The following is a 220,533-nucleotide window of genomic DNA, read 5'->3' as shown; positions in this document are numbered from 1 at the left end:
TTCTGGGGCAATTTGTCACACAGTAATAGATACCAATACAGTGATGAGGGCTTAGACCCAGTGGTAGTGAACGGAAGTTGAGTCGTTGGACCTGGTGTACATTTTAAAGTTAAGAATTTGCACAGGTCAAGGTTGAAGCATTTACTGAGACATCCAAGTGGAGAGTTTAGGAAGCAGTTATAAGGCGAGTTCCTAGGCATTTGGGTCGTATTCAAAGCCAGGAGTCTGGCTAAGAAGAGCGATTAGTGCCCAAGAGGCCCAGGTACCACCTTGGACGACACAGACAGGAGGAGGAGCACCCGGAAGGTGGACGGAGAACCAGCGTGAGCTGTTCGGGAGGCCAGACGCCCTCAGCAACACGAGGAGGTACCCCTGGGCCGCTTGTACTGTGGGCCGGGCAGACGAACGCGAGCCGGGCTTTGCCGGAGAGGAGGGCGGATGAGGCGGACTGGAATGGCCGGGAGAACACAAGGACCACGCACAGCAGACTCTTCTGAAGGCAGCTCTTACCTCGCTATGGTTGTAAGCGGACGGGAACGATCCGGACTCAAAGAGGTGGTGGTGCCCATGGAGACACCAAGGGCACGACAAGGTTCTGGCCGCACCATCAGGCACCTGCATCCCCAAGAAGGGCCTGGGGCCACGGGTACTTGTCTCTCTGGGCAGCACTGGCCCAGGGCGCAGAGAACCACAGGCACTGTGGGCAAATCCAGGAGACGGTTTACATAACTCAGTTCTACTAGAAAGCAGAGAAAATGACTTTGGCCTCTTGGATGTGGTTTCATAGTGGACTTTATTGGGAAAAGTTAGTGTAAAAAAATTCAAATTCATGAAATTTAAATAGGACAGTAAAATTATACCTTATAGCTACAGTAATTGCTATAGTAATCACAAATAACGTAAAGTCTAAACAGTCGCCTAAGCAAACACTATTTTGTCAGGCTTCTGCTGCAAGCCCAAAGGCAGAAACACTGCAGTTATTAGAAGTGAGCCCAATAATGAATTTGCACTTGAAGTTGAAGGGAAAAAAAGCATGTTCTGATTATGGTATCGCAACTTTCTAGCCCGAAAAAAAGCAACGTTATTAATGTCCTGCAGCAGAGTACATTAGTAATTATAACCATGCATTAATGAATTCTCATTTCATGTCATAATCATTTTCCTCATGATACTGTTTTACTGGACCTAGCATGGGTGGCTTCCCTCTCAAGGCCTTGCAGGGAGCGTCCCTCCCCAGCGACAGCGTCCTCGGGCTCGAGCTGCTGCCCCGGGTTCTCCGCTCACATGACATCAGCCAAACCACAGGCACCGGAGGAGGTGGAAATGACTCAGACCTGAATGGTGCCCTGAGAGCAGCACAACTTGGTCAGGTGCTACAGTTAGTGTGGGATTTGCTTTGGTTATGAATTTTTACTTGTAAGCTTATAAAAAAATATAGGTAGAAATAGCCCCTGAATTCTAGAAGTGTATTTGACCAACTTAAACAGGTTCTTGCCAAAGTCCCCGCCTGCCCAGGTTTAAAATCTGCCTATTTCCCTGTGAACTCTAACTAATATTGGTGTTCAGTTTAGCAAACGTATTTGAGTGAAGAGCAGTGACTGATCTCTAGGAGCCCCAAGGGGTGGGCAGCCTTAGATGCTGTCCATGGCTTTGAACTCGCTGAGGGCCTGCACAGGGTTCACGTGCTTCTTCTGAGACGCCCGCTTAATCTTGGTCTGTGTCTCGTCCTGTTTCTCTCTCTTCACCAAGGGCTTTTTCTCAGGTGCCTTCATCTTCCATGACACAGCTGGGAGGTTGAGGGAAGCCATACCCTGGGACTTCTGGTATTTGGTGGAGGCCACGTAGGACGCCTTCACTGTCTGCACCACGGCGTTCATCAAGTTCTTGGCAGCCTGGATCAGGGACATGGCGCTGTCCACCTAAGAGGTACAGACAGGGTCAGTGAGGGGCACAGGGCTGAGCTCCAGTCCTGTCTGAGCTGATCCCTAGCAGCTGCCTGTTCCCCAAATGCCCTGAGAATGCCTGTGTCTTCTGAAGAGAAGGAGCACCGCCTTGCCTGCCTGCACCCCTCAGCAGGCTGTGTCACTGCAGCAAGTCGGAGGAGGACCTGCTGCTTCCTGAGTGACCGCAGCTATAACCACAGGCACGGGACCGGCCACGGGGGAAGATGCGTCCAGCCGGCCATCTCGGACAGACCCCCCCGCTTTCGGTCATGACTGGGGTGGGGGGGTCCTCCCCTCAGTGACACAGTGTAACTGCTTCCAGACATGTGGCGTTTATGCCGTAGCAGGCGAGAAAATGATGTAAGTACATCCAGTGTGCGAAGTGGTTCCCTGAAGGGAAATTTGGGGGCATCAGTGGGGCCAGGGCGAGCCCTGCCCCCCCCCGCCCTGCGCCCCGCAGGACCGGAGTCCAGGACCGCGAAGCAGTGCACAGACAAAGGAAGGGAGGTCCTGTGAGAGCACCTGTCCACGTCACCTCTGCTAGGGGGAAATCAAAGAAGATAAAAATACTTTTTCCCAGCGAGTGGCCAGCAAGAGGCCGGCCCTGTCAAGGCTCTCAGTCACCGCACGGGGAGCGGCCAACACGTAGCTCTTGGCCTCCAAGGACAGAGAAGAGCCCTCAGGTGAATTTTCCTCAGCACACTTTCCCAGTGCAGACAAGAGGCTACTTTCATTCTGGACAAAGGCCAGCAGGCTCACCAACCACTTCTTTTCATAGATGAAACTTACCCCAGAGACAACGAGCTCCCCACCAAGGTTCTGCACCTCGGCCTTGACTTTGCTGCAGATGTTGAGCTGGTGGCAGTAGAGGGCAATGCGCTGCAGGTAGGCCAGCAGGTCCTGCTTGCACGCGGAGTCCGGGCACTGATGGGAGAGCAAGTGGCCTTAGCACCCGCATGCCCAGCCCACACGGAGCACCTCGGTGTGCCACTAGCAGGTGTCCCCAACCCTTGCTGGAGCAACAGGTGAGAGAGATGGGCCAGCTGATGACCTGGGGGAATCACAGCCCTGGGCTCGCCCTGCTTGGGCCCCTGCAGGTGAGAAAGCGCCTGAGCAGGCAAGAGCCTGGTCACGGAGGGGCGCTCTGAGCTGGCTGATAAGCACCCAGGCAGTTCTCCTCAGAGACACTGTCTGCTCCATGGTGCTCCCCTGGGTCAGGATGGAGGCTGAGTGAGTGACTGACGAAGAAGAGCACTGGGGGACCATGAGGTCTTGACTGGCAGCGCAGGAAAACTCAAGGGTGGCCCAACTCCTGCTTTGCTGCCAAAGCTCAGGGCCACCTCAGGATTACTGCAAGGAGGGTACACAGAGCACGGCTCAGGTTTTACAGCGAACACCCCCTGCCACAAGGCTGGGGTACAGCGGGTGACAGCAAACAAGGCCCACAGTCTACGGGAGACTGAATCCCAGTCTAAGAGCTCCTGAGCAGGGGGGAGCCTCCTCATCTAATGTGCATCTTAAGCGGACCCCGGAAGCCTGATGGCAGCCGGGACTGAGCTGGGGGCTGCTGAGAGGAAAACCATGCATGGCGTCCAGCTCCCGTGGTCGCAGGAGCCCAGCGCTGGGCCACAGGGGAAGGAGAGGAGTCAAGGGTGACTGCCCAATCTTTGACTTGAGCAATAGGAGCAGCTGTCACTCAGCCTGCAGCCTGGCTGAGAGAGGCTGGAAAAACTTCTGGGGAAAGGGTTGGAAGGGTTTGTAGCTGCAGAGAAAACCTACTGAGAAACAGTGAGTTTGATCAATTTTGCAGGGGGCAGGAACCACACAGTACGTCAGATCAATACGGGGAGGAGAGGGGTGACGGCTGGTGGCTGAGGACCTAGACCTCTGTCCCCCCCTGGGCACGTGAGCTTTCTGAGGTACAAGCCAGTGGGATCCTGATTCTTAAATGGGATGAGAATAGACAAGAAGAGCTCGTATGCCTGTCTCAGCATGGGAGGGTCTGCAGAAGCAGCTCTGCCCAGAACGGACGTTCGGGAGAGAACGGGGAGGTGATGGTGAGAGTAGAGGCGCCTTTAGCTGAGGACACACCTGCACCAGAGAGGTGCTGCCTAAGACTTGTCAAAGAAACAGGAATTCAGAAATCCTTCAAAATCTATGCTGGCACTAATCAAGCAGGTTGGTGAGTCAGGGTTGAGTGCTGCGTCCCATGAAAAATACTATTTCTCCCTCCTGGGAACGGACCAGGCTGGGTGGCCGAGTCTCAGGACGAACTTACACGGCCCCCCGACAGGCTCCCCACTTACATGGTCTGCGATGGTGCGGCCAAGCTTATCCATCCTGGATCCTGCCTCGGCAATTTTCTTAGCGGCACTGATCACGTCTGAAGTGTTTTTGAGTGGACCTTTTCCTCTGGAGAAAAGAGAACAGGGATCACTGCATATTACGCCCTTCATGGTCGGAGATGAATAGGGAAGAGCTGGCCACTGCGAGGCGGACCGGCACCGCTCACCGGGTGAAGTCCGTCATCTCCATCATGATCATGCACATCTGCTTGGCCAGCACGATGATGTCGTTGCCGCTGTCGTCCCACTTGGACACTTCGGCATCCAGCTTGCTCTTCTCCTCCTGGAAGCTGGCCACCTGTTCTGCGATCTTTGCTTTTTGCTCCTGGGGAAGCTGAGCCATGATTGCCTAAAATCAGAAGCCCAGAAAGCTCTCACATAAAGAGAATATGAAGGTCTCCCCGTGCATTAGCCAAGAATATTTCCACCGAGCAATCTATGGCACAGGTAGGATAATGCTTTAATAGGTTTCATTTTGCCCGAAGGACCATTTTTTCTTCTGTACTGACGTTTAAGGCAGCCTGAATTCCAGACGCACTTTCAAGAGCAAGTTTTAGTGTGTAGGAAAACAGCCCATCTGTGACCTGCTGACATGAAGTGTTGTGACCACACCTGTGCAGGGACAGAACCTGCTTCGCTTGATGCTTTAGAAGTTCATCCTCCGCCTCCCACCGTGGGGAGGGGGCTAATGCGGAAGTCCTCTCCTGGCAGGCATCGCAGGTGGCTGAAATACACCTCCAACTTTCCCAAGGTGAACTGGGAGAGGTTTTAGAATGTAAATTTTAAGGAAGGCAAAAGAGAACTTGCTGAGAATATGCATTTGAGCTCCTGGCAGTGGCCTTTAAACCTTATCAAAGCAGCGCCTGGAGGCCTGTTGCCCACCTTAAGCTCCTTCCCTCAGCTTCCCAAAGTGCTCACGAGCAAGTGGGGCCTAGGCCGGCAGGCAACAACTGCTGTTCACAATGATATCTAAGGATTGAAAAAAGACTCCTTAGAAATATTTCTTGGCGTCCTCCCAAAAACAAATACCATTGATTGAAGATTTAAAGACTCAAATGAATGCAATGGCTCTGATTTTCTTGAATGTACCACTGTTGTTTTTTAACCCATGAATAATGAAATAGTTCATACCCATGGTATCATTGAGATGGGCAAAGACAGCAATCTTTTTGGGATTTCACAGTCCTTTTAACAAACACTGCATTGACTAGATCCTTCCCTGACATAGAGCTCTATCCTGAACCAAGCCCCAGGGCACAGCTGATCTCTTCCAGGCGCTCCCAGCTAAGGAGACATTTTGGAGGAATCTACAACTGACCAGCAGGTGCCACAACATAGGTTCTCTGGCAGCAGGACTGAAGTGAGAGAGGGGAGGAAATGGTGTTCTCAATACTGAAAGGGAAGGGCTCTCCTGGAAAAGAAAAAGCCCCGGCCTGAGAGGGACAGGGGAGGCCTGAAGAACAACATTCTCTGACCCCTTACCCGGGCACTCTGGCCGGCTATCAGCTGGTCATCTTCGGTCTGGACGCTGGTCCTACTCCTGACATCGAAGTCTTCCGTCTCAAAGTCGGAGTCATCCAGCTCCTCCGGGGTCTATAAACAAGACAGAGATCCCCAGTCAACGCAACCCTGGGCCTCCGGTTACCCGAAGCCTCTGGGCCCAGAGTCCCCAGGCGTGACGTATGGACACCCAGAACTCTGGATATTCTTATGCTATATTCCAAACAGTGCGGTTAATAAACTTAAAATTGCTCATTATTCTTGAGTCCCTGCCTCACTGATACACATGTAGGGGGTCCTATCCACCACACAGTGGGCAAGGGCCGCAGACCAACACTTCCCAAAGGGCCTCAGGGTTTCTTTAGGGTGGCTGGTGCTTCAACTTCTACCACTAAAGCCCAGATCTGTTTAACTTAAGGTTTTAGCTGCTTAACAACTGCATCTTAAGACAAAAGTGAGAATTGCCCTGGGGTAGAACTTTCCCACTTTAAATCAATTAACTAATACTGGTGTTCTCTTAGGGTACAAAAGGCTGCTTTGAGTAAAACAAGGCAATGTATTTATGTGCGTGTTCATCAAAGGAGAAGAGTATGGCAGGTAAGGTCTGGTTACTGGTCCTAGCTCTTTAATCATGAAACAGTATCTTATTTTGCATAACCTCTAGCCTCTCGTGATTAGGTGCTGACTTGAAACGTAACACCCTCTCCTGCAAGTTATCAGTAACAGGGCAGCGGGAGGAAGGGGCGGGGTTGACTCTTGGTGCAGCCAGCCTGTGACAGGAGGCCCATGAGGCGCCCCCCTACCCTGTCTGCAGCAGGACCTGATCCAAGCCCAGCCCCAGGGCACTGACCATTTCAATCCTCGAGTCACAGACACTGAGCGTTTTGTGGAGCTTTCTCCAAGGCGTGCCTCCTAATATGACCTCCAATCCTGCACCATCCTTGACAGCCCACCACAGACCCAAGAACTGTTCTTGCCAAGAAACCAAATGCCACCAATCATTAGTTCACTGAGTATCCGTGTGCCAGGCACTGCTCTGGGCTCTGAAGGTACAGCAACTAAACAGACAAAAATCCCTGTGCTCACATATGTTCCAACGGGAGAAATGAGTACAGACAAAATGAAAGTGAGTGGGCCGGTGTGCGGTCAGAGCCCCCGGACAGCCTTGGGGGAGCGGCTCTGCAAGGCGGTGGGACTGAGGGCGTCTGGGAGGGGCACCTGCTGAATTCAGGTGAGAGATGCTGGTGGCCTGGAGCAGGGTGGGGACGGAGCGCAGATCCTGTGACAGGATCTGCTGGTAGATCAGACGTGGGGCAGGAAACAAGAGGATTCGAGGGCGAACCCAAGGTTTGGGCCTAAGCAAGTGGAAGACAGCTGCCATCAACTGACACGTCGAAACTGGATGGCAAGGTCACTTTGGGGCATAATCAGCTCGAGGTGCCCATGTACCTTCAGAGAGTCAACCTCTTGATGGTTTTCTCAGGTCTTTACACCCTACGGGAATGAGCCTGGTTAGAAAAGAGATGAGGTCAAGAACGCTGCCGCCGGGGGCACAGGGACGGCAAGAGGAGGGAAAGGTGAGGAGCCTGAGTCGGGGGCCAAGGGATTTTAAGACGGGACAGATGACGGAATGTCTGTGTGCGTGGGAAGAGAGCTGGGCCAGGGCTGGGCCTCAGGCAGGCCGACCCTCCGCACAAACGCAGCAGGGGCCCCGGTGCTGACGAGGCGCAGGCGCAGTGGCAGCTGCGGGGAGCAGGAAGGCATGGAACATTCTGAGGTCCCGATTCAGTGACCCCAGCTGGGGTGGCCACACCTTTCTACACCATGCTCAGCAGAAGCAGATTTCACTATAAGGCAAATATAAGGACGTGAGGACAAAGGAGGCTCCATTGATGAAACACAGACTCAAAGCTACAGAAGGACTGAGGCAGGGACCCGAGGGGCTGAGTGAGGGTGACAGACCGGAGGACCGACCTCCGACCCCGCTGGAGGGAGGGAGCTGACACAGGGACACTGCCCAGGGGACGACGCGGATGCTGGTGAGGACAGGCCCAGGGGAGGACAAGAGGGAGAGAGGCCAAGGCCTGGGGTTGTAGGGTGAGCCTTGAGCTTAAACCTTAAACACAACATGGGCCGAGGAGCTGTGGCACACCAGGCCCGCAGACCTCTCCTCTGGCCCTGCCCCCTGCCCCCTGCCCCCTGCCCGCCCGCCCATGCCTCTGCCATAAACTGCTGCCTCCCTGGCTTCTGTCACACTGCACTTGGCCGGGCCCTGTGCTGAACACATTACATTTCATCTCGAAACATCACCCACCATCATCTCCATCTCTTTGAGAAGAAAACTGAGTCTCAGGGAGATGAAGGAATGTGCCTGGAGTCACAGCAGGACGAGGAATGCAAGCTCTCTGCTGACCCCAGGATGGGTTTCCCTCAACCCTACCTGCTTCCCACAAGGGGATGCTGGCATTCGCAAGCATCTACCAGACTGTCTGCAGTTTCAGCCCACTTAAATCCCCAAAGGTATTATTAACTGTAGACAATGATTCCTCTTTATCAATAAAATTTCTGGCTGTGTTCATTACCACTGGTACATGTGACCTAGGGTCCCTTCACACCACTGACATACGGCAGCTGGATTTGACCTTATGTTGCACCAGGCCAGGCCTTGCTGAACGTGGGTTCTTCTTGAGCACAGCAGCAGGGGTGAAAAAAACAAAAAGCTCCACCAGCTCGCCGCCCCCAGCCCGCATGTAAAGGTGACCAGGGCCTGCAAGAACAGCCGCAGCCCACCCCCAGTCCTTAAACAGCCCCCCTTCCTCCCCACCCCAGGAAGGAAGGCACTCTTGCCTAAGTGTATCTACACTGCATACAAAATGGGTCCAGCCTGATGGAACTGCCTATATCCAGCTGACAAACCAGCTCAGTTCTGCAGGCTGTCAGACTTAGGGTAGAAAGTGGGGCAAAATCCCTGCCTGCGGAGGTTTGACTAGCAAACCATGAAGGTATAAATGAAACTCCCCTGACCCAGCTAGACCAAAGTGCAGCAAAGCAGCCACCTACACAGCAAGCGGGCACTGCACTGTGCAGGGGCCGTGGGCCTGGGGGCAGCTCTGCACAGGCCCTGCTCTCTGTCCAGAGCAACCTGCTTCTATTCAGAACAGCATGTGAGGATCAACTGCTAAGGAAAACGCAGCTGTGAGATCCAGGCCCTGCACCCTAGGGATGCATTCAGAGGGGTTGGTAGTTTTCCAAAACCCCTTTGTTTATGCCAACCCAAAGGGGGCCCTGGCCTTTCCTGCACTCTCAGAGTGGGTGGCACCTGCCTGCGGCTACTGGGAGAGGGGTCAGTGCTTGGCTATGAGCCGGGGAGCAGAGGCAGGGGCTGCCCCTGCCCGTCCGTCTCACCCTGAACACACAGGGGTTCTAGCAGCCTCCTGCCTGCCACCCCTTCAAGGAGACAGATGCTCCATGTGAAGAGTAACTTGAACCTACATGAAGGAAATACTCTTCTCTGAAATTAACTTAGGAGCCTTTGTTTTCTACAGTTTCTCTTCAACTCACACGGAAGCCTCTTATTTGTGGTATCCATCCGAAACTAAATAGCCAACTCATACTAGCTCCCCTTCTCAGCCCAAGTTTGGGCTCTAACTTGCAACTAAAAGTCATTTTAGACAATGTAATTAAATATATCTCATTCTAACAGCTTTTACATTCATGGTCTGAATATACTGTCACTGCATCTGCTGACTCCAGTATGATGCACGGCTCAAGTTTAACAAATGATAAGAAGCCGTTAAAACGTCTGAAGCGCAGTTACTCACCCTTATCATCAACACTGCTTTCCTGATGTCCCGGATGCCATCATACACCAGGCGGGAGGCATCAATAAACTCGTTTTCATCCATGGGCTGGGCGGGGTCTGAGCTAAGCGCTTCCACGGCTGCTTCCACTTGCTCGGTGAAACGTGGCATGACTGCAGGGAAAGAGGTGTGGCAGATCCACTGGGCCTGGAGACACCATCATTCTCCTGGGCCCTAAACCCCTCAGTCAGACAGAAAGAGGCAAGGTGTACAAGGGAGAGTCTCTGCACCTACCTATGTGGAGTATTTACATTTGAAATAAATTAAACGCTGTATTTTACAAAGACATGAAATACATTTTTGTCTCTGACCAGATTCCGCACTACAGGATTGGATGGTTGAGAACCTGAAACGAGATCATCCTGAAGCCTTGCTTAAAGAAAAGGGCCCTCCTTCAGCTAGTATTCATTTACTGAAAGGAGACTTACATAAGAAGTTCATGTTAGATTGTGTGTTCAGAATTATTCCCATCGTTAATCATGGGCCAAACAGCAAGGACGTGTTTCCAAGGCCTTAATTTGGCCCAACAACTACTCACAAGTCTGGGTTCCACCAGAGCTCTTAAGACCTAAACTGAGTCCCGGCCACCTCCTTCCTAGCCACAGGGCCGGCACCCGGTGGACAGTGCGGCCTGCCCAGCTGCGGTGTGTGGGGAGCGGGGGGGTGGGGGGGGGGTCCCCGCACCTGTGTTGGAGAGCAGCTTGGTGGCTTCCAGCACCTTCTCTGTGTAGACACCTGGCTCGTAGTTGTCCATCTCTGAGGTGACTACGTGAATGACCCGGGCTGCCCGGCCTCGAATTGCGCCAGCTGTGCGGTCTAGCCCGTCCACGTCTTTCTCTTGGAGAGCGATGACGCACTTGTTCACATCTTCCAAAATGTGATTCTCTGAGGAAGAAACAGAGCTGAATGAGGAAGGGGACCTTCTGCCGGGACAGATCCTCGGTCGCCACCGTCCATCCACCGAGCGCTCGCTTTGTGGGCGATCCTGCCGAAAGCACTTTTCCTGTAGAGACCAGATTGACTGTCCCACAGAAACTCAACCTATAACCACCTCCAAGAATAACAACCTTCATTCCAGGTTTACAAAAAGAAAGATGCCCATCTTTAAGACATAGCTGTCCTGTAAGTCAAATCACAGGAACCTTAATAGCTTCTTTACCATAAATTCACTGACCTTATGTCCTTAAGTCTAAATTGGAAGAAAAGGTACACTGGAGGGCTTTTATCTTCCCAGTTCCCGACCCCTCCGTCCAGTACCCGTCAGTGGTATCCAATCTACCTATGAAGCCAGGACAGTCTGAGGGGAAGGTGCTGGAAAGCAGGTCCAGGCCTCCTCTGGAAGGCGCTGAGGAGACCCAACCGAGGCACGTGTGGAAACCCCTGAATCCCGTCAGGCTGACAGGTAACTACTACCGGTCATAGAGCTGGGTTTGGAGGGCCCACCCAGATGTCTCTCCTCAAAGCAACACGCCTGACACTGGATTTCAGGAACCTGGGGCAAGGAGTCTGCTTCAATCTCACCCACACCAGCAAAGCAGAAGAAAACAAAAATGTCCACGAGCAGCACTGCCTATAAACTGCAGGCACTGCACGGCCACAGAACCGGATGGGGCTGATCTGTAGGGACAGACCCAGAATGGGAAAGAGAGTATTTCTTACTCAACCAGAGCTGCAGTAACCGCCAGCACACAGCCCAGCTCCGTGGGGTGGGCAGGCAGGAGAGACAGAGGCCACCTTCTTGTGCTCAGAAAGCAGCTTTCTTCAAGACGTGTAAGAACTCTCAGAGAAGCTGTGTCTGTTAAAGACACGCTCACGCCTTTAAAGCGACAGAGCAGCTGGCACAACAGGTTAAAGACTAACAGTCCCTCTGGAAGGGCCAGCGCAGTGGGAACAAATACCATCTGTTTAAGAAACACATCTGGTCATTTTTCTTGCCATCCCTGGCTACCCTGTGCTTTTAACATGTCATTACCCAGGACTGTTTCCTGATTTCATATGATTTCACAAGGCCACCACCCCTTCCTCCCAGCCATACACAGTTAGGTGACACGTGATGGTGTCTGGAAGGAAGGGAAAGAGCACCACCTTGTCAAACACCCACAACAGGGGAGTGGCTACAGTGATCTTCCTCCTCTTGAGGGGGGCCAGAGGCATGTGGCATTCAGCAGATCTAGCAAAGAACAGAGTGACCAAAATGCCCGGCCTTTGGGCTTCAGGTTCCTGGGAGCCCAGAACCAGTGCCCTCCTCTCCACAGATGCCAAGAAACTGCAGGGAGGCATGGACTCTACTGGGGTCTCATAGTGCTGAGATCTCAGGTGTAATGGAATAAGAAGGAAAAAAATTCACAATGACAGAGAAGTGAGCACTGAAAGTGACCTGGTGAAAACATCTTCCATGAAATTAAACAAACACACTCTCACCATCTGATTAGCAACTGTGGGCTTTGGTATTTCCCAAAGGAGTTGAAAACTTATGTCCACATAAACCTGCACGAGGATGTTGGTAGCAGCTTTCCTGGAAAGCAACCGTAATGTCCTTCAGTAGATGAAGGGATAAACTGTGGTACACTGTGACGACGGAGTATCACCAGGACTAAAAAGAAAGGAGCTAGCAAGTCACGAAAAGACATGGAGAAACCTTTACTGCTTATTACTAAGTGAAAGACGCTAGTCTGAAAAGGCTGCCTACTACATGATTCCAACTATATGACATTCTGGAAAAGGCAGTACTGTCTGGAAAAGACAGTAAAAAGGTAAGTGGCTGAAGGGAGGAGGGATGAACAGGGGGAGCACAGAGGATTTTAAGGGCAGTGAATAGTCTATATGATACTGGAATCATGGACCCATTTGTCCAAACCCATACTGTCCACCACCGAGAGCAAACAGCACCGTACGTCATGGACTCTGGGTGGTGGCGGCGTGTCGGTGTGAGCGCGTCAGCTGTAACAAATGCAGCCCTGTGGAGGGGATGCTGCTCGTTGGGGAGATGGTGCATGTGTGGGGACCAGGGACACGTGGGAAACCTGTGTAGCTTCCTCTTATTTTGCAACAAACCTAAAATTGCTGTAAAAGCCTTAAAAATAGGTAAGTAGGTAGATAGGTAGGTAAACAGATAAAACATCTTTCCAGGGAAAGCCAGAATATGGTAAGAATTCCTATTATAGAAGAGGAAAATGAATTACCATAAGATCCAAGACCATAATTTAGTATCTACTAGTTTAACAATTAGAAGATTTGCTAAGGTTTACACCACTTGTACTATTTAACAAGAAAAAGTATTACACTTTCTACATAAACCAATATTAGAGGGAGACATTTGAACCAATTGTAGTATATGAATAAATGGATTTGGAGAGCACCCAAAAGCACCTCTTATATAGAAACCCTCTAAAGTTAATCTAAACTAAACAGTGCCTGCCCACCATGCTAGGCTTTGGGTTAAGAACTGCTGCTTTTACTGAATCTAACACAGCATTTTACACTTATATCACTAAGGAAAGAAAAGAAGTTGAGAGAAGATATTGCTAACTAAACTATGAACCAATATTCTCTCATGTCATCAACTTGAAGACCACCCCTATTTCAGGATTGTTAATACCTGGGGGAGAAACACATACCTTAGAGTCAATGAAGTGTGGCACTCCTTCGTGTTCATTAAACAGAAGTCTCCTGAACGTGAACCTTTCATCTAGATACCTACATTTTTAAAAGTCAACTTAAGATTTTCTTGAATTCACTTCTTCCAGATGTCCCCAGCCAGTGAAGGCTTTGCCACTCTTCAGCACCTATTTCAGGACCCTCAGGTAATATTCTCCACCCTCACTTAACAGCTGTCACCAGGAATGCCCCAGCTGAGGCCACCGCATACTCAGGACACGCATCAATCATACTCTCTACGCTTGAGCCCCAGGGTGCGGTGAGTTTCCACCCACCATGTGCAAACACGGGCGGGAGGTCTGGAGGTACCCACAAGAATTTAACCATAAACTACTTTACCTTTGACTGAATTTCAAAGAAAACAGCATGGATCCAGTAGACACACCGATCTCTACCAATTAAGGACTCTTGTGTAAGACAGTCTTAATTTGTAGGTGTTTCTGACAGGAACACACACACACACACCAAGCTATCTATAAGGGATATTATGGACACTACTTTATTTACTTTTCATTTGAAAACCTTTCCAGGTCTGCCTCTAGAGATCTACCTCGTCCATTTGAATGGCTGCATACTACCCTATTAAAAAGATGGGAGGGCCCTAATTCATTTTCTCTGGTCTTCCTTTAGACAGCTTGGTTGCAGTAAACATCCTTGTACAGGCATTTTGGCAAACTTTCGTGTACATATCCCTGAGAAAAACTTCTAGCATTGGGATTGCTAAGTCAAAGGCATATATGTTTAGTAGCTGTATGGTACCTAACTGCCCTCCAGGAACAAAGCCAACTGGAGCTCTCCAGCAAGGCTGCCTGAACTTGCACTTCAATCCATGATGCATGACAGGGCCCATTCTAAGTCCCCTTTATTCTGGATCTCTTTATTGGTACAACCTTATGCACACATAGGAGACGATAATATTAACACTATATAGGGGACGTAGTCTGTAACAGAAAATATATAGTAGCCATTTTTTTCAAAAAACATGAATTAATGAGGGAACTGGGGCACAGAAGTATTGAGTGAGTTGCCCAAGTTCACACAGCAGGTGGGCATGGGAGTCAGAAATCAAGCCTCACTTCACCATGACTTTATCTTCAGTTCTGCATTTTTTGCTATGAGACACTGAAACAAAAATTAGGTACAATACCCCTTTATTTAATTACTTTCCAATCAGACCCAATTCTTTAGGCATACTGACACTTGAGAAAGAGTACAAATTACCACTCTTAGGTGTTGCCCCAAAGTATCTAGTTCAATATGTTATTGTTTCCAAGAGTATTTGGTAAAGAAATGTAACAAACCCAATTAGAACCACTCTAACCAACCACTTGGCATCTTTAAAAAGGGAACCCAAAAGTTCCACATATAAGCAGGTTAAATGAATGAGAAAATAAATTGCATCTCCATGAAAAAGGATATCAAATGAAATTCAAAGAATCTTTATCACTTAGATAAATTTTAAACCACTGTCCTTAAGGGAATCAGTCAATGTAAATATACTTGTGTTTTGACAAACACTTCCCAGTACCCTAAACCATTGCCAATATTTTACAGGGCAACATTCTGAAACAGCATAGCTTGGGGGAAAGGAGCCCCCATTCCCTCTTCCCTGGGGGTGGCGTGCATATCCCTCTATTTCCAAGTGCCACTGTCTCTTCTTACATACAGGTTCCCTGTCTTGCAGCCTCATGACACACTGCCCTCAGGAGCTTGGTGGCTTACCCAGGTTGTACACCAGATGACCATTCCTTCTGAAGCCATACATGCTGGGTATGACTGTGGTAAGAATGAGGGAACTTCTGCAGCCAATGGGACAGAATCCAGGAACAATAGAGGGAAGGCAGCAAAGGGTCCTCTCAGTTTACTCCCTAAATAACTTGCCCTTGAATGGGTTCTCGGCAAGCAGGCAGGGTTACAGCAAATATCCAGACCCCATGGATTCCAAGAGGAAATCGGAAGGTGGAAAATCACTCCTGGAAATGTTCCACAAAACCTATCACACTGCCGAAGACCCAAGAATACAGTAGGAAGCAACTCCACCGAGTCAAGCAGCAGCCTTACTTTTTCATCTAGCAAAACTTCATGAAGCCCACCAGCCTTAAAATCCCCCTTGCCTAGAGGCCCCTCCTCAGAAACCTTACCGAGGGGACTACCTGAATGCTGCTGTGCCTCAGGGCGAGAGGGAACTGCAAAGGGGGCAGAGAAGGGCAAGGCCACAATGTGGCTTTCTGTCTAAAGACTGCCGTGACCGCTGGCCTGGACGTGGCTCTCCTACCCACCGTGCGCATCCAGAGATGCTGTGAGCTGCCCAGGACAGGGGGGTCCTCTCAATGACAGCCAGCCACTTCCCTCCTGAGACTGAGTGCCAGATGACACGGGGAGACTCTTCAGCCCCCGACGTGAGAAGTGCTAGAGCTGCCTAGGGCGAGGCAGGGGTGTGCGGGCACAAAGGAGGCTGAGGGCTGGAGGCGACCAGGTCAGCCCAGGGCAGCTCTGCACAGGCTTCTGTGCACCTCTTCCCTTCACCCCACCACGCTGAGGCACACCATAAAAATCAGAGGAATTGTGAATACGAGGCTTGCGCTGTTAATTATTAAATTACTTGACATTGCTAAGCTTAGCAAACACACTAGAATTCTAAAATTCAGATGCTCTGAAAACACCACCGACTTTCTGACTCAGAGAACTGTTCCGTGTTTTTATTTGCTGGACACAAACTGTCTAAACTCCTTTCCATCAAGTCAACCTTTGTACTTTTCCACGTTTGCATAAAAATGGAACATACTCACCAGACAAAAGCGTGTCTGTTAAACAATTTGATTTATCTTTACCATTCTTTGGTTCAACGTCATACACCCTAAAGATACTGCCTGGATCCCACTAAATGCTACTGCAGAATCATTATTGTTATCTGATTTGAAGAATGCTACACGGGGGATATCTGATTCTATCACATTTTATTTTGCTGTAAAAAGGGCTGAAAATCCCTTGAGACCAAGCCTGAGCTAAACTCAACCTAATCACAAGAAGTTTAGGAATGTAGTATGTCTCTGGAGGGGGGCTTTGCATTTAGATTTCAGAATTTGTTGTTTGCTTAAAAGTATGCTGTGATGGTAGAATGTTTTTCTCTGAACCTATGAAAAAGAACAACTCAGTACTTCAGTGGGAAAACAACAGAAGGCCGAGATTTCCCAAAAAAGCCATTGCTGCATTTCTGGCACCTGCAAAGATGTGCTTGCAAATAGGTTTTTGTTTTAAGGCACTAGCACCTGCAATTTGCGTCCTGCAGCAGCAGGCTTCACCCCACTCTTTTTGTAGTTTATGGATTGCCTGCTCCCCACTCTCCCAAGCAGAGCCAAAGCTACCAATCCCAAGGAGAGCAGGCAGAGACGGGAACATTGGCATGCGGAACACACTGTCACCTTATATAGGTCACCGCTGGAGGACTGTGCTGTGCATGTACTGAAGCCCCACTTCTGTTTCAAGCCCCATTGCCACTCACATCTCCCACGTTCCAGCCTGTGGTTCCCTGGGGTGACAGGTAGTTTCAGCCCTATAAGTACTTGTCGCTGACTCTGCCCACAGCCACTGGCCTCAGGAAGCCTGGCACCTCCAGGGAGAAAGCAATGTAGCCCAGGGCAGCAGAGGCCCCATTAAAACAGAGAATGCATTTATACTTGCTCAGTTCTAAGGAGATGGATTGAAATTTATCTCTGTGTGATAAACAGTGAATTGCAGTTGACAGACATTTTCTATATGAATGCAATTTACTATGTCATTACCAGTTTTTGTTTATATAATGAAATCAACTGTTTTTGTGAGGTGAATTATCCAGATTTATTTTTTGCAAGTTCATAATTAAATGGCACTTAAATATTTCCTCTCTGTTTTCTATCTGTGCATCATGCAGACACAGTCGTTCAAAAAGTAGACAGTAAACTATGATCATTTCTGAGGAAAAGAAAGGGAGAAGCTTTCCAAGAAGGGAAAAAAATTATTTTACAAAAGAAACGAAAGGGGATGGTGTTGAGAGTCCCTTCTTCTAAGTTCCACAGGCTCATAACAAATAACCACAGGCTCTCCCAGGACACAGGCCAAGGTTGTTTCTAAACACAACAGCAGCCAGAACAGTGAATGGTTAATGGGGCTGTATAGGTCATAGTTGCAAGACCTTCCTCTACACCAACAGGTAAAAACCTCTGCCAGCCAGCTTTCGAATTCAGGCTTCTAAGATGAGACCAACCCCACCTCCCACTGTGCAGGAGTCAGTAGTAGCTTTCTTTTTGTTTTTTAATTAAAATGAAAACCAGCACATTATTATTGCTAGAATAATTTACCTGCCCAGATCTGAGGGTGTTTTGATTGTCCATTATTGTAACTTGAAAGAAAGTAATTATTTGCATCCTCACATGCTTCTCTGCAGAAGCAGCTGATTACCTGAGACAGCCAGGAAGTCATCGATGGAAGTAATATCATCGACAGCATCTGTGAGAACACGAACTTGTTTTTCCCACTGTTCTTTAAAAAGATCCATGTTCTCTTGAGCCAGTTTACTCTGTGGTTTTGCTGCTAAAGCCAGTGCAGCATTGATAACCTGCAAACACAGTCAAGTTTACTGTCTGCTCTTTCAGAGTCATGAAAATAACCTCGGTGGGACAGCTGGGTCAGAAGAATGGCCACAGCTTTGTCTCACATACGATCACAGGGATACACGACACCACACGTTCCACCATAAACACAGATGAAGTAGAAGGCGTTTTATCTGTGAATGTAGAAGCAATACATTTGAAATACAAAAATACAGCAGAACAGTGAAACTGAACAACTGCAAACAAATAAAAGTATCTCTTAATCTCTCCACTGTGGCAGCAACTCTTTACAGTTTGGACATTACATTCCCAGCTTTTTTTCTCTTCAAATACACACTCACGTATGCATGTGGAAAATACAACTAGAATTATATGCTATATAAAACTATCTTGTTTCATTTAAATACTCCATATCATTAAATATATGCTAAAAACACCAATTGTTCATCATTCCATTTTATGAACATATCACTATTTTCCTATTTGTAGAATACCTAGGTCTGTTCTAGCTGCCCACTATTCTTAATAATCTTGTGACTAACATTTGACATTTCAGGTTCTCAGTACACTATCAAAATACATTTCTGAAAAATAAAATTTTTTCCAATTCTGAGCATTTTTTCTGAGGCATAAAGTGTAAAACTTGATAGGTTTAAAAAGCAATTTCTTTTAAAAGAACAGCTTTATTGAAATGTAATTTATATACCAAACAATTCACTCACTTAAAATGTACATAATTCTGTGTTTAGTACATTCACAATTGTGCAACCATCACTACAGTCATTTTTAAAACATTTCCATCACCCCAGAAATAAACCCCTTGTCCATCCATGAGCAGTCACTCCCCATTTCGTTCAACATCCCTTAACCCAATCTCCAGGCAATCACTAACTTAACTTTGTCTTTAATGGATTTGCCTATTCCGGATATTTCATATATACACAATCACATTATGTGGATTTTTGTAACTAGCTTCTTTCACTTAATGTTTTCAAGGTTCCTCCACACTGATGAATGTATTAGTATTTCATTCCTTTTTATAGACAAATAATGTGTCACTGTATGGATGTACCACATTTCATTTATCTGCTGATCAGTTTGTGGACACTGGTGTTGTTTCCACTTTTTAGCCATTATGAATAATGCTGCTGTGAACATTCATATATATGCTTCTCTGTTTTCATTATTCTGGGGCATAAAATTAGGAGTGGAATTACTGGGTTATATGGTTAACTTTATGTTTAACTTTTTGAGAACTGTCAAACTGTTTTCCAAAGCACCTGCACCATTTTACATTCCTACCAGCATGTATATTCCAGTTTCCTCACATCGTCACCAACATTAAAAAAAAAAAATTATATCCATTCTAGTGGGTGGGAAGTGGTAGTATCATGTGGTTTTGACTTGCATTTCCCTGATGGCTCATGATGTTGTACAGCTTTTCATTTGCTTATTGACCATTAGTATATATTCTTTAGAGAATGTTTACTCAACTCCTTTGATGTGTTTGTTGAATGAGTAAACAATGAAAACATTATGAAAATGAACTCAGAGAATGATTAATAAGATTTCTAGGCACATGGGGTGCTTATGGATTATTAGAAATGAGTTATGTTTATAATAATGTAATCTGGAAGGGAAGCAAAAACAAGAGGAAGCTGGTGTTGATAGAATAGAGATATGGATGAGGCAGAAAAACTGTTATCATAGAGGCATCTGGCCATGTAAACCTGAGGGTAGGAGTGTGGGACTCTTTTAAAATTAGAATTACATGCCTTCAAGTGATGTGGGTAATTCCCAATAATGATGTTATCAACTTAGCCCCCAAAGACTGTGATTAACAAACTGGAGAAGCATCAGACCCACTACACTGGTGCAACTGTTCTTCATCCCTCGTAAGCAATTATAGATTCATAAGCACAAGGCACAAGGCCATCTCAGTTACTAATTAATTGCCCACTACTTTCAAAAGCATATTGGATAAAAAAATTATTTGGAAGAAGAGAGAGCCCATCTTTCTCATGTATTATACTGTGGTATCCTCTATTTCCACCACTTCAAGGTTTGCCCTTTTCCTTTTTTCTTCTTGCCATTCATTTCCCACTGGTGGTTCACCATTGTGGACAACTCTTCATTAATTCGCTCACTAACTCACTAATGCATTAATGAATCAGAGTAGAGCTAGACCTTATAGGGGTATTTGGCTGAAGAAACGTTTACTAAGAAAGCCAAGTAAACACGGACAGGGAACTAATTACATGTTTTGACTAAGATAATTTTCCATTAAAACTGCTCTCTTTGTTCTGTAATATATCTTATAGAGTAAAATGGAGGAAAGGCTCCTCATCTAAGTTTAACTTTCTCATTTTCAGTACAAAAGTGTTTAACAAAAGACAACTGATGAATTACTTCTGATGACTCTTGATAAGTTAGAAATAGAAAGATATTTAACATACTACTTGAAGTAATCATCCAATATGATACATAGTGGGGAAACTCTAATCATTTATCTTAATAATCAAGATACTGATCAGAATAGCTATTATTATAATTAGTTAAATAATAATATAACAGTCTTTCTAGCCATGGAAATAAAAGAAAAATCTGTTAGGAAGAGAACACCAAAATTACTTTTCACTGCAGATGATCTTTGTTTATCTAGAAAATTGAAGTAAATCAACTAAAAAAACTCTTTGAATTAGTATGAGTTCTTGAGGTAGCTAGAGACAATATAAATATATCAAAATCACAGGCTACGTAAAAATTAGAATATAAAATGAGGGAAGTGTCACATCTTCATGAAAGCAATTAAAGATCCCATGTGGAATTAAATCTGTAAATAAACCTAAAGGACTGAAGTAACAAAAAGTGACTAAACTTCTCTGCAGCATTTAACAATACCCAAAGAAAAAGAAATATCATGGAGAGAGGCTTAAACATGGCGGTATGAGAGGTGAGACAGAAACCTCTTCCCAAAACCACATACAATATGAAAATATAGCAAACACATCTAATCCTGAAAGAGCAACAGGAAAGAAGGCTGCAGCAGACTGCCTACACCTGGGGAAAACAGCACACCTCAAGTAAAAGGGTAAAGTACCAAAGCCATGATCCAGACGGACCCAAGTCCTTCCCCCATGCCAACTCACCAGAGGGAGGAAGAAAAATGGAGAGGGGAAGGGGTGGAAGCCTAGGACTGCTGAACAGCCAGCCCTGGAGATCTGCTCTGGGAGCACCAACCTACATTACATGATGCTCTGGAGATCAGTGGGGTTGGAAAACTAAGATAGGCAGAATACTTGCAGAGACTGAGATTCCAGCCACTTGTAGAAAACAGGTATCCACAACTGGCTGCTCTGGGACAAAAGAAAGGGAGGCAGTCTGAGAGATTTCCTAACAGTGAGAGGGCTGCAAAAGGGGCAAGGATTGCACAGAGCTTACTGCTCAGGAGAAAGGACAGGTGGACAAAATTGTCAGGTCAGGTCACAGTCTGCCCAGCAGGTTGGGAAATAAATATCAGGAGTTTCAGGCGCTCCATCCCCCTGGCTAGCTATGTAGCTCCGAGGTCCCCGACCATGATACACAGCCTGCTGCACCTTCCTCTCGGCTGGCACCAGCTTGCAAAATGGCAGCCCCCGACATTAAGCCAGACCAGATACAGGGCAGCCCAACCTACGGTGGCTACAAAATCAAAGCATACTGACTCTTCCCTGTGCTCTCAGCCCATTGGCCCTGGCAGGGGAGGTAGGCACTGTAGCCGGGAAGCAGGAAAGACCTTTCTCCTCCCTTCAGGAACCAGTACCACTTGCCTGCGATCCCAGCCATCACTCCAGGGACTGAGCAGCTCCAGAGAGTAGAGCTTCTGGGCACTAGAGGGCGCCACTTACAAATATGAAACATCAAAGGAACCTGGTTCAAACCAAAAACCTACAAACTCCAGAAAGAGGACCAAGTGAAACTGAACTAATCAATCTTCCTGAAAGAGATTTCAAAATAAAAATCATAAACATGCTCAAGGAGCTACAGTAAAATATTCAAGACCTCAGGGAGGAATTTAAGAAGACAGAAACTTTGAATAATACAGTATCTGAAATGAAACACACAATGGAGTGATTTAAAAGCAGATTAGATGAAGAAGAGGACACAGCAAATGAAATAGAAACTAGAGAACAGAAATAAAAAGAAGTTGAGGCACACAGAGAAAAAAGGATCTCTAGGAATAAAAGAATATTGAGAGAACTGTGTGACCAATCCAAATGGAACAATATTCACATTACAGGGGTACCAGAAGAAGAAAAGAGAAAAAGGGATAGAAAATGTCTATGAGGAGGTAATTGCTGAAATCAGTATGGGGAAGGAGACAGTCTCTCAGGTCATGGAGGTTCACAGATTAACACAAGGAACCCAAGAAAGACAATAACAAGACATATAATAATTAAAATGGCAGAGATCAAAGACAAGGACAGAGTATTAAAAGCAGTGGAAGAGAGAAAAATGATCAAATAAAAAGGAAAACCCATCAGGCAATCATCAGATTTCTGAACAGAAACCTTACAGGCCAAAAGGATGTGGCATGATATTTAATGCCATGAAGCAGAAGGGCATCTAACGAAGAATACTCTACCTGGCAAGATTATCATTTAAATTTGAAGGAGGGATTAAACAATTTCCAGATAAGCAAAAGTTGAGAGAATGAAGCTCCCACAAAGCATCTCTACGGTATATTTTGGAGGGACTGCTCTAGATGGAAGTGTTTCCAAGGTTAAACAGCTGTCACGAAAGGAAATAAAACAACAGTAAAGAAAGTAGATGAATCAATTACTAAGCAAATGCAAAATCAAATCAACTACCCCCAAAGTCAGTCAAGGGATAGACAAAGAGTATAGAATACGATACCTAATATACAAAGAATGGAGGAGGAAAAAAAAGGAGAAAAAAAAAAACTTTAGCATGTGTTTGTAATGGTATACTAAATAATAGCATGTGTTTGTAATGGTATACTAAATAAATGAGTTAAATTAAACTGTTAGATAGTAAGGAAGTTACCACTGAACTTTTGGTAACGAAGAATCTAAAGCCTGCAATGGCAGTAAGTACATACCTATAATCACCCTAAATGTAAATCATCTGAATACACCAATCAAAAGACACACAGTCACACTTTATGTATAAAAAAAAGAGAGCCATCTATCTATCTTTTCAAAGGATCAGCCTTACTTTAGTTTATTTATGTTGGCAGTCTTATGGGTATGTTATCTGTATTGTTGTGGTAGCCAGGTAAAAAACCTATAACTTAAGGTTTTATATGACTGTACAACTAACAATAAACTGGAAACAAACAAACAAAAAGATACCCATCTATATGCTGCCTACAAGAGACTCACTTCCAACACAAAGACATACACAGACTAAATGTGAAGGGAAGGAAAAAGATATTTCATGCAACTAATAGGGAGAAAAAAAACAGGAGTTGCAGTACTTGTATCAGGCAAAATAGACTTCAAAACAAAGAGTAACAAGAGACAAAGAAGAACATTACATAATGATAAAGGGGTCATTCCAACAAGAGGATATAATCATTACAAATATCTATGCACCCAACACAGAAGCACCTACATATGTGAAACAAATACCAACAGAATTAAAGGGGGAAATAGAATGCAATGCATTTGTTTTAGGAGACTTCAACACTCCATTCACTCCAAAGGACAGGTCAAATAGACAGAATATAAGGAGGCGGAGGCACTGAACAACATGTTAGAACAGATGGACCTAACTGGCATTTGCAGAACACTCCACCCAAAAGCAGCAGGATACACATCCTTCTCAAGTGCACAAGGAACATTTTCAAGAGCAAATCATACACTAGGCCACAAAAAAAGCCTCAGTAAATTCAGAAGGATTGAAATTGTACAAACTAGCTTCCCGGACCACAGAGGTATGAAACTAGAAGTAAATTATGCAAAGAAACCAAAAAAGCCCACAAACACATGGAAGCTTAACAACATGGTCTTAAATAATCAATGGATCAATGACCAAATAAAAACAGATCAGGCAATATACAGAGACAAATGAAAACAACTCAACAGCCCAAAAACCTGTGGGATGCAGTGAAGGCATTTCTAAGAGGGAAGTAGAAAGAATCAATGAAAGCAGGAGCTGGTTCTTCGAGAAAAAAATCAAAATAGATAAACCCCTCGCCAGACTTATCAAGAAAAAGAGTCTACACACATAAACAGAATCAGGAATGAGAAAGGAAAAATCATGGACACCACAGAAATACAATGATTTCTTAGAGAACACTATGAAAAATTATATGCTAACAAACTGGATAACCTAGAAGAAATGAACAATTTTCAAGAAAAATACAACCTTCCAAGGCTAACCCAGGAAGAAACAGAAAATCTGAACAGACCAGTTACCAGCAACGAAATTTAACTGGTAATCACAAACTACCTAAGAACAAATAACCTGGACCAGACAGCTTCACTGCTGAATTTTATCAAACATTTAGTGAAGACCTAACACCCATCCTTCCTAAAGCTTTCCAAAAAGTGGTCTATGAAGCCAGCATCACTCTAATACCAAAACCAGGCAAAGATACCACAAAAAAAGAAAATTACAGACCAATATCCCTGATGAACATAGATGGAAAAATACTCAACAAAATATTAGCAAATCAAATTTTAAAAATACACGAAAAAGATCATACACCATGACCAAGTAGGATTTATTCCAGGAATGCAAAGATGGTTCAATATTCAAAAATCCATCAACATCACACACCACATCAACAAAAAGGACAAAAACTACATGATCATCTCCATAGACACTGAAAAAACATTCAGCAAAATTCGACATCCATTCATAATAAAAATTCTCAACAAAATGGGTATAGAGGGCAAGTACGTCAACATAATAAAGGCCACATATGACAAGCCCACAGCCAACATCATACTTAACAGTGAGAAGCTGAAAGCTTTTCCTTTAAGACTGGGAACAAGACAAGGATGCCCACTCTCCCCACTTTCATTCAACATAGTTCTGGAGGTCCTAGCCATGGCAATCAGACAACACAAAAGAAATAAAAGGCATCCAGATTAGTAAGGAAGAAGTTAAAACTGTCATTGTTTGCAGATGACGTGATATTGTACACAGAAAACCTTAATCCACTCCAGAACTACTAGAACTAATAACTGAATTTGCAAAGTTGCAGGACACAAAATCAAGTACACAGAAATCTTTTGTGTTCCTATACACTAATGATGAACTAGCAAAAAGAGAAGTCAGGAAAACAATTACATTCACAATTGCATCAAAAAGAATAAAATACCTAGGAATAAACCTAACCAAGGAAGTGAAAGACCTATAGTCTGAAAACTACAAGATACTAATGAGAGAAATTAGAGAAGATACCAATAGATGGAAATACACCCCATGCTCATGGATAGGAAGAATTAATATTGCCAAAATGGCCATCCTGCCTAAAGCAATCTACAGATTCAATGCAATCCCTATCAAAATACCAAAAGCATTCTTCAACGAACTAGAGCAAATAGTTCTAAAATTCATATGGAACCACAAAAGACCCCAAATAGCCAAAGGAATCCTGAGAAGGAAGAACAAAGCTGGGGGGATTGCACTCCCTGACTTTAAGCTCTACTACAAAGCCACAGTAATAAAGATAATTTGGTACTGGCACAAGAACAGAACCATAGATCCATGGAACAGAATAGAGAGCCCAGATATAAACCCAAGCATATATGGTCAATTAGATATAATGGGGAAATGATAGCATCTTTTAACAACTGGTGTTGGCAAAACTGGACAGCTACATGTAAGAGAATTAAACTGGATTATTGTCTAACCCAATACACAAAAGTAAACTCGAAATGGATCAAAGACCTGCATGTAAGTCAGGAAACCATAAAACTCTTAGAAGAAAAAATAGGCAAAAATCTCTTGAATATAAACATGAGCAACTTTTACCTGAATGCATCTCCTCAGGCAAGGGAAACAAAAGCAAAAATGAACAAATGGACTACATCAAGCTAATAAGCTTCTGTACAGCAAAGGACACCATCAGCAGAACAAAAAGGCATCCTACAGTGTGGGAGAATATATTTGTAAACAACATATCCAACAAGGAGTTAACATCCAAAATATATAAAGAACTCACATGCCTCAACACCCAAAAAGCAAATAACCCTATTAAAAAACGGGCAAAGGATATGAACAGACAATTCTCCAAAGAAGAAATTCAGATGGCCAACAGGGACATGAAAAGATCCTCCACATTGCTAATTATCAGGGAAATACAAATTAAAATCACGAGATATCATCTCACACCAGTTAGGATGGCTAACATAGAAAAGACTAGGAACATCAAATGCTGGCAAGGATGCAGAGAAAGGGTAACCCTCCTACACTGCTGGTGGGAACATAAATTGGTTCAGTCATTCTGGAAAGCAATATGGAGGTTCCTCAAAAAACTAAAAATAGAAATACCATTTGACCCAGGCATTCAACTCCTAGGAATTTACCCAAAGAAAACAAGGTCTCAGATTCAAAAAAGACATACGCACCCCTATGTTTATCACAGCACTATTTACAATAGCCAAGATATGGAAGCAACTTAAGCGTCCATCAATAGATGAATGAATAAAGAAGAAGCGGTACATAATATACAACGGAATACTATTCAGCCCTAAGAAAACAATTCCTACTATTTGCAACAACATGGATGGAGCTGGAAGGTATTATGTTTAGTGAAATAAGCCAGGAGGAGAAAGACAGCTACCAAATGATCTCCCTCATTTGTAGAGTATAACAATGAACCAAAACTGAAGGAACAAAACAGCAGCAGATTCACAGACTCCAAGAAGGGGCTAGCGGTTACCAAAGGGTAGGGGTAGGGGAGGTTGGGTGGGGAGGGAGAGGGAAGGGGAATGAGGGTATCATGGTTAGTACACATGGTGGGGGGGGGGGTCATGGGGAAGACAGTGTATCACAAAGAAGACAAGTAGTGGCTCTGTAGCATCTTACTACACTGATGGACAGTGACTTCAATGAGGTATGGGGAGACTTGATGATATGGGTGAATGTAGTAACCACATTTGTTTTTCATGTGAAACCTTCATAAGAGTGTGTATCAATGATACCTTAAAAAAAAAAAAAGAAATAAACATCCCATGTTTAGGGGTAGAAACACTGACCAACTATTCACAAATTAATCTGGAACAGTAAGTAGCTGAGAACAGCCAAAAAATCTTGGGGATAAAGAGCAAGTACAATGAAGAGAGAGGGTTAAAATATAATGTAAAGCTAAAGTAATCAGAACAGAATTATCTGAAAACAGACCTTATCACAGAGCAGAATTCAAAGATAAAAGAGACATCTCATATTAGTGAGGAATGGTACATTATTTTTACATTTGATGGGCTATTTGGAGAAAAAGTTACAGCCTCTCACTTCAAACTTCTGTTTGTGTGCTAAGATTGTTTCTTGACAATGTTAAATTAACAGTAACAAGACTAGAAGAATATATTATGCTTTTACTGAACACAAACAGAAATAATATTTGTCTTAGAAAACTCTTCTTTATTTCCAAATAACAATGGGAGGAAGTCAATTTATAAATATGACTATGTTATTTGTGTATGTAAGTATACATGAAAGATGGGTTAACACAGTGCTAGGTAAATCAGTAAGGAGAACATCAAAATACCAGTAAAAAATTAGGGAAAGACACGCATGGCTTATCAAAGGTGAACTACACATGACTAGGAAACAAAGAGCAGGAAAAGTTTATTCTCTCAGAGATATGCAAATTCATATAAGTTAATATTTTTGTTCACTAAATTTGCAGAGTCCAAAACTAGGCACTTACCAACACGAATGACAACTTCTAAAACCTCCAGTACCATGTTGAATAGGACATCCTTTCTGAACGTAGAGGAAAAAGTACTCAGCCTTTTCACCATTAAGTATGATGTTATCAGGCTGAGAAATTCTCTTCTCTTCCCAGTTGACAAACTGTTTCTGTCAGGTCTGGATGTTAGATTTTGTCAAGTATTCTGTTTTCTCTCCACCATTCTGGCTACTTCTTCTCTGTCTCTTTTGCTGTCTTTTCTTCCTCTAATGTTAGAGCTCCTCGAGGTTCAATCCTCTGCTCCTTCTCTCCTCGTTCCACACTCCTCCCACCTGTGAGCCATTTCACCGAGCTTCAGGATTTCACATACCACCCATCTGCCAACTCTTCCCACATCTCTTACCTAGACCACTCATGCTAGCCCCCAACTCACAGCCAGCTATATACCCAACAGCTTCACTCAGATGTCTCAGTTATTTCAAAATAAACATGTCCAAAATAAAACTTATGATTTCCTGCCCCCAACCATGCTGAATGGGTCTCACTTTAAAATTTTTCATTTCTCAAATCCTGCAGTGAACTCAGGGCTGGGGAGAGCAAGGCAACTACACTTCCTCAGGCCAGTCTCTTCCTGTCAAGACTAGATTCTAGAAGAGCAATTATTTCACATCTCCGTAAAATCTTTACGACCCAGTGTCTCCATAATCCTTATGTAAAACTTGACTGAGCTGTGAACTTGATACACACTCCATGCCCTTTTCCCTTCTTGAACCAACTCCAGCCAAGCCTCTCCCTCCTACATTTCTTTCGTCCAAGGTCACTTGTAACTCTGTGTTTGTTGCTCAATCCAAGGATTAATTTTCACTTCACAGTCTACAACCACTGACATGAATAATCACTCTTCCTAGAAACACTTTTTCCTCCTTGCCTTCCAAGAATCGGCTTCTGGTGTTCTTCTGGTCTTAATAACCCTTCAAAGTTATTAAGTCTTCAAAGTCTCCTTTGCCCAAACTCTTAAATGGTAGAGAACCCCAGTTTTAGTTTCCAGACCTTGTAATTCAGGTACACTCACTGCACTGGGGACCTCACCCAGGTTCATGCTTTAAGCACTATGTATGTGCTAACGAATATCACATTTGTACATCTTGTCTGAACCTGTTCCCTGAACTTGACTTTGTATCTTACAAGTCTAATAGGTACCACAAAATTAACATGTCCAAAACTGAGCTCCTTAGCTCTTCCCCCAAACCACTTTTTCCTGTCAAAATAAATGACAACTCCAGCCCTGCAGCTAATTGGGCTCAGAACCCTGAAATTTTCCCTCTTCTCTTTCCCCTCCAATTCACATCTAATCTTTCAGTAAATCCTACCTTCAAAATACATCCAGACTCTAGCCAGTGCTCACAACAACCATGGTACTCTTGCCAGAATTAGTATCAGCACCTCTGTTTTGGTTTCCTTTTGCTGCTGTAACATTACCACAAACACTGTCATGATTAAAACAACACAAATATATTACCTTGCAGCTCTGGAGGTCAAAGTCTAAAATGGGTCTTACAGAGCTGAAATCAAAGTGCCAGCACACAACTATTTATTTTAGAGACTCTAGGAGAGAATCCAGTCCTCGGCTTTTCCCACTCCAGAGGCTGCCTGCACTCCACGGCTTTGGGGTCACAGCACTCCAACTCCTGCTTCTATCACATCCCCTTCTTGGCCTCTGACTCCCCTACCTCCCTCACATAAGGAAAGGCCCCATCTGGATAATCTAGGATAATCTAACCATCTGAAGAACCTTAATGTATTCACCTCTGCAAACTCCCTTTTGTCTCGTAAATTAATTTCTCTCAAAGAAATACTCACAGGTTTTAGGAATTAGGAAATGGACATGGAAGGGGTGTGATGTGTGGTTTATTCTGCCTATCACAGTTGCCTGAGGGTTTTCTCTGCTTCTGTCCTTCCTCACAGAAGTCAGAGAGACCTCGTTAAAAACCTAAATTAGATCATGTCAATCCATTATTCAAAAACCTTCACTGGCTTCCCATGCCACTCAGCGCAAAAAGACAAAAGTCTTATTAGCATGTCCCTACACCACCCAAACTCCTGTTAGACATGACAGCCTTCCTCAAAGCCTCTGCATTCGTTATTCCCTCTGCCTAGAGTTCTCTCTCCTCAGACACCCCCCACGGTTTGCTCCGTCATCTTTAGGTCTCTGTTAATGCGTCACTTTCTCTGTGAGGTCTCTCTCAACCATCCCAACCATGCTACTTAACACACACACCAACATTTGTGGGAGAAGCTAATGCAGTGCTTTGAGAGAAATTTGTATCATTAAATGTTTAAGTGTTATGCTGGAAAAGAAGGTCTCAAATCAATGATCCAAAAGGTTCTAACTTTAGAAACTTGAAAAAGAAGGGCAAATTAAACCCAAAGCAAGTAGAAGGAAGACAATAGAGTAGCAACTGCTGAACTACAAATTACCAAAGCTCACTAAAGAATAAACAGCTAAATTCCTGATTTCTATTAAAGAATTTAAATTCATTGTTAAAAACTTTCCCACAAAGAACTCTCCAGTCCAGATGGCTTTATCGGTAAATTCTCCCAAACATTTAAAGGACTAATACCAATTACACACTTTTCTAGGAAGGAGACGGAAAAGCTTTCCAACTTCTATGATACGGAAACCAGATTTTAAGAAAAGAAAAGAGACCAATACCAACATGCGAGCCTCCCAAGGAGACTGCGCTACCTCTGGGGGGCTTGCTATCTGCCCACCCATCAGAGGGGGTGGACAGGAAGGGAGATACAGAAAATGCTGGGAGAAACTTTTAGTCAGAAGCATCTCCTTTGACCATTTCTACAAAACTGCTTTGTAGGAAAGGTTAGAGAAGATCAGAAGTGGAAAAGAGAGGTGAGTCAAAGGCAGATGGTCTTCCGATTGTGAAGTGAGAGATGAGAGACAGCTGAGGAGGCAGGCTGCCCTGGCTGGTAGGTCTTGGCTGCTCGTTAAGAGCTACATACTTTCTCACCACCTACAGGCCAGGCCTGTCTGGGTTAACCACGAAAATGATCAGTATTCCCACAAGCACAATGGAAGCAGCAGCGATCTGGAAGATAAATCTAAGGAGGGAGAAAGAATTGACAATTTCCTAAGTTATTTCCCAATTTAGTTAGTGAGAAGTACAAAAAGGAAAGAGAAATGTAGATAAGTAGTGGCTTCAATATGTAATTCACCCTTGTATAGATTTCCAAGAAAGGCCATGCATTAAACCAGGCTATATGAAATTATAAAGATGCCAAATTTGTATTAATTTAAAAGTACAATGCTCATTCTCAGAAATGAACTAAGAAAAATAAAATATTAAGTGAGATCATCTCCAAAGTGCCCTCCTTCAATTTTAAAGACTTAACTGTCATAAACCTGCTGTTGGCTGGGTTTCCTTTTTCTTTTTCCTTTACTCCTGGGCCAGCACCAAACGAGTTGAAAAACTGAAATATCTGAAGCAGCTAACATGGACTAAGATGTGGGAACATCCACAAACAAGACAATGTCAGGGATATATGGGGTACAGATTCAGGTCTTCCCCCAAACAGTTTGGTTTTCCCCTTTGTAAGTGTGTGAGGCTGGGGCCCTCTGCTCAGACGGAGCGGGTCCCTTTTCTGATGAACAGAATGAGACAGTGCCACCTCCGAGGAGGAGGCCATATAGGGACAGAGCTGACTTACATCCCTTCTCACTCATGGTTAACAGCAGCAAATCACCAAGAATGTGGGGCTTTTTTCCCCAAGTAACAAAATAGTTACTTTCAGCTTACTTCCTTCTTAATTCAACTTTAATATCTCAAGTATTTGAAGGTACAGTCACTTACTTGTTGAAAAATTAGTACTTTATAACAGAATTTTCCATTTATAAAAGTTAATCTGCTATTGGGTGAACTGAAAAATGGGGTAGAAAACTTCTTTAGAGGTTCCATCTGTCATCTCTCCCCTCAGAAAGGTTGTGAGGCACCAAAATAGCCTGGAAAAACCTAACAGACTCCATTCTGTGGACAGACGCTGACAGGAGCCTCAGAGTAAGAGTAAAGAGAGGTCCTCTGAGCATAGAACACATGGGCCAGCCAGGGTAGGCCAGCTGCAGCTCCGAGGAGAGCCTGGCTTATCTTCTTGAAAGAATTTCAAAACTGTACCTTGGTTACACCAATCATTTAAATTTGAGACTTGACAGAAAAAACTGAACTGCTAACTTCTCTTAGAAATTATGGAAGGATCTAGCAGTGATGGGCTGGAGTGAAGCCACAGGTGCCTCATTTAGAAACGGTGCATAACGCCCAGTTTGCCACGCATGCCTGCAAATGCCTGATGTACTCCGGCTGCCACCGAACCTGCCACCCTGTTTGTGAGCAGGGGCAGGAATGAGCCTAGGTGAGAACCTGGGAGAACAGTCACTGCTGAGCGTGGTGTGGACACTGTCAAAGCTCACTTCCCGAGGCCTGTTCGGGAGGAGAAATAAAACTACAAATGAGACAGACAGATGCTGCTTGCTGAAGGCAAACTCAAACATGTGCGCCGTGGCCCAGCCACATATGATCGGTGCACACCACGATTCTCTTTAGGGCCTATTAGACTCTCCCTGTGGTTTTTCCCCCCTAGGCTTTAAGATCACATATATAAATACTCTTGGTAGGTGTGGTCAGTGTATGTTACTATCTGTTTCAACCAACATGTAAAAGCACTGTACTTTTCTAGAATTTCAAAACCAAATGGAGAATCAAAGACATTAAAAACAAAGCGTTGATAGGGTAAAATGGCAAATCTGAGGAAAGAACACCAAATTTTTAGAAATCTACTCTAAATTTGATACAACTTGGTCATCCTTGAATGTTCTGGAGGTAATCCCATCCACTGTGGTTGTTATTCTGTACAGCCACCAATCACTAGCAGATCTCACGACTGATTAAAGCTGGGCCATCACATAATGTGGGCAACTGGCCCATCACACTAGTATTTAGACAAGGCAATTCTCACCGGCAAACTAATCACATGGTTCAGAATGAGAACAAACGCCCCACCTAACCTGTGTACCAGATTATATAACCGGGCTTTACTTATTCTGGTCACCTATCTTGCAATTTATATCAAAGAGCCAAATTACTGGTCACGGTATATTTTATAAGTGGTTGTGGAGATAACTAGAAACTTCACTCCTGTGACTGCCATCGTTTTAGTCAGTTCCTCTGCTTTATTCCCCTTTTATTTGTTGCAACTGCCATCTGGCCGGACATTCAGAGAGGTAAAGGTAAATCTTCAGGGTGTGCCCAGGAGCATTCCTTACTTGGGAAAATCAGAGGGCAGCCTATTCCATCGAGACAGCATTTATACGGCTCAGAAACCCCTGTGACCAGCAAGGAGCTTCCAGCCACACAGACGGGTCCAGATTCCCTCACAAAGGCAGGCAACACATGCACACTTAACAACACTGCGTTCTTCCTCGTACTTCAGTCTTTCTAGACTCCCAGGCACTTACCCTAGCCAGTCTCCCAATATGCCACTATAAATGCGGAAAGGTTCTCAAGCTTTCACTTCAGTAGCTGGCTGAACTGCCTTATTAATACCTGTACCATAAGGCTGCTTTAGGACTTCACAAAGAAGGGGTTCTAGCTTTTGAATCTTGTTCCCTCCAAAACAGAGACCCAAACACCAGGCTTCACGATGGCGCATAGGCAGGTAGTTAACTGCTTTAGGCCTGCAGGGTAACTGCTGTATTCCAGGACTGCCCAGTGTTGCAGATGGCCCTCTCTCAAGGAGGCAGCAGACAGTACAGTGTGGTCACTGCCCACCCTCCGTGTGCCAGCAGTGGAGGGCTCTACACATTTTTAATGAAGGGCAAGGGAGAATAACACACATAACCCTGAGGAAATGACTCTTAAGTTTAAGTTTTTCAAGCTAAGTGAAATCTGGATCAATGTTTTGTCTCTAAGACCCCATCCAAAATTCTAAAAACATAAGTAAGAAAATAAACCGCTTGCCACCCTAACCAAAATCCAATTCGGTGGTACTTTACCTGGGGGCAGAGGGCCTCTAGCTGGCTCGCAGACATTCGAACAAGCTTTACACCTTCTTCATTATTTGAGATGGAACAGGCCAAGTTGGCAACCTAGGAGGAGGAACATCATAAAAAGATTTTTGAAGACTTTTCTCTTTTGACTGCAAGAAAAAACAAACATATGCCAACCCCCACTGTGACCTTTCCAGAATAAATGTCAAAAGTACCAATGTTATTTTACCTCTCACTGACTGATTACATGCCATGAAGATAAGTTTTTTAGCTCCATGTTAAGGAAATTATGCCTTCTTATAAGACAGGTTCCACTGAAGCTGGTGACAGAAATCCGGAAGACCCTAGGGTCTGCAACTCATAGCCTTTACAGGGGCTCCTAACCAGCCCGAGAGCAGTAACTTCAGAAAAAGGTTCTCCTGGTGGGCAGTACTGTGGGGAAAGCTAAGGAACTAAGGGCACCAGGAAAGAACTGTTGGTATCCTCAAATAAAAGTGTACATTGCAGTTGTTCCTGAAGAAAGGAAATGGAAATTCTAAGTTGCTGTTCTTATTTGACAGGTAAGTGGATGCTTACTTTAAGCCAAGATCTGTTTTATTTGAACACAGGCTATTTGTCAAATAAAAAACCAGCATTGACACCACCAAGATGGATCTAAGTCCATCCTCACTCAAAATGGAAAAGAAACAAGGATGACATCCCACAGTTAAAGGCAAAACCATCCTTCAGATGGGCTCTCCAAAGCACCGACAACTGGACTCTTTCTGAATAATGCTGCTTCATTTGAACTAAAATCTTTACCCTCCCAGCCAACTGTCTCAGTGATACTGCTCATGCAGACAGAAACTATCTTTCCAAGTGGCGTCATACATCCTCTGCTGAAGCCCTAGTTGTGCTGAAAATGTAGCTCTTTGGGGACTGCTAGGGATGTGATCACTTATCCATGTTTGTAAATGAATACGCTTGAAAATTCCATTAGCAGTACCACATACCAAATGAATACACGGTGCTGAGACACATCCTTCCCCAGTTGCAAATTGAGTTATGAATGATAGAGGTGTAGGCAGTTGAATATCAGAGGTACTTTCTGAGAATTTAAATGCCAGAGTAAACAAGGGCAATGGCAATAACCTTTGATTTTCACTCCTCCACCCAACGTAAGCACATAAAGGCACAAGAAAAATTACATACTATTATGGCTGTTGTTTGCAGTGTTACAGTTAGGGATTACCAGCTTCTGTAAGACTGCTAACCACCAGAATCCTGCAATGCCTAATCACAAGGAGAGACAAAAGAACTAACACACGATTTAAACATAAAATGTAAGAAAACTGAAAATCAAGTCAGATCTTTAATATTCAGAGGCCTCCAAAATCACATAAAGAAGCACATTTATACTCCCTGAAGACTGTAATCCCACTTTCTGATGTCAAGTAGACCTGGACAAACAGACACTTCTCTTCATGATGATATCTATGGAATTGACTGTAGATTTCTGTTTAAGAATTACTGCAAAATATGAACTAATAAGCTACATTTTGTAGAATATAAAACTTTTTTTTATTAAGGTATCATTGATATATAATCTTATGCTCAAGTTTCACATGAGCAACAATGTGGTTACTACATTCCCCTCTATTGTCAAGTTCCCACCACATACCCCCCAACAGTCACTGTCCATCAGCATAGTAAGATGCTACAATCACTACTAGTCTTCTGTGCTATCCTGCCTTCCCCGTGCCCCCCTATATTATGTGTGCTAATCATAATGCCCCTTAATCCCCTTCTCCCTCCTTTCCTATTCACCCACCCCAACCCCTTCCCCTTTGGTAACTAGTAGTCCATTCTTGGGTTCTGTGAGTCTGCTGCTGTTTTGTTCCTTCAGTTTTTGCTTTGTTCTTATACTCCACAGGTGAGTGAAATCGTTTGGAACGTGTCTTTTCTCCACCTGGCTTTTTTCACTGAGCGTAATACCCTCTAGCTCCATCCATGTTGTTGAAAATGGTACCATTTGTTTTCTTCTTATGGCTGAATAATTTGAATATAAAGTCAAAAAAAAAGTCATCCCTCATATATACGTTTTATACTACACTGAAGAAGCTTAAATTAGACACATTCACGATACTACAACCACTATGCTTCATTTCCTTGAGAAGGCATTTTGAAAAACAAATACAAAATCTGAGGATGATTACTAAAGTAGCAGTTTGGGGACTAACAGAGATCCCTGGGGAGGTGAGCATAATACCAATAGCCCTGCCCACCCTACCATTAGGGAGGCCAGCTATGTTGGATTTGGGAAGATCTGTCACTATGTTTCTGCCTTCTGCTCTATTGGGTCACTACTAGTACAATTTTCTTTCATATTATAGCCTCCCAATTTTATGAATTTGCAAAAAGTTATCATCTACTAGAGAGCAGTGTGTGTGGCTGAGGCCGAATGGCTGACTTCTATTAACCTTCTGTCCTATTTCCTGATATAAATCCTAACAAAACAAAGGTTATGGAAGGCTTATTCTTTACTTTAAAACATATCTTGATGTACTGTTGAAGCAGTAATGGTGTACATACACTGCTTTCTCAGGAGGCCACCATGCTGGCCTGGGAGGAGGAAGTGGGCGCCTGCCTGCCACTGACGGTCTTCTCCGGATGAATGAGCTTCGATTCACCCTCCAGGGACGGAGCTACTGACTTCTCACAATGACGAATGTGTAAATGCAACATCTTGACCACAGCTCTCCAAGAAGCTAACCTCATATACTAGTGCCAGGCTCCACTACAGTGAAAGTGGGGGTGGGGGTACACTTCCTAAATGTCTCCTTCTGGGACGCCAGAAATCTGGGCTAGCAGTTAATGCTGAGACCAAAGAAGATTCTGAAGTTTGGATTTAAAACACTTGAAACAGTTAACATCCAGAGAACCTTGCAGAGCAGAGACTTGTAGAGTGATAAATTGTATCTCTAGATTTGTTCTGGGAATAAATGATTATATCTTTGCTACCACAGTAACTTGTGTATTAACAATTTTAGTATCTTGTATTCCTGCTAATCCAAGAGGTGGGCTAAGGCAGACACTATGACCATCAGCTTTGAATTCATGAAGGCCTTTGCTGCACTATTTCTGCCAAACAGGTATAAGTTTGGACCTTGCAGAAGAGCAGAACATTTTAGAGAACTTTCAGCTCCCTGATAAAAAAACATCCCTGGGTTTTTGCTGGTTTCAGCAGTAGCCCAGTAACAATCTGCTACAGAGGAAAAGCTTGTCACAGCCAGGCTGTGTCAGATGAACACATGACATCTGTCAACAACAGAAAAGGCAACTTTTCAGACATTTAAGAAAGCTCTACCTTTACACTTCACACTAGATTTACTTTACTTAGAAACTTAGGAAGTTCTGTGGTAGAAAAATATCCCATTATGACAGTTTTCCCTCTACTGTACATGTGTTAAAATCTATTTAAGTCAAACACAAGTTGTTTCCCATTGCCCTTAGTAACTGCTCCACTGCCCCATACACAGGAACCTCTGCAGGAAGACAAGGAAAGATTTCCTTTTGTTCTGGGTAATTAATGACCTACTCTCCTAGCAGCCTATACCCATTTTGTGGGAGTCAAACAAGTAAGGAAAACACGGTGGAAACAGGAGCTTTTAGTTCAAGTAGTGATACCGGGCCCAAGCAGCAGGCCATCAGGTTAGGTTGAAGCTCAAAACCTCCATCACTTGTCATCACTTGAGTCAAGCTACCATCTGAGTTTTCCTCTTTAAAACAGTTGAGTCTGCTTAGAACCTCACCCCCTCCTGTGTTGAGAGAAAGCTTCTGCATCCATGGATGTTTTATTGCCCTTGTCTAGCTCGGATTAGCACACAGTCTACAGGCACACACGTAATCATCTACAATTGCTCTCTTACAACACTAAACTATGTTTTCTACCTTTATCCTGCATCTACCTACCACTTCAGCAGTTTATTAAAAATAAAAATAATAATAATAATAAAGGGAGAAATGTGGGATCCACATATAAATCAAGTATAAAAATCAAACGAATATTCATATTTGACCTGATTGTTTATAGTTCATAATGTGTGATCAGAACCGAAAGTTTCTGTGATGAATGCCCTTGTACTGTTCACCATGTAAGAACTTATTCACTATGTAAGAATTCGTTCACTATGTAAGAACTTGTTCGTTATGCTTCAGAAGATTGGAGACTGACGAGAACTAGGCTTGAGATGGATTAATGATTGTGCATTGAGCATTGACCCCCCTCTACAGAATTTTATTGTTGTTAACAACCATTTGATTAATAAATATGAGAGATGCCCTCTCAAAAAAAAACAGTTGAGTCTGAACTCTCAAAAAGCCCAAAATAACAGTAACTCAACTTTTCCAAACTTGTCATAGATTAAGTGAGAAGTCCAAACTGCACATCATATACATGTCAGAACCTCTCAAGAAGTTTCTAACAATTACTCTTAAACCCACAGGGGAAATGGTGATAGAACAGAGGTTAAGCCTCTATCTTTCCAATTTCCAAGGAAGGGTGCTGACTGTCCTATTAGGAGGAACAAGATATCTTACCAAGACAAGAAAAATGCAAGGATGATTAAGAAAAGTTCCAAACCAGATTGTGGTAATGGTTGTATTAGCTCTGTAAATTGTATACTTAAAATGAATGAATTTTATGGTCTATAAATTAGATCTTAATAATGCTGTTTAAAAAAAAAAAGGCAAGCTAACCAGGTAAGTAATTAAGGGGAATATGGAGGCTAGAAATGAGAAAGCAGAAATTCAGAGATGTACACAAAGCACTGAAAAGAGTGTTTATGTGGGGTTGGGGGTCGGGGGGTGTACCATTCTGTGATCAGAACTTGGGTTTTAATTGGCCAACACCAGGGCCCTCACAAGGTGAATCTCAGGTAAGAGACTCTGTATAAAGCGAGCACAACCAAAAGACAACATCTTTAGTGACTGAAAGGATTAAGCAAGAGGAAAGTAGTAGGCTACTTGCCAGTGTAAGCTCTAAACATTCACTCAGGTAGAAGCAAAGACCTCCTTACCCCCAGTTCTAACCAAAAGCTGGTCGTCCAATGGGGTTTAGGCATAGAAATTCGGGTGTTAGTGGTTGGTATTCCTAAACAACTGGCAGAAGCAAATATAAATGGAAATCTTCTCAAATGGAAGGTAATCTGAACCCAGGTCTCAAAGAATTCTCATTTTCAAAATGCCAGTAATGTGAATTCACAATAAAAAAAAAATGCAGGAAATAAGCCACCCTGGGAAAAAGTAAGGAAAAGAACTAACTGCACAGCCGGATCTGTAATTATGGCAGATACTCAAACCAAAAATGGAGTATTTAAAAATGTTTCTTATAGTAGCAGAAATAAAGTATACAAAGTACAGATAACCCAACTTCGAGAACATTAATAACTTCAACAACTTCTAGAAATTTAAAATATCAACTAAACATGGCTGAAAAGAAAATTACTAGCCTATTTAGTTAAGTTGAAGAATTTATTTTAAAAAAAAAAAGAAATTTTCATGATATGGAAACCATGAAAGAAATTAAGAGATATGCAAGTAAGCTGAAAAAGTCTACTATTCAACTAAGAAGAATTTCAAAAGGAAAGAGAGAGAATGGTGGGAAGGTGATACTGAAAGAGATAATGAATGAAAAATTTTCAAGGTGGAAGAAATATGAATTTCAGATTTGGAAGACAATTTCTAAGCAGGATAAATAAAAAGGAATCAAAAACCTAACACGCTGCAGCAAAGCTTTAGAACAACAAAGACAAGACTTTTAAAACAGCTAGAAAGTCAATACAAATTATCTACAAAGAAAGCTCAGTAAGTCTGTTGACTTCTAAAAAGCAATAATGGAAACCAGAGACAGGCAAATACCATCTTCAAATCACTGGAAGGCAGGGGGGAAAAGACATCCTAGGGCTATACATCCAGTAAAATTATTTTTGAGAATCAGGAAACAATGAGACAGTAAGACAAAAACAACAACAACCGAAGAGCATTACTCTAGACAGGTTTTCCCTCTCCCACCTCAAGGAGTTTATAACAAATATGCTTCAGGAAGAGGGCAAGTAATCTCAGAAGGTTGTTTTAATATACAAGGAGAAATGGGAAGCAATGAAAATTTGCCATCAGGTGAAATTTAAGCAAAGCTGAAAAAGTGAAGAAAGCAATTCCAATAGTGTCTAACTTACAGGACTAAAACTTAAAAGAACCAAACACTGGATATAACAGTAATATTTAAGTTTGAGAATGACTGAAGTTAAATATTTATATTGTTTCAGAAGGATGAAAACTTATTAGTTTATTTCAGCCTCTGAGTTAAACATGCATATTTGCTAATATATACAGAATTACTACTAATAAGAGTAACTTCCAAACAAAAAGAGGGGGCAGAAAACAGAAAGAGGGGGGACGACTCAATTCAAAGAGGATGGAGAGTCAGAAATAGAGCAGGAGGGATGGAAGCAGAGGGTTAAGGAGAAAGGACAAAATGCAATGGTAAAAATGAATCCACGTGTATTAACAGTAATGAATGGACATGTACTAAACTCTCTAACAGGAAAAAAACCCTGCTAAACTGGGTAACAGTAACTAAAGATACGCTCTTCACAAGATCCACTTAAAACATAAAGTTGAACACTATTTTAAAAAAGAGGAGAAAGCTCTACTGGGACTATGAGAGGGAAGCATGTGACTGACCCACAGCCCCTCTGTCCCCCCGGTACTGTCACATGGGGGCTAAAGGACACATGCTGGCTTAGCCTCTCACCAGATCACAGCTGTATGGATCCTAACGCAGTGGTAATGGCATGTTATGACTTTGCCTTTTTAAAGGGAACTTACAAGAAAAAAACCATGTGGAATTTGTTGCTGTATTAGGTATTACAATGTTGAGAACTCTATTTAATCCTTTGCTACCCCTTATATAAAAGCCCCACATAAGATTCTTTTTGCATTTTATTTTTAGGATAAGTTTATTTCCCATGAAAAAATGGTCATCCTTCCTCCATTCTGAAGATAAGAACTACACAGATTGTGTTCCACCCTTTCCTCCTTGCTACCAGGAAGTGCAGTGTAAAATCCAAACTCAGGCAATATTATTATTAATACTAGTAAATTATGTAAAATATACAATTAAATGAAATAGTATAATCATTAATGTTGTTATTAATAAAAATGTTAATAAATTAAAATTCTTTTCCTAGATCCTAATTTTCTACATTTACCTTATTTTTTATGTTTTTATTCAAAATAAGCCACATCAAGTCTAATTTAGGAAGAGACAGGTTATATTTTATAAGCATTTCTAATAATAGGATTAGAAAGAATGAATTTACTAAAACATTACAAACTATTTTAAACAGTTTGGCTCTGGTATTGTTTAAAAGGCTTTCATTTGCAGATCACCACCCAGAGGATACAGTAATCATTTCCTTCACCTGGTATCATGGACCACCTAAAAAGTTCCCTATTTCTATCTACCTACCTGAATTATCTATCAGTGAGGCTAGACATTAGTCTGTCAGCTCCACTGATGAGGGAAAAGGAGGGCCTGCACTGCCCTGAAGCAGGGCCCAGGTTGGGCAGCATGCTCCCTTAGTCACTACTACCAGTGTGCCCTGAGAAAAGAATCCTGACGCTCCTTGAGAACAGGGTTCAGCTACTGCCTTCACTTGACCATCCCAAAATTTGACTAGGTGGTTAAATTCAGCCAAAAATGCTGTTTGGGGATAAAGTGTTAAAATGGTGCACGCCAGACACTTCTGTCTCACACAGCCTCATGCATCTGACCTTACAGATCTTTGAAAAATGTGAGAAAACCAAGCTCAATGCTTAGAAAATTCTTCTGGAATCCAAGGTCAGCATTCCCCCCCAAGAATACCTGACCATTTTCATGCAGACATCCTACAATCCTAGGAAACTGAGGCTTCATTTAATTTGCTATCTGCAAGAAGTTCAGTCCACAGCGTTATACAGAGGCACTGAGAAAATACCCAAGATGTCACAGGTAGATTACATAAGGTCAGTGTTTAATTCAAATGCTCCTTACAGAGCCTTCAAGGCCACTTTCCTGCACATTATCAGGACACCACTGAACAAAAATTGTAAGGCAGATCATTCAATTTGCAGTAAAAGTCCACATTTCAAGCCAATAAATCCATACCCTATGAAGTCCTGGATAATAGGAAATACTAGGGTGGAGGGGAGCATTGTGGTAGCGCTGTAAGCAATGATAATCCAGCTCTGAAGTATAGCAGTTACATTGACTTTTTGGTTCTTAATTCACAAGGCAATGAAAGAGATACTATCTTATTGTAGCAAGTTCATTATAATAAGAGGCCTATTTTAACACAATGTCTTGGGCTGAGGGGAAAAGGATACCAAGTGATATATATACAGGCAAGATTTCATGAAAAGTATTTCCATACTTCACCCTCAATTCATGAAACTGAAAAAGGATTCAGAAATGCAGAATTAAAAGGGAAAATGACTGCTCTGAAGCTATTAAGCTGCTTGCAGTGAAAGGAGGTGGGCAAAGAATGAAGCAATTAAGACACATAGGTGTTGCATTGACAAAAAGGTTAATATTTCTGACAAAATAAACTTTTCACCTCAAAACACTTTAAATTGAAAAGCAACATAAAGAATCATTAACTTGATATGAAAAAGTCAGGTATAAAATCTGTATTGTTACCCTGAAGCATAGTCATGCGCTTTTATAAACAAAAAGAGAGGTCTTCAGTGCTATACTCCAGAACAGAAGAAAATGGGGCGAAGTGTCACCCAGATTGCCAATACTGACCTCAGCTCCTGGTCTCTTACTCAGTGACCTTGGGGACACACAACTCTATGTGAAGGATACATAGAGTTTCATCCTTCACTTTAAGAAAAGGGGCTTCACAACCTAAGTGTCCATCAGTAGATGAATGGATAAAGAAGATGTGGTACATATACACAATGGAATATTATTCAGCCATAAGAAGAAAACAAATCCTACCATTTGAAACAACATGGATGGAGCTAGAGGGTATTATGCTCAGTGAAATAAGCCAGTGGAGAAAGACAAGTATCCAATGATTTCACTCATATGTGGAGTATAAGAACAAAGAAAAACTGAAGGAACAAAACAGCAGCAGACTCACAGAACCCAAGAATGGACTAACAGTTACCAAAGGGAAAGGGACTGGGGAGAATGGGAGGGAAGGGAGGGCTAAGGGGCTGGGGGGAAAGTAAGGGGGTATTACGATTATCATGTATAATATGGGGGGGGGGGCATGGGGAGGGATGTGCAACACAGAGAAGACAAATAGTGAGTCTACAGCATCTTACTACGGTGATGGACAGTGACTGTAATGGGGTTTGTGGAGGGGGGCTTGGTGAAGGGGGGAGTCTAGTAAACATAATGTTCTTCATGTAATTGTAGATTAATGATAACAATAATAAAAATAAATAAGTAAATAAATATATAAATAAATAAAAAGAAAAGGGGCTTCAATACCACGTGGGGAGGTTCTGGATTCCACTGACAACCATCATGTGATTCACTCAGAGGACCTAGCCAGGCATTAAGAAAACCTCACGGCACACAAATAAGCTTTTTCAAGTAAAATTACAAAAGTCCTTTAATAAGGATCCAACAGGCAGACAGCACCACACAACCTTCTGCACGGGCACTCAGAGGGTCTAGAGAAAATTGCTTCTGCTCATAAAACATTTAGAGTCAGTATGTGCTTTTTATTCTTAAAACTAACCTTGTATTTCCATAATGTGATATACAAAGAAGGCACCATGAAAGGCTTCCATTTCTAAGTGAGTATTATCCTTACTACTACTCAGAAACTATTAATACATTTGAAGCAACTTTACTGAACACCTCAAATTAAAGCATGACATTTTTATACTATTTTATTTGGTCTGGGGGGAAAGTATTTCTATTAAAGCAATAAATAAGACTTCCAAAAAACAAGTTAGCAAGTGCTAACACATCTGCTCCAATTTTATTTTGGTTACATATTAAAATTCCACTTAAATAACAGTTTTTGATCAGCTTCCATTTCAAACACTGATAAGATGGTTAACTTTTCTTACATATCATCATCTCAGAGACATTTATGCCATATTATGTAAGGTATACACATCATGTGAGTCTATTTTGATTGTCTCTCCCTAGTACAAAGTCATCTTCATACAGATAGGGGTTTTTATTTCAGTCACCACTGTATTCCTAGAACAGTACTGGGGACATACCAGGAACTCTATAAATACCTGTTGTAAGAATCTAATACAATTTTTCCCCTCAACTGAAGGTAAGTTGGTACAGGTTTTTGAAACCTTTGTTCTAACAAAAGAAAATACTTCTCAAATCAGTATCATCTAACCTTTAAAAAGTCTCCCAAACTGTTCCCATCATATCCACATTCCCAAAGATTTTACAGTTCATTTCCTCATGTACACACTATGCAGAATGATATGTTATGACGCTCTTTTGTATAAACACTAGAAATACTCCAGAAGACAAAGCTCACTAACAATGATGTTCAGTCATAACAATGTGGAGCCTTGCATTTCTCAAGGTACAGTCCTCAGACCACTGAATCGGAATCTTTGGAAATGCTGGTCCGCGAACCTGAATGTTGAGATCTAAGTACCTCTAATTTTTACTACTGTTGAGAACAAGCAAACTCACTCAACTAAAGGTTGTGAGCACCAGGCAGGCACTGTGTTGGCTGATGTTCTTAAAGAACTAACATTCTATTGAGTATGGGGTGAGGAACAGACAACTAAGAAAATGAACAAACATCATAGAGAATATAAAACAGGTGATAGGATAAAAAATGACAGAGGGTACTATGATGGAGGAGATGAAGAATCCAGGGAAGAATCTCTGCAGAGGTAACAAGTGAGCGGAAACCTGTAGGATGAGAAGTGGGCAGAGAGCATGCCAGGCAGCAGGACCAAAGAGTGCAGAGGACATGAGCTGGTGACATCTTGGGTATGGTCAGAGCAAGTAGTAGTTAAGCATGAGGGCTAGAAGGTAATGGAGACGCAGTCCGAGTACCTTACAGACCATAGTTAAAAACCTGGATTTTAGGATTTTATCCCAAATGTGCCTAGAAAGCCACGGCAGTCTGGGAAATGGAGTGGTGTCAATGGGCCCTGAAGCAAAAGAATTACGTGATCTGATTTAAAGGGATCATGTTGGTTGCTTTGCAAAAAAGAGACTAGAGAGGGACAAGTGTACAAGCAAAAGAATGAGGTTTTTGGCCAAAGTCCAGGGAGAGATGATGGCTTAGACTAGGGAAGTGACCACGGAAATATAGTGCAGAATGATATGGGGACTTGTAAACTAAATACGGAACATCATGGGGAAAGAAGAATAAAGGATGAGTCCTGGATTTTTGGCTTGAGCAACCTGGTGAGATGGTGCAAAAAAAAAAGTAAAAGGATGTTTATTAGACTATTCTCTGTAATAGTACAAGACTGAAACACCTAAATAAAGTACTTGTCTATCAGTAGATTGGTTAAATAAATGAACCAGTAAGGAATAAATACAAATGCTATAAATGAGCACTTCAAACGAATAAACAGAAAACATATTATATCATAACACATTATTTGCCTCAAAAAACAAATCAATTTATCACTTTCTGTATTTTTTTTAAAAACCAACCCACATATAGATGAAATAAGCATGAATCTACTCCAAAATATGACAGCTGACCTTTGAATAACAGGGATTTGAACTCTGCGAGTCCCACTTATATGTAGGGTTTCTTTTTCAATAAATATACTGGAAAATCTTTTGGAAATCTCCAATATTTTGAAAGAAGTTAGAGATGAACCAAGTAGCCTAGACATCAAAAAAATTAATGAAAAGTTAGCTATGTCATGAATGCATAAAATATATGTAGATACTAGTATATTTTATCATTTACTACCATAAGATCAATAATAGGCTATTAGTAGTTAAGTTTTGGAGGGACTCAAAAAAGTTATACACGTATTTTCAACTGCACAGAAGTTGATACTCCCAATCTCAGCATTGTTCAAGAGTAAACTGTACTTCTTTTTCTTTGTGCTTTAACTTTCCAAATTTTCTAAAATGAACTTGTATCTTTTCAATAGTTTCTTTAAAAAGTGGTATGTTGAACCTAATCTAAACTGGCACTTTTACCGCAGGCACCCTGCTGCATAGAGATGCTTTGCAAGGCTCTTGTAATGTCTCTAATAAAGAAGCTGGGCGAATGAGTCTAAGCGGTGTTGCCATAGAGCAACTGTGGGCAAATTCTGGTGGGTGGGAGCTTTATGTCAAGTACAGATAGATCCCTACTGAGGCAACTGCCCAGCACCCCCCAAATGGTTGTGGGAAGAAGCCAAGCTTCACTTCTGCGTTGAGGAGCACATTTTCTAACATCGAATTCATCAGACTACACACTTTGGGGATCAGATGTGAGAAGAGTTCATATGACCCCAAGTAGTAGCTATCTGATATATTGCAGCACCCAAGAGTTCATGGGGAAAATTAAAAGAAAAAGAAGAACAGCTGAACAGCACATTCATAGAACCTACTTCTGAGGAATGGACAGGCAGCTGGAATCCAAAAAGAAGCTGCAAGAATATAAACTGTGCTTCCTGTAGTTACCCCAATTTTAATGGGGTGATCATGGAAGATATTGAGAGGTACATTAAGGTATTAGTGTAGACATGTTTGACCAAGATAATTTAGACAGCAAGATAAAAATATTCTTAAAAACTGTCTGAATGGCCCAGCTGTAAACAACATAGTAAAAGGCAGGAAAGATTCCATCTTAAAGACTGTACTTTAATACCCAGAAAGTTAAAAATGTAAGATCCTTAACTTACTCTTTAGCAAACAGACAATAGCTCAGCCCAACTTGGGGGCTGGGCAAGCAGCCTTGTTTGATCTGCTCCCAGACCAAGACGGCCAGTATCCCATGGAGAAATCAGACCAGGAACTTCCTTGTGTTAAGTTAATTCTAAGTATTCAAAGACCACTTAACAAGTCTGCACCCCCAGACCTTAGTCACATTCCTAAAGAATCCTTAAAAGGGGGGACTCCCAACCTTTCAGGATGCTTCTCTCTCTGATGTCGCCTGCACTAAGTGCATAACCTTTTAACTTTAAACTCTCTCTTTTCAACCTTTCAGGGGGCGCTCCTCTCTCTGAGGTGGCCCACACTTTCTAAGAATGTAACCTTCTAATCTTAAACTTTCTCTCTCCATCTCCAACGTTTCAGGTGCCTCTCCTTGCTGAGGTTGCCTGCTGCACTTCTTCTCCTTTTAAGTAATTTTAAATAAAACTTTTACTCTGTTTCACTACTGTGTCTCTGCCCTTCAATTCTTTGTCACCGACAAGGACAGAGGAAATACACAACGCTCTCCTAACAGCTACAAAATGTGAGCCACTCCTTTCCTGCCAGAGGCCTATAGCCACCAGCCCCATCCCAACTCTTCACACAGCACTCTTATTTCCCCCTCAAGCCCCAGGAAAAAAGGGCAACTGGCCCCTAAAAGCAGAGTTGGGCTGCAGACATTTACTCCATTTAAGAGAGAACTAATGAAAAGAAAGGAAAGTTAGGATGGCCAATATCGAAAAGACTAAGAACAACAAATGCTGGTGAGGATGCAGACAAAAGGGGAACCCTCCTACACTGCTGGTGGGAATGTAAGCTAGTTCAAGCATTGTGGAAAGCAATATGGAGGTTCCTCAAAAAACTAAAAATGGAAATACCATTTGACCAGGGAATTCCATTCCTAGGAATTTACCTGAAGAACACAAGTTCTCAGATTCAAAAAGACATATGCACCCCTATATTTATCACAGCACTATTTACAATAGCCAAGATATGGAAGCAACCTAAGTGTCCATCAGTAGATGAGTGGATAAAGAAGATGTGGTACATACACACAATGGAATACTATTCAGCCATAAGAAAGAAACAAATCCTACCATTGCAACAACATGCATGGAGCTGGAGGATATTATGCTCGGTGAAACAAGCCAGGCAGAGAAAGACAAGCACCAAATGATTCCCCTCATTTGTGGAGTATAATAACGAAGCAAAACTGAAGGAACAAAACAGCAACAGACTCACAAACTCCAAGAAGGACTAGTGGTCACCAAAGGGGAAGGGTGGGGGGAAGGTGGGTGGGGAGGGAGGGAGAAGGGGATTGAGGGAGGGGTATTATGATTGGCACACATGGTGTGGGGGGTCATGGGGAAGACAGGGTGGCACAGAGAAGGCAAACAGTGACTCTGTGGCATCTTACTACACTGATGGGCAGTGACTGAAATGGGGTGTGGGGGGCACATGATAACATGGGTGAATATAGTAACCACATTGTTTTTTCATGTGAAACCTTCATAAGAGTGTATACAATAATGCCTTAATAAAAAAGAAAAGAAAGGAAGAAACCAGATGAACCTAACACTCACAATGCAATATTTTACCTTTGCTTAAAACAAGCCTCTCACTAGTTCAGTGTATCATTTCAATATAAAAGTATGTGAGAAGCCTTGTCACTGAAAAATAAAATTGTCTTGAGTCAGATATTTGATTGAGGCTTCTACAAAACTTTAAAAACTCATTTCCTTTTCATGCACAGATGCAATTAGTAATATCTCCATTACCATAAATGTAATTTAACTGTATGCAGAATGCCACTACAAAGCCTTTGGTTATGCTTCAAGCAATGAAAAGCTATGTGTCATTTAATGCATATATAATTGCTTTGGGGGTAAAGTGGGTGGAGAGGAGAGAAAGGGGTCAGAACTCAGTTGTGATAGGGAATACCAAACTCTCAACTCTAAGTCCTCAGTTTGTAATGTTAAAAATGAAATAAAAAGTTTAGTATAAACAGAACTCCTGGGGCAAGATCTCCAAAGCAACTGCTTCTCAATGTGCATAGGGCTGTCCACAGACCCAGCAAGCTCGAATCGCAGGCACAGCCCTCGTTGGAGGGATGCAAGCCAGATGACTTTAGGCCTGAGTTTCCTTACCTGAGAAACACTGTCGCAGAAAGTACATGGTATTTGCATATACCTGGTACACAGAAGGTGCTTTGCAGGTGTCAGCTGTGTTGGCTGAGGATGACACAGCAGGCCCTAATAAATGGACCTCCAGCTAGAGTGCAACAAAGGCCACCTTCCGGAATGAGATTCAGCCACGATACAGCCCTTCCCATGCCATCACTGGTACCTGCCATCCAAGTCCTTGGGCTGGTAATGTCCCTGCTTGCTGCTGCACAGGCATACTTTCTAATATGTAGGCTACTTATAGGAGGTTGGCTTCCTGAAGACCATTTTTGTACATCTAAAGGCTACACCTCAGGATGTCAAGTGACTATTGTGAACAAGACTGTGCTTAAAGTCTTCTGATTTTAACTCCAAATGCCAGAATCATTAACCTGAACAGCAGACTGACCTATGTAATCTATACATAATTAATTCAGGTCAGAATAACACATAATGTTCAAAGAAAACTAGATGTAAAATTAGTAATGCATTTAATGTGATTAGTGGTGTTTTCCTTGGAATATATTTGTTGTATTAACCTGGCCTAATGTCACTATAAATCCAAAAGAACAAAACACGTGTTTTACATAAAAAGCCCATTTTCTGTGCTTACATAATGACCAACTTACCAAATGGTCTATGGAGTTATCTTTTCCATGTTTTACATTAATGTTACTAAATCAAGTAACTAGGGTATATGCTTACTATGTGCAAAATTTTTTAAATAAAGTAATAATGAATAAATTAAGCAATAAAATTCTAGTTGTCAAAAGGTAGGAACAAGCCTAGCTTACCTGTAAATTAAATAGCAATTCACTTCTCTTTTCTTCTTGTCACCTTACAAACTAACCACTTAAATGTAGATTTCCAGTTTAAACATTATCTAATTAGCAGCATGTTAGGGCTTAGTTTCTTCAATTTCAACACGCTGATTGGGCTGAGTTTGTGTCACAGCAAAGGGATAAGCACTTGACGTGCATCATTTCTTTTAGACCTCAAAATAATCCTGAAATTGGTGTCATTAGTACCTTCATTTTACAGACAAGAAATGGGGATTCAGAGGGTTGAGTAATTGGCCAGATGCAACCCAGGTAGTGTAACTTCTGAGTCCAGCTCTCACAGCCACTACTCCCTTCTATAGTGTCTTTTGAGTTCAGGCACATCAAGATTTATCTTTATTTCCATTAACATTGAGTGGAAATAGTTCGTGCTCTGGAAAGTCAACATCTATATTTAATCATGTACATAATTAATGTAAACTGACCAAAATGGTAGTCTTGGATAGATGTTAGGTAATAATGAAGGATTTTCATCTAATACGTATTTCATCATTAGGTGAGCTCCTAAAATTTTTAGCTGATTAAATAATGTGATTAAAAAAGCACTCCACCAAGTTACCTACAATTGATGAACTGTTACTTACCTCAATCAATTTGTTGGCATGTTCACGGAAAACTTGGGCATACTCCTTAACTTCCTTCTCATTTCCATTCTTTGCAGCTTCAATCAATACTAGAAGTGGAACGTTGGTTTCCAGGAATGAATCTGAAACATGGTCCATGACAGCTTTGCGGAGCTAATAATGAAATTGTAAAAATTTGATTTTATTTCTACCAAGAATCTAGGTCGCTTTTTTCTCTTATACTTTTAAATCTAAGAGAAGCACACAATATGTTGGTTGTACTTACATGAGGACTTCATGGATATAAGTCATGTAGTTAACATAACCTCCAACTTAGGAACCGTATGATTGTGGACACAATGGTTACACTACAGTTACAGCATTTCAGAAACAGAATCTCAGTTTTCAAGATAATACCCTTTTTTTCTTGGGAATTACAAAAACTAAAGCTTATCTTAAAAGGAGTAATATAAAACTGAACAGAATGCATCTCTGGGTTGAATTGGCATATAGACTGGGAATATATATAATTAGCCTAATTGGCTAAATAAAAATGAGAAGAGGCAGAGGAAAGTGCTTTCTGATTTATATGAATAGGGTTAGCAAACTACTGAACCTTTAAAACTGAAAGGTTATCTTTATACTACTTCATCAAAAGTAAATGAATAAAGATATACTGCATTTAAAAATTTTGCTCCACATCAGATATGAACAATAAAATGCCTCCCCATTAAGTCTGGAAATGGTTTTTATCATTATTACAACTTCTTTTTAAGTCTTTTAATACACTGTTTTTATAAATTCAACCCTACCTTTTCTTTAAGACTGAAACTCAATTTGCATTCCAAAACATTAATGGGATTATTTAACAGTAAATGAACAGGTTTTTTTCCTCTGTAAATACTAATGCAGAAAACTCAGCACCCCAAATCTCTCTATACTCACCATATTTGTACTGGAAACACATACTAGCAAGGATCTAACTACAAGTGTGTAGTCAGATGGGGCAAGTCAAATGATTGTAATTTCTGTCTTTACTGTATGTAAGCTAATGTCATGAGGTATTTCAGGGTATGTTTACAGGTCCCCAAGTCATTTTAAATTTATTTCCTTACGTGTATATCCTTTTCACACTAGAGCTAATTTATGCAGTCCATCTCCACGGGGCTGTTTTATCCCAGGTTCCCAAGAGACCAGATTAGCCATTTAGAAGCTTATTAGCAATAACAGAGATGGTCAGTGTCCTGTGCAAATCCATCTTTTACCCCAATAAAATGTAGGGGTTCAGTATTTATGGGGATTTTGGCCAAAACTACAAAATTGACAACTTGGGAAAGAGACTGGCACTTTCTCTCAGATTACCTGTCTACGCAAGTCCCTGGTCTTCTTGGTCATTTTATCTATTGCTGAATTGAGTGCATCACTTCTTTCTTTACGTCCAGCCTGGAAAAAGGAAATGAGATACACGTTTTAGTAATTCACAAAGAAAGTTAATGATAGCTAATAGCTATTTATGCTTGGATTAGCATGGAAAAAAATGTCAATTTTTAGCCCAAAGTTGGAAAATATATGGGGGAATTGTGGTGAGAGAGCAGCTTTGTTCACAAAAACCCTAACCTTACAATTCTTAGGTTCTCCATTTTCTCATCATGGGAACTGAGGGAGTTTTGCCAAAATGAAAGAAGCCAAATGATAAGATTTTCACTTCAAGTCCTACTTGCAAAATTAAATTAATATTTATATCAATTTCAATATTCAGCATACACCAATTTTATTGATGAACCAGCTCTTTCCTTGAACTTCAAGCAGGAAGGAACAGGTTACACCTGATTCTGATGAACTCTTTTAAGATATGAAGAATGTCAAAATGTGAAAGGTGACACCTGGCACTAAAACAATGTGAAACAGCGATTTTTAAAACTAAGAGGTACCATGATGGATCAGAGTTAATAATATACATTGTGCAGGCTTAACTAAGAATGTTTTAAGATTACTTCAGTTTTTTTTTTTTACACAAGTCTAAGCTTAATGCAAATATATTGCAGAGAAGAGAACACGTTAGCCACTCTGATGGAGGTATGTAAAAGCAGAATTTTTTCAGAAGCCAAGGATGGGTTAAGATTTGCCCCAGGGAACATACCAAGCAAAATCAAAACAGATGGTAGTTTAAAGGGCCAAAGGTAGTTATCCCTGGAAGAATGAGCCACATACTTGGAAATATCTGTAAGACAACCGCTATGTCAAACCATAAAATCTATTCAAAGTTTCACCTCACAAAATGCCCAGCCAACAAATGTGGTTCCCTCTGTAAAACATGTAATAATCACAGGAGAGATACAAATAGACAAAGGAACTAACCCGGTGTTGTGCCTCTGGGTAATCTCAGGACACTGGTATAGATAATGCTATCAGTCATAAGCCAGCACAGCAGATGAATGGTTGGGGACAGGGAGATGTGGCTGTATGTTTTCTGAGTGTCTTTTATGTACATTTGTTACTCACTTTCCCTCTTACTCCCCATCTGTTAAATGGGGCAATGACACTTGTCTCTCTGCCCCCACCTCTGGGCCATTAGAGGGAGAAAAGGAAAGGAATATGGAGGAATATAGGCTTAGCGGAGGACAGAAAGGGGACAAGACAGAACTTACAAATATTAAGAGTTGAAGTGTAAGTGAAAAACTGATATGGTCACTATTAAATCTGGTCAGGATCACATCCCTTACCATTCCCCCAAAAACTTGAAATAAAAAATTAAACATTCCATTAATATTAATGGGTAAAAAAGGAGTTTCACAAAACTGATTCAGGTATGAGAATTTCTACATGCAGGAATAAATAAACTGTGACTCATTCACAGCCATCAGTCAGAAAAGAACTTGACAAGTATAATTAGTTACTGACTGTGGGTAAAATTGTAATTTATCCAGAATATCTCGCCTGGCTTTAGTACATATGTGTATCAACAGGAGCTCAAGGGTGGAGAGAAGTATGGCTTAAGTGGATTTGCATAGTTCCTCCGGGACAGAGAGAAGTTCATCTTTATATCAATAGGTATTGCCTGGGCAAAGGAGGGCTTGTCTATACCTGAGAGGAGAGGGGAGGGCCAGTTTTGCTGCTGCTGGAGCAGGAGAGAGAGATGGGCCCAGCTGCAGTTTGTAAGCAATAAACACGTTTTAAACTTAATTTCTCCCTTTGACAGATTTCGGTTTTTGGAGGTATTTTGCCCTGGGATTTCCTCTCCCCGGACTACACTGACAATCTCAAAGATCAAAATACCAGAATTTAAGGCAAAGGCAGATAAAATTTAATTTAAAAAATCAGACCAACCTCATGATTAATGCTTTAATCAGTAAAGTCCCAGGACATTCCTTAGATACTCAAGCACTCCAAGAAAAAAATTTTAAATAAGCCCAGTAAAGTTTGTCATTGTTTCTAGTCCTGTTTCTTGGATGTTTCTAGCCAACAGATCATTTGTTACAGAAAACATCTGTTATATGAGACCCAAAGGCTGGGCTCAATGACCTTGTGAAAGTCTAATCCCCTGTGACTTCAAGCGCCCAGAAATTTCCTTGATTTGGGGAGAAGGATTTACTTGGAAAGTTATATAAAAGCAAATCTTTAAGCTTGACTTTTGAAGGAATTAATAGTCACAAAGCAAAATTTACTTTTAAGATGCAACCCACACCATGAATCTGCTAACTCTGTATTTGTCAAACTACTCTAGAAATCAATTTGTCTTCCTTGTTACTTTAGGAAATAGAGGTTTATGCCTCACTAATTAATCAGGAGGGGCAGGTCAGAAGCAATCATTAACAGAAGTTTTCAGGTTATACTAGAGGGCCAGCTCTTAAATCAAAGCATCCAAATAGCTACAGTCCAAATAGCAAGTTTAGGGTTCCAATCATTTCAAATAAAACAGGGATGAGTACACATGCATGTACAACTGTAACAATGAGCTTGATGACAGGAGAAAGCTTGCTGATCTGTAGAATAAGATTTTACTTCTCTTTAAAATTAAAGCTGTTAGGATTTTTTATTTCCAGTTTTATCTAGGCCAAAGTAAAGTTTCTCAATTAATCTTAGTAACTCAGCTTTCATGCAATTGAGAGACACTATTCCACTGAGCAGAGACCATCCTAGGTTCACTTGATTTTGATTATGTGTGTCCCTGCCTAGCAGTGACAAAAGGGCTTTCTAAGAAAAAGATAAGGCATGTTTGGAGTTTGAACATTAAGCTCTCCTCAGCAAGTAAATATCAGCTGAGCTGAGGAGAGGCAAAAGTTATTAGCTGGAATGACCTCTGGCAACACAGTTCTGGCTGAGAGTGAAAGCAAAAACCCATCTTTAACAGAAGCATGAAGAAGCTGCTCCACCTTCCTCCTGCATGGACAGACTTCCAGTTATTTAGACACACACAAGCACCTATTCCACACCCACTGGAGTGGGCAGGACTAGCCATAACCCTCTAAAGGGCTTATAATCTGAGATAAAATTATTCACAGCAACACTAAATTGAGCAATATCCTGCATTGGGCTGAGACTGATAAGAGTTCTGAATGACATAATAGCGGGTCAGAGTAGTAAGTAAAAGTTATGCAGGAGGTTACATTTAAATTGGGCATTGATTTTCTTAAAGTATTAAGAACAATAATTTCTTGGAGGATTGTTCCCATTTTGGTGGTAACTACTGAAAGAATAAGCATTTTTTTCCCTGCCAAACTGACTCTGCTCAGACAGAATTAAGCATTCTCCTAAAAAACTCAAAACCCCCACCTTGTACTTTTGCCACAGGCGATACCAGGTGTCACTGCTGTGGCTGGTGCATACGTCCACCAATTCCTCACTCATACACGGCCGCCTGTCAAATCCCCAACTCCACTCCAACCCTTCCCAGTTGGAAAGGGATGAAATACACAGTAGCCAGGAAGGGATCAAATACATCCCCGGCATTGCTGGTGGCATCTCAAGGCCTATTTTAGTTCCTAGAAATAATGTGACAGAGTTCCCAGGTGAGCCTGCAAAAATCCACTCAACCTGAAAGGTAACGGCACAAACTAAACACAGTGATACCAGGGAAAATCACAGTGCAAAGTTCCACAGTGTTTCCAGGGGAAAATGTGCTCCAAGCTGAAGAAGGATCTACATGGCCTCCTCGGGGCTCTCCTGCCAGAGGCTTCCTTCTCTTCGCACTCTGCCCGCTCTCCCTGCTGGCACCCAGCCATCCCCATTGTTTCAATGGCTGTAGTCACTCTGCCATCTTCCATGCTAGGATCCATCCACACATATTTAATTCTTCAGTCATGCCATGCTCTCCCTCACCTTGAACTGCAAGCAGGAAGGAACAGGTTACACCTCACCTGCCTAGAATACCCCACCCCCTGGAATACCCTACCCCCAACTCCTACCCATCCTTTCAATGAGATAATCACACTTCCTTGCAGAAGTTTGCTCTAATCACCCTGGAGTCTGGGTTCGAATCAGATGTCCCTCCTGCATGCTCCCACAGCACCTCACACTCCCTCCATCTCACAACCATTCTCAAATCATACCTGGGATCATTACCTATTAACCTGTCTGTAGCCCACTGGACATGAATGAAATGAGAAACCAGTAACTAATTAGAACCATGTTTAAAAGTCATTGGACTCAGTGTGTGATCCATGTGGCAAATTATCAATCTCCTGCTTTCCTGTTATTAGTGAAAGTATAAGGCTTTCCAATAACCCAAAATACTGCTTTCTATCTTCATTTTAATCTAGAGCAAGGCTGGAAATGGAAAGAGTAGCTAAGGAGGGTAAAATAAAATGTTTTAACCCTAATGCTTAAGGACTCTGTAAAAGAAACACAGTATGATTGAATAGGAAGGTCTAATTAGGTATAATGCCTCCACCAGACATCAGAAAATTAAACAAAATAAAGAGCCATGGCATAGACCCAAGTTAGAATGGGGATCTGAAAGCCAACCCCTCCACACCCTCTTGTCCCCAAGATGAGAGAAAGGAATGAAACATCATCTTCAACCTTCTGGTACAAGAGGGAAAAAGTGAGGCTGTAATTCACAGAACACAGACCTTCAAGGAAAGCAGGGGGTGAGGAACTTTAGAAGGGCGTGCAGTGATACCCAAGATGCTGCTAGAAGGCTTCAGAGAAGAAAAGGGGCTCTAAAGGTAAAGAAAACTCTCCAGAAAAATATTTGAAAGCCAGAGGAGACTGGTATTTACTGAAGAGTCAATCCATGTCTCATGAATAAGAGTAAAATAAAAGGTTTGCTGTGGGCTGGGCAGCACATTATCGTGAAACATACATTGTGTGAACAACAGGAGAAGCAATCTGACCCTGCTAGTTCTGCCTGTCCAACAGACGGCTGACGGGCTCTGCAGAAACTGAGTATGTGTCAAGTCACTGGGAGCCTTAGGTGAAGACTAAGTAGCTCAATATTAGAATATAATGGTTACACAGACCCACATTCCCAAATTCCTTTCAAAGAGTAGCCTCTCCTTAAATTGCAAAGAACACAAGTTTCTGGTCTGCCTAATGTTAACTTATTTCAACCTAAAAATTAAAAAACGATATAGGAAACTCTAATGCTGCATACATATCACTCCACATTTCTTCTTTCCCTCACAGAGAGCAGAAGTTTTGAAATGAGCTTTACTGGTTTATCTGGGTATTTTGTCAGATGACAGCCAGCCTTGCATATCACCTTTAGATTTTTCTCTGCTCAGTGCTGCGTTATACCTGAAAATACATCTGGGCATTTGTCTAGATGTCCTATCAGTTCTAATAAGCTTAAGTATTTTTAGGTCTGGCAACAAACACATTCTAGCATACGGCCTTTAAAAATATCCCACCATAGTGTGACTACACCATGTCCGGACACAAAGCTGCTATATGGCACAGAACTATCATCAGCAAACCCCAATGAATTTGTGGCACCCTTCCACCAAATCCTGGTAGATCAGAATGAGCATGTGAACCATTCCTTTCTCCTTCTGAGGGAAAACATGACAAAATCCATGATGGAGAAAAGTTAGAGAGCCAATATTACACAGAAGGATCCCTGGCACCAACTGAAGCATGTAGCTAAGATGGTCCCAGCTCTTTTTGAGACACCAGATTTCTTCTTTCTAAAACAGATAGTAATCTTCTACTTGTTAAATAACTGCTGTGCGTAACAAGTGGGGAAATTCTCAGAAACACAAACAGGTATATAAGGCAAATAGGTATATATCTTAGAATATAAAGGTCATAGAACAAGACTGTAATTTTGAAGCTAATCATAATCCAGAAAAAAAGAATGAAAGATTCAGCCCTTGGGGATATTTCAGAAGGACTTAAAAATGCTCAGTTAACTGGTAAAACTGGGCTAAGATGTGTTGATAAACAAGGGAACTCTTTTGGTTTCTATGTTGATTAAAAAAAATAAAATTTCTAAAGCACTCTGATCTTCTTTGCCCTATTTAAGATAATTGGTTAAGAGGGAATCTTTACTGAAGATTCTACGGTATCTCATGTTCACCAACTAGTGCTGGATCTTTAGCACAATACAGCAAATGTATGTTCGTTTTAATATTAAGAAAGATTCTCACCAGTTTTGCCGTTCATTAAAATTAAGTATATAGAGCAGAAGCCACAAAACCTTTAAAAGACTAATGATTGAAAGAAATATTTGTCAAGTATTTGGTGAACACAATTAACTTCTTTTCATGAGCAAAAATGCCTTACAAATCTTTAAGAAAATAACCAATTTTAGGAGTGAAAAGTAGGAATGAGCAAATGAAACATACAGTCCACAGAAAAGAACAAAAACGACAATATATCTGCATACAAAATGATGTTCAGTCTCACTCATAATTAAAGAAGAACAAATTCAAGAGAGCATTTTTCATCTATCAGATTCCCAGATGTTTGTAAAGTCTGCTAACTTCCAATATGGTGTTGAGTGGATTGTTTTAGGTGTGGTTAGTACACACTTAAAGACTACTGGGAGAAGTATGAAATGATTTAAAATTTTTTTGAAGGCCAAGTGACAATGTCTATCAACTTCAACTCACTGATTATATGGTTAGGGACTTACATATAACCTGCCTAAAGATACAAAGCTATTAAAAGGATATTCATATTACACTGCCTACAAAAGCCACAAAACAACTTCATGTCCATAAATTTAGTATAGCCATACAACCGAAAAACTATTAAACCATTCATTAAATACATAGTCACACCCACAAATACACACGGGGAAAAAACTATGAAGCTATTAAGCAGACAGTAACCACACACGTGTGCACACACGCACGGAACAAACAGCCGGACAGAATCAGCTCCTGACAGAGCTCAAGCCTTAAAAGGCCCCATGTCAGGAATATGGGGGTTAATGTCTCCACCACAGCTATCATGTTGACATGCTGCTGTTAAGTCTCTCATAGTAAGAAATGATCTTCCTCTCTGTGGGCCAAATTGTTACTGATTTTCTTGCATTGATGGCATCACAAGTTCAATTTTTTTGCTCCTTAGCACTGTCCCTCTACCCAGATGGTATTAAGAAGATTCTGAGAGAATGATATTTCCAAGCTTCACAACTAAGACTGCTAGCATCTAGCCAACAAACATGCAAATTCATTCCTTTGAATTCAGCCAATTGAGTAAAACAGCCCTCCAAAATCAAAAGATTCTTCAAGAAAATATGAATGGGTATCTTAACTCTTAATTCTATCCCATGCATGTGGCTTTGTATAGCCTATGGTCATCTATGTAGGCCAGAAGCAAATACATCTAAATAGAAAGCTACATGAAGAGAGGAAGCACAGGAAGGACAAATCCAAACTTGACTGTATTTCATAATAAAAAACTGAAGCTGGCCACGCAGAGAGGGAGGGGGAAACATGAACACAATGAAAGCATTGGCAGAACAAGAGTAAATCGGTTTGTGCATTAATCAACACTTCAAGATAGTTCTGTTTGGTTGGTTGTCTATGGTGACCAAAATAAAAGATATTCATGGTTTTAATGTACCTCTGCCCAAGAGTCTATGAAGAATTTCCTTCACCTAATGTCTAACTCACGTACATCTCCCCAAAATTTATTACTATTACCTAGCCCTGGACACAGAATGCAATGCCACCACAACAGAATTAGGCTGTCACATGACCCTAGCCTGCCACCCTGCAACAGCAACGATAGCCAAAAAGCGCACGCCTCCAAAAACGAGGAGAAATCCCAAACTCTGCACGCTGCAGCACAAATAGGAATGCAGCTCACCACCATTAGTGTAACCATCATTCCTTCCTACTGCCTCCTCAGTTGTGCGTACTGAGGACAAAGGACTTTGAAATATCACAATCAGTGGAGAGCAGAGATGGGGCAAGCATCCAAAAACTGGAGATTCTGGAGGCATGATGTGGACAGTCTACTGTTCCCAGCGACACAGATATTTATTTACACTTGACAGTGGTCTCCTGCGATTGGACCAAAACTCTAGGAGCCCAGAATTCTGAAGACTCTCAGATCCCCTGGCTATGCTTGGGACTATCAACTACTCTTCAGCCCATCTCCAACATGACAGAGTGGTAGCACCATCAATCCTTACATATTCTATCTGCCTCTGTCAGATAGGTTCTGTTTCTTGGGAAGATACAAGTTAACGTTTAGTGCTAAACTCCAGTAATTTTTCCTTTTTTTAAAAATAGCAAATCAAAGATTTAAAAGAACAGTAACATCTTTGCCTCCAGATACATGCATGTTTGAAAGTGTGAACAACTCTAAGAGCTGTTATAATCTTATCCCATCCTTTCCTTCTTCCCTCCAAAAAAAAGGCTAGTAAAAAACCCATTTACTCTAAAATAGATCTTGATATAACACTGGCCCAAGCATGAGGCTGTCAACTAAGAACCCTAAAAAGTTTTATCCTTTCAAATGTGTATTTTTAGTAAGATTTTTGTTATGTTTACTTGTTATTAATCTGCATTCTGAGCACTAGGAAGCTGAATTACATAGGGAAATAGAAACTAAATTAGTATAAAAAATACTATCTTTATGACTGGTTAGCCAGAGACAGGTAAGATTCCTCAAGGGAGGAACAACCTAAGACAGGCACAGTCGCAGGGGGGCCATCAGGTTAGAAATTGGGGATCAACAGAGGTGAGGCTCAGAACCTCACCCCCCCTGTTTTGAGAGAAATCTTCTGCATCCATGGATGTTTTGCTGCCCTTGTCTAGCTTGGATTAATACTTAGTCCATAGGCACACACCTGATTATCTACATTTGCCCTCTTACAGCACTAAACTGTTTTCTACCTTTATCTTGCATCTACCTACCACTTCAGCATTTTATTAAAAATAAAAATAATAATAATGATAAAGGGAGAAATGTAGGATCCACATATAAATCAAGTATAAAAATCAAACAAATATTCATATTTGACCTGATTATAGTTCATAATGCATGATGATCAAAACCAAAAGTTTCTGTGATGACTGCCCTTGTACTGTTCACCATGTAAGAACTTATTCACTATGTAAGAATTCGTTCACCATGTAAGAACTTGTTCATTATGCTTCAGAAGATTGGAGACTGACGAGAATTAGGCTTGAGATGTATTGATTGTGCATTGAGCATTGACCCCCCTATACAGAATTTTATTGTTGTTAACAACCATTTGATCAATAAATATGAGAGATGCCCTCTCAAAAAAAAAAATACTATCTTTAAAGACACAAAACAGGTATTTGAGTGGACATACATTACTGAGGTCTCAAACTATACTATCCCTGAGAATTACTACATACTAGTAATATATGTTTATGTTTATGGCTGTATTAACAGAAAAAAGAAAAAACCTTTATAAAGTTATCATCTGATATTAGTATAGAGGCATGATGTCCTCGAGAATACTGCATTTAGAATTATAGTGAGTCTGACTTCAGGTGATGGACATTGAAGTGAAATATAGGACACCTAAAAGAAAGATACCATAGAACCTGAAAGACTTTCACCCTAAAAACTGCTAGCACTTTTTGCTAAACGTGAGGAGATTCTCCGAGTAGCAGTCAAGACTAGCAGCGACGAGGTTTATTTTAATACTTCTCCAGAGCACCTTTGTGTAACACTCCTGGTGCTGGAGTAGTAAAATTTCTGGAGTTGGGCATGAGTAAAGAAACATGTGACTTTTTAGCATAAAACAAAGTTGAGCTCCCTCTCTACCACATGTACATATCTGTTATTATCTGTAGTAATGTATTTCTAATTATACTTCTCCAAGTGGGAAAATAATTCTCCTTAATCAGCAATATACATTAAAGCAAACCTTCACATAGAGGAACACAGATGACTACAGAACCTTGGCCCTGCCGCCTGACTCACTTAATTTGCTTAAAACCAGTTACAGGGAGAAGAGATGGGTTAGATTTTCCTTTTACTTTGCTTTGTCCTGAACAACTAAGCAATGAAAAGTTAAACAGATGATAAGGATAGTACCTTCCAGAGGCTGTACCACCACTTTAAGTAAGTCAAAGGCTATGCAGAATAAAGCCAAGAAAAAGTTTAAGTCCGAAAGAACATGGATTTCTATTTAGTCCTTTTATTTGAATAAAGATCAAAAAATAATACAAAATCCCATGGATGAGAACTGTGTACTCCAACACCTTTAAGATAAACACTGTATCTTCTTTAGCTCCACAGCCTCAACCTTTTGAACCCAAAAGGAGGGCAAGTGAGCAAGACGGCTGGTGACCCAGAAGGAATTGTACCTCTGTGCTACTCCAGCCTTCTCCAGATACATCAAAAAATAACTACTCTTGATTGCACAGGTGCTAATGTGGGCAATTTTCCCTGCCCACAAATCTGTTACAATCATACTGGGGTAAATCAAGCATTTTCAATTTGTTAGTATTTAAGAGGCAGGACTACAGAGCAGAGAGGAACCAAGGATCTACAGGCAAGGAGATGCTTTTCCTTCTAAACTTTCACATAACGACTCATTCCTAATGGTGGTTGCTATAATCCAGCTGACGCCAATGCTTTTCTCCACATGGAACTAAAGTGGTTACTTCAGGGAAGAATTTGTTCCAACTCTTCCTGCTTGTCTTTTTTTTTTTTTTCATCAGAAGGTGTCTGACTTCAGTAAGGGCATTTTTAATATCTCAAGGGCTTCTTTTAACAGACTCCCCTGAGAACTTTTGGGAGCAAGTTCCTATAGAACAGTAACTCTAAAACCTAGAATCATAGACTGTAAGAATCTGATTAAACCTTATTCACAGAAAAATGCACAATCAACAAAATTCTCCCAGCCAGTCTATGGACCCGTTAAGAACTTCCAGCCTACAGACTATGGAACGGAGAAAGGTCAGTGAGGGAGTGGCGTCCTTGGAGCCTAAAAACAAGACCTCTTCCTCCCCTCCTCAATCAGCAAGCGGGAGCACAGTGGGAGCGCTAGAGCAGGCTCACTCTTGAGAGTGTAAGAGTTCCACTCAATGGCAACTTGGCTTGGACCTGGAGAAACTTGGAAGCTTTCCTTCACCTCTCCTTTAAGAGGCGTCAGACCTGCCGTGTGGTCTGAATGTTCTGCTGGCCCACAGAGCACTCCTGCTGTCTTCTCTCTCCCTGACTCATATCTCCCTGGCATTTTCTTCAATAAACCTCTAATGCTTCTAATCTCATGTAGGGTATGCTTCTAGGAGGCCTCAAACCACACACCTGCAGTGCTGCTGTTTTCACAGCACCTTTACACAGGGCCCAGAGGAAGGAGCGCTGGACTCTCCCAGTCCTCACGCCAGAGCCACACCACAACACACAAACTGTCCCCATGAAGACAATGACTTTTCAGACTAGTCCAGTTGGATGAAGGCCCTGGAAGCCAACAGGCCAGTTATGTTCTAGTTTCACAGACACCATGGGGAGTTTGCAGTTTCTGCCTGCAGGTTTCAGACAAGCCCCACTAAGCATAAGTGCCAATGCTATGAGAGAAACTGGCATGAAGGCCAAATCAGTAAGGTAAGATGTCTGAAAAGCCTTACCTTTGTCAGGCCTGAAAATATGACCCTGACTCATGACGGAGGTGTCTTTCATGTTTATACAACACTAAATGTGGAGCAGCACATTCATAAACCAAGTTCTAGAAAGTGATCACACTGTCTGACAGGAGAAGACAGTTTGGTCAAGTAAAAGGAGCCAAATCAAAAATCCTATTCCAAAGTATAATAAATGACCTTTTGTATTCACTAGAAAGATTCCAATAGCGGTTAATATGAGGCTCAGAGTCAGTTCTCAAGTGTGCCAGTAGGAGCAACAAAGTGTGCAAATGCTCTTACTTGAATGCCACAATGCCCCAATCCCAGCATCAGCTGAGGTTTTCAACCAAAGGAGTAGTTAAGATTCTGAGGTAAATACAAGGATCATGTCAGAATCCAGCCATATTGTATCACTTGTCCTAAATCATTTCTGTTCTACTGTTAACGATTCAGGGCATGCAATATTAAACAACTGTACCAACCTTTCCTTGTCTCCTAGTAAGACATTAAAAGATCAAATCAGCATTATTTTTCAATTGACATTATGATAAAACACTGTTATAAAACAGGACAGAACACTGTTTGTAGATGACATGATATTGTACAGAAAAAAACCCTAAAGAATCTACTCCAAAACTACTAGAACTAGTATCTGATTTCAGCAAAGTTGCAGGATACAAAATTAATACACAGAAATTTGTTGCATTCCTATACACTAACAATGAACTAGCAGAAAGAGAAATCAGGAAAACAATTCCATTCACAATTACATCAAAAAGAATAAAATACCTAGGAACAAACCTAACCAAGGAAGTGAAAGACCTATGAAAACTACAAGACATTCTTAAGAGAAATTAAAGAGGACACTAATAAATGGGAATTTATCCCATGCTCTTGGGTAGAAAAATTAATATTGTTAAAATGGCCATCCTGCCTAAAGCAATCTACAAATTCAATGCACTCCTTATCAAAATACCAACAGCATTCTTCAACGAATGGAACAAATAGTTCTAAAATTCATATGGAACCACAACCACTAAAGACCCTGAATAGCCAAAGCAATCCTGAGAAGGAAGAATAAAGCAGGGGGGATCTCACTTCCCAACTTCAAGCTCTACTACAAAGCCACAGTAATCAAGACAATTTGGTACTGGCACAAGAATAGACCCATAGACCAGTGGAACAAAATAGAGAGTCCAGATAGTAACCCAAGCATATATGGTCAATTAATACATGATAAAGGAGCCATGGATATATAATGGGAAAATGACAGCCTCTTCAACAGCTGGTGTTGGCAAAACTGGACAGCTACATGTAAAAGAATGAAACTGGATTACTGTCTAATTCCATACACAAAAGAAACTCGAAATGGGTCAAAGACCTGAATGTAAGTCATGAAACCATAAAACTCTTAGAGAAAATTAATTCTCTTGAATATAAACATGAGCGACTTCTTCATGAATATATCTCCCGGGGCAAGGGGAACAAAAGCAAAAATTAACAAGCGGGACTATATCAAACTAAAAAGCTTCTGTACAGCAAAGGACACCATCAGTAGAACAAAAAGGTATCCTACAGTATGGGAGGATATATTCGTAAATGTCATATCCGGTAAGGGGTTGACATCCAAAATACATAACAGCTCAGTGCCCCAACAAACAAAAAGCAAATAATCCAATTAAAAAATGGACAGAGGCGCTGAACAGACACTTCTCCAAAGAAGAAATTCAGATGGCCAACAGGCACATGAAAAGATGCTCCACATCACTAATCATCATGGAAATGCAAATTAAAACCACAATGAGATATCCCTTCACACCAGTTAGGATGGCCAACATCGAAAAGACAAACAGCAGCAAATGTTGGAGAGGGTGTGGAGAAAGGGGAACCCCCCTACACTGCTGGTGGGAATGTAAATTAGTTGGACCATTGTGGAAAGCAATATGGAGGTTCCTCAAAAAACTAAAAATAGAAATAGCATTTGACCCAGGAATTCCACTCTTAGGCATTTACCCTAAGAATGCAGGAGTCCAGTTTCAGAAAGACATATGCACCCCTATGTTTATCACAGCACTATTTACAATAGCCAAGAAATGGAAGCAACCCAAGTGTCCATCAGCAGATGAATGGATAAAGATGTGGTACATACACACAATGGAATATTATTCAGCCATAAGAAGAAAACAAATCCTACCATTTGCAACACCATGGATGGAGCTAGAGGGTATTATGCTCAGTGAAATAAGCCACGCGGAGAAAGACAAGTACCAAATGATTTCCCTCATCTGTGGAGTATAAGAACAAAGCAAAAACTGAAGGAACAAAACAGCAGCAGAATCACAGAACCCAAGAATGGACTAACAGTTACCAAAGAGAAAGGGCCTGGGGAGGGTGGGCTGGAAGGGAGGGATAAAGGGAATAAGGGGCATACGATTAGCGCACATACATAGCGGGGGGGGGAGGGGGGGGGGCACAGAGAAGGCAGTATAGCACAGAGAAGACAAGTAGTGACCCTATGGCATCTTACTACACTGATAGACAGTGACGGTAATGGGGTATGGGATGGGGACTTGATAATGGGGGGAATCTAGTAACCACAATGTTGCTCATGTGATTGTATATTAATGATACCAAAATAAACAAACAAATAAATAAATAAAACAGGACAGAAGGAGAAATCTGTTAGAGTTCCTCTGAAATTCTCAAAGTGCAAATAATCAAATGCTTTGTTTTGCAAGCTCCCCTCCATTCTTAGTTAATGATGTTAAGCTCTTAATGACAAAGAAACCAAGCCCACTGATCTAGTTTAAAAGCAAACCATAGACTTGTTTTAACCAAGCATGACAACAAAGCGATTGAGCAGCTTTCTAAACTGCCAGAGCAGTGGGCACTACCTTGCATAGGCTGCTGTTAAATCAGCACTTCATAAATCCGTGTGGGCTCCTGCCCATTTAGATGATCTCTCTATGCAGAACCGACAGTCTAACACTGGCTCTTCCAAGCACTAAAAATCATCTCTGCTAAGCCAACTCACTGTTCAGACGGGTCCTCTTGAATGCAGCCTTTATTACAACCTCACTGCTGCTTCCTACACTGAAGGAATACCATGTTTTCTAAGTCAGGAGTTCTTCTTTTTCTCTTTATTGTAATCAGGGGTCTTCCGACGACCCCAATACTGTCACAAAGCACAGTGCTTTATAACAGTAAAGCTTCTGGAAAACCCAAACAAAAGACACGTCACCCGGTGACGTCAGCCTATATACAGTTCTGTGTGGCTGCAGCACATAAGCAAATCCATTCTTGTGCCGTTTCTCGGAAAAGCTTTTCAGTAAATGCACTCATGCTGCTACAGGAGCTCTTCTCTGCAACAAGCCGCCCATCTGCCATCAACAAGTTAAGACTGACAGAACTAACGGCTGCGGAACCAAGAGACTAAAGCTTTAACCATCTGAGCAGTTAGAGAAGGATGAAATTATTAACATATTCAAAACTGCTTTAGGCAATCAGAGTGGTCGCAGAAAATGAAACCAATGCTTTCGAGAGGAATATCCTAAGGATAAAACAACCCACCCTGGTGGATTCAATTTTACTCAGAAAGGCTGGGACACAGAAAACAGGAAACTGGTCAAAGGCTCCTGCATGTTCGAGCCTTTTACAGACTCACTGCGTTGAGTCTAACAACCGCGACTGAATGCAGCCTCCAATGTGCTCAGAAGAATGGGTAAGTCCATGCCTTTATGTGTCTTGACAGTCAGGCAAGGAATCATGGTTTTTAAAATAAGCCACTGAATTCACATTTTCTGAGGGAAATCACTATCATATTTTTGGCCTTTGACGTTTAGGCAAAAGCATATACTGCTGATGAAAGGACATGTTTTATCTTTTCTTAATGGTTTAAGTTTTGTTTTCTAGTCCTGTAGCAAGGGTAGTTTATCTGCACCAAATAAAAAATAACTTAGATGCAGTGAAATCTTTCACCATAATGCTATGTTGTTTTTTTAATAACCCATATGTTCTGCTGAAATATATCCTATCTTCTTGTTTTCTTTAAATTATATCCTGCAGGCTCACATTTCAAGTGGCCATTAGGGGCCCCTATGCTGGCAGCAATATATGCAATGAGTATGGTTTTAAAAATGCTGCCTGCCCTGGGTATGGCGTGTCCACCCAAATGCCGCTGCGAGAAGCTGCTCTTCTACTGCGACTCTCAGGGCTTCCACTCAGTGCCAAACGCCACAGACAAGGGCTCTCTGGGCCTGTCCCTGAGGCACAATCACATCACAGAGCTCGAAAGGGATCAATTTGACAGCTTCAGTCAACTTACCTGGCTCCACTTAGACCACAATCAAATTTCAACAGTAAAAGAAGATGCTTTTCAAGGACTATATAAACTTAAGGAATTAATCTTAAGTTCCAACAAAATATTTTACTTGCCAAACACAACTTTTACCCAACTGATTAACCTGCAAAATTTGGACCTGTCTTTTAATCAGCTGTCATCTCTGCACCCAGAGCTCTTCTACGGCCTTCGGAAGCTGCAGACCTTGCATTTACGGTCCAACTCCCTGCGGACTATCCCAGTGCGCCTGTTCTGGGACTGTCGTAGTCTGGAGTTTCTGGATTTGAGCACAAACCGTTTGCGAAGTTTGGCTCGCAATGGATTTGCAGGATTAATCAAACTGAGAGAGCTTCACCTAGAGCACAATCAGCTGACGAAGATTAATTTTGCTCATTTCCTACGGCTAAGCAGTCTGCACACACTCTTCTTACAATGGAACAAAATTAGCAACTTGACATGTGGGATGGAGTGGACCTGGGGCACTTTAGAAAAGCTAGACCTGACTGGAAATGAAATCAAAGCCATCGACCTGACAGCGTTTGAAACGATGCCTAATCTTAAAATACTCCTCATGGATAACAACAAGTTAAACAGCCTTGATTCCACGATCTTAAACTCCCTGAGATCCCTCACAACTATTGGCCTCTCTGGCAATCTGTGGGAATGCAGCCCTCGAATATGTGCTCTGGCCTCCTGGCTGGGCAGTTTCCAAGGCCGGTGGGAGCATTCCATCCTATGCCACAGCCCTGACCACACCCAAGGAGAGGATATATTAGATGCAGTCCATGGATTTCAGCTCTGCTGGAATTTATCAACCACTGTCACTGCCATGGCTACAACTTATAGAGATCCAACCACTGAATATACAAAAAGAATAAGCTCATCAAGTTACCATGTGGGAGACAAAGAAATACCAACTACTGCAGGCATAGCAGTTACTACTGAGGAACACTTTCCTGAACCAGACAATGCCATCTTCACTCAGCGGGTAATTACTGGAACAATGGCTTTATTGTTTTCTTTCTTTTTTATTATTTTTATAGTGTTTATCTCCAGGAAGTGCTGCCCTCCCACTTTAAGAAGAATTAGACAGTGCTCAATGATTCAGAACCACAGGCAGCTCCGATCCCAAACACGACTCCATATGTCAAATATGTCAGACCAAGGACCATATAATGAATATGAAGCCACCCATGAAGGACCCTTCATCATCATTAATGGTTATGGACAGTGCAAGTGTCAGCAGCTGCCATACAAAGAATGTGAAGTGTAATATCTACTCATCATGAAAAATTACATCAGATAAGTAACCTATTTTACATAGTAGGGGCTAAATACATATCTAATTTTTACCAATGGTGACATTAAGCCTAATTTTCCAAACCAAGTGGAGACTTAAGTTTTTGAAGTGTTGAAGTATTTTTAATTTTTTTCAATGAAACCATATTTTAAGTGTTGAAATGAAGCAAGCTCATATTACTTTGCATTCTTGCTGGAAAGTCTAAAAATGCTTACTTCAAAATAAGATGTTTCATGTATGTAATTATGTATTATCGGGTAAACATTTACACTAAAGTCTCCATATGCTATTTTTTTCTACTGAAAACAGTTTGGAAAGAAGCTCCCAAGTAGAAATGGTATGGATCAATACTTGTTTGACCACTGCTCTCCATCCCAAGTACCACAACTGGCTTGCTGCTTAAAAAGGAGATTTAGCAAAGTTCTCTTGTATGATAATTTGGTATTTACTCAAATCTATAATTTACTGCCGGTGTGGGAAGTAGAATTTCATATATACTGAAGACTGGTAAAGATGAAACACTCTTCTTTCAGAGTTTTTGCCTGGGTTAGTAGATATTATCAAAGTCCACATCATGAAACCAGAGCCTTTTATGTAATTCTAATAAGCTGAGTGACTCTCAAAATATATTTAAACAATGAATCCAAGTGATTGTGAAAAAGCTTCATTACAATGAAATCAATACTAAATAATTACACTGATTTCATATACTCTCTAGCTTATAAGGACATTTTGATTTTTGTGGCATTTAGACAATTATTTTTAACTAGTACTAAATTACCCTTTCACTTATTAGTTCACTAAATCCTATATTTTCCATTATATGTAAAAATATTTAGAAATTATTTTGGAGAGAAAAGAGATAAACTGATTCAATAATCCTATGACCTTACCTATTATCACTAGGTTGGAAATGATTCCCACTAGCTGGAAAGCACACACAAAAATACACTCTCTCTGAACTGTCATGATCAGAAATGCCTTGACAAAGGGTTTAAATCTTTTTTCTGCATTTTCCTGATTTTCAAACCTCAAAAAGCCAAATTAAAAATAACTGGCTAGCCGTAGGCATAACACTGATTTTTACTAGAATACATTATAAAGGAACCATGAAAGAAACCACTTTCTAAATATTATATGCTAAAATTTGACCTTTTAATGAAGATAAATTCACATTATAAGAGCAGTTCCTTCTAAGTGAAGGGGACATATTACTGAGGCAGACCTTCTCATGGTAGACAATCTACATGCCTCTGCAGCCACACAGTGGTTAAGCTGAAGGTGGCACGGAGGTGAGGGGATGAAAGGAAAAGGCATCATTTTGAAATCTGACTCACAAAAATGGGTTAGCTGAAGTTAGAAGGCAGCCAAGAGGGAGGCGAATGGGTGATGTACACAGCCTGCATGGAGCAGACCAAGGCCCTAGGAACTGCAGCTGAAAAGGGAGGGGGAAAGTTCTCTCGTGTTAATAAAAACATACATAATTAATAAATAATAATGATGCCACACTTTTCATGCAGAAAAGAGCTACAATTATTCTACTTCTTTAATTACGTTTTCTATGGAGAAACTATGACATATGTGGGATTTAGACACAAGTTACCAATTCATACAGAATTTTTCCACAGACAAGGTTCCATGTTAGTAGCAAAAATGTGAGATTAGATTACTGAGTTGACCTTAGAAGAATGAACATTTTACAAGTGACATTTACTGTATGTCAAAAATGGTATAAATCCTTAGAGAAAACCACTACCATTAAAAAAAGTTATCTTTTCCTTAACATGACCATAAACATGATACCCTTCCCTCAAGGCATATTTTCTTCCCAGAATTGAATTGAAAACATGTTAAGATTACAGTTTAACCCATGAGATTTAATTGTAATTTTTTGTTTAATACTGAGAGGGGTGTCTACCTATATCTCAAAGAAAATATCTCAGTAAAAAGCAGACAAGATCACCAATTACAGTAAACATGTGCTCTCATATTTTTTAAGGTGGATAGATTGAGTTTGACAAAGTCTCAGCCCAGTCAAGTTCAGCTGATCTTGAATGGTGACCACTTTATCTCGTTAAACCAAACCCCAGGCCTGCACAGAGCAGACACAGGAGCCAATTTTACAGCATAGAGCACAGCTCCCTGCCTCCCTAGAGGGGTTGGATCAGGTGACCCCATCACAAATGAGGGCTCCACAAGCTAAAATTTACTAACCCACGTATCAGGTAAACACAGACACCTGTCAAGGGACTGTTTTGCCACAAAACAACTGTGTCCTGAACACACAAGATTTTACTAGCTTTGAAGGATAGCAGGAGTATTTTCCATCATTTCAATCACAACCAAAATTAATCAAAATTCTGAGGAGAAGGATGAGAAATATTGCTGGGGATCCCCATATTAATCTTAAAGACTGCAGTAGGTAAAATAGACCAGTTGGAAAAGCAAACCATTCAGTCATTCAGGAGAACAGCATGCCAAGGCCACCAGAGCATACTTGCCAGTTGAAAAATAACTGATATTTTTGCCTCTGTTTTTTTGGTAATGCTCTCTGAGAAAAGTGAGTAACAGTGCCAAACAGCATTTTCCTTTATCATTTAAAATGCAAGCTTCCCTTTTCAACTGCCTAATAGAAGGCAGGATTCCATATAATGTTGGCCTGTTTGTGTTTGGGTATCAGCACAGGTTTGAGATGAGACTGGTTAGTCATATGACTTCTCTTCACTGACTGGCCAGGGTGGAAGAGCATCAGAGCTTCACTGCAGATCTGTTAACACAATGTCAGGGGCTTCTGTTTTTCTGTCTAGTTTTATCCTGTGCAACGACCCTCTGGTCCCCCACCCCACTTCCCCCCACCCCATTTTCAAGGTTAGAGGAAAGTGACCACTTAATCAAGAAAAAGAAAAATTATTAAATCTCTCTGGAAAAAGGAAAGCTAAAGATGGCTATGATACTGTACCCACTTAGTAACCAATAGCTAGTTTGGAATAATTTACATTCATTTCTGTAGCTTGCAGGGATTTCAATCACCTTTCTGAAATGAGAGTGGGCTGTAAATCTGCATATCTACACACATTCAGAGAATACCCACTGCCAACACTAAATAGCAAAGATACTAATTTTTAAGCCAAAAATCTGCACTAACACATGTAATTTCTTAATGTGCCTGAGTTAATTTCTATACCAATTCAATGAATGAAACTGATTGAACTCCCCAACTCCACTAATTACTAAAATCCATCTGCTTATTCTAATGCTAGTCACCAAGAGCTAGACTTCATCTTTCCAATAAAAATAAGCCTGCATTATGCAGTTATAGCACAGAAAAGACAAGTAGTGACTCTATAGCATCTTACTACACTGATGGACAGTGACTGCTGTAATGGGGTATGTGGTGGGGACTTGATGATGGGGGGGGAATCTAGTAACCACAAAAACCACAAAGTTGCTCACGTGATTGTATATTAATGATACCAATAATAATAATAATAATAAGCCCTATGTAGCACTACGTCTGAATCTAAAAATTCAAAACAGACATGTCATTTTCTTAAACATACTTCCTATACATAGCTAATATCAGGGGAAAAGCTATAAATGCCCTGTTCTCTCTCTGAAGTGTAGATATCAATACAAAATTTTGAAATAGTTATTTTTGGAAGCTGACTTACATGACCATATACCTAATAAGAGCAATACAGTGACAGACCTGTCTCAAAAGTCATGCTTTTCATAGCTTATTGGTTAAAGTGCTTCAGCCAGAAACAAAGATAAAGGTGACAAGGCCATCCATAGATAATTACATATTTCTGTTCCTAACCTAGGGCAAACTTGTAGTACTTGAATAATTTAAGGCCAAAAACAAATAGAAAATGACTGTTGAAGCTTTCACACTGCTACTGCAAATATGTGGAAACATCTGCTGCTCCTTCAACTAACCTATTTTTCTGGAGCAATTAAAAAAAAGTTTGATATATGGAATGTTTGCTGAAACCTTCCTATCAACATTGAGACTGTAAACTAAAAGTACAGTCCAAATATATTGTGTTCAATCACCTTAAGAGCCATTTTTTTTTTTTGGTGGGAGGTGGGCAAGTGGGTTGGGGGTGGGAGGAAAATACTATTATATTGGGTGGAGGGAGGATTGTAACAAAGTGCAGTGTACAGAAAAGTTTTGTTATTAAAATTGTGTATACTGTAAAAAGTGAATGCCTTTTTTTTACTTTTTAGCTTTTCCTTGGTAACCTATCAATTTTGACATGTGAAACTTGAAAGAGCATTTGTGACACAGAAACCTTAAATGAATGGTTGTTTTGTACCATGTTCTCTACAATACCAAATGTGACAGTTGAAAAAAGGGCAGCTACTCACCACCCATCTTCAGAGAGGCAAAAGCAAGCTCAGAACAACATAAAGGTACAGGGAATGGGGAGGCGCCTGACTAAAAACCCACTAAGCCAATAAACAGCGGTCATGCAGTAAGAAGCAGCTCTGTCACAAGCCTTAGCAAGTGCTCAAACAACTGTGCATGGGGTTCATAGGGCCCAGACTGGCCACTGTCCCCCACCTGCCCCAACACAGGACTGCTGCCACAGCCTGAGGAGCTTCAGAAAGGCACTAATTGCCCACACCCAGCAAACAGCACCCTGGCCTCTACTTCAGGGGAGCTGGTTGGGAGTAGATCCCAGCAACACATTGCACACCACTCCTGGGAGGGGGTCTACAGACGCTCACCATGCTGACATCTCAAGGATTCCTACACGACTTACTCTACCCTAGACAAGAGCTCAGTAAGTAAGAATAGGGGAAAGGAAGGTAAGATTTTTAACTAGTGCCCCTCGCTCAGCAAAGATAAACATCCCCAGGACAGGATGCTGTACATGGCAGCACCGCATGGGGTACACAATGGCCCTGGCCTGGAGGACCTCACTGCCAGGAGCTGCCATACTCACTAGGATGCACTTACTGCTTCTCTGGGCTCAGAACAGTGAGGCAGGATCAGACATGTGGGAGAAACAAAGCCACCCCTTTCCCCAACCCCCAGGGATGAAGGGATCAGAGGGCCAAGAGAGCTGTCACACCAGGAATCTCAGCTGTAACTAGGGCAGAGGCAAGGAACATTGAACAAAATTTTACTGTCAAACTTGTCCAGTATACACTAGAGGGCATAGGTGATGGTGGTTTCAAATTGAAAAAAAGAACTAATTCTTATACTTCACATGGAGTTAAAAGCAGAGCTTATTAACATAATTCACATACATTTTAATCTTGAAAATCCCATGTAAAGTTACATCTGGTTTCTTTATCAGTTATTTTAATTAGTTTTGCTTATATGCCACAGCACTCTCAGGTTCCCACTCAAATTTATAATAGATTTCTTCAAGGTCTGTTTAGAGATTTTTCTTTCTTTAAATATATCTAACCAGCTGGGTACTCAAGTCTCCCTTAGAAAGACAAGATGTACTACAAACTGTCTTTTACAAAGAGAGAAGGGAATAAGGTGAAAATCACAGCTTTCCGAACATCTCTCCTTAGCATGAGTTACTTCTTACTAGTCAATGTTTTGGGAACACTCTTAAGGGACAGATGTTGAACCTCCGTTCCCCTACCTGAAGGAGACATTAAAGAGTAAGAAGTCTTCAAAGGCAAGTAATCACCCTATCCTGCAAAACCCATAAACTAAAAATAGCATCCCTTTATACATGGAGGCCCAAGCCTAGCCCATTGCCTCCAACACAGGACCTTCCATTAGAAACCTAACAGCAAGGAGCATTTGTTGAACAACAACCTTGAAGGCAGGGGCCAATGAATCCACCACACCCAAAGAGAGAAGTCTCTTCCCTCACTTGGGAACCATATTTTAAAACTGCAGCACCACAGACAACTCCCAAAGCCTTTTTACAACTTTCATCAAGAGATTTTACCAAGAACCACAGTGAAGACATAAATAAATGTCCTAACTTTAGTGAATACCCACTCAGAATTGTGTTCAGAGCACAAGAACTCCATATTTAGGCCCTGGCATTTGTACACACGCACATACACACACACATACAATCTTAAGGTTGCTTTTTCTGGAAATCCATCACACTCTACAGCCATTTATAATAGACTATCTGTTTTATCCTAAGAACCAAAAAAGTTGCTCTTGTGATCAATGAAAACACTTCCCATGGCCTCACTACCAAGTACAAGCAACAACTTCTCAGCATCAAAAACTATGTATTTATCATTTACATATAACCTACTTTTGTAAAGTCAAGGAAACGTAGCATAATAGATTTGTATGTAGAGGATGGTTGAAATAAGGATGTAAAAAAAGATCAAAAGCAGGGATTTTTAACCCTATGGGGCCAGGATATGTTTCACAGGATGCAAAAACCTCCTGAAATAATAACGCAAATATTGTATGAGTCTAGAGATGTCACCAGATCCCAAAGGGTTTTGTTAAATCCAATAAAAAGCCCGAGCACAGCACTGAAATAATTATTCTAGTACGCACTAATCTGGCCTTGATCTTTCAGAGGGCTAAGGCAGAGAACACAACCAACAGAGGGCTAAGGCAGAGAACACAACCAACAGCTCTTATCTGATAAAGGAAACACACTTGTTTACTAGGGGAGCGGGTGGAGGTGGAGGATGGGGGGGGACTCTTAAATGCAAAAGCCTGTGAATTATTTATAAAATAGAGCCAACCTTTAGGAATAAGGAAACATGTCAGAATTTATCTCCAATGAGGTTTTGGAGAATGGGCACATTTGTTCTTCACATCAACCCTGGAAAAGCTAAGGGTAAGGAGCCCATACAAGCAAACTGCATACTTGAGATGGCCCAAGGCTGGAGACTGTAAAGTTGGCGACAATGAACATGCACGTACTTGCAAGAGCAGTTCATGTTTCCTCTTACCACATCCCTGGAGCCCAAACTACAGTGTTTTACCACTTAAGGGACACCCAGTAAATACTCCCTCACATTACAAATCTTCTAGACTAGAAGGAATACAATTTAAAATTAAAACGTCTTCCACTACATCATGAATGAAGAGAGGCACATTTCATGCATCATCTCTTGCTGTGCTGATGGTAATCATAAATGTTCTCCTTGGGTAAGAATCTGTAAGATGGTAACTAATTTCCTAAGAAAATACATGTTTAAAAAGATAAAGAATTCACTGGCTTGAGTGGTCTCATAGGATCTGAGAAGTGACTAGTGGGTACCATGAGGGTTTGGGGTGGGAGTGGAGGGGATTAGGAGGGAAGGGGGATAAAAGGGCACAGAAATTCTCAATCATAATATAAGTTGTTTACAGGGACAGTAGTACAGCATGGAGAATACAGTCAGTGATTCTGGAACATCTTTCTACGTCGACAGACAATAACCGCACTAGAGGGAGTAAAGATTTAGTAATGTGGGTAACTGCTGAACCACTGCATTGGAAATCTGAAACCAATATAAGATTGTATATCAATAATACTTTAATAAAAAATACATTTAAAAAATTAAGAAGAAATCTAGCAGCCACATTTTAAAAAGAAAACAAATTCACTGGCCTGAACAGCTATCAGAAATTTAACTGTCCCTTTAAAATTCGAAACTCATTCTAGACATCATTAGAAAAAACACTTAGATTTCAACTGGAGCAAACAGCACAGTGATTAAAAGTGTCTCCACACTTGGACCTGTGACCCTGGACAAATCTTTCAACCTCACTGTGCCTTGGGCCTCTCACCTCTAAACATGGAATTAATAGCAGTAACAACCATAAGGGGATTTAATACATGTGAAGTCCTGAGAACAGGATGGCACACAATAAACATTCAATACATGTTTCCTATCTTTAATAGCAGTATGTTGAGAACTAGACACAACAGATCCATCAAACAGAGATACAATCATACTAAAAACATGTCAGACTTTTGTGTTGCTCTCCAAAACTCTTTACTTTCTAGTCTTACTTTCCCCAAGTTAACGCAGAGCATCTAAAATGAAGACTGATAATTAGTGAGGGCTTTTAATAAGCCAACAGTCTAGATACACTTTTTATATCTAATACTGATGCAACACTAACCACATTATCTCATAGTCAAGTTATCTGCCTTATAAAATGTATTAGAATAATAGACATGACATTACTGTGGTTTGGATATAAATCAAAGCTAAATTGCAAAAGATTTAGAATCCCTAATTCAAAAATTCCTTCTGGGTAAGGTAGTCACTTAAAATCAAGTGATGTTTCATTTCCTTATTCAGCAAAATTATTGACAATACATACTACATATATATGTTTACATAGGATACTATTTTTCAAGAGAATTAAGAATCTCATTGATATCTCAGCTTCTGACAATTTTATTTAATTTATTTATTTTTTAGGCAGATTAAAAGTTTTAAAGGTTACTTAAAGAGAGAAGTGCAGCAGCAGGCAACCTCAGCAAGGAGAGGCGTCCTGAAAGGCTGGAGAGAGAATGTTTAAGATTAAAAGGCTACACACTTAGAAAGTGCAGGTGACCTCAGAGAGAGGAGCGCCTGACAATTTTATTTTAGGACAAAATATATGGCTGAGAATTAAGGATCACTATTTGTTCTTTTTTTTCCCCCTGCTTAGAGAAAAAAAAAAAGTACTTCCAGTCTACCACATCTAATTTAGGAAGCAAACCATCCAATTGTGGCAGATTTAGTTCCTAAGCAGATATGCCACAATTATTGAGGTATATGAGCAGAAGAGGTACGAAAATTAAAAAATGCAAAGATAAGCCATTAGCCTTATCTGAGGGTGCACATGTGACAGCATGTCTTGTGATTGCTGGAGTGATCCTCCATATTACCAAAATCTCTATTAAATAAAGCTTGCTTGGAATTAAGCTGCCTTAATGAGTACATGCATTTAGTCTTACCAGAACCTGAAGATCTCATGGCCCAGATTTTCCATACCAAGACCTTCTTTCTTGGCATATTTTTTCAAAGATCATGATGCATTTTATGCAACAAGGAAAATCACTTTATCTCTTCCTTCTTCCACAGCTTTTCTCCACTTTCCCACATTTCTTGACACTGGGCACATGAACAAACTTTTCACATACCTACTTTTCCTCATGGTTTCCCAAATCCAAGAAAAACCACATTACTGAGCAGAAACGATTCTGCTACAGTATATCTACTGCTGAGCAAGCACCAACTAAGAAATATCTATAAATTTAAAATAGTCCTCCATTCCACAAAATTAAGTGCTGATGCTGCAAACTGCTGAAATACTATTATAAAGTCCACACAATTTGGGAAATATTATAAACACAATCAATCACTTATCTGAGTTGTCTTCTCTGTCTACCTTTCTCTTTGTACAGATCCAAGTATCAAACAGTGTTTTCAACTTTGCTTTTACTTTTTTAAAAGACCAGGAATACCAGTTATTTAAGAATGTATCTGCTTTTAACGATTAGTACTCACTAGAGCTCTGTGAGCAAATAAAATCTCCAACACTCTTCACATCTTTAATGTAAATAGCTATTTCACTGTTTTTCTTTGGGGATGGGGAATATGCCTTGGGGTGCAGAGAACATGGGTGTAGAGGAGATGACTGTGAAAATTTGAGAAATGTAGTATTCTTTAGGTAATTATAAGCAGTAATCCTTACATCCCTTATCTACACTCTAAATGTCATAGCAGTTTTGTTAGGATTCCATAGACAGAACTGGCCAAAAAGAGACTGACCTTTCACATAAATACATGTTCTGCCACAGTATTTGCTCCACATAGAAAAAAGACACAAGCATCAGGCAGTGGTCACTGCCCCATGCCAGGCACACACTAAGAATGGTGTTCAGAAGTAACCCTGACAGCGTTACTTCTATCAACTTCCCTAACCTTTCCGTGAAGTTCATGAGAGGTGGAAATGGCAGTGAAAAGAAAGGGAAAGGAGCTGACTACCCTCAGACACTCCCATAGGCATCGGGAAGGCTGCCCTGGCACCACCTCTCCCTGTTTTCTTCTGACAATCCCTTCAGGCCAGTGTGTGTAGAACTGCTGACACTTGCCATCAACTTCTAACAACTAGAGTCCATTTTATTACTGTAGTAAAACTGCCATTCTAAGATTTATCTATTTACTCTACATAAAAACCTCATAGTAGGTGGTCAGGAACTTTCTTCCTTGTTATGCAGCTTTCCCGAAGTGTCAAAAGATATAGTGCATAAGTGGGCATCATCTAATCACCCATTTTATGCTTGCTTAGAATTAGATGTGATGTGAATTACAGATGGAATATGAAGAACCAACAAACTAAAAGGGTTTATCTGAAGTCTAGTTGACATTTTTCACCAAATACATTGCCATAAATTGTTATAAAAATTATTAAACAGATTTGTTAAAAACATAAATCTTCTAGCCTCTCAAAACAATTATCAGTATTCTGAAGATCTTGCCCTCAAAATATTTTATGCCAATTTTTCTACACACACACTCTTCAGTTTAAGGGGAGAGGGGAGAATAGATAAAACCTATGAAAGACTAGACTCTTATTCTGTTATTAACCAGCAACTGAATTCCAAGACTTGATATTAATTGAGATTAAGAACACTGTGGATGGCACAGATTGGGAAGAGGAAGGATGTGAAAGATTAAGATTCAGTTTTTGAGATGTTAAAGTTGATATGTTTATTAGCCATTCAAGCAGAGATGACAAGTCCAGGATAAAGATCTTGACTGGAAATACAATTCTGAAGTCATCATCAGTGAATAGAGGTATTTAAGTTATAAGCCTGAATGAGATCACTAAGGGCTTGAGTGTAGATGAAAAAGAGCCTCACAGAACCACACTTTTCATCCTATACCAGTCTGAGAAATCTTTAAACAGTATCTGTCAAACAGCAGCCAACAAAAAAAGGGTGAGTTTCAAGGGCAGCATCTCCTCAACATCAAAACTACTTGAGCAAAACATGTTCTATCAGAAAACTAATGGGAATAAGGTCTACCTAATTCATGAAAATAACCTAAAACATTACATATCAAAGAAATTATCAATTAAGGGTCTGCACACACAGTGCTTTAGAAAGTGCAAATGACAACCAACATTAACAATCTATCATTCATCACACCTCTGAGTATGGTCTCCATGTCAAGCAGGCGCAAGAGACAGAAGGTCCTGCTCTCAATGAGGTCAATGTAATTGACCAAAATACCAATGAGAGATCATGGGACAAACAAGAAAAGCAGGTTTTAATTGGGGGAGGGAAGGCATGAAGAACATACAGCTTACTTGAACTATGACAGTCATGTTTATGACAGTTTATTACACTTAAAATCTATACATTTCTCTGTGTATAAAAATTACCATTAAAAAACTGAACTCTATTTAATGATATGCATGCTGCAATGTTTAGAGATGAAGTATACAAGTGTCCATAACTGAGTTTGAAATGCATCCAAACAAGATGGATACAGGGATGAATAAGTATGTAATAAAGCAAATGTAACAAAATGTTGACCACAGACTCTAGGGAATGGGTGTGTACACATGTACACACACACACACACACACACACACACACACACACACACACATGCATACATACATGGGTATTCACTATACAATTCTTTCAGCTTCTCTGTAATGATAATTTTCTTCATAAAATGTTGGAAGGAAAAGGAAAAAATATAGTAACAATTATAATGGCACTGGTAATCTTACACCTTATTATTCTCAACTAGACCTAGAGTGTTACATGGTGGTTACAGAGCTTAGATTCTGAAGCCAGGCCAGGTTCAAAGTGTAAGCACATTTACTTACTACCTGTGAGACCAAAAGTCATTTAACCTTTATGCCTTAACAGTACCAAACTCATGCTCTGAAGACTAAATTGGAATGTGTTTAAAGCACTAAGAACAATTCCTGTCACAGAGTAAGTACTAAGGTATGAACTGTTTTATTATTATCATTATTAAATATTTTTAAAGTAATTCTATAACTACTACTTCGACTTCCAATAGCTGAGATGCTAAGGTAATAAGCCCTTGTCTTCAATGTATACTTTAGTTGGAGGTATAACTTGCAATATTCAATAAATACTAATAAAAGAAAATAAGCCCAAAAATGTGAATTGGATGGTACTAGCTAGATTACTGATTATTTAGAGAATAGGAAGGGCACTAAAGAAAGCAGTAGAGAAATTAGCCTTAAATTTTGGTGCCAAAGTACCAGCAGGATTCCAATGTGGCTGGGTGTGGGGTATCCAAAACCATTCATCTGGCAGGTGGTACCAGTAAGGACAGCTACTCACAGCTTGGCCAAAGCAGGGTCAAATGATAAGGTGTTTTTGGGATCCAACAGGAGCAGCCACTCCAGACTTCTGGAGGTCTGACTGGGGTATAACAATCAAGTAGTGCCTTAGAAAACTGTATTCTGGCAATTTGCTTGTTTTGCTGGAAAAAACAAAACCCAGAACTTCCCAACTATCAGAAAAGCCTATTAAAAAGAATGGATAAGGGAAACAGGTTTATTTAAAGGACAAGTAAAGGGTATTAAAGGCAAGCAATGGTCAGCTGAGAAAAACAAATAACTATCTCAAAGAGCTTTGTTCAAGAGAAATGGGCAGCAGGCTGGGACACGAGCGGAAAAGATTTAAGAAGAAATCATTTGTTCACAGGATGTACTAAATAAAGAAAGCAATTATAATGGCACTGGCAATCTAACACACTATTAAATTTCAAGTTTTCACTATTTATCTCCCAGCTGAAACTATATCCTGGAAAGACAGTCATCCATGCTTGCATATTCACAACTTTCTTTTCAAGCATCAATAAGGACATCCTCTCCTGAATTAGACATGGAAAAAGCAGAACCCATTTCTACTTTGTATAGTGTGGGACAAAGCTTTGCTTGGGTCCCACTCACTCTAGTAAAAGCTACCCCTTTTCCCAATCCTGATCATATACTCTTACAATTTTCAAAAAATAAATTTTCAAACTTTTAGAATAATTTGACTACCTAATGTATTACAAATATTAAACAGAAATGCAGGAGCAGTGTAGGAACAACCTGCTAATTTTACTCTCTCATGTAGTACAAAAGAATCTTATATGGTTTAATTTGCTACCTTAATATATAAGAGGTTCAATAATGACTTCTCTGTTGAAAAAAAAAACATAGTGGAACACACTACGTGGCATGGCTATGAATACAATTTTAATAAAAGTCCCAAATGGTTATCTACCTTCCATCTTAAGAACATAAACTATAGATGAAAAAGGACATCTTACGGGTTACACTTCACAATAGCAACAAGTTTCAGAAACTCAGAATCCTTTCATTCCCTACCCAAATTTAACTCTATCATGTCTTTAGTTCCCTCTCCATAATCAAATATTTCATCTTTCTTCAGACTCTTTCAGAAATCATAATTATGAGTTCTTCAATATCTCAAATAAGAACACACATTTCTTTCCACACCTTTTATTACAATCAAGACTAGCTGCTAGATTCCTTAACTTAGGTAAACCATAAAAATTATCAACGTCTAGACATGACATAAGAATTCTAAATTAATTTTGATTAACCAAAGGAGGGAAAAAATCAAATGGGGAGAACCTATCAGAAATCAACTTGTGTTCCTTTTTCCAGGTCTTCTTACAAGAAAAGGGACATGCTTTCCTCACCTCTGCTAAGCGAGCAAGGAAGTGGAGACCTTGTTTCACCCACCACACAACATATGGAAGTGTGGATTCCTTGTATACCTCTAGGCAAGTGTCCACAACAAAGAAACCACTGGTAAAAACAGCATTCTGAGCTTTAAAAGAAGATTAAAACTCAACAAGGTGCAAATTTTTAGCAAACAGGCAGAAAAAAAATGTTTTACCTAGTACGTATTGGATTTTCAGTCATTGCTATTAAAGGGCTTCTACTGATTAATCTACAATTTCCTACATCCACATATATTATTTATTTACAGGAACTGTAAGAGCTGGCTGGTCAGCTTGCTTGGTTAAAACATGAAGGTTAAATAAAGCCAGGCAGGTTTGGTCTTTGCGGACCAGTTTTGCTCTTCACATTCTAAACCCCAACATGTTTTCTCTGTCAAACTGAAAGTATCTGTCCATAGCTACAACTGGTACAAACAGTTAAAACTGTGAGGGATAAATGCAAATGCACTGCCAGCGATAGGGAAAAATCGTAAGGTTTGTCCCGTGAGGTAAGAAATCCCTCTCCTTACAAGAGGACATTATTGCATGAGCCATCATTACCCCATTACTGAATAGTCTCTACACAGAATAAGACTGCATTATAATAAATTAGCCCAAAAAAAGGATATTGGAAAAATGTCTACAGAAAGCCAAAGTGGAATTTTTTTTTTCTAATAAGGAGACCTAGTGAGTAAAATCGATTCTTATAATATTCTATTTCACTGTATCACAAAATGTCTGAGTCTTACACTATCACAGTTAGAGGAGTTTGTCGTACTGTTCTTTCTTCCTCTTCTTCTCACACCAGCTTTCTCTTCATTGAGGCTTGGCAGCCCACTCCTGCAGACTTTTCTTCCATCTTTCCTTATTCAGGAACTCTCAAGCATTTACAGTTTTCACTTAGGTCTATGTAAAAGAGTGTTTGTAAAGTACATGTGTTTAGCTAGTGGAAAATGGAAGCAAAAAGACCTTTTTCTATTTATTTCAAAAGGAAAGCTATTATTTAGTTCATATCTTGTTGAATATTTTCTTTTACACCTTTCGCTCCTTCCTCTGAGTCTTGTACCAGCCATTTTTACTTGATTAGAAAAAGAACCTCTTATTTGAATATGTGTAAAGTCACATTCAATGCTTACATTCAGGAACTTGTATATCCATAAATACAGCGCAGATAGCCACACAAATTTTGCAGATGTGGGTAAAAATAAAAGTTAAATGGACATCCTTCAAACTATTTACAAGTATAGAAATCCTGCAGATGTGATGTCAATGATGAGTGTGAAAGGAAAGTGGACCATAGAACACTACTGAAGGATAGGCTCTGAAAACCTTCACTAACCCAGCTCTGTGACAGGGATTCTTCCTTCATCCATCCAGGTCAAATAAACTTTGATCCTAAACAATTAAAATGGCCTATGTGAAAATAATTTTTATAAAACCTAAAAGCTCAAAACAAAATCAAGCAATTAATAACTACCTTGTATTCAACCATAAAATTTTTGCGAAGACTTCATATTTGGAATGTGTTGTGTGTGTGTGTGTGTGTGTGTGTGTGTGTGTGTGTATATATATATATATATATATATATATATATATGAAACTCTCATTTGAAATGTGAAAATTCTTTCCTCGAACCACTGAGTTAAACAGTCTCTTCTCTACTTTTGTACTACTTTCGCATGTGTTCCATACACACAGCCAGGGCATATTTCTTTTAGATATTTTTATTCAATTCTTCAGCAAGAACTGGGAAGTATACTTTTGCTGTAAGGTGTGTTACACAGGTATGAAGGAGTTTCCCTTCTAAAGAGTAAACCCCTAATGGAGGCTAAGACTCAAGCAGTAGCTATTACTGTCAATAATTGCTGACTTAATAAAAAAACTAATTGAGCACAAAGATAACGAAACACAACAAAGTTTAGACCACTTCCTCTATTTAAACTGAAGCAAGTATTTGCTAGTATAACAATATATGACAAAGTAGTACTTCAATTCACTAGAGGAAAAAAAGGTCATTTATTTAATAAATAGTATAAACACAAGTCACTATCTGGTAGAAATATTAAGTTGGAGCACTTTAACACCAAAGAGATGAAAGATTACGACAGACTTGTGTCAATTTAGTAAATCTGAAACTACATTTCCCAGAGTTCCCTTCCCTGCATATTCCAGGTTAACCTAGACCACATGAGACATCCTGGCATGAGATTTAGAAGTTGGAAATGAAGCAGCAACCACCTTTTTTATGTAGGGAAGGTAGGTGTGGGTGAAGAGTAAGGTCACACATACTGTTGCTTTTCTGCTGGCTCGCTTTGTTAGCATGGGGTTGCAACCATGACCATGACTCCCACAGGATTTTCTGTTAGCTTTTCTGACTTCTGGGCCAGGTGCATATTTAAATCTGTGACAAGGGGAACCACCTTCTCCTTTAGGAAACTTCTAACATTTGCATTGGAGGCTTGGATGTAGTGAGAGGCCAATATGAATTCCAGGCTGTCCTCATGGGGTCCATCTCATGTTCCAGAGTGACCCTGCCTCACATGTACTATCTTCTCTTGCATGCCTGCTATTCTCTAGCTCCGGCACCAAATAATCACCTCCCACAATTGCATGTCAAATTCCTGTAATAAATCCCGTATATCTTTCATAGTTGCTCTGCTTCTGTGATTGAACCCTGAGGGTGTGTGTGTGTGTGTGTGTGTGTGTGTGTGTGTGTGTACTTTGATATGGTGAAAAGAGAAAGCAAGCCTTATGCAATGTAAGATTTAGAAAAACACATGGAATACATGTGGCAGATACTAAGTTAACAGCTACACATATATAATATACAAAGAGCTCCAGCAAAGAAGACAAATCTGCCATCAGAAAAATGGGCACAGATTATGAACAGGTAAATCAAATGACCTATAAGTATATAAGAAGATTGTCTGAATTCAAAAGAAGTCAGGACACTGTAAATTAAAATAATAATGAGCTATTACTTCATACACATCAGATTAGAAAAATTAAAATGAATAATACCTGCTATTAGGATGTGAAGCAAAGGCTATTATTTTCTTACATTGGTGGTAGAACTGCAACTAGTTTATCCTTTTTTAGAAAATATCTACAAATATTAATTCAAATAAAAAAACATATATGCCATTCAACCCAGCAATTTCACAGAAATAAAATCCAGAATCTTATCTCACAGAAATAAAACATCAAACACAAGGCACTGCAACATTTTTAAATGCTTAAAGAATTTTTAAAGCAAATGCTGTCAAGATAAGAGGAGTTGCCAAATAATTTAGGGTATACCATACCATGAAACATTACTCAGCAATTAAAAGAATGAATTCGCAGTAAATTACAACACCTGAAAAGATTCCATGAGGTACTCGTGAACAGTAAGACACAGGTTTGTAAACAATGACCCCACTTTGATCAAGCAAACACCTATCCAAAAAGAATCTTTATGGGGCATGGGAAGGTGGAGACAGGAGATTTGTTATATAAACAAAGAAATGTAGATACTCATATCAGATTGCTTACACTGGTTCTTTGGGAGAAGATGTGGGATGGGGGAGGAATCTGAATGAAAGGAGGGAGCTGAGAGGAAAAGGGAAGTAAGACCCAGTGTGGGTATATAGGTCACATTCACGGAAAAGTTATGTGTATGTGTGAGTGAGTGTATAGAAGTTTAAAAAGAGGATTAGCTTTGCCTTTTCTGTCCTAATAGTTGTACTTGTTAAAAGTGAAGCCTAACTTCTTATAATAAAGGTAATATAGGCTCTAGGAAGGAACTACAATTGAACTGTAATAGTCATTGGATTCACTGGATCTTGGAAAGGAAGCAACAACGATGTAAAAAGAAAATAAAACAGAAATGGAAGAAGAATGAAGGCAGTGCTGAAGAGGCTGGAGTCATTATCTTGGAACACTGCCCAAGACAGAGGTGAAAGAAATACCTCCCTGAGTTAAGCCTGGAAACGAGAAATGTTACTGGTGGAGGGGATTTGACCAGTGACCCACAGCCTCACAAGCAAGGCTCATATTCATGGGAATGCACTGAGGCACTGTTAAAAATGTTGAAATATTACACACACACGTATGTTATTTAACAGGTTGATTAGTGCCAGGCCCAATCCAGGCCTCCAGAATCCTACTCCAGCACTACAGCACTACTGACTGGGTGGCGCCCATTTTAACCAGATGTACAATTCCTGAACATACCCCCTGCTTATTGTCAGAAATCATCCATCCCAAAAATGATAACATCACAGTCCAATCTTACCAACAGGCAATGTAGCATCACTTCCCATGATCACCTGCTGCCATGATCAACTGGACAATCCCCAGAGGACGTGAGGCCAAGGGGCCCAGAAGTCATGCGGTCAGAGATCAGGCACAGTATTGCCCAGCAGGACAGGAAGAGATACTCAGTGACAAAGGAGTCCAATAAAGAAAACAATGAAGGCAATGTTGGTTCTTCTTTCCTGACTGTCCATGTCATGCTCTAGACAGAATATTTTGTGTGATTACCCTGAACCTCAACGTCTCCCATATATCACTGGTAACACTAAATTGCAAGTTTTCTACTGTCACAAGGCTAAAAGTACTTCTTGTTTGTTTATTTATTGAACAGTCAATCTTCTTTCTTCCTAGAGCATATTGCACACCCATTTTACCATGGCTTTAGGAAATGCTCAGTATCACCAAAAAACCCTTATCAGGCAGGGTTTGTTGTTTTATGTTTAATTTTTGTACTGGTAATAGACCTATTTTAAATCTGCTTAGAGGTATTGCCTTTTGGACTCCAAAACCAGAAAGCATCACTCAAAGTTAAGAAAGAACAAATGAAGTTTTTCCAGACAAAAGCCAGGGTCAGGAGTTAAAGACTAGCAAATGTCAGATATGCAAAACTGAAAGAGACTACAGTGAAATGATAAAACCTTCAAACGCATTATAATGAAGATTACTTTAAACCATCTGTGATGAGAAAAGGTAATAAATTATGAAGTGTAAAGAGACCTGACATTCTGGAATAAACATTTCAAAGAGGACAGTAAATGCCTATTAGCTATATAGATAAGATATGCTATCATTAGTAATACTTATTTGTTAAACAGAAGTAACCTTATAGTATACAGAAGTCACTAATAGAGCACATAGCCTCAGGCGACTCAATCTAACTTGGCTGAAAAACAATTCAGACATGAAACAAGACACAATAATTATATTCCAGACATGTGAGGTTTATAGATCTCATTGTAACAAGAAGTGTAAGTTGATGCCACAGTAGAAAGAACAGGAACAGAGGCCTCTGAGATTAAACATCTAAGAAAGAAGCAGGAAAGTAAAAACAGACAGGAAAGAGCTTTCTTGAAAGAAAAAAAAAATGCAGAAGCTTTTGGCCAAAAGAGTGGGATGTGGAATGAAATTTGGTGGCCATATAACAAAGTATGTAATACTTAGGACAACATGTTTAAAAGGAAAAGAATTAAACAAGCAGAAGTCAGCAAATTAGAGAAGCATATTTTACAATCAAATAATATTAACTCTCAATACAGACACACATCATCTTTAACTCATGTTTGTATAGGTTTCTATATGTGTGTGCTTTTCTGTATCTACATAAAAGATTTCTGGAAGGAGATTTAAGAAACTGTATGGAAAGAAACTGTATGGCTAGAGAACAGAACAGGACTTCACATAATCTCTGATACTGTTAATTTAACCATGTAAATATATTACCTATTTTAAGAATTTAAAACAACTTTTTACTAGGTATAAAGAAATAAAGCAGCTGTAAGGATCTTAGGTCAACAACAGAGACGTACCTACTTTTTTCAAAACAAACCTATAAAAGCCAGCAGATGAAACATTTCCCATTACTCTTACCTTTAGTATCATTTCTGAAGCAACTAATAACCATTAATCCAATGAGCAAGTTTACAGATAACATGTGAAGGCAATTGTTCATATTCACTAAGAGTAGATGCCAGCCAGTGCCCCTCCTCACTTGGAAGCCAACCCACTTCAAAGATTTTTTGCTAGTAAAATTTTTCTCTTCATCCTTTTTTAGAGCTCTAAAGAAAAAGACTAACGTGAAACAGAAAGAAATCTTCCAGGCCTCACACTACCTGTCTCAGCATTTTTATACTACATAGGCAATGCCTAAACTTACTGGTTCTGGTTAATTATTTAACAAACTCTAGGATACTTAAATTCTCTTAAACAATGAGCTAATAGGTTTATTAGTAATACCAAAGTCTTATTTGTAACTCCATTTTCCTCTAGTGACAGATGTTTTAATATGCTAGAGAAATATAAACATGACTTGTAGAAAATGAATGAGAAAAGTGTATAGTCAGTTACAATATTCAAATCTTTAAAAATCTATTTCAAATGCAATCACCAAATAAATCCAAAATGGGTTGAAAGAATAATGAAGAGATTTTATACAGAGATGCCTAAACAAAACCCAATTCAGAAAATGAACACTGACCATCAGAGCACTTCCCCATGCCAGATAACTTAGAATTAACTATAAAGAAGTATGCCAGACCCAAGCAAAATATACAGTTAAGTAGTAAAGAGAACATATTATGAATCTGGAAATAAGGCCACCAACTTCGGGCAAGACAGTTAAGATAAACAGACAACAATAAAAAAACCTCTGCAATACAGTCAGCAGGGACACATTTGCTAGAAATTAATACAGTCTTTGGACATTATTACCAGAATGTACATAAAAAAGGGAAAATTCTCCAAATGTATTTGACCATTGCTGAAAAAGAAGAGAAGGGAAGGAATTAAGTTCTTCAGCTCAGCAGAAAGAGAAATGCAACTAATCCAAGAAATCACTGGAAAGCAGGTAAAAACTAAAAGTAGAGGACTGGAAGTTTTAAACCATTCAAAATATTAAAATTTATTAGCAATAGTAGTGGTAAAGTAACAGTGGCACTAACAGCAGGGGTTGTTTTACACCCTTTAAAGCATGCTATGTGTGTGTCCACATCACCATCATCCGCAACTCAGTGGCTGAGGTAACTGACACTTGGGGAACTTAGGTGACTCTTCGTATTCAGCGCAGCTGTCAAGAACTCAAACAATTTCCCTCCACAGAAAATCCTTTCGGTAAGAAATTTACCCTCATGCTCAGTTTATCTTAATTGCATATATATATATACACACATATACATACAAAGCTTCAAATTAGGTAGATTTTCCCACCCCAATAGAAGGACCAGTAAATCCCAGCTAAGATATGCAGGAGCCATATGACTCATCTCCAGAAGCTCAGGGAACAGCCGACGTGCCAACAACTCCTTCTGCGCTGACCAGAGGCACACTAGCCTACACAACCACGGCCATTGTCAGCTCTACCTTCATCTCCTCGGTCCCGCCTCATCAGCACCAAGATCCACAGAGCAATAACACAACTGGGAGCCACCATGTATTTCTTTTCTGTAATTCATAGAAAATTTACTTGGGGCAGCAAAGATATGCTCCATCTCCCAGGACATCAATTGAGAGAGAGACTCTTTCCCCAAAATAGGCTTCACAGCACCTGCCCACACTGATCTGAGGGTGACTGTCTCTACCAAAACACATCTTTCTTACTTCCTGCCTGAAATTCCACCATAGGGCTTCTCTTAAAATTTTCTTCAAAATAATTTTCTTAAAAAGAAAAGAAAAGAAAAGAAAAAAACAGAAAGAAAAAAAGGAATACAAATATCCCCCAAATAAAACAACAGGAAAAAAGTGAGAAAAAGGGATCATACTTGACTTTTCCAACTGACACTCTGACTAAGAAATTATGACAGCTAAAAAGGAATGTTTCTGTTTTCCCTTTAGTTGGAAGGAAAGCTTAAGAATTTCTGAAAATTCCTTCCCTCGGGGAATTTGCTTTTGGTGTCCGTTACAGATAACATACCAGTGGATAAAAGGAATTAACTATACAGCAAGTTAGCATTAATGGAAAAACCTGGGAAGAAGTCATTATGGTTAATTTAACCCTTGTTAGTAGCTGTAATTTTACATTATGTACACAGAGTAGAGTGAGACTGATAAAGCTGTTGCTGGCTTCTATGATAAAATTGAACAAACTTCTGTGATAAAGCCTCAGATCACTAAAAGGTATAGGAAGGCTGTCAACTTTGACCTACACTTCACCACAGAAAAGGTCAGCCCCTTGGGTTCACCGAAGGTGGTCATCTGCAGCTTAGCTCTGCTGGGCCGCAGCAAACCCTACAGTATTAACCATGTTTGCCTGGTAGGTGCACCACAAAGACCAAGAAAAGCCCATATGACACAAACTGAAAATCTATATGGCTGAGCCACAAGTCCCACCCCATAGAAGCAAAAAGAGCAAAAATCTATTTCAGGTAAACAAAGTATTTAATGTTGCTTAAAACAAGCCCCTTCACTTAAACCTCTGCTACATATTTTTTTGCAATTCCTTCAAGTTCAAGTCAGCCTAGAAAGCTGAGATACTATACATTCATGAGCAACATTATTTCAACCAAAATCCCTTCCCAAATCCATTATATTCCTCTGACCTCAAAAAAAATCTAAAAGATTACATCATTAATATAAAAGCTGATTCCTTATCATAGTTCTTAGATTTCTATAATCAAACTCTAGATGATTCTATGTAAAAACCTTCAAATAAAGATTCCAAAATACTTTAAATGCATTAATTTTAAGGACCAACAATATGCATATTGTACAGACTCACCATTTTTTCAGACACAAAATAAAAATGAAAATCAGTCAGCTTGAAATGATACATGTTTAAACTGATTTCTGAATTTTTGAACTATTTTTTTATTCAACATCCCTTAACATATTCTTAACTTAATAGAAATAGCCAAAGAAAATTGCAGGCCATTAGTCTCCTTGATACAAAGCCAGGAGATTAAACAGGCCAACTTTGTGCACAATGTAGGCTTTAATGTAGCTGATGTCATTCCAATCAGTATTATAACAGGCCCCATTTCAAAATGGGGACGAGATTCTTTACTTCACATAGAATAAATACATTGCCTTCACTCCTATAGGAAATATAACTTAAAACACTCATAAATCTGCATCATTAACATACATACATGAGAAAAAGCATGTAAATATTTTTAAGTATTAAGATATACAGTTCACCCAGTTAAAGTGAACAAATGTGTTATTTTGTTCACAGATCTGTGCAACCACTACCATTAGAACATTCTCATCACCTCAAAAAGAAACCCTGTACCCTTTAACTATCACTCCCCTAATCCTTGTTATTTGAATATTTAAGTACTAAAATTTAAATATCGAGGATATGGTGACAACACTTGGTTGTAAGTTAAAGAGCTCTAAATTTGTTGTCCTTTCAGTTTTAGTATTCAGTCTAAATTTACTCTTTGAGCCTCCAGAATCACAAAATTTTCCATTCTCTCTCAAAAGACTCGAGATTAATTCCTGTTTGTGAAAAACAGTAACAAGGCAATCAAACCTCTAAAGTACATCCCCTCACATAATATGAATGCATTATGTTTTAGGCACCTACCAACAATTAAAAGGAAAATAAACAAAACAAAGCTCATAAACACATTTTTAAACGTTTCTATCTATGACCTACATGACAAGTAACTGCCCCTACTCTTTGGCATTTACCTTTCTTGGGTTTAGAGAAGTAGAAACTGGTTCCAAGTCCAACTGTGCTGAACTCAATAGGGTCTTAAAGAATGTTAGACACTCTCTTCCTCCACCCACATTAAATATACACCCCCTAAAACTGTTGATTCACCAGATTCTCAGCTGCCAAAGAAAGTAGACTAGCTTAGTGTTTGACATTTCCTTTTGGCAGTCATTAGTCCTTAATGTGTCACTGTCTAGAGACTAAATGAAATAGTTTTGTTGATTTCTACTTTAACAGATCATCTTCTTAGGCCTGTGGAAATGTTTCAAGGGCTAAATCCCTACAAGAAAGTGGCTAATAGAAGATGTCACAATACAAAAATAATAATTTGATCAAAACACCTCTCTCCACAACCCCTTATCACTAGTCTGAGCAGTAACCTTCTACACAGGAGCAAAGGGGGAAAAAAACAAACATTTCCTGAGATGTTTGACACTATCAGTGAGCCACCCACTAACAGGGAAAATGAGGACTGCTTCTAGCCAGTCTTGCTTGTAAAATGGTTCTTTATTGGTTCTTCATCCCCACCAAGAGAAGAAGTTTACCATCCCCTTTACACGAATTAAATCTGTTCCTCTCCATCCACTCCTCAATGCCCATCAAGGCCAACCTTGTCTTTCTGTCTTTGTATATATATATCCTATTTAATATAGCCTTATACTTGCTGCAATGCTTTAATGAAATAATTCATTTGTGGTTTTATAACCTTCATTGTACCAGCATTATCTCTTCCAAACCAGATCTCCTCATTCTTATTTTTGTTCACCAAAAGAACACAAAACAAGGTAAAAAAAAAAAAAAAAAAAAGAGAGAGAGAGAAAGATAATAGGAGATAGGGTGTTTATATTCAAACAAGGTTTTCTCTAGCTAGAGGCCATGTCTTTTCATAATCAAAAACAAAAGCAAGGAATCTGAAATCATGTTGGCCAACAAACAGTGTTTAAGCCACCTAAAACTGTGTCAAGGCAACTTCTCAGCAGGGAATTCACAAGTAAAACCTCCCCCTCAAAAAGTCCTAAGTCTTGCAATTTATTAAATTCCACTTAATCAAAATCTTGTGAACAACAATGTAAACATCACAAAATTATAGTCAAGCAGATGAGAAACAAAAGTTTATTGCTATACATGGTAGAGTTTTAAAAAAAAACACTATTCAAGGTAAGGCAATGGCTCTGGTAATGCTTAAAGTATTGGATTATGGAATGACCAGATGATTAAGCAATGACTATATTGTCCTTCTAAAAGACTACTTACTAAAAGTTTAGCCAAGAAAACTGCACCATCAATGACTATACTAGTTCTACATCTTTTCAGAGAATCACGGAACTAAAACTGAATCTACTGACAAAAGTTTTACTTCAAGGATACATTTGCACAAGAACCCAAGCACAGCTAGGCAACTGCCCTTAGGAGCAGCGAAACAGGAAGCCTAGGATCCTACTCTTAGAGAAGGGTTCTACCCTTCCCCAATCTCAAATTTCCTGACCTACTATTACCCTCTATTGCAGTCTATCTAAATCATAGCAGCTGCTCACCCACAAATTTACTTTGCCTTGATCCCGCATGACCCTGACTCCACTTAATGGTGTAATTTCCTGTTTCAGTTCACATTTACTAACTGCATTGTTTTTCCATTACTTTCCCATACAATTCCCAAGACACTCTAATTGACCTAAAAGTCATCACAGACCAGCCTATGAACAGGGACTGATAAAGGTGCTGGATGGGATAAATCAATGCTGTGCAGAGCTTTGTGCAAGACAAACACCTTCAGACGGGCTGGAAACATGGCAAGGACTGTGCCTTAAATATCTAATATGCTGACACCTACTCAAATGTGAGGTAGAGATGTCTTTTTTTTTTTTAACTTTTTAAATTTTTTGTTCAGGATTTTCCAAATATATCCAAAAGAACTGAGAATAGTAAATGAACTTCCTTATGCAACATCAAACTTTAACCACCATCAATCAATCCTCTGCTTTCTTGTTTCAAATTTTACCCTTCTGTTAGTTTTTTTTGCTAAAATATCTTAAAACAAATCCACAACATCACGTCATTTCATAAGGGATTCTCTTACATATACCATTCCCCATAAACCTATTTTCATATCTGGAAGTTCAAATCATGTCAAATCTTGAGGTTTAAGAGAACTACAAACCTGATCAAACCCTTCAAGTTCATGGATTCTCAAGATGGTAGCCTCAGAACGGTGGAGGAATCTCCTCCCAAAACCATATATATTTTGAAAATACAACAAATACAACTATTCCTAAAAGAGTGACCAGAAGATACAGTACACGAGCCAGGCTACATCTGTGAGAACCCAACATCTCATGGAAAAGGGTAAGATACAAAGCCATGACCCAGCGGGACCCGAGTACTCCCCACACCCCAGCTCACCAGAGGGAGGAAAAGAATCAGAGTGGGGAGGGAGTGGAAGCACAGGACTGCTAAATAACCAGCCCTAGTAATCCACCCCAGGAGCACAGACACACATTGCGTGGTGCTCTGGATGTTAGAGGAGCAGAAAAGCAAAATCCAAGACTAAGACTGCGAACAGGTTCCCAGAGCCGGCTGCCCTGGGACAAAAGAAAAGCAGGCACTTTAAAAGTCTGAAAGGGGCAAGGGTTTAACAGGTGAACAAAATCATCCTGGCACACTCAGCCCAGAAAGCAGGGAAGTTTAAGGAACTTCAGGCGCCCTAAGCTCCTGGGTGGCAACGCAGCTCCAAAGCCCCTCACGGCAATAAGCAGCCTGCCGTTCCATCCCCCCCTGCTGGCACTGCAAGCAAACCAGCTGACACACCATTGCTGTGGAACAGCTGGGAAGCAACCCCACCTACAGCAACCACACAGCTTCACACAGAAGCTTCTCCCTGCACACGGCTAACTGGCCCAGACCCAGAGGCTGCTCCATGCGTGCAGTTGACCAGCACAGACAGCAGAGACTGGCACAGAGTCGAGGAGACACAAAGGGGCTTTGCTCTTGCAGCAGAACACACACTGCTGGCCTGCGACCCCTGCTATTCTCCTAGGCCATCTTGAAGGCTGCCACACACATGGCAGCTTAGGGGATTAACCCACAGGCTGCTTCCTCTGTGCGGTTAACTAACACAGACAGCAGAGACAGGCAAGGCTACTGGCAGACATGAAGGGACTTTGTTCTCCCAGCTGACACACACACCACTCACCAGCAACAACTCCCATCGCCATGAAAAGGCAGAAGAATCTTGTTCACTCCAAAATCCCTCAAACACCAGAGAGGGCTTGGTGAGACTGAAATCACCAATCTTCCTGAATTCAAAATAAAAGTCATAAGCATGCTGATGGAGATACAGAGAAATATTAAAGAGCTAATAGATTGATTTAGGAGGGAGATAACAGAAATGAAATAAAAAATGGAAGGATTTAAGAGCAGACTGCATGAGTGGAAGAGACTTAATGGTATAGAAATCAGAGAACAGGAATACAAAGAAGCTGAGGCACAGAGAGATAAAAGGATTTCTAGGAATGAAAGAATATTAAGAGAACTGTGTGACCAATCCAAATGGAACAACATTCACATTATCGGAGTACCAGAAAAAGAAGAGAGAGAAAAAGGGATAGAAAGTGTCTTTGAAGAAATAATTGCTGAAAATTTCCCCAGGCCAGGGAAGGAAACAGTCTCTCAGACCATGAAGGTCCACATATCTCCTAACAAAAGGGAACCAAGAAGGACAACACCAAGACATATAATAATCAAAATGGCAAAGATCAAAGACAAGGACAGAGTAATAAAAGCAGCAAGAGAGAGAAAAAAGACCACCTCCAAAGGAAAACCCATGAGGCTATCATGAGACTTCTCAGCAGAAACCTTACAGGACAGAAGGAAATGGCATGATACATTCAATGCAATGAAACAGAAGGGTCTCAAACCAAGAATACTGTATCCAGCAAGATTATCATTCAAATTTGAAGGGCGAATTAAACAATTCCCAGATACACAAAAGTTGAGGGAATTTACCTCGCACAAACCATCTCAACAATGTATTTTAAAGGGACTGCTCTACATGGAAGTATGCCTAAGGCTAAATAGCAGTCACCAAATAAAATAAAACTACGGCAAAGAAAGTAGACCAACCAAATACTAACTAAAAGCAAAATAAAATCAACTATCCACAATATCAGTCAAGGGAAACACAAAGAGTACAGATAAAACACCTAACATATAAAGAGTGGAGGAGGATGAAAAAGAGAGAGAAATAAAGAATCATCAGACTGTGTTTATAATAGCGTAATAAGTGAGTTAAATTAGACGGTTAGACAGCAAAGAAGTTACCCTTGAACCTTTGGTAACCACAAATCCAAAGCCTGCAATGGCAATAAGTACTTATCTATCGAAAATCACCCTAAATGTAAATGGACTGAATGCACCATTCAAAAGACACAGACTAATAGAATGGATAAAAAAGCAAGACCTATCTACATGCTGCCTACAAGAGACTTACTTCAAACCAAAAGACATACACAGACTAAAAGTGAAGGGATAGAAAAAGATATCTCATGCAAACAATAGGGAGAAAAAAAGCAAGTGTTGCAGTACTTGTATCAGACAAAAGAGACTTCGAAACAAAGAAAGTCACAAGAGACAAAGAAGGACATTACATAATGATAAAGGGGTCAGTCCATCAAGAGGATATAACTATTATAAATATACATGCACCCAACACAGGAGCACCTACATATGTGAAACAAATACTCACAGAATTAAAGGAGGAAATAGAATGCAGTGCATTCATTTTAGGAGACTTCACACTCTACTCACTCCAAAGGACAGATCAACCAAACAGAAAATAAGTAAGGAGACAGAGGCACTAAACACATTAGAACAGATGGACCTAACAGATATCTACAGAACTCTACACCCAAAAGCAGCAGGATACACTTTCTCCTCAAGTGCACATGAAACATTTTCCAGAATAGACCACATACTAGGTCACTTAAACATCCTCAGTAAATTAAAAACAACTGAAATTGTACGAACCAACTTCTCAGATCACAAAGTTATAAAACTAGAAACAAACTGTTGAAAGAAAACAAAAAGGCCCACAAACCTATGGAGGCTTAACAACATGCTCCTAAATAATCAATGGATCAATGACCAAATTAAAAGAGATGAAGCAACATATGGAGACAGATGAAAACAACAGCACAACAACGCAACTTCTGTGGGCCATGGCGAAGGCAGTTCTAAGAGGAAAATATACAACAATCCAGGCCTATTTAAAGAAGGAAGAACAATCCCAAATGAAGTCTAAATTCATAATTATTGAAACTGGAAAAAGAAGAACAAATGAGGTCCAAAGTCAGCAGAAACAGGAACATGATAAAAATCAGAGAAGAAATAAATAAAACTGATAAGAATAAAACAACAGAAAAAAATTAATGAAACCAAGAGCTGGTTCTTTGAGAAAATAAACAAAATAGATAAACCCCTACATTGACTTATTAAGAAAAAAAGAGAAATCTACACACATAAACAGAATCAGAAATGAGAAAGGAAAAATCATGATGGACACCACAGAAACACAAAGAATTATTACAGAATACTATGAAAAACTATATGGTAACAAACTGGATAACCTAGAAGAAATGGACAACTTTCTAGAAAAATACAACCTTCCAAGACTGACCGAGGAAGAAACAGAAAATCTAAACAGACCAATTAACCAGCAATGAAATAGGATAGGTAATCAAAAAACTACCCAAGAACAAAACCCCCAGACCAGATGGAGTCACCACTGAATTTTATTAGACATTTAGAAAAGACATAATACCCATTCTCCCTAAAGTTTTCCATAAAATAGAAGAGGAGGGAATACTTCCAAACTCATTCTATGAAGCTAGAATCACCCTAATGCCAAAACAAGGCAAAGACACCACAAAAAAAAGAAAATTACAGACCAATATTCCTGATAAACATAGATGCAAAAATACTGAACAAAATACTAGCAAACCAAATTCAAAAATACATCAAGATCATACACCATGATCAAGTGGGATTCATCTCAGGGATGCAAGGATGGTACAACATTCGAAAATCCACCAACATCATCCACCACATCACCAAAAAGGAGGACAAAAGCCACATGATCATCGCCATAGATGTTGGAAGAGCATTTGACAAAATTTAACATCCATTCATGATAAAAACTCCCAACAAAATGGGTATAGAGGCCAAGTACCTCAACAAAATAAAGGCCATATATGAGAAACCCACAGTCAACATACTAAACAGCAAGAAGCTGAAAGCTTTTTCTCTTAGATCAGGAACAGACAAGGATGCCCACTCTCCCCGCTTTTATTCAACATAGTACTGGAGGACCTAGCCATGGCAACAAAGAAAGAAAAGCATCCAGATTGGTAAGGAAGAAGCCAAACTGTCACTGTTTGCAGATGACATGATATTGTACAGGAAAAAAAAAAAAACCCTCATGAATCTACTCCAAAACTATTAGAACTAGTATCTGATTTCGGCAAAGTTGCAGGATACAAAATTAATACACAGAAATTTGTTGCATTCCTACACACTAACAATGAACTAGCAGAAACAGAAATCAGGAAAACAATTCCATTCACAATGGCATCAAAAAGAATAAAATACCTAGGAATAAACCTAACCAAGGAAGTGAAAGACCTATACCCTGAAAACTATAAGACACTCTTAAGAGAAATTAAAGAGGACACTAATAAGTAGGAATTTATCCCATGCTCTTGGGTAGAAAAACCTAAAGCAATCTACAGATTCAATGCAATCCTTATCAAAATACCTACAGTATTCTTAAACTGGAACAAATAGTTCTATAATTCATACAGAACCACAAAAGACCTGGAATAGCCAAAGCAATCCTGAGAAGGAAGAATAAAGCAGGGAGATCTCACTTCCCAACTTCAAGCTCTACTACAAAGCCACAGTAATCAAGACAATTTGGTACTGGCACAGGAACAGACCTATAGACCAGTGGAACATAATAGAGTCCAGATATTAACCCAAGCTTATATGGTCAATTAATATATGATAAAAGAGTCATGGATATACAATGGGGAAATGACACCCTCTTCAACAGCTGGTGTTGGCAAAACTGGACAGCTACATGTAAGAGAATGAAACTGGACTACTGTCTAACTCCATACACAAAAGTAAACTCAAAATGGATCAAAGACCTGAATGTAAATCATGAAACCATAAAACTCTTAGAAGAACAAATTACCAACAACATTCTTCAACAAACTGGAACAAATAGTTCAAAAATTCATAAGGAAACACCAAAGACCCCGAATAGCCAAAGCAATCCTGAGAAGAATAAAGTGGGGGAGGATCTCGCTCCCCAACTTCAAGCTCTACTACAAAGCCACAGTAATCAAGACAATTTGGTACTGGCACAAGAACAGAGCCACAGACCAGTAGAACAGAATAGAGACTCCAGACATTAACCCAAACATATATGGTCAATTAATATACAATAAAGGAGCCATGGATATACAATGGGGAAATGACAATCTCTTCAACAGATGGTGCTGGGAAAACTGGACAGCTACATTTAAGGGAATAAAACTGGATCACTGTCTAACCCCATACACAAAAGTAAATTCGAAATGGATCAAAGACCTGAATGTAAGTCATGAAACCATAAAACTCTTAGAAAAACACATAGGCAAAAATCTCTTGGACATAAACATGAACAACTTCTTCATGAAAATAACTCCCCGGGGCAAGGGAAACAAAAGTAAAAATGAACAAGTGGGACTATATCAAGCTGAAAAGCTTCTGTACAGCAAAGGACACCATCAATAGAACAAAAAGGTACCCTACAGTATGGGAGAATATATTCATAAATGACAGATCCGATAAAGGGTTGACATCCAAAATATATACAGAGCTCATGCACCTCAACAAAAAAGCGAATAATCCAATTAAAAAATGGGCAGAGGAGCTGAACAGACAGTTCTCCAAATAAGAAATTCAGATCGCCAACAGACACATGGAAAGATGCTCCACATCGCTATTCATCAGAGAAATGTAAATTAAAACCACAATAAGGTATCACCTCACACCAGTAAGGATCACCACCATCCAAAAGACAAACAACAACAAATGTTGGCGAAGTTGTGGAGAAAGGGGAACCCTCCTACACTGCTGGTGGGAATGTAAATTAGTTTAACCATTGTGGAAAGCTCTATGGAGGTTCCTCAAAAAGCTCAAAATAGAAATATACCATTTGACCCACGAATTCCACTTCTAGGAATTTACCCTAAGAATGCAGCAGCCCAGTTTGAAAAAGACAGATGCACCCCTATGTTTATCGCAGCACTATATACAATAGCCAAGAAATAGAAGCAGCCTAAGTGTCCATCAGCAGATGAATGGATAAAGAAGATGTGGTACATATACACAATGAAATACTATTCAGCCATAAGAAGAAAACAAATCCTACCATTTGCAACAACATGGATGGAGGTAGAGGGTATTATGCTCAGTGAAATAAGCCAGGTGGAGAAATACAAGTATCAAATGATTTCACTCATATGTGGAGTATAATGTGGAGTATAAGAACAAAGAAAAACTGAAGGAACAAAACAGCAGCAGAATCCCAGAACCCAGGAATGGACTAACAGTTACCAAAGGGAAAGGGACTGGGGAGAAAGGGAGGGAAAGGAGGGATAAGGGCGGGGAAAAAGAAAGGGGGTATTACGATAAGCATGTATAGTGGGGGTGGGGCATGGGGAGGGCTGTGCAACACATTGAAAACAAGTAGTGATTCTACAACATCTTACTACACTGATGGACAGTGACTGTAATGGGGTGTGTTGGGGGGACTTGGTGAAAGGGGGAGCCTACTAAACATAATCTTCTTCATGTAATTGTAGATTAATGATAACAAAAAAAAAACTCTTAGAAGAAATATAGGCAAAACTCTCTTGAATGTAAACATGAGCAACTTCTTCAGGAACATATCTCCACAGGGAAGGGAAACAAAGCAAAAATGAACAAGTGGGACTATATCAAACTAAAAAGCTTCTGTACAGCAAAGGACACCACCAGTAGAACAAAAAGGCATCCTATAGTACGGGAGAATATATTCATAAATTTCATAAATGATAAGGGGTTAACATCCAAAATACACAAAGAGCTCATGCACCCCAACAAACAAAAAGCAAATAATCCAATTAAAAAATGGGCAGGGGAGCTGAACAGACACTTTTCCAAATAAGAAATTCAGATGGTCAACAGGCACCTGAAAAGAAGCTCCACATCGATAATCATCAGAGAGATGCAAATTATAATAACAATGAGATATTACCTCACACCAGTTAGGATGGCTAACATCCAAAAGACAAACAACAACAAATGCTGGCAAGGATGTGGAGGAAAGAGAACCCTTCTACACTGCTGGTTGGAATGTAAATTAGTTCAACCATTGTGGAAAGCAGTATGGAGGTCCCTCAAAAAACTAAAAATAGAAATACCATTTGACCCAGGAATTCCACTCCTAGGAATTTATCCTAAGAATGCAGGAGCCCAGTTTCAAAAAGACATATGCACCCCTGTGTTTATAGCAGCACTATTTACAATAGCCAAGAAATGGAAGCAATCAAGTGTCCATCAGTAGATGAATGGATAAAGAAGAGGTGGTACATATACACAATGGAATATTATGCAACCATAAGAAGAAAACAAATCCTACCATTTGCAACAACATGGATGGAGCTCGATGGTATTATGCTCAGTGAAATAAGCCAGGCAGAGAAAGACAAGTATCAAATGATTTCACTCATCTGCGGAGTAGTAAGAACAAAGCAAAAACTGAAGGACCAAAACAGCAGCAGACTCACAGAACCCAAGAATGGACTAACAGTTACCAAAGGGAAAGGGACTGGGGAGAGTGGGGGAAAGGGAGGGATAAAATGGAAAAGGGGCATTATGATTAGCACACATAATGTCGGGGTGGGGGGGTATGCACAGGGAAGGCAGTATAGCACAGAGAAGACAAGTAGTGATTCTATAGCATCTTACTACACTGATGGACAGTGACTGTAATGGGGTATGTGGGGGGGACTTGATAATGGGGGGAATCTAGTAACCACAATGTTGCTCATGTAATTACATATTAATTATGCCAAAGTAAAAAAGAATTAAAAGAATAAAAATCTTGTTTAAAATATATAGTTACTGACATTTATTCTGATAACCCAAAATTAATAAATTCTTGATTCAGTGGTTTTAAGAAAATGGCTAATTTTGCACCAGCTGGGAAAACTTAGTCAAAAAGAATAGCTTGAGTCTAGCTTCTAGAGATGCCAAAATGAAAGAGCAGTAGACAGTAAATAAAAGCTAGGCAAATGGATGTGGTTTTTTAAAACACTGTGATTAGAAATTTCCAACTTTTAAGTTAATTTTTTTCCTGAATGTTACAAAATTTAATGTTGCTTTAAAAAGGCAAAACCCAACAAATATCTTTCTAGCATTTTGAGTCCATTCCTCAATTAAGAAATCTCAATTGTCTAAGTAAAACCAGCTTTGAGAAAGTAAGGGGGAAGAGGATCTTTTATCACAAGAGAAATCACTAAATAGGTTATATATGAATGACCAACTTTAAAAAATCAAACTATTTTCCCATATACAATGGTATCTACCAATAGTCTACCAATAATAGAGAATCTTAAAAGCAACATAAACATGTATGTTCTGTTTCCCAGCAACAAGTGTAATTATTATTATGAGTTTTAAAGATTATAGTTGGGTATCACTGGTCAAATAGTTACATTTTTCTTATAAAATATTTCAGGTTATTTTACATCACAAAATAATAAGCAATGTTCATACAGACACAGAACAAAAGCAATATAAAACATAAATCTTTTCCTTCCTAGAAAATGTATTTCATGTTTGAATCTACAAAACCAGTAATTCTCCCTCAAAGCAGCGAGAAGTAATTCAGGACAAGTATGCTACAAAGTTAAGTTTAAAAGACAATTAGCAAAAAATCTTGAAATAAGAACACTGCATTCTATTTGATAGAATTCTATTACAAACCGAAAAAATCACAAAACCAAAAGTTAAAATATCTGCAACTGGATAAAACCAGAACACTAGGCCAATCATTTCAACAAATCTGAAAAGCACCTGTAAGATAATTTACTGCCCAGATGTTGTTTCAGCCATTATGAAAAGGCCCTATTGTCATTTTCAGATAATAACTAAAGAAAATCAGTTCTCAGCAGTCTTTGGTTCTAAATACTCAATATTCTACTTTAAAATAATGAGCTATTTAGTGCCTGTCAAATATTTAGCAGTCATCAGATGTGAACACAGATTCAACTCAAAATTAACAGAAAGAACATTCACTCAAAGAGAAAAATCACATTCCAGACTTTTGCCCTCTATATTATGACTAAGAAATATGAAAAGCGCAAGGACGATTTGGAGACTGAATGAGTTTTTATTAACTACCCTAAGTCCTCTAAAACACTCAATTAAAAAAATTTTTTTAATGAAAATTGTTTTAAAATATTAGGGTAGAGAGTTATGATTAATAAGCTTCTAGTTTTACATGTTTGTCACATATGAGTATTCTAAATAAAATGAACAGGTAGCCTCCCAAAATGTCTAGTTTGCTACATTTGAGTAATTCCAGGATTTTAAATTTCTTATACTCAACACATGACAACTTTGCCAAAAGTAAAACCTACTACTTAGGCCAAAAAGAAAAAATGAGGAAGAAGAACTATATTATAAATTTCCTAATACAGCAACAATATAGCACTTTATACAGCACTTCATTATCAAATATGGTATTCCCAGCCCCACCCCAAATGAGGGTCAGCTGTAGTTAAGATGTTTGAACTACCAGATCATGTAGGTGGGGACTGCCACTCTGTCTCTTGGCTGTATAGGCAGAGAGCAAGGAATGGACCTGCCACAAGAGGCAGGAGAACAGCCCCAGTCTCTGCCTATCCAGATCCCTGTTCACATTGTTCTTGGTTACACTTACTGTTCTTTTGTTTCAAGGCATTTTGATATTTTTGCAATACCACCACCTATTATCATACCTTCATCATTTTACTTGGTCTTGTTTGAACTGTTCTCTGTGCCCTTTACACAAAATCAGGTAGAAGGGCAGCTATTAACGACTATTCTACAGTTAAGAAAGCAGCTCTGGGGAGGTTACTAGATCAAGTTTTAATGGGTCCTATTGCGTGAAAGCGTAAGCTTTTCGTCCACTGCCTATCACACCACATGTGAAGAGCACCATTAGGAATAGCTCTGGACTAAATCAGAGGCCTCAGTTCTAGTCCTAACTTCTTGCCTGGCTATGATCATGGCCAAGTTCTCTCTAGTTTCAATCTGTTTTGGTGGTTGGGCTTCAGATCTGGTGAAGGTAAGTATACACACCATTTACCCCACTAAACGTAACTAAAAACTCTGGAGAATACACAGAGTAATAATCTGAGAACTGAAATGATGAAGGGCCAAATCTACAACTAGAGCCTGCAATACTCCTTTCTCAGTAATCAAACAAACAAACCCTAAATAAATAAATAAGCAAGCAAGGTATAGAAAAATTGAACCAACTAGATCAACAAATGCCATTAACCAACTGAATCTAACTGATACTAATAGAATACTCCATCTAGCAAGAGAAGAATACATATTGTTTTCAAGTGGAGATAGAACATTCACAAAGGCAGCACTGGGTCATAAAACAAACCTCAATAAACAATTTAAAGAACTGGAATCACGCAAAGTATATTCTCTGACTGTAATAAATTTGAATTAAGCCAGAAATCAGTAACAGAAACATAATAAGAAAAATCTCCAAATATTTGGAAATTAAGTAGCACATTTCCAAATAATCCACTAATCAAAGAACAAGATTCAAAGAAAAATTTTAAATATTCTGAACTGAACAAAAATGAAAATATAATGTATTAAAATTTATCGGATACAGACAAAGCAGGGCTTAAATGGAAATCTGCCCTAAATCTTTTACATTTTAAAAAAGGAAAGGTCTCAAATGATAACCTAAGTTCTAAAAGTCAAGAAACTAAAAAAAAAAGGAAGAGTAGAATAAAACCAAAGGAAACAGAAGAAAGGAAGTAAGAGCAGAAACAAGTGAAATTGAAATAAGAGAAATTAATGAAGCCAGACCTGGTTCTTTCAAAAGATTAATAGACTTGATAAACCTATATAGCCACATTGACAAGGAAAAAAGAGAGCAAACACAAATTACCAACATTAGGAATGAATTAGAAAATATGGCTACTGACTCCCCACAAACATTAAAAGAATAATGAAAGAATGCTACAAACAACTCTGCACATAAAATATGACTAACTATAAAATGGACAAATTCCTTAGAAGCCACAAACTTCCAAAACTTACCCAAGAAGAAAGAAATAACTTAAACAGTCTTATGTCCATTAAAGAAATTGAATTTATAATTCAAAACCTTACAAAAACTTGTTGGCTGGACTAGATTAAGGTTCACCAAACTTCTATAAAGGACCAGATATCAAATATTTTTGGGACTGGTGGGGGCCATTCAGTCCCTGTCACAACTACTGAACTGTGCTACTCTAGAGAAAAGGCAGCCAGAGATGATAATAAATGGGCATGGCTGTGTTCCAATAAAAATGTATTTACAAAAATAGGTGGCAGGCAGACTTGACCAGAAAACTAAAATTTGTCAACCCCTGCACTAGATCATAACATCACTGTAACTTCCAAATTCTCAACTACAGTTATACACTCCTGTGGTCAAAAATCACTTTGATATAGAATTTAAGAAAAGGATGATGCAAATGCTACCACACAGAGATAACTCTGTTTTGACCCAGACTTGCTAGAAATGTGTACTATAGTAAACAAAAAGAGCACACAACTCACCACCACTTAAAACTAGTCTTGAATGAATCATTACCTCAAAAAAAAATGAATCAAGACCTTATTACAATGAAAATCCTATTTTCCCATATTAATAGTGCTCTGGAATTAAACACAGTATATGATTATAAACAAAACCGAAAATCCAAGACACATTAAACTAAGGGTCTAAGTTTATTTTTAAACTTTATATCATTATGACTATAAGAAACATTGTCCAAAATGTGGAAAAACTATAGAAAAATTTGTATTGCTTATCATCCCAACACCTAGCTACAAATACTAATATTCTGATGTTTAGAGGTTATTACCTTTTGATCCACAAGCATTATTTTTAGATATGAACAAGCTTGCCTAACATCTCAAGAGCGTAAAGTAATACCAAGGACAGTCTAACAGCAATCTCATGGAGGCTAAAACCCAATCTGCAGCCTGACACTGGGCAGGTTTCCATGTCTTCTCCATCATCCTGATTTCAGGAGACCACTCCATTACTGATCCACTAGGCCAGCACCATTCGTCTTCTACATAATACACACCTTTCTGCATATAAAAGGTTAAGAACTTGCCTGTTAAATATGGCAATTCATAACACCAGACTAGCATTTAACACTGAACCTCTGGCCAGAAAGCAACACAAAATATAACTGGGGTGAGATGTGTTCCTCAGAGTTAAGGTCTTTTAAACCTCTCATCCTACACCATATGAAAATCACACATTAATTTTTGACATAGGTTTCCAAATGAAATAAATGCTGTTCTGTCAAGAGATACAAGCCCTACATGTGCTCAAATTCTGCATTCAGTGCAACATCTATTTATATTTAAATTCTCCAAAATATGCTAGGCAGCTCACAGAAAAGCTTACACTAACAAATCAATAAAATCATAGGCAAGCAGAGCTCCAGAACTACGGACTACCAATACAGGTACTGCAGTATACTGCAGGAAACCCAAGGCTTCAAAGATGGAAATCACAGCACACTGTGTAACAAAACTTGGCCCCTGTGACTGCACATCAGAGAGCCAACAGAAACATCTGTGACACTCAAGTAGACACCAGAGAGTCTAGCTTGGGAGAACACTCTTAAAAGCTTTCTTGTTCTGCTTACTTCAAGCAGTTCTTCCAGACCTGGGTCTATCTATTTAGTGTGGAATATTTCATTGGAGAACAGACATTTATAAAGCTATACAGTGGGAAACTCTATCATGAAAAGATGATGATGTGACTTGTAAAGATGCACAGTGATAAAAGTATTAAGAGCTCAGAATTTCAGGTCAGAGAGATCTGAGTTCAAATCTCAGCTGTATGTATATACATTTTTGAGCAAATAACACAATAAGGGCTATTATGGGAGTAAAATAGATAATAATGTATGTCTCTTAGTACAATGGCTAGTTTACAGTAAGCAATATAATTGTACAGAAAATCCTTATTTTTATTTTTTAAAAAAGAAAAAAATGTTAAGAACAGATATGTGTGTACATGTACACATATCCAGAATGAAGTATGGACTGCCACAGACCAAAAATAGGTGGCAGGATTACAGGTGATATATAATGAAACAGAACTTTTATAATCAGAATAATACAAAGCTATTCTTTTATTGAAAATAACAAAATGCAGCCACAAAATAATGCAGCAAAAAGCTCTTCAAAGAGTCCTGCAAAGACTGGAAAGCTCTGGCTGTGCTGAAGTGATTCCAGGAAAGCATCTGTAAAACTGAGAAGGGATTAGCATCTAAATTAAGTGCTTCCCTTCACTACAATAACAATATATCTTTGAAAGTGAACATTAACTACATCCTATTCATATATTCCATATCAAACTATTATCTAAATCAAATAAAAACTTTATACCTGACATATTAACATAATCAGACCCCTCAAATACATGCCCAGGCCAACCCAAAGAATGCCTAGTTAAGGCATTCCTCTTTAAGGATCCTATAATCACTGCATCCAACGTTTTTGGGAAAGAAGATAAAATTTATCCTTAAGCAATACCATCCTCACCAAGTCCTAAAGCATACCAATTTTCCCTTGTCTAAAACTACAGTTATAGGTGTTTTGTTTTGTTTTTTAAAGAAAAAAAGCTTTAATGGCTATTCTCTGTGGATTACTGTACTACTCTGGACATTCAATGAAGAAGGTGATGCTAAACCTTTATCTACTCACCTTAGCTGGCTGGCTACCTAGTAGTCAGAAGTATCTTAAAGAAATATAATGTGAGCAAGAAACGTAACTATATAATTTTAAATCTTCTAGTAGCCATAAGTAAAGAGAAATAGGCAAAAATTAAAAAAAGTTTAAATCTAATATATCCAAATATTATCAATGAGGTAGTTTGAGATATTTTTTTTTAGTGTAAACATTACATGGTTTTATTTTTTTTTTTTATTTTTTGAGAGGGCATCTCTCATGTTTATTGATCAAATGGTTGTTAACAACAAAATTCAGTATAGGGGGGGTCAATGCTCAATGTACAATCATTAATCCATCTCAAGCCTAACTCTCGTCAGTCTCCAATCTTCTGAAGCATAACGAACAAGTTCTTACATGGTGAACGAATTCTTACATAGTGAATAAATTCTTACATGGTGAACAGTACAAGGGCATTCATCACAGAAACTTTCGGTTTTGATCACGCATTATGAACTATAAACAATCAGGTCAAATATGAATATTCATTTGATTTTTATACTTGATTTATATGTTGATCCCAAGGTTTGAGATATTTTACATCCTTCTTGTGTACTGAGTGTTTGAAATCTGGTTTGTGGCTTTACTTACAGTACATCTGAATTTGGACTCATCACATTTTGTAGCTCAACAGCTACACACGGCTACTGGCTACCAGACTGGATGGCACAGAGCTAGAGCTATACAAGTACAAGGCCTGTGCTTGCTCTCAAAAATTGTTAAGCCTAACTCCAGGCAGTCAACACACGACCACTGTTAAAAAGAAAGACACAGGCCCAACATGGGGTCACTTCTGCTAGACAAAGTTACCAAACTGGGGCTTAATACCTAACCTAATTGCAGTTTCAAACTCCCCTAGAATGTAGTCTGCAGGAAAATCATCTGTCACACGTGCCCTCTCCAACCCCCAAAGGAAGATGAGGTAATACCCCCCCTAATAAGACTCTTTTGTCTCCAGTGAAGGTGACCTCACCCAAAATAATCCTTTTCTCTGTTCATGACTTCCTTGTCCTGCCTTTAAAAACGTCTTGCTTTCTGTAGCCCTTGGATGCATCTCTCTACTTGCTACATAGATCCTGCTCAATAATCACTTAATAAAGTGAATAGGATCTTCAGATTTACTTGGTTGAGTTGTTTTTTAACACCATGAACTGCTAAGCGAGACTGCTCAGCCCAAAACCAAATGGAATTCTTTTCAAAGATTGCGGGTCTTCTATGTTTCAGACATTGTGTTAGGTGTTTTTTTCAGACTAGGGGTGGGAATGGGGGGGGCTTTGTTTTTTGAGGCATCAGGAGATTGAAGATGGATGTGATGACTGAGATAAGTGTGGTTCCCCCAAATTCTACTATTAGAAGAACAGCTCAAAGCACATGCCCTAATAAAGGGAAAAAGAAACATATTAAGGATCAGCAGATGAATATCCTTCATCCTTCAGCAGAATGAAGAGTCTGAAATAAAGAATTCAGTTATAAGGTACAGGCTCTTCAGAAGATTTTTCACTGGCATTGAAGTAACTTCAGAGAAAATTTTAACACAATTAGGCTCCAAAGTCAGCTACAGATCTAAGGAGCAGAAATTTTAACCCATTAACCTGATAGTTTGATTTAGCCCATTAACCTAATAGTTTGAACCCTAGTCATACGAATATTTTGTTTATATGCAGAGAACATTAGGAGGATTAAAACCATTAAAAATTCTGCATAGAAGAAAAGGAAAAAACTGGAAATACGTATCACTAAAGGGTTAAGAGTAGCGATGGCTTGATTTAATGTTTAGGTATGACTTTCAATTATGTCAAGATAAACAAAGTGGCAATAACTTTTTCAAATTCAATTACATTTCATTTTATTTTCAATCCATTCACTTTTAAACCTTTTAAGATTAGACACTCACACAGCTGTTTTTCTTTCTTTAAACCTTCACAGGCAGAGTAACCTTCAGCTGATAGAAAAAGAAAAAATTAAACTTAACCACAATAACCACATTTTATTTCAAGGAAACCTGGAAATCATTTCCAAGTACAAAGATCCACTGAACTGTCACGCATATGAGGTATTTCCATAATGTTAAGTAAGTAGGGGTCAAATGCATTACTTGTAACATCAATAACTCTTAGATCTCTGAACAGTAAGTTAGCAATAGAGCCAAGACTACCCTTCAACTTTAAACCACAATGCAAGAAGGAGCATTAAGGTTGCTGGCCTCCTAAGCCCTTGGAGCCTTTAAAAGGGAGTTTGGCCCTTGCCTGATTAATTTAATTCCACCCTAAGTAAGGTATCACTTTCACTCACTGCTTATTTCAAGAGTACTTGGTTTAATTTTTTTCTATAAAAATCATCTATGTACTGCAGGATCTATAGAAAGTAGAGTTAAACCATCCACAGCCTCCTCCCCTGTAACTCTGAAGAAGGTAAGGCTTTCAAGGACCTTTCCTTTTTTCACTAATGTATCCCTAGCACCATGACTATAATACTGTTCATTCTAGTCACTCTCCCAAGTCAGCATGGTCCATTAAGCAAATACTGAGTACCCTCTTCTAGCATTTTACTAGACCCTGAAAGAATACTTGTAAAATAGTTTCCATTTCAGAAGCTTAAAACTTGGTTGCAGAAATCACATGGATAAAGAAAATACAATTAAGCAACAATTTAAGGAAGTAAACAATTAGGTCCACAACTTCAAACAGCAAAGAAATAATGTAGAATGTGCATTTTGAAACAGCCTTCAGCAGAGATACAGGTAGTGGAGAGTGGGCCTTGAAGGATAGCAAGTTAGGTTTAAACAGGTGAGAAGGGAATTTCAAACACATAATGAACAATTCCTACTGAAGCCATGAGCAAAGACTGGCCTGAGTAGGCAGAACAGACTGGAAAAGCAAGTAGAGCCTAGAAAGCAGCAACGGCAGTGGAGACAGAAAGGGACAAGTGCAAGAAACCATGAGAGCAGTTTCTTCATCTTAACTGCACTCTGCAATCAGGTGGGGAACTTTTAGAAATATTGATGCCTAGACCTCAATCCAGTGATTAATTGGGGTACACCTGGACATCAGGAATTTTTTTAAGTTCCCCTGGGATTCTGATGTGCATCCAAAGTTAAGAATCATTGCCTTAGAGGAAAAACCAATGGAACTTGGTAAGTGGTCACACAGAAGAAGGAAGACGCAAGAGATTTTAAGAGTCTATAAAAATAATGACATTACTGAGAGAATCCAGGAAATACAAAAAGAAAAAACACATGAGCCCTTCTGGACTTCCCTACTCTGTCTATAAAGCCCTAAGCAGTGAACCAGTTTTAATTACTCCACAGTCTTCAATTCTCCACATACTATAATTATTTGTCTAATATATTTTCAACAGAAATAATCAAAACTGAAAGTGAACGGGTTTTTTTCTTTTCTTTTTTTTATTAAATTATCTTTGGATACAATCTTATGAAGGTTTCACATGACCAGCACTGTGGTTTCAACATTCACCCATATTATCAAGCCCCCCCACATCACCTCCCCACCACCACTGCAGTCACTGTCTATCAGCATAGTAAGATGCTACACAGTCATTACTTGTCTTCATGCTGTACTGCCTCGCCCATGACCTACCTACATTATGACTGCGAATTATAGAGCCCCTTAATCCACTTCTCCCTCCCTCCCCACCCAACTTCCCCAACCCCTTTCCTTTGGTAACTGCTAGCCCCTTCTTGGAGTCTGAGTCTGCTGTTATTCTGTTCATTCAGTTTTGCTTTGTTTTTATATTCCACAAATGAGTGAAGTCATTTGGTACTTATCTTTCTCTGCCTGGCTTATTTCACTGAACATAACATCCTCTAGCTCCATCCATGTTGTTGCAAATGGTAGGATTTCTTTTTTATGGCTAAATAATATTCCGTTATGTATATTACCACCTCTTTATCCATTCATCTACTGATGGGACACTTAGGTTGTTTTCATATTTTGGCTATTGTAAATAGTGTTATGATAAACATAGTCGTGCATATGTCTTTGAATCCAGGATCTAGTATTCTTTCGGTAAATTCCTAGAAGTGGAATTCCTGGGTCAAATGGTATTTCTATTTTTAGTTTTCTGAGGAACCTTAATATTGCTTTCCACAATGGTTGAACTAATTTACATTCTCACCAACAGTGTAGGAGGGTTCCCCTTTCTCCACATCCTTGCCAGCATTTGTTGTTCCTTGTCTTTTCCATGTTGGTCATCCTAACTGGTATGAGGTATCTCACTGTGGTTTTAATTTGCATTTCCCTGATAATTAGTGATGTGGAGCATCTTTTCATGTGCCTGAGGCCATCTGAATTCCTTCTTTGGAGAATTGTCTCTTCATATCCCCCACCCATTTTTTTAGCAGGGTTATTTGCTTTTTGGGTGTTGACGCGTGTGAGTTCTTTATATATTTTGGATGTTAACCCCTTGTCAGATATGTCATTTACAAATATATCCTCCCATACTGTAGGATGCCTTTTTGTTCTGCTGATAGTGTCCTTTGCTGTACAGAAGCTTTTTAGTTTGATGTAGCCCCATTTGTTCATTTTTGCTTTTGTTTCCCTTGCCTAAGGAGGTGTGTACAGGAAAAAGTTGCTCATGTTTATATTCAAGAAATTTTTGCCTATGTCTTCTAAGAATTTTATGGTTTCATGACTTACATTCACATCTTTGATCCATTTTGAGTTTACTATTGTGTATGGATTTAGACAGTAATCTAGTTTCATTCTCTTGCATGTAGCTGTCCAGTTTTGCCAACACCAGTTGTTGAAGAGGCTGTCATTTCCTCATTGTATATCCATGGCTTCTTTATCATATATTAATTGACCACAGATGTGTGGGTTTATATCTGGGCTCTCTGTTCTGTTCCATTGATCTATGGGTCTGTTCTTGTGCCAGAACCAAGTTGTTTTGATGACTGTGGCTTTGTAGTAGAGCTTGAAGTTGGGGCGTGTAATCCCCCCAGCTTTATTCTTCCTTCTCAGGATGGCTTTGGCTAGTCAGAGTCTTTTGTGGTTCCATATGAATTTTAGAACTATTTGTTTTACTTCATTGAAGAATGTTGTTAGTATTGTGATTGGGACTGCATTGAATCTGTAGACTGCTTTAGGCAGGATGGCCACTTACACAATATTAATTCTTCCTATCATGAGAACAGGAGGTACTTCCATTTATTAGTGTCTTCTTTAATTTCTCTCATGAATGTCTTGTAGTTTTCAGAGTATATAGGTCTTTCACCTCCTTGGTTAGGTTGCTTCCTAGGTACTTTATACTTTTTGATGCAATTGTGAATGGAGTTGTTTTCCTGATTTCTCTTTCTGCTAATCCATTAATATATAGGAATGCAACAGACTTCTATGTGTTAATTTTGTATCCAACAACTTTGCTGAATTCAGTTATTAGTTCTAATAGATTTTTGGTGGAGTCTTCAGAGTTTTCTATGTATAATAAAATACCATGTTGTCTCTAAACAGTGACAGTTTAATTCTTCCTTAACCAATCTGGATGCTTTTTATTTCTTCATGTTATGTGACTGCCGTGGCTAGGACTTCCAATACCATGTTGAAGAAAAGTGGGAAGAGTGGGCATTCTTGTCTTGTTCTCAATCTTAGAGGAACACTATTAAGTATATGTTGGCTGCAGGTTTGTTGTATATGACCTTTATTATGTTGAAGTACTTACCCTCTATACCCATTTTGTTGAGTTTTTATCATGAATGGATGTTGAATTTTGTCAAATGCTTTTTTAGCATCTATTGAGATGATCATGTGATTTCTGTCCTTCTTTTTATTGATGTGGTATATGATGCTGATGGACTTTCAAATATTGTACCATCCTTGCATCCATGGAATAAATCCAACTTGGTCATGATGGATGATCTTTTTGATGTACTTTTGGATTCGATTTCCTAATATTTTGTTGAGGATTTCTGCATCTATGGTTCATTGGGGATACTGGTCTGTAATTTTCTTTTTTTTTTTTTGTGATGTCTTTGTCTGCTTTGGGTATTACAGTGATGCTGTCATCGTAGAATGAGCTTGGAAATACTCCTTCCTCTTTCAGAATACTTTGAGGAGGATGGGTATTAGCTCTTCTTTAAATGTTTGATAAAATTCAGCTGTGGGCCAAGGTTTTCCTCTTAGGTAGTTTTATGATTAACAATTTTATTTCATTGCTGGTAATTGATCTGTTCAGATTCTCTGTTTCTTCCTCAGTCAGTCTTGGAAGGTTATATTTTTCTAGAAAGTTGTCCATTTCTTCTAGGTTGTCCAACTTATTGGCTTATAACTTTTTATAGTATTATCTAATAATGCTTTGTATTTCCATGGTGTCTGTTGTGATTTTTCCTTTTTCATTTCTGATTCTGTTTATGTGTATACACTCTTTTTTTCTTGCTAAGTCTGGCTAAGGGTTTGTCTATTTTGTTTATTTCTCAAAGAACCAGCTCCTAGCTTCATTGATTCTTTCTATTTTTTTAAGGTATCATTGATAAACACTCTTATGAAGGTTTCACATGAAAAACATTGTGCTAACTACATTCACCCATATTATCAAGTCCCCCCCATACCCCACTGAAGTCACTGTCCATCAATGTAGTAAGATGCCACAGAGTCACTACTTGTCTTCTCTGTGCTACACTGTCTTCCCCATGAACCCCCAACACCATATGTAACAACCATAATACCCCTCAATCCCCTTCTTCCTCCCTCCCTCCCATTCACCCTCCTCCACCCTTCCCCTTTGGTAACCAATAGTCACTTCTTGGAGTCTGTGAGTCTGCTGCTGTTTGTTTCTTGTTTTGCTTCGTAGTTATACTCCACAAATGAGGGAAATCATTTGGTACTTGTCTTTCTCCGCCTGGCTTATTTCACTGAGCATAATACCCTATAGCTCCATCCATGCTGTTGCTAATGGTAGGATTTGTTTTCTTCTTCTGGCTGAATAGTATTCCATTGTGTATATATAGCACATCTTCTTTATCCATTCATTTACTGATGGACACTTACGTTGCTTCCATATCTTGGCTTTTGTTCTTTCTATTGTTTTATTCTTCTTGATTTTATTTATTTCTGTTCTGATCTTTATTATGTCCCTCCTTCTACTGACTTGGGGCCTCATTTGTTCTTCTTTTCTAGTTCCATTAATTGTGAGTTTATACTCTTCATTTGGGATTGTTGTTTCTTGAGGTAAGCCTGTATTGCTATATACTTTCCTCTTAGAACTGCCTTTGCTGTGTCCCACAGGTTTTGCCCTGTTGAATTGTTGTTTTCATTTGTCTCCATATATTGCCTTATCTCTGTGTTTATTTGGCCATTGATCCATTCATTATTTAGGAGCATGTTGTTAATCCTCCATGAGTTTGTGGGCTTTTTTGTTTTCTTTGCATAATTTATTTCTAGTTTTATACCTCTGTGGTCTGAGAAGCTGGTTGGTACAATTTCAATCTTTTTTAATTTACTGAGGCCCTTTTTATGGCCTAGTGCGTGATCTATTCTGGGAAACGTTCCATGTACACTTGCGAAGAATGTGTATCCTGCTGTAAAAGTGAACTTTAAAAGAAAAAAAATCAAGGTAGAGCTCACCCTAGGGGACATAAAATAAATCCTTGGGGACATAAAATAAGTCTTCTCTGGCTTTCCAGCTAGAAATAATGGCATCCTCTTTGCAATCCCCATGACATCTGTACAGTATCTATGATGGCATTCCCAATAAAGTCCCTGTAGTGACCCTGTCTGTTTCAGAAGTGAAGGATCAGTGCCTCATTCCTCCTCGTACATAGTACCCAGTACACTACTTTGCACGTGAAGCATACTCAATATGAACTGAGTGACAGGTAGACAATGTCACTTAAGTTCTGATTGTCACCAGAGGTTCCAAATGTTTTTGAATGCTTTCTAAGTAAAAAAATCTGTCCCCAGTTGGGACTGCTTCCTGCAGACCGTTCTACTGTTGTAAGCTTTCTTCAAGTGTGCTTCATTCCCCATTTCATCTGCACTCCATCACTTTTTGACAGACTCTACTCCGCTCACATGAATCAATACAAGGAAACTAAATTTTTCATCTTTAGGAGAAACCTGCCCAGAGACCATATTGCGAAATGTATTTCTGAATCCTAATATATTTTCTTTCAAAACCTCCACCATAATCCTTAAATTTCAGCCCAGTGTCAATCATTGTTCTAGTTTTCACTTACATAATAAAATGTTATGTAAGAGCGCTGTTAGGGTCTCCATGTTTTCAGTGTGTTTCCCACCTTTACTTAAATTCATGGCACAAGAGAAAGTACTATTTGTATGACACTCTGGGGAAACACCAGAAGGTTACTCTTGACTAGAAATGACTAGCCCAAGATCAGACAAACTCCAAGACTCAAAGGTTATCTGATAGACTGGTTATGAAGCTCTAGTATGGAAAAATGAGAACAGATTTACCATACATTCTTCCATTAAAGGCCATTTTTTAAGTCATTTCCTTATCATAACTGATTGGACACTTGTAGCACTTCAGTTACATATGATAGCTTTGGGAGCTATTCTTCAAGTTATCCATTTTTTGTATTTTCTGATTTTTAAATGTGTCCCACATATTCACTGTGACTTATCAACCACTTTTTCCATTTGATTTAACTAAGCCTCTAATCTCATTTTTCCAAGGTAGACCACATATGATCAAAACATGGTAATGGCTTAAAAAAAATTCAATATGCTACACTAATTTCAAAATATGGCATAAACAAGATAAACACAGGAAGGAATTCATCTTCACCCTAGGAATTTCATCATGACTAACCATTATACATGCATTTGTATAGGCATGGAAGTGAACAAACAAGATGTACTGCAAATGAACAAATGAAAAAGTACCAAGATCTTTTCCTCACAAGCATTAAACAGGCAAAAATCATTACAGAGAACTAATCCGTATTGTCCCTCTTCCCCCAAAAATGATTTTATAGAATTTTTTTAAAATTTATTCCTTCTTTGCCACAGTAAAATATTGAGTACAAGGTCTATACTACAGTAACCCTAAGTTAGCATTAAATAACTGGAATGAAGGAGGAAGTTATTAAAAAAGAAAAAAGGTAGATATTGACAGTAGAGAAAAAACCAACAAGTACAGAATTTTCTATGGCAAAAAAAAAAAAAAAGGTATCGAATTTCACAAACCTTAAAACTCAAAAACACTGCTCAGTTTACCTAGCACAGCTATTCTCCACAATTACCTACTCTGATAACGTTCTATATGGATCATGAAAAAAACATCAACTATAAATATTTTCAGCATTCCATTTTACCCAAAAGTAGATGGCACCTAGATATGATAATGAATTTTAGGCGTACTGAAGGTTTTAGAGGTGAAATATTTAGAGGTGAAGTGACACAATATCTGTAATTTACTTTCAAATGTCTTATAGAAAAAAGATTATATATGTGTATATATACATATACATACATTTATATACACACACACATGTATTCATGTGTTAATTGATGAATCTAGATAAAGGGTAGAAGGGTGCTCATTTTATCAACCTTGTAAATTTTAAAACTTTCAAATTAAAACGTTAGGGAAAACGGGGGCACATAGAATGCCATTTATCCATTCACTGAAAACTGTACCCCACCCAAAAGAGTCAAGGAGCCAAGAATTTATTTGACATTTATAGTAAGAACCTCTCAAATCCACTACCTGTCATGGAAAACTCCTCTTATTTATTTAAAAAAAAAAAAAATTCTGACACTCACATTGCCCATGTACTCTGAGAGAAGGTCCTGCAGGGCCTGGCGGACAGCATTACACTCTGCCACAATTCTCTCACGCCGGTCATCACGAGTGCAGGATGAGTCAGCCATCAGGGCAGCCCCACTAATGATGCTTTCCAGGCGCTCCTCCAGGGAAGGCCTAAAGCGCTCCTCGCTGAAGCTCAAGGGGTCCACAATTATTTGTTTCTGTAGAGGAAGTGTTATTGAATGTTAATGCTGATCTCTGTTCCCATTACCTAAGAAGGTCAGGAAAGTGCTAAATTAACATAAAAATTCCATTGTCTCAAAGAAAGTTGTACCTCTTGGTGATGAGAGACCATCATTACAAGTTGGACTATGGTGGATAACTTCTCAAAGAAGGCACTAGAAGCAATACTATCCAGCTGAATGGAGCCTGGGTAAGGTATGATACCACAAAAGCAAAAACAAATGTCGGAGTAAAAATCATCCTCACACTACTTACTCTGAACATCTGAAGGTCAGCCAATTCAGTATTAGTAAGTTAAGTTACTAAATGATAATTACAAGGACGATAAGTTAGATCTCTTTTTCTTTTCTGTGTACTAAATATAAAACTGCTACATGACATTAGCAGAACTGTTTCACCACAATAATATTAGTAAATGAAAACAAAATACTGACTCCAAGTTTCAGAATGTATTTCTGACCAATTTCAATCTATTTTATCTTAATGTACACATCTCACCAAATCTTATAATTTATAAAAAAATAAGTTTTACAAAATTTTATGCATTTATAAAAATTTGTAAAATTTATATAAAAACTTTAAATATATAAAACTTTAAAAAACCTAAAATATTTAATAAATAATTCAGTCTCAACTTGATTATTCTGTTATATTTAAACTTTCTTTCCACAAATACCTCTAGGTATTCAGTAATAGATGCAATCTATTTCCAACAAAGTCACTCTGTGAGGTAAAACTGTCCCAATGCGAATAAATTCTTCCTGTCTCTTTACTCCCCTGACTTTACTTACACCTAGCTTTGCCTGTGATGAGGGAGGTGATTAGGTCATAGTAAGCTGTAAGGTACAAGGTCAAAATTAACACTCCCAGAATACTAGCTACTGACCTCCCTCCAACTTCATTTTACACAATTTCTTCACACTGGTAAATGTCTGTGCAAATATTCTGCCTTAGTTTTTCTTTATAGGGACTATATTCTTATTGATTTCAACTTAAATGCCAGGTTTTTTATTTAAAAAGCATGCCATTTTCCAGTAAGTATACATTTCTTCTTTCCCTTCCAAAGAACCCTCAGTTTCGAAATTGAACATGTAATAAATACCCTGAGTTCATTATTAACCTACATTTAGCTAATCATTTTTCTTACCAAAATTAAGTTATTGCAGGATTTCTCTGGTCAAAACTGAATACACAATGCCTTCTGACCAACAGAAATGAGGAATGATTCACAGACTTTTAAAAGAGCTGCAATGGGCCTACAATCATTTAGTCAAACTCCCTCATTTCATGAATGAAGTTTCACTGTAGCCCTAACAGTTAAGTGGTCTCTGGTAGATACTACTCAGCACTCAGGGCAAAATGTAACCCTTACTGCCAAATTTGAGGGGAAAAACAACAGTGCCAGTAAATTCTAAGATGCATCATAAGAGTATGCCATGAAGTCATTTAATATTTAAGATTCCAGGATAAAAATTCAGTCCTAACACCATAGTCTTTATGCTTAACACTGATTCATGAGAAGTCTTAAATCAGCCATGCATATCAGCAAGGATCAGTTACCCAAGCCGAAGTAAAGGGCTGAGACAATGGAAATAAAAGGTAAAGGCAAAGAACAACTATTAAAATGCACTCCATTATATTGATTCTGTTATTTCAAAACATTCCTATTTATGAAAGGATGCTGGCCACTTGGAAGGCAATTTCCCCATATGTTAATTTTAAAAAAACATTAACCCAAACAGTTGGTTTTAAAGCAAATTACAGCAAACACACACACACACATTCACACTCACTCAAAAAAATAAATCTTAAACTGCTGCCATCTACTGGAAGCCATGAGGCATTGTGGGTAGGAATTAAAAAACACAACCCACCAAAAAATAAGATTAGAGTTGATACATAGGACAGTATGTACAAAGAACTGATCTGGGGCATCATCCATAAAAGGTGACTACATAGCATACTAAGGAAGCATTTAATCCCAAATTACTTCCACTTGAATAAATTTTGTCTATTATTACAATTTAGTCGTTGAAAATTATATCTAGACAGACAAATAAGAATAAGATGATGGCACTTCTGTTATAGTCACATTGTTGATGGTCACTTCTGTTATAGTCATTTACTTATCTTCTACTAGACTGTAGGCTGCCGGAGAGCAGAGCCTACATACACTATATCTCTGAATCACCCTGTCTCATATCTGTCAAAAGATTAAAATCTTGGTTGAAATGAACCAAACTCATATCCTCAGTAAAGAATGATCTCATGGGGAAACAAGATGGATAAAGGAATTCAGAAGTTTAACTCATACTAGAAAACAAAAGAAAGAAAAGATAAATGCCACAGGCCAAGTCAAGATCAAGTAGACTGATGATTCATAAAAATTACTTTCAAACTTAGGTTGCAAATCTAAGTCAAAACTGAGCTTTCATCAGAAATCTTGATCACATTTCATCAGAAATCTGTTAACTCTGGGGGATGGTCAAGAGCCTGAAGTTTCCTCCCATGCATAACTTACATCAAAGTTATTGAGAGCATATGCCAGTTCTCCTCCTCCTCCGCCCTGGTGCTGGGAACCATCGTCTGAAGCGGCGGCCTGGGCTGCATTGGAAATGCCAGTGACTGCCTGCTGCAGCTGCTTGTATATAAGGTCTCTGTTGGCCTTATAGGCTGCAACATCAGGGTGCTGTAGGCAGGCCTGGGAGGCGGTATAGAGGATTGGAACGTTTTTCTGCAGGATTCCTCTGGCTGCAGCCATCTGATCGCGATGACCCACATCTTTCAGTTCCTACAAGAGATAAAAAAGACAATGGAAGTCTCTATGAGTTTTAGTCATGTAAAAATTGTCAGTAAATGCTGAGAAGTTAAAATGTCTACTAATTAGACAATATTTTCATGTAAGTCTGGCTTGAAAGTTCATCAAAAAGGAGATGGTATGGCTTAGTGGGTAAAGAGCTCAAAATTTTCCAAACCATGCAGACCTGGATTTGAATCTCCAGTTCTTTTTCCCAGATATTGTGATCTTATTTAAATACTCCATGCTCAATTTCACCTTCTGCCAAACAACAGCAATAATAGTACCTCTCTGGTAATTGCCTTAAGGATTAAATGGGACAATGCATATAAAGCACCTAGTGCAGCAGTAAGTAAAAAGCACAACATAAAACTGACTTGCATCTTCATTACAACTAAATAAAATTGTATATACCTGTTCCCATGAAAATAAAAAGTTCATTCAGAGACACATTTAAAAAGAGTAAGGTTTATTACTGCAATCTCTTCTTTATTAATTTATAAACGTTCATTATGAGAGGTTTGTGAAATTTGGGATAGGTAGATACTACAGGTACACAGACTATGCCAACCAACCACGTGAAGATGTAGCAGGCTATTCTCTCCCCCCTCCTGTCTCCCCTTCTGACCCCAAAGAGCCCCTTAGGACACAGGTCATTAAGGCATAAAACCAAGTGAGGCTGATGTGCTCTATGCCTTTAATCCAAAAGGCCTGTATTTCATAGTAGTACTTTACATTCATGTGATCTAAAGTAAAACTGTCCTTTTTCGAGTTCCTCTACCCTATAATTATAACCCACACTTGAAAATATTTGAGTTTCCTGACACAGTTTCCACTACTGACATTTACTTAGTAGACTGGGTAGTGACAAATAAGTGATACCTGCAATAAACAAGATGAGAAGGGGGTACTTCCAGTATCCCATTGTTACTAAAATAACTCAGAGGGTAAAAAAAAAACCTAACTCTTTAGTAAATGTGGATCACTACCACAGAAGATAAATACGTGATAACCCTAACTGACCACCAGATTGGCTCAAATTCTATTTTACATGTGATTATAGAATTTCAATGTTAATGTTACCAACTGAATCCTACAGCACAAGTGTAAACATTTAAAAAATGAACATTACGTGTGTAAACAGTAAGAGAAAAACTGATTAGCTTAGAAAAGCCAAATTCAATTACCCAATTTAAAGTCTGACTTAACTATTAAATGGCTCATCTTTCTAGATGAGTTCCTAATTAAGCATTAGACACCAAACTGGCTTCCTTTTTCTGATACTTCATTCTGACAATATATTTTAGGTTTGCTTCTTTATTCAAACCTTGTCTAATATGACAGCTTACTTTTCCTTCTAGAAGTCTTTTCTCATTTGAAATCTAAATTTGAAAATAATAGAGCACAGCACTCCAAATGCCCTGTAGCACAGTACATTAGGCTAAATATTCAATAACAGTACCCTGTAGATTGTGAGAATCAGTTTCAAGCTATGACAGGGAGCTGAGGCTAACAATTATGCTTAAACAGCTGGTGCACATGTTCTGTGTGGCATTTTCTAAATGTCCTGCCCTCGCCGTAACCTCAGGGACGTTAAGTCTTAAGGGAGGCATTTGCCTTTAAGCACCTATATTGCCCTGTTTTGTAAAATACTTTGCAATCAGCTTTGACATTCTTCCTAAGTATTTATAACCCAGATCAATACAGCCTCTTGTAAGATTACCAAACACACATGTGGTCGGTCACCTTAAGTGAACAGATGCCAGAATGACTATTCAACACCTGACTTTCCTAAAGCCACTGCCGGGCTGATATGATAAACTTTTTCTTTTCCAAAGACTATACAGTAGGTTAAATATTCAGAAACAGGACCCCTGCAGATTTAGAGAATTGACGATCATCTTAAGACTGAAGCTATGACATGGGTCTGCAGCTAACCATTATGCTTAAGCAACTGGTGCACATGCTGTGGTGACATTTTCTAAATGTCTTGCCCTCACCACAATGTATCTCTGATAGACTATCTACCAAGTATGAGGGATGTATCTTAATCTGTGATGAAAATGACAGCTAAATATCATCACCTGTCCTAACTACTAAAGTACCTACTTTCTCTCTTTAGAACTATCTTTGTTGTATGTAGCACAAAGAAACTAGATTTTGTTAAGATAGGAAAATGGACACTCTCATAAGGCAGCATGATTTATTATAATAATGATCAATCATAAGTATTCTTTTCAAACATGTGCTGATCAGTAATCCAGATTAGGGGAAAAAAGTGAACCATTAAGCAATGTAATAAATTACTTATGAAATTAAGAGTCCCTTGGCCTACTTTGATTCCCTAACTTAACCAAACCAGATGTTTCAAGTAGACTCAAGGACAGTCTAACAGAAAACATAGAGGAAATGACTGCTTCAACGTAATTTGAAGTAATGATCGCATGCAGTGACCAAGGAATAGAAGTTAGCTCCTTCTAAGCAATCTATGATACTCTTCTTTACCCAAGGGCTGGGAATTGAAGTACAAGTTTCCTCTCATTTCCCTTTTAACAATATAAAATTGCAGGCATAGATACATTTAATCAGATTTCTCTTAGATTCAAACGACTATACTTAAACAGATCACGGTCAAACCCAGCCAGTTCACAGGGTTTATAAATACAACACTGGCAATACTATGATAAATGAAGTTTCCATGAGGCTGGGACCTTAGGATATAACAGGTAACAGCTGAATTCCCAAGAAAAATAATAGTTTATAGGAATATATACTAAGGCCCAGTTCCTATAAAAGGCCACTTTATAAACAGGAGGCACACAACAGCCCACAGCCAGTCTACGAAATGGATTCTACTGTAGGGAACTAAGGCTAAAGTTTAAATAAATAGGCCCAGTGAAAACTATAAATGACGATGGCACACTACAAACTCAAGACAAACTTTAAAATGGGTGCATGTATCATTCAAGACATCAGCAGAAAACAGTACAATCAAACTGAGTAATTCGAAGATGGTTTAGGAACATGCTATAAGGATATGGGTAACATGCAGGGAAACCACAGGCTGTTTTAGGGCACTTAGGCCTGAAGAGACACAGGGAGGCAGAAGAACCAGGAAAGCAAGGTGTGGAGACAACACCACTCAACAGGGGCTATGACTTTTAGCCACCCAGGGCAAGCAGCAGGGAGGGAGCCAGGAGAATCTAACTTCAGCCTCACTCTCTGATCTCCATTTTCTACCACTCTCACTGCCCAAACCTAACCAGGAACCAGTGGACAAAGGTGCCCCTGGATGCATCCAGATAGGTCAGGTTCCTGAAGCCAAGAGCAAAGGTGGAAGACAGATATGGACGGGTGAGCAGAAGATCAGCTGGCATGTGAACTAATAACTTCAAGATTTTTACAACATCTTATTTTGGAAATATCTGAAAATTACTAACTTTTTTTTTAATATATCAGGGATCATGTATTCATGGATATCCATGGATTCGTAGCACACGTAATTAAAACTCAGGCAGCTCTACTTTCCAGTGAGTTGTAAGTTTCTTCAGTGGCATACAAAATTCTGAACTATTCCTGTGCTTTATCATCAACCTGTTTATTTCACCATTTTGTAGATATATGTAGTAGTGTCCATCTAAACGTTTTCAGCTCCCTCAAATAACAGTGAGTCTTCATAAACCAAGACCACACTAGGTTTTTAAGACAGTAGGACTACCCACCAGACTTTATTTTTTAATGTAACTAATATCACATATTCAAATGAGAATTTATAAAACATTAAGTGAAATGGCCAGCTTGCCATTATTCACAGAATTACTATACTACTAGACAACAAATTATGCTTCAAATTCAATCAGCCCCAGCAAGAAGAAAAAAAATCATTTATGATTTACATGATGGAGACATAACCCAACACAAGAACAAATGATAAAAGCACACTGAGCCTATACTAACTAAATTACTCAGGCAGTAACACCAAATCTAGCTAAGTCATCATGTATAATATTAAGTACTAGAAATGAAAAACCAGGATATCATATGTGGAGATTCAGTCTGATCACATCTTACAGCATGAAATATGAGCAATAACTACTACTCACCAATTACCTACTGATGAGGGCCTAATTAGTGTCTGGCATTATGTTAAATATTTTACATAATTTTATTTAATTTAATTCTCTCATCCCTGTGTGGTTTTTATACTAATGTAAATATAACCAAATGAAAATTACTAAGACGACTCCAAAACTGAGGCTGTCATATATTGGGACATCTAATCTACAGTATTGATCCCATTTTCCTTGCACATGTCAGAGCTCCTGGGTGATCCTGTCCTCAGGAAGGCTACCCGAAAGACAGACCAGAAGGTAGATCTTCATTACTCTAAGTCAGACATAGTCACTGCTTTTCTCTTAACAATGATTAGTGAGGAATAGGCATGTTACACAATTCAGATTTAGGGCAAATCTGTTAGTGGCTTCTAGAGCATTTGCTTATAAAGAGAGACATATGGAAGAAACAGTCCTTTTTTTCTTACTAGACATACAGATGTGTGCAAACATCATGCCTAGAGCATCTGCAGCCATCTCATACAGGGCACACTGAAGATGGCAGAGCTGGAAAATGTTAAGAACCTGGATCCTTGATGATACTTGATACCGCAAAACCTTTAAGCTTAACAACCCTGAAGTCACTTAATCTAACTTGATACCCTTAATTAATAAAAAATAAATACCCCATTCTTCAAGCAGTTTTGGAGCTGGGTCTTCTGTGAACTGAAGCATAAAATATCCTAACTAATACAGGTACTATTATTAACTAATAATAAGAATTCATCTTTCCAGGGCTTTTTACAAAATAAGAACTAAAAGCATAAGTTTAACAAGGACTGTATAAGCTGCTGTAAGAAGCTGAATGGTGATCTGCGCATTCCCCCTGCAGAGCACAGATCTAACACAGCATCCAACAGAAATGGGCACAGAGAAGGCTTAGAACCCTCCCAACAGCAAAATCGCCAAAGGGCTAGCAAAGCTTGGAAAGTGAGAGCGTTGATCCACATGCCTCATAACACAAATTCCTAACACCATGGAAACTACTAATAATGATTAATAAGAAATAGCTAAAAAGTGACAAAAAAACAGAGGGAGGGGTGAGATAGTTTCTGATGTAGAAGTAATTTCAACATGTTTTAACTGGTTTAAGGTTTTTAAAAATCTGAATGAAACTCCACCACTAACTCAGGTCACTCCTGAACACACGTAACAAGGGCCCATCACTTCTCCAGAGGTTATTGCAAATTGCTGAGCTATTTAAAGTAAAATTTTCAAGAGACTTAAAATAGGAACATAAGATGAAGGCAACTTAATTACAGCCTTATTAACAACACAATACTGAAAGGAAACTTTGGAAATCAAATATTTGAATGGAACCACATTAGAAGAGGGAAGTACTGGTACCATCAGAAAACTTAAGCAAAATGGATTTTTCCCTGTAGATAATAATATAAACAACTTTACTATATGTCCAAATCATAATTGTACCTGTTGTCTTTTGGCTGCCATAATGTTCAGCTTATCCACTTCAGGTTTCAGGGCTTTATACTGTATTCCTAAGTCTTGTTCAGTGCCAGCATTTCTCAGTTTCAAGATACCATCTTCCACCTCCAAAAAAGAAAAATTCTAAACAAGTCTGTACATAAAGAAGATCTAGAAATTATTATTGCTTCTAACAGCTACTCAGTTAGCAATCCAAACTTTCTTTTGGGTTTACATGACCCTCAAACATCTGAGCAGCTGCTACAGGGGAGCTTTGTCAGAGGTGAGAAAGACAACATTATACTGACTTCTATCTAAAAGCATACAATTTAACATATCCTGGTTTCTTAACTCTGGAATTCTACTGATATAAGGAAATGTTTAATCATTACAGAAAAAGGGAAGGAGTCAAAAAACAATACCTTTGCTACAAGTTCTTCGTTAGACCAAGATGACACAGACTCACCGCAGGCCAGCATGATGTACACTTGGAATAGAGGAGTAAATGATCCTCGTCCACTAGATAAACCAAGTTCAAAGCCAAACCAAATCCTATGCTGAACTAAGTATGGCCAGCAGCAGCCTCACTGTGATAGAGAACAACTATAAACACAAGCCTGTACTTACAACTTTCAGTTGAACAAGTAATTTGTAGACATCTGCCATGTCAGCCAAAATCAGCAGCCGGGTGACAGCAGAGAGCAAAGCTCGAGCTGCGCGAACCATGCTGCCGCGCTTCACGGAAGAGCAGGGGTCATCGGCAAACTCACCAGCAGCACTCTTCATCAGGTCACCTGGTGCCCAGAGTGAACACAAAAACTCAGCAGGACTGAAACAAACAACTGATCGACACTTTAAGAACTAAAAATAATCCAAACTTTGTGAATTTAATGCACAGAATTTAGTTTGAAGGTTTTCATTTTTGATATATTTTTTCTTTTGTTTGTTTCACAGCTATCACTAAGAGAGGCACCCTCATGTTGCTGGTCAAAGCACAGTATCTGGAGAGTGATTTGGCACTATCAAAAGCCTTAAATATTTATTTCTAATGACCTAATAATACTTATTTCTAAAAAAGGAGCCTTATATGTATCCTAAGGAAAAAGAATCCAAGATTTGAATGGGAGAAAAAAATGGATCTAATGCAATCTACCCTCACACATCCACAGAATAATACAGAAATACAGCAACCATTATGCAGGACCACCACACTTCATTAACCATCCCAACTATCTAATGTGTACAGCTCTCACAGACGCACTGGTATGTGAAAAAACAGAGTTCAGGCACTGACTCATTTTCCTCATGGTAAAACACTGCCAACATCTCAGATGCTCAACAAAAAGCATCTAGTTTAACAAATTATAGTACAGCCTACAATTCACTATTATGCAAACAGTAACATATATGAAAAACTGTTAAGGCTTATGATGAATTACTGAGCAGAAAAAAGATGAAATAATAATGACATATAGTCTATGTCCTTTAGCAAAAAGAATGGAGTCAAAAGGCAAATAATAGTTACATGAAATTACAATCTGACTCTTCAAATTATTCTATACTTGTAAAAACATTTTCTATAATAAACAATTACATCCATATTTTTTAAGAAGCTAAAAATATATACATTTTACTATCATTATTAGGAATATCCAGCTCATACAGTCTTGAATTCAACAATGCTAAGAATTTATGTATAACATTTCTGGAACTTGTAAAATAACTCATAGTTTCTGTCACTCATTTCTATTAATACTCATATATTGTCCCTCTTTTCTTATAGCTGGGAGCAACTGGAGGGCTGGGGCTGGTCCACCAATACTGACAATGCCTTTATGGTGACATCTGAATTCCAGGAAAAGCAATTCCTCCCTCCCTTGCTGAATGTGTCCACTTCACATTAAAGCCGAAAGGTCACTTACTCTCTCATCTCTTCCACAAAAGTAAAAATATTCACTCTCAAAGAGCCTAGCTACTTCTGAAGAGATCTACCAAATTTCTCTAAGCTAGCAAATTCAGATGCAGAATATGAGCTTGGCGGTGGGGCAGTTAGATGCACTCTCAGAACCATATCCTAATTAGGCTTAGAAGTACCATTCTGTACCAAGAGTAAAGACAGGCTCTGACTATCTGTCAGGTCAGAAATGAAGAATTTCATAGTCAAAACTTTTTCCTGGATCTACGATACAAACATAGGAAGATACAGACATATGGCAACTATTATGTGGATATATAACATTAAAAAAAACTATCTTACTGTACAGTAAATACAGGCCTCATTTGGTCATTTATTCATTCAACAAATATTTATTTGAGCACCCACTATACAGCAAGGAATACATTAGGTACCAGTGATAGAACATACAAGAAAAGATCCCAGTCCTCATGGAGTTTCAAGAAAGGGGGAAGACAGAGAAGCAAACAATTAAAAGTTGATGAAGACAAGGCACTTTATATTCAAAGGGCTCACAAATTAGAGAGTATTACAATGCAATCAGAATTACAATGGCCCTGTAGACAAAGTGCAATGAGAAGATAGTAGGAAAAACTATTCACAGAAGAAGTCTCAAAAGCATTGTATAAAAATGTATTTCCATTAAATAGTATTAGTAATAAGAGATATTAAACAAAAGATATTAACCTAAGCAATAAGTTAAATTTCACCTCTTTATTGAGAGTTTACTGGACACTAAAACAAACAAGTCCACTGCGAGGGATACAAAACTGAACAAGGCTCTCACTGTTTTCAAATGGTTTGTAAACCAGAAAAGAGAAATGTACATGGCATTTTAAAATAAAAGCTGTAAGAAAAGCACAAAGTACCACAGGGCTTAAAGGGAGGAAAGGAAGCACTAATTAGACCAACTTGGGAAAGAAGTAATATGCCAAGAGTTTTATGGAAGACATGGTACACTAAAATGGATTCTACCCTCAAAGGCTAAGAAGGATTTTTTGCAGTAGAGTTAAACTAGGTGGTAGTTGCCTTTCTTTACAAATGAGACAACTTGAAGCTTAGACAGGTTAACTAACTTAACCACAGCCACGTAGTATTTAATTATAGTACTACATACTAGAGTAATATATACCTAATATAATACAGTAAATGGTAGAGCCAGGGTTTGTAATCCCAATGTTTATGCTCTTAAGACCACTAATCAAAGTGAGGAACACAGTAGAAGGTATATTTCGGGGCTAAGTTCTCTAGCCTAACTGGGAAGCAAGGAATGCGTACAGAAGCCGAAGATGGGAATGCAAAGGCCATGGACCTGAGCCAAAGAGGGAAGTCAAGTCAGAAGTACACAGGATTAACCTAACAAAAGTACATACATACAATGGAGGTTCCTCAAAAAACTAAAAATAGAAATATCATTTGGCCCAGGAATCCCACTCCTAGGAATCTACCCTAAGAATGCAGCACTCCAGGTTGAAAAAGACAGATGCACCCCTATGTTTATCGCAGCACTATTTACAATAGCCAAGAAATGGAAGCAACCTAAGTGTCCATTAGTAGATGAATGGATAAAGAAGGTGTGGTACATATACACTATGGAATATTATTCAGCCACAAGAAGAAAACAAATCCTACCATTTGCAACAACATGGATGGAGCTGGAGGGTATTATGCTCAGTGAAATAAGCCAGGCGGAGAAAGACAAGTACCAAATGATTTCACTCATCTGTAGAGTATAAGAACAAAGAAAAAAACTGAAGGAACAAAACAGCAGCAGACTCACAGAACCCAAGTATGGACTAACAGTTACCAAAGGGAAAGGGACTGGGCAGGATGGGTGTGGGAAGGGAGGGATAAGGGAGGAAAAGGGGCATTACAATTAGCAGACATAATGTAGGGTGGGGGGCATGGGGAGGGCTGTATAATACAGAGAACACAAGTAGTGATTCTATAGCATCTTACTATGCTGATGGACAGTGACTGTAATGGGGTATGTTGGGGGGACTTGATAATAGGGGAGACTAGTAACCATAATGTTGTTTAAGTAACTGTACATTAATGATACAAAAAAAAAAAAGTATATACATACAATAGGCCTGACCAGAGAGAGAGGTCAGAAAGCCACAGTGAAAACCTGGGAAAAAACAGTAATAAATTATAATGGCAAGGGTCAAATGATAAAACCTTCGATTATGAAAAGCAAGGGAAGAGAAAGTCATCGGAGATTACTTAAAGGTTTCAAGCTAGGGTTATCTTGAGATGGAAAAGAGGGTCAGACTGCTGTATGAGTGCACATGAACTGGGGAAGATTTTTAAAAAGCTGGAGGCCTCAACAACCAAAAACCAAACAACCCGATTAAAAAATGGGCAGAGGATATGAACAGACACTTCTCCAAAGAAGAAATTCAAATGGCCAACAGGCACATGAAAAGATGATCCACATTGCTGATTATCAGGGAAATGCAAATTAAAACCACAATGACATATAACCTCACACGAGTTAGGATGGCCAACATAGAAAAGACAAGCAACAACAAATGCTGGCAAAGATGTAGAGAAAGGGGAACCCTCCTACACTGCTGGTGGGAATGTAAACTAGTTCAACCATTGTGAAAAGCAATATGGAGGTTCCTCAAAAAACTACAAACAGAAATACCATTTGACTCAGAAATTCCACTCCTAGGAATTTACCCAAAGAAAACAAGCTCTCAGATTCAAAAAGACATATGCACCACTATGTTTTATTGCAGCACTACTAACAATAGCCAAAGTATGGAAGCAATCTAAGTATCCATCAGTAGATGATGGATAAAGAAGTGGTACATATACACAATGGAATACTATTCAGCCATAAGAAAGAAACAAATCCTACCATTTGCAACAACATGGATGGAGCTAGAGGGTATTATGCTCAGTGAAATAAGCCAGGCGGAGAAAGACAAGTACCAAATGATTTCCCTCATTTGTGGAGTATAACCATGAAGCAAAACTGAAGGAACAGCAGCAGCAGACTCACAAACTCCAAGACAGGACTAGTGGTTACCAAATGGGAGGGGTAGGGGAGGATGGATGGGGAAGGATGGGTGGAGGAGGGAGAAGAGGATTGAGGGGTATTATGATTAGTACACATGGTGCTTGGGGGAGTCACAGGGAAGACAGTGTAGCACAGAGAAGACAAGTAGTGACTCTGTGGCATCTTACTACACTGATGAACAGTGACTTCAACGGGGTATGGAGGGGACTTGATAATACAGGTGAATGTAGTAACCACAATGTTTTTCATGTGAGACCTTCATAAGAGTATATATCAATGATACCTTAATAAAAAACTTTTTTTTAAGCTGGAGCCCTTGAGACTGGATTTAGGAGTAAGGGGAGGGAGACTATGACAAGAGAAACAAAACAAACCAAGATGATGAACTGTCTAAAACAATATTTTCCAAAAGAAAACTGGTCAACAAAATTGAATGCATACGCATAGGTCAATGGAATAGAAAATGAGAATCCAGAAATATAGTCAATCAATTTTCAACAAGGCTGCTAAGACCATTCATTAGGGGAAAAAAATAAGTCTTTTCAACAAATAGTGCTGAACAACTGGACATCCATTATTTAAAAGAATGAAGTTGGACCCCTACCTCACACCACATACTTTCAAAATAAGTCAAAACCTAAATATAAGAGCTACAATTACAAAATGCTTACAAGAAAACATTGATATAAGCTTTCATGACCTCTCATTAGGCAATGGTTTCTTAGCTGTGACACCAAAAACATCAACAGAAGAAAAAGTAGATCAACTGGACATTATCAAAATTTAAGATTTTTGTGCTTCAATGGACAATATCAAGAAAGTGAAAAAAACCAACAGATGGGAGAAAATTTTTGAAAACCATGTTATTTGATAAGTATCCACAATATATAAAGAACTCTTATAAATTCAACAAAAAGACAAATAGTCCAATTTAAAAGAGTCAAAGGAATTGTAGACATCTCTCCAAAAAGGATACATATAAACAGCTAAGAAGCACACGAGAAGATGCTCAACCTCAGCTGTAAGCACACTGCAAATCAAAATCACAGTGAGATACCGCTTCATTTCTACTAGAAAGGCTATAATCAGGCAGCTAATAACCAAAGTTGGTGAGGATTAGAACCCTCATGCCCCAATGGTGGGAATGTAAAATGGTGCCACCACTTTGGAAAACAGTCTAGCAGTTCCTCAAAAGGTTAAATGTAGCGTTACCATATGATCCAGCAGTTCCATTTCCTAAGTAGATACCCAAGAGAACTGAAAATATGTACATAAAAACTTACATGAATGTTCACAGCAGCACTATTTGCAGTAGCTGAAATGCGGAAACAATCCAAACATCCATCAACTAATGAATCGCTAAACAAAATGTGATATCCACACAATGAATTTAAAGAAAAAAAAAAAGGAATAAAGTACTAATACATGCTACAATATGGGTGAACCTTCAAAAAGCATTATGCTAAGTCAAAGAAGTAGTCACAAAAGGCCACATATTGTATTATTCCATTTATATGAACTGTCTATAATAGGTAATCAATTGAGACAGGAACCAGATTAGTGATTTCAAAGGACTGGGGCAGACAGGAAGAGTGAACACTGCTAAGAGGCACAGGGTTTCTTTCTGAAATAATGAAAATGTTCTGGATTACATAGTGGTGATGGCTGCATAGTCTTGTAAATACCAAAAAACGACTGAACTGAACACTTTCAAAGGTTGAATACCATAGTATATGAGTCATGGCTCAATAAATAAAAACATAAAAAAGAGTATCAAATGCAGTGACCTGAAAGAGCACAGGCCTTGGAGCTGAGGGCAAGCTTACGTTTTGGCTTCACCACTTACCAGCTATGTGACTGGATTCCATAGCCTGTTTCCTCTTCTGTAAAATGAAGAGAATACCTTGTTGTGAGGGTCAAGTAAAAAAAGATGTAAAATGCTTAGTTCATTGTCTTGCACTAGGAGACAATATAGGATTGGTAGAAATTATTATTTGGTAAAACAAGGTAAGAAGGGAGAGAAAAGGTCTTCATTGTGTTTCATGCGTTTTCATTTGTTCAACAATGACTTTCAAGAATATACATGCTTTCATAGCACAGAGAAGACAAGTAGTGACTCTACAGCATCGTACTGTGCTGATGGACAGTGACTGCAATGGTGTGTGTGTGTGTGGTGGGGGCGGGGGGGCAGTTCTTGATAATATGGGTGAATGTAATAACCACAACGTTGCTCATGTGAAGCCTTATGTACATGCCTTTCAGTAAATGTTTACTGAGCACCTTCTATGAGCCAGGCACTATTCTAAACATCTGGGATAGAAATTAACTAACCAGACAAAAATCCCTGGCTCCAAGGAGGCAGCTGATATTCTAATGAGGTCAAGATAATAAACACAAAAAAATTAATCATATAATTTGTTAGACAAAAGTATTTGGGGAGGGACGGGCAGAAACAGAAAGAAGAACAGGGAGAGTTGGGATACAAGATGCAATTTAAAATGGGGAGATCAAGGCAAACCTTGTTGAAAAGGTACCACTTGAGGAAAGTCTTCAAAAGGAAGCAGAGGAGCAATGTGGCTGCAGAAAACATCCAGGCAGAGGGAGCATCAATTCAAAGACTCTAGACCCTAGGGCAAATGCACACTAAATGTTCCTGGAAGGCCAAGAAAGCCATGTGGGGGGCATGGAGGGAAGGAGGAAGAAGAGTTTGGTGAGAGATACAAAAGACAGATTGCGAGTAACAGAACCAGTTAGAAATAAGACTGGTTTCAACAATTCGGCCTGCTCCCAGAAGGAAAGGTCAGCAGCATACAATGAAACTTTTTTGTTTTTATTTTATTTTGTGTAGAGATAGCAGGATAATGTAAGAGACAGGATTATGAACTGAACTTAGAAGTCAAACAGGAACTTCAGCTTCACCATTAAACAGGTTTGTTTCCACAGTTGTACAAGAGAGAGAATACAGGTAATCCTCACTTCGTACAGAAGTGCAGATCAGTAAAAATGACCACACAAGCTGAAACTCTAGAAAATGATCTTAATCCTCAATGGGAAAATTTTAAATTGTCCTGTGCCTTTAAAATTGTTAAAAAGTTAAAAGCTCCTTTATTGTTGATAATAAATGCATAGGGAAGTGGGTGGAAAATAGTATGACTAACATTTATTTAATACATTATAATTTAAAACATTATGAACTCTGAGAATTAAAGTGTTTTCTTTCTTTGTGAGAGAACTTTTCAAAACTACTTTTTGAACAATGCCTGTGTTCTTCAAAATTTGACATAGGAGAGGGAGCACATTCATCTTTTCTAACCCTTGGCAGACTGTCGTGTTTCTTTCTAAATTTGGGTCCATTTCCAGTACTTGATCCCCTGCACTATCAAAGTCATGAAATACCTCTCAAGGGTTCCTCGAATGTGAGGGTTTGATGGCATTATCTGAACACCTCTCGGGCACCATCCTCTTCACCACACTACATCTTTAAGTTTGCCTTCACTCAGTTTCTCTGACTGCTTATCTAGTCTCTTAAACAGCTCTTGTCAACATGTCCAGTCAGTTATTTCTTCTACAACTTCATTTACATTATATTTAAACTTAAAGTTTGGCCTTATCACTTTTTCTTTCTTTGCTTCACTTTCATCTTTGTTAGAAAATTCCGTTTCTAATGATCCCTTTTTGTAAAATGGTTCACACGGGTTTATCATGGGGAGACAAGGAGGCAACACAACTACACACTTGACATAAACTGCATAGTTGCATGGTTACCAACCACTAACAGACTTTGAAGAAGGGACATGATTGGTCAGTGACCTTGACACACATCTGTTACTCATGTAGTGATTTGTACACTTAAGAGCTAGCAAAGTCTGTAACTTATGCAATCACACAGTTAATATACTATGGTAACTAAACTCTGAACCATGTTGTTGGGAGACTGGTGTTATTTAACTGAACTGTGGTAACTGAAATTTGTGCATATTGAAACCATGCAAAAAGTGAGGACTGCCACCATGCACGCCCGCAGGTTGCTACAGAAAGGAAACCGAACATTCAATAGAAGCCCATAACATCCATTACCACTACTGGCATTAGTTACAGATGGAGAGGCGAGAAGGCAAAAAGACACTTTAGACACATAATTAAAGAATGAAGGTTCTACCCAAAAATGGACTAACAGGTACCAAAGGGAAAGGAACTGGGGAGGATGGGTGGGCAGGGAGGGATAAGGGGTGGGGGGAGAAGAAGGGGGGTATTGAGATTAGCATGCATGGGTGGGGAGGGAGAAAGGGGAGGGTGGGCTGCACAACACAGACAGGACAAGTAGTGACTCTACAACATTTTGTTAAGCTGATGGACAGTAACCGTAATGTGGTTTTTAGGGGGGACCTGATATAGGGGAGAGCACAGTAAACATAGTATTCTTCATGTAAGTGTAGAGGGAGGGAGGGACGGAGGGAGGGAGGGACGGACGGAGGGAGGGAGGGAGGGAGGGAGGGAGGAAGGAAGGAAGGAAGGAAGGAAGGAAGGAAGGAAGGAAGAAAGAAAAGGGGGATTACTCCTTGATAGGATAAAACTATTGGTAAATCAAAGATCAACGCATGCTTTACATCTCCTTAATGTTGATCACTTAAAGGGTGTCAGATGATCAGCTATGGAGGTACTCTTTTCTGATAATATTCCTTTCTCTTAATAAAAAAAAAAAAAAAGCAGTTACTGTGTGCTGACCTCCAATGAGTTCTGCAAAGTGGTATAGAGGGCATGTCAAAGTGTGGGCAAAGGGTCTGTTTGTTTCTATGCAGAAGATCAAGGCCTAGCTTGGATACCCAGAAAATGAACTAAGATGTGATATGAGGAGGAGCTTCCGGCATCAGCACTCTCTGGAGGACTTGTGCAAGGGGATGATCATCAAAAAGCCTCCACAGGGATCCGGACAATGCTGCGGTTGTGGCTGCATCCACCCCACCGTTTCCTGGACTTGCCATTGGAATGAGGAGGGAGATGTCTAGGCTGGCATGTGCATACAGTGAGACAATGAATTTGACCGGATCTGTACTGTTGGAACTCAACCAGGAGTTGGGAGGGGTGCAAGTTGTGGCACTCCAAAATCTTATGACTATAGACTATCTACGGTTAAAAGAACATATGGGATGTGAACAGATCCCAGAAATGGGTTGCTTTAATTTGTCTGATTTCTCTCAGACTGTTCAAGTACAGTTGGAAAATATCCATCATATCATAGACAAATTTTCACAAATGCCTAGGGTGCCTAAATGGTTTTCTTGGCTTCACTGGAGATGGATGGTAATTATAGATTTGCTTTGTTTATGTCACTGTATTCCTATTATGTTAATATGTGAGCGCAAGTTAGTTGGTAGTTTAAAACCTATACATGCTTAAGGTACTCTACAAGAAGATATGTCAAAGAAATAATCAATCCTCCCATGTTTCCTTCCATATGCTACATCTATAGCTTTTCTTCTTCCTTCCTAATTACAACCCTTAAATAGAATTCGTGCCTCATATTGAATTTACCGAGTATCATAATTCCTCCAGGTGGTAAAGATACCTCAAGACAAGTGCTGGGCATAGAAACCACAGGGCATAAATCTGCAAAGTAGTAAAAAGCTAACCTTTTCAAACAATATGGCTTCTCTCTCACTTACCAACTTTACATTTCCCTGTATGGCCCCGGAAGATGACTGGTTAGCCAGAGACGGGTAAGAGTCCTCAAGGGAGGAACAACCTAAGATAGGCACAGTCGCAGGGGGGCCATCAGGTGATAAATTGGGGATCAACAGAGGTGAGACTCAAACCTCACCCCCTCTGCTTTGAGAGAAATCTTCTGCATCCGTGGATGTCTTGCTGCCCTTGTCTAGCCTGGATTAATACTTAGTCCATAGGCACACACCTGATCATCTACATTTGCCCTCTTACAGCACTAAACTATGTTTTCTACCTTTATCTTGCATCTACCTACTACTTCAGCATTTTATTAAAAATAAAAATAAAAATAATAATAGAGGGAGAAATGTGGGATCAACATATAAATCAAGTACAAAAATCAAATGAATATTCATATTTGACCTGATTGTTTATAGGTCACAATGCGTGATCAAAACCAAAAGTTTCTGTGATGACTGCCCTTGTACTGTTCACCATGTAAGAATTTATTCACTATGTAAGAATTCGTTCACCATGTAAGAACTTGTTCGTTATGCTTCAGAAGATTGGAGACTGACGAGAATTAGGCTTGAGATGGATTAATGATTTTGCATTGAGCACTGACTCCCCTATACAGAATTTTATTGTTGTTAACAACCATTTGATCAATAAATATGAGAGATGCCCTCTCAAAAAAAAAAAAAAAAAGGAATGAAGGTTCTAGATCCCCTACAGGTACACACATGCTCAGGACCACGGAGGAAGTGAGGAGAGCCATTAAAGGAGGAAAAGGAGGTTCTCGTACTCAGATGAGAGTGAAAGCAGAGGCAGCAAGGCTTGCAAGCAGAATGAAGCTCAGATTGTTGGGGAATCTCATTTTCTCGGACACAGTAAAAAAACTGAGCAGGGTGGAAATGGAAATGAGGGCTTGAGGAAAGTGGAAAAACTATCTGAATCAATTGCTATGGGAAATGAAAAAGGGAGTTAACCTGAGGTAAATGAAAGAACTGTGGGCAGAAGTAAAGGCCCAATTAGGCCAAAGAGGATGAACTTAAGTCAATTAATCCATCTAAATGAATAAACTCTTCAATGATTAGCTTACATTCAAACAGAAGAGTGGAAAGTCCCGTAATTTTGAACTTAATTTTAGTCACTTAACTTCTCTATGCTAATCTCTAAATTTTTCACACACCCAATCTCTTTTTTCAACATAACCTTCCCCTGAATTCTCACTCCCAACCAGGTTCCTCTTAATCTAATGCCTTCTCGGTCAGCTTAACATCATTCCAAAGTAATATTAGGTCAAATGACAACAAATAAGTGGAACTGGAAGGAAGAAGCAAAGTGAGTTAAATATATTTACATTCATCCTAATCTCTTTCAGCTCACAGCCATAATAGCAAATCCTTAACTTCATGGCTAACATATGGTGTAAATAATGAAAAATATATCAGAAACATACAGTATGATGGATTAAAATGTTCTAATTTTCTCTACTCACAAAACTATGAACAAATATGTAAATAAGCCACAAGATAAAAGCAAGGTCCTCAAACTTCAGCTGAACAATTCTCTCTGTAAAAGGAACATAACACAAAGCCTGACTTGAGATGTTTAGTAAGTCAATACCAAAACTGAAAATTCTCTAAATAGTAAAATATAACTATTAATTAGTTTATGTAGCATACTTGTAAGACTTCTCAAAAGTACACTTGTACACGAAGGGGAAACTGAGGCAGACAGGCCCTCTGTCCAGGGTCACATGGTCAGCAGTAAAGGCTGAGAACATAAATGGGTCCTCTGGCCTCATCCCAACAGTCTCCATCATCTACATTACACCTGGTATTAGCTAAGATATCAAGGAGATCAAAACTGAGAGAACCATCCATTACTGTTCCATCTACCACAAAATCAGATCTGTCAGCATGCCCATTCCCTGATGTGTTCCCCTAACTAAGCTGAAGATAAAAAGTTAAATTCCTCAAGAGTTCAAAACAAGGATGATGGGCAATTGTAAAAGAATTAAACCAAAAAACCACAGTCCTACATTAGAACAGGGCAAGATGGAAGCTTTTCTGAAGCATCAAGTATCTTGAGTAAGTTCCCTTCAAAGCAATCCAACTTTTATAAAGTTATAGGGATAGGACAGGTTTGGGAAGGGAGGCGGGGGGCGATGAGAAAGACGAATAAAAAGAAAAAAGCTTGGGCTTTTTTTAACCTGAGCTTAAGAAATAGAAGATATTCTAATATGTTGCTCCTAAAACAAAGACTGTTCCGAAGTAATGTTAATCACTAAACAAACTACTCTCCCAGAACACTGCCAGAGACGAAGCATTGGAATTGCGTCTAAAGCCCAGCGTATTTGGCAGCTGTTGTGGATTTGGGCTGCTTCATCTCTACCTGTTTTCTCTTCTGTAAATTGAGGGTACCATTTCCCGCCACACCTGGTTGTTCTGAAAATTAAATGAGGTAATAAATGCAAAGCTCAATAAATACTTCCATGACCCTTCCACTTCCCTATCTCCTTTCCCCAATTCTTAAAACTATTCAGACCATGGTCATTGTTCACACAGCAACTGTTTATTAACATTGTTAAAATAAGGTCATGCTCACAAAATATGGTTAAGACAAGTGGCAAAATATGGGAGTCATCTGCAGTGCCCCTTATTTTATGTTATTATTTGTGTTTAGTTGCTGTGGAAGTTCAACTATTATAAAGATCCTAGGTAGACACTTCTCAAATAAAACTTTTTGTGAAAGCCTATTGTTATCAAGCTGCCAAATCCAACAGAGAAAGATATTTTCAGACATCCACCTGAATATGCTTTTGAGGACAAGCAAACACCGCCGTGTGTCAAAATAATAAGTTTCCACAAAAAGAGCTAAAAGCCATTTACCATCTTAAACATGTTTAAATTATTTACTCATGCCAGGATCAAATTCATAGCCATTTGTGGCGGAATTCTGATTCTTCCTCTTCACCAACTGATTTGCCTGCTCAGATCACTTTGATCTCTTTATATCAAAATGATTTTAAATGTCTCAAAATTCCTTCTATTTCTCAAATATTTCATACTATACTAGTGAACAATGGCAACCTTCAGTCTTTAAATAAAAAACTACCCTATTTATCATAATCCCTTAAAATTTTTGAATATAGAATAAAACTCTGGCCATAACAGTATTCAGAGAAATCTTTATTTTCTGGTTCTAAATAACCTCCTTAAATCATATTACTTTATAGAATATATTACTCAGCCATTAAAAATTCTGTTGTATGTAGGAGAATACTTAATAATACTAAAAGATGTTCAGGAACCATGAAGTTTAAAAAGTAAATGATATTATCAAGCAAAACACATTTCTACCCACGTGAGTATGTTCACAGAAAACAAATGTATGGGTGAAGACCAAAATGTTAACCACTGGATTCATCTCTGGGTAACATAACTATTTTACCAGGCTAATTTTATTTTCTTCTTTTTGCTCTTACTATCAAAAACATGTTCCCTGCAGAAAATTAATTTTTGTTCAAAGCAAGTTTTTGATTCTACTCAAAAATTAGCCAGAGGAAGGGAAAAAAAAAAAGTGCAGACACGACACAGTTAAGTCTGTTATAAACTGCCCTGTGCTGACCAACCTGGCATCTTTTTACATATTAGAAAGTAAAAAATATCAGCTGTGGATTCTTGTACATAAAACTTCCTTATCACAGGATTCCTAAGTCTTAAAACTTACTTTTTTAGTGCTTTAGTTATACTGGTAAATCTACTTTATATCAAATTATCTTAAATATATCAATTGAAGGATCTCACTCAGAAATAACATATAACTTCCTATTTATGACTCCACCAACTTCCATTTTACAAAGCAATAAATGGACAGGACCAACACTTAAAATTATTTGCTAATTTCAAGATGACCAAAAATTAACCCATTTCCCAACCTGTCCTGTTTCCTCTCCCTTATACTCCCCCTGCCCCAAATTTTTTAATTCACTTTCCATGATCTGGTAATAAAGTAAGACACTTTCCACACTTACCAATGAAGGTGAACTGGCAATACAGTTGCAAGAAAAAACAGATTTCAGAATACAGTTCTTATGGGAAGCAACCAAATAATGGTATGTAGCTGACAGAACCCACCTGCCCTGTGACATGAGGATGAACTTCAATAAAACACTTAATCCTCTCCACCTCCACCTTTCCAACAAGACTCCTAGATACATCTCTATAATCACAGAAAAATTGACAATGACTCAAAAAATTCCTGACAGATGCTTTAAGAGAACTTTTTAATCCACAAAACTATCTATCTTTTGAAAATAAACACAGGAAATAAACATTTAATATATTATTTAAATACTATAAGCCCATCTGAATCAATTTAGAGAGTACATAGTAAACTCTCAACCTACACCCTTCTCCTATTCCATGGGATAAGGACGGGAGCTTTGAAATTTCTACTTTTTCCAGTCAACAAAATGGATTTAAAATAAGAAGAAAAGTCAAAATAGAGTACCACACATATTCATGTTCTCATTTTCCTTACTAATTCAAGTGTGCCCTGCTGCTATTCAGAAACACTTCAAAGAGAAGCACTTACTTCCTGATTACACATTCAAATAAATGCATAACATGCATTTCAACTTGGAATCACTTGCTTAAGAAATTAACTTGTGGAAACCATGGTACTGCAACATCACGGCTGAAGTTATGCCAAAGTCAAAATTTCAAGACCTAAGATAATCTTCCTAAACTACACCGTACAAATATATTAAGGAAGTAACATTACCCACTCAAACAAAGAAGTATTATTGTGCTGCTTAGTATTATTTGTTTTTGTAAATTTAACAAGATAGACTTTAAAAAAAGAGGAGCAATTTCAAAATGACAGGAAACATTAGAATTTAATAACTTCATTCTTCTTTCCTCACTTCCATGCTGGCTCTGCAAAGCAGCATATGCTCACACAAGGACAGTGATCCAGAAGCAGACAGCATCCTTGACACATCCCAAGTCAAAGAAAATACAACCCCCACCCTAGAGACTTACAGTGTAAGTCAGACAGACAACTTTAAGACATAAAATGTCTAGATGACAACCAGTTAATGATTTTCTGGAATTTATATTTTGCTTTTCCTGCTCAAGCTAAATGAGGAGCAAGAGAAAATGGATTAAATGGTAAGAACAGAGGAATGGGGGTCAATAATGAACAAGTTTTAAATTAATCATGGTTCACAGGAACATATGAAGGGCAGGAGTTGGAGTGGGAGTGCTTCTAACAACAGACCCAGCCATCAGGGGATCACAGGAAAAGAGGCATCCTCAAAAATAAAAGAGAAAACAGGATGAAAAATCTACCAAGATGGCAAGGGAAAAAGAAAAAGGCAAGATAACAAATGAGAAGACAGAACTCAAACCAAGTGTATGAGAAAAATCAGCTGATCTTGTTAGGTTTAATGAAGAAAATGATTATACTAACCTGAAAACCTAATTAACTTAACTTTAACCTTCTTCAAAATGTTAAATGTTTTTCTGCTATCACTCTTCCTCAACATCATTAACACTTTTTGAAACCCACACTAACATTCCAGGGTAGGAATATTTTTAATTTTTCACAGGAGAAAAATGACGAGTCCATATATAAGATCAAGCTCATGATCCCAATCAGATTAAAACCACACTAACAAGACCAAACAAATTAAAATGCAATCTATGTCAATACCCACACAACGTTCCTCAAAGCTTAAGTTTCAAGTCTTCACATCATGAACTTAGCAAACTCCAACTCCACTCTGCCTCCTGTCTACTTTTCAAACCCTATTTAAAACAGTCACTGACAGATGCTTTCTACTGATCACATCTGCCTTTGAACATCTATCTCCAGGCTGCCTATATTAGATGTGGGTACATCAGTGCAAACCTGTCAACATGTGCACAGGACAGAAGACCAATTTTCACCTCCTTCAATCTCTCTAGTCAGTTACCAGGGAGAAAATTATGCCTCAAGAACCTGACAGCTTAGGCTCAATATCCTTTTGCCAGGGATAAAATAGATCATTATTTTCCTTAAAATTGCTTTGGAAAGATTCACAATGAAAAATAAATAAATACACACACACACAGACTATATATACACAAACATATATACACTCACATTTTTCCTTCTTCTTACATACCACTCCTTCAAGCTGTACCAAGGAAGATGATATCTATGTCCTCAATTTCACTACACAATTGCTGAGATAAATAAAAGAATCTCTTAATATTAAAAACCCTCATTACCTGTCCCTTAATAATGACAACACCCTAAGAGACCATCAGTTTTACCTGTCTGGGTAATTCTCTTCTTTCCAGATTCAAAAAAGCTTAGAAGATCTCTTGAAACAAGACTATTAAAGAATATTCTCATCTATCAACTACAGTTCCTAAGATCATGTAGATGCTAGCAAACTCAATAATTTTAACTGAACTATTTTCAAAGACTAATAAATACTACTTCTGTGCTCTAAAAGTGACACTTTGTATGGAAAAGATGGTTGTTCTAATGATTGAGACTTAGTATTGAACAATCAATGGATTGCTCTCAATAAACTTAAGTCCTACTTTTGCTCAAGGACATGCACTTGCAAGACACTCAGTTTACCGAAAATGGAATAATGATCTGAAACTCAGAACTTGAAAAGCCTTCAAAGAAATCTTAAGACAAATACTGCCTAAACAGAAAGACAGCAGTGTGAGAGGAGAGAAAGAAACCTCCTCCCAAAACCACATATAATATGAAAATACAACACGTAGGTCAGATCCTGAAAGAGGAACAGGAAAGAAAGCTGCAGTAGACTGTCTACACCTGGGGAAACCAACACACCTCAAGGAAAACAGCACCAGACCCGCTCCCCTGTGACCTCTGCCATCACTCCAGGGACTGCGCAGGTCCAGAGAGGAGAGCTTCTGGGCACTAGAGAGCACCACCTACAAATATGAAACATCAAAAGAACCTGTTTCAAATCAAAATACCACAAACATGAGAAAGATGGCCAAGTGAAACTGAACTCATCAATCTTCCTGAAAGAGACTTCAAAATAAAAATCATAAACATGTTCATGGAGCTACAGAAAAATATTCAAGAACTCAGGGAGAAATTTAGGAATGAGATACAAATGTTCAAGAATACAGTATCTGAAATGAAACACACACAATGGAGGGATTTAAAAGCAGATTAGATGAAGTAGAGGAGATGGTAAGTGAAATAGAAATTAGGAATACAAAGAAGCTGAGGCACAGAGAAAAAGAGGATCTCCAGGAATGAAAGAATATTGAGAACTGTGTGACCAATCCAAACGGAACAATATTCACATTATAGGGGTACCAGAAGAAGAAAGAGCAAAACAGATAAAAGTGTCTTTGAGGAGGTAATTGGTAAAAACTTCCCCAATCTGGGGAAAGAGATAGTCTCTCCGATCTCCCAGTACAAGGAGCCCAAGGAAGACAACACCAAGACATATAATAATTAAAATGGCAAAGATGCAGGATAAAGACTGAGTATGAAAAGCAGCCAGAGAGAGAAAAAAGATTACATACAAAGGAAAACCCACTAGGCTATCATCAGACTTCTCAACAGAACACATACAGGCCAGAAGGGAGTGGCATGATATATTTAATGCAATGAAGCAGAAGGGCCTTGAACCAAGAATACTTTGCCCGCAAGATATTCATTTAAATTTGAAGGAGAGATTAAACAATTTCCAGATAAGCAAAAGCTAAGAGAATTTACCTCCCACAAATCATCTCTACAGTTTAGTTTAGAGGGACTGCTATATATGGAAGTGTTCCGAAGGCTAAATAGCTATCACCAGAAGAAATAAAAGCACAGCAAAGGAAGTAGACCAACTCATTACTAAGCAGATCTAAAATCAAATCAACCACCCCAAAGTCAGTCAAGACATAGACAAAGAGTACAGAATATGATACTTAATATATAAAGAATGGAGGAGGAAGAAAAAGGAGGAAAAAAAAAACCCTTTAGATTGTGTTTGTAATGGTATACAAAGTGAGTTAAATTAGCCTGTTAGATAGTAAAGAAGTTAGTTACCCTTGAACCTTTGGTAACCACGAATCTAAAGCCTGCAATGGCAGTAAGTACATACCTATCGATAATCACCCTAAATGTAAATGGTCTGAATGCACCAATCAAAAGACACAGGTCACTGAATAGAATAAAAAAACAAGACCTGTCTATATGCTGCCTACAAGAGACTCATTTCAAACCCAAAGACAGACACAGACTAAAAGTAAAGGGATAAAAAAAGGTATTTCAAACAACTAATAGGGAGAAAAAAACAGGAGTTGCAATATTTGTATCAGACAAAACAGACTTCAAAAAAAAAAAAAAAAGACTTCAAAACAAAGTAGCAAGAGACAAAGAAGGACATTACATGATGATAAGGCGGTCAGACCAACAAGATATAAGCATTATAAATACTATCGACCCAACAAAGGTACACCTACATATGTAAAACAAATTTTAACAGAATTAAAGGGGCAAATAGAATATAAGGCATTCATTTTAGGAGACTTCAACACACCACTCACTTCAAAGGACAGATCGACCAGACAGAAAATAAGTAAGGAGACAGAGGCACTGAACAACACATTAGAATAGATGGACCTAACAGACATCTATAGAACACCCCACCAAAAGCAGCAGGATACACATTCTTCTCAAGTGCCTATAGAACATTTTCAAGAATATATCATATACTAGGCCACAAAAAGAGCCTCAGTAAATTCAAAAAGAGTGAAATTGCACCAACCAGATTCTCACACCATAAAGGTATGACCAGAAATAAATTAGGCAAAGAAAACAAAAAAGACCACAAACACATGGAGGCTTAACAACATGCTCCTAAATAATCAATGGATCTATGACCAAATAAAAACAGATAAGCAATTTATGAAGACAATGACAACAATAACACCACAAAATCTGTGGGATACAGCAATGCCCATGCTAAGAGGGAAGTATACCGCAATACAAGCTTACCTCAGAAAAGCAGTACAATCTCAATTCACAATTAATGAAACAAGAAAAAGAAGAACAAATGAGGCCCAAAGTCAGTAAGACAGGAGACATAATAAAGATCAGAACAGAAATAAATAAAATTCAGAAGAATAAAATAGAAAGAATCAATGAAAGCAGGAGCTAGTTCTTTGAGAAAATAAACAAAATATATACACCCCAGCCAGACTGATCAAGAAAAAAGTCTACACACATAAATAAAATCAGAAATGAGAAAGGAAAAAATCACTACAGACACCATAGAAATACAAAGAATTATTAGAGAATACTATGAAAAATTATATGCTAAATAACTGGATAACCTAGAAGAAATGGACAACTTTCTAGAAAAACACAACCTTCCAAGACAAACCCACGACAAAACAGAAAATATGAACAGACCAATTACCAGCAACTGAACAACACACTAGAACAGATGGACCTAACAGACATCTATAGAACTCTACATCCAAAAGCAACAGGATACACATACTTCTCAAATGCACATGGAACATTCTCCAGAATAGACCACATACTAGGCCACAAAAAGAGCCTCAGTAAATTCAAAAAGACTGGAATCCTACCAACCAACTTTTCAGACCACAAAGGTATAAAACTAGAAATAAATTGTACAAACAAAACAAAAAGGCTCACAAACACATGGAGGCTTAACAACATGCTCCTAAATAATCAATGGATCAACAATCAAATTAAAATGGAGATCCAGCAATATATGGAAACAAATGACAACAACACAAAGCCGCAACTACTGTGGGACGCAGCAAAAGCAGTCTTAAGAGGAAAGTATATAGCAATCCAGGCATATTTAAAGAAGAACAATCCCAAATGAATAGTCTAATGTCACAATTATCGAAACTGGAAAAAGAAGAACAAATTAGGCCTAAGGTCAGCAGAAGGAGGGACATAATAAAGATCAGAGAAGGAATAAATAAAATTAAGAAGAATAAAACAATAGAAAAAAATTAATGAAACCAAGAGCTGGTTCTTCGAGAAAATAAACAAAATAGATAAGCCTCTAGCCAAACTTATTAAGAGAAAGAGAGAATCAACACACATCAACAGAATCAGAAACGAGAAAAGAAAAATCATGACGGACCCCAAAGAAATACAAAGAATTACTAGAGAATACTATGAAAACCTATATGCTAACAAGCTGGAAAACCTAGGAGAAATGGACAACTTCCTAGAAAAATACAACCTTCCAAGATTGACCCAGAAAGAAACAGAAAATCTAAACAGACCAATTACCAGCAACGAAATTGAAGCGGTAATCAAAAAACTACTCAAGAACAAAACCCCCGGGTCAGACTGATTTACCCCGGAATTTTATCAGACATGCAGAAAGACATAATACCCATTCTCCTTAAAGTTTTCCAAAAAACAGACAAGGAGGGAATACTCCCAAACTCATTCTATGAAGCCAACATCACCCTAATACCAAGACCAGGCAAAGACCCCACCAAAAAAGAAAACTACAGACCAATATCCCTGATGAACATAGATGCAAAAATACTCAACAAAATATTAGCAAACCGAATTCAAAAATACATCAAAAGGATCATACACCATGACCAAGTGGGATTCATCCCAGGGATGCAAGGATGGTACAACATTCGAAAATCCATCAACATCATCCACCACATCAACAAAAAGGACGAAAACCACATGATCATTTCCATAGATGCTGAAAGAGCATGACAAAATTCAACATCCATTCATGATAAAAACTCTCAACAAAATGGGTATAGAGGGCAAGAACCTCAACATAATAAAGGCCATATATGATAAACCCACAGCCAACATCATACTGAACAGCGAGCAGTTGAAAGCCTTTCCTCTGCGATCGGGAACATGACAGGGATACCCACTCTCTCCACTGTTATTCAACATCGTACTGGAGGTCCTAGCCATGGCAATTAGACAAAACAGAGAAATACAAGGAACCCATATTGGTAAAGAAGAAGTTAAAGTGTCACACTTTGCAGATGTACATAAAAAACCCTAAAGACTCCACTCCAAAACTACTAGAACTGATACCGGAATACAGCAAGGTTGCAGGATACAAAATCAACACACAGAAATCTGTGGCTTTCCTATACACTAACAATGAACTAACAGAAAGAGAAATCAGGAAAACAATTCCATTCACAATAGCATCAAAAAGAATAAAATACCTAGGAATAAACCTAACCAAGGAAGTGAAAGACCTATACCTGAAAACTGTAAGATACTCTTAAGAAAAATTAAAGAGGTCACTAACAAATGGAAACTCATTCCATGCTCCTGGCTAGGAAGAATTAATATAATCAAAATGGCCATCCTGCCCAAAACAATATACAGATTCGATGCAATCCCTATCAAATTCCCAACAGCATTCTTCAATGAACTGGAACAAATAGTTCAAAATTTCATATGGAAACACCAAAGACGCCGAATAGCTAAAGCAATCTTGAGAAGGAAGAATAAAGTGGGGGAGATCTCACTCCCCAACTTCAAGCTCTACTACGAAGTCACAGTAATCAAGACAATTTGGTATGGCACAAGAACAGAGCCACAGACCAGTAGAACAGAATAGAGACTCCAATCATATATGGTCAATTAATATTCAATAAAGGAGCCATGGACATACAATGGGGAAATGACAGTCTCTTCAACAGATGGTGCTGGCAAAACTGGACAGCTACATGTAAGAGAATGAAACTGGATCACTGTCTAACCCCTACACAAAAGTAAATTCAAAATGGATCAAAGACCTGAATGTAAGTCATGAAACCATAAAACTCTTAGAAAAAAACATAGGCAAAAATCTCATGGACATAAACATGAGTGACTTCTTCATGAACATATCTCCCCAGGCAAGGGAAACAAAAACAAAAATGAACAAGTGGGACTATATCAAGCTAAAAAGCTTCTGTACAGCAAAGGACACCATCAATAGAACAAAAAGGTATCCTACAGTATGGGAGAATATATTCATAAATGACAGATCCGATAAAGGGCTGACATCCAAAATATATAAAGAGCTTACACACCTCAACAAACAAAAAGCAAATAATCCAATTAAAAAATGGGCAGAGGAGCTGAATAGACAGTTCTCTAAATAAGAAATTCAAATGGCCAACAGACACATGAAAAGATGCTCCACATCGCTTGTCATCAGAGAAATGCAAATTAAAACCACAATGAGATATCACCTCATACCTGTAAGGATCGCCATAATCGAAAAGACAAACAACAAATGTTGGCAAGGTTGTGGAGAAAGGGGAGCCCTCGTACACCGCTGGTGGGAATGTAAATCAGTTCAACAATTGTGGAAAGCAGTATGGAGGTTCCTCAAAAAACTAAAAATAGAAATACCATTTGACCCAGGAATTACACTCCTAGAAATTTACCCTAAGAATGCAGCACTCCAGGCTGAAAAAGACAGATGCACCCCTATGTTTATCACTGCACTATTTACAATAGCCAAGATATGGAAGCAACCTAAATGTCCATCGGTAGATGAATGGATAAAGAAGATATGGTACATATACACAATGGAATATTATTCAGCCATAAGAAAAAAACAGATCCTACCATTTGCAACAACATGGATGGAGCTAGAGGGTATTGTGCTCAGTGAAATAAGCCAGGCGGAGAAAGACAAGTACCAAATGATCTCACTCATATGTGGAGTATAAGAACAAAGGAAAAATGAAGGGACAAAACAGCAGCAGAATCACAGAACCCAAGAATGGACTAATAGTTACCAAAGGGAAAGGGACTGGGGAGGATGGGTGGGAAGGGAGGGATAAGGGCAGGGTAAAAAAAAAGTGATATCCAACAAAGTTACACATGTCTTATCATAAAGTAAATTTCTTACAAAAAAAAAAAAGAAAATAGTAAAATGATATTGAAGCTAGAATGAAGCGACTAGAATGCATATGCACATAGCCAAGAATATGAAAGGACATAAAACACTATTTATAATTATTCAAAAAATTAAATAGTTAATATAAGAACACATGTAAATGATTTAAATGCTAAACACTGATGAAAGAAATCAAAAAAGATCTAAATGGATGGAATCATTCTGTTCATGAATTGAAAACTCAATACCATAAAAATGTCCATTCTCCCCAAACTGATTATAAGTTTAATGTAATTCCTATCAAAATCCCAGAATTTTTATAGATATAGGCAAAATTATGTAAAGTTATTTATATGGAAAAGCAAAATAAGTACAAAATAGCAAACAATTTAGAAAAACAAAATGGGAGGGATTATCTACACAATTCTGACTCACATAGCTACAGTAATAAAGACTATGTGGTATTGTGGAAAGACAGACATACAGATCAATGGAACAAAACAGAGAACCCAGAAATATCCCACACAATAAAGCTGAACAATTTTTAACAAGGGTACAAAAGCAATTCAATGAAGGAAAGGTGGTCTTTTCAACAAATGTACTAGAACAATTGGATATCCATAGGGGGAAAAAATAACTCAACCTAAACTTCACCAGGTTATAAAAAAATTAACCCAAAATGAATCATAGATTTAAATGTAAAACATAAAACTATAGAACTTCTGAAAGAAAACAGGAGAAAACCTTCATGAGCTAAACCTTACTGAAGAATTCTTACACATGACACCAAAAGCCCAATCCATAAATAGGAAAAGAAAACCAAAAAAATTGGACTTTATCAAAATTAAAAACCTTTACTTTGCAAAAGACTGGTAAAGAGATGAAAAGACAAGCTACACCCACACCATGGAATATCCATGGAATACTATTTAGCAATAAAAAGCTACAAACTACTGATACAAACACCAGCTTGTATAGCTCTCAAGAGCACCATGTTGAGTAGTGGAAAAAAGCGGATCTCAAAAGGTCATATACCATATGATTTCATTTATACAATAATTCTGAATAAAAGAATTAGAGACGGAGGCAGATTAGTCAATTGCCTTGGGTTAGGGATGGTGGGAAATGTGAGCAGCATGGGTGTGACTATAAAGGGGCAGCATGAGGGGGTTTCATGGTAATGGAATAATAGTTTTGTTTCTTGACTGCAGTGCCGGTTACACAAATCCACACGTGATAGAACCAGAGACTTAATATATACATACCCTGCCAATGTTGATTTCCTGTGTTAATACTGAACTGTTAGTTCTCTAAGATGTAACCTTTGAGGGAAACTGGGTAAAGAGCATACTGAACCTCTCTGTACTACATATCTGCAACTTCCTGTGACTCAGAATAAAAAGTTATGAGAAATAAACACATGTTTACTTCTTATGAATGTAAATACACACTAAAGCAAATACATAATAGAATTTTTTTAACTTAAAACTGGCACAGCAGAATGTTAATGGCTCTAAGTTGAGGATATGCTAATTTTAGGTAACTCACCTAGAGTTCGTAGTGACAAACACTGCCTCAACACATACCCTAAATGATTCCAGTCACAGGAAAATAAATTACATTTTTTTCACGTATCAGGTCCCTCTGTTATTCCTATGAAGATCGGCCACCTGCACAGGCCAAGCTGGCAGTTAACCTGCCTGATGACAGGCCAATCCTCCCTTTCCATGTCTGTCAAAGCAGTCCTTTCCTCAACAGCTCCACCTCAGGCCCCAGCACTGTCTTGGTCCAACTGTTGGTCCTCCAGGCTGTCCCCTAACCCATTCCTCTTCCTGCACACAGCTCAAGGGACTGATCTCCCCCCAAACACCACTTTTCCTCATATTCTGTGTAGCCCAGATGGCAGAACTTCTTAAAACAGGAAGAATGTTAAGGAGACATATTTCAGTTTAATTTAAGAAAAAAAAAAGCTTTATAAATAAACAAAGCAATGCTGGAAAAAGCTACTTCCAGAGGTAGCAGTTTCTGTGTCACTAGATATATTCAAGCATATGAGAGCCTGAACCTGTAAGATCTAGTCCTGTACCGACCACAGAATTCCTGTGTCATTTCCCTCACAGCCCTCCCTTCTTCACCTGGCATCCAAGTGAACCTCTAACATCTAGCTCCAACCTCTTTCTTTCTAACCTTTCCTCTGAGCACCCCACTCCACTCAGGACCCCCACTGTTCCCCCAGGCACACCTGGCACAGTCTGCTATGTTTCTTACCTGGATGACTTTTTACTCTTCCTTCGTCCACCTTTCAAGATCCATGCTTACCCTCCCAGTCCACTCTATTCCCTGCATGCCACTCATGTTATCAACTTACTTTTCAAGTCCACGTGTCCTGACTATAAGCTCTTGGACAAAACAAGACAGCCTTCTGTCTGCTAGAAGACAATCTCTGTTAATCAAAGACCACAAACAGTCACCCAGCCCTTTCCCCACTTTGATTTCTCCGAAAACAGCTTTTTCCCAGGAAATCCATGTTGCTCAGTACACCCTTCTATTCAGCCCCTTTACTGTGCAGAATATCATTAGAAGCAGTGCATTCAGCCTCTTTGGGCCTTCTCCTCCTTCATCCATCCAGAAAGGCCCATGAGATTATTGGGCAAATTACTGATGCAGCAATAAGTCTCTAATCTTGGCCTTTGAGACCCAACTGTAAACTTTAACAATGGACTTAAAAACTCCGTTCTAGTGGAAACTATTCCTCATCACTCTACTTTCCATTTACCATCACTGGTCCTCCTTCTACTGATGTCTCTCCTTTTTCAAACAAGTTTCATTTAGACTTTTCCATCTCTGTCCCTTGGATGTCCCCTACCCTCTTTTTCTCATCAGAGTCCTATTCAAAGATTCATAAAATACATTTGCTCTTTTCTAGGTATTGTTAACATATATATATATATGAGAAGTGACTACTAACGGGTAAAAGATTTCTTTTTGGGTGATGAAATATTCTGGAATCAGATAATGGTTATAGATGCACAACTCTGTGAATATACTAAAAGCCACTGAGTTACAGACTTTATATTTAAGGGTGAATTTTATGTTATGTAAATTATATCTCAATTTCTTTAGGTTCTCCACTCCTACCTCTGTACTCACATTTGGCACTGGGGAGGAAAATCCATTTTAACTTGTGAGGTAAGAGCCTTTCTCACATATTTCTTGAGAACACAGTCAATTATCTTCCTCAAATACTTAAGTGCCTATATGATAGAGCCACCACAGAGAACTAACCGGAATAGCACAGAACCCACCAAGAGCCTGGAGAGGAGAAGACAATCAATTATTTAATTACCACTGCGATAAGAACTGAGAAGAAAAGGTGTAAGAGTGATCTAATCAGGGGGTGAGGGGTGGGCAGGGTCTGGAAAAGAACACCCCTAAGAGGCACATGTATGTCTCAGCTCATATAAGGTAGATTGTTCAACATAAAAGGCAGCTGCTCAACAATTAGTGTGGGCTGACTGGCAGTTAAATGAAGCCCTTGTTTTTTTCCTGTTGGCTTACTTTTTTTTTGGATTTGGATGCCAGACCCAGTATTAATAACGGGCTCCCAGTCACCACAGGAGTCTCACCTGCCATTTCACTGGTCTTGAGGGAAAGTGACCATGCATTTATGTATGTGAATGTTTTACCCACCAATAGTGTTACAAGGTTTTAGTGTACTCACAAACATTTGTGTTTACTATTCATGTAATCAGGGGCAAATCCAAAAACAAAATTACCTTATGATGGAAAAACTACATACATTTAAGTCTCTGGTTATTGATTATGCTTGCACAGAAAGCATAGGGCTTCTACAAACTTAAAGATATAGAAGGTCTAATTTTTAGCTCTAATTTGTAAGTATTATAAATAAATAAATACTTTTTTGAAAACAGTAAACTCACATCTTTGGGAAAACGCTCAATCAGAGGCCAGCTATTAACTACAGCATAACCTGGCTCACTCCCGTTTTCGTAAGTCTTACTGAAACACAGCCATGCCCCTTTGTTTATATATTGTCCATAGCTGCTTTCCCAACACAACTACAGAGATGAATAGTCTCAACAGAGACTTATAGCCAGTAAAGTCTAAAATATTTAATACCTGGCTCTTAACACAACAATCTGCCAGCTTCTAGTAGACAAAAGTAATCCACACTGATTCAGAAGAAATCTTTAACATCCTTTAGCAATTTAGTATTCCAGGGGATAAGCAACAGAGTGGAAATGCAAAGAACTTTAACTCTACTTCATTAGTCAATCTTCTATGGAGCGCTAGGTAAATCAAAATTACTCAGTGTCTTAGAAACCTGCAAAATTCAGAGACTTAGGTCAGAGTTTTGTGTTAACTGCTCAGGACCACTGAAGTCAGGCCTGGAAGAGATGTTTGTATTTATAACCTTTTGCAGTCTAACAAATTACCCCAAAGTTGGTAGCCTAAAATAATAAGAAATAATTTTAAAACAAATATCTCCCCAAGTTTTTTGGAGTTGGTTGGGGCTGTTATCATCTGAAATTTGACTGGAGCTGGAAGACCTGCTTCCAAGATGGCTTACTCACATGCTTGGCAAACTGGTGCTGAATGTTGACAGAAGACCTCTGTTCCTCTCCATAGGACCTCCTGAGGGTCCTTATAGCATAGCAGCAAGTTTCCCCCAGAATGAATACCCATGAGAAAAAGCCTATCCTTTTTACGACTTTGCTTCAAAAGCAGATAGTATCATTTTCCACCACATTCTTTATAGAAGCCAGAGTCTCTATAACTAACACATTCAGGAGGATCAAAGTTAGGCTCTACTTTTTTAAGGGAGGGGTATTAATGGCACCTCAGGGTTTTAAATGATTAGGAAACAGCTTCAACATTATAAACAACAAGGCTTGCTTGATTAAAGAATATGCTTAGCCATTTTCATAACATTTTGTTCTATTTAAGACAGAAGAGATTTCATCTTTGTTAAAGATTCTCCAAAAAAAAAAAAAGTAAGCCAACAGGAAAAAAACAAGGCACTTTAGCTTTTCATATCTTAATTCAGTAATAATGATAGGAGGCAGTTAGAGTTCTGTTTAGTTTTTTTTCCCCAAAGGACAAGACAAATTATGCTGAGTAGGTCATGGTCATAAACAATTTTAAAGTTGGACTAAGACAAGTACCTACAATTTAGCATCACATAAAAGATCTTCTCAGATATGAACAGTAATAAGAAAACAGAAATTTAGATACGAATTCAAAATTGGGGGAAAGATACATGCATTGTACCATGATTGGTAAAGATCTGCATCAGAGAAACTTCTGAAAGAAAAACAAAGTGAAATAAAAAGTTACCTGAAACAATTTAATGTGCTTTGTAAATAGATGTTAGTCACTAGATTCAGCAAACACTTGGACAAATTCATCTGTTAATATTACTGTGGGTTTCATAACCAGGAGCCAAGAAGGCCTGGGGAGCAAAACTTTCTCACAGAGAACAATGCAATAACAGCCATCCTGATTTCCTCAACAGGAAACTCAACAATTGTCCTTAACTGGACAATAAAACTGCTTTACCATAAGTTCATTCAAAACCCACTACTGGGTTGAATAGTGTCCCCCAAAATTTGTGTCCACCCCAGAACCTGTGAATGTGGCCTTAAGTGGAAATAGGATCTCTACAGTTATAATCAAGTTGAGGTCATATTGGATTAGGGTGGACTCAGTCAATGTTTGATGCCCTTATAAGATGGAATTCTGTACACCTAGAGACACACAGGGAGAATGCCAAATGACAAGTAAGGCAGAAGCTGGAACGAGGAACAAGTCAAGGAACACCAAGGATTGCCAGCGACCACCAAATGCTAGGAGAGAACATGAAACAGATTTTTCCTGAGCCCCCAAGAATCAATCAACCCTGCTGACACCTAGATTTCAGATACCTGGCCTCCAGAACTGAGAGAACAAATTTCTGTTCTAAACTAGCAAGCTTAAGAGTAATTTAAGCTATGACACCCCTAGGAAACAAATACATCCACCCAGCTAGAATTACAGAATTTAAATAATCTCATCATTTATAGTATTAGAAATATTTACTTTCAACCTGAAAACAGAGAAAAATATTTACCATTCAAGGTTTTCAGTTCACAAATTCAGAATTGGAGACAGCACCTCCATTTAATGCACTGTCCCTTTTTGGATACTATCACAAGGATGAACCTGACTAAGACTCCAACACACTATGCACACTGCTACCAACCATGAGAGATCCACTGAGGTGGCCAAAGGCCAGGAAAGCTCTTGCACAGAGTAGGGACTCAGTTCACCTTAGCTGATACTCTACAAAAACCTGTGTCTTTGTTGAAGTCCTCCTTTGGGACCAGAAATTTAACACAAACCACATGTTTAAAGAAGTTAAGGGGGCGGAGCCAAGATGGCGGCGTGAGTAGAGCAGTGGAAATCTCCTCCCAAAAACACATAGAGCTATGAAAATATAATAAAGAAAAATCTTCCTAAAATAGAGACCACAGGACACAGGACAACATCCAGACCACATCCACACCTGCAAGAACCCAGCGCCTTGTGAAGGGGGTAAGATACAAGCCCCAGCCCGGCGGGACCCGAGCGCCCCTCCCCCCGGCTCCAGGCGGGTGGAGAGAAACCGGAGCGGTTTTTTTTTTGGCGAGCGCTTTTTGGAAGCCTTAGAGGGACGGGCCCCCGTTGCTGGGGAGGCAGGGTGGCGGGACCGGTGAGGAGGTGCCTGGGAACGGCGCCGGAGGACAAAGAATATCCCGCGTTTCTCCCTGCGAGACCTGGGGGCGGGTGCCTGAGACCGGTGCCTGAGGACGGAGGAGGTCGCGCGTTTTTCCCCTTTTTTTTTTTTTCTCTTTTGGGCGAGCGCTTTTTGGAAGCCTTGAAGGGACGGGGACCCCAGTGCTAGGGAGGCACGGTGGCGGGACTGGTGAGCGGGTGGCTGGGACCGGCGCCTGAGGACAAAGAATATCCCCCGTTTTTCCCTGCGGGACCGGTGGGCGGGTGCCTGAGACCGGCACTTGAGGACAGAGGAAATCGCGCGTTTTTCCCCTTTTTTTTTTCTCTTTTCTGCGAGTGCTTTTTGGAAGCCTAAAAGGGACAGGGACCCCGGTGCTAGGGAGGCAGGGCGGAGGGACTGGTGAGCGGGTGCCTGGGACCGGCACCTGAGGACAAAGAATATCCCGCATTTTTCCCTGTGGGACCGGTGGGTGGGTGCCTGAGACCAGCACCTGAGGACGGAAGAAATCGCGCGTTTTTCCCCTTTTTTTTCTCTCTTTTTGCCGAGTGCTTTTTGGAAGCCTTGAAGGGACAGGGACCCCGGTGCTAGGGAGGCAGGGCGGCGGGACTGGTGAGCGGGTGCGTGGGACCAGTGCCTGAGGACAAAGAATATTGAGCGTTCCTTCCCTGCGGGACCGGTGGGTGGGTGCTTTTTGGAAGCCTTGAAAGGACAGGGACCCTGGTGCTAGGGAGACAGGGCAGCAGGACCAGTGAGCGGGTGCCTGGGACCGGCACCTGATGACAAAAAAAAAAAAAAAAAAAATCGCTTGTTTTTTCCTTTTTTTTTTTTCTCTTTCTTTCTGTTCCCTCTCTCATTGTTGCTGTTGTTGTTTTGGTTTGGAGAGTGCTTTTTGGAAATCTTAAAGGGGCAGGACAGGTCACTTAGACCAGAAGCAGGGAATCTGGGGATCTCTGGGCACTCTAACCCCCTGGGCAGCAGGGAGCACAGAGGCCCCTTAGGGAGATAAATAGTCTCCTGGCTGCTCCCCTTCCAACGGGGCTCCACCATTTTGGAGGAACAGCCCCAGCCAGGCCAAGCCCACAGCAACAGCGGAGATAAACCCCAAAGCAACTGGGCAGGAAGCAGAAGCCCTGTCTGCGCACAGCTGCCCAGCACAAGCCACTAGAGGTCGCTATTCTCCCAGGAAAAGGCTACAAACCAACAAGAAGGGAAGCTCTTCCAGCGGTCACTTGTACCAGCTCTGCAAACTATCTCTATCACCATGAAAAGGCAAAACTACAGGCAGACAAAGATCACAGAGACAACACCTGAGAAGGAGACAGACCTAACTAGTCCTCCTGAAAAAGAATTCAAAATAAAAATCATGAACATGCTGACAGAGATGCAGAAAAAAATGCAAGAGCAATGGGATGAGATGCAGAGAAAAATGCAAGAGCAGTGGGATGAGATGCAGAGAAAAATGCAAGAGCAGTGGGATGAAGTCCGGAAGGAGATCACAGATGTCAGGAAAGAGATCACAGAAGTGAAACAATCCCTGGAAGGATTTATAAGCAGAATGGATAAGATGCAAGAGGCCATTGAAGGAATAGAAGCCAGAGAACAGGAACGTATAGAAGCTGACAGAGAGAGAGATAAAAGGATCTCCAGGAATGAAACAACACTAAGAGAAATATGTGACCAATACAAAAGGAAAAACATTCGTATTATAGGGATACCAGAAGAGGAAGAAAGAGGAAAAGGGATAGAAAGTGTCTTTGAAGAAATAATTGCTGAAAACTTCCCCAAACTGAGGGAGGAAATAATCGAACAGACCATGGAATTATACAGAACCCCCAACAGAAAGGATCCAAGAAGGACAACACCAAGACACATAATAATTAAAATGGCAAGGATCAAGGACAAGGAAAGAGTTTTAAAGGCAGCTAGAGAGAAAAAGGTCACCTATAAAGGAAAACCAATCAGGCTAACATCAGACTTCTCAACAGAAACCCTACAGGCCAGAAGAGAATGGCATGATATACTTAATGCAATGAAACAGAAGGGCCTTGAACCAAGGATACTGTATCCAGCACGACTATCATTTAAATATGATGGTGGGATCAAACAATTCCCAGACAAGCAAAAGCTGAGGGAATTTGCTTCCCACAAACCACCTCTACAGGGCATCCTACAGGGACTGCTCTAGATGGGAGCACCCCTAAAAAGAGCACAGAACAAAACACACAACATATGAAGAATGGAGGAGGAGGAATAAGAAGGGAGAGAAGAAAAGACTCTCCAGACAGTGTATATAACAGCTCAATAAGCGAGCTAAGTTAGGCAGTAAGATACTAAAGAAGCTAACCTTGAACCTTTGGTAACCACGAATCTAAAGCCTGCAATGGCAATAAGTACATATCTTTCAATAGTCACCCTAAATGTAAATGGACTTAATGCACCAATCAAAAGACATAGAGTAATAGAATGGATAAAAAAGCAAGACCCATCTATATGCTGCTTACAAGAAACTCACCTTAAACCCAAAGATAAGCATAGACTAAAAGTCAAGGGATGGAAAAACATATTTCAGGCAAACAACAGTGAGAAGAAAGCAGGGGTTGCAGTACTAATATCAGACAAAATAGACTTCAAAACAAAGAAAGTAACAAGAGATAAAGAAGGCCACTACATAATGATAAAGGGCTTAGTCCAACAAGAGGATATAACCATTCTAAATATATATGCACCCAATACAGGAGCACCAGCATATGTGAAGCAAATACTAACAGAACTAAAGAGGGAAATAGACTGCAATGCATTCATTGTAGGAGACTTCAACACACCACTCACCCCAAAGGATAGATCCACCGGGCAGAAAATAAGTAAAGACACACAGGCACTGAACAACACACTAGAACAGATGGACCTAATAGACATCTATAGAACTTTACATCCAAAAGCAACAGGATATACATTCTTCTCAAGTGCACATGGAACATTCTCCAGAATAGACCACATACTAGCTCACAAAAAGAGCCTCAGTAAATTCCACAATATTGAAATTCTACCAACCAATTTTTCAGACCACAAAGGTATGAAAGTAGAAATAAATTCTACAAAGAAAACAAAAAGGCTCACAAACACATGGAGGCTTAACAACATGCTACTAAATAATCAATGGATCAATGAACAAATCAAAATAGAGATCAAGGAATATATAGAAACAAATGACAACAACAACACTAAGCCCCAACTTCTGTGGGATGCAGCGAAAGCAGTCTTAAGAGGAAAGTATATAGCAATCCAGGCACACTTGAAGAAGGAAGAACAATCCCAAATGAATAGTCTAACATCACAATTATTAAAACTGGAAAAAGAAGAACAAATGAGGCCTAAAGTCAGCAGAAGGAGGGACATAATAAAGATGAGAGAAGAAATAAACAAAATTGAGAAGAATAAAACAATAGCAAAAATCAACGAAACCAAGAGCTGGTTCTTTGAGAAAATAAACAAAATAGATAAGCCTCTAGCCCAACTTATTAAGAGAAAAAGAGAGTGAACACAAATCAACATAATCAGAAATGAGAATGGAAAAATCACGACAGACTCCACAGAAATACAAAGAATTATTAAAGACTACTATGAAAACCTATATGCCAACAAGCTGGAAAACCTAGAAGAAATGGACAACTTCCTAGAAAAATACAACCTCCCAAGACTGACCAAGGAAGAAACACAAAAGTTAAACAAACCAATTACAAGCAAAGAAATTGAAACAGTAATCAAAAAACTACCCAAGAACAAAACCCCGGGGCCGGACGGATTTACCTCAGAATTTTATCAGACACACAGAGAAGACATAATACCCATTCTCCTTAAAGTGTTCCACAAAATAGAAGAAGAGGGAATACTCCCAAACTCATTCTATGAAGCCAACATCACCCTAATACCAAAACCAGGAAAAGACCCCACCAAAAAAGAAAATTACAGACCAATATCCCTGATGAATGTAGATGCAAAAATACTCAATAAAATATTAGCAAACAGAATTCAACAGTATATCAAAAGGATCATACACCATGACCAAGTGGGGTTCATCCCAGGGATGCAAGGATGGTACAACATTCGAAAATCCATCAACATCATCCACCACATCAACAAAAAGAAAGACAAAAACCACATGATCATCTCCATAGATGCTGAAAAAGCATTTGACAAAATTCAACATCCATTCATGATAAAAACTCTCAGCAAAATGGGAATAGAGGGCAAGTACCTCAACATAATAAAGGCCATATATGATAAACCCACAGCCAGCATTATACTGAACAGCGAGAAGCTGAAAGCATTTCCACTGAGATCGGGAACCAGACAGGGATGCCCACTCTCCCCACTGTTATTCAACATAGTACTGGAGGTCCTAGCCACGGCAATCAGACAAAACAAAGAAATATAAGGAATCCAGATTGGTAAAGAAGAAGTTAAACTGTCACTATTTGCAGATGATATGATACTGTACATAAAAAACCCTAAAGACTCCACTCCAAAACTACTAGAACTGATATCGGAATACAGCAAAGTTGCAGGATACAAAATCAACACACAGAAATCTGTAGCTTTCCTATACACTAACAACGAATCAATAGAAAGAGAAATCAGGAAAACAATTCCATTCACCATTGCATCAAAAAGAATAAAATACCTAGGAATAAACCTAACCAAGGAAGTGAAAGACTTATACTCTGAAAACTACAAGTCACTCTTAAGAGAAATTAAAGGGGACACTAATAAATGGAAACTCATCCCATGCTCATGGCTAGGAAGAATTAATATCGTCAAAATGGCCATCCTGCCGAAAGCAATATACAAATTTGATGCAATCCCTCTCAAATTACCAGCAACATTCTTCAATGAATTGGAACAAATAATTCAAAAATTCATATGGAAACACCAAAGACCCCGAATAGCCAAAGCAATCCTGAAAAAGAAGAATAAAGTAGGGGGGATCTCACTCCCCAACTTCAAGCTCTACTACAAAGCCATAGTAATCAAGACAATTTGGTACTGGCACAAGAACAGAGCCACAGACCAGTGGAACAGATTAGAGACCCCAGAAATTAACCCAAACATATATGGTCAATTAATATTTGATAAAGGAGCCATGGACATACAATGGCAAAATGACAGTCTCTTCAACAGATGGTGCTGGCAAAACTGGACAGCTACATGTAGGAGAATGAAACTGGACCATTGTCTAACCCCATATACAAAGGTAAACTCAAAATGGATCAAAGACCTGAATGTAAGTCACGAAACCATTAAACTCTTGGAAAAAAACATAGGCAAAAACCTCTTAGACATAAACATGAGTGATCTCTTCTTGAACATATCTCCCCGGGCAAGGAAAACAACAGCAAAAATGAGCAAGTGGGACTACATTAAGCTGAAAAGCTTCTGTACAGCGAAAGACACCATCAATAGAACAAAAAGGAACCCTACAGTATGGGAGAATATATTTGAAAATGACAGATCTGATAAAGGCTTGACGTCCAGAATATATAAAGAGCTCACACGCCTCAACAAACAAAAAACAAATAACCCAATTAAAAAATGGGCAGAGGAACTGAACAGACAGTTCTCCAAAAAAGAAATACAGATGGCCAAGAGACACATGAAAAGATGCTCCACATCGCTAATTATCAGAGAAATGCAAATTAAAACTACAATGAGGTATCACCTCACACCAGTAAGGATAGCTGCCATCCAAAAGACAAACAACAACAAATGTTGGCGAGGCTGTGGAGAAAGGGGAACCCTCCTACACTGCTGGTGGGAATGTAAATTAGTTCAACCATTGTGGAAAGCAGTATGGAGGTGCATCAAAATGCTCAAAACAGACCTACCATTTGACCCAGGAATTCCACTCCTAGGAATTTACCCTAAGAACGCAGCAATCAAGTTTGAGAAAGACAGATGCACTCCTATGTTTATTGCAGCACTATTTACAATAGCCAAGAATTGGAAGCAACCTAAATGTCCATCTGTAGATGAATGGATAAAGAAGATGTGGTACATATACACAATGGAATACTACTCAGCCATAAGAAGTGGAAAAATCCAACCATTTGCAGCAACATGGATGGAGCTGGAGAGTATTATGCTCAGTGAAATAAGCCAAGCGGAGAAAGAGAAATACCAAATGATTTCACTCATCTGAGGAGTATAGGAACAAAGGAAAAACTGAAGGAACAAAACAGCAGCAGAATTACAGAACCCAAAAATGGACTAACAGGAACCAAAGGGAAAGGAACTGGGGAGGATGGGTGGGCAGGGAGGGATAAGGGGGGGGAAGAAGAAGGGGGGTATTAAGATTAGCATGCATGGGGTGGAGGGAGAAAGGGGAGGGTGCGCTGCACAACACAGAGAGGACAAGTAATGACTCTACCACATTTTGTTAAGCTGATGGACAGTAACCGTAATGGGGTTGTTAGGGGGGACCTGATATAGGGGAGAGCATAGTAAACATAGTATTCTTCATGTAAGGGTAGATTAAAAATTTAAAAGAAAAAAAAAAAAAGAAAGAAAGAAAGAAAGAAAAGGGGATTACTCTATAACAGGATAAAACTATTGGTAAATCAAAGATCAACGCATGCTTTAAATATCCTTAATGTTGATCACTTAAAGGGTGTCAGATGATCAGCTATGGAGGTACTCTTTTCTGATAATATTCCTTTCTCTTAATTAAAAAAAAAAAAAAAAAAGCAGTTACTGTGTGCTGACCTCCAATGAGTTCTGCACAGTGGTATAGAGGGCATGTCAAAGTGTGGGCAAAGGGTCTGTTTGTTTCTACGCAGAAGATCAAGGCCTAGCTTGGATACCCAGAAAATGAACTAAGATACGATATGAGGAGGAGCTTCCGGCATCAGCACTCTCTGGAGGACTCGTGCCGGGGGATGATCATCAAAAAGCCTCCCCAGGGATCCGGACGATGCTGCGGTTGTGGCTGCATCCAGCCCACCGTCTCCTGGACTTGCCATAGGAAGGAGGAGGGAGATGTCTAGGCTGGCATGTGCATACAGTGAGACAACGAATTTGACTGGATCTGTACTGTTGGAACTCAACCAGGAGTTGGGAGGGGTGCAAGTTGTAGCACCCCAAAATCTCATGACTATAGACTATCTATGGTTAAAAGAACATATGGGATGTGAACAGATCCCAGAAATGGGCTGCTTTAATTTGTCTGATGGTTCAAGTACAGTTGGAAAATATCCATCATATTATAGATAAATTTTCACAAATGCCTAGGGTGCCTAAATGGTTTTCTTGGCTTCACTGGAGATGGCTGGTAATTATAGATTTGCTTTGTTTATGTCACCGTATTCCTATTATGTTAATATGTGTGTGCAAATTAGTTAGTAGTTTAAAACCTATACATACTTAAGGTACTATACAAGAAGATATGTCAAAGAAATAATCAATCCTCCCAAGTTTCCTTCATATGCTACATCTATAGCTTTTCTTCTTCCTTCCTAAGTACAAACCTTAAATAGAATTCGTGCCTCATATCGAATTTACCGAGTATCATAATTCCTCCAGATGGTAAAGATACCTCGAGACAAGTGCTGGGCATAGAAGCCACAGGGCATAAATCTGCAAAGAAGTAAAAAGCTAACCTTTGCAAACTATATGGCTTCTCTCTCACTTACCAACTTTACATTTCCCTGTATGGCCCCGGAAGATGACTGGTTAGCCACAGACGGGTAAGATTCCTCAAGGGAGGAACAACCTAAGACAGGCACAGTCGCAGGGGGGCCATCAGGTGAGAATTTGGGGATCAACAGAGGTGAGGCTCAGAACCTCACCCCCCCTGCTTTGAGAAATCTTCTGCATCCGTGGATGTCTTGCTGCCCTTGTCTAGCCTGGATTAATACTTAGTCCATAGGCACACACCTGATCATCTGATCATCTACATTTGCCTTCTTACAGCACTAAACTATGTTTTCTACCTTTATCTTGCATCTACCTACCACTTCAGCATTTTATTAAAAATAAAAATAATAATAATAATAGGAGAAATGTGGGATCAACATATAAATCAAGTACAAAAATCAAATGAATATTCATATTTGACCTGATGGTTTATAGGTCATATTGCATGATCAAAACCGAAAGTTTCTGTGATGAATGCCCTTGTACTGTTCACCATGTAAGAATTTATTCACTCTGTAAGAATTCGTTCACCATGTAAGAACTTGTTCGTTATGCTTCAGAAGATTGGAGACTGACAAGAATTAGGCTTGAGATGGATTAATGATTGTACATTGAGCATTGACCCCCCTATACTGAATTTTATTGTTGTTAACAACCATTTGATCAATAAATATGAGAGATGCCCTCTCAAAAAAAAAAAAAAAAAAAAAAAAAAAGTTAATATTCCAGATTTAAAGTCCCCTTACCCTTGCAGCATCACAGTGGTGATAATTTTTCTAAGAGTAACTTCTGGTAAACTGTAGGTTACAATTTCACTTTTTATTAATTTTGAATTCCTCAAAACATGATTAGATTCCTTTAAGCCCAGATTTGATTTATTTCAAACTCAAACCCAGTGCACATATGCATGGCTGATTTAACATACCAGTCTGACAGACTGAGGCCATTTCTAGGGTGTTTTTCAGAATGGCTGGACATTTTTGCACTGTATTACCATGTATCCAGCACAAACTAAAAAGGTATTACATAGGATGAAATGTAAACTTCTGCTCCCATTTATTTCCTATTAAATTGTGTCACAACATTTTTAAGACTCAACTATTACTTGGAACATCCAAGAGCAAGAGAAGTGGATTTGGATTCTCCAAAATGATGTTCCTTCATTAGCATCTTTCCTCATTAAAACTTAAGCCAATACAACTTAATACGCTTCCAGTAACAATATTATAAAGAGTTAAGTATAAAAACACTGACCACAAAAAGTCACTGTCAAGAATTACTTTTCTAGAAAGACCTGCCTCTCTGTATATAAAAAACATTATTGACCTACCTTGTTTTCGAACATCTTCTACAGCAGCCACGAGCTCCTCCTTGAGAAACTGGCTCTCCTTTGCAATTTTATCCCCCTTCTCCAAGAAATTCTCAGTTGCTTGTTCAACAGATGCAGCCAAAACATGGGCCTTCTTAGAACGACCTCTCTTCTTATTAGAAGGCCCCTTACTATTGGTGTTTACCAGAGTTGTAACCTAGAAGTTTCATTTTTATAAATTAAACTACAATCAATTAAAATAACAGAAAGACTAACATCTTTAAAGACAGCAAGAATATATTATTGATAAAAAAATGAAAGACCACATTTATGAGATTCTACTAAGCACTAACAAATAACATACAACTCTCTCCATATTTAAGATATACAGCAATGACAGTTTTCAAAATAATTTAGCTATCTTAATGTAAAAGAAATAGAGTATTTTAATTCCTCAAACATGATAATTAGGTTTTTGTAAAATAATTAGTCATTTTACATATTAAAAACTGTGTTAGAAACCAGTTAGACATCAATACTATATGTCATCAAGATCCCAGACAGAAGTTAACAATGAACTTAGCTTTACCTGAAGGTCACATTTTTCCACTGTTTCCAATCTGTGCATAATGTTTTGGAATAACTTGATTGTGAAATCTTTTCAGTTTATTCATATAAATTTCAGCAATTAATTAGTAAAGGCCCATAAGAAAGAAAGGAATAACTGCCCAAAGTAGCCTGTTGTGATGTGTGTTAAGTCCCCAAACACTAACCATCATTAATTCAGATAATACAGATGATCTGCAGGTTGAAGATTACTAAAGATTAGCAGAATTTACCAGACAAAAGACCTACTGAGAGCTGTAAATGGGCTTCAAGAAAGCAAATATTCCTAAGTCTTACCACATACTCCTACATATGCACACATATAAATTTATAATACTAGTTATACTAATTTATATATATGAATTGGAATGGAGTTCCTTAAAAAGATAGTACATGCCACCACATCTCCTTTTCTCTCCCTCACTTATGGGCGCACATGTGTACACATACAACTAAAGTGCCAAAACACTGAAATGAAGTGTAGCTAGGTGCTAACAGTTAATGAAATATCACATTGTAATATTTCTATTTGTAATACAACATAGCAAACCTACACCCTCAAATTAAATGACCTGCTAAGTGATCCTAGACAACAAAAGCTTTGTTAAGCAAAGAGACTTATCAGTCAAGGCTCCATATCCCATCTGTCTCAGATATACCCTCTAAGAAAAGAGTGATGATGCCAAGACAATGTCTGCAAAGTACAAATATTTGGAAAGTTTCACTACATACCACTAGCTCCTATTATTGCCAATAAGACTGAAAAAAATGGCAGCAACTACGTTTCTAAAGAGTTAAGTGATCATGCATCAATATTTAATTAGTGGAGCCAAACTATCTAAGTACTATCAACCTAAACGTAACCACTCAAATTAAGGCTTTGACCTAAATAACCTGACTCTGCGACCCAGGCCTATTGCTATGGAACCACATTAAAACAACTATGTATTAGTTTTCAGATTCTTACCTGTGTAACAAGAGGCTCCAACAGTCTTTCCACTGCCAGAGTCCTGATCTCTAGACTTTTGGGGTCCCATTTGACGTTTATGTTGCCTGTGTGAACAGCAGTCATTTTCTGAAAGAGAAACAAAAACCTAAAGTCAGGCAAATACCAAACACAAATATGAAACAGTACAACAATTCTCCTACATAAGGTCTTAATTTTATCAGGAAAGCTACATTCACCATGAGACAAAAAAAAAAAATTCTTACTAGCTAGCCTCCATTTGAGGCCCCAGTGACTCCCATAAACTCTGAAGATTTCAAGCTTACAAAGATGGGGGCTATTATAAGAGGGCATTCACAAACACAAAGAGCTTTTTTCCCTCTCGGCTTCTCTGACGCCAGACAGTTCTAATTTCAGTTTTTGCATACTGATTTAGAAACAGAATGAAAAGCCTAAGTAAATGAAGGGTAATACAGAAGATTCTTATTTTTCTTACTACACATTTATAGTACAGTACTATCTACTTCATTTTTTGATGAAGTCATAGAGAACATCTTGCCTCACTCTACTGAAACATAAAGCTTAATTAAGCCTGCTGCCCTCTGCACCTACAGCTATTATCACACATAGCCAGAAGAAATTTCAAGTCACACTTAGTCAAATATCACCACATCAGTGTCAAGGTAAACTTCCATTACACAGAGGCTTTAAAACTAGAGGAAAAGACTTCATTGGAAATATGAAGTAGTTAAGTGTTTGCTTCTAAAAGTAGTGTCTTAAAGATAAAAAAAAAAAAAAAGAGAGAGAGAGAAAGGTATGCAGTTGAGGTAAACACTAACATAAACTTAGCAGACAACAAACTGTTGACAAAAATTTTAAACCTTAAAAGGGTGAATACTTATGACTAGAAATTCTACTTCTAAAATTTTATTCTAAAGGAAAAATTAAGGTGCATGTAAAACCTCGGATACAATGATGTTCACAAAGCACTGTACACAATCATTAAAAATTAGAAATGATCTGAATTTCAGACAACAGATCACTACATAATAAATCACACAATCAACCACATGATGGGACATTGTGCTGCTCTTAAAAACAGAGTTGTCAGGGACCATCCACTGCCATGGCTGGATAAGGGGCTGCTTTCCACTGCTTGGGCGCTTTATTCAGAGCCAGGGCATTTTAGGCTTGGCCTCCTACAGGGTGCACAGCACCCAATTCTCAGGTGCCTATGGGAAGGAGCTCTTTGAAAAGGCCAACAAAACACCACTTACACACCTGGCCCTTTTAGGGGTGCCCGACTGCTGAAGGACCCTCTGGGCTGGGTTACTGCTAACCTCTAGAAGCATCTTCTTCTGAACCAACTTTCACTACAAGGCTCTGAGTAGAAGAGACCCCAGCGCACAGACTTTGGCCCTGTGGGAGGAAGCCTGCTATTCCTGGGCAGGCTTGCCTTGGCTCTTTGAGTTTCCTTGTGTTTGATTTCTGGGTACTTTTTTGAGAGTTAGAGCAGAGAGGGGATTAAATGAGAAAGGTGAAAAAAAAAAGTGTTGTCAGAAATAGACTCATAAAAACAAAGAATGCTGATTTCCATAAGGGGTGGGGAAATGGTGAAGTAAAGGGAATAAAGAGGTACAAACTTTGAATTATAAAACAAGTAAGTCACAGGGTTGAAATATACAGCCTGGGGAATATAGTCAATAATATTGTAATAACTCTGGTGACACATGACATGATAACTACATTCATTGTAGTGAGCATTTCATACTGTATCAAATTGTCAAATCCCTATGTTGCACAACGGAAGCTAATATAATATTATATAATATTCACACTTCAATAACCAAAAAAGACAATGTTGTCAAAATATAGGGGTTGGCAAACGGTGTTCTCTCATTGCCCAAGTCTTTATTAATATTAAATGTATTTCCAATTACTGGAGGCCAGGGAGGAAAAGACAGAAGAGAAAAAAGGCTTATTACAGGTCTGAGATACCTATTGTACAGAAAGCTAGGAAAGGCACAAAGATTAAGATCATATCAAAAAGACATAGAAAGACAATGGCTCCACTGGCCAAATTAAAAGGTCCAGTATCAGGAAATCTGATGATGGCCTATAAGATGATAGACAGACAGACAGACAAATATACTATGACCACAAAGATCCTCAAAAGAAAAGAAGGAAATGGGGAGGGAATTTCTTTACCATGAATATAGAAAAGAATTGAAAATGAGACCCCGATCAAAGACAGCAGCATGAGAGGTGAGACAGAGAACTCCTCCCAAAACCACATAATACGAAAATATAGTTAATACAACTAATCCTAAAAGAGCAACAGGAAAGAAGGCTCGCCAGACTGCATACACCTGGAGAACAGAGCAGACCTCATGAAACATGGTAACATACCAAAGCCTTGATCCGGTGGGACCCAAGCCCTTCCCCTACCCCAACTCAGCAGTGGAGGAAGAGAAACAGAGAGGGAGGTGGGTGGAAGCCTAGGACTGCTGAACACCCAGCCCTGGAGATCTGCTTTGGGAGCACAAACCTACATTGCATGGTGCTCTCAAGATTAGTGGAGTTGGAAAGCTAAGACAGGTGGAATACTTGGGAGAGACTGACATTCCAGTGGTTTGTGGAAGACAGGGATCCACATCCGGCTGCTTTGGGACAAAGGAAAGGCAGGCGGTCTAAGAGGTTTCCTAGCAGTGAGAAGGCGGCTGAAGGGGCGGGGATTTCACAGAGCTTGCTGCTTGGGAGAACGGACAGGTGGACAAGGTTGTCTGGGCGTGCTCCGCCCAGAAGGTTGGGAACTTTCAGGAGCTTCAGGGCTCCATCCCCCTGGCTGGCTACTCAGCACTGAGGCACCCCACTGTGATACTCAGCCTGCTGCACCTTCTTCCTGGCCTGCCGGCACTGGCTTGCAAACCCGCAGTCCCTGCCCTGGCATCAGGCCAGCCAGAGGGAGGCCCCACCTACAGCAGCCACAAACACAAAGCACAGAGGCTTACACCTGTGTGTCAGGCCCACTAGTTCTGACAGTGGAGACAGGCACCACAGCCAGGAAGCAGGAAACAACTCTTTTCCCCCCACCCAGGCCCAAGAGCTGGTCCCCTGCAACCCTCAATATCACTGCAGGGGCTGAGCAGCTCCAGAGAGTAGAACTTTGGGGCACAAGAGGGCACCACATACAAATACGAAACATCAAACAAACCTGGTTCAAACAAAAATCTCACAAACAACAGAAAAAGGCCCAAGTGAAACAGAACTCAACAATCTTCCTGAAAGACAGTTCAAAATAAAAATCATAAGCATGTTCATGGAGATGCAGAAAAAACATTCAAGAATTCAGGGTCAAATTTAGGATGAAGATTCAATCATTAAGAAATTCCATCTCTGAAATGAAACATACAATGGAGGGATTTAAAAGCAAATTAAGATGCAGTAGAAGAGATGGTAAATGGAATGGAAATTAGATAAGATGAACACAAAGAAGCTGAGTCACAGAGAGAAAAAAGGATCTCCAGCAATGAAAGAATATAGAGAGGACTGTGTGGCCAATCCAAACAGAACAATATTCACATTATAGGGGTACCAGAAGAAGAAGAGAGAGAAAAAGGGAAATAAAGTGTCTTTGAGGAGGCAATTGCTGAAAACTTCCCCAATCCAGGGAAGAAGACAGTCTCTCAAGCCATGGAGGTGCACAGATCTCCCAACACAAGGGACCCAAGAAAGACAACACCAAGACATATAATAATTAAAATGGCAAATATCAAGGATAAGGACAGACTTTTAAACGCAGCTAGAGAGAGACAAAAGATAATATACAAAGGAAAACCCATGAGGCTATCATCACATTTCTCAACAGAAACCTTACAGGTCAGAAGGGAGTGGCATGACATATTTAATGCAATGAAACAGAAGGGGCCTGAACCAAGAATACTCTACCAGGCACAATTATCATTTAAATTTGGAGAGATTAAGCAACTTTCAAGATAAGGAAAAGCTGAGAGAATATACCTCCCACAAACCACCTCTACAGTGTATTTTGGAGGGACTGCTATAGATAGAAGTCTTCCTAGGGCTAAATAGCTGTCACCAGGAAAAATAAAACCAAGTAAAGAAAGTAGAACAATTAATTACTAAGCAGATGCAAAATCAAATCAACTACCACCAAAGTCAATCAAGGGATAGACAAAGAGTACAGAATATGGTACCTAATATATAATGAATGGAGGTAGAAGAGAAAGGAGGAAAATAAAAAAGAACCTTAGGTTGTGTTTGTAACGGCATACTACATGAGTTAAATTAGACTGTTAGATAGTAAGGGAATTACCCTTGAACCTTTGGTAACCACAAATCTAAAGCCTGCAATGGCATAAGTATATACCTATCAATAAAGAGACACACAGACTAAAAGTAAAGGGATGGAAAAACATATTTCATGCAACTAACAGGGAGAAAAAAGCAGGAGTTGCAGTATTTTCATCAAGGCAAAATAGATTCAAAACAAAGTAACAAGGGACAAAGGACATTACATAATGATAAAGGAGTCAGTCCAAAAAGAGGATATAACTATTACAAATATCTATGCACCCAACACAGGATCACCTACATATGTGAAACAAATATTAACAAAATTAAAGGGGCAAATAGAATGCACTGCATACGTTTTAGGAGACTTCTACACAACTCATTCCAAAGGACAGATCAACCAGAAAATATGTAAGAAGATACAGGAACTGAACAACGTATTAGAACAGATGGACCTAATAGACATGTACAGAACCCTCCATCCAAAAGCAACAGGATACACATTCTTCTCAAGTGCATATGAAATATTTTTAAGAATAGATCATATACTAGGCCACAAAAAGAGCCTCAGTAAATTCAAAAAGATTGAAATTATACCAACCTGCTTCTCAGACCACAAAGGTATGAAACTAGAAATAAATTACACAAAGAAAACAAAAAAGCACATGAACACATAGGAGTCTTAACAACATGCTCCTAAATAATCAATGGATCAATGACCAAATAAAAACAGAGATCAAGCAATATACAGAGACAAATGACAACAATAACTCAATACCGCAAAATATATGGGATGCAGCAAAGCCCATGCTAAGAGGGAAGTATATCCCAATACAAGCCTACCTCAGGAAAGAAGAACAGTCCCATATGAACAGTCTAAACTCACAATTAATGAAACTAGAAAAAAAAGAACAAATGAGGCACAAAGTCAGTAGAAGGAGGGACATAATAAAGATTAGAGCAGCAATAAATAAAATCGATGAGAATAAAATAGAAAGAATCAATGAAAGCAGGAGCTGGTTCTTCAAGAAAATAAACAAGATGGATAAACCCCTAGCCAGACTTATCAAGAAAAAAAGGGGGTCTACATATATAAACAGAATCAGAAATGAGAAAGGAAAAATCACTACGGACACCAGAGAAATACAAAGAATTATTAGAGAATACTATGAAAAATTATATGCTAAATAACTGGATGACCTTGAAGAAACAGACAACTTTCTAGAAAAATACAACCTCTCAAGGCTGACCCAGGAAGAAACAGAAAATCTGAATAGACTAATTACCAGCAACAAAATTGAATTGGTAATCAAAAAACTACCTAAGAACAAAACCCCTGGTCCAGATGGTTTCACCACTGAATTTCATCAAACATTTAGTGAAGACCTAATATCAATCCTCCTTAAAGTTTTCCAAAAAGTAGAAGAGGAGGGAATAGTTCCAAACTCATTCTAGAAGACGAGCATCACTCTAACATCAAAACCAAAGACCCCACAAAAAAAGAAAATTACAGACCAATATCCCTGATGAACATAGATGCAAAAATACTCAACAAAATATTAGCAAATCAAATTTTAAAAAAAAGATCATCCATCATGATCAAGTAGGATTTATTCAAGGGATGCAAGGATGGTACAACATTCGAAAATCCATCAACATCATCCACCACATCAACAAAAACAAGGATAAAAACATGATCACCTCCATAGATGCTGAAAAAGCATTTGACAAAATTCAACATCCATTCATGATAAAAACTCTCAACAAAATGGGTACAGCGGGCAAGTACCTCAACATAATAAAGGCTATATATGACAAACCCACAGCCAACATCGTACTTAACAGCGAGAAGCTGAAAGCTTTTCCTTTAAGATCAGGAATAAGACAAGGATGCCCACTCTCCCACTTGTATTCAACATAGTTCTGGAGGTCCTAGCCATGGCATTCAGACAACACAAAGAAATAAAACACATCCAGATTGGCAAGGAAAAAGTTAAACTATCCCTGTTTGCAGATGACATGATATTGTACGTAAAAAAAAACCCTAAAGAATCTACTCCAAAATACTAGATCTAATATCTGAATTCAGCACAGTTGAAGGATACAAAATCAATACAGAAATCGGTTGCTTTCTTATATACTAACGATGAACTAGCAGAAAGAGAAGTCAGGAAAATAATTCCATTCACAATTGCATCAAAAAGAATAAAATAACCTAGGAATAAACCAAACCAAGGAAGTAAAAGACCTATACCCTGAAAACTACAAGACACTCTTAAGAGAAATTAAAGAGGGCACTAATAAATGGAAATAAATCCCATGCTCTTGGCTAGGAAGAATTAATATTGTCAAAATGGCCATTCTGCCTAAAGCAAACTACAGATTCAGTGCAGTGCCTATCAAAATACCAAGAGCATTCTTCAACAAACTGGAACAAACAGATCTAAAATTCATATGAAACCACAAAAGACCCCAAATAGCCAAAGCAATCCTGAGAAGGAAGAATAAAGCAATAGATCTCACTTCCCAACTTCAAGCTCTACTACAAAGCCACAGTAATCAAGACAATTTGGTACTGGCACAAGAACAGACACACAGACCAGTGGAACAGAATAGAGAGTCCAGTAATAACCCAAGCATATATGGTCAATTAATATACGATTAAGGAGCCATGGATATACAATGGGGAAATGACTCTTCAACAGCTGGTGTTGGCAAAACTGGACAGCTGCATGTAAGAGAATGAAACTGGATTAATGTCTTACTCCATACACAAAAGTAAACTCAAAATGGATCAAAGACCTGAATATAAGACCATAAAACTCTTAGAAGAAAATATAGGCAAAACTCTCTTAAATATAAACATGAGCAACTTCTTCATGAACATTTCTCTATGTCCATGAACCCTCCTATACAGCTGGTGGGAATGTAAGCTAGTTCAACCATTGCGGAAAGCAATATGGAGGTTCCTCAAAAAACTAAAAACAGAAATACCATTTGACCAGGGAATTCCATTCCTACGAATTTACCCTAAGAATGCAGGAGCCCAGTTTGAAAAAGACACCTGCACCCCTATGTTTATCGCAGCACTATTTACAATAGCCAAGAAATGGAAGCAACCTAAGTGTCCATCAGTAAATGAATGGATAAAGAAGATGTGGTACATATACACAATGGAATACTATTCAGCCATAAGAAAGAAACAAATCCTACCATTTGCAACAACATGGATGGAGCTAGAGGATATGCTCAATGAAATAAGTCAAGCAGAGAAAGACAAATACGAAAGGATTTCCCTCATTTGTGGAGTATAACAACAAAGCAAAACTGAAAGAAGAAAATAGCAGCAGACTCACAGACTCCAGAAGGGACTAGTGGTTACCAAAGGGGAGGGGTGGGAGAGGGAGAAGGGGATTGTGGGGTATCATGATTGGTACAGATGGTGTGTGTGGGGTCACAGGGAAGACAGAGTAGCTCAGAGAAGACAAATAAGGACTCTGTGACATCTTACTTCACTGATCGAGAGAAACTGCAATGGGGCATGGGGGGATTCAATAATAAGGATGAATGTAATAACCATATTGTTTTTCTTGTGAAACCTTCGTAACAGTATATATCACGTTTTTCAAACCCCAGTGTAGTGAGTCACTCAGGCAAGGATTACCATTGGATATTAACACCATTAGGTGAAAGGCTATTGGGTTAAGAAGATACTTGTAAGGTGCCAAAGTATCACCTGACAGGCTATTTACTAATGACAAAAGTGGCAAGATGTATTTTTCACAATCTTGAGATGTAATGGTCACCCCTTGAACATTAACTAAACTTAGCATAGCTAATAATGAAACACCTGAAAGTATATGCTTCCTAAATATGATGAAATGAATATGAAGTACATTACCTAGATTCTTGATGAAAATAAAATTTTAAATGTTTTTCAAGAATCTCAGTGTTACTATAAACTGAGCAAAGTTAGTTGTGCAACAGCAAAATTAAATGTTTAGCATCAGTTTAATGAAGCCTCCACATAGATATTCTAAACCTTTATCAATACCTAGAAACAGTCTAGTAAATCAATGCCTCTGGCAGTCTAGTAAAACTTAGAGAGCAATGTTGACCAATAGAAATATAATGTAAGAGAAGACAAGTATTGACTCTGTAGCATTTTACTACGCTGATGGACAGTGACTGTAATGGGGTATGTGGTGGGGACTTGATAACCAAAAAAAAAAAGAAAGAAAGAAATATACTGTGAACCACCTATGTAGATAGATACACTTAAATTCAAATAAACTACATTTCAGGTACACAACAGCCCCAAGTGGCTAGTGGCTCTGTACTGTTCAACTATAGGCCCTTCATCAGAATTTTTTTTTTAATGCATGAAACAAAATTGAAAGGATTACAAAGGAAACACATGAACTGCTAACCCTTCAACAACACAGGGGTTCAGGGTGCCAATCCCCACACAGTCAAAAATCCACATATAACTTTTGACTACTCCAAAACCTTACTGATGGCCTATTGTTAACCAGAGAAGCCTTACCAATAGCATATAACAGGTATTTTGTATTATATGTATTGTATACTCTATTCTTACAATAAACTAGAGAAAGGTTTTTGCAAACTGTCCCGTATCTCCAAAAGCTTTTCCAGTAACTTTACTGAAAATATCTGCATATAAGTTCAATCTTATACTGCAGTTCAAACCCGTGCTGTTCAAGAGTCGAACGTATTGTAATAAAGTCATCAAAACTCTTCATAAACACATGGGAACAGTAATATATGTGCTTCTTTTTTATCATATTAAATACGATTTGACACGAAGTCTGATAACTACTTCAAGCAATAAGGAGCATGCATATTTTTTCAAGATATAATTATTACAGATATGAAATGCACAGGTTCCTACATTACAGGTTCAACTGAAAACTGTAGTTTGTTTCCTACATCAATAATAGAAGGAAATGCTAAATTCCTGTTAAAAGTGAAAACAAAAACAAAAACAAAATTTTTCCAATCCAAATTTACTACAGGTTAAGTAACCCTAACCTAGACTGAATTTAAAGTTTATAGACGTAGAAGTTTACAGGGGAGACAAAAAACATGTTAATAAGCACACCATGAGGAAATAAGCAAATCCAAAATGTAAGGCACTGTACCTCTACAAGACAATGAGCTTTAAGCTCAGAAAAGTCAGCACTTCTGGAGGAGGAGGTTGGAAGACTATTCTAGGCCAAAACACTCAGAAGACACAGAATCTAATGCAATATATGTAACTTGCTTGGACCCTGGTTTGAAACAGCTATTAAGACATTTGAGAAAAAATAGGTAAATTTTTAATATTTGTTAAATCTTATATGGTATTATAGAAGTACTGTTCAATTTCATAGGTATGATAATGAAATTATGGCTGTGCAGCAAAATGACTATTTTGGGGAGACGTATTTCGAAATATTTAGGGATGAAATGTCAAGATGTCTGCAACTTTCAAATGGTACGGTAAAAATATATGCAGAGAGAAGTCAAGAAATTATGAAAAAAAAATAATGATTAAGTCTAGGTGGAAGACAGGTGGGTGGGTATTTATTCTTTTAGCTTCTTTGCATACATGAAATTTCTCATTTAAAAAAATGGGAAAAATGTGGTTAACAGTTGATGAGAAAATATTCAAAATACATACTACTAGAGATGGAAAAGGGATTTCAAAACAAGTACAACTGCAGGAGGTAGAAGAGAGATCTGGATATATAAGCCAAAATATTAACAATGATGTTACCACTAAGAGTTTGGACAAACATGGGTGGCCTTAACATTCTCTTTGCTTCACTGTATTTTCTGATATTATAAAATTACACAGGCATTTAGAAAGTTGTTCTTGTAATTTAAAAAAAAGAGTATTTTTACAAGGTGGATGTTAGGAGGACAACACAATCAAAAGGCATACCTGATCACCACTTAGCCACTTCGAACTTGTTTCCTCATTTATAAGGTGAGACTGCCTTCTGAGGGCTCTTGTGGAGATTAAATTAAATGAAACAGATTGCGAACCATTGAATAAAATAAGAATTCCTAAGTCCAGGCTAATGTGAATAAAGGAGAAGGAAAAGTTCCCCCATATAACAGGAAGCAATGAATATATGTAGAAGGAATAATGTGTTCAGAAAAATCAACATTAGGAACCATCATAATAAATGATTCATGCAACAATGAAGAGCGCTAAGCAGGTGAAAGTGTGCACTGAGAAAGACAAAACAGTACCTTCTGTGGTATTTCCTACCAAGATTACATAATCTCAATCTTGTCATGAGGAAACACCAGAAAACTCAATGTGGAGGATATTCTACAAAATAGCTGGCAATAGTCTTCAAAAATGTCAAGGTGAGAAAAGCAGACAGAAACTTTTTCAGATTAAGGGAGGCTGAAAGACATCACAACTAAATTTCGCAGTGATTCTGGGCTGAAATTGAACTGGGAGAAGAAAAAAGTCAGACAACTAATAATTTGAAGATGGATTCTAAATTAGATAATAATATTTTATCAATGTTAAATTTTCAAATTTTCATCACTATATTGTTATCCTACTGTTATGTCAAAGGGGCATGATGTCTGCAACTTACTCTCATACTGCTGAGAAAGAAGTAATTCATTAAATATATGTATACATAAAGGAATGCAAAATGGGGGGAAGGAATAAAGGGGGGAAGGACAGCCACAAGGTAGAGAGAGAAAGGAAGGACAGAGGGACAGGAAAGGAGAAGGGATGGAGACGGTGGGAGGGTTAGCAGGAGAGAAGGAAGGAAGAATAGAGATGAAAAGAAGAAAGAGAAGGTAAGAGGAGACAGAGAGACGTGTGGTGGAATGGCTGAGGAATAAAAAGACCCCTTTAGATACAGGGCTGAAAATATCAGTGCAGGAATCACCTAACATTTCACCACGACTCAGCTAAGCATCAGAAAATTCTAGAATCACTGGAGATGAGGTGCCAAAAGGAAGCTGGATTTGCTTAACATGGTAAGACAGAAAGCCAGTTTCCAGGAAATTGTTTCATTGCAAGAGGGCAAATTTGCCACTCAACTAGTATTGTGTCATTATTTGTACACTAACTGATCAGGCTTAGGTCAGAAAACCTCAGATGGGAGCAGTGTTCAGACTGCTAAAGGGCTGACAATGTCATCAAGCAGATGTCATCAAGGGTTTCAGAAAAAAACATTTCAGGAGGAGTGATTTGTCCCATAGATCCTGCACTCCTGTATCCTAGCATTCCATAGCCACTGCACCAACACAAATGCAACAGAAAACCTGTTAAGGGTTTTAGAAGGAGGGAGCCAAGATATAACTTAAGTGAAGCTGGCTGCAAGTAGACACGTAGTCACATTTGTGCTTTAATTATTAAACAAGTACAATACACAACAATTCACTTTCCCAAAGAAATACACTCCTCCATTTTTTTCTTGAAATAAAAGCCTTCTTGAAAAGAAAAAGCCCAGGAAAGGACAGTTAGCACAACCCCTGCCTGGGGAAAGGCACGAGGCTGGAGGACTTGGTAACTTTTGAAAACCAACAAATCAAGGGTCAAACAGCACACACATTCCTAAAATGCACACACATTCCTAACGCAACATTCCTACTGCTTTGGGATCCACAGCTTGGGCCAGCTTTTCCTTCAGGAACACAACTAGGGACCAGGACCAGAGTCCTGAGCTGAGAGACAGGGTCTCAGGCCACAGGGAAGCTGCCACATAGGAAGCAGGCTGTGTGTAGACACCTCAAGGGAGAAGGAAGCTGCCCAGGGTGGGCCTGTGAAGACTGGGCTGGCCCCATCAGGTAAAAAGAAAAAAAGGCTTCCAACACTTAGAGAAAAACTAGGTTATGTCTCAGGGGAAGAACAAGAGTCCCCTGAAGATGCAGATACATGTTGATTTTTTTTTAAGTAGCCTCTTGGTCCTTTGTTTTCCTAATTCTGGTACTTTGGGGTAAAAATAATGTCACTATCTTAAAAAAAAAGTCAACGTGTAAGCACAATTAGGAATTATGAATTACAAATGACACCTGACCTCTCTGTGCCTTGGAGGAGCCAGCAAGTGAAAGCATGTGTCCAGCTTCTCACCAGTTCCCATCTTTATCACCCAAATATAACAGATCATCCAATTTTTCAAGAGATCCAGAGATGTATATTTTTACTTGAAATCTCCCAACTTCAAGCTAAGAGTGACACCAAACATTACTAACCTCTACTACAGAGCCAGCTTATGCATTTGATGACCTTAACCCTAAAAGGATTTCAAAAGGTAGAAGTAGAGCATTCAAAATACAATGAGCGTATGTTCTTTGGAATGATGGCTTCTGTACCAGTTTTGTCACCAATTACTCTCTGACCTTAGGCAAGTCACTTTGAGGTTGAGCAGTGACATGGGAGAAGCATCATGATTAATCTTTCCTATGATGAAAAATGCTGATATATAATAGTAAGAACAGGAGGGCCTCCATCTTAAGGTTAAGATTCCATTTTAAAAACAAGGGAGTTAGGAGGTAAGATTCCTAACATATTTCATTCAAGCAGTCCTAAATGGTATGTTTCCACTGCTTGAGGATAACCTCTATTTTGGATAAGAACAGGATCAATAGATTCCTTGCGTTAAGTTTATCTTACAGAGTATCTGGAGGACTGATTATGGATGGTGACATGTCTCTCACCAGAGACAGACAACCTGAGACCACAAGTTAAACCCACACCAACTGGCCCTTTGCTCCATTCCTGAAATCCTTAAACGACATGAATCCTATGTCTTTAAGCCCAAGGCTGCACATACTCCCCTTTCTTTGACCATGTACTTTGCCTTAAATAAAGACTTCTTGCCGTTCAACTTACTGCATTTTGTCTCTGCGCTCTTCCAAGCCAGGATTGCTTTTGAGCAAAATTTTACTATAAATTCAGAAAGGGACCCCTTTTCCCAGTGGTAAGCAGCTTTGTTACTTCACTATTTCATTCAATTTTCTAGACTTAAGCACAAGTCTTCACTTTCTCTGTCCTACTTCAGACAAGCAGGGAAGGGCTACTAAGCTCTGATTTGGACTTGCAAGTTCCTGTCGCCTGGGTGACCCGCACAGGACTGCAGCTGTACAATCATGCTCTTTAGTAGCCTGCATGAAAATCTTTCTTTGCCTTTGGGAAGTTCTCAGAACATAATCTCACTCCATCCAGTAATCTGCAGCTCCTGGATGGTAAGGGCTTAGTATCCATGACCTGCAGATGCAAGTGGACACGGTATGCCAGGTGACCTTGGCAAGAGATTTGCCCTATGCTGAGCAGAGTTCAATGGGCTTCCCTTTCCTCTGTCCTTCTTTGTTCTCTACTGCCTGAATGGTTGCTGCCATTCACTACCACTCTTGCTTTAATGAATTCCTGCCTTACCTACACCCGTCTGACCTGTTCACGAATTCTCTCTTGACCAGAGAAAAGGACCCTCCCCCACACGGGCTGAGGTCTCTCCCCAAACGCAGCTGCCCAACAACTTCATCTTTCTGGATCCTCAGTTTTCTCATCTATAAAATGAAAGGGGTTGAATTCTGAGCTCCAAGGAGGCCCTCCAGCCCTGAAGTTCAGTATTCCTTCATTTATATTCTCTCAATAGCCTCTGAATTGTTTTTATTAAACGCAATTAATTTTTCCCCAGTTTTGCCTGTGATCTTCTTAGCTACATATGTTAAGGACGATAACTATGCTTATGCTTCTTTATATTCCTTAAGTTGCTGACAAGGTGCTTTTATGAAGAGTAGATGCAGTATTAGTTAAACTGAATTTATGCCACCTGACTTTTAAATATTTACAAGCTCACCAAGACAAGCTCCTGCTTTAATCTTAGTCATATCTCCTGCTTCTATACAATTAATGGTATTGCTTAGAGTAGCTAAACAAATAACTTCTAAACTCTTGGCAGTTTCTAGTTTTCCAATTAACTTACAGAACACTCCCTCCAAGATCTATTACAAAACCTACAAGCGCTAGCCAACCTTAATGAATTACAGCAACCCTAAGTTTTCCATGAGGGATCATGCTTAGTGGAACTAAATAGAAAGTTAAACTGTAGTTATTCAGTCTTCATTACCTTATAAATAGCAATCCTGGCTATAGAGCAAAATTTTACTATAAATTCAGAAAGGGACAGAGATGTGGGTGTCTGACTAGCAATCTTTAGGATAGAAATGGAGAAGCAACAAGCAGAAAATAGAAGCATAGTTCCATCAGAACCAAGGAGGCCGATTGTTGGCAAACTGCCTCATTCATGCAAAGAGCTACAGACCTTCTCCAAAGACATTAAATGTTCATTTACAAAAGAATGGCCACATCACTCTTAAAATGTGTCAGCTCCAAAGCTTCAGAATATCCTTTACCAGGCTACAACACCAAGGTTAAGTTAAAGCAGTGTTAGGATGATTCATTTAAATGCAAATCGGGAAATTTAGAAACTAAAAGTATCCACAGTAACATTAACTGTAGCACTGCAAGAGATATAGGAGCGTGAATTACTCAGCAGTCACTGAGATGCCAGGCTGCATCTGCATTAAACAGTTAACACAGCTGTTGAAATTTCAACTCTCAAATCTCCCTGTAACTGCCAAAAAAACCCCACAAGGTAACCTTTATAATTAAGGCCCACTCTAACACCTGCCTATTTTACTAAACTCCCCACACCAAGCCTGCCGCCTTCTTCTAAAATGTAAACTGGCAGGGAATAGGAGGGCATGGGGAAAGGGGAAGGGAGAAGAAAGAAAATAAAAGAAAATAAGAGGTATAAAAACAGATGGTCCACATAAACAAAAAGAAAACTTGTTTTTCCATGCAAAATGCAGTCTCTAACTGTCCCTCACCACCATCAAAATACTAAAAAATGCTTAGCCTTGATCAAACCTGAGAACCAAAACATAATCAGAGTAAAAAATTTCCTATATACTACAGAGTAACTGAGACTTGTATATGATCAACTCATCATATATATATTTTATATCACACATATATATGACACAGAAATCATCACTCTCCTTCCAGGTACACAGACCTATGAGAAAAAGGACACTTACCTAGATCTTCATTTTTTTCAAGTTCATGAATATTATCTCTAATAATTATTTTTAATCATAATAAAACAACCACTCTCATTTTGTTCCTTTTCATATTTTCTTGAGAGCACAAAAGGAAATGCGGAAACAGCTGAATGAAAAGCTGCCATGCCTTAAGTATCAGGAGACATAATGATTACCAAAAGCACTAAGCAAAGATTTTTTTTAAATGTCCAGTGATTTTCAATGTAAAAAAACAATGTTCAGTCAACCATTTAGGCACTCAATCAGCAAATACTTGAGGGCCTTCTCCACATAAACACTATTCCAGACAACACAGAACAAGACCTAAAAAATCTGCATTCATGAAACATACACAGTAGTAATGGCATAAATAAGTAAAGAAAACACTATCAGTGCTAGGAAGAAAATTAAGCAGGGTAATGGTAACGGAATGAGGCATGGTCCTTTACAGACTTTTTGTCTTGATAACATTTGACCTGAAATCTGATGAAAGTCAAGGAAGAACCAGTCAAGTGAGTATGGGTGGGAGAGGGAGACTGCGAGCAGAGAGAACACAGACAGGCGGCATCTCCCAGGACTTAGAAGACCAAGGTGCTGGAGCATAGCAAGAAGCAGTGAGAGATTAAGTGAAGCAAAAAAATTAAAAAACACCAGAGCTGAAGTGACTATTTGCAGTACAGACTGGATATCTATATTCGTTTTCTTAGCTTCCACCCCATATGGCTGAGACCATTAACAATGGACAAGTATTTTACAGAAAGCTGCACTAAGCCCTCATAACAGACAACTGATTACGGATGCACAGGAAGTCCCTATTTCCATAAGAAACTGGATGACTCTGGTCCAAAAAGTAAGATGAAACCAGCATCTGGACTGAGGCAACAAGAGAAAACAGAAACAGGGAAAAAAAGGTTTTTGTTTTACGACAATGGAACTAAAAGGCAGAAAAACTTCAGAAAGCTGAGAAGCCCACAGAAGAGGACTGCACTTTGCTTGGAGAGACAGGAGAAAAGATGCTTGAACCTGACTACAGTCTAGGAAGGTACCCAGACTGAGAAAACAAGAATTGTCTCTAAAATTTGTACTGTAGTTTATGCCTTTGATGACCTGTTTTGTCATTCATCAATGACCAATTATCTCGTCCCAGTATCCTCCCAGATGCCAGAGACCGAGGGACTACTTAGGAATCCCTACAGATCTTCATAGCAATTAATTACTAAGTACAAAAGGAAACAGATGTCTTTACAACTGAGAGATCTGGCAGATAGCACTTAATCGAGTGTTTAAATTTAGCACCACCACCAGTGGGGAAAACTACCCCTGCAACAGCCTGAGAAATTGTCATTACCTTTGCAGCACAGTTGAACAATGTAGGAGTTATTACGGGTGCCAAACTCTCACACAGTTGAAAATTCACATATGACTCTACTCGCCAAAACTTAACTACAAAGAGCCTACTGTTAAGAAGCCTTACCAAAGAACATTTAACACTGAAAGCTTTTCCTTTAAGATCGGAAACAAGATGCCCACTCTCCCCACTTGTATTCAACATAGTTCTGGAGGTCCCAGCCACAGCAATCACACAACACAAAGAAATAAAACACATCCAGATTGGTAAAGAAGAAGTTAAAACTGTTTGCAGATGACATGATATTGTACATTAAAAAAACCTAAAGAATCCACTCCAAAATTACTAGATCTAATATCTGAATTCAGCAAAGTTTCAGGATACAAAATTAATACACAGAAATCTGTTGTATTTCTATACACTAACAATGAACTAACAGAAAGAGAAATCAGGAAAATAATTCCATTCACAATTGCATCAAAAAGAATAAAATACCTAGGAATAAACCTAACCAAGGAAGTGAAAGACCTATATTCTGAAAACTACAAGACACTCATGAGGGAAATTAAAGAAGATGCCAATAAATGGAAACACATCCCATGCTCATGGATAGGAAGAATTAATATTGTCAAAATGGCCATCCTGCCTAAAGCAAACTACAGATTCAGTGCAGTGCCTATCAAAATACCAAGAGCATTCTTCAACAAACTGGAACAAACAGATCTAAAATTCATATGGAACCACAAAAGACCCCAAATAGCCAAAGTTATCCTGAGAAGGAAGACTAAAGGAGGGGAGATTATGCTCCCCAACTTCAAGCTCTACTACAAAGCCACAGTTATCAAGACAATTTGGCACTGGCACAAGAACAGAACAATACACCAATGGAACAGAATAGAGAGCCCAGATATAAACCCAACCATATATGGTCAATTAATATATGATAAAGGAGCTATGGACACACAATGGGGAAATGACAGCTTCTTCAACAACTGGTGTTGGCAAAACTGGACAGCTACACACAAGAAAATGAAACTGGATTATTGTTTAACCCCATATACAACAGCAAACTCAAAATGGATCAAAGACCTGAATGTAAGTCATGAAACCATAAAACTCTTAGAAGAAAACATAGGCAAAAATCTCCTGAATATAAACGAGCTACTGTTTCCTGAACGTACCTCCTCAGGCAAGGGAAACAAAATAAAAAATGAACAAATGGGACTACATCATGCTAAAAAGCTTCTGTACAGCAAAGGACACCATCAGCAGAACAAAAAGGCATCCTATTGCATGGGAGAATATACTTGAAAATGACATATCCGACAAGGGGTTAACATCCAAAATATATAAAGAACTCACACGTCTCAATACCCAAAAGGCAAATAACCCTATTAAAAAGTGGGTGAAGGATATGAACAGACACTTCTCCAAAGAAGAAATTCAGATGTTCAACAGGCATATGAAAAATGTTCCACATTGCTACTTACCAGGGAAATGCAAATTAAAACCACAATGAGATATCACCTCACACCAGTTAGGATGGCCAACATCGAAAACACTAGGAATAACAAATGCTGGCAAGGATGCGGAGAAAGGGGAACCCTCCTACACTACTGGTGGGAATGTAAACTAGTTCTACCATTGTGGAAAGCAATATGGAGGTTCCTCAAAAAACTAAAGATAGAAATACCATTTGACCCAGGAATTCCACTCCTACGAATTTACCCAAAGAAAACAACTTCTCAGATTCAAAAGGACATATGCACCCCTATGTTTATTGCAGCACTATTTACAATATCCAAGATATGGAAGCAACTTGTGTCCATCAGTAGATGAATGGATAAAGACTATGTGGTACATATGCACAATGGAATATTATTCAGCCATAAGAAAGAAACAAATCTTAACATTTGCAACAACATGGAAGGAGCTAGAGGATATTATGCTCAGTGAAATAAATCAGGCAGAGAAAGACAAATACCAAATGATTTCCCTCGTTTGTGGAGTATAACAAAGCAAAACTGAAGGAACAAAACAGCAGCAGATTCAAAGACTCTAAGTAAAGAGACTAGCAGTTACCAAAGGGAAGGGGTAGGGAGGGCGGGTGGGGAGGGAGGGAGGAAAGGGATTGAGGGGTATCATGATTAGTGTACATGGTGTGTATGGGGTTATGGACAAGACAGTGTGGCACAGAGAAGTAGGGACTGTGTGGCATCTTGTTACACTGGTGGACGGTGACTACAGTGGGGTATGGGGGTTACTCGATAATAAGGGTGAATGTAGTAACCACATTGTTTTTCTTGTGAAACCTTCATTAGAGTGTATATCAATGATATCTTAACAAAAAAAAAAGAATAGTTAACACATATTTTGTTACGTGTTCTATGTTATATTCTTACCACAAAGTAAGCTAGAGAAAAGAATGTTTTAAACTGATGCAAATCTCCAAAACATTTTCCAATATATTTATTGAAACATAATCCACTATAAGAGGACCCATGCAGTTCAAACCCATGTTGTTTGAGGGTCAGCTGTATTGTCAAAAGTGGAATCGATCAGACAAATCCAAACCGCAGAATGTCTACCAAACTGGCACAAACTCTTCAAATGCATCAATGTCATCAGGGGAGAAAAAAGAGAGACTAGAAATCAAAACTAAAGAGAGAGAACAACTAAATGCAGTATGTGATCTTTTATTGATTCCTGGATTTCAAAAAAACTGTAAGAGACATCACTGGGACAACTGGCGGACTTTAGTGTGAATATGTACTGTACATGAGATCAGTACTTCTGGGAATCTTGTTAAAAGGCAAATTCTGATTCAATAGGCCTAGAATAGGATATAAGAGTCTGCATTTCTCAGAAGTTCCCAGAGAGAGCTGACAGTGGTTCTTGGGCCATTCTTTAAAAGAAATTACATAACATTGCTATAGTAAAATTTCTTAAGTGATATGGTAGTAATATAAGGACAACATCCTTACTCTTAGGAGTTAACATGCTGTAGAACTTCAGGGTAAAGTACTCTAGTATCTGCAGTTTACCTTCAAATTCCTCAGAGAAAAAGTTTATAGAGAAACTGAGCAAATTTGAAATACATTAACCATTGGTGAATATAGGTGAATTGATGAATCAAATAGCTGTATTACTCTTTCAACTTTTCTATATGTTTGAAGATTTTCAAAAAAAAAAAAAAGTTGAGGGAAAATGCACAGAGTCTAGACAGGAAAACATTACAATACAACACAAAATATAAGTTACAGTGCCCTGTCAGTGCACAAGAGGAGCACACAAGTCCCCAGCTGGCCAGGGAGTCGTCACTGAAGTTCTGACGTACTGGGCATTGGAGGCACATGTTGTGCAAAAGGACGGTGCCTTCAGAGAACTTTGGCACCTTCCAAAATACAGTGTGGGTGAAAAAATAGAAGAAAGTGAAATGGCAGAAGACAAGGTTGAAAGAATAAGCAAAAAAACTAAGAAGGCATCAAAAGCTTGGACTTAATCTTTCCTAACTTAATACTTTGGACCCATTCTATTCTTACTGCTTAATCTTACTTGAGAAATCGTGAAACCCCATCCACCTCAGCCCCAAAAAGAAGACAAAGGAGCAAACCCCACCACTTACAGCTGTCACAGTGAAGTTCAAAAGCGGCCTGCTAAGGGTCTTCCCAGCCAAGGCAACATTTCTCCTAAGCACTTCACACAACTACAGAGCAGAATTCCTCAAATTCCACAAACCCCAAACTAAGCATTTTCCTCCCAATCTGTTCCCCTGTGACTTTCCCCACCTCCACTGACCAGGTTTCCTAGGAGACTCCCCCTTTACCCACACACTCTTCCCTCCCCTTCCTCTGCACCTCAGTAAATATCTCACTCCACTAACCCTTCCCATTCTCAGGGCTCTGGCCTAGGTCCTGGTTTAGAGTATCTAAGAGTCTTCTCATCCAATCCATCTCCAGAGAGCCACCAGTTATCAGTCAGTCAACTTCCTCTGAAAAAAGTTGGGATATCTCCACCAGACCGGATGCCTGGGGAAGTAGAAACGCAAACAAACCTGACCTGCACGGGCCTGTCAGTCTCACCACCTGCCTCCACTCGAGACTTCTCCAGTGTGAGCCCCTGTCCAGAACTTTACACAAGCCTCCCTCTGCCCAAAGCACCCTTCCAGACTCTCCCTTTTTGCTTCAAGCCTCATATAATTGTCCTCTGCTTCCACAGAAAGAGTTGTGCCCTTTTCTGGGATACCCCCAGTCCTTTACAGGTGAGGCGCCTCTGCTGCGGCACTTGCCACACAACACAGTGTCACGGTGTTTCTGTCTCCAGTGAAACTGAGGGCTCTTTTGCATACGGGAACTTTCATCTAATAATATTCTACAAATGACTAACTGAATGGCTCCACTGTTTCAGGTTTCATGTAGCAACACTGACACAGGAGATAATAAAAAATTTCTGTTTCTTGTCACAGATTAGCAAAAATGGGTATAGACTGCTAATTCTTGCCTAACAGTTATTACTAAGGCTACTACTCCCTTTAGTCTGTGAACTTCTTGAGGTGAATGAAGGTGACTAACACATTCTTAACATCTCTCCCACAGCACCTGCTTTGAAAAGCACACTTTCAACAAATGTATTTAACTGAACCCTTCCCACTGAAAGTGAGATAAAGCAAACTAAACACTGCCTTACACCCTGACTCAATAAAGATACCTAGAAAACATCACTTCTTCACTGGTCTTAATGACCCCCAAAGCTTAAATTTCTCTCAACTGTTGCCATCTTCCATTCCCTTGGGGTTTTTTTCCCCTCCTAACATGGGATCAAGCTCATATTTTACTTAGCCACTTCTGTACAAAAAGAGAGGTTTCTAAAGATACATTTCAAAGTCAGTCCAGAGCTTTTTCCGAGAAAATGATGACCCAGGTCCAAGGAATCAAGAAAATGGTAAGAGATGATTATACGAAACCTTTACCAAGTTAGATATCCAGGAATAGAAATCCCCCATGAACACTGCCTTATAAGTAACTAACTTACCCTTTCAGCTTCTGTTCTTATTCACACTCTCATTTTTCCCAACCCTTGATTAAGAGTCTGGATTAATATTGAAGTATTTAACATAATGAAATATTCAACATACGAGAGAATAGTAACAATGCATCTTTGCTTGGAAAGAAAGCATGTATCAGAGTTGCACAGGGCAAGTGGACTATTAGCAAAGGCTCCTATCCTTCATGTCACTTGAAATAGGCCACACAGAATGCATTTTCTGAGTTATGACAGCACTTTCAGTTTCAAGAACACTATGCAGTCTAACCTGGTTAATAAACCAGTACAGGACTATGTAACCTGATAATTAACCAGCTTCCAGCTCACATCTTCAATTCATAATGTCAAATACTTACAAAATAAACTATAGCAACAAAACATTTTCAAATACAATTAATGATCCAGTTATTTATAATAATATTTAATAATGCAATCTCAGAACAAGAATGAGGGAAATCTATAGCTCACTATAATGAAAAGAAAAGCCAAAACTAAGGAATCCAGAAAAAAACTAGCTTTTATATTAGCAATTAAGGAAAAAGACCAAGTTATTTAACACTAAGATTAAATTATTCATTACAAAATTTTAATGCAAATGATAATTTTTTTCTCTGTAAAGCCCCTGAGGTCTTTTAAAGAAAATTCTCACAGTTGAAAATTGTAACTTCTACAATTTAAATCCCTCTCTTAATACAATGGGAACATGGAACAGGTAACAAGAATTTTAAAAATCAAATCACACTAATCATACTTGTTCCAGATGATCAAATCTTTGTTACAATAATTTACACTAGCCCTCAAAGTTGTCTTTTGACCTATATTTACCTTATATGCACTACTCCAAGCTTGCAGCCAGGGGAAAAGCACAAATTAAATCGCAATCAAGAAATACAGCTGACAGATGACAGTCCATCAACAAATAAATAGAAATGCATGTTAATTTCAAGCTCCATTAGAAATGGGGTAGGGGGGGGTGCATGCTTGCACATGGAAAGGAACAAGTTTAATAGTTATGAGAAAACTAAATAATGAACATTAGAGGCCCCAAAAGAGAAAGAGCAATGGTGAAGTTTTACTTTAAAGCATGGTTATTTCTGACACTTTGAATTTTCAGTAGTGAATAAATCTAGTACAGTGCTTTCGCAAGTGAGCAAACAGCATGAGACAGGGCAAGTCAAGCCAGACTGTACACTTCCCTACGCTGTTTGGCCCATTCAACCCATGAGAGGCTGAACAGACCACACCACACATCCCACAAACAACACCCTCAAGGTCTGGAAGCAAGCACACTGGCACCTGCACTAGTTTCAGGAATTGTTGCTCTGTGTGGACTCTTCCAGATGCCTGATGTATTTGACTTTTTTTATTGAGACAACAGAAGATACTAATAAGACTTAAATCTCCAACATGTGCAGTATAACCAAAATTCCTTAAAAACTTCTAAGGATTCGACTTCATAGTCAGTGGAAAAAATGATTTGGGCCAGTAAAGCGGAAAAGAACTGATCTCACGTTTTTCACATTTATCTCTACACAGAAGATCAAACTAGCAAAAAAATGTTCTTAATTTATTTTTTACCTATTTTTTCACTTTTTTATATAATCAAATTCACTGCAGTGTGCTATTTTATGAGTTTCAACAAATTCAAACAGTTGCGTAACCACCTCCATAATCAAGATATAGAAAAGTTAAATGGATTTTTTACTTTCACAATAGCATATACATATAACTAAACCACAAAATATAAATGTACAAAACATTAGCTTCGAGACCTAATTTGGCATCAACTTGACACAAACCTATAGTAATCAAAGGTGTGGTACCAGCATACGGACAGACGTAGAGGCAAACAACAGAATAGAGTCCCCAGAAACAAACCTTCACGTGAATAGTCACATGATTTTCAACAAGGGTGTGAAAACCATCCAATGAGGAAAGGACAATCTTTTCAACAAATGGTGGTGAGAAAACTGGACATCCACATGTAAAAGAATAAAGATGGATCCTAACTCATATCATATGGAAAAATTAACTCAAACTGGAGCAAAAACCCAAATGTGAGAGCTAAAACTTAAACTCAACAGAACAGAGGAAAAGAAAACAGCATAATTTCACGACAATGGAAGTGGCAAAGACTTCTTCCATATGACACCAAAGGCACAGGTAATAAAAACAGCTAAAGTGGACTTCAGAAAAATAAAAACTGGTGTGTATCAAAGGATATATGATCAACAGAGTAAAAAGGCAACCCACAGATTGGAAGGAAATATTTACAAATCACCTATGTGATAAGAGATTCATATCCAGAATATACAGAGAACTTCCACGTTTTAGCTACTGTGAATTATGCTGCTATGAACATGCATGTACAGTATTTCTTTGAGACCCTTCTTTCAGTTCTTTTGGATATATATCCAGAAGTGGAATTGCTGGATTATACGGTACATCTGTTTTCAATCTTTTTTAAATTTTTAAAATTCAACAACTCAATGACATGCAAAGGACTAGAATAGACATTTCTCCAGAGATAAACAAATGGCCAATAAACACATAATAAGATACTCAACATCATAATCTCTGATGATTAAAATGACAATCAAAACTACAAAGAGATACACCACATCACAGTCATTGGGTGGGCTACTAACCAAAAAAAAAAAAAACAGAAAATAACAAGGGTTTGTAAGAATATGGAGAAATTAGAACCTTTGTGTACTACTGGTATATAAAATGGTACAGCCACTGTGGAAAACAGTACGGCAGTTCCTCAAAAAATTAAAAATAAATTTATCATATAATCCAGGAATTCCACTTCTAAGATGTTATCCTGAAGAAATAATCAAGGATAATCAAAGAGACTCAACTACAAACTAAAGCAGCTCTGGAAGCAAACTAAGGATCCAACAGAGGACTAATTCAAGAAGCTAGATAATGGAATAGGAAGAATATCATGAACATGCTATGAAAGCATTGTGTAACTAATCATAGTTCATCAACTGTAAAACATACATAGTTCATACTTTTAAGTCCCTGAAGTCTAGATTTGTCTTACATTGCATGACATTTCCTAGTTTATTTAGCAGTGTTTCTTTTTTCTTAGTGGTACATAAAAGTTAATCTTACACTAATAGGGAAAATGTCCAAATTATTAGTGGGCAAAGATTACAGATACAGAAGTTATATATAACCAATACACATGGCTAGAAAAATGATTAGAAGGCATATACAAAAATGTTAATTATGTTTATCTCTAGGTGACAGGAGTTGTATTTTTTTTTAAACTTTAATAAACTGAATGTAAAGCCATGCCTCCACCCCTATAACAAGTTGGCACAATCCCATATAACGCTTATTGACTGAAAGTAACTCAGTATTTATTGAACAGTATATGCTATGGGTTTACAAATGAGTCAGGTATCACAGGAGACAAAAGAGAACAGTAGAGAGGAAGCCAAGATGGTGGTGTGAGTAGAGCAGCGGAAATCTCCGCCCAAAACCATATTTTTGAAAACAAAGACAACTCTTCCTAAAAGAGAGACCAGAAGACACAGGACAACATCCAGACCACATCCACACCTGTGAGAACCCAGCGCTTCACGAAGGGGGTAAGATACAAACCCCGGCCCGGCGGGACCCGAGCGCCCCACACCGCAGCTCCGGGCGGAAGGAGAGGAGTCAAAGCGGGGAGGGAGAGGGAGCCCAGGACTGCTAAATAGACAGCTCTAGCCATCAGCACCAGAGAGTAGACACAGTGCATGCATGGGGTGCTGGATACTAGGGAAACAGGACAGTAAGACCTGTGAGAAGGTCCCTGCAGCCGGCGCCCAGAGGACAAAGAAAAGCGAGTGCTTTTTGAAAGTCTTAAAGGGACAGGGACCCCACTGCCGGACGGAAGCGTCCTGGGACACTTAGTCCAGCAGCAGGGAACTCCAGGCACCCTAAACCCCTGGATAGCAGAGCAGCTCAGAGGCCCCTCATGGAGATAAACAGCCTCCCGGCCATTCCCCCTCCGACACCACTCCACAATATCGGAGCAGCAGCCCGAGGCAGGCCACGCCCAGAGCATAAGCAGAGATAAACTCCATAGTGGCCAGGTAAGAATCAGAAGCCCTGTCTGCGCCCAGCTGCCCAGCACAAGCCACTAGACGTCGCTGTTCTCCCAGGAGAGGAAGGCCAAAAACCAACAAGGAGGGAAGTTCTTCCAGCCATCACTCATACCAGCTCTGCAAACTATCTCTACTGCCATGAAATGGCAAAATTTGAGGCAAAGATTACAGAGACAATACCTGAGAAGGAGACAGACCTAACCAGTCTTCCTGAAAAAGAATTCAAAATAAAAATCATAAACATGCTGACGGAGATGCAGAGAAATATACAAGAGGTAAGGGATGAAGTCCAGAAGGAGATTACAGACATACGGAGGTAGATTACAGACATCCAGAGGGAGATTACAGAAGTGAAACAAACTCTGGAGGATTTATAAGCAGCATGGATAAGATGCAAGAGGCCATTGATGGAATTGAAACCAGAGAACAGGAACACATAGAAGCAGATGCAGAGAGAGATAAAAGGATCTCCAGGAATGAAACAATATTAAGAGAACTGTGTGACCAATCCAAAAGGAACAATATCCGTATTATAGGGGTACCAGAAAAAGGAGAGAAAAAGGGAAAGTGGCTTTGAAGAAATAATTGCTGAAAACTTCCCCAAACGGGGAGACGAAATAATCGAACAGACCACAGAAATACACAGAACTCCCAACAGAAAGGACCCAAGGAGGACAACACCAAGACACATAATAATTAAAATGGCAAAGATCAAGGACAAGGACAGAGTTTTAAAGGCAGCTAGAGAGAAAAAGGTCACCTATAAAGGAAAACCCATCAGGCTATCATCAGACTTCTCAACAGAAACCTTACAGGCCAGAAGAGAATGGCATGATATATTTAATGCAATGAAACAGAAGGGCCTTGAACAAAGGATACTGTATCAGCATGATTATCATTTAAATATGAAGGAGGGATTAAACAATTCCCAGACAAGCAAAAGTTGAGGGAATTTGCCTGCCACAAACCACCTCTACAGGGTATTCTAGAGGGACTATTCTAGACAGGAGCACTTCTAAGACTAAACAGATGTCACCAGAGAAAATAAAATCACACCAAAGAAAGCAGACCAACCAAATACTAACTAAAGGCAAAAAATAAAATCAACTACCCATTAAAAGCAGTTAAAGGAAACACAAAAGAGCACAGAATAAAACAACCAACATATAAAGAATGGAGGAGGAGGAATAAGAAGGGAGAGAAGAAAGAATCTCCAGACAGTGTATATAACAGCTCAATAAGCAAGCTAAGTTAGGCAGTAAGATACTAAAGAAGCTAACCTTGAACCTTTGGTAACCACGAATCTAAAGCCTGCAATGGCAATAAGTACATATCTTTCATTAGTCACCCTAAATGTAAATAGACTGAATGCACCAATCAAAAGACACAGAGAAATAGAATGGATAAAAAAGCAAGACCCATCTATATGCTGCTTACAAGAAACTCACCTCAAACCCAAAGACATGTACAGACTAAAAGTCAAGGGATGGAAAAACATATTTCAGGCAAACAACAGAGAGAAGAAAGCAGGGGTTGCAGTACTAGAATCAGACAAAACAGACTTCAAAATAAAGAAAATAACAAGAGATAAAGAAGGACATTACATAATGATAAAGGGCTCAGTCCAACAAGAGGATATAACCACTCTATATATATATATATACACCCAACACAGGAGCACCAGCATATGTGAAATAAATACTAGCAGAACTAAAGGGGGAAATAGAATGCAATGCATTCATTTTAGGAGACTTCAACACACCACTCACCCCAAAGGATAGATCCACTGGACAGAAAATAAGTAGGGACACGGAGGCACTGAACAACACACTAGAACAGATGGACCTAACAGACATCTATAGAACACTACATCCAAAAGCAACAGGATACACATACTTCTCAAGTGCACATGGAACATTTTCCAGAATAGACCACATACTAGGCCACAAAAAGAGCCTCAGTAAATTCAAAAAGACTGAAATCCTACCAACCAACTTTTCAGACCACAAAGGTATAAAACTAGAAATAAATTGTACAAACAAAACAAAAAGGCTCACAAACACATGGAGGCTTAACAACATGCTCCTAAATAATCAATGGATCAACAATCAAATTAAAATGGAGATCCAGCAATATATGGAAACAAATGACAACAACACAAAGCCGCAACTACTGTGGGACGCAGCAAAAGCAGTCTTAAGAGGAAAGTATATAGCAATCCAGGCATATTTAAAGAAGAACAATCCCAAATGAATAGTCTAATGTCACAATTATCGAAACTGGAAAAAGAAGAACAAATTAGGCCTAAGGTCAGCAGAAGGAGGGACATAATAAAGATCAGAGAAGAAATAAATAAAATTGAGAAGAATAAAACAATAGAAAAAAAATCAATGAAACCAAGAGCTGGTTCTTCGAGAAAATAAACAAAATAGATAAGCCTCTAGCCAAACTTATTAAGAGAAAGAGAGAATCAACACACATCAACAGAATCAGAAACGAGAAAAGAAAAATCATGACAGACCCCAAAGAAATACAAAGAATTACTAGAGAATACTATGAAAACCTATATGCTAACAAGCTGGAAAACCTAGGAGAAATGGACAACTTCCTAGAAAAATACAACCTTCCAAGACTGACCCAGAAAGAAACAGAAAATCTAAACAGACCAATTACCAGCAATGAAATTGAAGCGGTAATCAAAAAACTACCCAAGAACAAAACCCCAGGGCCGGACGGATTTACCTCGGAATTTTATCAGACACACAGAGAAGACATAATACTCATTCTCCTTAAAGTGTTCCAAAAAATAGAAGAGGAGGGAATACTCCCAAACTCATTCTATGAAGCCAACATCACCCTAATACCAAAACCAGGCAAAGACCCCACCAAAAAAGAAAATTACAGACCAATATCACTGATGAATGTAGATGCAAAAATACTCAATAAAATATTAGCAAACCAAATTCAAAAATACATCAAAAGGATCATACACCATGACCAAGTGGGATTCATCAATATCATCCACCACATGAACAAAAAGGACAAAAACCACATGATCATTTCCTTAGATGCTGAAAGAGCATTTGACAAAATTCAACATCCATTCATGATAAAAACTCTCAGCAAAATGGGTATAGAGGGCAAGTACCTCTACATAATAAAGGCCATATATGATAAACCCACAGCCAACATCACACTGAACAACGAGAAGCTGAAAGCTTTTCCTCTGAGATCAGGAACAAGACAGGGATGCCCACTCTCCCCACTGTTATTCAACATCGTACTGGAGGTCCTAGCCACAACAATTAGACAAAACAAAGAAATACAAGGAATCCAGATTGGTAAAGAAGAAGTTAAACTGTCACTATTTGCAGATGACATGATATTGTACATAAAAAACCCTAAAGACTCCACTCCAAAACTACTAGAACTGATACCGGAATACAGCAAGGTTGCAGGATACAAAATCAACACACAGAAATCTGTGGCTTTCCTATACACTAACAATGAACCAATAGAAAGAGAAATCAGGAAAACAACTCCATTCACAATTGCATCGAAAAGAATAAAATACCTAGGAATAAACCTAACCAAAGAAGTGAAAGACCTATACCCTGAAAACTACAAGACACTCTTAAGAGAAATTAAAGCAGACACTAACAAATGGAAACTCATCCCATGCTCTTGGCTAGGAAGAATTAATAGTGTCAAAATGGCCATCCTGCCCAAAGCAATATACAGATTTGATGCAATCCCTATCAAATGACCAGCAACATTCTTCAACAAACTGGAACAAATAGTTCAAAAATTCATATGGAAACACCAAAGACCCCAATTAGCGAAAGCAATCCTGAGAAAGAAGAATAAAGTGGCGGGGATCTCACTCCCCAACTTCAAGCTCTACTACAAAGCCATAGAAATCAAGACAATTTGGTACTGGTACAAGAACAGAGCCACAGACAGGTGGAACAGATTAGAGACTCCAGACATTAACCCAAACATATATGGTCAATTAATACTTGATGAAGGAGCCATGGACATACAATGGCGAAATGACAGTCTCTTCAACAGATAGTGCTGGCAAAACTGGACAGCTACATGTAAGAGAATGAAACTGGATCACTGTCTAACCCCATACACAAAAGTAAATTCAAAATGGATCAAAGACCTGAATGTAAGTCATGAAACCATAAAATTCTTAGAAAAAAACATAGGCAAAAATCTTATGGACATAAACATGAGTGACTTCTTCATGAACATATCTCCCCAGGCAAGGGAAACAAAAGCAAAAATGAACAAGTGGGACTATATCAAGCTGAAAAGCTTCTGTAAAGCAAAAGACACCATCAACAGAACAAAAAAGTACCCTACAGTATGGGAGAATATATTTGTAAATGACAGATCCAATAAAGGCTTGACATCCAAAATATATAAAAAGTTCACCCACCTCAACAAAGAAAAAACAAATAATCCAATTAAAAAAATGGGCAGAGGAACTGAACAGACAGTTCTCCAAAAAAGAAATTAAGATGGCCAACAGACACATGAAAAGATGCTCCACATCGCTAGTTATCAGAGAAATGCAAATTAAAACCACAATGAGGTATCACCTCATACCAGTAAGGATGGCTGCCATCCAAAAGACAGACAACAACAAATGCTGGCGAGGCTGTGGAGAAAGGGGAACCCTCCTACACTGCTGGTGGGAATGTAAATTAGTTCAACCATTGTGGAAAGCAGTATGGAGGTTCCTCAAAATGCTCAAAATAGAAATACCATTTGACCCACGAATTCCACTTCTAGGAATTTACCCTAAGAATGCAGCACTCCAGTTTGAAAAAGACAGATGCACCCCCATGTTTATCGCAGCACTATTTACAATAGCCAAGAATTGGAAGCAACCTAAGTGTCCATCAGTAGATAACTGGATAAAGAAGATGTGGTACATATACACAATGGGATATTATTCAGCCATAAGAAGAAAACAAATCCTGCCATTTGCAACAACATGGATGGAGCTAGAGGGTATTATGCTCAGTGAAATAAGCCAAGCGGAGAAAGACAAATACCAAATGATTTTACTCATCTGTGGAGTATAAGAACAAAGGCAAAACTGAAGGAACAAAACAGCAGAATCACAGAACCCAAGAATGGACTAACAGGTACCAAAGGGAAAGGGACTGGGGAGGATGGGTGGGTAGGGAGGAATAAGGGGGGGGAGAAGAAAGGGGATATTATTAGCATGCATAATATGGGGGGGTGGGAGAAAGTGGAGGGCTGTGCAACACAGAGAAGACAAGTAGTGATACTACAACATTTTGCTATGCTGATGGACACTGACTGTAATGGGGTTTGTGGGGGGAGACTTGGTGTAGGGGAGAGACTAGTAAACATAATATTCTTCATGTAATTGTAGATTAATGATAACAAAAAAAAAAGGGAAAGAAAAGGGGGATTACTCCCTGATAGGATAAAACTAACTGCAAAACAACGATTAATGCATGCTTTACATATCCTTAATTTTGATCTTTTAAAGGGCGTCAGATGATCAGCTATGGAAGTACATTTTTCTGATAATATTCCTTTCTCTTTAAAAAAAAAAAAAAAGAAAAGCAGTTCCTGTGTGGTGATCTCCAATAGGCTCTTCACAATGGTATAAAGGTCATACCGAAGTATGGGCAAAGGGTTTGTTTGTGTTCATACAGAGGATCAAAGCCTAATTTGGCTACCCAGAAAACGAATTAAGATACGATATGAAGAACTTCCAACATCAACATCCTCTGGAAGAGTCATTCCAGAAGATGATCATCAAAAACCTTCAACAAAGATCCTGGCACTGTTGCAGTTGTAGCTGCATTCATCCCACCGGTTCCTGGACTTGCCATTGGAATGAAGAAGGAGTATCTAAGCTGCCCTGTGCATAAAGTAAAACAACAAACTTGACTGGATCTATACTGTCAGAACTCAACCAAGAATTAGGAGAAGTGCAAGTTGCAGTGCTCCAAAATCGTGCAACTACACACTATCTACTGTTAAAAGAACATATGGGATGTAAACAGTTCCCAGGAATGTGTTGTTTTAATTTGTCTGATTTTTCTCAAACTATTCAAATTCAGCTAGACAACATCCATCATATCATTTATAAGTTTTCACAAATGCCTAGGGTTCCTAACTTATTTTCTTGGTTTCACTGGAGATGGCTGGTAATTGTAGGTCTGCTTTTGTTATGTAGCTGTATTCCTATTCTGTTAATGCGTGTAAGCAATTTAATTAGTAGTTTGTTAAAACCTATACATGCTTAAGTTACTCTACAAGAAGATATGTCAAAGAAATATTCTTCCCATGTTTTCTTCCATCTGCTACTTCTATAGCTTTTCTTCTTCCTTCCTAATTACAACCCTTTAGTAGAATTCGTGCCTCATATCGAAAATTACTGAGTATCTTAATTCTTCCAAGTGGTAAAGATACCTCAAGACAAATGCTGGGCATAGAAGCCACAGGGCATAAATCTGCAAAGAAGTAAAAAGCTAACCTTTTCAAACAATATTGCTTCTCTCTCACTTACCAACTTTACATTTCCCTGTATGGCCCCGGAAGATGACTGGTTAGCCAGAGATGGGTAAGATTCCTCAAGGGAGGAACAAGACAAGCACAGTCACAGAGGGGCCATCAGGTAAGAAATTGGGGATCAACAGAGGTGAGGCTTAGAACCTCACTCCCCCTGTTTTGAGAGAAATCTTCTGCATCCGTGGATGTTTTGTTGCCCTTGTCTAGCTTGGATTAATACTTAGTCTATAGGCACAGACCTGATCATCTACATTTGCCCTCTTACAGCACTAAATTATGTTTTCTACCTTTATCTTACATCTACCTACCACTTCAGCATTTTATTAAAAAATAATAATAATAATAATAAGGGAGAAATGTGGGATTCACATATAAATCAAGTATAAAAAAATCAAACAAATAATATCTGACTTGTTTATAGTTCATGATGCATGATCAAAACTGAAAGTTTCTGTGATATGACTGCCCTTGCACTGTTCACCATGTAAGAACTTATTCACTATGTAAGAACTTGTTCACCATGTAAGAACTTGTTCGTTATGCTTCAGAAGATTGGAGACTGTTGAGAATTAGGCTTGGGGTTGATTAATGATTGTGCATTGAGTCCCCTATACAGAATTTTATTGTTGTTAACAACCATTTGATCAATAAATATGAGAGATGCCCTCTCAAAAAAAAAAAAAAAGATAACAGTAGAATGTAATTGCCTTGAGGAGCTCTGCATCCAGCAAAAGAACTTAATGGTCTAAAAGGGTCTTAAGGAAGGTAAATCAGCAACCTAACGCTATTTAAATACCAAACTAGTAGTTCACTGGTTTTACTAATAAGATGACCCACTTAATATGGACAAAAATACAACCTATCCAGCACTCCATAATTGAAAGAATTAGCATTTTATCACATTAGAAGTTAAAAGAAATATCTATCCTTTATAAATTACCTTATTCATTACACAGATGACAAAGTTTAAACTCTAGACTTGTAAGATTAAAAACTCCTAAAAGCTTATTATCATAATGCATCAGATAATAGACATATGATCAATGACAAATTAACAATAGCAGGAAACACCCCACTGCATAACTCCTGATTGCTTTTTAAGACCTTTTACGAATTACACTTTTAAAAATTTCTTTCCCAAAGCTTTTTCTTTTCACCCTGTGCTCACTGTGATGGAAGGTAAAGTGGTTACAACAGTAACTCAGTTCCTGCCCTGAAGGTATCGACAGTTCAGCTGAGGGAAAGAAAAAACATGGGAAAAACTCCATGACATTAGATTTGGCAATGTTTCCTTAGATATGAGACCAAAACCACATGCAACAAAATAAAAACCAGATAAACTGGACTCGAAGAAAATTTTAAAATCTGTGCATCAAAGGACATTTTCAACAGGGTGAAAAGACACTCCATAAATTGGGAGAAAATACTTGTAAATCATATATATGATAATGGGGATTAACATCCAGGACATATCCAACAACAAAAAGACTAGCCCTAGTAAAATGGGCAAAGGATTTCTTCAAAGGAAATACACAAATGGCCAAAAATCACATGAAAAAGAAAAGATACTCAACATTACTGATCATTAGAGAAATGCAAATCAAAACCACAATGAAGTTATCACCTCACATCCATGATGATGGTAGCTCTTATAAAAACAAACAATAACAACAAAAAAACAAAATTAGCAAGTATTGGTGAGAATGTGGAGAAATTAGAACCCTTAATCATTGCTGGTAAGAATGTAAAATAGCACAGCTATTGTGGACAACAGTATGGCAATTCCTTGAAAATGTAAGAAAAGGGTTACCATATAACCCAGATATTTTGGGGTATATACCCAAGAGAACTGAAAGCAGGGACACAAACACTTATTTGTACACCCATGCTCATAGCAGCATTAGTCACAACTGCCAAAAAGTGGAAGCAACCCAACGGTCTAGCAACAGACGAATGGGTAACAGAATTATTATTCAGTCTTAACAAGGAATTCTGACACATGCTACAAAATGGTGAACCTTGAAGACATTATGCTAAGTAAAAAAGCCAATCACAAAAGAACAAATATGTATTATTCTATATATAAAGGTACCTACAGTAGTCAAATTCAAAGAGACAAAGTACAACGATGGTTGCCAGGCAGCTGGGAGGTGGGGAAATGGGAGAGTTACTGTTTAATGGATATGGAGTTTCAGTTCGGAAAAATTTTTCAAGTTCTAGATATGGATGGTGATGATGGCTGTACAACAACGTGACTGTACTTACTGCCACTGAAGTACAGACATAAAATGGTTAAAGTAGTAAACTGCTATGTTCCTTTTACAAAAAAAAAAAACAGGAAAGTGAATATGTGTCATAATCAGGTACAAATTTTAGGATTTCAGATGAAGATCACTTTAAGCAAATGAAGACCAATGTCTCAACGGAAAAAGCATATTAATCAGCCTTCAGAGATGGAGAACATTTGTATCAGAGAAAGAGAGGGCATTCCAGTGCAAATGCCTGGTAGATGCAGAGGACATGTAGCAACAATTTACAGCAGAAAATAAGGCTGAAAGAGTTAATTTAGGGCCAGAACTTAGAAGACCTTGAATACCAACCAACTTAAGAGTCTGACTGTGGGTAAAATTGTAATATTTCCAGAATATCTCGCCTGGCTTTAGTACATCTGTGTATCAATAGACGTTCAGAGGTGGAAAGAAATATGGCTTTAGTGCATTTGCATCTTTCCTCAGGGGTGGAGAAGTTCATCTTCATATCAATGGGTAATTACCTGGGCAACAGAGGGCTTATCTATACCTGAGAGGTGAGGGGGAGGGCTGGTGGTTGCTGCTTGAGCAGAGAAGAAAGAGGGCCTGAGACTGCAGTTTGGGAGCAATAAACGGATTTTGGACTTTACTTCTCCCCTTTACTGATTTCGGCTTTTAGAGGTATTTTTGCCCCTGGATTTCCATTACACTGACTGCAACAATGAGATAGCACTAAATTTCTCAAATGAAAGTACTGCTTTTATGTAAAAAAAAAAAAGGGGGGGGAGGGGGTGTGGGAGGCTAAGAAGAAATTCAACTGACTCTGGCAAACACTTACTGAGCCATAATATTTCCAATGCTGAAATTAAAACTTTAAAAATCAAAAGATTAAAAAAGCAAAAGAAGGGCGTAGAGGAGCAGGCCGTGACTCCAAAGGGACAAAAAGGGATTAATGGAATACTGGAAATTATCTGTTTCTTGGTGTAAAGGGTAGACTGGGGTGGTATTCATGCAATTCACTCTTATGATTTGAGCACTTTCATATACTTTGTTATATTGTAATTTGTTATCCTTTAATTTTTGAAAGTTATATCAAGAATAAAGACCTTAAAAAAATAGACCCCACTTCTAAGAAACCCCCAGCTGGGAGGAAGTCACCCACAAAAATATTTTATAAACAGTATGAAAGGTACAATAGAATACGTACAGGTGGCCAAGAAGCTCTGAGATTCGAGAGAAAACCCAGAGGCAGTGACATCTAGGCTGGGTTTTAAAGAATAAATGACTTAGTTGGATGAAAAAAAGAAGGGTTCTCCAGACAAAAGAGAAAATTATTAAGAAGGCACCAAAGCAAACAATAGAACAATTTATCTAGAGAACTACAAGGAGTTTGGGCAGTTTAAAGATAAAAAGGTAATCTAGAGTGAAAGCAGAGAAAATGGAAAAAAGGCATTTATGTAAAATGAAGACTGGATGGAGAGGATTTCATCCCTAATTAGGTGGTATCAGTAGAAGGAAGAATGCAATGGAGATGATTCTCAATTTGCTCAAATCTGGAATATGGTAATCAAGGACTTTATAATCTGTTGCCCAGTTTGTCATACTTCCACCCACAAGCCAGACTCCCAACAGAAAAGACTCTTTCTGCCTTCATACAACAAGCATCTGATTTGCCCTCCAGGCCAGGAACCCTGCCAAAGGCTAAGGCTATCAGGCCCTGCCTTCAAAGAGCTCACAGGCTCACTTTCTAGCAGAATAGGCAAACAGGGACACTAATAATAAGGCACCATACAATAGAGTACCCCACCTGGTGAAGAAAGGTTGGCTACCAAAAAGTGTGCTAACTTGAGTATTGAGATACAACTAAGAATTCAACATGAAAGTGATGGAATAAAAATATGGGGTGGCAGGGGGAGAGCAGGGTGCATCACTGAGGAAACAAGTCATCGAAGCCTAGGCCCCTATAACCAGTTCACATTTAAGTCCTGTCTCATTTATCTGAAATAATAGCTCCCTTCATCCCACCACCTTCACTTGCAACATCTCCTAGCTCAACTCTCTACTTCCACTTGTACACAAGGTATACAAGCCTTGAAAGCACTAGCAAGAGTGATGGTAAAAAGGAAATCAGATCATGAAACTCCCTACAGTAGCTTCTTACAACTCTTAGAATAAAACCCAAACATGTGACCCAGCATTCCCTGGCCATCTCTTGTGAGGCCTGATCCCCACCCCAAGTATTCAAGCTACAGAGGTCTTCTTTTAGGTCTCTGCAACATGGAGTTCCTTGCTGTCTCAGGGCCCTTACAAAACCATGGAACCTTCTGTCCAGATCTTCACCATCACAAACACTACCTCCTTCAAACAGGTCCATCACTTATACCTCACACTATTACTTTCCAAGGAACTTCCAGGACCCTGCCAGTTAACTGTTAATCATCACACCTGGTTAGGTCCCCAGAAAAGAAAGGCAACTCATTTGGGGCATGTTAAGTTTGAGAAGCACCCTCTTCCTCCGACCCCCGCCCCAGGACACCCAAGCAGCTCTCTGGTGCACAGATGAGTGTGATCATGAGGCATCTGCACTCAAAACGGAAGCTTGGACTTCAGCAAACAAGTCTGATGACAGGGAGGCTGAATAGAGACATGATTCTTCACTTGGTGGGAGAGGGCATCCCTGGGATCTAAGGAATTAGGACGGATGAGAGTTACTGATGGGAGTAAGAATGATGCCACGTCAGTGGTGTGAAGGGCTGAGATATGGTGCACAGTATCTTGGGTTGGGTGAGTTCAAAAAGAAAGACAAAACTGAGAACCAAGAGCCAATGGTATAAGGAAACCAGGAGAGAATTATAACACAATTCCACAAACTCCTTTGTCCTTTTATGCTACCTCCCTTTACAAAACCCTACACATGTTTCATCCAGTTCAAACGCCACCATCTTTTGGGAGCCTTTCTGGACTTACTCAAACTTACTTGCCTCCTCTCCATGCATCCACAATTTTCTTTTACCCTCAGTATTATGTAAGGTTTGACCCACACAGAAGTTTCTCATCAGTACTGTTGTGGCACTTATTAAAGTCTGCCTTTTGTACAAAACCTAGGTGTGTATCTACCTTACTACATTGTGAGCTCTTACGGACAGACACCATAACTTTTTTCTTTTTTTATTAAGGTAATCACTGGCCTAAAGCAGTCTACAGATTCAATGCAATCCTTATCAAAATACTAATGGCATTCTTCAATGAACTAGAACAGACAGTTCCAAAATTCATATGGAACCACAAAAGACCCTAAATAGCCAAGGCAATAATGAGAAGGAAGAATAAGGCTGGAGGAATTACACTCCCCAACTTCAAGCTCTACTAAAAAGTCACAGTATCAAGAAAATTTGGTACTGGTACAAGAACAGACCCATAGATCAATGGAACAGAACAGAGAACCCAGGTATAAACCCACACATACATGGCCAATTAATACACAATAAAGGAGCCATGGATATACAATGGGGAAATGACAGCCTCTTTCTTCAACTGGTGTTGGCAAAACTGGACAGCTACATTGATTACTGTCTAAATCCATACACAAAAGTAAACTCAAAATGGATCAAAGACCTGAATGTAAGTCATGAAACCATAAAACTCTTAGAAGAAAACATAGGCAAAAATCTCTTAAATATAAACATGAGCAACTTTTTCCTGAAGACATCTCCTTAGGCAAGGGAAACAAAAGCAAAAATGAACAAATGGGACCAGATCAAACTAAAAGGCTTCTGCACAGCAAAGGACACCATCAGCAGAACAAAAAGACATCCTACAGCATGGGAGAATATATTCAAAAATAACATATCCAACATTCAACACCCCAAAAGCAAATAACCTGATTAAAAAATGGGCAGAGGATATGAACAGACACTTCTCCAAAGAAATTCAGATGGCCAACAGGCACATGAAAAGATGATCCACATCACTAATTATCAGGGAAATGCAAATTAAAACCACAATGAGATAGCACCTCACACCATTTAGGATGGCCAACATAGAAAAGACAAGCAACAACAAATTCTGGGGAAGATGTGGAGAAAGGGAAACCCTCCTACACTGCTGGTGGGAATGTAAGTTAGTTCAACCATTCTGGAAAGCAATATGGAGGTTCCTCAAAAAACTCAAAATAGAAATACTATTTGACCCAGGAACTCCACTCCTAGGAATTTACCCAAAGGAAACAAGATCCCAGATTCAAAAAGACATATGCACCCCTATGTTTATCGCAGCACTATTTACAACAGCCAAGATATGGAAGCCACCTAAGTGGATAAAGAAAAGTGGTACATAATATACACAATGGAATATTAGTCAGTTGTAAGAAGCAAATCCTACCATTTGCAACAACATGGATGGAGCTAGAGGGTATTATGTTCAGTGAAATAAGCCAGGCGGAGAAAGACAAGTACCAAATGATTTCCCTCATTTGTGGAGTGTAACAACGAAGCAAAACTAAAGGAACAAAACAGCAGCAGACTCACAGACTCCAAGAAGGGACTAGCAGTTACCAAAGGGAAAGGGGATGGGGAGGCTGGGTGGGAGGCAGGGAGAAGAGGATTGAGGGGTATCTTGATTCCCACACATGGTCATGGTGTGTGTGTGGCGGGGGGGATCATGGTGAAAACTGTAGCACAGAGAAGACAAGTATTGACTCCATGGCATCTTACTACACTGATGGACAATGACTTCAATGGGGTATAGGTGGTACTTGATAATACAGGTGAATGTAGTAACCACAATGTTTTTCATGTTTAACCTTAAGAGTGTAAATCAATACCTTAATAAAAATATAGTATCACTGACAGACACTCTTATGATGATTTCACATACACGACACAGTGGTCCAACATTCTCCCATATTATCAAGTCCTCACCCCCCCCACTGAGGTCACTGTCTGTCAGTGTAGTAGGATGTTAGAGAGGCAGTAATTGTATTCTCCGTCTGTGCTTCGTCCCCATAGCCTACCTATATTATGACTGCGAACTGTAGTGTCCCTTAATCCCCTTCTCCCTCCCCAACCCCTCCCCCTCGGTAATCACTAGTCCTTGTGTCTATGAGTCTGCTATTTTGCTCCTTCTGTTTTGCTTTGTTTTGATTACTCCACAAATGAGTGGAATGATTTGGAGAGACCGTATCTTAATAATCTGTGAACCCCTGAGAAAGTGGAAACTACTTTTTTGCTTAATAAACTCAAGAAGGGTAAATAACTGAACAGAGGCTTTGGATAACCTCTCCATTTGTTCCTCCTGTAAAACAAAATAACATCTTAACTAATTTGATTCACAAATTCACACTTCTCAAAGTAACAGATACTTGTATAATCTTTATCTTAACAATCATTGCTTAACAAAAAAATACCCTCTAATCGAAGTGCCTACCCTGTTCCAACAATATGTCACCATTTCCTTCAACATAAAAGAAGTGCCCTTAATTTAGCTGGAGACTTAAAATATCTTTCTTCTCAACTGCTGTAAATTCTGTACAAAACAAACACCAAAAGATGTTCACAAAGACGCAGCAGGACTTAAGAAGGTGTCAATCCTGGATTTGAGCCAACTGCCGCCTGCATTATTGGGAAGCCATTCCTGCCAAGCGGAGGTTAGGCATTTACTCAACATTTTTTCCAGCAAGTGCTACTTCACACTCATGCACGCTCCTTTAAAAGTCAGTAAGAAAGACTTTAATGCCACTCGTGAAAACTACGGAGCAACACGAGTCAAGCGCGTCTACCTAGCAGGACCAGAAGTCTGACTAAGCACACCACAAAGGTTAGCTCGGCACACGCCTCAAGTGCACACGGGCGTGGCGCACCTTCCCGACGAGGGGAAGGGGCGCTCCGCCTGGCACGTCCGCTCGGCCGGGAGTGCGGGGCCGCGAGGTCAGCGAACGTCCCGACCGCCAGACCGCGAAGTTTCGGGGGCGGGAGGGGGGCGCGCCCGCGGAAACCACAAGCCGCAATCACTTCGCCGGGAAACCCAGTCCCCGACCTCCCCGCGCCGGGCCGGCGCGCACACTCCTCGCCGCAAGGAAGGCGGCCGAGGGGCCCAGCGCGGGCCGGCCGCGCGCCCGGAGCCCACTTGGACAAAGTTTAGAAACCAGGAGAAACTTTCCCGAGAGGAAGCGCCGCGGTGCGCGCGGCCCGCCGCTCGCTCCGCGCCCGCCGCCCCGGCCCCTCAACTTCCCGAGCGCCAGGAAGCGCCGGCCGGCCCCGCCCGGCCAGGGCCCAAGCCGGGCCCAGCAAGGGAAGCGGGTCGGGCGCCGATTCCGGGCGGGTGGCAAGGGAGGCCGCGCCCGGCCGGCCCGCCTGACGAGCCCCCCTCGGCCGGGATAGGGGGCCCGCGCCCGCGCGGAGGGTTACCTGCGGCTGGCGGGGCGAGCGCAGGACAAGAGCCGACTCCCGAGGCCGACGGCCGCCGCTTTGTCTCCGTCCAGCCCCGCTCCGAGGAGGAAATGGGCCGCCCGGCGCCCCCGCCCCTCGCCCGCGGCCCGGCCCCGCCCTCCGGAGCGCTGTTCCGGGAGCCTCCCGCCGCTGCCCGGCCTCGCCGGCCCTGACTTTGGGGATAAGCCATCAGCGGAGAGAGCCCGGGGACGCCAGGCCAAGACCCTCAGATACACCTCCTACTCTCCGCGCTTGGCCCCAGAGTTACTTTACCCCACACCCCTAGCGGGCGCTCAGGCCGGGAGCGCGCCCCCTCAACCCCGGAGGAAGGAGGAGCGACGCCTCCTGGAACAGCCGGCGAGCGGGGGCGGGCAGGTGAGTCACCGCTCGGGCGCACAGGTGAGCTTCCGGGTGCTGCCCGCGCGGGCCGCACCCCACGGCCGGTGCCCCGGAGGCCGGGCTCGGCGACGCGGAGGCCTGGGCGCGCCCCCCTGAGATGGGCCACAGGTGTTCCCGAGTAACAGGCGTCCAGGAAAGGGCCCCACCCTGCCCCTCTGGTGTCCCAAAGGGGAAACAGGTCTCTGGCAACCTGAGGCAGAGCGGAACTAGAATCCGACCCCAGGGACCTCACAATGCGCGTGAAAGCCCTCCGAGAAACAGCCTCCCACCTCCTCCCTTGACAGACGGGGAAACCAGGAGCTCTTCTGCTGGAGAACAAGAGGCGTGTCGAGCGGCGTCCCCTCCTGAGATTGCACACACGCACACGCACACGCACACGCACGCACACGCCCTTGGCTTCTAACCCTGTGCCTCTGGCTGTTTAGGAAGTTTTGTTCCCATTCTTCCCTCCTCTAGTTCCAGGTGATTGCTCCAAAAGAAACTACAAAACAAGAACAAACCAAAGATACTACATAGTCACCATCAACCTGGTATAGAACACCTTAATGATGTTTCCTCCATCACGGGATGATGAGCAAGGTTGATTTCAGTATCGGCCTAGACAACAATATCCACTGCTGGCTTGGTACTGAGCATTGAGGGTGCTAGGGAGACCTGCCCTCAGCCTGCTTACCGCCTACCACTCCTTCTGCCTCTGCCCCAGGAGATGCAAACTCCAGGAAGACAGAAGCAATATCCCGTGTAGCACGGGACACAACGCCCATTCCCCTGGACAGCAGCCAGTGAAGTCTGTAGGTGAATGTGCCCACTGTTATTCAAAGCTCTTTGGGTTTAAGAGAGGCTGACAAAGTGCAATAGGACCACAAAAGGAGAGAACAACCTTCAAGAGGAAGACACACCTGAAGGCCATTTTTGTCCGACTCTTGTTTCTAGCTTCAGAGTCTTGGCTCCTCTAGTCTCTCCTGCCTGGAGTAGCCTGGCTTCCTCTCAACCACACTGGGCTAACTCAGAACATAGTAATCAATCAATATTCGTTTGAACTAACAAGAGACAGAGTGAACAGATTATGCTCTATAGCTTTGGATATCCATCACTTCACTCAAGACTAGCTACCAAATTTGTGAAGTCCCTTGTTCAAAAATTAACAAATTCAAAACAGCAACAGTAGAGTATTAACCAAGTGTTGGGCCTTCTAAAGCACAGGGCCCTGCTGTAGACTGAATGTGTGTGTCCCCCAAAATTCATGTTGAAAACCTAATGTCCAAGTGATGGTACTAGGGGATGGCCTGTGAGAGGTGATTAGGTCAAGAGGGCAGAACCCTCAAAAATGGAATTAGCGCCCTTATAAAAGAGGCTGCAGAGAGATCCCTTGACTTTCCATCATGTGAGGACACAAGAAGGCCCTATGAACCAGGAGGAGAGATCTCACCAGAATATGACCATGCTGGTGCTTGATCTTGGACTTCCCAGCCTCCAGAACTGTGAGAAATAAATTTGTTTATAATCTCAGTCTGTTTTTGTTACAGCAGCCCAAACGGATTAGTACAAGCTCTAAAGATGAAATTGCAAGATTTGTTTTGGGAAAAGAGTTAGGTAACAGAAAGAATGTGAAGAGATTCTTGCAGCGTGCCCTCTAAGCCAAGGGGAGTTGCATACCTCTTGAGAAACCTTGAAAAGCTTTCCAGGGAAGACTTGAGTATTCACCACATTCAGGCACTTGCTTTGTGCTGAGGAAGCATCAGTGTACAAAACTGACTTGATGCCTGTTCTCACACAACAGAAAATGTAATGGAAGAGACAGGTATTAAAATAGGCACACTATAAAAAAGAAGGTCAAGTGTGAAGACAGGGGAGAGATGCAGGTATTTTGGGGGGGAAGTTAACCTAGTCTGGGTTCAGTGACCTAAGGATGTGACCTTTATGCTATGACCCACTCCAGTAGACTTTAGCACTCACCTTTCCACCAAAACTGCTCTTACCAAAGTCCCTGATGAAACTCCACGATGCCAAACCCAGTGGTCAGTGTCCATCCACAGCTGACTTGTACAGCAGCGTTTGATCACCCTACTTCTTGAAACACTGTCTTCGTTGGGCCTCCAGGGCACTAGGCTCTTCCAGTTTCCCTCCAACCACCCTGACTGCAACTTTCTAGTCTCCTTTGATGATTCTTTCTGAATCCTCTCAACCTCTAAAGGTTAAGGGAGCAGTTTTCAAAGTGCAGTCTCAAGACTCCTGAGACCTTTTCATGGGGGCAGTAAGATAAGAATTATCTGCATAATAATCCTAAAAATATCACTTGCCTCTTCCATTCCCAGTCTCTCATGGTATTCAGTAGAGTATTCTACAGACTACCTACATGATAAGTGATGGCGTCACACAGAATGCGGAAGCAGATACGAGAATTCAGCTACCTTTCATTAAACCAGACGTTAAAGAGATTTTCAAAAATGCAAAACAATGACACTTCTCCCTGAATATTCTTTTGTTTTAAAAAGCATTTTTTCTTTAAAAAAATGTTATGGTAACATGTAATAATAAAGTAAACATTGATAGATGAGATCCTCAAACATGCTTAAGAGTGTAAAAGGATCTTGAGATTCAAAAGTTTAAAAACTGATGGTAGAGTGTCCCAAGACTCCATCCTTGGACCTCTTTTTCTATCTGCCATCAACCCAGTGGTGATCCCATCCAGTCTTTTGGCTTTTAATGTGCTGACAACTCCAGGTTTATATCTCAACCTGAACCTTTCCTCTGAATTCTAAATTCTCTTATGCAGCTTGTACTTGATATTTCTCCATTTGGATCTCCAGTAGGCATCTAGGCATCTTGCACTTTATATGTCTGTATGTCCAAAACTGATTTGCCAATGCCTTTGTCCAAACCTGCTGATCCCACAATTTTCTTCATTTCATTAAAGAGCAATTCTATTCTGGTTGTTTAAGCCAAAAACTTTAGTTGTCCTTGACTATGTTCTTTCTCTCTCACATTTCCTACCTGATTGCTCAGTAAAGTTGTGCCTCTGCCTTCAAAATTTAATCAGAATCGACCAACTTCTTACCATCTCCACAGTTAACATTCTGAGTCAAGCCAGCATTATCACTTAGCTTAAATTTTACTCTGCCCCAAACCCTTCAAAGGCTTCTGTCTCACTCAGAGTAAAAGGCAAGGTCCTTATAAGGGCCTCCAGAGCTCACCTGTCCCCATGCACTTCTCTGACACACTGGCCTCTTTAGTAATCCTGGAACAAATCAGGCAGGCTCTAGCCTTAGGGCCTTTGTGTTGTGCCTGGAATGCTTTCCTCTAAATAGCTGCCTGACTCACCCTCTCATCTCCCCCAAGTCTTTGCTCAGCTGTCACTTTCTCAGTGAGGCTTCCTCTTGGCCACACTATCTAAAATTGCAACCCCTTCCCCAAGCATCTCTATCCTCTTATCTTGCTTTATTTTTCTGCTTAGGGGAGTATCACCATATGGCATATAAAGTCATGTTCATATTTAGATTTTAATTTATTGTAGTCTCCTGTCTTCTCACTAGAATTTAAGCCCAGTGAGAGCTAGAATTTTTGTCTTTATTGTTCAGTGCTGAGTCCTTGGTGCCTAGAATAGTGCCTGACACATAGCAGGTCCTTCATTAAGTATTTGTTTAATGAATGAAAGAATGAATAAGTGGGATCTGAAAAAGACATTGGCAAGGTAGATAGAGAGGGAAGGAAGGAGTTTAATTCTAGACCGAGGGACTAGAAAGTTTGAAGACACTGAGTCCCATTCCAGGAAAAGAAGTTCTGTGAGCTGGTGAGGTAGGCAGAAGCCAGACTGAAGAGGGCTTTGTAAGGCTTGGACTTTATTGTGAGGGGAGGGAGGTGCTACAAAAAATGTTAAACAAAGAGATAACACGATCAGATTTTGCTTTTAAAAAATTTACTTTGGAAAAAGCATATTGTAAAGCAATGCACACAATATCTTATTTATATTTGAACAATGTATACATATTCATATTAACGTTCCTTTCTCATAGCCACTGAGCCATTAAAACCTATCTTCTGTTCAAAACCCTCCAGTTCTTCCCATCTCACTCTGAATAAAATCTGCACCATCTTGCCCAGTGACCTCAGACCCATCTTAGGCTTTCCCCTTCCATCTTTTTCCTCCAGCCTGCTCAGGGGTCCTAGACATTTCCAAAACAACTCAAGCACTTTCCTGCCTTAGGGCCTTTGCATTTCCAATTCCCTATGTTAGAATAATCTTCTCCCAGATAGCTCCTTAGTTCTATTCATAGCTTCACTGAGATCTCTGCTCAAATGTCACCTGTCCAGGAGGTTTTCCCTGACTTCCCCTTGTCAGATAACACCAGTACCCACTTCCCTTCCCTTCCCTCTTCATTTTATTTCTTTATCCTGCTTTACTTCATAGCATTGTCACCACCTAACACATTATATGATCATCTATTTACCTAGGGTCTGTCTTCCCATTAGAATATAGTGTCATTAAAGCAGGTATTTTCTTTTCTGTTCACTTTTGTAGCTCCAGAATGGTGCTACCTAGAACGGTGCCTCAACACAGCAAAGCACCTAGAACAGTTACTCAGTTGAACAAATGAATAGTTAGAAGTCTGTAAGGATACCCAGCAAAGTGTTACAATGGTTATACACAGGGAGGAGAATGGGGGGTGGGGAGGCTTTTAGGTTGTAAGTCCAGGGAAAGGAAATCCCAGGGCAAAATACCTCTAAAACCGAAATCAATCTAAGGGAGAAATAAAGTTTACAGCCTGTTTATTGCTTACAAACTGCAGTCCGGGGCCGCCTCTCACTCTCCTATTCAGGCAGAAGCAAGCAGGGGCCTCTCCCTAACCTCTCAGGTTCAGATAAGTCCTCACTTGCTCAGTTAATTACCCACTGATATGGAGATGAACCTCTCTCCACCCCTGAGTAATGCCTGTTGATATGCAGATACCCTAAAGCCAGGGAGATATTCTGGAAATATTACAATTTTACCCACACAGGTTCACTGTAAATAAGATAGTATATATAAGTGCAGTGGGATGGAAAGCAGTGGGTAGATTTGGGAGCTCTTCAGAAGGACAGAGGATCCTAGGTCTTGCCAATGGATTGGATGTGGATGTTTCTGACTGGATCAGCTGCGTGGTGCCATTTACCCAGATGGTGAGCCCTGGAGGTAAAGTAGGTGGGGTTGGGGATGGAAAACAATGCAGATGAAGAACTATTTGGGGTCATGCTTAACTTTAGTACCTACCAAATATCCCCGAGGAAATATCCTATAGACAGGGTTATATCCAAATCTGAACTTAAGAAAGGCCTTGAATATAACCAGAGATATGGGAGTCATTTGTACCTGGAGAATGTGTGGCAAGAAGAGTTGGAAGCCCAGCATGGGTATTTGAGAGGAAGACTTCCCTCTACAACCCAGAGTCCTCTTTTCCTTTCCCAAAATGCACCACTTCCTTCCCTGCACTGGGGTCTTGCTGATTGCTAGACCCTGTACTTGGAAAACCATTTGCCCTAACTTTTCAGCTTGGCTCCTTCTTTTTTTTTTTTAATTAAAATGTTTATTTAGTGTCTACTTATCTATTGGTTTTTTTAAGATCTTTTTTTTTTCCCAAAATTTTAGGCCATTTTCTTAAAGACTTTGTTCTTTATAGAGCAGTTTTTGCTTCACAGCAAAATTGAAAGGAGGGTGTGGAGATTTCCCATGCACCCAGTCCCCATGCGCACAGCCTCGCCCATCATCAACATCCCCCACCAGAGAGGTATATTTGTTACTGATGTACCTGCACTGTCACATCAGGATCACCTAAAGTCTGTAGTTCACATTACAGTTCATTCTTAGGGGTGTACATTCTGTGGATTTGGACAAATATATAGTAACGTGTAGTTATCATACAAAGTATTTTACTGCCCTGAAAATCCCTGTGTTCAGCCTGTTCATCCCTCCCTGTGCTTCTCATTCTTGGGGGTCACCTGATCAAAGAGACCTTCCTAACTGTACCCCCCCGCACCCCAGTCACTCCCCACCACATTACTACATTTCTGTTCTTTACAGCACTTGTCCTTCTCTAGAATTGTCTTGTTTTTCTGATGGTTTATTTTCTGTTTCCTCCAAGAGACTATAAGCTCCCTGAGGAAGGAATCTTGTCTGACTCTTTCACTTCCCTGCCTCCATAATTTAGTACAGTGCCTGGAACATAAAAAGCACTTTAAAAATGTTTACAGAAAGAATGAGTATCCATATGTATAGGAGAAAAGCCAAACGTCATTGAAGCCAAGGGCTTGGTCTCTAACGTCAACTAATGACAGTTGGGTTGAAACTTCAGGTTTCAAGTTACTTCAGGTTGTAGTGCACATAATCACAAGGGTTAAGCTGCAGCTAAGAATATTAAGGAAAAAAACTACTGTTTAAAAAGTCAATTAGTGGCACAAGAACAGACCCATAGACCAATGGAAAAGACTAGAGAGCCCAGATATAAACCCAAGCATATATGGTCAATTAATATAAGACAAAGGAGCCATGGACATATACGGGGAAATGACAGCCTCTTCAACAACTGGTGTTGGCAAAACTGGACAGCTACATTCAAGAGAATGAAACTGTATTATTGTTTAACCCCATACACAAAAGTAAATTTAAAATGGATCAAAGACCTGAATGTAAGTCATGAAACCATAAAACTCTTAGAAGATAACATAGGCAAAAATCTCTTGAATATAAACATGGGCAACTTTTTCCTGAACACATCTCCTTGGGCAAGGGAAACAAAATAAAAAATGAACAAATGGGACTACATCATTCTAAAAAGCTTCTGTACAGCAAAGGACACCATCAGCAGAACAAAAAGGCATCCTACAGTATGGGAGAATATATTTGTAAATGACAAATCCAACAAGGGGTTAACATCCAAAATATATAAAGAACTCACATGCCTCAACACTCAAAAAGCAAATAACCCTATTAAAAAATGGGGAGGGAATATGAACAGACACTACTCCAAAGACGAAATTCAGATGGCCAACAGGCATATGAAAAGATGATCCACATTGCTAATTATCAGGGAAATGCAAATTTAAAAAAACAATGAGATATCACCTCAACACCAGTTAGGATAGCCAACATAGAAAAGACTAGGAACAACAAATGCTGGCAAGGATGCAGAGAAAGGGGAACCCTCCTACACTGCTGGTGGGAATGTAAACTAGTTCAACCATTGTGGAAAACAGTATGGAGGTTGCTCAAAAAACTAAAAATAGAAATACCATTTGACCGGGGAATTCCACTCCTACAAATTTAGCCAAAGAAAACAACTTCTCAGATTCAAAAAGACATATGCACCCCTATGTTTATTGCAGCACTATTTACAATAGCCAAGATACAGAAGCAACCTAAGTGTCCATCAATAGATGAGTGGATAAGGAAGAAATGGTACATATACACAATGGAATACTATTCAGTCATAAGAAACAAATCCTACCATTTGGAACAACATGGATGGAGCTAGAGGGTATTATGCTCAGTGAAATAAATCAGGCACAGAAAGACAAATACCAAATAATTTCCCTCATTTGTGGAGTACAACAATGAAGCAAAACTGAAGAAAATAGCAGCAGACTCACAGACTCCAAGAAGGGACTAGTGGTCACCAAAGGGGAGGGGTGGGAGAGGGTGGGTGGGGAGGGAGGGAGAAGGGGATATTAGGGAATCATGATTAGTGCACATGGTGTGTATGGGGTCACGGGGAAGACAGTGTAGCACAGAGAAAACAAACAGGGACTCTGTGGCATCTTACTACAATGATGGACAGTGACTGCAATGGGGCATGGGGGGGTGTCAATAATAAGGGTAAATGTAATAAGCACATTGTTTTTCTTGTGAAACCTTCACAAGATGCATATCAATGATACCTTGATTTAAAAAAAGTCAATTAGCAAGGCTATGGAGCACTCTAAAACGTAATACAAAAGAATGTCAAAATGTCAATAAAGATGAACTATCAGAGATCATGTAGTGATTCTCTACATTATGAGGGCTTCATAATCATCTACATTTTGCTGGTGAAATGTCTTCACAGTCTGCAAAGCACTTGCCTGATGTTCTCTCATCTGAGGACCCCCACAACCCCTAAGGAAAGTAGAACCAAAATGAGGGACAGCCCAAGAATGGTGAAAGTGAAAACTGACTGGGCAGCTTTAGAATGAAAGTCTGGAGCATCTTTACCTCTTGTAGCATTGAAATCATGAGCAGCGCCCCTTCCCCCACTAAGGCCCATAGAAGAGATCGAAGGGGTGCTTGGCTTAGCCTGCGGAAAATCAGCAAAGGGGGTTAGATTTGGGCCACAATCAGTAAAAGCAAAAGTGATGATGGGACCACATCAGGGTCAAAGGCAATTGGATGCCTGGTGGCTCTGGTTGCTTTTCAGTTCATTTTCAGATGGCTGTGGGCAAAGCAGTGAAGCCCTGACCAAACCGGCAGTTTTGTGTGTTAGCTTAGCTAACATCAAGGTACTTCCTCATTTCTGTGTAGCTCAGTAATTCACAATTGTGGGTGCACATTAGAATCACCTGGCACCTGGAGAGCTTGTTAAACGTATGATACCCAGGCACCACCCCCAGAGGCTCAACAGCAGCTATCCTTAGGTAGGGACTGGGCATTTTTAAACTCTCCCTGCATGATTCTAATGTGCAGTCAGAGTTGAGGATCACTGATAACTAGTCTAAGCCTGGGTAGAAAACCAAGTAAAGTACACTTAAAGTCATTCATTAGTCCATCTACTCATACAATAGTAATTATTTTAACATTCGATGACTAAAAATAATCATAGCTCATGGTTAATAAGTCTTTGGTACATGCCCAGCTCCATGCTAAGAGCTCCACGTGTCATCCAGGTCTCTCTGCAATCCTAGGGTAGTTACTACTGTATTCCTCGGACCACACTGGGAGCATGTGGCAGTGCTGGGGCCCAGATTTGCCAGAATCCAGAACCAGGCTCTTAACCACCCTGACTCAGCCTCTGAAATGTCAATGGCTTTGAAAACTTCTTGGTTGAAAAGCCATATTCAAAATAGGTTTCATGTCAAGACTAGGTGGTGATGGAGGTCATTTAAATGCCTGATTGTTACGCTGCAGACATTTTGTGTTTTGTGTAACCAAGCAGTTAAACATGTAGGGCTGGTTGGGGGCTGCGCGGTGGAGCAAGACAGGGACTTACTTGTGTACAGTCGGGCCTCTTCTAATAGAGGATGCCACTGGCTTTAATCAGTGAGTTAAGTTTTAAATAAAAGAACCAAACTTAGGTCCTTGATGAAACATGTGTAAGGTTCCCTTTATTCATATTATTCATCTTCTCTGCAGAAACTGAAATTGAGATTTAGTTCTTAAAGTCAGTCAGCAGTGGGTGTTCATGATTCTTTCCTCTCTGATATGATCAAAGGTGTGTACACAAAAACAAACATTTTCCACCCCTTTCAGACTCATATTTTTGTTGATAACAATGGAAAAAGAGAACCTGGAAGGAAAAAAGTTAGACTGTGACAACCAAGCAAAATTTTATCTAAAAAGAAGTCTTTTAAAAGGTGGAGGGTGTTGGAGGATGGGGTTGTGTTTTATTCTTCTCTTTAAGGTATTAGTGGGTTTTGTTATGGAAACCTAGTTCTTTGTAGTCACCATTCTAAAAAATTCCTTTGTTGTCTAGTATTTTTAGAATGTTTATAGGAATGTGAAAAGTGCTATCAAAATAAGAATTGTTGCATTATAATATAAACTGAGTTAAATGAATACACTTTAGATCTCAGACCTAGTGGTAAATGAGTCACTTGTCTCCATTCATTGCTTCTGCTGCCTGACAACAATTTCTCTAAATTCCAAGAAACTTTGAGAAAACCGTGGGAACACAGCAGAAAGATACATCTGCCAGGAATCTTAACATGTCCTCATAGGTCCCCAGATGGGCATTCTGAATACAGAACTTAAAGGCCCAGGCAGCATTTGTTTTTGGTTTACTAGGCGTGAATTTGACTCTGGGTTGACCAGAGTCAGGCAGGCTGAGTAGGCCCTGGGATTCCTGGACTCCGTGAGTCCACAGTGTGATCCGGTAAACCTACGTCCCATCCTTTCCCCCTCCATCAGTTCTTCATACCAGTCCAGCTTCTTTATTTCTTTAATCACCATATATCACTCTTTCATCGACCTATGAATCTGGCAGGACCTGCTCCTCCATCACAGAGGCTATTATCACATTCATTCATTCATCCATTTGATCAACCAACGAATATTCTGGAGTACTTGCTATGTGCCACACATTGTGCTAGACCCTGGAGATACAGTAGTGGGTAGCTCTCATGAAACTTGCATTCTGGAAAGGGAGAAAGACAGTAAGTAGGTAACAACTAAATGAACAATATGATTTCAAATAGGGGTAAGTGTTAAGAATGATGGGGAGGAGGAATTTTCATTTAGATAGAGGGGTCAAGAAAGGCCTCACTGAAAAGATGATGTTTGAGCTAGACTTGAATGATAAGAATGAGCTCGGGGAAGGCGCAGAACGTCCCAGAAGAGGAAATAGCAAATGCAAAAGCCCGTGGGGAATATGCCTGGGGTAACTCTGGATGGAAAATTCCAGGGCAAATACCTTGGAAACAAATCAGTCAAAGGGAGAAATAAAATGGGAGAATACCCATTTCTTACAAGCAGCCCTTCCACATCTCTCTCCATCCGGCTGCAGAAGAACAGAGCTCCACCCACCCTCTCTGGTCCAGATGAGCCCTCGCTGGCCTTTGTAATTACCTATTGATATGGATGTGGCTACTTCTCTCCACCCCTTGGACACACCTATTGATATGGAGATACACTAAGAGCAGGCTAGAAATTCTAGAAATATTGCCATTTTACCCACACCTGACATATGCAAGAAGCAGAGGGAAGACCAGTATGCTGAGGGGTAAGAAATGAGAAAAAGAGTAGTACTAGATGAGGTCAGAGAAATAGGCACAGGCCAAATCATGCGAAATTTTGTCGGTGAGGTTAAGGAATCTGGGTTGTCCTTTAAGAACAATGGGAAGCCCCTGGGGGATTAAGAAGTGGTGTGGACATGATCTGATTTGCATTTTTAAAGGAAAACATTACTGTATTAAGAATGAAGTGTAAGGGAACTTGAGTGAATGCCTTTCATTTCATTCACTTATTTATATATTCAAAAGTATATTTTTAGTGCCAATTGACAGGCAATTTGCTAAGCATTGGAAAATCATGGTGGGCAAAACATCATTCCTCCCCTCAAGGAGCTTACAAAACAGCTGGAGAGACAAGAAGCATGGAGGTTCATCTATGATGAGTGCTGTGTAGGGAGTAACCTCCATGTGTTATGGGAACCTAGAGGGAGTCATTCAGTAAATATTATGTGCT

The 220,533-nt window shown here is 39.5% G+C and overlaps 2 protein-coding genes, 1 long non-coding RNA gene and 1 pseudogene across 6 annotated transcripts; 3 read left to right on the top strand and 1 right to left on the bottom strand.

The window, feature by feature from the left end:
• Positions 1-774: 774 nt before the first annotated feature.
• CTNNA1 (catenin alpha 1) lies at positions 775-208,846 on the bottom strand. The gene is made up of 18 exons (XM_037016061.2): positions 208,710-208,846; positions 167,615-167,722; positions 166,063-166,258; positions 127,319-127,485; positions 126,698-126,817; positions 120,879-121,148; positions 118,132-118,335; positions 51,642-51,722; positions 50,301-50,453; positions 33,824-33,916; positions 17,743-17,899; positions 10,333-10,533; positions 9,610-9,761; positions 5,771-5,881; positions 4,456-4,637; positions 4,250-4,355; positions 2,733-2,867; positions 775-1,919 (listed from the first exon to the last, which is right to left on the bottom strand). Exons 2-18 carry the CDS (start codon positions 167,717-167,719, stop codon positions 1,632-1,634), a joined length of 2,721 nt encoding a protein of 906 aa, XP_036871956.1. The 5' UTR covers positions 167,720-167,722; positions 208,710-208,846; the 3' UTR covers positions 775-1,631.
• Positions 65,764-112,044, top strand: LRRTM2 (leucine rich repeat transmembrane neuronal 2). 4 transcript variants are annotated; one of them, XR_012125100.1, is made up of 4 exons: positions 65,764-67,007; positions 67,352-73,341; positions 80,754-80,834; positions 82,541-112,043. XR_012125100.1 is itself a non-coding variant. In XM_017673099.3 (2 exons), exons 1-2 carry the CDS (start codon positions 67,004-67,006, stop codon positions 68,896-68,898), a joined length of 1,551 nt encoding a protein of 516 aa, XP_017528588.1. In that variant the 5' UTR covers positions 65,764-67,003; the 3' UTR covers positions 68,899-112,044. The 4 variants fall into 4 exon arrangements, 1 of the variants encoding a protein (XP_017528588.1); XR_012125099.1 differs by having other exon boundaries at positions 67,352-80,834; positions 82,541-112,044; XR_012125098.1 differs by having other exon boundaries at positions 80,754-112,043.
• Positions 168,720-170,749, top strand: LOC108407517 (transmembrane protein 256 pseudogene; annotated as a pseudogene).
• A 123-nt stretch (positions 208,847-208,969) lies between the features above and the next one.
• On the top strand, positions 208,970-210,633 carry LOC118971975 (uncharacterized). Its single transcript, XR_005060724.2, has 2 exons — positions 208,970-209,105; positions 209,586-210,633. It is a non-coding gene; the product is annotated as an uncharacterized lncRNA (long non-coding RNA).
• Positions 210,634-220,533: the final 9,900 nt, after the last annotated feature.

The sequence above is a fragment of the Manis javanica genome, chromosome 14, assembly GCF_040802235.1.
Source record: "Manis javanica isolate MJ-LG chromosome 14, MJ_LKY, whole genome shotgun sequence".
Classification (NCBI taxonomy): Eukaryota; Metazoa; Chordata; class Mammalia; order Pholidota; family Manidae; genus Manis; species Manis javanica.
This window is presented reverse-complemented; position numbering and strand designations above follow the sequence as displayed.

What these genes read in the sequence shown, in the direction of transcription:
- CTNNA1 (XM_037016061.2), bottom strand. Translation starts at nt 167,719, where the DNA reads ATGACTGCTGTTCACACAGGCAACATAAACGTCAAATGGGACCCCAAA. An exon ending in ATGCTCTCAATAACTTTGAT is followed by an intron (nt 118,336 to 120,878) that starts GTAAGTTATGCA and finishes CTTCCTCTACAG; the next exon opens with AAACAAATAATTGTGGACCC. An exon ending in CCAGGGACTTGCGTAGACAG is followed by an intron (nt 50,454 to 51,641) that starts GTAATCTGAGAG and finishes TTTCATTATTAG; the next exon opens with CTCCGCAAAGCTGTCATGGA.